The sequence below is a fragment of the Cryptomeria japonica genome, chromosome 7 (assembly GCF_030272615.1).
Source record: "Cryptomeria japonica chromosome 7, Sugi_1.0, whole genome shotgun sequence".
NCBI classification, from domain to species: Eukaryota; Viridiplantae; Streptophyta; class Pinopsida; order Cupressales; family Cupressaceae; genus Cryptomeria; species Cryptomeria japonica.
The window spans coordinates 711,236,051-711,524,408 of record NC_081411.1 but is presented as its reverse complement, the minus strand read 5'-3'; the positions used below and the strand labels follow the sequence as shown (position 1 = coordinate 711,524,408).

The following is a 288,358-nucleotide window of genomic DNA, read 5'->3' as shown; positions in this document are numbered from 1 at the left end:
GCAGAATGAAAAGGTATCCCACTATGGCTTGAAACTGGTCCACATTCAAATTAGTAGGTATGAAGGTCTCTCTCAAAGTTTTATCAAGAATGGCCTTATGTGCAGGAGATATGCATAAAATTTCAAGGATGGAAATGAGGGTGGGTGTCTTCCCTAACTGATCTACAAGGTCATACTCATTCTTGGTGGATGAAGAGGTTGTGGTCTTAGATGGAACACCTTGCAAGGTGACTTTACCTCGACAGGTTGTGACATTACATTCAGAGGTTTCATTTTTGGAGGATGAGGAAGATGGTCCAATGCCTTTTAAAACAACCTTAATCCTTTGGGTAGAACCTTCAGGAACTTTGTCCTTTATAATGATAGTAGAAACATGATTATCCATTGAAATGTGATTAATAGTGGAATCATAGTCATAGGATATCTTGGTATAATTAGCTTGATTATCTGTAGTTTTGGCTTTTCCTCTGTCATGTTTAGGAAATGGCTCCTTAAACATCACATGCTCTTTGTTGGAGGTTTGACCATCAATTTCTATGTCGCCTCTGTCAATGAGTTCATGTATGATATTCTTTAATCTGTGACGATTACTAGTTAAATGCCCTTTACTCTTGTAATACTCACAATATTCATCATCATTCCACCAATTTGGTTTTACTTTTGGCTCATATGGTGGATTATCTGGTAGTGTTATTATCTTGTTTGCCACTAACTTCTTGAATGTTGTTTCAATCGGTTCTCCCAATAGAGTGTATTTCCTTCAAGGTTTTGGTTGCCTTTGATTGTTCACTTGATTGTTCATATTAGAAGAACTTGTACAGAGGAAAGTTATCTTAGGCTACACAACATTTGCATCTACTACACCATCATTAACTATGTTCTTATTCTTGTTCCAAAAGTGGGGTTTATCTTTCCCATTTGATTCCTCTTTTTTTTCTTTGAATATCTTGATGACACCTTGTTCAATAAGGACTTTTTTTGTCACCATTCCTTTCTCAATGACCTCTTTGAAGGTAGACGAACAAGCTTTTCTTATCTCATATCCAATATCCTTGTTGAGTTTTTGAGTGAACATTTCTACCATTTGTTTTTGTGGGATATCATTGTTGGTATTTTGGTATGGTTTTGTCATTGATGTCAACACCTACTAAATTCACCTACTTTGGAGATCCAGCAACATTCACTGGCAAATAGTAAACTATGCAAATAGTTACCGGTATATGGCTAACCGGCAGGATATAATGTTCACCGGTACCTGCATTGACATGGAAGACACTTGGTAATGTCGAAGACATCATATGGACACTTTACTTTGAAGTAATAATCATTGGTATATTCTCATTTGCATATTTGCTTTTACCAGCAAATAGGTCCAGGTTATCTAGGGTTACACTGGCAGGTTTATCTTTTCCAGATCAGCATGGCATGCTATGGAGATGATTTATTATTGTTGTAAATGCAGTAAGCTAACATGTTCAATCAGTTATTGCATCGGATATTGTATTATTTGTAAAATATTTTTTTTTTAATATCTTGTAGAGTCGACCTACTAAAATTGGTCTTAGGGTATGCTATAAATGTAAGATCTTATTTGTAAGATCAAATGTGGAATGCAAAAAAGATTTAAGGAAGGATATATGCGAGATCAAGCAGGGTATACACGAAGACATCATTTGAAGGTGAAGTTAGGTTTTTTTAGAAGCATATCAACATTACACCGGTACTGAATCCAGCATATGAAGATGCTATTTTGTGCAGTACATTCTCATTGGATTTAACCATCCAACTGTAGTCAGTGTGACTCCCATTTGTGATTGAGCAGTGAGCTCTAGGCTGTTGGCCTTTTTGCATGTGCAAACCCCTCTTTGTACACTTACTATCTGCAGTAGTATCATCTGATTGTGGGTAAGGTTTCCCATCGTGGTTTTTCCCCTTACAGGGTTTCCACGTACAAATATTGGTGTCATGTGTTGTGGATGACTTTGTGCTTATGTTTCATGCATTAATTCTTACCAGTACTGCAATTTTCTGTTAACACTGTTTACCGACATACTTAACTATCTTACTGGTATTAAGCATTAAGTTGGTTAATAAGTTTTTAGTTTGAATTTATTAGACAACTAATTCACCCCCCCCCCCCCCCCTCTCAGTTGTCTCCGAGACCTACAATCACAAGAGCATCAACTATCAAGACCTCTCCATTGTTGTAAGAATGAAGCAAAAGATTCCCCATTTTTCTGCTTAGTATTACGCAAGGTAGCCACTGACACATATGTTTCAATGTTGTATGAGAAGTGTTGTATGAAAGCCTCTACAAGATCACTCCATGATTTAATTCCAAGTGGAAGTTGGGAGAACCATTCCAGTGTTTGATCACCTAATCTTTGTGGGAACAATCTCATCAAGTATGTTTCTTCTCCTGTTACCTCAATGCAAGTTGTGAAAAACTGTCTTATGTGTGCCTTAGGATCCCCTTTGCCTTTGTACTTATCCAACTTTGGTGTCACAAAATGTGGAAGAAATAGAGGCATTGGAATGCTTCTATCAAATGGGTAAGGACATATATCTTTAATTGTGTAGTGTTGCTTTGGTGTATTCATGTCCACCATTTGCCTTTGTAAATCCTTGATTTGTTGTTGCAAGTCATTTTTGGCTGGTGTATTTTCTCTTTGAGCTACTCCCATACCTGATCCACCGGGCGGAGGAGGGATATAATGCATATATGAATGATATTGATCATATATGTGTTCATATGGAGGAGGGACATATTTATAGCTTGCATATGGACCACTTGGTATGGTATTATAATGAGGAGCACTAAGTCTAGGTCGATGCATGTCATGACCATGAGGATAGGAGGTATCATAAGAATGGTCTTGAGTATTACCCCCAAATCTGATATGGAGTCTCCTCGTGTCATGATTTTGAATGTTCGCTTGAGTGTAATTGTATGCATTAGCATGATCTTGAGTATTATCATGGTTGTGTGTAGTGGTAGTTCTTCTCCATGGGAAAGGATGATTGCAGGGTTGTTCATGAGAGGTTCCATCATAACTGACATGAGAATGAGTGTATGTGTTTGAAATTTTAGGTTTTTGAAATAGGAAGGAAGGTGACTCAAGCACGAGATGCTCTCTCCTATTACCACCATTATTAGGCCTCATATGTCATGTATTAGCTTGATTTGTTTGAGTTGGATCATCCTCCAAAATTTGTGACATCAAAATCATGGGGTAGTCTTGTTCCACTTTGTGCCATGACTTGAAAGAAGTATTGTCTATCCCTTTTCATGATTTATTGAACCAATTTGTTAAAATAAGGATCCATAATGGTTTCCTCCACTTATGCAGAATCCACGATACATTGTTATTGTCATCATCACTTCCATTGTTGTTCTCATTGTTGTCATTGTCATTGTCTGGTATATTAATGTGATTGTCAACTGGATTGTAAAATTCCTCGCCATAAAATTCACAAGTACTCATGTTTAAAGACTTGAAAGCTTCTTCGGCTTCCATTGTAGACCTTTGTGAACGGGTTTCCACCATAGACTAATGTCTTGACCAAAAATAAAAGGTAGGATGAAAATGCAAAGACTATGGAAGACCAAGAGGTGTACAAAATATGGATGAATCTAGGGTAAACTTGCAATATCCAAGAGTGTAAGACCAAAGTATGTATGTTTGAGAGTAAGGTGTGGCTTCCAAAGAGATGATGGATCTCTTGATGAGGTAAGTTGACCTTCACTCAAAAAGACCAAATGAGACCTTAAGATGATAGATCTTGATGTGAAAATCACCTAGTTTTGTGTTGTGGTATGTTTGCAAAGTGTGATGAGGACAAGCAAATTAACCTTTTGACTCAAATTTAGAAAAGATGTATGAGGGAAATGAAAGTGAAGGAAATGGATTATGTATGGCCAAGACAAGTTGACTGAAAAATGAAGCCCTATAGGAAGCAGCCTTAGAAGTTCTTTGAGTCTGAAAACTTAAGTCCCTTTTCTCTCTTGAAAATTTTCTGTAATTTCTCAATTGTGAATCGCAAACGCATTTTTAGCAAACCCAAACGTGATTTTTGATCCAAGACGCAGTTACAGTAAACACAGACATGTTTTCTAGTGTTAATGACATTTTTTTTAACTTGAGATTTACATACGCAATTCTTCTCTACACAGACACGGAAATCCAGCATAGACGCAGTTCAAGCTGACACACATAATTTTACAGTTTTTCTGGTAAATGTGACAGTATATTTCTCTGATACCCAAACATGATTATGCTCTACACATAAGTGATTTCCCAACATAGACACGGTTTAAACTGGCACAAATGCAATTCTCAAAATGTTTTATAGTTTTGTCCAATTGTAAAGTTGTTTAATGTGACCAAATCTCAATGTTTTGACTTTTAATAGCAGGAAAACACAACAAAACAATGAAGACCCAATGTGTGAAGGTGTTTTTTGTCTAAAAATGATAAAGTGTTTCAATTTCAAGTGTGATTGTAAAATATTCTTGTTTATTTCACATACACTTGGAAGACACGACAGACACATTGTTTGTTTATAATGTTTGATTGATTCTTTGATGAATGAAGACAAGCACAAATCCTAAGGCTAGTCAGGATAATTGTTGGATCTCACTTGGTTTCCCAACTACACTTATTCAAAGTGGATACTTAGATGCTTGACCCCACTAGCTCCCCTCCACAACACTCACTTATCTGAGACAGCCAAGCACCAGGCCCCATGAAAACTCCCAGTGGCGAACTTTGTATCTCTATTAAGAACCTTAAGAATGTGATACAACATCAAATGTCTGACCTCCTGTACCAACAACTAGAAGGTTTTTGGGTTCTAACTCAAAAAGGTGTCTAATAAGGGCATTCGTTCCGGTGGCTATAATCAGCAGTGTGTTACACTCCATTAAATGGAAGGCCTCCCAGCCTATAGAGGTTATGCTCTATAGGGTTTATGTAGAGTCATAACGTCGTTATAGCAGCATGTAACACCCGTTGCTTGCAACTTTCGTCACAAACATTGTTATTTTATAGTGGCTTGGAAGAGCTTGGCTTTAGCCCGTTACCACTTGGGTCGTTCCCTCTCACTTGGCCTTATGGTCTACTCGGGAGGTAGGCCCTCTAAAAGGTAAAACAAAAATAGCCTATTTCTCAAGACACAAAAGACACTTGTTAATTTTAGAGCACCAATTGAAGTGTTTGCTATACCAAAGAAGACAAAGCAAGTAATTTCAAAATCAAAATCTTTGCCAAAGGAAAACTTGTTATTAGTTTTTGAAATGATACCCCTCCTACAAGTACACAAATTAGGTAAAATTTTAGAAATCCCAAAATACTTTGTGAGATAGGGGCTTTTGACAAATTTTTTTGTTTCTCCTTTTTAAACAATTGCACCACTTCATTAGTGTGATCAAAAGACATTAGCTCAAAAACAAAATCTAGAAACCTTAAATGAAGTGTAATGAAAATCTAAAAATCACAGACGCGATTATACTAGACACAGATGCGATTACAAAACATAAATGCAGAAAGACAGAATAGAGACGCAATTTCCAAATCTGAGACCTACAAAATAGACATAAAAACACAGACGCAACAGAATGATTCACAGACGCGATTCCTAAACATAAACATGGAAACACCAACCACAGACACGATTTTAGAAAAACCTAACCTGCAAAACAACATAAAAACCTGCAAAAAACACAAACGCAAAAAATAGAGGACATAGACGTGGAAATAAATCAAAAGCGCGGTTAGAAAGGTCACAAACACAATTTTGGGATCTATGATTTGCAAACAAATATCAAAATCAGAAACGCAAGCAGAGTTGTCACAGACATGAAAAGAAATCACAAACACGATTTTATCAATCACGAACAAGAAAAAATTCAGAATCATCGCAATGTCGAACCTGCAACTTTCAAAAACACAAATGAAGATACCTAAGATCATGCAAATCAGCAAGATAAAATAAAGTATACCATTTACATGTCTAGTAGGGTTTCAATCTCCATTTCTTCCTATCTCCATTGATCTTGTTTGATATGTTTTCTCTCAGATTTTATGTGTACAAAAGAGCTCAACAAAGAATGGAAATGTGGTTGATAGCTTGATCGCAAAAAGGCTTGATTGCATAAGAGATTTTGACGATTAGGGTTGATAATGAAGGAGAGTATCCTCTTATATAGAGAACACTTCAGGAAATAGAGGGATAAGATTGAGAGTTGCAAAGATAAATGGTCAGCTAAGATTGAAGGGTAGGTAGAGGAAATAATTAAATTATAAAGGGGATAGGTAAGAGAAGGATTAAGAGATGAGTGACATATGTTATGGGTAGAAAAGACTAATGAATTAATTAAATAAATAAATATTTATTTAATTAATAGAGGAAGTGGGATCAATTAAATAAATAAAAATGTTTATTTAATTTAAGAAAATGATAATTTAAATTAATAAAAGTATTTATTTAAATTAGAAAAAGGCTAGAATAAGCTAAATGAATTAATTAAATAAATAAGAATTTATTTAATTAATAGAAGACTTAGGATAAAATAATTAAATAAATAGAATATTTATTTAATTAGATAGGACAATTTTAGGTGTCTACACAAGTAAATAGTGAGTTTGGCTTTTTGATCACCTAGTTAAGGGGAGAGCATATACCTATCACCTTCAATTCACGGAATACAAGTTGTTCTTTTTAACCCTTTATGGCAATGATGATCTAATTGTTATTTGGAGATGTTGCTCCAACAAACATGGTGTTCTTTTTAATCCAAGATAGCAATTGTTTTGGCTTTGAAAGCAAACCGGGTCAACAAAATAAAATCGCATAACAAAATGTCAATGTGGCTTGTTTGTTTTATCCTTGAAAAAATAATGTGGTGTTATTTTTACCCCTTTGCAAAATTGAAAGTTTGTCTTGTTCTTTTTTAAAAGCCCAAAAGAAGTGTGAACTATTCTTGCAAAAACAGAAGTTTGATTTGTTGTCCTTTTTACCCTTGCAAGAAAGCAAATTTAAGTTCTTTTTAGGCACCAAAAGAGAGTGTGATTCTTTTTAAGTATCGAAAAGAATATGAAGTTCTTTTACCAACTTTGAAAGAAAGTAAAGTAAATAAAACTAATCTAACTCCTTTTTGACCCTACAAACAAATGTTAGAACCTGCAAGCAACCTGTTAGCAAAATCAATCTTAATGGTGGGCTTCACAAGCCTAAAATTTTGATTTGTTACAAAATTCCCTGCTCTCTGCTACAAATGCACCAAAACAGATAATAAATGCGCTAAAAGAATTATCATGAGCATTACAAAAACTATTAGAAGCACTTAAATAAGGGTCAGATGCACCAAAATAGGAGTTAGATGCACTATCTAATGTGTCAAAAGTGCTAAAATGAGTGTCATATGCACCAGAGATAAAAATAGATGCTCCAAAAAATAATTCAAAAATGCCAGGAGTAAATTCTAATTTTCAAATTCTTCCGTGTTTCTAGGCTATGTGAAACCTGCAGAAATTTTTTGTTAAAAAATGATTTTGCCACACGTGAGCGCCAAAAATGTATGCCTGAAATGGTGTTATTGGTCAGTTAAGAACAAGATAAACAAGCACACCAATAAAACACTATATGAGAAAATCTTTAACAAAGAAAACAATTTCTAATGACCAATCTTTCCAAATCGTTCTATTGTTCTCTATCTCCAAGGATTCTTCTAGTCAATGGTTGCTCTTAGATCATTGAGCAACTGACCTTCAGAATGACAACTCAAAGAATGAGTGATATGGGATGAAAATGATCTACATGCAATGCTTTTGAGATCTACATGGATTAACAAAGATTGCTAAGATACGATATTATGCCTTGATGAAGATGATGATATGATGAAGAAACTAACAAGCTATGCTAACATGATTCATGATTAAAATTTTATGTTAATATACTCCTAAATGATTAAAATATCTGATTATCAAAGAAAAGCTAAAATTCTTGTGAGTAGACTATAATCTGGATGCATGAAGACTTGGATAATATACCTAGGATCCTAATAATGAAGAAATGGGGTCTATTTATAGAAGAAATGGGGAATTGGATGGTTAAGATTGAGTAATCTTAATAAGGGCTAAGATTGAATGATCATCGATCCATGTGCTACTTTCAAATCAATATCATGTTGACAAGTGTCACCATGAGAAGGCTTGAGAGAAGGTGACATAAGCATTAACTCCTTGAGAAGACATGGTGGTTACCCTAGGGGGTAAGGTTAGGGTTGAGTTAAGGTTGAGTTCTTGGATAATACTTTTGTCTAAAGGATAAACTCTTGTGCAAGGTTTAAATGGATAACCATGGTCAAAGCAATGAATGTTTGAAGAGACCCATGATTTAAATAATGTGATGCAAGAGCACCAGTGTAGTTCATACCGGTTGGAGCAGTTAATTGTGGAATTACTTAGAGATCGTGGCATTTATTCATGTTTGAGAGTTTAGCATTGTGGATTTGGATTTATCCCCTTGAGTTCGTTGTCTTTATCATCTTTGAGATTCATGGCATTTGGATTTAATTCTGATGAGATATCGATTTCGGTATTGGTTCGGTGTTGATGTGTTCTACTGGTTAGTCTTGCAAGAGTGTTGAGCGAAGTTGAATCGAGTTGTGGTTGATTCCTGTGACTTGCAAATCATTGATTTATGTTTCTTGTTCCTTGTCTGATGTTCCCAGAGAACCGCATGTAGTTGTATGCTTTTTTGTGATGTTCTTAGTGATTTGAGCTGACATGTTATTGCTTACACATTTCATTATGAACCAGTTGGTCTTAGGCCGACTTGATCGAGTTATTATTATTTGTGGATGATATAAAGGTAAAGTTTAGTGATTCATTTCAAGATAGAGGAAAGAGGTTAGAGATCTAGTGAAGATGTAGATACCAGAGAGATTTTGGTCCGGTAGGACTGACGCCAGAAGGGCTGAGGTCCAAAATAGAGTTGAACTAGTTGACTATTACCGGAGGTCGAATTAATGTGTAGATGATCTACAGATCATAGATCTAAGTTGTAAGAGTTGTTTTATAATTTTGGGCTACAATCTAGCATGTGACATATGTAATTCATTACACTATTATAAGAATTGTTTATACTATTTACCGATTGTTATTTCTAATTTATTTGTGTTGTGTTACCAGTTACCGATATATCTTGCGTGGTGTTTGTGTTTAGGTGCAACGCTGAGATGTCCTCCATTGGATCTCCCTACCGACTTTAGTCCTACCCGTCTAGAATCCAACTGGTATCTACATCTTCACTCGATCTCTAACCTCTATCCTCTATCTTCCGTCTTCTGTCCCTTAAAATGATTTGCAAAACTTCTCTTTATACCATCTGTAAACAATAACAAATTGTTGAAGTCGGCCTAAGACCAACTAGTTCATAATGAAACATGTAAGCAATAACATGTCAACTCAAATCACTAAGAACGTCACAAAATTGCATAAAACTACACGCGGTTCTCCGGGAACATCATATTAGACACAATACACCATTGAGAGGGGGTGAATCAGTGGTTCTCAAACTTTTCCCTTTAACTATCCTTATGAAAGTATGTCAATTAACAGATCTAGTTGATTGTAAACTTACCAGTTAGTGAGGAGACTAAACACAAATGCATTCACACAAAGGGACATTACATAACACCAATATGTATGAGGAAAGCCCAAGATGGGAAAACCTCGATGAGAAATGTTGTTGGAATCTACTGCTCCAATCCAGCCTCACAATGAAATCTCTTTTACAATTTTTAGGGCACCAACCAAAGGAGCACCAACCCCTGATTTAGGGAACCAACCCAAGGAGCTACAACCCCTGCACCGAGCTACAACTCAGTGATTACAATGAACATTCAAATAAAAAGTAATATCTTGGTTACAAAAGAGTTTTGCAACTTCTACACTTAACTTCCTTCTGCCAGTGAGAAATCTTCTTTATTACACTGGTTCACTCTTCTGCTGTTGCATTGTCGGTGACCTCTATTGGTTCACTTCTACTCTTCTTCTGCTCTTCTAGATCTCCTCCTCACTTCTATGTACCTCAACACCCTTTGTTGTCTACCTGTCAGTACAAGAAGCTACCGATTATCTTCTCTGATGCAATCTAGTTTCTTTATCGGTTGCTCAAACCATATGAGTTAAACCCACTGTTAAACCCTATCACCGATTTAACCTTCACTCCCTCAATCAATGTTATCTTCATCTATCTTCTATCTGACTGATCTAACTCTCTCATGCAACACTCAATCACTTCGTAGCATCTCTCTCTTCTCCCATTTAGCAGCACTTAACAATATCTTTGGCTTGCATATTTATAACCTGGTATCCTCACCAAAAGCCAATTCAAATCATAGGCAGTTAGGGTTTCCTCATCAACCTCGAGGCAAACCAAATCCAATCAGATTTTATCCGATTTGATCCCCTAGATAGTTGTTTGCATATCACCGCTATTAACGCACCTTCCAATACATGTTTTCTAATCTTAGCAACCACGACCTTGTATCTCGACCTGCCTCTGTCAAAATGCCATTTATATTTCTATTGTTTCCTTCTCGAGGTCTTCCCATAATCTAATTTTCTTGCTTCGATTTAGGTGCCAATAACTCTCTAATTTTTCTCTGTTGTTCATTCTTCGTCAAGCTGCACTCCTTTGATCCGATCCACAAATCACAAGATCCATATTAATGCACACTTGTAGAAATACCTATCCCTACACAATACTTCACTGACCTTTGTGATCTTTCCACTTCATCTCTACATGGCATCCATGTCAACCTCCACCTTTGCTAAATCATATGTGTCGGTATGAACAGGATCATCGACCAACCATTCAACCGGTTCTTCTTTTCTATCAGTTTACTAACCCTGTCGATATCTCACACTTCACCGGTTAACCTTCATGTCTGCTCTTTGTTGAACTGTTGGTGGAACACCTTAATCGATCACCAGACATGTCTATCCATAGCATTCTCATTCTCATCAGGTGGGAATTCTCTTGCATCTGCACCTTGTCCATATTATCGATGGATTTACATACTGGTAAACATTCTTGATGACACCATGTCATCAACCTTCAACAGACTCTATCTTCAATTCGACCATTTTCCTCTGATTGCATCTTCTTGGCCTCGCCTTGTCCCTGATCAGCTCGGACCATATCTCAATTGGTTTGTCAAAGTGACAAACTCATCACACTTCATCTATTCCAGCAACTTAACATGTCGTCTCTGTCGGTCCAGTGTATATCCTTGTTCTCATGCACTTGAGGCATTCCTTTGATTCGCTGGTAGATCTAGTGTGAGCCTTCAAACACTTGCCTTTACCTCTTCTTCCTTATCTTATATAACTATGATGCACCCTATGCATAATAGGAGATAAGCTCCACTTTCTAGTGACTATGAATCCTTGTCATCTACATCCTAAAATGCACTCATGTGTCTTCCCTGTTTATGCAACATATCTTCAAACAGGCATATGTGATCCAGTGTGGGCACATTCATTTCCAGTCATTCCTTTCCATGGTGACTACATCTTTATCCGATGGGAGTCCTCTTATTTTGTAACCTCGCAACATATATGTATGTTGGCTTGATGATGATTGTAATAGATGACTTTATGTCTTGTCATTGATGGAACATGTATTCACAAACATATGCTCACATTGTCTATGGGTATTACTTCAGAGTTACTTGTATTATATCACAACCGATATTGGAAGTTTAGTTTATGATGGTTTAGAGAGAGTCAAATCGGTATATGTTGACAACCGGTATAGGGAGGAATTACTTGACAACAACTCAAAGATACAACGAAGACCATCAAAGAGGCAATGTAGGACAATCAGTTTATATGTTGAATTGGTTAACTCTTAACCGGTATCAGTGCTTCAACTGATATTATTCATTGATTGTGTGATGAGTTATCACTAATCATGATGAGTTATCCTTAACCGACATTTTGGCGGTAAATTGTGATGAGTTATGTTTTGATTATCCAGATACATTGTACCTAGAAAATTGTAATACAATTTCTAAGCCGACATGAAATCTAGTGCCTATATAATGATATTATGATGAACTATTATTGATATGTGAAGAGAGTGACATGATGCAAAGTAGAAGTTGAAGGTATTGTTGAAAATGTTGGTGATGCAGTTGTAAATGAGTTGAAGAGGATCCATTCAAGCAAGTTGTGCTACTATTAGATCACACACCTGTTGTTTTCTAACAACTACAGCAGTAAAATCCCCTAACCGGGTAAGTTCTAACAAGCTTCATTATACAAATCATCTAATCAGGTGATCCATCAATTTGGATTCAGAAATCCTCTATCGAGGTTACTCCTAATAAGGTACTACCTTTAACAGGGTATAGCTCCTTACAGAGCTTTGGGATCTTTAATAGGATTTGCTCCTAGCAGAGCAACTTTTGTAGACCTTAACCGGTCAATTACCTATTTATGCAGATAGTTAACTTGTGAGTCTCATCTCATCGTGGTTTTTCCCATTTGGGTTTTCCATGTACAAACACTTGTGTTATGGTGGATGTTTTACTCATTGTAGATGCTTTAATATCATTTTGGATTGCATGCATAGTGTTTGGAAAACTTATTAAGTATCTCAACTGGTCAGTATTTAAAGCAGTATTGTTTTTGCTATCACTGATTCACACCCCCCCCCCCCTCTTAGTGCTTTCGAAGTCTATCAATGTACACACACACACATATTTATATATGTTTATATATAAATACATATGTATATATATGTATATATGTGTATATATATGTATATGTATGTATGTATGTGTATATATGTGTATATATATGTATATACATATCTACACACACACACATATGTATATATGTATATACATATACATATGTACATATGTATATACGTATATATACATATATATATATGTATATATGTATATATATATTACATATGTGTGTGTGTATATGTATGTATATATATACATATATATATTTATGTATGTATATATATACATATATATATTTATGTATGTATATGTAAATACATATGTATATATGTATTTATATAATACATATGTATTTATATATAAACATATATAAATATGTGTGTGTACATATATAGTGTGTGTGTTTGTGTGTGTATGTACATATGTATGTATGTATGTATATATGTGTGTGTATATGTATACATACACACACACATATATATATGCATTAATTGTCAGTCCATCCATGGATTGAGAGCATAGGCATAATAGCAAGTGTTAGTGCTGATATTGGTTGGTGTGGTGTCTTTTGAGAGCATAGTGATTGCCTGCAAGCTGGATAGGCATTAGCAATTGAGTGAAAGCATTAACTATTGGTTGTCAGGCGCATACCTGAAACTCCATGTGTGGGTAATAATGATTAGATGGTTAGTACCACACTGTATCCCTTTATCGGTGAAGAACCCTTCCCCCAACTCGCTCTTAAGGCTCAGTCAAAGCTTTTCTTTCAGATTTCCCACCTTACATGCATGTTGGGTCCTATACTACTATTAGATAGTGATTTTTGGGTATGACACCCTACTACTCTAAGGGGGATATTATGGTAGATAAAAATCATCCATTGAATCATATTTGTCAACCAAGCTAAGTCTGATCTTAGCTTAAGTTTCATTTGCAACTTATCAAAGTAGACTCAAAAATCAGGAACTACCATAAGTCACTTTATCATGTACCATTCCAAATACGTCGAGGTCAAATTATATGAGGTCCCTTGTAGCCCTATTATTAAGTAGTAGGGGCCTACCAAATAATTTTTCATACATATAGTTGAAGAAGTTATTTGGGCTCCTATATGATGTTGGGGTGGAACTAGTCTCGAAGTCAATGCAAGTATGATGAAGGAAGAAATTAGTAAAGATAATGTTCCCAGGAATACAAAAGTTTTGATGATAGGAAGATATAAGCTATTGTGCATCCGTATTGGGAGGAATATTGTAGATGCATACATACATACATACATACATACATACATGTATATACACGTATATGTATGTACATATACACATGTGTATATACACATGTGTATATATACACCTGTGTATACACACACGTGTGTGTGTATACATATGTATACACACATGTGTGTGTACGTGTGTATATAGACACGTGTGTATATACACACACGTGTGTATATATACACATGTCTATATATACACATGTATATATATACATGTATATATATATACATGTGTATATATACATGTATATATACATGTATATATATACATGTATGTATATACACATGTCTATATATATACATGTATATATACATGTATATATATATATATGTATATATATATATATATGTATATATATATATATATGTATATGTATATATGTATATGTATATGTATATGTATATATGTATATGTATATGTATATGTATATACATGTACATATACATCTACATGTATATGTACATGTACATGTACATATATATGTATATGTACATGTATATACATGTATACATGTACATATACATGTATATGTACATGTACATGTACATATACATGTAGATGTATATGTACATGTACATATACATGTAGATGTATATGTACATGTACATGTACATATACATCTACATGTATATGTACATGTACATGTACATATACATGTATATGTACATGTACATGTACATATACATGTATATACATGTACATATACATGTATATGTATATGTACATGTACATATACATGTATATACATGTACATGTACATATACATGTATATACATGTACATGTACATATATATGTATATGTACATGTATATACATGTACATATACATATATATGTATATGTACATGTATATACATGTACATATACATATATATGTATATGTATATGTATATATATGTATATATGTATATGTATATGTATATATATGTATATACATATGTACATGTATATATGTGTATACATATATACATGTTATATATGTATACATATATTTTTTATTTTTTATTGGTAATTGGTATTTCATATATTCAAAAAGGTGAAAGATTACATCCATAGTTTTAACATTATTTCTTCAAAATTAACATAAAACCAATCATTCAAAATTTTGTCATCATATCCTTATGGCTATCTACATCTATCCATACTATGTTGTACAAACACAACCAAAAGAGGGCTTTAGCCCACTATCTAACTTGTCTCTTCTACTGTCTTCCCTTTTTTGTCCACTGCTTCGAGTGGAGCTGCATTTGGACTCATAATCTCTGGTTCATAATGCCTCCTGCATGACTCCCCTTGCAACAGAACATGGATGTGTCTCGTCCTTTTCAACTTAGTTGGTTGCCCATGCCTACACTTTGTATGGGCCTCCTACTTCTTCACTGCTAGGTGTATACACCTAAAAATGGTCTGAAGATAATTAATTAAATAAGCAATTATTTAATTAATACTCCTCCCCAATTTAATTAAATTCACTAAGCAATTTGATTAAAACTCCCCATTCATCTACTTATTAATAAATCTAAGGATTTATTTAATAGGTTCATTTCACCCCTTTAATTAATTAATTCCCTTCATCCACAATCATTTCTTCTAATCCTTCAATTAATTAAAATAAATCAAATTCATGAGTTATTTAGATTAATTAGCCTTTTCCTATTATTTGAATTTTTAAATTCAAATTCTCCTAACTTCTACCACTCCTAAACCTAACCATTCCTAAATCTAACCCATTCTACCTACCTACATGTCCCCTTTCATTCAACCTCTTCTAGAACCTTTATGACACTTGTCACTAAGTGTTCCCTTTCATCCAACCTCTTCTAGAAGCCTCTTGACACTTGTCACCATAGAGATGACAGATGTTCCCTTTAATCCAACTCCCTTTGCCATCCTCCTCCAATTTAACCATTAATATCTTCAGATCAATCTTGACCGTTTATTCTTGCCACATCACTCCTAGCCTTGGAAATCCTATAAATAGACCTCATTTTGGAGTACAAAGGGTACCAATTTCATATGATTCTTGCATATCATTTGATTCATCTCATTCTCATTTTATGCATTGTTACTATAGGCATCTAGTTTTTAGTTTATCATTCTTAGCAATGTTATCAAGCTCAATTTTAGCTTAATTGCATCTTAATCTTAGCTTATTTTCTAGAATAATCATGAAATCATGTAGCTTAATCATGCTATTCTTGCTAGATCATGCATTTTCATCATTCAAATCCTCCATCTAAGTGTAGTCAAGTCACTGGAATATGCATAATCAGATCTGAGAGCATTTTTCATACTCGCATATACTAGGAGGCAATAAGTCGATTAGCTATGGTTTTGTCTTTCATTGTTTCAATTTACTAACCATTGCTTGTAATGATTTATTAAGTGCATTGTGTTTGCAGGTACAGGTACACTTCAACAGAGCATGACATTTTGGCGCCCACCATGGGGCCGGAATCATCTCTTTTGGCCTCTTAATCTTCAACAAACTTCATCTTTGTCCGGCTCTATTTCATAAATTTGTACGAGTTGCTTTTCTAGCTCGTATGAGCTTCCTTTTAGCCTAGGATGACTGACAATCCTAACTCGTACGAGTTGATTCTTCTGTCGTACGATATCCTTTTACCCATTGCAAATTGTTGATCTTGTGTCATACGAGCTCCTTTTCTTTGTCGTACTTGAGCTAAATTCATTTCGGACAAATTTATGTCTGTTAAATCTTAGGTCGTACGAGTTTGCTTTTATTCCTGTGCGAAATCTAAATTTGTGTTGTACTAACTAGAAATCTATGTCGTACGAGTCTCTGGCTCTATGATTTTTAACAGACTGCATTTTAGGGTTTTCTGATTCTAATATAAAATTTTCTAACACTAACGCTGATCTGCTTATGAGATGTTTGCAACCTAACTCTTTTCTGCAGGACGCTTGTCAAAGATACGCTTGTCAAAGCCAAATTCAAAACACAATCATGACTACTAATGGATTTATTTTGCAGGTTGCCTAAGGATTCAACAAAAACTTTGTGTATTCATTAAGATTTTTAGGCACACTTCAATTTGGGCTAAAAAATGAACTATCATATCTTATGTGTATTTGATGATAGGCGAGTATGCTCTCACCTTTCTTAGGTGATCAGAAAGCTAGACTCGTCTTTTGCTTTCATTAGTGCATTTCTTTAGCAAGCCCGCCCTCTCGAGGAGTAATAATTCTTAGCCCTTAAGGTCGGTGAGAGGGGAACGACCTTAGTGGGAACGACTAACGCCAAGTAATCCAACCCACTATAAAATAAATTTATTTTTTATAAAAATCAAAGCAATGGCAATGCTCGGGAATAGCTCTCCTCTGTACCTTCGGGTATATCAAACCTTGGTTTTCAAGGCTGGGAGACCTCTTAATTGAGTTTATACCCCGACACGTCGAACGGATCCCTTACTAGTGTCGGTTAAAATAGAAGCTACCCGATTCACCTCCGAAAGGGTGATAATCTTTGTGCAATAGAGATAGTAACTCTCCCAAGACACTTGCCATATCATGCCCCCATTAGCGTTTGGAGTCGGATAATACAGCATTGAGAATCCATTGTGTGAGACTCAGCAGCTATATTCTGATTAGCTATTGAGTGTGTACCTAAGTCAGCAAGCAAAGGTTTTCATTCTCAGCCAACTTCCTTAGGGTTTAGTTTGATTGAGATTCACTTATCATATCATGTGTTTGTTGTGTATTCATCCCTAAATTGACAAATCAGACATCCAAAAAACTAGAAGACATAAGAAAAACATTAAACTTTGGTTATCAAAAATTCAACCAAACAAACATTTTTATCTATGTATGGTTATCTGTCGTACGAGTTAGGATCTCTATCGTACGAACCTATTTGCATAAAATCTTGTGTCGTGCTACACAGTATTTTGTGTCATATGAGTCTTTTGTTTTGTCGTATGGTTCAAAAAAGTATGTCGTACGAGCCTCTCCTTTTTACATGAAAACTTTAGCTTTGTCGTATAGACTCATATCTTGTGTCATTCTAAGCTGCATATCTTGTCGTACGAAACTTTGCATTTGTCAATCCAGAGTTGTGTCCTGCATGCTTGTTTCAGATTTATCATTTTTGCCTGATCAATTTTATGGGAAACATAAACACCTGTTATCTGTCAATCTGTGATTAGATTGTCATCTCGATTCACTTGGTCAAGTTATAATTCATCAAAATCAGACTCTAGAAGATAAACACCTTAATATTTTCAAAGTGCTCACCCTTAACAAGTTCAAGATCTAAACATCTCAAAGTGCATTATCACCCTTTTTGATAAATTGATCACTCAAACATAGTTTCTCATCAGGATCAATCATCCTTTATCATGAAACTGAAACGTTTGGTCAGGATAATCTTGTCCCACATCGTAGGATATATTGTTCCTACTGGACTTGGTTCTTATCAAATCACCATCATTGCACTCCTAAACCGAATATCGAAAAACTTACAAACTTTTAAACACTTGAATTATCTTTGCATGTCATATCATTCTAGCGTATCTACATTGACAATTGATCACTTACCCAAAACAACTTTTGGACAATCAAACCCTTGAAACGGAAACAGAAACATTTGAAATAGCTGAAAACCATATCAACATGACATACCAAAAGAAAATACAAGTAACAATCCAACATATTAGAGCAATCAAACAAGTGCAAAATCAAAATCAAACTATGTTAAAACCTCATAAGGATGCAAATACATCTCCAAAGAAAAGTGGTTCTTTTATGCACCTCTTAAAGAGATCCCTAAAGGATTTGGCTAAATAAGATCAAAATTGTACACCCATGTCTAGCAATGGCTCATCCCCCCATAAAAAAATTGATTCTCCAAAGGCATCTATTCCTACACCTCTTGAAAGCTTGCAAGAACCTTCCATAGCATCGTTGCCAAACAATACATCCAAAGGTGAAGTTTCCCAAGGGATATCCATAATTACCTTCACACCTATTTTAGAGGATCCTATTCAAAGCTCATCTCCTTCATATCCAAGCATTAATTCATTGCAGCATCCCCATAATGCTTCCTTGCAAATTGAAGTCCTCATTCATAGAATGCTTGTTAAACGTGTCCTAATAGATGGGGGAGTTGGCTTGAATATTTGCTCTATGAATCTTGTCCATGCTTTGGGTTATTCAGAAGATGCAGTTGATCCTAGGAAAAAGATAAAAATCAAAGCCTCTGGTGAACAAGAACATTACTCTAAAGGAATTGTGGTATTACCCCTCAGAGTGGGACCTTTACAAAAAGATACAGCATGCCAAGTTCTAGATCTGGACCTACCATACAATATACTCTTGGGGAGATCATGGATTCAGGACATGCAAGCTATATCATCAACATGTCATCAGTGCTTAAAATTTCCATATAATGGATAAGAAACCACTATCTCAGAAGACTCAAATCCATTGTAGTTTTGTAGTAATATGAAAATAGCTCAAGAGATCATTGTTCCACATAACAGAGAGGCAGCATCTTCAAGCAAGGAACAATCATTTGCATCAATTTTGTCAAACATGGAAAAACAAATACAGCTAAGAGATCAAGAGAATGAAGAACATTTGATATCATGGAAAAACAAACAAGAGCAACTTGAAATTGAAAGGGAAGAAGCAGATGTAGGAGTCGATATAGTTCACACGTATGCAGGACAAACATTAGGAACTAGTTCACTTGAATCAGAATCACATTCGACTGACATGGACTTAACCGAGGATGGTCAGGATTTTCTTAGGCAAGGTCATTTTGATTAGAGTATCATTCTAGACATAGAAATACATACTGAAAGCTCTGACATCTCTATCATGACCCCTAATATCTTTGAAACTATTCAACTTGGAGATCCTTTATCCTTAAGCCATCCTGAACCTATGGATTGGGAAAATGAAGAACATACTGGCATTGATACCTTTCCTAATGACCATGCCATATCCTTATATCTTGATGAAATCAAACCCACAACAACTTTCACTAGGGATTCTGCTAATGTATCTTCAAGTCAAATGGATGTCAAATCTCCTAGTCGCAAAAGTGAAAATCAAGAAAATAATATCAGATCTAATGCTGAAAACCATTTATTAGCAACATTAGAGCGAGAAAAAGTAAAAACAAAGGACGCATCTAACGGTGAAAACCTCCTTGAGGCGCTGGAAGATGGGAGATTTGACACTTTACCTAAATTTTATCAAGAAAAGTCATCTATCCTAATAGAACCAGCAGAGGCAGTTATCATTGGCACAACTGATCTACATCCAGAAATCTCTCTATCAGAACTAGCAAGACAAAAATACTTGAAACCTTTCAAAAGATGGCAAGTCAATTTTACCTTTTCATATATAGACATTCCAGGGTTCGATCCATATCTTACAATACATCACCTGAATATCAGTCTAGGAGCAGACATCAATAATGATACACAACACGGATCAGGAGCAGGAATTCTATTCATCACGCCACAAGGGCATACAATCCCAAAAGCATACAAATTAAGCTTTTCATGCACAAACAATATAGCAGAGTATGAAGCATTGGTAACAGGTATCAAAAGGGCTATAGAATGGAATATAAAACAACTTCAGGTCTTTGGAGACTCTCAGCTCATCATTAATCAAATCAATGATGACTATCAAACAAAAGATGACAAACTCATGCCTTACAAAAAGATGGTGGATGATATCAAGAAGTACTTTGTCGAAATCACTTTTGAACGGATTCCAAGAAATGAAAACAAGGCAGAAAACGCCATGGCTACACTTGCTTCTGTATTGCAGACACAGGAAAATCAACAACGTTATGAATTCCTAGTTGAAGAGTTATTTCATCCCGCCTTTAATTGTCCTGATTCCCGAACCATCTATCAACTTATTGGACATGATTCCTCCCTCTATGGCCAAACATACACATACCTGAAAGACAACATCTTACCTCCTGACTTATCAAAGAACCAAAAGAGAAACTTTATTCACCAATCCTCTCATTATACTCTCATCGTGGATACCCTATTTAAATGAGGTCTAGATGGTACTCTCTTACGATGTCTCGAACAAGAAGAATCTGAGAAGGCCTTACATGAAGTCCATAATGACATTTGTGGCACTCATTCAAGTGGTCTTACCCTTTCGAAAAAACTCATACACTTGGGCTATTATTGGCCGACTATGGAACAAGATTCTTTTAAAATAGCTAGAACATGCAAACAATGTCAAATCCATGAGAATTTGATCCATGCACCAGCACAAGAACTTCATGCTTTAGCAACATCTTGGCCTTTTTTCCAATGGGGTCTTGATCTGGTAGGAAAGATAAATCCTTCTTCATCTAATGGACATAAATTCATCCTAGTAGCTACTGAATATTTCACAAAATGGATTGAGGTGTTACATCTCATCAATATCACAGGAAAACAAATTGATGCATTTATCTTCAATTATATCATCTGTCGCTATGGAATACCAATGACCATTATCACTTATAATGAGCGACCATTCAAGAATCAAGACGTACAAGAGCTATGTGAGAAGTTCAAAATCTAACATAGATTCTCCACACCATATTATCCACAGGGAAATGGGCAGGCAAAAGCATCTAACAAAACTATTCTAAAAATCCTTAAAAAGACAGCGAACGATGCTGGGAAAGATTGGCATATTCAACTAAACCCTGCTCTATGGGCTTACTGCACTAGTATCTGCACACCGACAGGTCCCACACCATTCTCTCTTGTATATGGATCAGAAGCCATATTGCCAATCGAAGTAGAGATACCCTCTCTACGTGTATCACTAAAAGGTCTCATCCCAGATGAAGAACAATGAGTATCTAGACTACAAGAGTTAGAACTAATCCATGAATGAAGACAAAATGCCTTTGATCATCTAAAGGTATATCAACAAAGAATGTTTCGAATCTATAATCACAAGGTTAAACCACGAATCTTTCAAGTGGGAGAACTAGTGCTAAAGGAAAATCCATGCAACGAGGCAGATCGATAAAAGAAAGGAAAGTTTGAACCAAACTGGTTAGGTCCATTTGTGGTCACAACCGTATTTGGGTCAAGAGCATATCAGCTATCAACATAGGACTAAGATCATATCGAGGAACCTATCAATAGCATGCACATGAAGAAATTCTATGTCTGAAATTTTTTTTAAAAAAACCAGTGAAATCGGAAAAAATAAAAAACAATGAAAAAGGAAAAAGAAAGAAAAAAATCAAATATCAGAAAAAGTGCAATAAAAACAAACAGTGAAAACCTAGCAAATAGGCGCTATCTATCCACTAGCTCTTCCATCTATTAATTCATGCATTCTTTCCACTTGCATTCATCTTCCATCAACTTTATTCATATGCATCATAAAGCTTTTGTACATACGCAGACATCCCAAGTGGCTTCTTGCCATGGTTTGGATCATTGGATATATCATAACGAATTTGTTTCTAGGCTTGGGGCAAAATCCTACACCTAGTTGGGGGAAAACTCTTGATCATTTTGAGCTTAATCAAATAGGTAGAGAAAACAGTTAGACAACTCTTATCAAGTGAAAACTGAGACACATCCAACATTGAACACGAGATCAAACTATCAACTATCAAGCTATCACAAAGTCAATCTAAGCACATCACACACTTTTCAGTGGACAATATCTTTTTGGATAATGATTGTAACATGATTGTTCAACTTTTCTATATTGATTTTTGCTATCATGATTTTTGAGTGACTCCGGGATGTCTTTGACTAGAGGAATAAGGAAGAAACGTGATATTTTTCTTGTCTGTTGTCTGAAAATTAATAATTAATATGTGCAAATTTGTCTTGGGACATGATCATCGGAATATCATTGAAGACATTTCCGATTTACGTATTGAAATGATTAATACTGCCTGTTTTACGCAAACAACACTCAGGTCATCGCGGTTCAATTATACCTCAATGCTTGTGTTACTTTGCTATATCAAAATCCAGAAAAGAAGTGCTCAAGTCATCATGGTTTAATTATACCATCGATGTTTGCACTCACTTCCCACATTTCAAAAAGCTCAATGATGATAAAAATGCAAAATAATCCAGTGACTGGTCTGATCGTTCCATTACATTTTTCAGTTGCATTTTAGCTTGCATGTTAGCTTGCATTTCATTCTTGCATGAGATCCTGAAAGCTCCTTTTATCCAAGGCTAAATCAATCACAGGAATCATCAAAGTATCATCACAAGTATAAATTATCAGAAGACATTAAGGATATGAGAGACTATGTTGCAAAAGTGGGAAAAGTATACAAATATTGTCTTCAGTGGCAAGTGGCAATTGAAAATTTTAAAGCTAAGATTGATTCTATTGAATCAGAATTGAATTCCATGGGAAAATCATTTGACATTTTTCGGTGATGCAAATGGTTCTCAAAGAAAGAAGATTAACCCTTTGCAGTCAGATCTTATATTTTATCAAAGGCAGAAATAAGATGTGGTGAATGTATTCTTGAAAGTAAAAGAGATTGTTGAGGCTAGGTTAGAATATCTTTCCAGTCTCATATTGAAGTTGATAAGTGTGAACAAAACCCTACTATTCTTGGTTCCTTATCTAAAGTAGTTGATGTGATAATTAAGAATGACAGTTTGAGTTTGAATCTCTATTTGGCAATGAACTCTTAGAAGAATTTCATTCTATAATTGAAGGAGAAGTATAAGAGAATCTTTCAGAAGTATAAGTGAAGCATTCTTTTTTCTAAATTCCAAATTTTTGGTAACTTTTTTTGTTACCCTTTGTCCTTGTTGTCAAAGGGGGAGAAATATTGAGTATCAGGGATAATTTTTGAGAAATAAGGAAGCATTATCTAAGGGGGAGTTATGGCAAGTTTCTGTTATGAATGTTTTGCCATCAATGACAAAGGGGGAGATTGTTACAAATACATGTCTTAGTTGTCATTGATGTCAAACCTAGTGATCTAGATTGGTCTAGATATGATGTAGAATAGTGAAAGATAGATATGTATGATATGATGCAGAACAATGGAAGATAGGTATGCATGATATGATGAAAAACAATGGAAGATAGGTATGTATGATATGATGTAGAATAATGGAAGATAGGTATGTATGATGCAGATGGAAAATCCTAGTTGTTGTTTATGTATTGCAGATATTTTTTATTGCTTTAGAAATATGTATTGTCAGTATGAGGATATGTTTATCTTGATATGAAAGATTTGGTGTTGGTTGTGGCAATTCGTTTCGTGCTCCAATCATTCATGCAGTCTGATAGTATTTAATTAGCTTATTTTAGAAGTGTAGTCCTCTGCATGTGTGTCTTGATGCAGATATGGCAGTGCAATTTTGATATAATTGTTGTCATTGTTTGAGATTGTTGTATTCATGATTTTGGTGCTCCACAAGTTGTGTTATAAATGTTGTGCTATAGAAGTCAATTGGGTTATGCAATGTTGAGCAATTCTATGTGCTTCAGTTTCTTGATTTGTAATGATAATCTTTTTATGATTTGTTGTTCATGTCTTTAACCTTATAATATTGAGTTGGTTTGTGTTCTTTGTACTCTAATAGCATGTTGTTGTGGAAATTCAAGGATATGCTCTTTTTGGGTTAGGCCGACCTTGAAAGATTATGTTTTGCTTAGGTGATTGTACACTGTGATTTTATCATTGAAATATCATTTGGGAAAATGCTATTGAATCTAACTTGATGTATATTCCTATTGGCATATATATAAATGATCACATTATGCTTGAAAGACATGAGATAAATAAGAGATGTATGAATTGTGAAGCAGTAACTGAAGAGTGAGGTAGTAAGCAATAAAGTGAGGAAGTTATCACTGAATAAGTAAAAAAGAAGAACAAATATAGTGCAACGGTATTTTGGAGCAGATGGGTAGTGAAGTGATTTGTAGAGTTTCTTAACTAGATCTACTACAAACAATTGGTGTGTTGTTTGAGCTTAACAAAAACTGATCCCATGCATATGTAGATGCAATTCTCTTATTTCATTTCTTTATTTTCTAGCAGTAAGCCTTTCCAACAATGAGCCATTATAATCTGAGCAGTGAGCCCTCTAATAGTGAGCCTCTTTTGTAATCTCATATAACTAGTTATATTATCTTGAGAGTTAAACCTCTCTGTGGTTTTTCTCATTTGGGTTTTCCATGTATAAAAATCCGATGTCTCTATTATGGTTATGTACATTGTGCATTTCATTTCTATTGCATACTTCTTTTCTTGCTAAGGATATCTAAGATCAAATCAAGTTTCAAATTACTAGCATTTTATTTTAGGAATATTGATTCACCCCCCCTTAGTATTTAGGTTTGTTCAACATGGACAACTCGCATGCTCCTAGAGGACTAATAAATTTGACATGCCGAAGGGATCCATAGCACTACCAACCATTGATTTAGTTCTTTAAGAAATAAGAAAAAATTAAAACAAAGACATAGGGATACAATGGAAACTAGATAGGCAAGTCACTTCTAAAATGGGACATTGATGATATGAAGTATAAACTAGAAACTAGGAACCTTATGTTGTCGGTCACCACTAAAACATAACGCAAGGCTATGGAGTAAAATACATATTTCAAGCCAAATGTTTAGGGTTTAAGGCATTATCAGGGTTTAAGATAGAGACTAAACCAAAAATGTTAAGGATAATTCTGATTAGAATTTGAGGTGCTACCAGTGGCTCTAGTTGGGGACAAGTGAACAAAAGGGTCACAATGAGGATTCAAATCTTTGGAGGAGCAGACCAGATAAAGATAGACAAAAAACTCAAAACAACACCCAATGGCAAATGAAGCCAAAAAATAAAAAACCCAAAACCAAATACACCTAAATGCTATGATACAATTGTGCACAAAATTAGATCCTATTTCAAGAGAAATAGCACTTTAGGAATTGTCCATGTATATGAAAAATTCCTAAAGCCTCACCATTTAGGCTTTTTTCAGAAAGTATGAGTCATGTCCATGAGTCTCCTTGACAAGATGAGGACCTATCCAAAGTGCTTCAAATTTTCCATGACTTCCCTTATCCTATGCCCTTGCATTCCACATAAAGACCGTATCCTTCACCTTGAACTTTCTTTTACTTTCCCTTTTATCGAATAGGTATTTAAATTTCTACTATCTTTTTAGATTGTCCTTGTGTTCCATTCTCCTTGTTTCATCCAAACATGTCAATTGATCAATTCTACACGACATTGTATTTGAAATATCATCATCATAATCCTAGATGAATCTATACATAGGAAGAATATTATTCACCATTAGTCTCGCATATGATCCATACACCAATTTATATGGTGATTTGTAAATGGCTTTCTTCACTATCACCCTATCTTCCCATATATCCATTTTCAACTTTGAATGTCAAACCTTGTTATTCTTTTCTAAGAGTCATTTAATGCTTTTCATTAGACTTTTATTGCTTGACTCTACATGTTCATTTCCTTGAGGATGGTATGGAGATGAATGGGAAAGTGATATCCCATATTGTTCATAGAATGAAATAAACTCTTCTAATATAAAACACATAGCATTATCTATGATCAACCTCATAGGAACCCAAAATCCAGTTATAGTCTCATAAAAAACAAAATCAATAACCACCTTACTATTTGTCTTCCTTGTGGGAATTGCTTCTATTCACTTGGTAAAGTAGTTAGTGGCAACCAATATCCACCTGTGATCTCCACTTGATGTCTACGTGATTTATCCTATGAAATCAATTCCCCACTATTGGAATGGTGCCTCAATTGTCATTTTTCTCAATTAAGGGCTCTTGAATGCTTTAATTTACTTAAATTTTTTTGACATGAATCACACTTCCTTACCATTTTGTATGCATCTGCAAACAAAATCAGCCACCAATAACTAGCTCTCAAGACCTTGTGAGTAGTGTTTTTTGCAGTGTAATATCCTCCACAAACTCCATGTATATCTTTTAGGAATTTTCTTCTTGATTTTGATCCAAACTAAACAATAAAACCCCATATTTGCTTCCCCAATATAAATCTCCTTCCATAAAAAACATACTAAATTGTATGAAGCTTAAGTGTCCTCTTCTAATCCTCAGGCATTCCTTCTAGACAGTTCATACGGAGCAAGTAATAGATGATGCGAGTGTACTAGGGATAGTGTGACAAGCTTACAACCATTTCCTCACCATCCATTTCATTCACCTTTGCAGCTTCCAAATTTGATTCTACCATGAGGTTCCCCAAGCCCTATCCTCTCACTACCTTGGTAATTTGGATTTCAATGTTAAACGCTTTAGTTTTGTTAATCCACCTATACCTTCTTCCTATCACTTCCTACTAGACAAAGATATCTTTTAGTATAACATGAGGAACATAGGTGATTAACTTTGCACCCACTAAGTATGATACAAAGCATTTATCTGTCTTAACTAAAGCATAAGCTTGCTTCTCCATTGTATTATACTTCAATTATGCTACTTGCAAAGACTTGCTAAAGAATACAATAGGTTGCTCATATCCTTCATCATTATTTTGAAGTAAACCTCTAGTGTGTGAAATGAGGCAAAGGAAAAGATCTAGAATGTCTTACTAAAATTAGGAGACTTCAACATTGGTGCTTGATTGATTTCTTCCTTGACTCTATTAAAAGATTGGACTGTTTCATTTCTATTAATAAACTTTAGGATAAGGATCCTATCTATTGCTTCAACTCTATTAAGATATATTTTGACCCCATCTTTGGATAGAATGTGCCCAAGAAGCTTCCCCTTTGTCACTCTAAAATTACATTTCTTTGGATTCAAAGATATACCATACTCCAAAGCCCTAATGAAAATTTCCTCCAAGTGTGCGACATGATCCTTTGCCTTTTTGGAGAATGCAGTTAAGTCATTCTGGTATACTACCAAAATGTAATTGATCAAACTTACAAATGCCATTTCCATTGCTCTCTGAAAAATTTCTCCTACATTTGTCAAGCCAAAAGGCATCCTCTCATACACATGTGTGCCCCATGGAGTGGTAAAATTTGTCTTGTACTACTTTGACTCTTTTACCTTCACCTAATTGTATCCAGAGAAACCATCCATCATCAAAAGCAACTCACAATCATGACCTTTTGCCACATGGCCTCCATGTTTGGCAAAGGGCAATTGTCCTTCAAAGAAGACAAAATTAGATTCCTAAAATCAACACATAGTCTAATATCTCCATTCTTCTTTGTGGCATGGACTAAGTTTGATACCAAAGTAGAATGCTTAATGGATTTGATAATTCATCCATCCCTTAGCTTCATCAGTTCTTGCTACATCTTTCGGGCTAAAGTCGTATTAATAGGCCTTTTCTTTTGCCTAAAAGACTTTGCACCTAGCTTCAGTGGGATCTCATGTTGAAATAAATATTTTGTATATGCCTTTAAATGACTATAAGACCAAGCAAACACATGCTTGTATTTCCTCAGTAAAGAAATTAACTGAATCCTGATTTTCAGATCCAATTTTCTTCCTATGAAAACCATCCTTGGTGCATTTTCAATTCACAAGTTTATCTCTTCTACATCCTTCTCCTGAGACATTGTTGGCTTTACATTGCATTTGTTAGTATTATCAAATGTTCTTTCTAATTCTACTAGTCCCTTTGGAATCTTATTTGTTTTGAGTTGAATTGACTCCTTTCCAAAAGTGTCTCCTTTCCATCAGTGACCTCAACAAAATTATAAGATCAATTTCTTGATCTTCATACTCATCCACACACTACAAAACTTTAATAGCTTTATATAATCTTAGAAAACTTATCAATGGCTCACATTATCAAGTGTTGTAGGTATCACTTATGTCTCAACTTTTGAAATCCCTATAAGGGTGATGTCCTCTTACCTTAAAGAAATATTTTCAAGGAGGTTGGCCATCACATTTCTTGACCTTTGTATGCATTCAATTGAAAATGCATCAAAAGACTCAAGCACATCCCACACTACATTCCTATATTTCTTCAATCTCTTGTTATTCAATGAATACCTCTCTCTGATTTGAGAGACTACCGATTTAGAATCACCAAACACCCTCATCATATCAATTCCACATTTGACAACACAATTCAATCCTAACAGCAAGGCCTCATACTCTTCTACATTGTTGGTACATGAGAAATCTAACAAGATTATTTGTATGTCTTAGTAGTAGGAGAAACAAACAAGTGTCACGTAGTGGTGAGTACTTGTCATTTTAATATTGTAGTAGAAGTTATAAATCTAATAAGTATTGAGTAGTATAGTTGGTTGCTTCCATAATTTATTGAATTAGTAATATAAGAGTTGCAAGGTTCAATTTCACATTCATATCAATTTTGTAGTTGTAAAAATGAATTATATTATTAAAAATATTTATTTAGTCATGGAAATAAATTATATTATATAAAATATTTTTTTAGTTCAAAAGTATTTGATTATATTAATTTAATTCCTTTCTCTAAAACTTATGTCAAAATATTTTTATTTCTATAAAATTCTTAAATATGAAAAGTAAAATAAAAATCATTAAATTTCACATCTATTAATTCAATTTAAATGATATTCTGAATTCTACAACATAATAATTTAATATAAGTTTTCAATTAAATTAAAAAAATCTAAAAATACTTTATGATTTTTTAAAGTAATATAAAAATAATTCTAATTAATTTTAAAAAATAATAATAAATATATTGTAACTAATTTTTACATAAAATAAACAATCTAAAAATTAAACTCTAATATGAAAAGTAAAAAGAAAAAATACATTCACGGGGCTTTGGCCCTAGCTCGCTTGGTCGTGGATCGCAACTTAAGGCATGGGTATGCTCCCCATGGTCTTGAATTCGAGTCCCCGACTGTGTTAACTCTGTGTGTGTTGCTACCTTGTGAGTGGGTCGTACACACTGGGAGATTAGTCTTGCTTTGGCAAGGACACCTCCAGATTCCATGATAGTGAATATAAAAAAAATACATTCACTATTTTGAATACAGTAGAAGCAATAAATCATACATTCATATAATAATATAAATATAAAAACTAAGTTTTTGTTAGGTTTCATAGTTGCTTGTTAGATGATGCAAATTGCAAAAGCATATAAATGCACGTGATTGTTTTTAAATAGTATATTTCATGAACTAAAAATTTGCAGAAACGTATCAGGTAGTGGTTGCTAGAAGTGACGAATTTGAATTGCCAAAAGCGGCAGATTTAATTTATAGCCATGACTCAAACATTGATGGAATAAAGCAATGTAGAAAATGTGGATGTTTGTTAATTTTTATGAAAAAATATTTCTTATAATTTTGTCTAAAAAGGTGTTTTCTTATTCTGGATTCATAAAATTTATCTATAATAATCAAATTATTTTTGCCAATCGAATAGTACTAAAATATTTTTCTAATTTAAAAAGATAAAAAAATATGTATATAAACAAGACAAAAATTCAATTTTTTATTAAAATAGAAAAAATACTAGATTGTGATTGGTTTAAATAAGTATTTTTAATAATCAATTAATTGTGAAAGTGAAAAATCATTGCAATAGTACTATGCCTAACGACAAGTACCGATCCTTCCTTTGAGCATGCTCCATCAAAGTACATCTACCACAAACTATTCTGATCAATCCTCGTCAACTCATTACTCATAGGATCGTGAACCTCTTTCATCTCCCCAAAAGCATTCATTGTAAAGTTGTCTAAGTCTACATCAGAAAAGCAAATTTGTTCTTCATCTACTTCAATATCTTCAATAATATTTTGAGATCTTCTCTCCCTTTCGACTTTCACCTCTTTACCATCCACCAGTATCAATACATATGAGAGATCTAATTGCATACTCCCTCCTATTGTTGTTGTCCACTTTCTTGTTAGCAACATCTCATATCAATTTTATTAGATTTACACAATCCATAGGTTAATTGCCAAGCTTCTTCTGGATTTGATTGTGTGTTTCTTTTTTGCATCGACTTTTAGATCACTTTGTGATCCATCATCAAAATGAAAGAGAGTGTCAAGAGATGAAAAAAGTAAAGTGCGGACTTAGCATCACTAAGGGGAATAAGAAGGGTAAATAGCACGAGGAACGAGAAGGGTGAGGGACCAAAATTGACAAAAGGCTAAAGAAGAGAGGTGTGATAAGAAAAAACATAGCTTAAATAAGCTAAAAATGCAAACAAATAAAGAAAACGGAAATTGCAATAAGATAAGACAACAATTAATTAATGAGACCAAATGAATAACAAAAAAGTATTAAAAATGGAAAACAAAAATTAAATAAAGGAGGAACTAGCTAAAAGAAATAAATACTAAAACAAAGAAAGAAAAAACAAGAGAAAAATGAAAAATAAAGAGATAAGTTAATGTTAAAAAATGCAAACAAACACACACATGTATGTGTGTGTATATGCACACACATGCCCATGCATATGCATGTATGTGTGCCCATATATATGTATGTATATGTATGTATACATATATATGTATGCATATGTATACATATACATACATATATATTTATATATGTGTGTGTGTGTGTGTGTGTGTGTGTGTGTGTGTGCGCGCATGTGCTTGTGTATGTGTATATGTATGTATATTATATGTAGATATGTATACATGTATACATATACATATACATACATACATATGTCCCAAGAAGGGCCCTTACCTGAAGACGAAGGACAGGAGGAGTGAATTGATTTCCTTCCTAGAGATACATACATATACATATACATATACATATACATATACATATACATATATACATATACATATACACATATATACATACATATACATATCTATATGTATATATACATGTACATACATACATACATACATACATGTATATATACATGTATGTATATATATATATATATGTACATATATATATGTACATATATATATGTATATGTACATATATACATATATATGTATCTATATATATATGTACATATAGATATATGTATATGTACATATACATATATGTATATGTACATATACATATATATATATATATGTACATATATCTACATACATACATGTATATATATATATATATGTATATATACATACATGTCTATATATATGTATATATACATACATGTATATATATGTATATATATACATATATATACATGTATGTATGTATGTATGTATATGTATGTATGTATATATGTACATATATGTACATATATGTATATGTATGTATGTATATATGTACATATATGTACATATATGCATACATATACATATACACATACATACATGTATATGTATACATATACATGTATGTATGTATGTATGTATATGTATATGTATACATGTATGTATGTGTATATGTATATATGTATATGTATATGTATGCATATATGTACATATATACATATATATGTATGTATATGTATATGTATACATGTATGTATGTGTATATGTATATATGTATATGTATATGTATGTATATATGTACATATATACATACATATATACATATACACATACATATACATATGTGTATATGTATATATGTATATGTATATGTGCATTTATGCATACATATACATATACATATACACATACATATACATATGTGTATATGTATATATGTATATGTATATGTGCATTTATGCATACATATACATACATATATATACATGTATATGTATATGTATACATATATATACATGTATATGTATATGTATACATGTATACATGTGTATGTGTATGTGTATGTGTACATAAATATATATATATATACGTGTGTGTGTGTGTATGTACACACACGCGCGCGCGCGCACACACACACTGTGTGTGTGTGGGTAATATATGTATGTACGCGTATGTATAAATAATATACAGCTATGTGTGTGTGCGCCCATGTATATATATGTAAATACAATATGCATACATATATGTGTGTGTGTGTGTGTGTGTGTGTGTGTGTGTGTGTGTGTGTGTGTGTGTGTGTGCGCGCTCACACATATCTACATACATACATAAATAAGGGGGACTAGAGAGGTCCAAATAATTAAAGAAAGAATAAGTAACAATGAATTGAAACAACAAAAAGAAAGAGAAATAAAGGCACAAAACAACGATAGAAAAAAAGCCAACAATAAGGAGACCAACCAAGAATAAAATGAAGAAACTAAAGGAAAAAATATAAAACTAGACCAAAACTAATAAATAGAAAAAGAGAGAAAAGAAACAAATAAAATCAAAGGTAGCAAAACAAGGAGAATAGAAAAAAGAGGAAATTAAATCAAGGAGGAAGAAAAAACAAAGACAAGAAGGCAACCTACAAATGAAGAACCTGACACAAGAGGAGGAAGAGAGGGGAGAAGGAAAGGTCACAAAAAAGGGAGGAGAGGGAAGGAAAAAGAAGGAAGAAAAAAGACACAAAAAGGTCAAGAACAGGGACGATGGAAGGTGTTTAAGAAAGAGAGAAAATGATGCCAAGAAAGACTAAGGTTTCAACACATTGATGTTCTATGCTTTGAAGAGAAACTAAAACAAAGTTTCAACCCACCAAACATAAAAACTTTCCATTTACCCCAAACCAAGGGCCTCATGATGCATCTGTACTCACTCATTCGAGTGAATTAATTATAAACAGGTATCAAGAAAACATTTCCATGTGACTTAAGTAGGTTTGACTAGCATTTAGTAATAATGGTTGGGGAATCCTCATGATAGAGAACATCCCCTCGATGCCTTCTTACCATATGCACCAATTCAAAACATCATTGGAAGCAATGACCAACTGTTAATATTTGTCCTTCATAATCATAAAGCAACCCCTTCAACTAGATACATGATCAATAGGCACCAATAAAATAAGCCCATCAACCACGACACTTCTAAGCATCTCAACAAAGACTAGACCGGTAGTGTGAATGCATTACCCTTTTGGTCACATCGAACTTGTAGTATGTGGCCAAAACCTATATTATGTTCTATCATGGAGCATTATGCATGCTTCTTCTATGCTAATCCATTCGAATGGATGTTGAATTAATCTAATAGAAGGGAATGAGCCATTGTATTCTTGTGACTCATTACACTTCCACAACCTTGCTTTGAAGTGCCATGGCTTCACCAATGAAGAAAAATGCATGCCCGAAGAAAACAGAAGAAACGACACTGCATACCCCAAGGTAAGTGTTGCCTCAATTTTATTTATTTGAGACCACACTGCTCTTCGCGTCATCAAGAAATGAACTTATCCACTTCTCATTTTTCCATTGATTATTTCTCATTCACTTTCATTCCAACCAAGGCCGAGTGTATGTTGTACGCCAACTATTTCTATCCACATAGCCACCATGAATGCTTTGTGCAGAACAACAAACCTTAACATTGAAGACACTTCCTACAAAATTAGGGCACAAACTACTACTTTTACCATCATTGAAACATTAAAACAAGGCCAACAATCTTACGAGAATGTAATGACATAAACATTATGCAACACATTTGTTGACGTGGCTACAACTAACTGGCATCATTTAAACTCTTTCTCTTGTTAGAGCTTATTAATGCTTTCATCGACCATACGATGAGGTGTCTTGTGGATCAAACTTAATTGTTGAGGATTATCCTTTGATTTTGTTTCATGTATTAAGAAGGGATCCCACACCAATTGTCATCCTTTGAAAATGATTTTCATTTAAGCTTGCACATAATTGTCAAGGATTATCCTTTGATTTTATTTCATGTATTAAGAAGGGGTCCCACACTAATTGTCATCCTTCAAAAATGATTTTCTTTTAAGCTTGCACATCATTGACACATCTCGATGGCTCTTTGAAACCCTAAGCCTCTCTCAACAATCCTACAATGGGGAGCCTCTACCTTCTCACAGGGCTCACATCCTTATTTACAAGTGCACACATTAGACCATTTAAAATAAGTCTAAATGAATTTTCGCTTGTTTTCCATATACTCCCCCTAATGGTATCATTGAAACCATAATATTTTAAAATCATTTTAAAATGATTTAAAATAATTTACCCTTTTATCTCTACTTATTGAATACCACTCCTCCTCCATCCTTTGAAAACAAACATAGAGCCAACACATCTTTAAACACATTATTATTTAAATCAAAATGATTTAAATAATCAAACTTTAGAATTGAAATTAAGATTGCCTCTAGATTGTCATGATATATGTCGGGTTCCCTGGTGGGCATGGCCTAAAAAAAATTCATTCTAGTATCAAATAGACCCTAGAATCAACATAACAACATTCTAATACTCATCCAAAGCAAGAGTGAGAAAGTGGGTCACCATTCAAACTGACTTATGATATCTTTATTCTATGACTAAAACATGCACGAAGCCTCCAGAACTGCTCTTAAAAACTAATCAAATCACGTCATGAAACCCTGGAAACTGGCAGACACATAGACTTATATATTGGAAACCACTCTGTAAAATGGATTTGAATGAAATGACATCACCTAAGGCATCAAATTTTAATCATTGAAGTTGGCTACTTAATTATTTTTGCACTTGAACCTGACAAAATCCCTCTGAACCCTGTCAATTATGCATCTTGAAAAAAATAGCAAACAAGGCCCCGGGAAGCCACCACTGAGGGAAACTATTCATTTAGGTATGAAGAAGACATGTGCCAAATAAAACCTCATGAATCGGCTTCTGGTGCAAGATATTAGTGGTCAAACTTTACCTCTTCAAAACCGTCCAAAACATGCAATCACCAAAACTCTATAAACTTAGTTTGATTTGGGCCTTGAAAAAATATCAAATTGACTTCTTGGACCCAACAATTGATCATGGAGGTACATTTACATGTGAACAATCCAAGTAACCAACCCATTCGTTATGATAGTAATTTGGTAGCGAAACGTTGATCTATGAAAATGGCTACTTAGAAGATACAACATTGTGTATGCTAGAAAATTAGAACAATCTGCATTTTCTTTTAGCTTGAAAAAAATATAAAACGAGGTCACTGCGCTCTAAAAATGACACAAGGGTTCATTAATACATTGTCAATACCGAGGAAAAATCCTCTTATCATTACAATTAATTGGTCATGTAATATTAACCTCCAAACTGGGCTATTCTAGCAAATGTGACAATATGCAAATTGTAAGCCTTTTTTTTACCCCTCAAACTAGGTGCTTAAAAAATGTGTCAAAAATGACTGTGGGGGGGTTGCAAAAGGACAAGTACTCTTAATGATAGGAGATAAACACAATCCCAAATCCATTTCTCATGATTATCACCAAGCTTTCACTTATTCACCTTTAAACTAGGCTACTTTGAAAATTTTTAATAGGGGTGTATCTAGGTGTCATAGCAAAATTTTCAACATAATCACTTTAAATTTCTTTGAAATTTGAAGGTGCTAACAGTCATGATGTCATGTTTAGGTTCTCAATTTTATGACTAGAACTTTTATAATGATCTTGTTGGTTTTCTTAGTATTGAGTACAATAATCATTTTCTTGAAGCTTCGTGGTTATGCAACTGTTGTATTTTAGGTGTAGCATGGATTGATTGTTTTCATGTGCTCATGGATTCTTGGAGACTTAGATGAGGATAGAGTTATCTTTTGATTAGAGATATTTATTGAGACAAGTACTTTGTGATGAGGTTTCAATAGGGGACCAAGGAGTCTTAACTTGGTATGGAATTGAGAGGAGATTTTTGTTAGAGAGAGTCATGATGACTTGGTTATCCTGAAGGAGAATTTTCATTCCTCACTCTTGGTCTACACAATGTAGTGCCCCTCTCTGATTTATCTACCCTTTTTGTGCAGCGATGGACTATATTGATATAGTTTAGACTACTTTGTGATGCTTTTGATAGATGTTTATGGATTAATTTATGGTTTGGATGCTTCATTATTGATGATCTAGACATATCGTATTTGCAGTTGACATTATGGTTTCATGTAGATGATGGTATTTCTAGATTATCACGATGATGGACTCTTATTTGATGATCCATATGTACTCATTTTATATGCGAGGATTATATTTGTCTATGGTTATTTGATGGCATCTTATGATGTACTAACCCTATTTCATGATTATATTGGATACAATGATGATTATGATAGTGTTTGGTTGTCGTGACTGTTTTCTACTGTGTTTGTGATAGGGATGGTGTCATACCTCTCATTTATGAGCATGATTTGAAATTGCAATTCCCCTTCACTTGTATGTCTATTTCATATTATATTTTATTGTATATGTTGTTATACATGTGTTGGTGGTGACAAGTTTGCAGGTACCGGGCATCGACTCCACTTGGTCTCACAGGTTTGAGCATGTCTTTATCCCAATGGCAAGTTGATTGGAGATGGCATAAATTCCTTCTACACACTCTAGGCTTGAGTTGTCATCCTTGTCAGTTTATGCATCTTGGCTTGAGTCAGTGGTTAAAGTCTTGTGTGGCAATGTTGACCCAATGTAGGTTTGCCTTGGGGTGTTATGAGTATTTGATTTTTTAATTAATTAATAATTGATTCATATAGTTTAAAAGAATTAAATTAAAGTATAGTTTGATATTTAATTAATTTTTGGACGATTTATTAATATTTATTATATTGGCTTGATTAATATTTATTATTGATTGGTCCAAGGGGTTGAGCTTAACTGGTTAAAACACTGGGTTCTCACTATGGAGACCCAAGTTCAATTCCCAATAGGGACATCTAAAGTGGAATTCTAAGTTGCGACTCTTGGCCTTCCATAGGATGGGGAAGGTCTTGGGGTCAATCTAATCAAACATAATAATAATAATAATTCAAAGATATGTAATGGGGATGGGCCCCACTACTGTGTCCCCACTGGTTCATAGCTCCAGTCAAAAGCCAATTACTGATCCAAAAAAAAAAAAATTATTGATTTAAGCGTTAATTGGATATTTATTATTTATTATTTAATTATTTTACTAATTGAGTCTTTTCTAATTATTATCCATTTATATAGTTGAGACTTTAATATTAATTTGGAGCATTTATTTAAATTACCCCTGGTAATTTTATTATTGGGGCTTTTATATTTAATTGTGCCCATGGTTTAATTTATTATTGGTTGTTTATATTATTATTTCCCTTTTACGTATTGGGATAATTAAATTTTATATTCCTTATCTACCCTATTTTACTATTGGTTGAGTTATTGGGGTAAGTTAACTAAATAATATTTTATATTATTACCTTGGTAATCGAGAGGGTTGGTATGAAATATATTTGTATGAAATTTTATGATTGTAAGACATGTTTTCTATAGTTTTTGTATAATTTTTCTATATATTGAGCTCTTTGAGCATTTTGTTGGGTTAGGTTCCTGGAATTATTTTTTGCGTATTGGAGATTTTTGTTGCTTGGATTAGATTTGGTTGGAGCTTGTGGATTTTGGATTTTGTCTTCGTCGGTTTTCATTTTGCCATAGCTTTGATTTCCAGGTTGGTTCAGTTTTACCTTCTGCAATTTGGTTTTTTCTAGAAAGATTATCTTCGTTGTGTTTTCTGAAAAGATTGTTTTTGGGATGGGAGAAAATTTATTTTCAGCAAATAGTTGATATAACCTTTAATATAAATTTTGGGGATTATTGTATGTGGCAATGAAATATTATTGTGAATAAGTTGTCGTGAATGGTTGTAATCGTTTCTGCAAATGTCGTAGTTTTCTATCTATTCGTCGATGGCTTCCTTGGAGATTTTGGAACCTATTTGCCTGGTTGTTTCTATGTATCTTAGATTATATATATTCTTTTGGGAGTCTTGTTATTGTTGTGACTAAATGGTAGCCTTCTACCATTTTATTTATTGAACAAAGTTGAATCACTGTGATTGTTGAACTGGAATCTATGTTGCTATTAGGCCATGATTCCTTATTTAATTGTTTCTTGTGAGTCTCCTAAGTTAATTTGGTGGTTGTGTCCCTTTTTGGGTGAATTTGAGGTCGTGATTGAGTCCTGGTTAAATTCAGGAGTGTTTAAATCCCATTTTCTGAGTCTTTTATGCAGATGCACTAATTTGGTCTATGTGCTAGAAGAATTATTCTATGCATTACTAAAATTGGTGGATGCACTAAAAGAATTGGTGTATGTGCTAAAAGAACTGGTCTATGCGCTATTCTTTCCATTGGATGCACTAAATTGTCCTATCAATAGTAATTTTTTATGATTTCAGCTTTATGCGTCAATTTTCTTAGGTCTTGGTTTCTCTCAAAGTTGGTGTTGCTTAGTTTTGGTTGTTTAATTATTTTTTATGGATTCGACAAGATGTTAGTATCTTGTTGTTGAGGGTATCGTGTCCGCTCCAACAAGTTGATAAGTTTTGCTAGAGAGAATAGCTTATGTTAGCTCCAGTGAGATGGTTGTACCTTACTATTGAGGTTTTGATATTGTTTATGGTTGAGTAAGAAGGATAAATGCCTTACGCTTGATTTTGATATGTGGATTATTGTTGAGGCTCTCATTTATGTATTGGCATTTTGACATTGTTTATTGTGCTCATTGCATATGTTATGTGGACACTTTCTTGGTGTTTTCATTGAGCCTCATGTCTATTATTGTGATTATGTATTGTGTATACCCTAAGGTCTAGGCGCATGATTAGGAAAAGTGGGATTTCATGAGTCTATTGAGGTCATGAAGAATGAACTACTAGGATTCCTTATGTTATGGAGCCAGGGCCTAGACCATTGGGATAGCTCATTTGAGGTTTATTGTAGTAATCAAGTGATAACATAATAAATTAATCATAGGTGGGTTTGGTAGTAGTAACTCATCTTAATAAGATAAGAAATATATATGTGGTACCACATCCCATGGCTTGGAGTGCTAGTGTAGACTGGAGTGAGGTATGGGTAGATCTAGTAATCAGATAAACCGAACTCCCTTGATTTCCTCAAAGATTGAGATGGTTACACATGCGTATCACAGATGTTGGGAGTGAGTTCTAGGATATCGTTTGATAGTGATAGCAGGTGATGACACTTTTCCCTCTGTGTTGATCTTAGTTTCTTGCGCCTTGTTGTTGGTTAGCCTCTAGAGGTTTTATGGTTTTGTTTTAGCCATGTGAAGTGATTTGAATTATTCTATATGTTGTTGTATTTCAGTTGTGGTGATTGTATCATTGAGTTTTCTTTGGTTGTTATGTGTCATCCTATGTCTAGACTGTGTGTGGGATCTTGTATCATCTCTAGCACCGGGGGTGGTTCCTTTGGTTCCACAGAGTCGGGTGGTGTTATGCTTTCTTCCATTGGGATGTTCTTCGTTGGTTTCTCTTGCGCGTGGGTGTGGATTCTTTTATTACAAATCTTGGAGGGATTCTTATAGTATATTGATGTAATATGATTTAGTTGGAATTTGTATTAGTAGGACTTATGAGATGGTTGCATTTGTAGAAAGAGAAACCATGCATCTTGGTGTAGTGAGATCTTGTATTTATATATAATGGGAAAAATATGCAATTGTTGTGCTATGTTGTTGTAATCATTGTTGTATCATGATGTATCTTGGTTATTGTTCATTAATGGGAATAATGTAATTGAACCTATTGATGTGCATTTAGTGTGATGATAATATCTATCATGTTAAAGAAATGGATTAAGAATGTAGTAGATAATGTTGGAATGGAAATAATGAAATAATGATGCTAGGATATTGAATAAGTAAATGGGATTAGAAACATTTGGGCTAGTGCTCTTAAAATGAATCTTAAAGTGGGTCATGGGCATTTACATTATTAATGGATGGAATCGTGTTAGTTAGATCAGTGAGGATTCTTATGTATGCATGAAAAGAGAAATGTTAACTTTGAGTTAGAATGCATTGGTTATGACAGTAATTATGAAGATGTTATGTTTGTATGGATATGTTCTTGATGAAGTTACAAGTAATGGCATTGAGATACCCTAGGGAAAGATAATTGTAGAGTTGTGTTCATTTCCGCTTGCGTAACGAGTTCATATGGTTATGCTTTTATGTTTACATTCTTGATGGGTATATATGTATATCATGTTAATGTATGTTAAATGAATATGAGTAGTAGTTGAATAGGTTGCAATAAGTGATGTTTAATTATTATTTTTTATCTTATATTGCATGTTAGTTAGCTTTATTTCTCTAGGGTATTTTGGCGGGAATTACACACAATGGTTTGACATATAAAAGGTATTTTCCCATTTTTGTTCTAAGATGTATTATCTTTTATGCTTTATATTTCCTAGATATGAATATTGACCTATGAATAGATGGTTCTGAAGGATTCATTTTGAGAGATGGTTAGCATGGTTATCTCCTTGTGTGTGTGAGTTGATATTATAATGATTGATCATGAGGATCTTAGCAGATGGTTATTGTGTTAATTTCCTAATTTGGGAATTGTTACTTTGAGTTTTATCTTATTTGGTTAGAAAGGCTTACATTCATGATTGACATTTTACATGATACATATGTTGTGTTTGATCTATGAGATTGAATGGTTGGGTGTTGTTATGCTTTTTTATTTGGGTTTGTAAGGAGATCATACTTGACACTTTGTAGCACTTATAAGGTGTTGGTATAAGGACATGTTTGATTTACTAGTTTACACTCTTCATTTTATGGTTTCCTCCAAGAGTTCATGTTCATATCATTTAGGAGGATTGTGGTGACATATTGCGAGAGACTATGTAACTATTTGGGCTACATGTGTGGATCATTACAATTGTTCTTGGTACTACATTATTATGATTATTTACTACGCCTTTTTTATTAGTAGATTTGATATGCCTTGATTTATTTTTGGATTTGACATTACCCATGTAGTGGGAGTTCTTGGATATGTATGTACTTCATTGACAAGTTTGATACAAGGAGCTTGATTGTGATTTATGGGTTGGCTATATTATTGGCATGATTTTATTGATGTTGTTGATACCTTCGAGGTATGGATGGTTGGATGTACTAGCATGTGTTGTGGATGCTATTTTTGATCACGTGAGTTTTTTCCTTTGTTCTCACTTGGATTTTTGTGTTCTTGGATTGGTGCATCTTCACCTTGGAATGCTCTTTTTCTCCCATAAGCGGCATGTTGAAGGTTGAGAGGAATTCTTGCTTGAGATGGTGATTACTTTGGTTTTATGGCTTGAGTATCTTGATGGATCATAAGAGCATGTTGGAGATCCATGTGGTTTCATGTATGGCTACGATGACGCATTTGATTGACTGATCCTTATGCAATGTATATACAAGTGGGATAATGTTAGGATTTGGTGTTGTACACCATTGCATAAAATGTTATATTATAACATTACAATTAAATAATTATTTAGTTGTGGTACATCTAGGATATGTGTTTAGGCACACTAGGTTTGCAATGTTGTAATGTATCATTTGGTTAATTATTTTATATATGGGAGACATATGAAAACTATTTAATATTTGGGGAAAGATTTTTATAAAGTAAAAACTTAGTACCTAATAGTAAATGAGGAGTCAACGGTTTTGCAATCTCATGGTTTTGATGGCTTTACTTTACCACTTGGTTGTATTTGTGTGAGCTTATATTTATAAAAGAAAATACATGTTAAGTGGTTAAGGTTGGTTGGGTGTTTGTGTTGTCATATTATTGATTCTTTATGAGGAGTGCATATGCGAAGCATGAAATAGGATGTGTGGATTCACACTTACACATGGATGATGCATTAGAGAGGCTTGATGTTCCATAAGTATTCACTGTAACTCTTTCTTGAGGGTTTTCTTAGGGTATATTTTATGTTATATTGTGGCTTATTTATTTGATCTATGCTTTATGGTTATTTTGTAAGCTTGTATGTATGCTTTTCTTTCATGGGGTTATGTAGGAAATTGATTAAATGAACTAGGGTTTGAATGCAATATTTCCTAACAATGAGAACATCGAAGATGGAAAGGTCAAATGCAATAAAGCACACAAACAAATAAAAATTAGTGAGTAATGCACAACTATAGGCAAATGTAAAGGTCTATGAGAATGGATGATTAATGATAAAACACATCATTCAAAGCAAATAAGAATATATGGTAGGGATCAAAGATATACAAAACAATGAAGGCCCAAACCCTAGTCAAGATTGAACAAAAAAGCATGAGTGAAGGTGAATCCAAAACCTATCAAATTCTAAGTAAAAAGGTACCAAACAACTATCAAATCTAGAAACTCAAAACCCAAGGACAATTATTGAAGGGGTTCAAATATTAGACTCACCATTTTATGTGAAGAAAAAAATTACACTTACATACATAATCTAGGATAAATCAATTAATTAAACAACACAAAACAAATAACCCTAGATTATTCTTCAATAGTAAATAAATATGCCAATAAATAGACCTATCTCTAGGTTCAATTGGAATACTTTAGGATAGTCTTCGTACTCTATCATTCAACACTTATTTAGTAAAAAACTCACCGTGCAATTTTTTTAGTCCTTTTTACATCTAAAGCACAAATTCAATTGATGGTTGCAAATTCAACCTTATTGATTATAATCTTCCATACCTACGAACAAAGATCCACCTCACTATCTATAACTTGTATCTAAAGATTAATAGTCTTGACAAAAGTTTAAAGGAGCTTGTTAGATGAGGATTTTCTCTTTGTGTCAAGCCTTTTGGTCCAATTCAATGGATTTGATAAGATTGAAGACACCAAATAATCATTCAACATGTACAAGAAATGTATGTCGATACTATGTTTTGGTTATAATGATGAAGTGTGTAACAAAACTCTCATAGATTCCCAAATGATCTAGCATTAAATTAAGGTCCATCCTTTTATATACTTAACATATAAATTGTACACATTTCACTCTCAAATTAATAATGACTAATAAAAAATTAACTTGATAATAAATTTAAATTTAAAAGTTGTAAGATTATTTTCACATTACACATTTAACTAAAATAAAACTAATAAATATATTATTTTTTTAATTAATTGAGCCGATAGGCTCTTAGTGTGGGGTTTCTTCGCCGGAAAATTGTCAGTATCTTGTAATAATTTTTTCGGCCATTGTTTCTAGTTGCTTTTCTGCTCGAAAAACTGTCAGCCTTCCGGTTATTTACATTTCACGGGCATCTAATTGTTTTTTGGAGCACGTTTTTATGGTGGCCTAGTAAATGTAAAGCAAGTGGTGTCATTTTAATTGCAAAGGCAGATAAAAAGTATGTAGTGGTATATGTTTAGGGTACATGACATTCATGAGATTTATTAGCATTATTGTTTGCATCAAGCTTCTTTGCTAATTGCTTAGTTATCAAGTTAATTACGCAGAGCAAGTTGTATAGAACAAGTTTTTTGAATTGTTTTCTGGAGGTGGGTATTGTTTTGAGTAGAGCAGTCGCAACGATGAGAAGATTGGGTGTTATATGTGGCAAGGTGGAGACATGTTCAATTTTTTTCTAATATAATTTATTAAAAATGATTTCCCAGTCCCTGTTGTTCCCTGCACAGTCATCTGCAAAGGTGGTGTTGTAAGTTGTTTAGAATGATCATCAACAATTATGTCGAGCACAAGGTTTTGTTTAGTTGATAGTTGGAGATTCTGTAAGTAGGTAAAAAAATTTTATTGCAAGCCCCTTTGCATTAGTATTGATTTTTTTTCAATGGCATGTATGGGTTTGCAGCTGTATTTCCACTTTCTACCCTACATCCTCCAACAATACCACTCTTGCTCCTTGTTTCATTTGTTTGTCTCCTTAGTTTTTTGGTTCACTGTTGTTTTTTTTATTGTTCATTATTTTTGCAAGGTGCATATTCGAAAATGCAATGGTGCTCTGTTTTCATATAAAATATTAATGTTTTTTTTAGTAAAACTAAAGGATCGAGGTTATCAGGCCTCTTTATAGCACCAATAATGAAAAAAAAATCTTGGATGTTATACCATCTGGTTAAGGACTTCGCCTGTAGCGTAATCGATTTGTAATTCTTCAAATTCCTCTACAACGCCTAGATTATTCTCGGACTCTGTCTACAATATATCTATATAGATATTTGACTGCATATTTATTAGGTGGCGATTGTTACATTTATCCTTGTGCCATCATTTATTTAATTGGTTGTGGCCCTTTCGTCCCTTTCTATATAGATATTTGCCTGCATATAACTAAGATATCGATAGAGACTTATTTTGGTTGCGACACTTTCATCTCTCTACTACCCCTCATTAGTAGAGCTCCCATTCATCTTCACTACCTTCTGCAACTTCTTAGTTTGGTTGTACCTAGACATAGCCCTCAAAACACAGTTGAGAGCAACGACATTTTGAGGGCACCCATACTTTTCTATTGCCTCAGACGTCATGGTGGCATCCTCAATCTTGTTGCACGTATAAACATTGACATCGGGTGAATTCACAAAGCTGGTTCCCACTTTTGCCAACGAAGGAATTTGGTGAAAGTGGGAACTTTGATTTTCTAGGTGTTCGAGCAAAATAGTGGTATTCGCTTGAACTACCCCTGGGAGTTCGAGCGAACCACGTTGCAGACCTGGGTTCGGTAGAACCGCGGGTGACTTTGTACGGGCCAAAATCAAGCCTATAGGTTCGAGCGAATGGGGGTTCGCTCGAACCATAATGGATTCGAGCGAACCCCATTCGCTCGAAGTATTGTTCATTTGAACCCTCTAATTTGAGGTTTCTCCCAAAAATTTTCAGAATTCTGAAGAATTAATGACTTCGGAGCTCTGGTTTAAAGCACGAATGAAATAATCTTGATAACCCAAAAATATTAGATTGTAGTACTCAGAGCAAGCTTTCCAACGAGTATAATTTTGTTATATTTTGAATTTATTATGTTCTTATTTTTTTAATTTTATGGAAAATTGGTTTTTCATTGAACATGAACTTCTCTGTTCAACGCATCGAGAAAAATAAGAAACTAATTCAAAAAAATTCTGAAAAAAATATCTATGCCCCTGGTATTGATGTCTTCTTTCTAACAAAAAAAAATAAATTTGAATTTCGATTTATATAGAACAAGTTATGTGTTCAAACGTAAACCTATGTCTAAATTATAACTATTCGGACTTCAAAACTTTATAAAATAAAAAATATTGAACATATCACTATAAAACCAAATGCAAGCCCTGGATATTGATGTTAAAAAGCAAAATTCGAAAGAATTGAGTTTTTATCATTTATAGAAAAAAAGTTATACGTTTCGGGAGGCACCTCACTCTTAAAAAATGTAGTTTGTTGTAAAAAACTACTTTTTGAGGGAGATGGAAATTTTTTTAAAAAATCCTTCAAAAAAATTTGAAAAAAATGTATATAGAATCTACAAACAAAATGCTAGAAATCACTAATTTACATCATCTTCAAATTTTTAATAGTTTAAAAGTTATAGTTCTCGGAAGTTGAAGATTATTTTAAAAATGTACATCTCAGTGTCAAAAGTGGCAAAAAAGTGGGAACCATTATTGTGAGTTCACCCCGTCATCTTTGCCAAGACTGGACATTTCCACCCACAGAAGAAGAGCATCTTTGTCTTCCACATACAATTTTTTTTTATCTTGAACCCAAATCAGTGTTACACATTTTCAATTCTTTTGCTTGAAACCCAACTCAAAATTTCCTCTTGCAATTGTACTTAAAAACTATATCAAGTTTTCCCATTATTTATCAGACCCATATCAGTGCTCCAGGCTCGTTCTTGACCTCCAAATCCAACAAAAAAAATACAAGGGGGTAACTGTCTAAACTTTCTTCTAAAACAAAATAATGTCCTTTTCTCTGTCATATCCTCTGGTACCTATTTTGACAACTAGGCATTCCACCCAATGGCTAGCAGTCCTTTTAATTCCCTTATAGGTTTATAGCTGATACTAGTTCTTTGGAGGACTTGTGGGGCGTAATGCTGAAGCAAACACAGGTCAAATGTCTCTATCATACTTAGATTAATTCAATATCATTGAAATTTTTTTGTATGTGTATTGTTTGTGTACTCTATTGTATCTTATTTGTTGTTCTTTTCTCATCCATTTGTGTTGTATGTGTTCAGAATGAGCTTAATATGATATAGTGTTGTGTTAGAGTTATCTTGTATTAGCTAATAATTATTTATTTAATTATTAGTCTATTAAACTCTATGCTTAAGCTAAACTTAGGCATTTAATAAATATTGTAGGTATTTAATAATTATTCTATTAAATACACATCATCCCTTTAGGTTTTCTTTAGGGTTGCATATCTTTAGGGTTTCTATTATCCTTTTATAAGGATTGTATTGTACTTGTTCATTAAATTGATTCCCTTTCTGAATGATAATTTTCTTCTTCAAAGCATTTATGCTTTTTGGCTTTATGTGCCTCCATTCTCCTCTTGTGACAGGTATTTGCATGCAGGTGTTCTTGGGATCTCTGAAGTTGTATTTCCTCAACTTCTTCATGGTATCAGAGCTGCAGATCTGCAGCTACCTGTTCTTGTTTTGAGAATTTTGCTTTGGAAGCAGATCTGGGGTTTCAGGAATTTTTTATGTACCTAGGGTTTGACCATTTTTCTGAGCACTTTGGGCCTAAAAGGACTTCACCATCGTGCTCAAAAGGCCCAAAAACCCTTATGGTCATATAAAATTTGACCTATTTTGGTTCCTGAGCCTCTGGGAGTTTTTTTTCTCTAGATCCAGGTCGTACGGCCTTGGCACGCATTTTGAGAAAATGTTTATATATATATATATATATATATATATATATATATATATATATATATATATATATATATATATATATATATATATATATATATTGCCTTTTTACGGCATACAAGCTGGATTTTGATTTTTTATTAAAAAAATTTCAAAAAAATCAAAAAATAAAAAGGGGCGAAAAAAAGGGTTTAAATTTTTTTTGTTGTTTTGCAAATTATTTTATTTTATTTTATTTTTTGTGGGGGGGGGGGGGGGGGTTCATACCATGGGTCCCTTGCCCCTGTCGTAATCCTACAGGCCTTGGGCCTCGTGCTGTCGGCTCCCAGCCCCCACCACCCTGGCCCTCTCCGGTGGCATTGCACCACCAGCCGCCGCCGCCCCAGCGACCACTGCCCCGCCTGGCCTCCTCCACCGCCCGGCCTTCCCGCCACCGGCATCCGCCCCCCGGCCCACCGGCCGCTCAGGCTCCACCGGAAATAGCAGCCTGCACTGGTGGCGAACCACCTGGCCGCCACCAGTGCGCTGCCCACTAGCCACCAGAGCACCACCCAGCCACTAGACCTCCTTTTTTGGCCTCTTTCAGGGGGGGGTTTGGTTTTTTGGCTCTATCTTGGGCATACGAAGTCCTTTTTTTGAAAATGAATAGGGGTTGGAAAGCTGGTTCCGAGCCGGACCTCATGGTGTTGATAATTTTTTCCAATTTTTCTGTTTGACTATGTTTTTTTCTAGTCAAAGTGAGGTCTAGTTTTTGCACTCCGGGAGCCATAGAATGAGCATCCGACCTCCGTTTTTTGAAAAATTTATATTTTCGGAAAGTGTGTGTTGTGTAATTTCTAGCCATCTGAGTTTTATTTCCAGATTTTGCTCCATGCATATTTTATTTAGTTTTTTTCTTTCAACACTATGGTGGATATCTTGGTTGTTTCAGGTCCTGGGATCTCTTCTTTGGGTTGGATGTCTCTATTTTGGTTCTCATTTCTATTTCTAGTCTTCTTATCATTGTATCTTGTATTTATGCAAACACACTGAGATAAAGTGCCATCATGCATTGTTTATTTGGGATCATGCACATCTTGTGCCTTGTTGTACATGCACTATTGATAAAGTGCCATGAGGGGGTTGATGTTTGCCTTTTGTTTGCCATCTACCTTTGTCAAGTGAGTGTTCCTTCCATGACATTCACCTCATGATGTGTGTCAAGTGAGTGTTCCTTCTACGACACTATGTACTTTCTCTGCACCTTTGATGTTCCTGGTTCTTCATCATGTAGTTCCTGTTGGTCGTTCTTTTCAGTGTACCTGTCCCTCTCCCTTCTCAGCATTATGGGGAGGTTTGTCCTACTAGTTCTAATGCTTCCTTGGTTCGATTGATCAGCTCTTCAAGCTTTGGTGTCTCATGCCATCTGTATCTTCAAGTTCAGTTGTTTGCCTTTGTTTGCCATCTGATTCGAGTAGTGTCATTTGAGGGCACTCATGCAGATTACAGTCTTCTCTACTTGATCATGTTCTATTTCAGTGGAGGTTCTTCAGATCAACAGTTACTCTTCGACAGTGTTTGCAGCTATTGCTTGCTTCAGTGGTGTTCTTCTTGCTTTTCCATCTCTTTTTGGAGTAGAGTTTTTTCCCACGCGGTTTTCTCTATTTCTCTAGTTCATAGAGATTTGGCTGTGATTAGGTACCTCATCAGGCCATGTTGTCGGGACCCAACTTTGCCTTCATCATGTAGTTGCATTTTTTGCTTCATGCATTTAGTTTTTTAGCTACTCCCTAAGTTCATCTTAAGGGGGGGTGTTAGAGTTATCTTGTATTAGCTAATGATTATTTATTTAACTATTAGTCTATTAAACTCCATGCTTAAGCTAAACTTAGGCATTTAATAAATATTGTAGGTATTTAATAATTATATCAAATTATTAAATACACATCATCCCTTTAGGGTTTCTTTAGGGTTGCATATCTTTAGGGTTTCTATTATCCTTTTATAAGGATTGTATTGTACTTGTTCATTAAATTGATTCACTTTCTGAATGATAATTTTCTTCTTCAGAGCATTTATGCTTTTTTGCTTTTTGTGCCTCCATTCTCTTCTTGTGACAGGTATTTGCATGCAGGTGTTCTTGGGATCTCTGAAGTTGTATTTCGTCAACTTCTTCATGTTGTGTGTGTTGGTAACTAGGCATTGCACCCAGTGACTGATGGTCCTTTTAATTCCCTTACAGGTTGAATGTTTTATTGTGGATTTGTGGCAAACAAATTGATTAATCTTTCCTTAATTATTAATTTATCTTTTATTATTTAAACTATTATTTTAGATTCAAGTGTCATCAAAAGCGAACAAAGATAGTAATGGCAATTTATGTTTGACTTAGACGATTACTTAACTAAAAAATTAGTGTGAATTCTTGGTTAATAAGAGATCCAGGGGTACACCGTGATTCGAATCTTGTCCAGCTATGGGATTATATTTTAGTTTTATTGTAAAGTGGATTTTTCTTCGTTTTTTCTTATGTGCCTACTTTTTAACCTTTCTGGGTAGGCGATAAACCTTGTATTCACTTGTTAAAATGATCATCTAGTCTCTCCAACTCTCATTTATTCTCATGCGGTTTAAACAAATGATTATATTTAATCCACCACGAGTAATTTATTTGAAATTTATTTTAGTTCATGCCTCACATAGCTCTTAGATCGCATAGCAGTTGACAGTCGAATCTACAACTTTTAATAATTTTGACAATTTAGCATTTTCGAATTGGTAAAGGACACTGTTAAAATCTATTTGGATTGGAACACTTTCCATAATCCTTAAAGCTCTTGCACTCTGGACATTTTCTTGCATTATACACATATATTTTAATTCTAATTTTCATTTACTTTTAGAGAATTACAATTTATTCAACCATATATACTTACAAATAAGATGAAAATAGCAGTAGAGGTGTGTGGTTAGTGACAGTTTTTGGTAAAATGTGAGATGCATCACATGTATTATTCTCTCTGGTTTCAATGTAATAAATTTTGGAGATCTTGACGATCCTAGTGATTTTTATCTCTTTCAAAAAGTATTTGTGTTTCTGTTTTGGAATGACAAACAACAATCTCTTATTAGATTTCCTACAACTAAATTTACTTGTAAATTGCATACATGCCCTTAATCTCCATAGATGGTATTTCTATGACATGCATTTAGGTCTATACATAATCACAATATACTCCAATTAAGGCAAATAGACACTCCTTATGACTCCTACCACATGTTTCCTAATTTATTGATTAGGCTCTTATCAATTGAATTATTCCAGATGAAACAAATGTCCCATACAACTATGCTTTAATTTAAAGTTGTTTTATAATATGTGATATTTGCAAACTAATTCTAAACATACTACAAAATACTGATTGTAGATATTGTGCGGTTACTTGACTTATGGTTGTAATTTCTACAATCACTAAATGTACACATGTCGGAAGATGAGATTGGTATGAATGATATTGAGGAAGAAGAAAACAACATAGAGCTCATAACTGTGTTCTTTCCTCAACAAACAATACTCTATTTTTTTGCCCTGTTGTATCAATTCATACAACTCTTTGTCATATGTTCACTATGTAGTGATTTGAAGAATCTATGGACAATTAGTTTTAGATCAATCTTTACTTGTCTCTCACACTCTGAATCAAGTATTCTCTATAGATAATACTCTCATTTCTTACCTATTGTATCAATTCATACAACTCTTTATTATATGTTCATTGTGTAGTGCTTTGAAGAATCTATGGATTGTTCTTTTCTCAACAAACAATACTCTGTTTTCTCGGCTCGTTGTATCAATTCATACAACTCTTATCATATGTTCATTATGTGGTGATTTGAAGAATCTATGGACTGTTAATTTTAGATCGATCTTTCCTTGTCTCACACACTCAGAGTCAAGTATCCGTATTTGAAGATTTAATGCACTCTTCTTTCATAAATCGAATCTTTGACAATACAGTAGATTTCTAGAGATTATTCATTCATGGCGCTTCTATAAATCTATCCTCTGGTTCAGTTCTTATAACACTGCGAATTTGGAATTATAGTTCGAGGGCATTAACATATTTGTTATTTACAGTGATTTTTTGTTTGCCTTTCTTCTTATTCTCTTTTATTGTTTGAAACAATAAATTTCAGACAACTTGCTGAATCAATTTTTTTAATTTTATTTTATAAAAGTGGATGACCCACTGAAATTATATTAAAACTTTCTATTTTTTATATGGCGTCTGGTTCAATGAGCATAGAGGGGAAATAACCAGTAAGAAAACCCTTCAGTATTGCTCAAGAAAACGTAAGCCTATCTACCCATTACAATAGCCCATAGGCAACCCAAATACAAACCCTGATTACATTATAGATTATATTATATATAAATGAAGCTTTGAAGAGCTTGTAGGAACTAGTGACCTAGTGGAGAAGATATCATCCCAAAAATGCAACCATCAAAACACCAATCTGCCTATGCACCACATGAGTCCAAGGCCCTGCATAGAACAAAACACACAACCAAGAGGGAACCAAGGAAAAGCAGTCTTGACACCATAAAAATGGTTAGCATACATAGGCCTAACCATATAAGAAGTAGAGGAAGATGGAGAAAACCTTTAGGAAACAGGGAGAAACCAATCCATAAAATAATCCAAAGCAATAGCCATATCAGTAACATCATGATAAGGAACCATCTACACCACCAAACAAACTGCACTTTCCAATTCCTCAAAAAAAGCCACCAACCACCAACTCTGGCAAAAAAACTCCACATAATGTAGAGCATTGCGAAACAGAGAAAAAGAACAGACGAATGAATGTCATACCTGAGCACCTATTCGGAATATATAACAGAGAAGAGGATAACCACTGTATGATTACCATATCATCATAAGAGAAAATGCCCAGCAAGAGATCTCATACAAACTATGGAAATTTCACATAGCTTACATCAGACCCAATCATTAAAGCAAATGCTTAGCCAACACGACACCCAGGAAGCATAATGATTCATCCGAAGGATCAATGCACAAAGCGTGAAAATAAAAACTCATGACAAAGTCACCCAATCTATCTGCAAGGAGAAATGATTGCCAGAAAAACAGGGCATCCAAGCATAATACCCAAACTCATCCACGAAACATAATGAGTAGCATAGAATCCAATACCAAATCAGTCCCTAAAAAGTCCAAGAAAAACTGAGGTAACCAGCTGCTATGATGCTAAACCCATAAACCCAACATACAACTTCATGGAAAAAAACAATGCCAAGCAAAAAACCAATAATTACCAAAACTGTCGGTCGAACATAAGGCATCCCTTCCCTGTCCCATTGGGAATATAATTACACAAAACCTCAAAATGAACTCACCCATCCTAATTGCCAACCAATATACCATAGAGCTGATAGATAAGGAAAGACCAAAAGGCAATCACCAAATTAACAAAAAGAAGAACGAGAATAGCCATCAACAGGGGTATCTATAACTAAAAATGTGGTCATAGAAAAAACATGAGAAATGACCCAACCCCAATTCACTATCAAATAAGTGTCAGTTGGGCCTAAATTGCCCCTCCATCCTCCTTACTTAATAAGGCGCTACTACCAGGAATAGCTAAAACAGAGATGCTGTCATAAGGCAAGACAACACCCCCCCTATAGCCATTCAAGGAAGTAAACTCCCCATGAGGTGAGGAAATTCTCCAAAAATCACAACAAAATCCTTTCGTAATGAGGAGATTCTCCCAATAAATGTCAATAATAATGGTATTGCCCCAAAGGCGAACACCCTCATTATAGGCACTTACGAAAGAACAACCCCACCAAGAAGGACTATTAAGATAGAAGTTTCATGCAGGAGATAGGAAAGTCTGAAGGGGCAAGTTCTATACAATCAACACCTTCACTAACAACCTTGTTTGCAAGAAAATCCACAAAAACATTAATCTCTCTAAAACAATGTGAAATCGAGAAAGTGGAAAAACCATTAAGTTGGAGGAGAATGTGCTCCAAAAGATACTGCAAGTGCCAAGAGAGACACTTTTTGACAGCAACCGCCTGAAAAACCAGCATTGAATCACCTTCAATAATAATATCCTTGATGTTTAGAGAATGATCAAGATCAAGTCCAAAGGATAGAGCTTGAAATTCAGCCAGTTATTAGTGCCATAGCCAATATATTTACCAACTGCCTTGATGATTTTTGAAGAATAATAAAAAATAATTACCCCAATCCCAGACTTCCCCGGATTTCCCTTAGAGGCCCCATCAAACTGAAGTTTGAATGAAGGGAAAGGGGGAGAACTCCACTTAGCCATCTTGCGCTTAAGAAGTAAAGAAGATGCATCTGATAAAACCCCATGAGAAGACATTAAATGAAGTGAAGGCCATCTCCAAGTAACCCAATTATCCCAATGCGAAAAGGATTTAAGGTGATCTAAATTTTTATGAATGAAAGAAATCAACACTTCACTAATGGAGGCTTGGATTTTACCAATTATGTCTGCCAAAGATGCAGACTTATGTTTGAAGATTCTTGAATTCCTTTCAAGCCAAAGATTCCAAATCACCAGAGATGGAGCAACTATCCAAAGATATGAGTAAAACGAAGCGGGAAACAACAAGGGCCAGGACCGAAATTGTGAAAGTAGATTTGAACAGAGAGTAGAAGACCACCCTAACATACCAAACAACCAATACCAACATTCAAAGGCAAAGGGACATAGCAGGAAAAGGTGATCCACCGATTCCATACAATAACCACAGAAGACACAAGGAAACACTGCTGTAATCCCAAGCCTATCCAATCGCATTCCAGTAAGGATTTTATCTTGGACTGCCAACCAAGCAAAAGCCCCTACTTTTGGAAGACAGACAGAATGCTAGAAAAGCTTAGTAGGCCAACAAAAAGAAATAGGGGTCTGAATCAAAGAATTATACCCCTCTTTTACCGAATAGGAGCCTGTAGCATTTTTAACCCAAACCAAAGAATCCTCCTTATTATGGAAAACTAAAGGTCTCCTACGCAGTTCTTCTACAAAAGCTAAAACAATATCATTATTAATAGCCAGGGGAGGGATATCCTTCCATTTAGCCACTAAACATGGACCTGAGGTGACAACCAGTTATCATTTTTGCACCAAATATCAGTTGTAAATTGTTTTTAAAATCATATTATATATGTATTTTTTTTAACAAAGATTCCTGCAAGCAGTAAAGTGAGAAAAGTCGTTACCTTTTCATATGTAGTATTATTTATTTTTATACATTTTTTACATGCTCAAAGTAACTTTATACTAGAAAATTGTTCTTAACCTTTGATGGTTCTCATGACAACTTATATTTGGATATGATTTTTTTTGTTGTCCACTGATTCATGTCTGTAGCTTTCTGTGACACATCAGTACAACTAAAGTCAATAGCATTTTGTGCTATGCCTATTTATTTATTTATGCTTCAAAGACTATATAAAGATAGATTTCAGTCCGTGTTCACCTACACGCTAAGAGAATTAAAAATCTTTTCTTCTCATATTCATACAATTTTTCTTATTTTGATGCCTTGAGTTTAACCCGTCAATCTTAATCCACCTAAACACAAAAAATACGGAGTTGAATAATCTGGATGTTAAGCTCTAAATCATGAGAAAGTTTGAGCAATCTCAATTCGACTATGATTTTACAGCATAGTACTGATATTTCTTCATTTCCCATATTTCATTTTCTCCTAGTACCCACAATCTCTACCTTTCCCTCACCAGATTTAGCACAAGGCAGGGACTCTAGCTGTATATCACAGCTCTTGTTTTTATTATTGATTATTGCCGTTAATTTTTTTTTATTTTTATTTCCAAAACTATGATTAATTTCGCAATAGTGATAACTTTATTGTGTGCGGTCAAATCTCATTTAATTTTCAGCACATTTCATTCGGTTTCATGACAGGAGATTTAATTTAAAATAAATACTCGTGTTTATCCTCCAGCAGTTTCTCGAATGTTCAGGCGCCGCACTGAAAGCAAATGTATGAAGACCTTTGGCCAAAAATTTGGATTAAATAACTGCAACTAAAAATTTGGATTAAATCTGGAAACTACTATCACTGGAGACTGGTAAGTCTGGGAAAACTGGATGAATTGCAGGGTATCGCAAAGTAAGTTTGTTGTGTCTTTTGTTACTGCATTTGAATTTTTATTGTCTTCTGCTTCTAATTTCCCCAGTTAGAGATTTTTTCATTGACATTGGCGGCCTTTGGTATGGGGCCCTTTCAGTCAAGGTAATTCTAGTGTATTCATTCATACTTTGGTTTTTCCCTGCATTGTTTTTGTATATTAGCACGTTCATGGACCATGGTTGAAAGAACTATGAAAAATAGGTTAGAAACTTACGCAATACAGAAATTTATGTTATGGTTATTTCAGACAAGGCCTGAGCAGCAGTCGAATAATGCCTAGAGCGAGGAGCTTCAATTATGGGTTGACCCAATTCACAGAGGCATCAATGACACGATTTCTGATCTTCATCAGAAGGTTTTAAGGTTTAGAAATGTAAGCCATATATTATAATTATGTTTTTAATTGTGAATGTTTTGGTTAGAATGATCTAGATAATTGAATCTTTTGATGCTCAGCCTCACAATAAACGACGAGTTGTTTTGGGGGATTTGACGAACATAGTGCTGACATAATTCTTAGGTCAAGTAAATTGAAATTGTGGGTCAATTTTGATTCTTAAATTCCTATACCAATGTTTCGATTCTCAGAGGATTTTTAGCAAATTTTTTTATTGTGAAATCTTTGAAAATTTAGCACTTAAGATCATCAAATTTGAATTCATCACCATCCCCTTTTTCTCGTTTGGGTTGAGTTTGAATTGGCTCTCTCAAGTCTCAAAACTATATCATCTAGTAATACTCCAATCTTGGTTTTAGATGGGGTTTCTGTCATCCGGTATAAGTTACCAGTGTTTATTTCTGTTAACTAGTTTAGATAAAACTATGTTGATCCTTTTTACACAATTACATAAGTTCCTTGGGGATTTTGAACATTCTAAGGCCATGTTTCTACACTTCCTCCTCTCTGAGTGCCAAGGCCTTGTGTATAGGGATGTGTTGACGTGTTTTTTATGACAGCGTCTAACACAGAATAAAGTTGCCTAACAGTCACTTCACTCTCTCTTGATCAAAGTACGATTGCATGCTAAGATTGCAAGAAGTTCAAACAATCGACTCCAAGGTTCCTTTATGCTTACGGACGTGACTCAGTTGGCTGATGTGATTGCTGGTAATCCAAGGGGCCTTACGTTTGCATCGTTCTTTCACTTCTTTGCTGTGGCTGGAACTCCATCATTGGATATGACAATTCTGCGATGCTGTTGCTTCGAACGGACTAAAATGAACTGAAAGTAAAGGGGAAAGGGTTAGAAGGATCTAAATCTACTCCTAAGGGCAGTGATAACAATGAATAGTGCTCTGGTGGACAAATTCCAAATAAACCGAGCTCTGCTTCGCCAAGTTTAACTACAACTCCGCAAGAACCGGTGCAATCTTCTGAGGATGATGAAGGATTTTCATATTGAGAAAGTGCATTTGAATACCCAACACGACGCAATCCAAACGACTGTCCACAACCGAACTTAGCACAAGTTTAGTGGCTCAGGCTAACTTTACACTGCAAGTTACAATCAGCAAGATGCAAAAAGTATGAACCATGGAAATTCATCAGACACCATTGCATTCTCCATTGAAATCAAAGCACTTTACTATTTCCAATCTAAGTGAGGAAGGTGAAACCATGCAAGCTTTGAAAAAATAATTGAAGTGGACACCATCAAAGAATAATGTTTCACTATTATTTTCTCAAAAACTTATCGCAACAATTTCATACCAAGCTCCCTCCTTTACAAATGAGGGGGGTCACACCTTATATAGGCTTGAAGCCCTGGCTACATGCAAAACCCTAATTAGGGTTTGCCCAAAAGATTCTCCACTCAAGATGCAACAAGGTGGGAATCTCCAATTTATAACCCATCATGCCCATATACAATTAATTCAAAAGTACCCAAAATAACATCCATTGCGCATTAAACGCACCACCTCCTTCAAATTCGCCCAACATGCATTGAATATTCATCCATGCAAAAATCACCCCATTATGTCATAAATGCTCCATCATTTCCACATGCGGCGGCTGCATGCAAAAGGAATCTGCCATAAACTCAACATGCAATGACCAGGCTGCCACTTGGTGAGAAAACCTTGGAGAGAGAAAACTTCAGGAGAGAGGAATTTGATCCATGAAGAATTTTTCTTGAAGTTTTTGAACTTGCCTTGCTTTGGAAAAGATTTTCAATGATTTTTCAACATCTGCTATTTTTTTAGGAATTTTGCACAAATTAGGGTTTCAAGTCCAGAAGGAAGAGAATTCTCCGACGAATCCAAATCTGTAAAACTTTTGAAATTTGGATGTGATTTGATGCCCGAGAATGGATTTTTCAAATTTTTCCCTGGGGGGGGAATTTCTTGTTCCGTTCATCCCTGATTCCTTCCTTGCCTTGAAATTTATGTTCAATTCATCCTTGGGTGTGATTTCTTCCTTGCTTGGAATTTAGTCCCGAAGGAAGGAATTTCCAACACTTAGCCAAATTTTCATCTTTCCTAGAATTCTGTCTTGAAGGAAGGAATTTCCAACACTTAGCCAAATTTTCACATTTCCAAGAATTCCGTCGTGAAGGAAGGAATTTCCATCACTTAGTCAATTTTTTCACTTTCCTGGAAATTTGTCCTGAAGGAAGGAATTTCCATCACTTAGCCAAATTTTCACCTTTCCTGGAATTTCTTCTTCTTGGGCGCAATTCTTCCCCGACGAAGGAATTCATCTCTTTGTGCACTGTTCATTCTGGCGCCCTCTACAAGGCTGGGGCGGAAATTCCTCCTGGGGAAGGAATTCATTGTTTTTGTGAATTGTCCATGTCTCCTTTTCAACATCCCTATTTTTTAGGGATCCTCCTAAAATTTAGGAGCTAGGTTCATTGGATGAAGAATTTCACCCCGATTCCGAATCTATAAAATTTTCCACACTTGGGTGAGATTTGGTGTCTAAAAATAGCATATTCGAAAATTCGCCCGAGAGGAATTCTGCGTTTTATTCTTCCTTGATTCCTTGGATTCCATGCCTTAGGCAAAATTTCAATTTTTTAGGTTGGGTGAAATTTTCACCATGCCAAGGATTCATGAATTTTCTTTCTGTGAATGGCTTCATGAATTCAGCGCCCCAGCCCAAACTTGGGCGCATTTTGGCTCTATCCATGGAGAGGTGGATTATTGCACTTGTGAATGGCATCTTCAATTCAGCGCCCTGGCCCAGACCTGGGCGCATTTTGGCTCTGTCCATGGAGAGGTGGATTATTGCACTTGTGAATGGCATCTTCAATTCAGCGCCCCAGCCCAGACCTGGGCGCATTTTCACCACGTTCATGGATTCATGGATTTTTCCATCATTTCAGGCTCTTCGTCAGGATATATATATGAAATATAACATTTAAGTATAAGTTATATTTCATATATATTGTCAGGATGTTTGAGAGTGGTTTCAGGTCCATAGGATTCATAATGCAAATTCTGGATTTTGGAAGATCTTCCAAATTTCCAGACTTACTCAAATTTCAGGCCATTTTCGGATCAGGATGGCATTGGTGGATTGATGTGAATTTATGGACTTGGATGATCATGCTTGCTTTCCTCTTCTGGAATAGGAGATCCAAACTTAGCCAAATTTTGACCACTGTCTGTGTTGAGATGCCACTTTGGGAGTTTGAAGGTGATTTTCCAGACTTAGAACAATTTTGTGCCTTCCACTTCAGGGATGATTCTCATACTTAACCATTTTAGACCCCTGCTTGTCTGCTTTCAACTTTCCAGATTTAGAAGTGATTGTGCATGTTGATTCTTCGCTGTCTGCTAGCCTGATCCTGCCACAAATAGACTTTCCCGAAATAGAAACTTTCCAAAATGTCAGAGTTAGAGCCTAAAACAGGACGTAGGAATGACTTACTATAAATAGAAACTTACTAAAAATAGAAATTACTAAAAATAGTATGTTTGAATTTTTGGCAAAATGGTGACATTCCGGGACTCGGAAAAATCCCTAGAAAAAAGGGACTTTCTAAAAATAGAAAGTTGCTCTGTTTGGGCTCAAATTTTACTGGGAGGTCCCTTGGAGGGTCCTGATTCCAGTCGTATGCTTAATTTTCCCGAAACCCTAATAGGAACCCCTAAAATCTAGGACAAAAGGCAAAACCCTAGAGAAAGGACAAAACAGGCCCTAGACTTAGCCGAATTTGCTCAAACGAAAGGCAGACTTGACCAATATGACCCCCAAACACTTGCAAAGAAGAGAGATTGACGAGACTGTTGCGAAAAGACCCCAAAAATGCAAGCCAAAAGACCGGGAGGGCCTAAAAAGTAGGGGGTCCCCATTCGCAATGGGGCGATGTGTGAAAATGTCACAACAGGATGGAACTACAAATTTTCTTCAATCAGACTATTGCCAATTCGGTTTTAGAGGCGTCATCTTTTGCTGGCCCATTTGCAGTTTATAAAGGATTTTTGCTCTCTATTACATCCACTAGGGAGCCCAACGCATATGAACCGCATGGATTCCCTGCTACAAGCAACACCACTTCAATTCTTGCACTATGCGAGATTTGGAATAATTTTTACTGGACTAATATACGCCAAGGAAAAATGATGGCCATGTGAAATTTTTCAAATTGTAGAGAGTTGTCTCAACTTAGTAATTCTTTAAAGTTAACCCTGATTTGCGTTTTGTTGTTAAGTGTTTAGGCATTGATTCAGATAATGAGATGAGGTTACTTTAATTATCTTTAACACAAAATAGTATGTAGATAAGCAGCATATAGACATCCATAAAGCACAGAGGATTAAGGACTTCTATCAGATGTTGTAGTTTCAGCAGGCTTGGTGGACATGTATGCAAAATGTGGAAGGATGGACAAGGCATGTGAATTGTTTGACAGAATGCCTCGTAGAAATCTGTTATCATGGAATGCTATGATCGCAAGGTATGTGCAAAATAGATTTTGTGAGAAGGCTTTAGAAACTTTCACTGTTTTAAAGTCTTTAATTCTAGTAATTGTGCAAGGGCATTGTAGTATTTGGATACAGTTGCGGTTCGCAGCACGTAGGTATGCAATTCTTTGAGCCCCATTTTTATTAGCCCATTTATTGCAGTTGCTACCAGGTATCACATTTTTTCATGAATACAATTCACAGTGGTTCCTTCTTCCATGTTCCTAACGATTCTTTGTCATTTAGTGGTAAATTTGACAAGCATAGCCTTTGAACTGAATCGATATAACCCTTGAAACTCAGATACATTCACTGCAGCCATGAGAACTGATTGCTAAAAGGCCACTCAAAATTTAACAGCCTAGTCCATATCAATATCCAAAAATGCAATACCCATAAGTCATTGTTAACAATATTGGAATTGTTCCTACAGGTGAATGCGAAGGTAGAAACACAAGGAACAGGGCAGATAAACTACAAAGGAGTCAAGTAGTGTAATAACCTTATAAACTACTTACAGGAAAGAGGTAAGCCAAGCACCTTACACAGTGCCATACATCACGTCTAAGTATGGTAAAGTAGACCAGGTGAGTGTCAAAGTTTCCACTATGTTGTTCATTGCAGCCCTTCAGATCTGGGTGTAGCTAGCCTGATGATTTTCTCTGTCACGAGGATTATATGCTTAATTTCTAGGCATGGCCTTGTCGATTGGTTGAGCAATCCCATTCTGGTCTTCCAACCAAAAACAGTAACGTTGGCTACTTCTGAATTTTGGATCCAATTCAAATCTGCATTCCACAAGCATATGTATCTCAGCTAATGTCCATATCACTGGAGTAGCCACAACCTTCCCGACTAATTTTTATTTTTCAGGCCAATTCCGCATTCTTACTTTTATATGCGTAGTGATTAGCCACGGCCGTCCCGACTCTAATTTTTATTTTTCAGACCAATTCCGCATTCTTACTTTTATATGCATAGTGATTCAGTTGATCACTGTTCTCTACAAGGTGCTAGAAAATCAGTAGTATTTAACAATCTAAATGAACCTCCTTTGTTTGTACACACTAAAAACTTTATATTTGTAAATGATAAGAGTCTTTCTGACACGCAACATGTCTATATACACATGTAAGTGTCTCCTCTGCTATGTGTTAGTGTGGTGTAATACAAATATTTCATTATTTTGTTTCACAGCTTCAAAGCAGTCCTTTTTTTCCAAATAAACAGTTGTCCAATACAAATCATTTCATGCATTTCAGTTTATTGGAAACAAATATAGAGGGAATTCACACATTAAAAACAATTATAATTCAACAAAATTAAATGCTGAAAAGAATAAAAAAGACACAGACAAAATCATAAAAAAAACACACCTTACAGCAATTCAGTTACGCTAAATGGGTGACAAATATAAAAAACCTGCTGCAAATGAACATGATTGATAATCTCCCTTCTGCTTGAATACATAGGGAAGACTGGCTCCAGACGACTGCAGTCTCTGACAAGAATATTATACAACTGTGTTCAAGTGATGTTTACTCAACAATAGTCTTGATACAGAGTTATTATACAATTATGCTTTTCTCAAATAGTCATGCTAGTTCTCAACCTTCAACAAAGTGTCAAAACTCTAAAGCCAATTATGTTATCAAAGGAAAGTCCTTCAAAAGAAATTAGAAAAGAAGTATTCATACATACAAAGTTTGAAACTGATAAGGGGGTATTTAGTAATCTCCATCTCCCTTCGCAACCAATCTCTTTCCTACCATGAAAAACATTTACATTGCACTCCAATTTAAATTATTTTCTTGATTCTCATATTTTTGTGTTGCAAAACTGTAGACTAGGAAAGTGAGGATATCTGCAGTCTGATCTTCTGTAGGAATGTACTGCAGTATTACTGATCCATCTTCAACATGCTGGCGGATGAAATGACAATGAAGCTCCACATGCTTTGTCCGCTCATGGAAGACTGGATTTTTGGCTAATTTTAGAACCCCTTGATTATCACAAAACAAGGGAGTAGGTCTTGGTTGAGACATTTGCATGTTTGCAAGCATCCTGCGTAGCCAAATTGCCTCACATGCTGCCTTAACAGTTCCCCGATACTCTGCTTCGGTCGAGGAAAGAGCTATTGCCTATTGCTTCTTGCTGGTCCATGTGACTGCACCTGTACCCAAGCTGAAAACATACCCAGAAGTTGACTTTCTGTCATCAACACAACCTGCCCAATCTGAGTCTGTAAAACCAACCAGCCTAGGATCTTTGCTTCTGCTGTACAAAATGCCAAAATCAGGAGTGCCCTTCACATATCTAAGCACACGCTTTGTTGCAACCCAATGTTCAACTTTTGGGGCTGACATGAAGCGAGAAATATAGCTCACAGCATAACTGATGTCAGGTCTAGTGGCGGTGAGATAGATGAGGCTGCCCACTAGTTGCCTGAATGAAGACTCATCCACTACAGGTGAATCTGATTTGGTTGATAATTTGAGCCCTATCTCCATAGGTGTAGATGCAAGTTTACAATCTTGCATTCGAAACTTATCTAGTAGGCTCTTGGCATACTTTGACTGAGAAATGAATGTGGCTATCAGTCTGCCAAACCTCCTCTACACCGAGACAATAATGGAGAAGTCCCAAATCTGTCATATCAAATGCTGACACAAATTCTGTTCGACCTGCATGATCAGATGTGCTGCATTGCCAGTAATGATGAGATCATCAACATAGACTACTAGAAATAGAATATCATCACTAGTATGATTGACATACAAATTGGGATCTGAAGGACTCCTCTGAAAGCCTTGATCAATCAAGTACTTATCAATTTTGATGTACCATGCACGAGGAGCCTATTTGAGGCCATAGAGTGCTTTGACTAGTCTACATACCTGGTGTTCCTTACCGGCAACCTTGAAACCTGGAGGCTGCGTCATGTAGACTTCTTCCTACAAATCACCATTGAGAAAGGCACTCTTGACGTCCATTTGATGGACTTTCCATCCAAATTGAGTTGAGAGAGCGAGGACAAGCCTAATGGTACTCATCTTGGCTGTGGGAGCAAATGTCTCTTCATAGTCGATGCCCTCCTTTTGTGAAAACCCTTTTGCCACCAATCGAGCCTTGTACTTATCAAGACTTCCATCAGCTTTATACTTGACTTTAAACACCCATTTGCAGCCAATGGGCTTCTTTCTTGGAGGAAGATCAGACAATACCCAAGTGTTGTTTTTCAGAAGGCTATGTTGCTCTGCTGCCATAGCCTTTTCCCATTCAAGTACACCTTTAGCCTCTATATATGTTTGAGGCTCATAAATACTGTGAATGCTAGCCATAAGAGCAAAATTAACTGTGTTGTTGGCTCTTACCTCTAATGGATCTACCCTCGATGAGCTCATCATCATGAAGATCACCAATGGTCTTGGCCCACCACTTAGGCCGGAGAGTAGAAGTACCAACATCTGCTACAGAATGAAGAGTGCCTGGAATATCTGGAGCAAGCTCCTCTGGATGTGGATCGAGAAGATCTTGAGGAAAGTCAGGGGGTGCAATGTCATGCCTGGGAGAACCCACAACTTCAGAGTCAACTAAATCCCTCCCATCAAGTGGAGCTAAGGGAAGACGAACACCCATACTTACAGCCTTTGGAGGGTGATCCTCAGTGCTCAAATCAGGAGAGGAAGGCTGAAAAGGCCCTCTTTCTTCATCAAATACTACATCTTGACTGAATATGAGGTGATTAGTGTCTATATCAACCAGCCGATATGCCTTGTGGTTGTCACTGTAGCCAATGAACATCAATTTCTGACTCTTTGGATCTAGTTTGGTGCGCGTGGCATCTGGAATCCAAACATAAGCTGTAGAGCCAAAAACTTTCAAATGACTGATTTTGGGCTTCTTGCCAGACCAAGCTTCCTCTGGAGTCATCTTCTTAATGACCTTTGTGGGAGATCGGTTCAAAAGGTAGACTGCAGTGAAGACCGCTTCCGCCCAAAAGTGTTTTGGAACATTTCTATGCTCCAACATAGACTGAGCCATCTCAGTGACTGTACGGTTCCTGCGCTCAACAACACCGTTCTGTTGTGGGGTGTAAGGTGTGGTAAGCTGATGCTTAATGCCATGTGATGCACAAAAGTTGGTGAACTCTGTAGAACAAAATTCCCCTACATTGTCGGACCGAAGAGTGACTATCTGACAGCTAGACTCTTTTTCCACTAAGGCCTTAAACATTTGAAACATGGTGAACACCTCTGATTTCTGCTTAAGAAAATAAACCCACATGCGTCTGCTGATATCATCAACAAATAATAGAAAATACCTGCATCCAGTGACTGAAGGAGTGTTCATGGGACCACAGATGTCTGCATGAACGAGTTGCAAGACCTTGGATGCTCTCCAAGCGTCTCCATCTGAAAACGGAGTCCTATGTTGCTTTCCAGCTTGACACGCTCCGCAAACTCCATGACTTTGAGTTTGAATCTTAGGTAATCCTACGACTAGATCCTCTCGAACCAATTGAGAGAGATAGTGGACATTGAGATGCCCATATCGCTGATGGCAAAGAGTGCTGATGGAAGTACTCCTAGCTGCCATGGTGAGCTCCTGAGAACCAGTAGAATCAACAAGTCTATAAAGACCATGATCCTCAATACCAACTGCAACTGTAGTGTGAGTCTCCCTGTCAACAATGCTGCACTTGTGCAACCCGAAGACGACATCCAGCTGTGGTGAATGCTGCATAATCTGACTGACTGACAGTAGATTGAGCTTCATACCAGGTACAAAGTATACATTGAGGAATATTAAATCCCTCCCAACAAATGAAATCTGACCGTTGCCCTTGCCGACAATAGAATACTCTTCACCTCCACCAAAGATCACTGAATCAGTGAAAGGCATGTACTCTGTAAACCAATCCCGACGATGTGTGAAATGTCGAGAGGCTCCAGAGTCAATGTACCAGGCTGATGATTGAACATCATCAGAGGAGGTTTGGGCCATGAACGCATAGAAGGCAGAGTCCTTTTGATCAGGATGCGTGGCAGAATTGGCTTTCTGCATGGACCCTCCTTGCTTGGATTGCTGGGATGCTATCAATTTCCAGCAATCTTTCACCAAATGGCCATATATATGACAGTAGGAACACTGTAAGCTCTTCTTTTTGGAAGACTGCTGAGGTTGACCTTGACCTTGTCCTTTTTGCTGGAAGGACGAAGCTTTACCCCTGTACTTATGTGAAGTTGAGGCTGTGAAAGCTTGTTGAGTGGATGAACTAGCGCTGCTTCCATTGATCCTGTTGGAGCAGCCTGTTGCAAAGATCAGGAAACTTCAAATCAACACTAGTAGAGGAGATATTGAGTGTATCAATGAAATGCTCGTAGGATCTGGGAAGGCTTTTCAGCGTGATCACTACCATATCCTCTTCCACCATGGTTCGGCCTATAGCTTCTAACTGATCATGGATGTCCTTGATCTTCGTAAGATGTGCCTGGATAGATGACTTCTCATCCATCATGATAGAAAACAACATATTCTTCAGAAAGAAAGCTCGGCTCTTGTCGGATGTTTCATGAAGATCCTTCAAAAGATCCCAGATCTCTTTTGCTGTTTTACTTGAAGGCACCTGTGGGAGTTGATCATTTGTGATGGAGAGTTTGATAAGCATGACAGCCTCTCGATTTTTCACATCATGTTTGTCTTGATCATCACCTGCTGTTGTAGGACGAGATTCCTTGCCCAAAACAAGCTGATCAAGGCAACGATACTCAAAGATGGTAAGCATACGCTGTTTCCAGGTGTTGTAGTTGCGGCCGTTGAACTTCTAACTGTGTTCCAACATGATGTTGGTTAATGATGCCATCACGAAAATCGAGGTTGATCGAGGTCAACTAAGTGAAAGCAAGAGACAGAAGAATCTGATTAAAAAAAAAAATCAGAATAGAAACCGTTAAACAAGGAACTAAATATAGGTGACTAAAATATAATTAAATATTCTAATAGAAAGAAGGAACAAAGATGAGCCTTGCACAAAGCAAAATGATGTCACAGCTTACTACAGACAATGCATAGTGGGAAGTTCGGCAAATGATGAGATTTGGAGATTTTCGAGGAACAAAAGTGAAAACAGAATTTGAAGATAAAGAGAATAGTAGGGTTATTGTTCTTGTACATGGTGGGGATCAATTAGAGAGCTTTTCTAATTTTAATAGGTTCTGTTTTTGAGTCCTGACAATTGGTTATACTCCAAAATTTAATACTAAATAGTATTTGTGAAACAAGTCAGAATTGGTCAATGGTGATGGTTCTAGTTGCTTAAATCTAATGTGAGTGCCCCTTAAAACTATTCTAGCAAATGTTATTGATAGATACAAAGCCTCCATTTCTGGATGGTTGTGTTGTCTCACAAAACAGGCAGAGCCTCAGATGTAAAAAAACTCAATGAAATAAGAGATACTATTATTTCATTGATTATTGTTTTTGATGCTATATTATTTCTAAGTAGTTTATTTTATAATTCAAAGAATAATATAGTATGGTTTTCTGCATATAAAATTATTTTTATGTGCATTATTTTTACTCAGCACACAAGTTTTTCATTTACATATTTACTGGGTATAAACTTTTGTAGTAAAAACTAAGATATATTAATACTAAAAGATGCTGCAATTTTTTGCTATCTTTCAGTTTTTTTATATATTTTATTTATTTTTAATATATTTTAACAATAATTAACTTTTCTTCTTTTCTTTTTCTTAACAAAAATTAGAACAAAATCAAACATATTTTTCAGCTTTTCATCTTTTACTTTATAGTGTAGTTGTTTACAACAACATTTAAGTTTGGAGTTAGGGTTCAATTTGCTTTATCGTTTAATTAGGTTTAGGGTTATGGTTTATTTTACTTTTTTCAATTACATTCTATGTTAGGTGTCAATTGTGTTCAACTTGGTTTAGTGTTAGGGGTTCAATTTGGTTTACTCTTAGTGTTAGGGTATAATTTTGTTTAGTACTACCATTCAATTGGGTTTAGTGTTACATGATTGGGATTCAATTTCATTGAATACTTGGGTTTAATTTGGTCTAAATTTGGTTATGTTTCGTGTAACTTGCTCAATTTGTTTTAGGATTAAAGTCAACTCGGTTTATGGATAGTGGTCAATTTGGTTTAATGTTGGGGTTAGGGTGAAATTTGTTTAGGATTTAGCTTCAATGTGGATAGGATAAGGGTTAAATTTTTAAGGTTTTGTATTAGTGTTCAATATGGTTTAATGTTTTCATTTAAATACCATAAACACATCCAAAGCTTCCCACTAAATTCGAATTTGGGTTCAGTTACAACAAACATACTCGCTTTCATTTGAAATCTAACAGTGTAATTTCTTCAAACATACTCGTGCCTTGCACTATAATTCGAACTCGAAGGAAAGAAACCTATTCATTTGAACTTCTTGCAAAAACCAGTTATCTGCACATTTTCCTCAATGATTATATTATTGCACATTTATTCCCTGTAAATTGGGATGTATATATTTTTCTTGAGTAGGGTTGGGGTTTAAACAAGTGTTTTCTAGGGCATTGGAAAATAAAAATTCTAATACCACAAGCATGGGTCTTTCTAATTATTGTTTTTGTTGCTTTGTTATTGACAGAGGTTCCCTTGGCATTTGATTCTTTTCACCAGTTTGATTAATTTACGAGATTTTGATAGATCATAACGGTATGTTAGTCTTCACATGGACTTTTTCATTGCAATTTTGAATGTTATTTAGTTATTTAAAAATTGATTTCTCAATAAATCTTGGGTAAGGTTATGGGTAGAAATATGGATTTCCAAAATTTAATATGTATATAATGTTTCTTTAGTGCTTTGTACTTAGTTACTTTTTAATAAGCTATATGTTCCCTTTGCCTTTGTAAATCTCTGTTAAAATGGACTGCGCTTCTTGAATCCCATCAACATGCTTTTGGTCCTTTGTAGAAATTATGAAATTTCTTTCTCTTTCATTATGAAGTGTGCTAGCTTGTTATGCCATGAAAGGCATGCTAGTAGAGTATCTACTTGTTTGGGTCTTCTGTTTAGTATTTTCTTTGGCCAAATTGAAATTCTGGGAGCACCAACATGAGACATCATGAACATCTTCACTTGGGAACTGTAAGGAGTGCTTGTGTATGGTAGCATTAAATAGTATGCTTGTTGAACTTAGGTTTTACCTTGGGACTTGTTGACGTGTATTTTGTACACTATCAAACACAGAATAAAATACCTAAAGGTACCTTATCCTCTCTTGAGTAAAGCCTCTGATTGCTGAAGATGTTGCGAAAAAGGATCAATCAGGATGACTCCAAGGTTCTTTGATGTAGGGTCTCTACGTGTGGATAAGCTCTCTGTGGTATGATGTGATTTGCTGGAATCACAAGGGGACTTACATTTGATGATTGAACGTCTGATCTGTTTTGAATATTGCTGGAACACAGGCTCTTACTAGTTTTGATTTGAAAAAAGGAAAAAAGATGAGGGCGAGGAAAGAATCTAATCCTAATACTAAGGAATGTAGGAGCAATGATTGATCTTTGATGAAATTCTAACTAAGTCTTGTTTTGACATCACAGGAACATCTCCACAAGGTTAGTGCGATCTTCGAAGGAAAGCTTTATGATGTTCAAATCATCACTGCAGGCATAGACACCATCTGGTTGATGCATATCAATGAAGAAGCGACAATTGAAGTTAAGCTTAAGCTGAATGATTCCAGTTGACTACACAAGGCAAGTCTGCAATCAACAAACTGCTAGTAGTATGGATATACGAATTCCACCATCAATCAAGCACATTTCTTCCACTCATCTAATAACATGAAATCAAATACGAGAAGTATAGAGACCATGCAAATTGTCGAATCGACCCATAAATTTCACCATTTCTTTAATGAAGTTACAAGTCTTTTACAACAACATCTTGGCAACAATCTTTGCCTTCTCTCTCTACTCTACTCTAATTGCTATTCTATCAACTAGCTAATCACCTTCTAACTACTCTCTATCTGTCTTCTAACTGCTTCCAACTATTCTCTAACTATTGCCTTTACAAAATGAAATGCCAAGGCTTATATAGTGCCCTCAATACAATTCGATGGCTTAGATCAATTCGAGATCAATGGCCAAGATTCAACAATGAAAACCCTAATTAGGGTTTGTTACAACCATTACATAACATTTAATGCTTGACCAATGATAAAATTGTATTGCTTGGACACATGTCCTCTCTAGAAAATTCCACCAATGGATAGCTGGGGTAGGTACATCGGAGTTTGTGCCACCTTCCATGAGTTAGGTACATTGAATCTGGAAATGCTGAGGTGGACCACACTGACTGGAGAAGTGATGACTAGGATGCCACCTCGTCTGACACTTGTAACTTGGTAAATATTCAACTTGATGTTGTTGAGAAGCTAGCTTTAATTAATTCATCTGGTACTATCTGCTTCTTCAACGAACCCTTGTTCTAACTTCTTGTGTCCTTGATGTGCAGGATGATTGATGTACCTCGCCTTGGAATGTTGGATTGGAAGAGGTCGCCCTTGTCGATGCTAGGCTGGATCGAAGAAGGTCGTCCTTGTCCTTGCTTGATCGTCCTTGATGAGAACCTGCCGACTTGTAGATCCTCTGGGCTTTGGAGTCGCCATCTTGATACCTACACAACATTTCAAAATTAGTAATATATCTTGAAATCTAAAAATTAAACTTTAAAAGGAAGATTCAAGATTTTAATTTAGGAAACTTCATGATAAATCTTGAGTTATCATTTCCTAATTTAGGATTTTCAAAGCAAAATTTAAATCTTCAAAAATGGTGCCAAGGTGATTACGCCATACCTTCACTTGGGAATTAATTCCAAAAAATGATGAAAAAATAGGAGAATTTTGCTAGGCAAAGTGTAGATCAAAGCTCTCCCTTGGATAAAATGCACCTCCTTTAGCTTGTAAAAGAACTCCACCTTCCTCTTCAAAAATCTGGAAATTCGCCTTCAAATACCTTCAACACATCTGGAATTTATCCTCCAATCTAGCAAGAAATACGCCTCTCCAATAGCCTTCAAGATGAATTTCGCCCTCCTAAGTCTCCACACTTAGTAGAAATTTGCTCCACTCCAGCTAGATTTCGCACTTCTTCTTTGCCCTTCCAAATCGCATTTGAAATGATGAGTGAATGATGGATTAAAATCGCTCAACACACCTCTCTTATATAGGCGCTCACCATTTCATTATCCATAGGCCGACTTGGTAAAATAGAACCAAAAATAAACAAAATTAATAAAAGGAGAAGGCCGACTTGCCCCAAAACATTAAAATGATACCTTAAGCGCTCCCATTTTGAATTTTAATTTAATAATTAATTTTAAATGCCTTTATAATTAAAAATTTCGATTTTCCAAGGCTTAAATTAATTATTAAATACCAACGCAACCTTATTAAATGCCAATTTAATTAAAATATTTCAAGGTTTTAGTGAATTTGGCATTTAATGCGATTTGTTTGAAGTAAGCGCTCAAGCTTGGGGAAAATAATGGATATCAATAACATCGCTCTGGTCCCTTGGAGAGGGATAGGAGCGCCCATGCATTTTAGACCTTGCATTTTGTGGTCTTTGCAACTTCATTCCTCCTTGAAGCATTTTTAAATATCATTCCAATCTTGTGCCTTGACCTGGATTCGTCCCAATTTGAGGAGGAAGGCTTGTTAATGTGTTTTTCGCCCTGGTCCCTTGGTGAGGGACAGGAGCGCCTTGGCAATTATGAGCTCTCCTATGCTTTGCTAACTTTCAAAATTATCTTCAATGGGCCGATTATGCCTCCCTTCATTCATCCCAAACATGAAACTTGCTTTACCTTTGCCAGAAATTTGTCTTGTGAGAAAATCGCTCTGGTCCCTTGGAGAGGGACAGGAGCGCCTACTACCATTTGGGCTGATTCTCTTCTTTGTGGCCTACTCAAGTTATATTCAACGGGCAAAACATACTTCCCTTGACCTCTTCAAATCGCGAAATCACTTAAATCTTGCAAGGATAATGCAAATTTGGAATTCAAGCTCCGGTCCTTCAGTGAGGGACAGGAGCGAATTTTGTCCTCTAGGCCAAATCTTTTCACTTTTCATCTCGAAATTCCTTTGCTAGGGAAGATATCACCTTACTTCATGCTATGAATAAAAGTTAATGTCCAAAAAAGGTCTAAAATTGTGCATATAAAGAAAATCGCTCTGGTCCCTTGGTGAGGGACAAGAGCGCTTTTACCTTTGTAGACAAAAACTCCATCATTTCATTGTCTTTGATCAAGTCTGGATGCTCTATCATGCTCATTTCGTCCTTCACCATGCCTTTGATGTTCCAATTTGACCAAACAAGGTCAGGAATGACTCAAATAAGCCTTTTCGCCCTAGACCCTTGGTGAGGGACAGGAGCGCTTTGCCTTGGTCCCTTGGAGAGGGACAGGAGCGAAATTCGCTCTGGATCCTCAGTGAAGGACAGGAGCGAAATTCGACTTTTTGAACTCTCTATCAGGATAATTTTTATGGAATATAACATTTAAGTATAAGAAAGAAGAAAGATCACTTATACTTTAAGTTATATTCCATATATACTTTCAGGATGTTTGAGAGTGGTTTCAGACCTCCAGGAGTTATATTGCAAAATCTAGTTTTTTGAGGTTTTTCAGTTTCCAGACTTAGTCAAATTTCAGGATTAGGACATTCCAGACTTGGCCAAATTACAGGATCAAGACTTTCAGACTTAGCCAAATTCCAGGATCAGGACATCACTCAAGCCGGACTTGCTATCCTATTGATCTCCCCGACAGCACTCAAAATGCAAAGGCTAACTAACAAAACCCTAAAAGACCAAAAAACAAACCCTAAAAAAAAAAGCAAGGGTCCCCATTTGCAATGGGGCGATGTGTGAAAACGTCACAACAGGACTATAGTTGACCTTGGTCTTTCTTGGACCTCTTAGTTTTTAGGCTATATATATGTTGGATGGAAGGGGGAATTGTGAGGCCAGAAGGGTTTGAAAATATGCTCCTCAGAGACATGTCCCTTGCCAAAAATAACCTTGTGCCCCATGGGGGGATTTTTTGGGATGTGGGGACAGGTAGGAAATGTCCCCAACTCACCCCCTTCTTTCAAAATTTTAAGAAACATCCTTGTTGTGAGGTAATCACACATCGCCCCATTGCAAATGAAGACCCCCACTTTTTGCTTTCTAGGGTTAGCTCTTTTAGTTTTGTTGTTGCTCGTTTTAGTGTCTCAGCCTTTGCATTGAAGGGATTGAGTTTCTCAAAGGTCATCAAGTCAGGTGGATCTCCTGAAGGTGGAGTGAAGGAGGTTAGATCAGTTGAGTGATTAGGTGTTATTTAGATCATTCGTAGGGTTTTTTGTGTACTATATAGTCACGCTTCAAGTTGCTAGATCAAACCTTGGTTGAATGCATAGTGTCCTAGGTCCCGTCCCTTACATCAAGGTCAGAGTGAACTCACCTTAAAAGTCTGGAATGTCATCCTGATCCTGAAATGGCCTAAAATTAGTCTGGAATGTCATCCTGATCCTGAAATGGCCTGAAATTTGACTAAGTCTGGAAATTTGAAGGATCCTCCAAAAACTAGATTTTGCATTATAACTCATGGAGGTTCGAAACCACTCTCAAACATCCTGACAATATTTATGGAATATAACTTAAAGTATAAGAATACTTAAATGTTATATTCCATATATGAATCCTAACGGAGAGACTAACTTGACAAACAACTTCATGTTTTTTTTTTTTTTTTGGAAGTCAAAACATTGACTTGTTGTGGCCGAGTCTTGGAGCTCGGTCTTGGTGAGTTTTGCCATAACTCGTCGAGTCTGAGACCTGAGTCAACAAAACTTTTTTTGTTTTTTGGAAGTCAAAACATTGACCTGTTGTGGCCAAGTCTTGGAGCTTGGTCTCGACGAGTTTTGCTATAACTCGTCGAGTCTGAGACCCGAGTCAACAAAACTTTTTTTGTTTTTTGGAAGTCAAAACATTGACCTGTTGTGGCCGAGTCTTGGAGCTTGGTCTCGACGAGTTTTGCCATAACTCGTCGAGTCTGAGACCCGAGTCAGCAAAACTCGCCGAGCTTGGCTCGACTCGCCAACTCGCCTAACTCGCGGCGAGTCTAGGAACTCCCATCTCGAGCTTAGAACCACCAAAAGAGAAGTGAAGATGAGAGGTCTTGAGACTATTAAAGACCATCACCTTAGTTTTCCCCATATTAACTGTTAGCTGTCTCACGTCACAAAAAGAGGCCAAACAATCTAACTGCCTCTGCAGACCCTTAGGAGAGGGGGCCAGGAGAACAATGTCATTAGCAAAAAGAAGGATAGAGATCAGAACCTGATGAAGATTTCACCCATCACCCTCCAACAAATGCTCGTGAAGGAAATCCTCCAGCTCATCAATGTAGATACCAAACAAGGTAGGGGACAAGGGGCAACCTTGTATAACACCGATGGTGTTGTTGATGAAGCTGGAAATCCTAGTAGGGGTTTTGAGCTTGCCCAATACCCTCTCATAAAGTCTCATAATAGCAATCAGGATTGTCTCAAAAATACCAATGTCACTCAGTCTCTAAAAAAGGGCCCACCTCGGGACAGTGTCAAGCTTTACGGAAGTCCACAAAGCAGCAATAAACCTTCGAGGCTTGATGACGAGACTCGAAGAGTCAAGATGTGGTCCACGGTCTCGTAGTCTTGCTTGAAGCCTGCTTGCCCCTTAGCTCGACTGTGATGATGATCAAGCTCTCTAGAGACGAGAATATTCAGGACTGTGGCATAAAGCTTGGAGAAGGTGTGGTCGACCATGATGGTCCTGTAATTGCTGGGGTCAGATGGAGGTCCTGCCTTATGGATCAGATGGATGATGTGGTGGGACCAAGAAGGGGGGAAACCCATGCAAACCACCTGATTAAACAGGTCAGAGAGGGAAGCACCCAAAATGATAGTGCCATGCTTGAAGAACTCAGCCTGAAAGCCTTCCTCGTCACCAACCCTACTAGTGTTCATGACTCTCACCGCTTCCCTGATGATGGTGCAAGTGAAGAGATGGCAGGTGGAAAGGGGGGCAGAATGGATGGGGAGCTGGCCGGGAATGTCATAGAGTGTGGAAATATGGGAGACCAACAGGTTATGATCCAACTCGAGGGGGAGGGGGGAGTGGCGGGGGAAGAGAGTGCGCCAGAAGGTCTTCAGATTGCGCAGACTCCTATACATAACGAGTATTTAGTTTAAATTAAATCTCCTGTCATGAAACCAAATGAAATGTGCTGAAAATTAAATGAGATTTGACCGCACACAATAAAGTTATCACTATTGTGAAATTAATCATAGTTTTGGAAATAAAATAAAAATTTAACGGCAACAATCAATAATAAAAAAGGTTCCGGATAACTGCCCACTTACCAATGCATCTGGCCTTGACAACCAGCCCCTGAGAGTGTTTTAGTTCAACCACTTGGTCTTAGTGAGATCCTTGTCAAGGTAAACCTTTGTAGACAGTGGGAAAAGCTTCCGTTTGGCCCTGAGAGCACACAAACGATCCGCAACAGACTGGAAGCAAAGAAAGAGGGTGGAGGCATGACCGATCCATGCCCTGTCCTAAATGATACCATTGATACCAAGGTAGTCACAAAGGAAAGAAGAGCCAACAATCGTAGGGTCTAAGGAGAGCGAAGGAGAGCACGCACCCTGAGGTTAAGCTCACGGGTTCGCCTTGTGCGTTCCTCGACGAGCTTGGATTGGATGATTTCTTCAATTCCAGCCAAAGGAGGGCCATTATTGCTACAAATTGTGGCCTAGGATTTTAACTGTTTCTCTGTTTTACTTTTGAGAGAATCTTGTAAAGTGATGAGTTCAGACTGTTTGGATTTTATTTCCAGAATGTTTGTATTTTTCATAGTGACCTATTCCATGTTGGTGTTTAGCTGGCTACAAAGTTCAATATTCTCAGTTGCTAGTGGCCAAACTTTGGTGGAGATATCGTGCAGCGAAGTCTCAAAGTCATGAACAAACTTCTTCAAAATTTGATTCTCATTCTCGAGTTTGGCCACCCGATCGAGCAAGTCTTGGACCACATTGTTGGAGGAAAGGTTTTGCTGGTAGGTTTGCATGGGAGTAATGCACGAGAGGGGGGGGGGGTTTCTGACGACTCCATGACAAGATAGGCGCAGGCACACAGAGGCCGTAGAAGCCGAGGTCGTGCAGAGTGCTTTAATTGAAAGAGAAAGTTTCAAACTTTTCTCTTCTTAATTTAACCAATTGGGATTTGCATGGAGATATTGGTGTTGCTTTTAGACCATGATTTTCTCTCATGATTTTAGAAACCATTGGTCATATACTTTTAGAGAGGATAAGATACTTTTGGGTATTTTATTTTGTGTTCGCATGTGCATAAAAAAAACATTAACACTTTTCTTTAGGATTTGTCAGCAGTGGCGACCCACTTGCAATAGCCTCTAAGTTTTCTTTTCTTGTAGTACTTTGATTTGCAACAACTTCTTCATTTATAATAGGCTTTTCAACTTTCACCCAACCATCTTTAGTTGTAGCATTCGCATCTATGATAGGTGGTTTATGACTTTCAAGGACATTTTCTTTCTTAGCCGATTTTTTGCTTCCCGCTATGTTGACATTTTCGAGTATACTTGTACTTTAGACTCATTGTCTTCCTTTGGTGAGTCAGATGAATTCTGAACCACATATATTGTGTTTGGTTGCTGTCGAGCATCGTTGGATTGATTTTGGGAAGCAAATGGTACTTCTTGGGCCACATTAGTGTTCTGAGTCGCGTTAGACTGGGGAGCACTCATTCGATTTCCAAGAAAGGTGGAAGCATTATGGATGGTAGTCTTTGTTGTATTAGCACTGTCTAGACTTCATATTAATGTCTCTTGAATTTCAGGTACTCTCATTAGTTCCATTAGAGAGAGACTTACTTTGACGACCTTAAACTATTCAAGCACATGAGCTCAATCTTTTCACTTCACTTTGAGTAGCAGCTTGATTTCTATTTTGACCTTGAGCGATAGCGGTGCTTGCTTGTCCTTGAGTGTTTCTCGTCTGAACTTGCAGAGAAGTGGTGCTTTGTCTATATTCAGGCGCATCTCTTGGATAACCTGGAGTATTATTCGCATTTGGGTTCGGCGGCGTCAAGAATTTGTTGGGAGGAATTGACATGGTCAACGGATCTTGTGCTCTATTATTGCTCTGGTAAACCTTTGGTTGATAGTTACCTGATGACTACTGATAAGTTTGAGCTTCTCTCGTTCCTTCCACTAGAACACTGTTGCCAAGTGGGGGAAATACATAATGTGATTCTTCAATTGGTCCATTGGCAGACAAAGGCGGGAACTAGGAACTTGGCAGTATCATAGGAGCGTTTGCCGATGCGGGTGGAAATCTACCATTTTGATTTGGCATTTCTTCGTCTATTATAGGAGGAAAGCGGAAATCCTCAATAATTAGAGCTTGATCATGTCTTACTGTGGGGACTATCTCATATCCCATTGTTGGAGGGTTCTCTATTGTTTAATTGTCGCGCGCCTTGTGTTATGCAATCTTGAATTCAGGACATTGTAGTTCAGACTGCTGGCTTGTGTTATGCAATCTACACCAATTTGATAGGGCTGCTTTGGCAAGGAAGACCTTGTCGGCTGGTTGATTTTCAGCTGCTGGTGGGTTGTCGCCTTCCATAGGAAAACAACTCCATTTTCTAGCAACTCTCATCCTTAATGGCAAGTAATCTATATATGTACATATCTGTAACATTAGATATAAAGCATATAAGTATAGGAGATAGATAGGAAGATTAGAAAGTAGTAGTCATACATCTTTCTCAAGAGTATGCCATGTATGGGATGAATAGATAAATACGATATGCATTTACTGTTTTAGTTCTATATCTCTTTCAATCTTTGCACCATTTTGTCCCACAAAGCTTCTCCACACAAATTCATCTAGATCCTCACCTAGAGTGTTGTCCTTTGGGATTCAACCTGGGCCTCAGATCACTATTTGATTTTAATTATTTAAATACATCTGCAACTACAGTTCACAGTTACAAAATACCTTTTTTGTTGGTTGGTAACTTTTAATTTAACAGATTGATTAAACACTAAGCAGAGGTAGTGGTGTTTCACCTTTATTGAAAGATGCCAACTAGGATTTTGACCCAATCTGAAGCTTTGGTTTTCAATTTTCAATCTTTGACCAGCAGAATAGAGTTTTGGTTTTTGGTGAATTTTGATGTTTTTTGAGTTTTTGCCAATGAGGAATGAAAATAGGATGGATGCATAAAAGAATATTTGACTGAAATAAAAATTCAGAATTCTGATTTTATTACCAGCAATTAACAAATTCAAAGAATTAGCTATTTCTAACATCCAAAACCAAAATTGGCCTACCAGGTGTCCCATGCTAGCCTGGATGAGCTTATTTTATTGCTGGAAGTGATGCACTGAACAATACTGAAGCCTCCAAATGCTATCAATTGTTTGAAACTTATTTATTTGCTTCACTAATAATTATCAAAAACAAATTAATGTATAAATGGCAGATCTGATGCAAGTTCTTCAAAGTTGCCTGGCAAGGTCCTTGGATTTGACTAAATTTCCCAATAAATTGCTGATTCCAATCAAATAATCCTTAAAACCCTAACTGAACCTATGATTTGCTGATTATTATTGCCAACAATAAATTCTGAAACAAATTTCAATTCTAAAACTCTTCTATTAATTTATTTTGATTTCCTAGGCAAGATTTGAATCGTATGACCTGCATTAATTAGCTCACAACTTGTTGGAAATGTATCATATTCTGCCCAGATCTGCTAATGTTGTCTCAGACCTGTTGTAAGTGCAATATTCCTCAGTATTCTGGCCCCTAATGGCGTGAAAGAGGATCCTTCAATGCTGCAAGTGTGTGGGTTTTCGTCCAAACACTATAAAAGATTGAGAGATTTTGTTCCCAACCTGAATTCCAATGGTGGCCCGTTGTTGCAGACCTCTCCAATGCTGAAAGTATAAAAAAATGAATCAAGGAAAAAGGCTTCAAACCTTAGGTCGTCACTTTTAGGGTTTCCATATTTTCAACTTATTATATTATTTTTAATAAAATCTTTCTTTCTTTAAAAATTGACCCCTTAGGCATTATACTTTATTATTATAATGTTTTCCCTTTTTATTACAACATTTTATGCCTCAAACACCTACGAAAAAGGGGGCCAACTTATTATAAATTATATTATTATAAAGTGATTATAATATCACTTTAATATAATTTATTTAAATCCATAACTTAGGAAATATTAAAATATTTCCTTATTTATTCATATCATAAAATGCAATTCGTGACTCAAATTTGAATTCCCTTTGAGGCACTATGGTCACTGATGCCACTTGAGTCTTGTAGGCTAACTGGCAGTTCCTCCAAAAATACAAACTTGCCCTAAAAAATAGGAACCTCACTCCAAATTTCAGAAACTGCTCAAAGGCTCCTTCTCTACTCCGTGGTCCCTCAAGTGGTCATCTAGTCAACTGCCAGTTCTCCCTAAAAAATAGGAGACCTCCCTAAAAAGTAGGAACTTGTTGATGGGTATTTTGTACACGACCAAACACAGAATAAAATACCCAGAAGTATCTTATCCTCTCTTGATTAAAGTCTCCGAATGCTGAATATATTGCAAAAAGGATCAATCGGAAGGACTTCAAGGTTCTGCTTTGTAGGATCTCTACTCGCGGATAAGCACTAGTGGTCGTTGTGTTTACTGTTTTTTCAAGGGGCCTTACGTACTTTCAAAGAAAGCTTGTTCGTGCAACTACCTTCCAAATGAGGAAACAGGATTCTCCTAATACTAACAGATTTTCAAAAAAGATGAAAAGATAAAGGTTTCGAGGAAGAGATACTTAAACTAATCCTAAGAGTGACTTAATGAGGACTGGTCTTGATAAGATTTTACCAATTTCAGTATCGCCAAAGGATTACAACTCCACTGGAATTGGTGCGATCTTCTAAGGGGATTCAACGATTTTCAAATCACCAAGGAGATAGATACTATCAGGGAGATACATATCAATACTTCTAATGATGATTGAACTCTTAACCAATCTTAATGTTTCCAGTTGACCACACAAGGCGTTCTTACAATCAGTAAGAAGCTAGTGGTTTGGAATGTGAGTCTTATCGAAGACCAGGCACAACATTTGTCCTTCAAACTTAAAATTTAAATGCTATCTCTACTAAGAGTGATTCAAGAAGATAAACAACCACGAAAGTAGCCACAAGGATTGCAACAAAACACCATAACTTCAATATTTCATTGATCTCATAGCCAAATAAACAACAATTGTTCAACTTTCTCTCTTCACTACTCAATTCTTTGCTACTAACAAAATTAAACTTGCTTCTCTCCAACTTTGTAACTTTTTTAACTCTTCTAATCCTTCAAAATGAAATGAGTGAGGGCTTATATAGCATCCTCAAATACAATGAACGACCTGGATCAAAAGACGATCGATGGCTGAGATTTTGACACCTAAACCCTAATTAGGGTTTGTTACAAAAAAGTCCCCATTTAGATAAACATTATTAATCCATAGCCAATAAAAATTGGCACAAATAACGAGGAGACATAGACCAATAGGAATTAAGCTGCCACATCATCTTATAACAACTTTTCATCTAGAACTTTGTTCCCCTTCCTATGCTCTTTTCTAGCATATTCAATGAATCTGGACGTGACCGCCTCAATCTCAGCAATGGGAATCTCAGGAAGATTCTTCATTTGTTCTTCCAAGTGAAGGACTTGATCAAAAGCTACGAGAAGGGTCGCCTCCCATCCATGCTCAAGCTCTTTTGTTTTCTCGATCAGGAACATAGTAGCATGCATTTGATTTCGCTGCTTCTTGGTGATTGTGTTCTCCTCTTTGCAAAAGATGATCTTGATCTTGTCTTCCAATTCTTGGATGTCCACATCCGTCTCGATCTCAATTCTTCTGCCAAGGATCGTACACAATACCTCAAATACCTTGTCTTGAATAGGGTGGATAGTTCCCTCAACTTGGCTGCACCTGGAAATGATATCTTCGAAAATAACTTCCTTTATCTGGAGCAAAGTTGACCACTACAGAAGACTATGGGCTTCTCCACTCATTATCTTCTCTTGTGCTAGAATTTGTCTTGGTGTCCTTCTTATCACTTGCAAGACCGGGATGACAACATCTCTAGTGTGAGCAAATGCATCCACATTTACCAATAGATTATGGATGATCTCAAGAACTTGGATAGCACGGTGGACCGTCTTCATCATCCTTGTTGCAAATTCCATGGCCACCTTGTAAGATTCATCAATCCAAGAACTCATGAGTTGGACCAAGCTCTTTACCCTTTCCGCCTCATTTATTGATTCAAGAGGAAGTGCATGCAGAGGAAATATTGTTGGATCCTGTCATCTCAAAGGTTGATTAAGATGGCTAAAATAATTCCTCCAAGCACTGACCTCCTTTTCTAGTTTCTTATTCTTTTCCATTTCTTCTTTGAGTTTGTCATTAAGTGCTTTCAGTGAATCAGTTGCTTCTTCCATGGCTTGCACAGTGGTAAGTGGACCAAGATCAAATTTTTCCAGATCGTATTCTTCTACTAGAATCTCATCCTCATACTTGTCCACCACTGGTGTAGCTATCTGCACTTTTCTGGATCCTGTCTCATTTCTAATTACCTTTGACATCTTTGTGGCCTTCTTCTTTTCCATTTCTTCATGAGAATTTCCTATGAGGCTTTCCAAGTCAAATACTTGTTCTTCCTCTTTGACCACAACTACCCTTGTCAACCTCTCTTTTAGCCAATCTGGAATGATAGATTTCCTTTCCCTCACTTGTATTTCTTTAGGCAGAGGTCTATCTTCCCTGAAAGGAGATGTTGCTTCATCATCATTCTTTTCTTCTTGTTGCTCATTAGCACCAACTTGGGGAGATTGACTCGATGAATGTTGAGGTGTCTGTCCTTTTCCTTGTTTATCATTCTGTACCATGGATTCCATAGACTCATAAATTTCATACACTATCTACCTCTGATCTTCTCCTTGACTTGCTTCCTTTTCATGCCTAGAAGATGTGCTTGGTGGGCGGTCAGGATTCATTTTCTGCTTCTTGGAAGGCTCTCTCTTCTTAGGTCCTTCTTTCCTCTTTGAACCTTTGGAATGAGAAGTATTCTCACTCACACTTGCCTCTCCTTCTTCTGGTCTTGTTTCCGAGGTGAATGTCATAGATACATTCTGCTCCTTCAACTTTTGATGCTGTACGTCCACCCATCTGCGAGTGCAAGATAAAACGGGAGCCATCAAAGCTCTTAAGTCTAAAACCTCGGGCTCATTCCAATCTACCTTCACTTCTTTATCTTCCTTCTCATAGGATGATTGGAGGTATCTACCACTGTCCTGGGCTTGATCGGCTACTCTATAAATTTTGCATTTTTTGATGAGATCCAAGGGTAACTTGGAATGCATCTTTCTTTTGACCTCTACATCATCCTGGACGTTCATCCAAAAGTCTTCCACTTGAAACTCATGTTTGTACTTCTTCCCGACTGTCTCTTCTATATGACCATGAGGATCGAAATTCTCCCTTAAGGCAAAGGATGTGAATGAATATAGAGATAGTTCCTTCTCTGCATCTTCCGCGGCCTGAGTGTTAGGACACACTTCAACTAAGTTCCCTAGTAGGATGGGTACAGGAATTTCATTTTCATGCCTGTGTCTTGATGCCTTTGCACAAGCTGCCAACTACCTAGTCACCTCAAGTAGTATTATCCTGTCTTTAGGATATCTCGGCAACATGTAGGGAGGTGAAGGACATCCATGAACTCTGATGTATGTGAATTTTGGAAACTGAATGAACCATGCACCATGCTTCTTCATGAGCTCCTGTGCATCCAGAGACAGTCGATTGTGAATCCCTCCTTGCAATGTCTTGGTGATATACATCGTGAAGGTGTCATTGACTAGCTTGTAGTCACTTCCTGGCGGATGATGCAGTTGAACATAAGAATCACAGACTCTTCTTTCTCCGTGTCCTCTTCCAACAACTCCTCTGTGAGGTAGTCCTGCATACTCAAAACCTCTGATCAAGGCATATATAACATATGAACTCATGTGAAATGACTTGGTAGGCTTTAGTCTTCTCAATTGCACGTCCAGGCTGTTGCTAATGATTCTAGCCCAATTGAGCATTCCCTTTCCTTGGACGATCAGTTGTATGAAGAAGAACATCCACTTGTTGAAGAAGAAAGCTTGAGAGGCACCCGTGACCCGATTGAGCAAGGTTATCAAATCCTTGAATTCTTCTTGGAAGTCGATTCTGTGCGGTGTATTGGGAATCTTGTTTAGGCGAGGTCTGCTCTTGAGTAGCCAATTCTTGTTAATGAAGTTCAAGCAGGAATCAGGATCATCCTCATAGATAGACCTAGCTCCTTCTAGACTTTTGTAGATCATGTCTCTATGTTCCGGGAGATGAAAGGCTTCACTTATAGCTTCCTCCGAAAGAGAGGCTAAGATAGTTCCATCCTCGGCTACGATCGTCCTTGAGTGTGAATCATAGTGCCGGGCACACTCGATCATCAACTCATGACACTTGACTACGGGAGGGAAACCTGCAGCCTTGATGATGCCACTCTCAATTATCTTCTTTGCAACAGGTGATGGCTTGCCGATGTAGGGCGCTTCTCGAAACTTTTTCACATTGAAGTTTCCTAGATTGGTGTCTCCGATATTGCTCCACTTGGACACGATCCTGGTCTCCAATTCGTCATTCCTCTGATCCTCCTTGATGAGAGCCTGTCGAGTAGTGGATCCTTCGCCCTTGGGGGTTGTCATTTGATACCTACACAAAAACTTAAAGTTAGGGTTTGAGCATAATATCTTAAGGTATAGGATTTAAGACCTTTCAAGGAAATAACTAAATATTAATTTGAAAATGATATGATAAATCCAAGAATTATGAATTTTCAAATTAATATTAATTATGAATGGAAATCAGATTGCACAAGACTTAGATTTTCAAAGGATTGCTATGGAAATCAAACTAAAATCTTGAACAAACTTTCAAAAATCTGATTATTCATACCTCTCCCTTGATTTTTAACTATCAACCTTTGAAAAATGAATGAAGGAAGAATGAGAATTTGCTGGACAAAGATGTTTGATCTGAATTTCTGGTCCTCTCTTTGAATGAATTAACCTTCAATCAGCCTTCAATCTGGAAATTATCCTCCAATCAGCTTCTCAATCAGAAATTTGCCTTCAACTAGTCTTCAAATATCTTCCAGAATCTGGAAATTATCCTCCAATCTGCTCAATTTCGCACCTCCAAATCTGCTCATCAAGTTCGCACAAGGGAAAATGAATGAATGATTTAAAATTGTCAAAACACACCTCCCTTATATTGGGCGCTCACCTTGCTTTGCCTCAAGGTCGACTTGGTAAAGGCTTTAATAAAATAAAATAAAACTCCTCCATAAGCATGGCCGACTTTTTTGCAAAGGCACAATAATGATTTTGAGCGCTCAAGCATGATTTTTTAATTTTTTAAATAAATTTCAAAGCTAAAGGTGGATTTTTATTTATTTTAAGGCTTAGGAAATTAATTTATTAAATTATAAGTGCCTTAATTTATGCGAATTTGCCTTAGTCTCCCAAATGAGTTTTTATTGGCAAATTTAATGAAAAACTATAAGATAGCTTAGCAAATGCTAAAGCTTGATCAAGGCTTGAGGAATTTTCATTCTCCTTAGGCATTAAAATGTTCAAAGTTGAGGTCTCTCCAAGGAGGCTTGCTTGAACTTTTATCTAGGCTTGTTTGCTTCATTAATCAACATCCTTACAACCTATATTTGCCATCTTTCATGTTCTTGCCATCATAATTTTGCAACTTGCCTTCAACTTAGCCTAAACAAGGTGAATAATAGGTGTTTTCAAGAATTTCGCCTTGGATCCTTTGGAAGGGTCAGGAGCGATTTTCTTGATTAGGCCTTGAATACCTCCTTTTCTTCACTCCAAAATCCTCCGGAAGGCGAGCTTACGCATGTTTTGGTCTAACAAAGCCTAGGATTTCAAATTTTAGCCTTTCACATGGGTACATTAGGTGCAAATGGGAATTTCGCTCTGGACCCTTTGGAAGGGTCAGGAGCGAAATTCACTTTTTAGGTCAAAATTCACCTTTGCTTGATCATTGACCACCTCCAAAGCAATCTCCAGGGTCCATTCTCCTTGACCACTGACTTGTCTTAACAATATTTTGAAGGAAACACTGCATTTTAGGAATTTCACTCTGGACCCTTTGGAAGGGTCAAGAGCGAAATTCACCCTTCAGGCCAAATTTCCAATCTCCTTCACTTCAATTCATCTAAACTCCTTCAGTTTAAATCCACTTCTTAACTTGCCAGTATTGGTTTGATCCTTACAAGGCGAAAAAGGTCAATTTTGCTCAACAACCTAGCCAGGGATAGGACCTATCCAGAATTTCGCTCTGGACCCTTTGGAAGGGTTAGGAGCGAATTTCTCATTTGAGCTCAAAACTCACACTTTGAAAGTCAAACATCTTTCCAAGGCACTCTAAATAGCTTCTTTCACTGTAGTCCAGGCCTGGTTTCACTCAAGTCTTGAAGGAAAAAGTGTTTATAGGGTTTTTCGCTCTGGACCCTTTGGAAGGGTCAGGAGCGAATTTCTTTGCTTGTAAATAGTTCTCTTCTTTCATCCAATCCAAGTTTTATTTGATTCTGCAAGGCAAAATAGGTGATTTTAGGATTTTCGCTCTGGACCCTTTGGAAGGGTGAGGAGCGAAAATCTTGTTTTAGGGCTATTTCACCATCCTTTCAACTCAAATCACCTCCAAGACTTAGAACACCTTGCCTCACTCCTCTCCATGGTATAAAAACCAAAATCTTGACTTGATTTGCAAAGAAAGTAGGTGCTCTTAAGTTTTTCGCTCTGGACCCTTTGGAAGGGTCAGGAGTGAATTTCTCATTTGGCTTCAAAATTTGCATTCTTGGCGACCAAAATCCACTCTAAGGCAATCCAAATGACTTCTCGCACCCTTGTCCAAGCTTGGCTTTGCTCAAATTTTGGAAGAAAAGATGGTTTTTAGGATTTTCGCTCTGGACCCTTTGGAAGGGTCAGGAGCGAAAATCACTTTTAGGCTCAATTCCTTCATCTTTCATGGTTTCTAGCAACTTAAAGTCACTCTTAGGGTCAACTTCTCCTTGATTTTACCTTATCCCACACTTGATCTTAGCAAAAAATTGATAGCAAAGAGAAGTTTTGAGAGAATTCGCTCTGGACCCTTTGGAAGGGTCAGGAGCGAAAATCTCATTCTTGACCAAAAATCATCATTTTTTCAACTTGAAACTTCTTTGCAAGGTAGAATTTCATCTTTCATTGCCCTAGGAACAAGGTTTCATGTCCAAGAAAGGTCAAAAAGTAGGCTTATAAGGAATTTCGCTCTGGACCCTTTGGGAGGGTCAGGAGCGAAATTTCCTTTCCTGGCTAAAATCCTTCATTTTCATAACTTCCAAACATCCCCAAGGATTCCAACATGTCAATTCTCTCCTTCAACATGCCTTGGTCATCAAGATTTGGCCAAACAAGGAAAGAAATGCCTCTTAGAGAGATTTTCGCTCTGGACCCTTTGGAAGGGTTAGGAGCGAAAATCTTGACTTGGGCTAGATTCTTCATTTTTTCAATTCAAAACATCTTCAAGAGGCAAAGACAAGCTATCTCCCTTCCATTCAATTCATAAAAGACCAAGAACTTGACCTTCTTTAATGCAAAAATAAGAGTTTTTAGGAATTTCGCTCTGGACCCTTTGGAAGGGTCAGGAGCGAAATTTCCTTTTTGGTCCAAAATCCTTCATTTTTTAATGCTTTCAAACATTCCAAAGGCTACAAGATGTCCATCTTTCCTTTCAAGATACTCTGCAAATCAAAATTTAGTCAAACTTAGGAGGAAATGAGCTTTAAGAAGATTTTTGCTTTGGACCCTTTGGAAGGGTCAGGAGCGAAAATCTCATTCTAGGCTATATTGCTCACTTTTCAAACTTCAAACCACCTCAAGAGGCAAAATTGGATCATTTTCCACCTTAGGAACAAGGTTTCAAGTCCATTCAAGGCAACAAATAAGGTTTATGATGAATTCCGCTCTGGACCCTTCGGAAGGGTCAGGAGCGAAATTCTCCTTTAGGCCAAAATCTTGCTCTTCAAAAATCCACCAACTCCATCTCAAGGCAAGATCAAACCAATTCATCTTCAAACACGCCCTAGAAACCAACACCTAGCCAAAATTGGGAAGGAAATGTGGACTACAAAGATTTTCGCTCTGGACCCTTTGGAAGGGTTAGGAGCGAAAATCATGATTTGGGCTTGACTCTTGACCTTTTCAACTCCAATTCTCTTTGAGAGGCAAGCATAGATCCTTCTTCACGCATCTCCCTCAAGATCCTGACTTTAGCCAAGGGAAAAATGAGAGTTTTCAAGAATTTCGCTCTGGACCCTCTAGAAGGGTCAGGAGCGAAATTCATCTTCTTGACTAGAATCCTTCATCTTTCAATCTTTACAAGGCTAGAACATTCAAAAACATCACCAAGCATGCCTTAGAAACCAAAAGCTTGTCCTGAATAATGAAGAAATTGAGGTCTTTAAGGATTTTCGCTCTGGACCCTTTGGAAGGGTCAGGAGCAAAAATCACTTCTTAGGTTGATTTTCATCTTCCTTTCAACTCACTCTCACATAAACTTGGCCAAATCAACTTCCTCTTATCGCAATCAAGACAAATCTCCATTATAGTGGGTCTAGGTGAGGTCAAACTAGGTTTCAAGGTCAAAGGAAGGCAAAAAGGAAGATTTCATTCTGGACCCTTTGGAAGGGTTAGGAGCGAAAATCTCCATTTGGGCTAAAATCTTCATTTTCCCAAGGTCTAAAAACTCTTCTTCAAGGCAACAAATGTATCAACTTTCTCAATTACGCCTTAAAAGTCAACAACCTTGGTCATATCTTTCAAAACTCCTTCAATCATCATCAAGTGCATTTGTTCATCAGTTTCTAAAATCATCACTTCCATCTCTCTCTGACCACTGACTCTGCTCAATCGACTCAGACCTGGAGGAAAACTGGACTCTGACAAGAAAACCATCAATCCAAACCTACCCTGACCTGAGACCTATTCACCCTCTTTCTCGATCTAACCATCTCGATTCACAACTAACGACCTCCCAAAACTAGGCTAGACTCAGCTTGAAAGAAACCCTAATACGAGCTTTCAGAGATAAACCCTAATCTAGTCAGCCCAGGCGACCACTCACTCACTCCAAACCTAGCAAGTAGAGAGAAAACCTAACTAAGGGAAAGCAAAAACTCAAGAAAAAGAGGGGGTCCCCATTTTGATGGGGCGATGTGTGAAATGGTCACAACAGAACTGCTGTCTTGTTGTGACGTATTCACACATCGCCCCATTGCAAATGGGGACCCCTACCTTTTTGCTTTCTAGGGTTAGTTTAGTTTGCTTGGTTGCCTGGTCTTGGCTATTAGTCTTTGCATTGAAGGGTTGCCAGGGGGCTCATTAGGATAGCAGGCTATGCTTGAGTCAAGTGGATCTACTCAAGAGATCAGGTCAATTGAGTGATTAGGGGCTATTTAGATCATTCCTAGGGTGTTTTTTGTGTACTATCTGGTCTCACTTCAAGTTGCTAAATCAAACCTTGGTTGAATGCACAATGTCCTTCTAGGTCCCATCCCTTACATCAAGGGTAGAACGAATTTGCCTTGAGAAGTTTGGAATGTCATCCTGATCCTGAAATTTGACTGTCTGGAAAATTGAAGAATCCTCCAAAAACTAGATTTTGCATTATAATTCCTGGAGGTCCGAAACCACTCTCAAACATCCTGACAATATATATGGAATATACCTTAAAGTATAAGAATCTTTCTTATACTTAAATGTTATATTCCTTATATGAATCCTGGCGGAGAGGCTAAAATGTCAAATTTCGCTCCTGACCCTTCCAAAGGGTCCAGAGCAAAATTTCACAAAGGACCTAATATTTCACCTAAGTCAGTGAGTGGTTGAGCGAATTTGCAAAGTTATGAAAGGAAATGCATCAAAGGGTTGAGTCTAAGGCAAAGTCAAGTCGAATCCAAGGTGAATTGAGTCTAGAATAGGAATTTCGCTCCCGACCCTTCCAAAGGATCTAGAGCGAATTCCTCTACATGACACTCTACATTGATCAAAACTATGAACTAATCTATGTCCCAGGTATTTTTTGAAGGCAATTCACTTGTTTGGATGAAGAAATGTGAAAATGAAGTCAGGATTTGAGCCAAAGAGTGAATTTCGCTCCTGACCCTTCCAAAGGGTCTAGAGCGAAATTCTTGTATGACCCTATTTCTTCACAAAACCTTGAACTAAATGCCAACTTGAGGAGCAAATTCACTTAATCATGATGGAAGGAGGCTTGAGAAGTTATGTCCAAGGCATGGGAAGGAGAAAGGAAGTGAGAAATTAGTTCAAAATATGAATTTCGCTCTTGACCCTTCCAAAGGGTCCAGAGCGAAATCCTCAATTTGACCCCCTATTTGGCCTAAGGTATTGAAAAGTGAGGATTTTGAGCTATGTAGATGGCAAATAGACTTGATTGTGGTGAGGAGAGGTGAGTTTGATCAAATTTGAAGGTAAATTGAATGGAAGAAGTGAGAAATCAACCTAGGATGGAAATTTCGCTCCTGACCCTTTTAAAGGGTCCAAAGCGAAATTCCCCATAAACACTATTTTCTTTCTTGTTCAGACTAAAATCCTTGTTCCTTGGACATAGTGGGGGTAAATGGACATATTTGGAAGTGGATTAACATGTCTTTGCCTTTTGAAGTGATGGGATGTGAAGGAGTGAAGGATTTTGTCTTAAAGTATGAAATCAAGATGGAAATCAAGATATGGATTCCTAGGCCTTGGTGGAGAGAAGACTAATATATTTTTGCCTTGAGATGCAATTTGGAATAAGAAAGTGGTGGATTGATGTCTTAATCATGAAAATCGCTCCTGACCCTTCCAAAGGGTCCAAAGCGAAATCCTTTGAAATCCATATTTTTCACCTTGTGTGAGCTAGGAAGGCAAGTTGCAAGGTCATGATGGCAAGAGGATTGAGAAGTTAAGTCCAAGATTGTGAAATGTTGAAAGTGAGGTCTAATTAAGCTAAAAATAAAACGATCGCTCCTGACCCTTCCAAAGGGTCCAAAGCAAAATTCTTATAGGGCCTGTCCCTGGGAAGTATCCTAAGCGAATTCCATTTTGATGCCTTATTGTTAATGATTTAAGGTAAAAAATGCTATGATGGGGATAAATATATCATGTGTACTTAATCATCTTTTGGTTTGTTTTGCAGATGGAAGAAGATCAGGCCAAGACAAGGACGACCTATTCCAGTCCCATCATCACCAAGGACATTCCAAATGCATAAAAGAGGACTCAAGTTGTTTTGAAGCGTTGGAAGACTACAAGTGTTCGAGGAGTTGCAAGCTGTCTCCAAAACCTTCATTCCGCCACACAAAGGAACCACATGATGATAGAGAAGAAGGATCTTACAGGTACTTCAAGGCAAAGTATGCTACTGGAAGAGAAATGACTTGACCGTGAGGAGGCCTCATCAAACACATGGGAGTTAAGGGGGTACATCATTCATCGAGTGCATCAAGGACAGAGGAAGATCAACCAAAGGTCATCACAGAGCAAGTATAAGACAAGGTGGCATCGCAGTCACCGTTCCTCTAGTCGGATAGCTCCACCTCAGCATGTCCAGATTCAACGTACCCGATTCATCGGTGACGGTACAAACTTCGGTGTACCTACCCCTGTTTCCTATTGGTTCTCAAATATTGAATGTAATTTTCTCATTGGCTAACGGAGTTTGTTATAACAAACCCTAATTAGGGTTTTCATCTTGTAATCCTAGCCATTGATCGTAAATCAATCAGAGCCATCAAATTGTAAAGAGCTCCCTATATAAAGCTCTGGCTCTTCATTTGTAAAGGTTAATAGTTGGTTAATAGAGGTTAGAATAGCTAAGAGTTAGTAGCTAGAATAGTGAATAGAATATCAATTAGACTAGATTAGGAAGAGAAAGCAAGAAATTGTTGCTTTGATTGTAAATGAACTCCATTTTCATTGAAGTTATGGTGAAATGCGTTGTTACTTTGCAATATGCATGGTCTCTTGTTGTATCTTCATTTTAGATGGTGGTTAATTAGATTGAATGAAGGAAGTTATTGAATGCATTCACGTGGAATCTGCCTAGTCCAAACCACTAGCCTCTTGCTGATTGTAAGTGTGCCCTGCGTGGTCAACTGGCATAAAATAAGCTTAATCTCAAGTCATTACGCGTCTATTGTTCATGCATTAACTTGAATGGTGATCAGTGTTTGATGGTGTAACGATTTGAACATCTTCAAAATTCCCTTAGAAGATCGCACTGAGTTGGTGTGGGATTGTTCAACCTGATGGTGAGACCCAGCCCAGTAGGACTCCACCTAGTCGTTCATCCATCTTCTTGCCTTCTAGGTCTTAGATTAGATTCTTCAAACCCTATATCTTTTGATGTTTCTTTATCTTCCAGCCTGTAGATAGGATTCAAGTTCCAGCAAATCAGACGCTCAGGCATTCGAATGTAAGTCCCCTTGTGATTCCAGCATAATCACATCATACCACAAGAGCTTATCCACACGTAGAGACCCTACATACCAGAACTTTGGAGTTATTTCGAGTGATCCTTAGGCAAATCTTCAGCATTCGAATAACTTTGTTCAAGAGAGGATAAAATACCTTGGTATTTTATTCTGTGTTCGCATGTGCATAAAAAACACATCAAGACGTCTGAAGGCCCAAAATGGCTCACAGAGCCCCTACAAAGCTCCATGATCCTCATAATGAGTCCCCTAACCATACCGTTGACCTGCGGGAACTCATTACTCGAATGATAGGTCAACCCCGCTCATCTCCTATCGCCTAGAAAGGGGACATTACATTTATCCCTAGAAGATGAAGACTTTTAGTGTGGTTATATGAAAAATGTTATGCATGGATTATTTATTATCTCTTAGTGAATTAATCAAAGCCTCGTTTACTGAGTTACATAGTTTGTGATTCACATATTCATTTGTTTGGAGGTAATGTGGAGCCCTTTGATAGAAAATTTATGTAGATTTGCTGCCTACTTAAAATTCTGAACCACTATTATGTTCTCTATGCAATATCATTCACTTAATGTAAGCTTAATACAATTATTGAGACCAAGTCAACATAAAGGCATATCGGGGATGTATAAATGTAATGACCAAAGTGAATGATGGGTTTAAGTTCAAATGAACTACCATCAACCACTAATTTGATCAGAGTGGACAGACACAAAACATAAATATAAAAGAGGCACACTCAAAATGAAAAATATGATATTCTTCAGTAATTTAAAAAAAAATCAATACATCATTATTTGTCAAAAATGCATAACCCTACCACTTGTCTACACCATAATCTCAAACTGAAATTGCAAACACATAATCTAAACCTAATTGTGGCTTCCAGACTTCCTGTCAATCTATTATGCTACGTTTACTGAGTTCCTTGCAAGATTACTTCAAGTTGCAAGCTTTACTCATCAAATTCCAGCAATATTTGTCGCTATTTTGCACTGAATATTTGTTGTCATGTTTCTTGTTTGCTATGAAGGGATTCACCTCACAGCAGTTATAAGATCTTGGGCATTGTGCCAAAACTCAAGCTATACAACAGAAGATGGACAAAATAACATGTCTAGTTTTATGTCCTAAAATGTGGCCAAGGATCAAAATGTCATGTATCAATCATCTTTCATATAGACACTCAACATTGTATCTTGGATGAATGACCACAAATCAACTTTAGCATGGTATCTTGGGCAAATGACTGCAAATCAACTTTAGCATGGTATCTCTGGCAAGAGACCACAAATCAGATTCAGCATGGTGTTGTGGGCAAGATACTGCAAGACCAGGACATCAGATTTACCATGGTGGCATGGATGAGGGTTCAAAAGCCTTGGATATCTTGATGGAACCACTGTATTCATAAAAAAAAATTGTGCCGATTGAAAATAATGGTACTCAATTCTGAGTTTAGTATAGGAAAGTTATGATCTGTGCAACTTGAGTAGACAAGAGGCCATAAAACCACCTTCTAAATGGTGGTGTAGGGGCAAGATTGTATGTAGTATGGGGAAATTCATGACATCATTGCACTCTTAAAAAATTATGCAATAAAAAAACAGCATGAAATTTTGAGTTTGTATTGAAAGTTATGATCCCTGCAAGTTGTGGGTCCTTGACAATTTGTTTGTGGCCACAAGATGAGTACAGTAAATGATCTCCAAGATAGTCACTGTAAGATAATCTGCAATATATCTATATTATTAAATTCAACAAATTGGTATTCAACATTGTGTTGCATCTGTGGGATCACATGATCAAATATGCAGGATTAAGTTGTCCTGCTATGGATACTTTTTCATTATAATTCTTAGGTCTTCGATCAGATATTCAGTGTAGGGATCAAATATGAACGTGCTCTATGATTGAGATGCCTTACCTTGAGAGCACCTCTAGAAGTTTGATTTTGCAAAAGCTTGAGAACATTGTGAAAGATGACTACCATTGTACTTGTGAACAAGAAATATATCTTGCATTACTGTTGCTTTTAGTTCTGCAAGCAGCAGTGGCTATGTTCAAAATGGTAATTTTTGTAGAACATAGGGCTGGAAAAATAATGTGACCAGTAACATTTATCTGTCTTATATCTATAGCTGTATACTTTTTGGGATTCCTCTTTATGGACAAGAGACTGATCTTTATGGACAAGAGACAGAAATGAACAGACTTTTGATTCTTGGCTCATGTTTATTTAGTCAAGACTTGAAAGTCAAAATTATTTCAAATCCAAAAATGGATATAAGTAAATGATGCATACGCTTAAACTATTATTATTGAGAGTAAAATGGTAAATAGAAAAATGGAGAATTGCTTCTTATCTGTCCTCAGCCAAAACAGTAATGATTTGGTTTTGATGTAAAATATTTATCAGAAATTCCTGAGTTGTCACTCATATTAGAATCTTGGGTTTTTATGATAGATTTGTAGCACTTTTATCTGACAATGGCACATGTGATCAAAAGTGTGATATATGTGAATGATTATTATCACAATCAAATTAGAGGTATTATTTATGAAAAGGCAACTAACTGATTGAGACTTAAAAGTAACTGATAATATTAATGGGTATATGGCTCATTTTTCTTCTCATTCTTTCTACAGGAATATTGGCAATGGAACCAGGAAGAATATCGATATCATTACCTACTGGAACACATCCTGTTACAACACAGATGTTCCCTCCAAATATGCCCCCAAGCAGTCCTCTTTGGCAAGGCTCACAGCTGCAACAGAAACTTAAGGGCCTTCTAGAAAATATTTATCTTTTGAAGGCTTTGTATGTTTAAGTGCTTCATCTTCTTTCTCTTTCTCTTTTATTCTCTTCTCTTCTTCATTTGGTCAGCTTCACTAATGGGAGTTCAGTTATCAAATCTTGGGCCAAAAAGCTTTCATTTTCTTTTGTGCATCTCATCATTAAAAGTCATATGTGTTTGTTTATTCATGGATTTGTCATGTTTTATTTGATAGCTTAGTGTGTTTGCAATTATTTGGCTTGGAGATATGGTCTGTTTTTACATTACCATTTGTTTATAAGGTTATATGATTGTCTTAATTTTTCTTATTACAGAACAAAAGAGTTAGATGTGATGACTCTGATGAAAGAATCGGGAGAGGTTGTTAAACAAACATGTAATGTGGATAATGCAGAATACGAGTCGGGATCGATATCAGTTCTCAAGGGAAACTTTGCTGAGTGCAGAGGGATTTCAGAGAATGTGGGAAAGGATCAAACATCATTGTTTAAGAGCCTTGTTGAAGTGATTAAAAAAAAGCATATTGATTTAAGTACTCAACAATGTATGGCCTTCCAGGCTGGAAAGTTTGTGGAGTCAACTTTACGGCACGAATTGGTTCCATTGGATGCAGTCATTAACCAAACAAGTCAATGGGAAGAGAGAGCAGCAGCAGTACGCTTAGCAGACAAAAAGCTAAAGATTAAGCGCAACCGACGATGGAGGAAGCATAAACGGCAAGCTGCAGCTGACAAGCGTCGCAAAGTAATGGAGACTGATGTTGTGATGTATTTGTTTGGCCAGTTTTATTGTGGCAATCTGATTGTCAAAGACAGACATGCATACCAATCATTAGGAAACTGCAAATTGAAAATTTCCTATGCTTTATCTGCTTTTTGATTGTATTTTTTGGGTAATACGAATTTTCTCTTCTATGTTTACAGGAGTGTGAAAGTTTTGAAAAGGCTGACCAAGAGGCTGATGATTGGAGGGCAAGACAAATTGCAAAGGACATGGCAAAGCGAAAGGTAAATTGCCCATTTACAGTGAGAATCCTTAAATTTGAAATATGGAAGACTGATTGAGTGGTAAATTATCAAATGCCCATGATATTAGAGGAATGTCTGTAATTCAAAACTGAGGCCTTTGGTAGTCGCAAAGGATAGAGTTAAGGTCACCAATGATCTGAAGTTCTTTAGAAGATGAGGATGTCTTTCATAGATGTTAGAGCGATTTATAATTTTCATGTATCGTTTTGTCTTGATTCTGTACCACTTGCATAATATATAGCTTTCACCTTCCATTTCTTTCTCTCATAGTAATGATTAATATTAGATTTGGCCTCATCTTTATCTTCTGTGATGTTACTGAATAGTTATTTGCTTCTATCAATCAATGCTTTTTCCTTTAGTCTTGCAATATTTTTAATGTGTAGTTCATTATCTTCCTTATAGAATTTGGCTTTTTGGAATTAAAATGTCTGCTTCATTTTTTTGTAGCATGATATGCTAATGGTTTATGTGTAACATTGGTAAAATGGAGAGTGATAGAGTGGAATAAAATTCACTCGGAACACATTATTACATTTGCACTCTATGTTAGCATGGAATAAATAGAACAACCACCTTGAAGGTGTGTGCTGGTTTGGTAAAACCATGCACAAGCAAAGATCTAATGAAATGAAATGATATTAAGTATGTTCATGTGTCCATAAACAGTCTATGGTACCATATTATTACCAAGCCACATCTCCATGCTAGCAATTACACATGCTCATGCAAAACCAGAAGTGAACAGAAGCAGAAAGAAACTTCAAGACCCTGTCTATTTGATTTTAAGGGTGCTTCTTATGCATAAATAAGGAAATTATCTACTCAAATAGTTCTGACATAGAGTCAGCCTCTAAGATGCTGATCATTCTATGCCAAAGCACCTCTTTGTTTCCATTACCACTTTTGTACAAAATACAGAGTCACTCTTTGTAATCCTCTTAAGGTGCTGTCCACCTGTCAGATTAACACTTGTTGAATTCAACTGTTTTTCTATAGGGTTTACGATCATCTTTGTTTTTCATTCTATTTCCCCTTCTATGTAAGATTTTTGCTAGTGTTTATAATTTGCCTATAATTTTGTTAGGTAGTATTACTTTGTCCTTTCAAGGTCTTCTATGCACATGGCTGGTCTAAATTTTCTTCACATGATTTTTGATTTCTGGATTAGTGTTTTGTCATCCATATAAGCTAATACCCCATATTTATTTTAGATTTTGTTTCATATCAATGCACTTTCTTCCTTTGAGGTTCTTTTTGATTGCTGCTATAGGGCACATATTGCTCTTAATTCATTCAACTTTTTTTAGGTAGCCTATCAGTTGGATTGTAGATGTTGCCATTATCATAAAATTCATTAGTGCTGAAGATAGAATCTGACTGGGTCTGATGCATTTGTGATCAAGCATTTGTGGCTTATTTCTATTTTTGTCAATTTCAATTTCAAATTTTTTCTGGGCACATGTCTAGCAGCCATACAAAACCATTGTTATGATTAGTTACTCAAGCAAGCCCTGTCGTTTTTCCACTCCCATAATTCTGCCGTTGTTTTGTAACAACTAAAGTGCCCCGAGTGCATTTTGTATCCTTTCAATTTTGCATGTTGCTCAAGTACGTTTATCGTGAAAATATTGCCCAAAATGTTCATATTCTACAGCCTCTAGGGAATCTCCCTCTAGGTTAAGTTTGACCATCTTTTTCTCATTGAGGGGATAATTTGAGGATATTATTTTTGTTGATGTTTTATTGCATTCCTACCTTTATAGAAAGAGCTTTAGGGACTTCTAGCAGTCTCTCAAGGGAGTCGTCCCAAGCAAAGTCAGGTCTTCAGCATATAAGAGGAGCTTCACAACATAGCTACCAAGTGTACACCTCCCTCGTCCTTATTCATTATTCCAATTCATTAAACATATCCCAAACAAAAAGGGGGACAATGAACAACTTTATTTGACCCTATGTTATAGCTTTTGGCATTGACTTGCTCATATAGGCTATGGATTTGTGCTCTATAGCTATCATCTATGTCAAGCTCAATAACTTTCATCTTGGTATTCTGTTGAAGGCTATCTTAAAATATGTGATGTGAAATATTCTGTTGGATTTCTGCTCTATAGTTATCATCTATGTCAAGCTCAATAACTTTCCTCCTTTAGTTCTTACTTTTTTTTTCCACGGAGTGCCTAAGTGTGATTTTATGGTCTATTGTTGAATGTTGTGGTCTGAAACCTGCTCCCTTTCTACTTTGTTCTTCTCTACAACCCATGTTAATACATTGCACCATACCCTCAAACAATTTTGGAAGGATGGGATGTCGAGACATAGACCAGCTAGGACTCGAACCTAGGACCTTCCATACGCTGCTGGAGTGCTCTACCACTGAGCTACTGGCCCCTCTTGGACCAGTCCATCGTCGGTCCGGGTGTGGCTTATTTCCAACACCAACACCCCCCCTTAAGCCACACCTCTTGTGTGCTTGGGGCTCCTAGCCTAGACCTGGCTCTGATACCATGTCGAGACATGGACCAGCTAGGACTCAAACCTAGGACCTTCCATACGGCTGGAGTGCTCTATCACTGAGCTATTGGCTCCTCTTGGACCAGTCCATCGTCAGTCCGGGTGTGGCTTATTTCCAACACCAACATGGGATTCGACAACTACAAGGTATTTCTTTGTAGTGTGTCAAATTATGATATTTATATCAGGATTCAATTGTGCAATTCTTGAGTCAAACTCATTGACTCATTTTTTGGGAGTTCATCCATCCATCCGACTCAAGTGTGCTTAACCATGGAGTTTTCCCCAAGATCAAGCTCACTTAGCTTATCATCCTATTTGCAAAGCCTTCAACAAGTGTTGTGTATTATGTAATATGAAGTTATGAACCATTCATTATAGAGCCCCTTTAGCTCATCCATTGACAAATAGAAGGTATTTTTCACAATGTGTCAAATTATAATATTTATATTAGGATTTGACTATGTAGTTTCTAAGTCGATCCATATTTCATTAGAAGTGGTTCATACAAACCCATCTTTCATGAGAATGAATCCTCCACTTTGCTCATTGCATCTTGGTGATGCTCATAGGGATGAAGCATCAAGATTTCTTGGGAGGTTAATCATTCAAGTACTACTACAACTCAAGCATGCTTAATGATGTTGCTTCCCCAAGATGAAGCCCACCTAGCTTGCTACCCCATTTGCAAAACCTTTACAAGTGCAGTGCTTTATTAACCATTCATTATAGAGCCCCTTTAGCTCATCTATTGACAAGTAGGAGGTATTTTTCATAGTCTATCAATTTATGAAATATATATTAGGATTTAATTGTTAGTTTTTGAGTCAAACTCATTGACCCATATTTCATGAGTAGTGGTTTCACAAGCCATCACACATGAGAATGAATGCTCCACTTAGCACTTATTTTATCTAGGTAATGCTCTTTGGGTGAATCATTTACTAGTAGAAGTAAATTGCATCCTATGCAATTTCACATCATATATGCCTTCCTTGCATTTATATTTAAGACGATAATGCTCATCATCCTTAATCCTGATCTAAAACATCCCTGTCTGTCAAGCATATCCTTTTTCTCGATCATTAGGTCTAGTTTTGCTCAGACAAATGTGCCACGCACAGATGTCCACGTGACCCTCTAGCATTTTGTGAAAAGCTATGACTGTACTAGCCGTTGAGACATTACTCTTGTCGCATTTCGACAGTGTAATGCCTTTGCCAACCCCTGCAACGACATTGGGAATAACTTGAACTTTATATTTTGGACACAATCCTTTCCTTTTTGCCCCCAAGACCAAGATTTAAACTTCATTCTTGCATATTCGCATTCTTAAGCAACATTCTAGCACTCTCAGCATTCTTACTTGGCTCTGCACACCCTTTTCTTTGTTTTTTCTTCATTCCTCTCTTATATAGTGATACCTTGGAATTTCATGGTCATTATACAAAGATCATCACTGTGGCTTTGGAGACCATTGGTGCTTATCGCATTTGCAAGCTGCCTGGCGTCTCTTGCTTAAGAATTGGTAATCTCTAAAGTTTATTGGGTATACTATCTTACTTTTATATTCGATAGCATATTATTTATTTCTATTGCATGTCTATTATCTTTTCATTTGTCTCTATTGTCCGTGGAGGTGGAAACACCAAAATGGGGGTTTGACTATGGCAATCCCCTATACAACCACCCAACAAATTATTTAGTTTTCTTGGTGATTTCCATCCTTTCCTTGCCATTTCATACTCTAATCTAATTTAGCATATCTTTACTTTGTTTATGATAATCTGTTAAATAGTTGCATTTTAGTATTCCTTGAACTCTAGACACTGTATAGATCATTTTGTTGTCTTTTGTGACAATCCTTGTTCTCTGTTCGTATGGGATGCCAATGTGCCATGCCGTCATCTGTGCCCCATGCAAATGTCTTGGACAAAGTGTCAACCGGATTGTCCAGGAAACCATTGTTTTTTGTACCTCCTGTTCTTGAATCCCCAGGAATTAGATTTAACTCTGTGCACACTGAAAAATCACATTTTATTAAATAGTTTGATAAACTTGAAGGTTGTAGTAGCCTCTGGAATTATCTGAGTGGAGGGTAGGAATCTGATGTAATGTCCCCATTTTCATGAGGATCAGTCCGTAGAGGGGTTTGGCCTATTACTTGACCCCAATAGGCCAAGGAGTTGATAAGAGGGGCGCTTGGGCAGTTACTCATGGCTTCACATTTTAATTTTATATGATTTTTCGTGAGATAATAAATTCTCACGTATGATGTCACATGTGTTGCACTTTATATTCATAATGATATTTTAATTATCTAAAGTGCAAATTAAATAATAAAGTCACTTAAATAATAATATTATTATTTAAGGGGAATATTCTAGAAGTTCAATTAAATATTATTTTATTTCTTCTAGAAGGAGGCTGACCTCTTGAGGGAAAAGAATAAATAGAGGAGGTAGGCTCATTGTTGGGCATCGGTTGTTTGATATTTGTATTGATTGGTTTTGTGGAGCCAAGGGGTTTCTGCAGATCTTTGTCTTTGGGAACGAAAACTCCCATTGATAGCATAACTGAGGGAGTGAAAGATCTCTCGAGGGGTTGCGTTGAGGAGGTGATACTTCAGTCATCTCATTTGAGATTCATTGGTGGCCAAGGGGCCAGTTTCGTTTGGGTTCATATTGAAGACATTTTGGCATTAGGTGTCTTCAACGATTTTGGGAAGAAGACTTCAGCTTATGATCTATTGAAGCCATTTTTGTATCTGCTATTTTTGGAGAAAATAGGCAAACTCTTGAGGAGCTATTGGAGGTGATTTTGAGAAGATTTGGAGGAGATTTCAGTCACATACAAGTCTGCCATGAAGGTTGATCAGACCACATGAGACTCGCATTTATGTTCATGGAATTTGATAGAAGGGGCAAATTGTTCTAGGTATTTGACCAATCATTTTCCTTAGACTAGACCATCATTTCCAGCATGTTTTGAAGGCTTTCCTAAGTTTGAAGGGGACATGGACAGTGGTCGTGAACAGTGCTGTCGCTATAGTGATCGTGAACAGTACCGCTACAGTATCTGGGCATTTGTATTGGGTATTGCTTAGTTCTTCACTTTCAGCATTGGGCGATCTCTTACCAGGTTCTTTTTATGGATTTGTAGTGCATTGATGGTATATCAGCCATAGGGAAAATTGCTGTTGCAGATGTCTTTAATCAGACCGATGAGACCTATCTATGCAATTGAATTATGATTAGTCAAGGCATCTTTATGTTCCATTGTATTTGATTAGTGCATACAATAAAGAAGAAATAAGTTGCAGATCATTTTTGATGGTTTGTCTCTAATGATAACAGTATGCATGCCAAGTGTTTGTCTTTATGTCTGTTGGCTGTAACTGCACATTTCTCGTTTGAAATTCATGTATATGCATAGGAAGGGTTAAAAGAAGTTATTTATGCAATGAGCTTTAGATTAGATCCTTTGCAAACATTATTTGTGCTTTGGGGACAATAACACGAAATGATATCAGTCTGATAATTCATACCAGCAAGTCTAAAGTTTAATATCAGTCAAAAGTCAAAACTGCATAACACGCAAGGTTATTCAACTGTCCAGAAACCTGCATAACATGCAGGGTTACAGACAGAAAACCAGAACAGCAGGTTGTCAGCTAATTGTTTGACAATATTCCTTGCATTTCTAGTCCAATATTAGCAGGGGATATTACATCCGAGCTCTCAAAGGACTGATTATCCTTTGTAGTACATTTTTCCCACTCGACACTTTCATATATTGTTATTTGATGTTGAGACTATGTAGCTTCGGTAAGATAAATGATTGAATGAGAGACTTCATTCATCTCCCATTCAATCATCTATTCTATCGATAAAGACTACAAGCTAATGGTAGACATCATGATTGATTGAACTTGTTATAATCATCTTTATATGCATTTCATGTTTCAAGTATTTATAATCTATTATCGATCGAGATATGATTGTATTTCTTTTGCAGAGATTTCAGTTATATTTCTTATGCTGTGAATGTGATCGGATCTGTATATCTATTATAGTTGCCATATGACAACACTAATTAGTGTTGTCATATGATAACTATAATAAGTTATCTTATAAACTTGCTTTTGCTCTTATACCGATCCTCTATTTGATTTACATAATCGAATTACACTTGCCATGTTTGGTATCGATTATCATTAATAGCAAGAAGAAACATTTCAAGAAGAGAAAGAACCGACGTGAGAAAGGGTCATCTAAGAAAGACATCTCCCACATTTAGTGCTTTAGGTGTGATCAATATGGGCACTACGCAGCAAAATGTCCTTATAGAATCAAACAACAAGCTACATTTGCAAAAGTGAAAAGGGAAGAACATGACTCCGAGAAGCATGTATTTTACTCTGCCCTCTCTAGCCAAGTATCCAATAAATCTAACACCTGGATCATTGATAGTGGGTCTTCAAGACACATCACTGGGTATAGAGAATTATTGGATTCCATGTTAGAAGAATTTGATGAAGAAGTAACCATTGGTGATGACTCTGCACATCCAGTGAAAGGCGTTGGTACCTGCACCATTAAGCTGAAGACATGCATGTCCCTCCAACTCATCGGAGTCCTATTCGTTCCCGACATCAAGAGGAACTTAATCTCTGTATCTGCACTTGAAGATGATGGGTACAAAATAACCTTCATGAATGGTAAAGTTCTAGCATGGCCACAAAACTCTTCCATCAAGAAGGCTATAACCATAGGGCATAGAAAAGGCTATTTGTACGAGGTATGTACTGAATCTAACCTAGCCCTACTTCATGAGATTGCAGATTCTAATGAAATTTGGCATAGAAGATTAGGTCATTTAAACTTTCATGCTTTATGTTCAATGGAAAAATTAGTAATTGGTTTGCCTAAGTTAAAACATTACCATTCTGGTACATGTAAGGGGTGTGCCCTAGGCAAAAATACTAAGAGTTCCTTTCAGAATAGTTCTAGGAAAACAAGCAATGTTTTAGAACTAGTTCACTCTGACCTATGTGGGCCAATGTCTGTACCATCATTAGGAGGGTTCCTTTATTATGCAATATTCATTGATGACTTCTCCAGGAAGACCTGGATCTACTTAAACGTAAAGAATTTGAAGAGATCCTGAAGAGATTTAAGGAATTCAAATCTCTCTTTGAAAACTCTTCCGGAAAGAAAATAAAAATCCTAAGGACTGATAATGGGAGGGAATATACCTTAGACATTTTTAGGGAATTTTGTAAAGAAGCTGGGATTAAGAGGGAGTTCACTGTTACTTACAATCCCCAACAAAATGGGGTTGCTGAGAGGAAAAATAGAACCATTGTAGAAGCAGCCAAAGCCATGCTTCTTGATCAAAACTTAGAAACTCATCTTTGGGCAGAAGCCTCCAACAGTGCTGTATACATACAAAATAGATGTCCTCACTCCTACATTGAAGACAAAACTCCTGAAGAAGTTTTCACCGGGATAAAGCCTGGTATCACCCACTTTAGGATATTTGGATGCCCTATTTACTTTCATATACCTAAAGAGAAAAGAACAAAACTAGAACCCTCTGGAAGAAAATGAATCTTTGTTGGATATAGTGAAACCTCTAAAGCCTACAAAATATTTGTGCTTGGACATAGCAATATTGAACTTAGTAGAGATGTAATATTTGAAGAAGACATAGCCTTCAAAAGGGCTAAATACTCTATTGAGTCAGAAATCTATGCTCTTCAGACCTAGAAGAGGATCCCACTCTTGAGATTCAGAGGGAGTGTTCAAAAGAAAATGAAGTACAGATTCCTCCCCAAGAAATCCCTAAGGAAAAAACCTCTATTGGCTCACAAAACAATGGAAGATGCAAGGAACTTTGTAGCTCCTTCAAGGACTTTTAGAGAAAGTAAGAGGCCCTGAAGATTCACTAGCTATGTAGCCCTAATGAATTCTCTCTCCAAATCAGAACCCTCTAGTGTACCAGAAGCTCTTAAACATCAAGTTTGGAAAGATGCCATGTCTGAAGAATATAAATCCATCCTAAACAATGATGTGGGAAATTGTTCCTAGGCCAAAAGGGAAATCCGTTGTCTCATCCAAGTGGCTATTCAAAATCAAACATGCTGCAGATGGTAGCATAGAGAAACATAAAGCCGGATTTGTTGCCCGGGGGTTCTCACAGAAAGAAGGAATAGACTATGATGAGACATTTGCTCCAGTTGCTAGATACACCTCTGTCAGAACAATACTGGCCATTGCAGCAGCCAAAGGTTGGAAAGTCCACAAGATGGATGTGAAAATTGCTTTCTTGAATGGTAAAATTGAGGAGGAAGTCTACTTAGAACAACCATAAGGGTTTGAGATCCACAATGTAGAGACACATGTGTGTAGATTAAAGAAAGCCCTATATGGTCTAAAACAGGCTTCTAGGGTCTGGTATGAAAGAATTGACAGCTATCTCCTGGGATTGGGATTCTCAAAGAATGATGTAGATCCGAATCTTTACTTAAGAAAGTCAAAGGTGATATGCTGATATTGATCTTATATGTTGATGATCTTCTGATTACAGGAGAAGATCACCTTATTCGTCAATGTATGAAAGACCTTGAAAAAGAGTTTGATATGAAGTATTTACAAGGTTGCATGGGTACGGGGGTTCTTGGAGACGTCGGGTACTGGTATTGGTACTGGTACGACTATTTTTTCAAAATAGGAGACGTGGGTACTTGGAGACGCCAAATTTTTTTTTTTAATATAATTTAATAAATTATAGAAAATCTGAAAAATCTGATGACATTGAACTTTCAAAACAAGAAATAACATTAACTATTAACTATTAACTATTAACTATGAAGTTTAGGATCAAAATGCCATACAATCATTGTGTCATAGTTTCAAACTGATTAGTGATACTGATTACATATTGAAGATAGCTTGATAAACAACAAGCTGATACGCAAACCAAAAACTGAAAGCAAAAATTAGAAATGTTATATTTATAATCTACTCTTCTTCGCCATGATCATCCATATCAAAGTCATCAGCTATGAGGCTCTCCAAATAGTCATCACTCTCGAATTCGGGTTCCTCTGATGGTAATAACAAGGGGTGAATCAGCTAGTCCATCTGCTTCAACCACTTCATCTACAATGGCTGCAACTTCTCCATCAGGTGAAATTTGATCCCATTTTGCCGAAGGACCTTCGTTGTATCCAGGATCTACACGAGAGAAAAGACGAAGTGAGCTATGAATGTACACCAGGTTCTCTGCTTTCTTTGATCCTAATCGGTTCCTCTTTAGTGAATGAATGAACCCATAAGTGCTCCAATTTCTCTCACAAGATGAAGAGCTAACCACTTGTGAGAGCAATCGTATTGCAAATGTTTGCAATTCAGGGGCTTCACTTCCATGATTCCACCACCACTCTATAGGGTCTTTCTTTACTTTCATATCATATATAGCTTCCACAGAAGCAAAATCACCTTGCCCACGTGAAAACTTATTCCATTGAGTCCTCATAATTGAAGCTTCCTCACCTCGGCCATAGATCTTTTTAACCGCACCCCAAAACCCCTTCATTACCTCTTTATCCTGATGTGGAGCTCTCTTTTTGGTCACTTCTATATCATACCATTTAGGATTAAGGGCATAGGCAGCACAATGAAGAGGTGTGTTAAGTTTGTTCCACCTTCCATGTAACTTTTCTTCTATCAAAGGATATAGAGAAATATCTTTTGCATCAGTTATTTTCTTTACTCTTTCACACATGGAATCTATTGCTTCATAAACCTCTCCCAAACATGCCTTATCTGAATCTGCAAATTTGATCACCTCACATATGGGCTTAATAAAGTCCACAACAAACTTAACATCAGCCCAAAAATGCTCATCAAGGACCATAGCTCTCACCTCAACTGCAATATCTGATGTACATTGTTTCCAAGCTGCCCATGCATCACTAACAATCGTGGAACACAAAGCTCCTTTGACTTAACAAAGGCGGTCAAGAAGAATGAAGTAAGAAGCAAAACGTGTGTCAGCAGGTTTGAGAAGTTCCACCTTGGCAAATTTACGATAAATGGCTTGTGTGTGGTGATGGTTACATATGAACATTTGTATCTTTCTGCCCTTCTCTATGAGATCTGAAATCCATTGGAACTTGCCAATATCTTTGAGAGCATTATTTAATGAATGCACACAACATGGTGTCCAAAATATCTGCCTGTACCTCTTTTGCACCAACATGCCTGCTGCTTTACAAACAGGGGCAGCATCAGTAACAACTTGGACTACATGTGATGCCCCCACCTCCTCAATGCTGTCACATAGCTGGCTATGAAGAAATTCTACATTTTTTTCTTACCCTGAACAATCTATTGCCTTCAAAAAATAAGGCCCTTTGCTACATGTTACCATGATATTAAGTAGTGGACGATTCTTGGCATTTGTCCACCCATCCATCACAATACTACATCCTTCTTGACCTCACACTCTTTTCAATGGTGCAGTTTGTTCCTCTAATCGACTTTTTAGTTTATCAACGAGAGTAGTGCGAAGCTTCTCATACCCAGGTGGTTTATAGCCTGCTGGTGCATTATTGATAACACGAACCATCTCTTCATAGAATGGAGAGCGAGCCACATTGAATGATATTCCATTTGCATAAAAGAATCGTCCAATGGCTGCAACAACTGCTTCTTGTCCTTGCACATCAAACAATCTTCCAATGGGGTTTGCGCTGCCAATGTGTGGTCTTTTGGGAGCCGGTTCAGTTGCTAAACCTCTAGAAGTCACATCCACGTCTGACTCTATATCATGACTGTAAGCTGTAGTAGCTGCCCCTGTTGTTGAAGCATGAGAGCTTCGCATAACAACTTTCCCATCAGCCCTTTCCTGTTCTCTCACAGCATCATATCTTTCACACTCATTTGTACAACTTTCAACACCATTACATGGAAAGTGGAGGAAATGAGCCTTCACCCTCATGTAGGTAGCTTTCCATCCCAAATTACAAAGTTTGCATTTGATAGTGGCTATTCCACCTGATCCTTTCGGCCCTGGAACACGATCAACATACTTCCATAGTGGGTACAACCCTTGTCTTCCTCCACCCGACATTTTGAATGCTCAATCTGAATAAAAATTAAAGTTTAAAATTAAAACAAAAGAATAATATGATTATAATTTTTTTCTTACTGCTCAATCTGGTAATATTACACATGGCTAATATTCTAGTAAAATCTGAAATTATTAATAATAAATAAAAATATTAAATAATTTCAATAAAATCATTAATAAAAATTAAAAATATTACACATGGCTTATATTTTGGTAAAATCATTAATAAAAAATTAAAAATATTACACATGGCTAATATTAATAATTTCAATTTGTAATATTAGGCATTTTACTAAAATGCCTAATATTACAAATTGAAATTATTAATAAATAAAAATATTAAATAAATTATTAAAATGCAATTTTAATTTTTTAAATGTAACGATAATATTTTTTAATTTTCAAGTATATGAACTATGAAATTTATATACTTGAAAATTAAAAAATATTATCATTACATTTAAAAAATTAAAATTGCATTCACACAGTGTGAAACATTCACATTTCACAGTTTATATACTGTGAAATAAATTAATAATAAATATTATGAAATTTATATAAAGTTTAAACTTAAAGTTTAAAGTTTTAAACTGTATATAATTAATAATTATTAATATTATAAATTTATAATATAATATATCTTAGTTTTTAGTAAAAACTATAAACAAATTCACATTTCATAGTATATGAATTGTGAATGTTCGATGGTAAACCATCGAACATTCACAGTTCATATACTATGAAAATGAAAAATCGATGTATTGGAACCCAGCAAAAACGTAGACGAACCCAGCAAAAACGCAGACAAAACTAAAATTTAAAGGCCGAAGTTGAATGCGAAATAAATAAAACCTGTTGTTGGCTGCAAATCGTGTTTAAATCTCCTGCAAATCCGAATCGTAAAACTAGTATTTGGGTGCTATTTTGGACTTCGCGCGACTGCAACCAATGTTCGCGTGACTGCAACCAGTGTTCACGCAAGGCAACTCATGTTCGCACGACGCAAATGGTTTTGTGTTAGGGTTTCGTTGACTTTTTGACCACCGTATGTGGTTGTGACGTTGCGATTTTTAGGTTTTTTTAACCTTTTTCACGTGTTTTTTTATTTTTTATTTTTTTTCTGGCCTGGATACGTTGGGAGATGCCCTGCCGACTTCTGCCCATGTCTCCTGAAAGTGGAAACGCATCCATTGGCGACTTCCACACTGGATACGTGAACCAATATCCGGTGCGGGTCTCCAAGGGTCTAGGGTACGTTTCCCTGCAACCTTGAGTATTTAGGCCTTCTACATTACTTTCCTAGATTGGAAGTTTGGCAAAACTTTGACAGTATTATGCTTAATCAAGGAAAATACACCTTAGACATATTGAAGAGATTTGGTATGATGAACTGCAGACCCATGACTTCTCCTATGGAAACTAATCTTCACAAACTGAAGGAGGCAGCAGCAGATTCCCCATTGGTAGATCCTACTCTCTACAGACAGATGATTGGATCATTAATGTACCTGGTCAATACTAGACCTTATATCTGTTATCCAGTAAATGCCTTGAGTCAGTTCATGTGTGAACCTAAGGAGATTCATCTTATGGCTGTAAAACATATCATGAGATACCTTCAAAGCACTCTTAACTATGGACTCAAGTATGAGAATGTTGGTTTGGATCTTCACGGGTTCACTGATTCAGATTGGGCTGGAAGTGTGACTGACAGGAAAAGCACCTTAGGGTGCTGCTTCAGCTTGGGTTCAGCCATGATATCTTGGATTAGCAGGAAACAGTCTTTAGTAGCTCAGAGTTCTACAGAGGCCGAATATATCGCAGCTTCCATGGTTGCACAAGAAGCTGTATGGCTACAGAAACTACTTGTGGGATTATTCGAAGAGCCACTGAAGCCTACTATAATTCATTGTAATAGTCAAAGTTGAATAAAACTCTCCATGAACCCTGTATTTCATGATAGATCCAAACACATAGAGATTCCTTATCACTATGTGAGAGATATGGGGGTAGGAATGTGATTCAGTTGCAGTATATCAGTACAGGAGACCAAACAACAGACATACTGACCAAGCCTCTATCCAGAGTGAAAGTTGAACACTTCAGGAAAGGACTTGGTATGATTGAATTGTAATTTGCTTTATAATCTGTACTAATATATGAGATGTTTAATGTGTAAACTTCTTTTGTTGTGTTATGACTTTATGGGCTCCACCCCTTGTGTACATTTCTAAGAGGTGACGATCTTTTAGATAATGAACACTTGTATTGAACATTACAAGGTGACAATCTTGTAATGTTGATATCATGTTGACTTGATATCATCTTGACTCATGGATGTGCCATGATATGTTATGGTAGACATTATGCGACGTAATGTCAGTGCACATACCATAACCTGGATATAAGAGAATTCAATATTCTCTAATTATTCTATATCCAAGGTATCGCGTGTTATGCGATACTGATATCACGTGCTATGTGATATCTCTATATCACGAGATGATGTGATATATTTTTCAGTATCACGTGTTATGTGATACATCATGTCACGAGCATATGTGACATGATCTTTTGTATTACGAGGTCATGTAATACATTCTATTATGAGAAATGTGATGCTATATAATTAGATGATTATTTCAATGTTTATGTAGGTCTTCATTTATCTTCCCTAGCTAAGAGGGAGTGTTGAGACTATGTAGCTTCGGTAAGATAAATGATTGAATGAGAGACTTCATTCATCTCCCATTCAATCATCTATTCTATCGATAAAGACTACAAGCTAATGGTAGACATCATGATTGATTGAACTTGTTATAATCATCTTTATATGCATTTCATGTTTCAAGTATTTCTAATCTATTATCGATCGAGATATGATCGTATTTCTTATGCAGAGATTTCAGTTATATTTCTTATGCTGTGAATGTGATCGGATTTGTATATCTATTATAGTTGCCATATGACAACACTAATTAGTGTTGTCATATGATAACTATAATAAGTTATCTTATAAACTTGCTTTTGCTCTTATACCGATTCTCTATTTGATTTACATAATCGAATTACACTTGCCATGTTTGGTATCGATTATCATTAATAGCATTAAGAATAAACTGATTGGTTATCGGTTAAAATGATAATTAAATTGCATTGGAAATAAACTGATTTGTGATCGGTTATGATTATGATTGAAACAGCATTAGACATAAACTGATTGGGATCGGTTATTATTCTTTATGTATCAGCATTTATATAAACCGATAGTTATCGGTTTTTCTTAATGAAAAGGCACCTCTCTTGGATTGATCAAGACATGTCTTGATCGGACATGTCAAGAGACATGTCCAGTCAAGGCATGCCTTGATCTTTCAAGGCTATGCCTATATATTTGCCATGAAGGATGCTGTAGTAAATATCGAAATCAATAAATGTTATCTATAGAAATCTGCAATATAAGAAGGAACAGTCAATACAAACAATAAAAGATTAAATATATTCCTTAAGCATTGAAGTAATTCAATAAGAAAGTAGAAGAATATATAAATTCTTACAACTTCAGATTTTGAACATAAATTTGGATTACGTTTACATTTGATAAGATAAAATTTATAAAAATCATTATCTATCTGTTATTTGCTCTTAAGTTGCTCTCACAAGATCTTGGTGATTAGTATGCGCTTAATAACAATATTTACTTACCATATTCTCTTAAGCTTGCCCTTATGAGATCTTATTGATCATAAAGTAGTTAATATTTTATATTAAAATTCGTAGGTCATTATGGCATCCTCATTCATAACGTCCATTGTCTCCTTCTACCTTGATATTTAATATAGTGAAATACTATATATGATTATTTATTATATATGCAATATAGTTATATATTTTTAATTATATAATTATTAATTATGTACTAATATAGTTTTCTTTCAATTTGTAAAGAGAGGGAATCTATTGGGGCCCTCATCCATGACAAATAAATGACTTTCATACAACTAAGAAGACAAAGTGAGACAATATTGCATCCCAACCCACCTTGCATTTAAGAGCCAGGGAGAGAACACTATTCTAAGACAAACAAAACAAATAAGAGATGCGAAACCCTTTCCGAAAACACCTCTACTAACCCTTCAAGAGAGTGAAGAGTAAAATCAAGCTTGTGCTGCAATCAAACTGCTTCTCTTATAGGAATAAATGGTTTCCATAGTCCATTGCAATCCATCACTGATTGGCTTCCAACCTCAACTATTCCACTTCATGCATTCTCTCTCCTTGCTTCTTCTTCTTCTTCTTCTTCAGTGATACAAGAGTGATGGTCTCTTGAATCTCTAGAGGATATCTCCCCGCTCAAACATCCAAATCTTATATTCACAATCTGCATGCAAAACTGTAGTATGATTTTCTGTCTTTGCATCCACATTAAAATTGGCATCCCTCGACAAATTCCTAGCAACCTCATTTGGAAAAAACTTCTAATGGAAATTTGATTTCCAACAAGAATTATCCCTTTTGTATTATCCAATTTGAACTTTTTGTCTACACTTTTCTTTGGGACAACAATTTGCTTTAGATTCATGGCTTTCTTTATGGAAAGTAGTTGATCCTTCTCTTCTTTCCTAAAGTCATAAAACAACAAATCCTCCTCTTCCAAAATTTAATTTTCATCCTTAGAGAGAAAAAACCTTGTTTTTATTTTCCTCTACACTACACTTCAATGGAGACTTTAGGCCAAGTCTTTCAACTCTTTCAACATTGATAGAAGTTGGGGACCCTACTAGAAAATTTGTCTCCCCCAACAAATCCTTTGAAGAAATTGGTGATGGACTGTTAAAAATTTCTATTTGATTTGATAAAAAATAATTGTAGTTCTCCCAATTGATTTGTTATCATGGTTACCGTCTCTTTGAACCCAATTCTGGTTACTAATTGAGAAGCAATCAATAATCTATGAAAATTGGCACTCAACAATCTTATGTCTAGGTTTGTTGCGTTTAAAATTGTAGAGCATAGGGAATGTTGTAAACAAACTAAATCATGACTTTAGACCACATCGAGTAATATAAATTATATATTTACGATCATTCGAGATACATTACAAAGTATTATGCAAATGCTTAATACACTACATTCTAAATGACCGCCAGCAAAAATGGGTAAGCAAAATCCAAGCTTACAATTTTGATATAGAATATGTCAAAGGGACCAATAATGTAGTAGTTGATGCCTTGTCTAGATGACCTTATTTGAACACCATAACAAGTCTCACAGGGGATTGGAAAAATTACATCATTGCAGAGTATGCAAGAGATCCCCAAGGATAAAATATTCCTCATACCCAACTCAAAGATGAAGAGTAAAATCATGGAGGAATACAATGACAACCCGTTAGCAGGTCACTAGGGATATTTTAAAACATACAAGCAGATTCGGGAAAGGTATACATGGAAAGGTCTCAAAAAGGGTGTTCTGAAATATGTACAAGAGTGGTTGACTTGCCAGAAGAACAAAACAAAACAAAGCCACCCTGCCAACCTTCTACAACCATTACCCATCCCCAATCAAAAGTGGGAAAGCATATCAATGGATTTCATAACTGGATTACCCAAAGCACAAGAGAAGGATTGCAGCTATGTGATAGTGGATCAGCTTACCAAGTATGCTCACTTCTTTACAATATCTACATAGTATAAGGCATTGCAAATAGCCGAAGTGTCCTTTAAGGAAGTTTTCAGATTGCACGACTTACCACGAAACATAGTCAATGATAGAGACATGATCTTCCTTAGCCAATTTTAGCAAGAGCTTTTTCGTTAAGCGGGAACTGGACTAACTCCCAAAGTAAGTTACCACCCTCAGGTAGACGGGCGAGTAGAAATAGTCAACAAGTGGATAGAAGGGTATTTAAGGAATTATGTTATTGGCCAACATAATGCATGACCCAAATGGTTGCACCTAGGGGAGTATTGCCATAATACCACCCACCATATGTCGATTGGAATGAGTCCATTTAAGGCTTTTTATGGGTATGAAGCCACCGCCTTTGGAAGCTTAGCCATACAAGATAGTAGAGTTCCAAGGGCTAGTGATTTCATCCATCAAATGATAGACATCATGAATACTCTCAAGGATAATCTTCACCATGCTCAAAACCAATAGAAGATCGATGCTGATCGGAAGCATGTAGAGAGAACATTTGAAGTTGGAGATTTGGTCTTCTTAAGACTACAACCATACAAACAATTTTCAATGAAGACAACTGGAGTAGAAAAGCTTAAGCCTCGATTCTATGGGCCATACAAGGTCCTGAGAAGGATAGGTGAAGTGGCCTATGAATTGGAGTTGCTCGAGAGTAGTAGAATCCACAATATCTTCGATGTATCTAGGCTCCAGAAGGTTCTTCAACAACAATTTGTCCCATGTGCAAAATTACCACGTGTTGATGATGAGGGTAAACTAATTTTGGAGCCTGAAACCATCCTAGATATGCAAGATAAAAAGTTAAGGAATAGAACTCTTTTTGAGTTCTTGATTAAATGGAAAGGTCTACTAGAGGAAGATGCTACATGGGAAAGAGAAGACGTTGTTAAGTTGCTTGAGGATAACCGAATTCAGGAAGGGCGGACTATCATGCCCCGTTCCCTTTGATCAGGTGTAATAGATCATTTATACTATAATAATAATATGTTTCTAAGATCTATCCTCCTTAATTAATCTTGCTGATAGAACATAACAATTGTTAATGAAATGATAGTGTAATTATTTGTATTATTGGTTTATTATTTGCTCATCATGATTTGATTAAGTAAAACAATATAACCATTTGATTAGCAGATTAATTATCCCTCAACAAACCCAATAAACAAATAACTTGATTAAGTATTATTAATCTGACCATAACAGAAAGGTGCGATCTGAAAAATAATTGATTAATTGATAAGGGGGTGCAATTAGATGAAGGGATGTGTGGTCAACAAATGATCAAGAGACATGGTCATTGATTGAAAATTAATTGATACATCGATTATTGTATGCAACAATTAGAATTACTAATGAAGGGGTGCAATTACCAAAGACATAAGACATGTCTTATCCAAGGTAACCCCTGTTGATGTGTTTTCTAGGCACATGCGAACACAAAATAAAATACCATAAGTATCTTATCCTCTCTTGAACAAAATCTCTCGGATGTTGAAGATCAGCTTAAAGATCATTCAAGACGACTCCAAGGTTCAGGAATGTAGGGACACTACGTGTGGATAAGCTTAGTTGGTTTGATGTGATTATGCTGGAATCACAAGGGGATTTACATTCAAATTCCTGAATGCTTGATTTGCTGGAACTTAAGTCCTATCTACTCAATTGAAAGATAAAAAAGAGAAAAAGAGGTAGGGTTTCAGAGAGTCTATTCTAAGACCTAGAGTGTAAGAACATGGATGAATGACTATATGGAATCCTATTGGGCGAGGACTCACCATCAAACTGAACAAATTGACACAAGCTTAGTGCAATCTTCTATGGACGTTTTAAAGATATTTGAACCAATACCGCCAAACAATGATCACCATTCAAGTTAATGCATAAACAATGAGTGTAGGACGATTTGAGGTTAAGCTCATGTTATTCCAGTTGACCATGCAAGGCACATTTATAGTCAGCAAGAGGCTAGTGGTATGGACTAACAGATTCCACGCAAATGCATTCAACAAATTCTTCCATTCAATCTGATTTATCTATTATCTAATGTGAAGATCCAATAAGAAACCATGCACATTGTAATGAAACAACACACTTCACCATAACTTCAATGAAAATGGAGTTCTTTTACAACTTAAGCAACAATCAACAATTTCCGCCTTCTCTTCCTACTCTACTTTAACTTCTATTCTATTCTCTTAAGACCATCTACTGACTATTAACTGACTATTAGCTATTTGTTGACTATATACCTTTACAAATGAAGAGTTTGAGCCTTTTATAGTGCTCTCAATACAATTCAACGACTCAGATCAATTTGAGATCAATGGCCAAGATTTTACAATGAAAACCCTAATTAGGGTTTGTTTCAACAAACTCTCCTTAGCCAATTAGAAAATTACATTTCATGAATGTGGACCAATAGATATCAAGGGTAGGTGCCTCGAAGTTTGTGCCTGTAAGCCGGTTAATTAGTAAATAAGGCTTTTTTAATGCTTTAAAAGAAAACAATAGTATTAAGTTATATCTACGGGTAGTTAGTTGCTTGTCGGTTGATGGCCTAACCAACCGCGAACTCTTTATATTGTAAACTCGTAGCACATTTGGGACACATTGGATTGGAAGGGAATGTAATATAGAAATCTGTGTTACATGAATATATCATGGTATGCTGTGTTGTGTGTTATTGATTCCATGCTAATGTGTTACTATGCTCTGGTGTTATAAGTTGGATATTGATGTTCTGTATACTACAACCTAACTCACTTAGGTTACTAACATTTTGGCGCCGTTGCCGGGGACAGCTCTAGCCTCGGCCCACTTAGTGAGGTATTCTATAGCCACCACTATGTAGTGGCATCTATGCACCTTGCTTGTCCTAAGTGGTCCTACGAAATCCAGTCCTCATCTTTCGAACAATTCCTGTGGTTGGGACGGGAAAAGAGGCATGAAGTCTCGTTTGAGTGTCTTACCTACCCTTTGGCATGTGTCGTAGCTTGTCACCCATTCCCTCGCATCTGAATAGAGTGTAGGCCACCAGAGCCCTGCTAGCAAGATTTTTCGTGCCGTGGTATCCGGCCGCATATGTCCTCCCGCTATTCCTTTGTGAGATTCTCTTAAGACTCCAGGAATTTCTTCCTTCGGGACACATCTCTGTAGGATACCGTCCGGCCCCAGTTTATATAGGAGCCCTTGGATCAATTGAAACGTGGTGCTTTTTAGTGCTAGCTTCCTTCTCTCGCTTGGGGGCATGTCGCCTGGAAATGTTGCTGTAGAAAGATATTGCCCGAGTTTCTCGTACCAGGAAGGTAACACGGCTATCTTGAATAAGTGACCATCAAGGAAATCTTCGCTCACCCCTCCTTCTGCTGGCTCCTCGGATTTTATTCTGGATAGGTGATCAGCCATTAAGTGACTTTTCCCTGGTCGCACCACGATGTTGAAGGTGAATTCTTGAAGCAAGATCAACCATCGGCTTACCCGTCCTTGAATAACAGGTTTGTTCACCAAGTACACGAGTGCTTGGTGATCCACGAAGAATGTGAATGGTGTGGCTAAAAGATAATGGCGGAACTTTTGTACTGCATATACCATTCCCAAGGCTTCCCTTTTCGTGGTGCTATAATTTCTTTCTGCCTTTGATAGTAACCTACTAGCAAAATATATTGGGTGGTCCAAGCCTGAGGATCCAGGTTGCGTCAAGGTGGCTCCAATCGCAAAGTTAGAGGCGTCCACATGTACATGAAATTTATTCTCCCACTTCGGGTATGCCAAAATAGGTGCACTTACCAATCTGGTTTTGAGTTCTTCGAATGCTTCCTTATGTTCCTTGTCCCATACAAATGGTTCCCCTTTCCTTGTTAGGCATTCAAGTGGAAGGGACACTTCTGCAAATCCTTTAATGAATCGTCGGTAGTACCCAACATGACCGAGGAAGGATTTTATCCCTGTAACATCCATTGGGCTATCCATGTTGAGGATAACTCTGATCTTATGTGGGTCTGTTTTTAACCCCGCCTTACAGACTATGTGGCCGAGTAATCTCCCCTGTGGCACCAGGAATCGACATTTCTTGGGATTGAGTGCAAGTCTTGCTTGTCGGCACCCGTCCATGCATTCCCCTAGTATCCTCAAATGGTTCTCCTTATCACTATATACTGACCAGTCGTCCAGAAAGGCCTTGAAGTTCCCCGTGGCCATTTTGTCAAAAATGTGGAGTATGATCCTCTGGAAAGTGGCTGGGGCATTGCATAGCCCAAATGGCATACGGTTGTACGCGAAAACTCCATCTTCTACAATAAATGTGGTTTTGAGTTTGTCCTCCTCCGCGATGCTGATCTGGTTATAGTTGGAAAAGCCGTCCACGAAGGAGTAAATCTCATGCCTCGCTACCTCTTCCAGGATACCATCAGTAAATGGTATCGGGAACGGGTCCTTAATGGTTACAGCATTTAAGCTTCTGAAGTCCACGCAAATGCAGATCTGGTTTCCTTCCTTTTTTAGGGAAATAACAATGGGAGAAACCCATTCACTAGTTTGCACCCGGAAAATGATTCCAGCCTCTAGCATTTTTTCTATCTCTTCTTGCACCTTGGCCGCATAGTTCTTATTCATGCGTGTTGATGTGTTTTTCATGCACATGCGAACACAGAATAAAATACCCAAAGGTACCTTATCCTCTCTTGAGCAAAGTTTCCCGACTGCTGAAGATCTTGCCAAAGGATCAGTCGAGGTAACTCCAAGGTTCTTGTATGTAGGTTCTCTACTCGTGGATAAGCTCTTTGTGGTATGATGTGATTTCGCTGAAATCACAAGGGGACTTACACTTGATGACTAAACGTCTGATTTGCTTTGAATATTGCTGGAACACAGGATTTCACTAGCCTAGATTTTTTGAAAAAAGGAAAAAAGGATGAGGGCGAGGGAAGGATCTAATTTTGATACTAAGAATGTAGGAGCAATGAATGACCTTTGATGAAATTCTAACTAAGTCTTGTCTTGACATCCCAGGACCATCTCCACAAGGTTAGTGCGATCTTCGGAGGAAAGCTTTATGATGTTCAGATCATCTCTACAGGCATAGACACCATCAAACTGATGCATATCAATGAAGAAGCAACAATTGAAGTTAAGCTTAAGTTGAATGATTCCAGTTGACTACACAAGGCAAGTCTGCAATCAACAAACTGCTAGTAGTATGGATATACGAATTTCACCATCAATCAAACACATTTCTTCCACTCATCTAATAACATGAAATCAAATCTGAGAAGTATAGAGACCATGCAAATTGTTGAATCGACCCATAAATTTCACCATTTCCTTCAATGAAGTTTTGCAAGTCTTTTACAACAACATCTTGGCAACAATCTTTGCCTTCTCTTGCTATTCTACTCTAATTGCTATTCTATCAACTGCCTATTCACTATTAGCTAACTATTCACCTACTATCAACTATTGACCAACTATTAGCCTTTACAAATGAGGAGCGAGGGCTTATATAGTGCCCACAATACAATTCAATGGCTTAGATCAATTTGAGATCAATGGCCAAGATTTTACAATGAAACCCTAATTAGGGTTTGTTACAACAAACTTAATTCTGACCAATGAAATAATTGCATCATTTGGACACATGTCTTCTCTGGAATATTCGACCAATGGATAGCCGGGGTAGGTACATCGAAGTTAGTGCCATCTTTGATGAGTTAGGTACATTTGAATCTAGACATGCTGAAGTGGACCAACCCGACTGGAGGAGTGATGACTGGGATGCCACCTTGTCTTTCCTTCAAATGTTGGACTGGAAGAGATCGTCCTTGATGAGGTTGGGCTGGAGAAAGTCGTCCTTGTTGATGCTGGGCTGGAGAAGGTCGTCCTTGTCCTGGCCTGGTCTTCTTTCATCTGCCAAAACAAACCAAAAGATGATTAAGGACACATGATAAATTCATTTCAACATAGTATTTTCAACTTAAATCATCAACAAAAAGATATTAACATGAAGTTAGTTCAGGACTCTTTCCAGGGACAGGCCCTATAAGAATTTCGCCCTGGACCCTCTGGAAGGGTCAGGAGCGAATTTTGCAATTTTAGCTCAAAATTCACACTTTTGATGGTCAAACATCTTTCCAAGGCATTCCAAATAGCTTCTCTCACCCTAGTCTAGGCCTAGCTTTACTTAAATTTTGGAGGAAAAGGTGACTTTAGGGATTTTCGCCCTGGACCCTCTGGAAGGGTCAGGAGCGATTTTCTTTGCTTGGGCTTACTCCTCCATCATTTTATCTTGAATCCACCACTCAAGGCTAGGAAATAGTCCTCTTCTTTCACCCAATCCAAGTTTGATTTGTTTTTGCGAGGCAAAATAGGGGATTTTAAGATTTTCGCTCTGGACCCTTTGGAAGGATCAGGAGCGAAAATCTTCTTCTGACCTAGAATCATCACTTTTGGAAGCCAACATCAACTCAAAGGTGGTCTCAAGGGCAATTTCTACCTTGGTCTAGTCTTGTCTTAGCATAAACTTGAAAGGAATACATAGGTTTTAGGATTTTCGCTCTGGACCCTTTGGAAGGGTCAGGAGCGATTTTGAAGTTTTGAGCATGTTCCTCCATCCTTTCAACTTCAATTCACCTCCAAGGCTAAGGACACATTGCCTCACTCCTATCTAGGCCATAAAAATCAAAATTTTAATTTGTCTTGCAAAGAAAGTAGGTGATCCTAGGATTTTCGCTCTGGACCCTTTGGAAGGGTCAGGAGCGAAATCCTTGGTTTGGGCTAATTTCCATCATTTTTCAACACCAATTAACTTCAAAAGGCAAGAACATGTCTCCTCGCACCCATCCAAGCCATGAAAACCTAACATTTGACTAGACTTGCAAGGAAAATAGGTGGTTTTAAGATTTTTGCTCTGGACCCTTTGGAAGGGTCAGGAGCGAAAATCACTTTTTGGCTCAATTCCTTCAAGTTTGATAATCATTGCTAAGTCAAAGTCATTCCTAAGGACCTCTCCCATCAAAACTCGCCTTAGTCAGCACTTGGCTTGGCACAAAATTGGGAAAAAAGGTGATTTAGAGAAAATTCGCTCTGGACCCTTTGGAAGGGTCAGGAGCGATTTTCATCATTTAGGCTTATTCCTCCATCATTTCAAGCTGCATTCACCTCAAAAGGCTAGAAAACACTTCTCCTCTCATGTCCAACCCAAGTTTCACTTGATTTTGCAAGGGAAAATAGGTGTTTGAAGAATTTTTGCCCTGGACCCTTTGGAAGGGTCAGGAGCGATTTTCATCATTTGGCTTAATTCCTTCAAACTTGATAATTATTGACCATTCAAGGACATGCCTAAAGACACCTCTAATCTTGACCCACACTAGACTTGGCATAAATTTGAGGGAAAAGATAGGTTTTGAGAAAATTCGCTCTGGACCCTTTGGAAGGGTCAGGAGCGAATTTCCCTTTTTAGACCAAAATCATCATTCTTTCAAACCCAATCTTTATTGCAAGGTAAAATCTCATCTCTCTTTGCCCTAGGAACAAGGTTTTAAGCTCAAGCAAGGTTAAAAATATAGGCTTGTAAGGAATTTCGCTCTGGACCCTTTGGAAGGGTCAGGAGCGAAATTTCCTTCCTTGGCCAAAACACTCATTCCTTAACTCTTTCAAACGTCCTTAAAGATTTCAATATGCCCATTTTCTCTTTCAACATGCCTTGGACATCAAAATTGGGTCAAACAAGGAAGGAAATGCATCTTAGGTAGATTTTCGCTCTGGACCCTTTGGAAGGGTCAGGAGCGAAAATCTCATTCTAGGCTTGATATTTCATCTTTTATTGCTTTCTCAAGGCAAGAATATGTCTATCCCTCCTCCATCATGCCTTGGACACTAAGAACTTGGCCTAACAAGGAAGACAATGAGGTCCATGAAGATTTTCGCTCTGGACCCTTTGGAAGGTCAGGAGCGAAAACCATGTTTTGAGCTTGATTTTTCATTTCTCCAACGCTTTCAAACATTTCAAATGGCAAAATCATGTCCACACTTCCCTTCAAGATGCCTTGCAACTCAAAATTTGGTCAAACTACGGAGGAAATGAGCCTTAGGAGGATTTTCGCTCTGGACCCTTTGGAAGGGTTAGGAGCGAAATTTGACATTTTAGGCCAGATTACTCACTTTTCAAACTACAAACCATTTCAAGAAGCAAACTTAGATCATTTTCCACCTGAGGAAGAAGGTTTCAAGGTCAAACAAGGCAACAAATGAAGTTTATGATGAATTTCGCTCTGGACCCTTTGGAAGGGTCAGGAGCGAAATTCTCCTTTAGGCCAAAATCTTGTTCTTCAAAATCAATCAAACTCCCTCTTAAGGCAAAAACATACCCATTCATCTCCCATCAAGCCAACGCCTAGCCAAAATAAGGAAGAAAAGAAGAGTTATAAGGATTTTCGCTCTAGACCCTTTGGAAGGGTCAAGAGCGAAAATCATGTTTTGACCTTGATTCTTGATGTTTCAAACTCTAATCTTCCTTGGGGGGCAAACATAGATCTTTCTTCATGCATCTCTACCTTGGTCCTGACTCTTGCTAAAGGAAAAAATGAGTGTTTCAAGAATTTCGCTCTGGACCCTTTGGAAGGGTCAGGAGCGAAATTCTCATTCTTGGCTAAAATCTTCACCTCATCCACCTTCACTCACCTCCTAAGGTTAGAACATGTCAAGACACCCCCAAACATGCCTAAGTAACTATGAAATTGGTCTTGACAAGTGATAAATTGAGGTGCACAAAGATTTTCGCTTTGGACCCTTTGGAAGGGTCAGGAGCGAAATTCCTAATCTTGGCCAAGATCCTGACTTCATTTTCACATTTCTTCATTCAAACAAGAGTTTTTGCCTTCATTCAAGCCTAGGAATGTATTAGTTCTAGGTTTTGGTCAAAGTAGAATGTCTTATGGAGAATTTCGCTTTGGACCCTTTGGAAGGGTCAAGAGCGAAATTCGCTTTGGACCCTTTGGAAGGGTCAGGAGTGAAATTTGACATTTTGGACTCTCCGTTAGGATCATTTTATGGAATATAACATTTAAGTATAAGAAAGAAGAAAGATAATTCCATATATACTTTCAGGATGTTTGAGAGTGGTTTTGGACCTCCAGGAGTTATATTGCAAAATCTAGTTTTTGGAGGATTCTTCAGTTTTCTAGACTTAGTCAAATTTCAGGATCAAGACATTCCAGACAGCCAAATTTCAGGACCAGGGCATTCCAGACTTAGCCAAATTTCAGGGCATTTGAAGATCAGGATGACATTCCAGACTTCATCACTCACCAACTTGACCTAACTCAGACCTTCAAGGATGATACCCACTCACAAAGCAAGACACAATTAGCAACAAGAGCAAAACCAGGCCCTAAAGAAGACTCTCAAAGAAACCCTAATTCTGGGGCACCTACTGACTCCCCTGGCTCAAGCAAAGCCTACCATCCTATTGATCCCCTGGTGACACTCAAAATGCAAAGGCTAACAGACAAACCCTAAACACCTAGAAAGCGAACCTCAGAAAGCAAAAAAAGTAGGGGTCCCCATTTGTAATGGGGCGATGTGTGAATACGTCACAACAATGCCATAGGGGCGTTTCCGCACAGGCCTCGCCCCCTCCATCAAAGGCATTCGACGTACACACAGTTCTGGGGGTACTCCCTTCAGATCCTTATAAGTCCAAGCGAACACATCTTTATACACCAAGAATATCTTAAATGCTGCCGTCTTTAGCACAGGGTCCCAGTCATCTCCAACCATTATTACTCTTGGGTCCTTTTCATCCCCTAGGTTGGTGCTCTGAACCTTTGGTTCCTCGTATTGTACCACCTCTTTATCAAATTGATGTGCCAGGGTTTTGTCTACCTCTGCCCCTTCTTCCTCGTATTCAACAAATTGTGGCGGGTAGGTGTCATCATTTTCCAGCTCGAGGTTTTCTAACACATTGCACTCTGGCTGGAAGATCTCATAGTCCTCCATTTGCTAGTGGAATAGTCCACTGAGAGAACTCGTCTCATCTTTTGAACAATTGCCGAGGCGGAGTACCCCTTCTTCATTCGGCTCTATCTCGCCTTTTTCCCTTGCGGTATCCTCCTCTGATCCGGAATCTGAGGCCACTTCTTGACTCACCTGCTGGTTCCGAAGGTCAATGACATATTTGTTCCCCTCACTTTCAATGGAAAGGGTATTTTTCTTCCAGTTATGGTCTGCTTTGGCCGTGATAAGCCACCCTCTTCCCAAGAGTGCATCATATCCCTTCCGCTCCAACGATATGACCATGAAATCTAAGAAGAAGTGTTGTGTCCCGATAGTTACCTTTTGGCCCATAAGCGTGCCCAATGGTTTGATGCCATGCTGATCGGCTCCTACGAGGTGGAAGTTAGGTGGCCACAGCGTCAGCTTTCCCAAGGTTTTCCATGTTTCTTCAGGTAGCACGTTTACAGCAGACCCACCATCTGCAATGGTGTTAGTAAGCCTGAACCCGAGAATCTCCATTTCTACTACAACTGGTGTCTTGCCTACCCCTACTGTCATCAACATAGGGTCGTTGGTCTCCTTTGAGTGGTTCCTTTCTTCCATTCCCTCCCTGTGGCTCGGCGTCGTCCCCTCCTTCTTGGTCTCCTCCACTTGGTTTATAGCTATCCGCAGTTGTGGTAGTGTCTGCAACAGATCCACTACGCGGACCGACATGGTGGTTTGTAGCAGCTCTTTCATTATGGTTGCTTCGGAGTCGGTTCGTATGGTGTTGGTGGTTTTGTAGGATGCTGTCTTTTTCCGTTCCTCACTCATTTCCCTTTCTACTTCCTCTTGTGCCTCCTTTAGTCTTTCCTTTTCTGTACCTGGGTCAGGGTATATTAGTTTTCTTGTATGGGATCGGGTAATGGCCAGTACTTCTGGTGCCGACCGTACTACCTCCAGCATGTTCACGCCTTTTTGCCTTGGACATTCCGCATCTTCGTGATTGCCCGACCCACACCATTTGCAGAGTAGCCCTCCCCCTTGTCCGACACCACTCTGGCAGTCGCGTGCAAAATGGCCCCATTCGTTACATCTTCGACATTGTATCATTGGTCTGCCTTTTGCATCGTATTGGATGCAACCCCGTGGGGTATTATTATTACTGTTGTTGTTGCTCCCCCTCCGACTGCTCCTATAGCCACTTGGTGATGCGTCTGAGTTTGTGTTCTTGGAGGGTGTAGTTGGTGGTGTTGCATCTAGACATGCTGATGTGGAACCCCTTTGATTGGTGAGTGGTGACTGGGATGCCACTTCAATTTGCTTGTAGATTTGGAAGATTTGATACTCGACATTACAAGCTTGCTCAAAGTAGTGGTGATGGTATAGCCTTCACTTGCTTGCCTTGGAGTGATTGTATAACTTATCCTCAACATTACTTTGATCTCATCATGCCTCCAGGATGTGGTGAGAATGCTTGAGATTTTTTCCTCCTAAATACCTTTGTGTTTGATGAAGCTTCCTCTTGATCTTGCATAGTGGTGATAGGAGTATTTGTCATGGTCAGCCTCCAATCTTGCTTGTATATCTTGCCTTAAGGTAGTTGTATGATCTCCCCTTTTATATCTGCAAAACAAAGCAAGTAGAGTATCAAACTTATATGATATACAGCTTATATAATCTCTTAATTTTGACATAATCTCTGATTTTGTACAATTTCTATCTAAATGCAATCAATAAGTTCACTGGGTAATTTGAATGTCCTATGGCAAATCTGGGCTGTCTAAAGATGAAGTCACTGGTTGATAGGCCTCCAATCTGAGCAAATTAGATTTTCCTCAATACTCAAATGATAAATTTGCCTTCTCAAGACATCAGACCTGCATCCTCAATAATGAATTTCGCCTATATGCTGGATGAAATTCTTTGAATATCTTGAGATCTTCTCTCCTTGATGTTCTTGTATTTGCATGGTGAAGCTTTTTGGAAGGCATCTTCCTTGTATCTTGTCATTGGTGTTAAAACTTTCTCCTTGAGGTCTTTACTCCAATCTTCCTCTAATCTGATCTCTTAGATTTCATTCCTTGCTTCCTGCAAAACAAACAAATGGGCATCAATCTCACACAATATATAACCTTTACACATTCCCACTTTGACTTAATTCTTATTCTACATTTGCAGGTCTGATATGTGCTTTTTGATAACTGAATTCACTGTCTAAGAGGTAAACTTAATGTCTAAGGGTGAATCTAGGTTGTCTAATGATGAAATCTGTCTTCCTTGATCATCAAGTCTGCACCTTCAAAGTCTAATTTTGCCCTTGTACAGGAGCAATTCACTTATATTTTAATGAAATTTGCTTATGTGCTGACAAAATCTGATGTCTAGTTGGAGAAATTTGCTGTCTTGCTGGAGTGATTCGGTGATCTGCTGCTTATAGAGAGGGATTTGACTTGATGTTAAAATGATCTTTCAACCTCTCATATATATTCGACCTAGGGTAGAGGCGTGTCTTTTGGGGTGCAAAGCCGACTTGATCTGGTGTAAACAAAATGTAAATTATCCTTCTTGGTGCTGGCCGACTTGGTAAATCATTGTTTTAAAATTTTGAATTTGTTTAGGTGCCAAAATACTTGCCTTGTTGAATTTTGCTTCGGATCTCATGCAAGGTACATGCACTTCGCTCTATGTCCTTGCTAGGGACAGGACCTATAACATAGATTTTGCTCTTTGACCTTTGAGAGAAGGCATAAATGAAATTTTCGCTCTCTGTCCTTCCCAAGGACAGGACCTATATGTCAAATTTGATTGCTTACCTTTGTAATGCATGTTCTCATCAATTCATTTCATGTTATTTGAGTAGTTAAGGTCAAGATAAGCAGCTCGCTCTATGTCCATTCCAAGGACAGGCCCTATAATGATAAAATTCGCTCCATGACCGGCCTAAGGACAAGACATATAACACATTTCGCTTTGTGTCCTTGATGAGGACAAGACCTATAACAAAACTTCGCTCTCTGATCAAGGTAAGGACAAAACTCCAAATGATTAATTTCACTCCTTGACCAAGGTAAGGACAGGGCATCAAATGATTAATTTCGCTCACTGACAAGCCTAAGAACAGCTCCAAATTCGCTTTCTGACCCTTCTAAGGACAAGGCAAAGACAAATTCAAATTCGCTCAATGACCATCGGCAAGGAGAAGGTATGCAAATCAGCAAGGACAAGGTAAGCAAATGATCTCGCCTAAGGTCTTTTGGAAGGACAGGGCTATGATAGAGTTTTCGCTCTAAGACCTCCCTAAGGACAAGCTTCACAAGGGAGTTCGCTCCGTGTCCTTGATGAGGACAGGGCCTATAATGATAATTTCGCTCTTTGTCCTCTTGAAGGACAGGACCTATAATTAATTTTCTGACTGTTCTTGATGAAGGCGGGACTTATGATGCATATTTCGCTCTATGACTGCCTTAGGGACAAGACCTATATCCGAAATTCGCTCACCATCCTCTTGAAGTACAAGACCTAAATTATATTTTCGCTCCATGTCTGTCCTAAGGACAGGACCTATAATAAATTTGCTTTGGTCAGTCCCTTAAAAAATGTATTCTTTATCAAATCGCTTCATATGTTTGATGATCAAACTCAAGGCAAGGACTTTGCTCAATGCCCTCTTCAAGGACAGGCCCTATAATCAAATTCGCCCTTCGTACCTGCTAAGGACAGGACCTTAATCTCATTTTTTTTGGCTCTATGTCCTTTGTGGGGACAGCCTTCAAGAAATGGTTCGCTCTAGGACCAGTTCAAGGACAAGTTTTATATAATCAAACTCGCTCCATGTCTGATAATGTAATGGAATTCTTTCAAAATCTGCCCCTTTGCTTTTACCTGCAAGACAAATGAAAAGATATCAAACATCGTAAAGTACATATTATCTTTGTCTATCCTTCATCTCTTATGTGCTCTGATTTTATATGATCAGATGACGTTTTCAGTTCTGATAGATCATTCTCTCGGTCTATTTCACTGTGCCTTGATGCTTGGATGATGTTTTGAAAATGAAGTGAAATGCCTTCTTTATATTGGGCGTTGGATGTTAGAGGTCTTTTACTCTATCCTCCTTAAGTGACACATTCTTATTCAAAGGCCAGCTCCCTATCTTCTGTGTTGCCACACCTTGCCTTTATATTTTACCGTGGATTAAAGGGGCTTGAACATGTTTCATAATGGTGAGGTGGATACTAAAAAACATATGCCTTAAAACTTTTTCTCCATCTTAGAATTTACTGGGGCCCAAGCAATGATGTGGCAAGGCATGTGAAGACTTCTAAAACTTCCAGCTTTCAAGTTTGTGGGCCCAAGTAATGTAATACGGTAGAGAGGGAAAATAATGAAATACTCTGTCTTAAGAAAACCTTTTAGATCTCCATTTTAGAATTTGTGGGGCCCAAAATGTAATGTGATACGGTGGAGAGAAATATGAGGGGGGAGTGGTAGGAAATGTTAAGGGTAGCTGCTACGTGGAAAAAGAGGGGGATTGGGATGTTGGAGGAAAGGGGGGACATAAGGGATATAAATGATGGAAGTAGGAGATACGTGGGGGGGAATGAGGTTTGGGATGTGGGAGGTAAAAGGGGGTGGAGGGAGTTAGGATATGTTGGGGAATAAAGTGGAGTGGGAGGTATAAGGGGGTAATGAAAGGGTAAAGGGGATGTAGGTTATAATGGGAGTTATAAGGGGCAAGGAAAAAGGGTAAGGGGATAGGGTGGTAGGTTAGGATAGGGATAGGATATGGGTAGGCTAGGATGGGGGTAGGTGATAAAGTGGAAAGGTGTGGGTAGAAGAAGGTAATTAGGAATAAAGGTGGGAAATGGCAATAATTAAGTAGGTAGGGAGGTTAGGATGTGGTAAGCTAAGGGGTATGGAGATAGGAGGGTGAAAGGTGTAGGTGTGGACAAAGGTAGGTGTAAATGTAGGTGTGGTAGGTTATGTAGAGATGTGAAGGAGGTTAAAGTATGGGGTATGAAAGGTGGATGGAGGGTAGAGGATAGGAAGGTAGGTGAGTTAGAAGGTATGGTAAATGGAAGTGAAGAGTGTTAGGGGAGGTGGAAATGGAAGGAAATGAAAATGGGAGTGATTGGGTTTGGGCACCCACTGACAGGATCAGGAGAAGTGGAAGAGATTATGCCTTGGTTGGGCAAAGGGAATGTTAAACCTCACTTCATCTCATAGAGAAAGACTTGGCCAGCTTCTGAGCAACTACAAACAAAAGGTTAATAGCAAAGACTCAATTACAACTAACAACTAAGCTAAGAGGACTAACCTAGAAAGCGAAAAAGTGGGGGTCCCCATTTGCAATGGGGCGATGTGTGAATACCTCACAACAACCTCTCATTCAAGGAACACAGGTATAAGAGACCAGCCCATCATTCATGAAGGGAAATCGCCGAGGAAGTGAAGAAACTTGAGTAGAGACCCGCAGGTCTGATCACAGCGATTACACAAGGAAATAAGGAATCAGCCCCGGGTATGCTGTATCATTTCAGTGCATCTCTGCTATTTATATTAGTAGCATATAAAAAATGCATTACTTTATTGCAGCATTCCATTCTATTCCTTTTAGAGCAGTTTAAAGGATATGATGTGCTTAGGAAAAAACTATACTTATCAGATTTGAATTAATCATATCTTATTGGAAATCAATCCTGATTAAGTGTGAATAATGTATCAAATTATTTCATTATAAATAAAAAATATGTTTCTTTTGATAATATTCAAATAATGTTTGCATCATAAGAATACACCCTTGTGGAGGAGCGGTAACGAGGGGCTAATAAGTAAGCCATCCTAGGATGACCAAAGTGGCATCAAGAGCTTGGATGGCCCTTACATAGATGAGTCAAGGAACCCGGTTGCATTCTCGACCCGTTCCCCTACAAGGCATGATAATATGAGATAAGCGGATTTGATAGGCAAGCAAGTGCGAGCCGCCAAGTGGAGCAAGAAGGTTGTAAAAGGCAATCTTTCTTGGGCTTGGTGTAGAAATTGCTCTAAGCAAACCTTCATGTCTCTTTCTCTCTGTAATGTTCCCACTTTAGTAGTTGACCAAGTGTATGTGCGTTAGCCTAGCTCTACATGGTCCTAAGGGCTAACGAAGGGTTTAAGGGGATCCTGGAGTGTTTTGGCCTAGTCATTTCCAGTGTGGGCTAAAACGGAGTTGATTTACTTAGTTTTAGGCATACTTACTATTTTTAGTAAGTCAGCAGGACACAACGAAGGCTAGCTTTGGTGATGGGATTCGTTACTCCTCAGCGAGAGCTTTCCGATGAGCTATTACTCTCGCTATTCGGAGTCCGATTGCTAATATATTTTAATGCCTGAAGTGTTATTAAAGTAACATTTAATTTAATTGTAAAATATTAAAGTGTTACTTTAATATTTATTTTTATGGGTATGTGTGCAAATTGAAGGGGCACCCAAGGGAGACATTAGTGAATATTTTAATATGTTTTATATTGCACATCTTTTATCCCACATTGCTCAAGTGAGTTGGGTCGACCCTTGGAGAAAGAATAAAAGGAAGCTTTTGTGGCTTCATTCGGCATGTTGAATATGAGAAGAAATTAATGTGTGAGTTGCAGATCCGTTCTTGGCATTAGGGGACGTCTATCCTTGCTTGTGACATTCTAGACGTCATTCCTTTGGGGTTTGGCCTTTGGAATCCATTGCTATTAGCTTCATTAGCAGGCAGTTTGGGTGCATCTCCAGCTACAGGCAGATTTGGTGTTTTTGCTCATACCTTCTTCACTTCTTGTCCAAATGCTTATGCCATTCTGAAGGGATGATTTTATGAAGATATTGGACTGATTGAAGACTAATTAATACTGTAGCAGCACTGTAGCGCAACACTATTCACGCCACTGTAGCATGACACTATTCACGCCACTGTAGCGTGACGCTATTCACGTTACTGTAGCGCGGCACTATTCATGATACTGTAGCAGCAAGATGGGAAGTCATTGTTGGAACATTATGTCAAAAATGCTGGAGTATTTAGTGAGTTGAAAAATCTGCTATGTATTTGATTTTATTAATTTTGTTAATTGATTGGTAAGTCAAAACCCTAACCCTAATTTGTGTAATTTATGTTTATAGGTAAAAGTTAGTGCAATTTGGGAAGGGGACATTATATATATATATATATGTACCTGAATGTACCATACCAAAGGGCAAGAAAATTGCTCATACCGACGCACCTGATTCTACCTACAACTTAAATTACAAAGAATTATACAAATGCTTATAAAGCATTGCATTGCCATGTAACTTGCCAAAACTTCTCTATATAAGCAACCTCCAACAACTAACACAAATCTAACATCACTAAGTCAGTAAGGTGACTTTATTACATAATGTAAACATTAATTTTCAACATGTTGTAGGGAAAACATTTAAGAGGAAGGCCCTCATAGTTCACAAAATGTGACTGGAATGATGCAAGGATTTAGAGATGCCAACAAAAACACAGATCCTAACAAAGTTGTGTTTGTGATCATCTTCTTTAGGTGCATTCTCACAAAATTACCATTATATCTGTCAACCTCCTAATCAAATTTGGATTTCTTAGAAATAGAGGAAATCTGTAAAGACAAAACTAGAGAGGAAACTTAGTAATAGTTTCAGTCTCTGCATTGAAGAAAAGCTTCCACAGGCATAAATAAATCTGAATCTTGTCAAAGAAAGATCCATTTAGCCATACAATTTTTTGATTCTCAAATCTAAATTGGATGTGAAAGAAATCTTTGGGCATCGACAAAAATGAAAGGCACTCAATCTTTCTCGAAGAGTGCTTAAACCATTGAGTAATTTCTACACTTGGTGGGCTTCTTCACAGAAATTTGCCAATAAAGGATTTGGTTTCGAAGTCTTATATTATCAGACGGAATCAAATCAGAGGGAATCCCAGCCATTTTAATGGGAATATCCTCCAAGAAGTAAGACAATGGCTCAAGGATTTCATCATCCATTGGAGGCACAGGTTGCCCCACTCACTTGTCATGCCCCCGATCTAACAGCAAAACCATAATATGAAATTGTCTTACACACATTAGACTTCACAATTTCATTGATTGTGAAACATGCTACAATCGTCTTTTTCCAGCAATCGGGGATATTGCAGGCAGGATATATTGAGATTGGATAGGGAACAGCAATTGCTTGAAGAGACCGATCCTCTTCCCTTAATGGCAGCGATCTCCTCTAGAACGAGATCAAGGATTAGGTCTTTCTATTTGCTGTGTTTGTCTTTCAGGTTGTCTATTTTGATAACCATGGGCATCTGTTGCTTTGTACTTCCATCATGATCTCCAAAACATCTTTGGGAAGTGGAGATGTACAAGGCAAGTTTGTTTGTTTCTGAGTGAACGAATGCATACTGAATTGAGGTATAGAATGTATGGGAGTGTTTTTAAAATGTGTAATATAAAATAGAGAACTGGATTAACAAGTTAACCAAATTATCTCACTTAAATGTCTTTTTTTCTTCCAAGAGGAGCCATTCTAATTAACTTCTTACAATAGTAGGATATTTCAAATATCTCTGAAGACCAGTTTGGTTTCAAGTTTTTAGGGTATGGTCAGGTAGTTTTCCAAAAGATTTTTGGTGTTGCTGTATGTGTGTGCAAACTTTCTGTATATTTATTGTAGTTTTTAATTCTTTTAAGATTTGCAATGCTTCATATGTTTGCAGATTTTCTGTGAATATAAAAGAAGGTTTTTAATCTTCCAAATCACTTTTTAGGATGCTATCTGCAGGTGGAGAAGATGAAGGAGATTGCAAAAATCAAAGCTAAAGAGGAGAAACAAAGGCTGGAATCAGAGGTATGGCTTGCACTCTTCAAGTACAACACTATGAAGAAGACTAAGAAAACTAAAAGAAAAAGGGATATAAGAAAATGGCACTGAAAAAGAAAATGGCAAATGAAAGTCAATTTTGTTTTGTCCTGGTTTCATTTCTTATTTCTCTCAACTCTCAAGGTTACAAAATTCATGGTTAACCAAAAATATGAGGGTTTTTAAATGACAAAAAATTGTAAAGACATAAATTGGGAAATTGAGAAAATGAACCTATTAATCAGAAATAAACTCTGGAGTTATTGATATTTAGAGAATTTCAAAGTTTTTCTTTTCAGGACTTATCTCTTGTACAAAAAAAACCTTTTCTGAAAATTCTTATTTCATGATTTTTTAGATAAAATTGCCTAAATCAATCTTCTGTTATTATGTTTTGTGCATTCCCATTCTTTTTAACTTTATAATTTGTTTTCTTCTATTCAATAACGAAGGTGATCTGTTGGCTCTATGTTTTGCTAGAACCAAAAAAATTACTTTCTTCTTGGTGGAGTTTTTTCCTGCAAGGGTTCTTGCACATAAATCCTATGACATGTGATGTTTTTATGTTGCTGATTTGTGCCTCTTTGCTGCTATCTTATGGTGATGTTATAATTTATTTATTGTTGTTATAAGTTCACATATGTTGGTGTTGTTAAGAATGTTATGTTGGCTGATTTTTAGCATCATCAAGAAGATGGATCTAATTATGGTAATTTCACATTAAGATTAGTTAATTTCAGATTTGCATACAAATTTCAGATTTGCATATTGTAGTACTCCAAGTGTGGTATGTCACCAGTTGATGCCATAACTTGAGAACATAGCTATAATTGGATAGAGTTTGAGAATTTCCCAACAACTCTCTTGTTGCCCTCACCTTTGAAAAAAATGAACTAATCTTCAAAACTTAGTAATGGCAGCTTGGAGGAAAAAAATATAGTTTTGGTCTTTTTGTGTTTGTCAAATGAGTTGAATAAAGTGTTATGCCCTCACTTTAGGGTGAGTAGATGCTTTTAGGTTGGTTTTTTTAATTTATTTAAATGTTTTTTAAATAGAATTTTGGGGGCCCATTGGTCGTGGGTGCCCTTGGGTACATCTTGCGTTTGCCTACGATATTGCCTAGATACTTGGGGTGAACATGGACTGGATATATTGTTTCTATGTTTGTTTTATATGCTTTTTGATAACATTAGTAGGGCTTGAGCCTACGGGTCTTATACTAGTAAGGTTGATATCTCTTGGCATTCAATAGGTATTTGTATTTAATATATTTTAGTTAGTATTCAAATAGGTATAAATATGCATTTATTTGTATGTATATCACACCTTATATTTGAACATATTACATGATTATATATTTGTAGAATATGAAAATTGAACCGCTACGAAGGATAATCAAATCCTTCGAGGACTCAAATTTCAACCGTCTACTTAGATAGATAGAAATCCTAATTAGGGTTTGTTACACCCATTAGATAACATAACATTTAATGCTTGACCAATGATAAAATTACATCGAATTGGACACATGTCCATCATTGAATTCCGACCAATGAATGATGTGGTTAGGTATTGTTATCATTTTATGACATCTTTAGTCCATCAGTGAGAACCGATCAAAGACATGTTTCATGGACTAGCGCTGCCCCAGTTGATCAAGGACAAAACCAATGGAATCATGAAATGTTAAGAGTTGTCTTGTGAGGAGGTGGAAGTTCTCAGGCCTTTCCTTTCTTGAACCCGGAATCTCGGAATTCCCAGTTCTCAAGCCTTTCCATTCTTGAACCCGAAAATCTGGAATCTTGTAATTCCTAGTTCTCAACCCTTTCCCTTCTTGAACCCGAAATCCCAAAATTCCTAGTTCTCAAGCGTTTCCATTCTTGAACCTGGAATCCCGGAATTCCCAGTTCTTAAGCCTTTCCATTCTTGAACCCAAAATCCCGGAATTCCCTGTTCTTAAGCCTTTCCCTTTTTGAACCCGGAATCCTAGAATTATCCTTTGTCCATCAATGAGAACCAATTAGAGATATGTTCCATGGACCAGCGCTGCCCTAGTTGATCAAGGACAAAAACAATGTAATCATGAAATGTTAAGAGTTGTCTTGTCAGGAGGCGAAAGTTCTTAGGCCTTTCCCTTCTTGAACCCGGAATCTTGGAATCTCGGAATTCCCAGTTCTCAAGCCTTTCCATTCTTGAACCTGGAATCCCAAAGTTTCCATTTCTCAAGCCTTTCCATTCTTGAATCTGAAATACCAGAATTTCCAGTTCTCAAGCCTTTCGCTTCTTGAACCCAAAATCTTGGTATCCCGAAATTCCTAGTTCTCAAGCCTTTCCATTCTTGAACTTGGAATCTCGGAATCTCAAAATTTCTTGTTCTCAAGCCTTTCCCTTCTTGAACCCAAAATCCTGGAATTCCCATTTCTTGGGCCTTTCCCTTCTTGAACTCAGAATCGCGAAATTCCCAGTTTTCAAGCCTTTCCCTTCTTGAACCTGGAATCTCGGAATTCTAGGGTTCCCGTTTCCTCTCCCCTTGCAGTAGGGCACGACGTCTAACTTCCGACGACTTGTGACATTTCCAGGTGACGTGATCAACACTCAAGGCTCTTAATGGTTCACCAACTCCTGCGACTTATCTACATTCATCCATGGAGCTATAGGGGCACAATTAATGCGTTTTGTAGGATTACCATCAAGTGGAGTCCAGGGCCATGCTTATCTATGGTTGCTTGATGGCCTTCATGGCACGTCTGCATGCTCTGACTTTGGAATGTTAGGGTATGGCCAAGTTGCTTGCATGGACACCACCCCAGGTCTGTGCACTTCCTTGCCTTCCCTAACTGACTTTTCTCTATGCACGCCAGGGTCAAGGCTTCCTCTCCTTGACCATTGGTCTCTCCTCTACGACCAATGTACTCTATATAGGCTGTTAAGCCTCATTGTAAAGGGTTCTCTACTTGTTGGCTTGAGCTACTCTTCGCTCGTTTACTTCTCTTGAAGATTTGTATATTTTCTTGCATTTCTGCAACTGTAAGTTTGGCCATTTGCCCGAGAATGAATTAAAATATTCATTCTTACCTCTCTTCAACTTCGCATGTTGTGTATGTTTCCTTACCTTCATTATAAGTGTATGTTTTGTGGCTTTCTTCTCACATATATGCTGGGTTAATTTGTTTCTAAGTGTGACTTGTGTGAAATCTTCTCCCCTTTGACATTCAGCAAATTCTAACCTCTATACATGTGTTTGGGGTCATTCATGCAACTGAAGTTTGTGCATCTCCAAGGTATTTTGATTGATTCTTTGTGTCATTTCGGGGTGGGGAGAGGAACATCTCTTATCTTGGTGTATCACCTCCTTTCATTTTAGTATTTTCTTCTTCCCCTTTCCTCTACAAGCTGTTAGGATAGGTTTAGAAGTAGAATTCAGAGTGTTGAGTTGGTTCAACACTTGCACTTGGATTGAGAAGGAAGTCGACCTTCTCCGAAGATTCAACCCCTTTGCGCAAGGTCCCATGCTCTAGGGTTGTTTTCATGTTTCACAAGGTGGTTGTGTTGATAGCTCAACAAGGGTGCAAAATTTTGTGACAACAGGTACATCGAACTTTGTGCCTCCACATGTGGTAGTTATCCTCTTCATTGGATGAGTCAAGTTTGTTGAATATGGACAAGTTGACCTTGATTGATGAATGAAGGTGAGTTGTTGCCACCTCAGCTTACACCTTGTAGATCATCACAAAGAATAGCTTGTGATTCGAGCAATATCTCTTGATACTCAACATTTCCAAGCCCGTGATGAATGAGATGATGGTGGGAGATATTCCCAAATTGCATCATCTTATCTGACTTGATCACTTTCACTTGTCCTTCATCATGATGCGTCTCACCTTTCAATGCTGGAATCCTTCATCATGATTGCTCTTGACCTTGATCCTTATATTGATGTAGGGATATCTTCATGGTGTACTAGCCTTGATTCTTTGATTTCTTGAGGAAATTCAAGATAATTGCGAAATTTCCTCTTCTTCATTGCTTTATTGGATGTAGTGAGTCTTTCATTGCATCATTGTGAAGTTCTCACAGCACTGTCCATAAAGATAGATGATATTTGTACATCTCATCCTTCATGCTTGCGAATCTTGACCCCTTGCATCTTATCTCACTTGTCATTGATTTGAACTCCTCCATTTTCTTCGTAGACCTATCCCTATGTAGTGGTTGAATCCTTGAATTGATGCCTTGTTGTAAAGAAATGCTGCTTCAAGCCTCCCAAGCCTCGACTTGTAAACTTTGCCCTTGTTATTGATAAGTTCCACCTCCCCGCACCATGCATCCAGTTGCTGGCCCTTGACCTGAAAAACAAAGGAATTCTTGGATCAAATATGATTTCAAAAACATGTTATCTAATATAGACTCTAGATGTTCGGATTTCTGATTTTCATGTGCGAATCAAGTCTGTTATCTACTTTATAGGTCTGATTTCTCAGTTGTGCAAGTCTGATTTCACTTTGATCTGCTCTTGGTTGTGGATTTTGGCAAGAGAGGGAAAAATCACACCCAATGCCGGGGATCTTGGCAAGAGAAGGAAAAATGTCACATATGTTGGGGATTTTGGCAAGTGAAGGAAAAATATCACCTATGCTGGGGATTTTGGCAAGTGAAGGAAAAATGTGATGAAGGTTGTGGATTTTGGCCACCCAAGGATAAACTTGCTTACCTCTCCAAGTTGTTGATCACATTAATCACCTTCATTCCTCATTAAACTTAGTCACTTGCATGATCAAGTATCATGATGTATTTACCTTTGTCAAATCATGGATTTCCTCAACCCAAGGATAATCATCGTGATCGTGGGTTTGAGCAAGTCAAGGAAAAAATCTCACCTATGTTGGGTATTTGAACAAGTCAAGGAAAAAATCTCACCTATGCAAGGGATTTGAGCAAGTAAATGAAAAATTCACCTTGGCTAGGGATTTGAGCAAGAGAAGGAAAAAATCTCACCTATGCCAAGGATTTGAGCAAGTCAAGAAAGAAATGCATGAATTGCACTTTGAGTTGACCACTTCATTGCTTGCCTAAGTTGATCATTTTGTTGAAGTGGATCATATATATATATATATATATATATATAGGTAATTTTAAATTATAATGTAATAATTATGCACAGTAGTTGTAATTGAAGATCACACAATGTTCTGTATAATATTGCAGGTTGCTGATGTATGCACAACATATCGACTGCTCTAAGTACAATAATATCGACTGCTCATGTTTTCACCACGATACCGACTACACTTGTTATCATAACAACTTCGTATGTCATACTCAAATGGAATAGGGCTGAGATATATATACACTCTCGGTGGTCCACATAGAGTCACGACTCTATGTTGAATCGACATGATTCCACATAGAGTCGTGACTTCTATGTGGAGGAACGACCATTGGTAACTGTTATCACAAAAGCTTGCACCCTTGCTGAGCTATCAACTCAGCAACCTTGTGAAACATGGAAACAACTCCGAAGTGTGGGACCTTGCACAAGGGGGTTAGATCTTCGAAGAAGGCCGACTTCCTTCTCAATCCAGGTGCAGGTGTTGAATCAACTCAACACTTCAAAACTTACTCCTAAGCCTATCCTAACAACTTGCGAAGGAAAAGAGAAGAGAGAAATGCTTAAAATAAAAGGAGGTGATGCACCAAGAAGAGACTGTTTCTCTCCCTACCCGAAATGACACAAAGAATCAATTGAAATACCTAGGAGATGCACAAACTTCAGTTGTATGAGTGACCCCAATGCATGTATGGAAGTTAGAATTCGTTGAATGTCAAGAGGGGAGAAGGTTTCCCACAAGTCACACTTAGAAATAAGTTAACACAACATATATGAGAGAAGAGCCACAAAACATACACCTATGATGAAGGTAAGGAAACATACACAACATTCATAAGTTGAAGGAAGGCAAGAATGGTGATTTCAATTCATTATAAGGCCAATGGCTAAACTTACAGTTGCAAAAATGCAAGATAAATACAAGAGAAGTGAAAGATCATAGCTCAAGCTAGCAGGGAGAGAACCCTTTACAATGAGGCTTAACAACCTTTATATAGAAAATTTGTTACAAGAGTGATCATGACCCTTGTGTGTGCAGAGAAATGTCAGTCTGGGAGTGCAGGGAAGTGCATGCACTTGACTTTCTGTACATGCAAGCAACCTAGCCATACCTTGAAAATGCAACCCCGAGAAGGGTGGATTTGTTAATGCATTAGTAGCTTATGCAAGATACGTCTCTCCTAACCTATCAATCTCTCTTGTTCTGTTTTGATTATGCTTTCCGAACTGAATATGTTTATCTGATTATAATATTGACATTGATAAAGATGGGTTAGATCGACGACTTGCTTAACAAAGTTAAGCGTCGATCTAATGCTATCGGGCTCGTAACCCGATAGCACATTAATGTCGATCCATAAATGGATCGGCATTAATATGCTATCAGGGTATTAACCCAGTAGCACATATATAATGCTATTAGTTATCGATATGTTAACATTTGCTTTGACACCGATTCATTCGGGTGTGATTATATCGATCGGTTAACATTTGCCTTGACACCGATTCATTCGGGTGTGGTTATATCAATCAGTTAACATTTGCCTTGACACCGATTCATTATCGGGTGTGTTTATCGATTTGTTATCATTTAGTAATGGCACCGATTAAGTTATGATAAACACCGAATGAATTAGTAGACAGTCACGACCAAGTGACATCTTGGTCGGACATGTCTTTTAGACATGTCCGATCAAGGTGCCACTTGATTGTGATTGCTTTACTATATATACAACATTCAAAAGAAAAGGAATGACATTGAAATCGATACATGTTCATCCTTCAGACCTGCAGAAAAGAAAGACGATAATATTATTGTCATAATAATAATACCAAAATCAGAAATACACTATCTAGCATATAACTTGTTTATTAAATTGGAAATTGCAATAACTTTTACATGGTATCAGAGCCAAGTTGATCGAACTTGAGGCTATTCAATTTTGTGAATAATTTAAGAACAAGGTTATATACTACATCACATTTCTCCAATGGCCAACGCTATCAGATTCGAAGACAGACTCGGAGGTGGCAATGATTTTTCAGCCTGGAAGTTCAGAATCCAGATGATCTTAAAAGAGACCAAAGTAGATTCATTTGTTCAAACTAAAAATGATCAACCTGAAAATGAACCTGACAAAACCGCATGGATTGAAGGAAATGAAAAAGCCATCAAAATAATAGTTGATGGTTGAGAAACAACATAATGCCCATCATAAGAAAACATCAGACAACCTATAAAATGTTCAAAGCACTTGAAAGCACATTTGAGATATCAAATGCAAGTTGAACTCTGGCATTAAAACGAGAAATAAATCATATCACCATGAACAAGGGGGAGACAATCAACGCCTACTTTATGTGGATATCAACTCTAAGAGATGAACTAGCAACTCTGGATTACGAGATCAAAAGCAAAGAGTTAACACTCATTGCTCTAGATGGGTTGCCTAGTGGATGGAGTACATTCGTCCAAGGCATCAGTGCAAGGTCCAAATATCCTAAGTTTGAAAGATTAAGGGACGATTGTCTCCAAGAAGAATCAAGATTGAACAAGATGGGAGTAAAACAAAAGAACATAGATGAAGACCTTCAAGTCCTAAATACTAACACAAATAAGACAACCAAGAAGAAGCAGTTTAGGAAAAGGAAGAGTCATCAAGGCAAGAACACTTCAAAAAGAGACCTATCACATATTCAATGCTATAGGTGCGATAAGTTCGGGCACCTTGTTGCAAAATGTCCAGAGAGAGCCAAACAAGCCACATTTGCTAGAGCAGGAAAATCTAAGAGAGAAGATAACTCCTAGAACTATGTCCTCTACTCAGCACTTACAAGCCATGCATCAAATAAGTCTAACTCCTGGGTGATCGACAGTGGTTCATCCAGGCACATTACAGGGTTTAGAGAAGTGCTAGACTCCATGACAGAGGATAATGAAGAGGAAGTAACCATCGGAGATGATTCCTCACATCCAGTTAGAGGAATTGGTTCTTGCACCATCAAACTGAAGAAAGGTATATCATTGCAACTCGAAGGAGTACTGTATGTCCCCGACATCAAGAGAAATCTAGTCTCCATATCAGCCCTAGAAGATAATGGATACAGAGTAACCTTCATGGAGAACAAGGTGTTGGCTTGGCCAAAAAATTCTTCCATCAAGAAAGCTAAAGTCATTGGTCAAAGACGAGGCTATTTTGTATGAGCTGTGCACAGAGCCCAATCTAGCCCCGATTCACGAAGCAACAAATGCAAATGAGGTCTGGCATAGAAGACTAGGCCACCTGAATTATAGAGCTTTGTCATCTATGGGAAACCTTGTCACAGGTTTACCTAAGTTGCAGCAATATCATTCAGAGGCATGCAAGGGATGTGCCCTAGGTAAAAATATCAAGGGTGCCTTCCATAATAGTACTAGGAAAACAAGCAAACTATTAGAGTTAGTTCATTCTGATGTATGTGGACCCATGTCCGCTCCCTCTCTAGGAGGATGTTTGTATTATGTAATTTTTGTTGATGACTACTCTAGGAAAACTTGGATCTACTTTCTGAAGGGTAAAGAATCAGAAGAGATCCTTAGTAGGTTTAAAGAGTTTAAATCACTGACAGAGAACTACACAGGTAACAAAATCAAAACCCTAAGGACTGATAATGGGGGGGAATACACATCAGAATTATTTAGAGATTTTTGTAAAAACTCAGGGATTAAGAGGGAGTTAACAATACCTTATAATCCTCAACAAAATGGGGTAGTGTTGACGTGTATTTTGTACACAATCATACACAGGATAAAATACCGACAGGCATCTTATCCTCTCTTGAGAAAATAGTCTCTAACTGTTGAAGATCTGCAAAAAGGATCAGTTAGATGGACTCCAAGGTTCTTTTAGTGGGGTCTCCACGTGTGGACAAGCTTTTTAGTGGTATGATGTGATTTGCTGTTTCCTCCAAGGCGTCTTACGAATTCCAAAGGCTTCGAAGATTTTACTAATTTAAAAGGAACTTTCAAAAATAGCAAAAGGACAGGGTTTAAGGAAGTCTAATCTAGCCTAACCCTATGAACGACTTAGCATGAATGAGATTTGGCAAGACTCAACCAACTTCAATTTTGCCATAAGATAACAACTCAATTGAAATTAGTGCGATCTTCTAAGGTAATAATGGTGTTCAATGCATCAAAGACCAAGGACACTACTATGAAAGTACATATCCTAGATACGAAAATGCTTGAAGGTTAAGGACGCAAAGTGTTTTCCAGTCGACCACACAAGGCGTTCCTACAATCAGCAAGAAGCTAGTGGTTTGGATTGCGAATCCCACCAAATATCAAATCTCACACTTAGCCTTTCAAATTAACAAACTACTTTGATTGAGCGTGATTCAAGTACATCCAACAACCATGAAGATAACTTAAGAAATTTGCAACAAAACACCATAACTTCAATATTTTATTGATTTCCAAGTCATCATATACAACAATTGCTTGAATTTCTCTCTTCAAGACTCAATCTTGCTACAAAATAAAATTGCTTCTAACTTTAATCTCTCTATTTCACTCTTATCTGACTATTCGACTATTAACTATTACCAAATGAAATGAAAAATGGGGGTATAAATAGCATCCCCAATTACAATGAAAGGTCCAGATTGAAAGTAAATCAATGGACAAGATCATGACACCTAAACCCTAATTAGGGTTTGTTACAAATGACCTCCTTTTTACTGAACAACATTAAATACATAGCCAAATATTAAATTTGGCACAAAAATCTAGGAGGTATCAACCAATGAGAAATAAGATGTCATGTCATCTGTAACAACCTTTCATCTAGAATCTTAGTCCCTTTCCAATTCTCTTTCTTAGCATATGCAATGAATTTTGTCACGATTCCTTCGATTTCTGTGCTTGGAATCTCGGGAAGATTCTTGATACTCTCTTCTAAGTGGATAACCTGATCAAATGCATCTAGAAGAGCTGTGTCCCAAGTAGGTTCAAGTTCCTTTGTTCTATCAATCAGGAGCATGGTGGCATACATCTGATCATACTGCTCATCTGTAACATCTACGTCCTTGCGAAAGATAATCTTGATTCTATCCTCGAATTCTTGTAAATCCACATCTGTCTCGACCTCGATCCTTCTGCCAAGAATGGTACGAAGTACCTCAAATACTCTGTCCTGGATCGGATTGATCACCTCCTCAACTTGACCACATCTAACACTGATGTCCTCAAAGAGAACACTCTTTATATGAAGTAAGGTTGACCACTGAAACAAACTGTGAGAATCACCTTCTAAGATCCTCTCTTGTGCTAAAATTCTTCTGGATGTGTGTCTTATAACTTTCAAGACAGGGATGACAACGTCCTTGGTATGGGCAAATGCAGCTACTGTTGCCATCAATCTGTGAATAATCTCAAGAACTTGGATAGCCTGATGGGTGATCTTCGACATCCTTGTAACAAACTCAATGGCCACCGTGTGAGATCTATCCATCCAACTACATGTACGCTGGACCAGGTTCCTGAATCTTTCTGCTTCATTGATTGATTGAAGGGGCAATGCCTGCAATGGTGATCTAACTGGATCCTGACGTCCCAAAGGTTCATTGATGTGACTGAAATATGTCCTCCATGCACCGACCTCTCTCTCAAGCTTTCTATTCTTTTCTACTTCTTCTCTAAGCTTGTCCTTCAATGCCTCAAATGTGTCGGTGGCATCATCTAAAGTCTGCTCTGCTGTGGATGGTCCTAACTCAATAGTCTGTATATGATAGTCTTCTGCTAGGATCTCACCCTCATATTTGTCTGCTGCCGGTGTAGCTATCTGCAGTTTTCTAGATCCAGTCTCATCTCGAATCATCTTGGACATCTTTGTAGCCTTCTTTTTCTCTGTTGTCATATGTGAACGTCCCACGAGGCTCTCTAAATCAATTGCACTGTCCTTGTCCTCAATTACGATCACCTTAGTCAATCTTTCCTTCAACCAATCTGGGATATTCGATCTTGTCTCTTGAACTTGAATCTCTTTATGTACTATTTCTTCTTGTCTGGGAGGAGATGTTACTTCATTATCATCTTCTAAATCAGAGTCTTGGAGAGATCCATCTGACGAAACATGCTGTGCCTGTCCTTCCTCCTGTCTGTCATTCTGTACCATCGATTCCATGGACTCTTCCACTCGAACTGTTCTATCCTCTGGCCTGGAAGAAGTACCTGGTGTTTGATCTTTGTTGGCACCTTGCTTTTTCTTGGAAGACTCTTTCTTTTCTGATCTTTCCTTTCTCTTCGAACCTCTCGAATGGAGATTGCCCTCACTGGCACATCGAAGGTTACCTTCACCTGAATTCCTAGGATTAGGATTGCCTTCACTAACACTGGCTCCACCTTCGGCTGGCTTTTCTTCCAAAGTAAAAGACATGGCTATGCCCTGTTCTCTCAACTTCTGATGCTGAACGTCTACCCATCTGCGAGTACAAGACAAGACTGGTGCCATCAAATCATCTAAATCCACGGCCTCGGGCTCATTCCAATTCAAACTTATTGTTTTGCTTTCTCTATCATATGAAGATTGGATGTGCCTGCCGTTGTCCTGAGCTTGGTCGGCTACTCTGTAAATCTTACATTTCCTGATGAAATCCAAAGGCAATCTAGAATGTATCTTTCGTTTCACTTCGAGATCATCTAGGAGATTCATCATAAAATCTTCAATCTGGTGCTCATGTCTAAATCTTCTACCGACCGTCTCCTCTAAGTGTCCATGTGGATCAAAACTATTCCTCCAAGCAAAAGATGAAAAAGGATACAAGGCTAACTCCTTCTCTGCGTCATCCATGGCTAAGACATTAGGACATACCTCAACTGAATTACCCAAAATAATAGGTACCTGAACTCCATTCTGATGTCTGTGTCTGAATGCCTTCATATATGCTGCCAACTGCCTTGTTACTTCAAGTAACACAATTCTGTCTGTCGGGTACCTCGGCAACATGTATGGAGGTAAAGGACATCCATACACTCTAATGTAAGTGAACTTGGGAAACTGAATGAACCAAGCACCGTACCTCTTGATGAATTCCTGGGCATCCTGAGATAATCTGTTGTGAATCCCTCCTTGCAACGTCCTTGTGATGTTCATCGTGAAAGTATCATTGACTAATTTGTAGTTCTTCCTTGGTGGATGATGCAAGTAGGTATAGGATTCACAAACTCTGACCTCGCCGGGTCCTCTTCCAATCACTCCTCTGTGAGGTAGTCCTGCGTACTCAACGCTCCTAATTAAGGCATAGATGACGTATGAACTCATGTGGAAGGACTTAGTAGCCCTGAGTCTTCTCAACTGTACGTCTAAGCAATGGCTAATTATCCTAGCCCAATGTATTGTACCCTTTCCTTGAACAATCACCTGGATGAAGTAAAACATCCATTTCTCAAAATAGAAGGCATGAGGTGCTCCTGTAACTCTGTTGAGCATGGTAATCAAATCTCTGTACTCCTCTTGGAAATCAATCCTGTGTGGTGTGTTCGGTACTTTGCTCAGACGGGGACGACTCTTAAGTAGCCAGTTCTTGTTGATTATGCTTAGGCAAGCATCTGGATCATCATCGTACACTGATCTGGCTCCTTCAATGCTCTTGTATATCATGTCCCTGTGCTCTGGAAGATGGAAGGCTTCACTTATGGCTTCCTCTGAAAGGTACGCCAAAGTGTTTCCTTCATTGGACACAATTGTCCTGGACTGTGGATTGTAGTGACGGGCACACTCGATCATCAACTCGTGGCACTGAATGGCTGGAGGAAAACCGGCCGCCTTAATGAGGCCACTCTCTATTATTCTCCGGGCGACAAGTGATGGCTTGCCGATGTAAGGGACCTCTCGGAACTTCTTCGTGCTAAAGTTCCCCAAGTTTGTATCTCCAACGTTGCTCCACTTGGACACGATCTTGGTCTCCACTTCTTCGGTCTTCTGATCTTCTTTCATGAGAGCCGAGCGACTGGTGGATGCTCCCGCCTTTGGGGTCGCCATACCTACACAACATTTCATTATAAGAAATAGATTTTGCAATAAATAACGTAAATAAGAGAGATAAATTTTAGGAAACCTCATGATAAGTCTCTAGAGTTATCATTTCCTAAAATACAACGATTGAGCCAAGAGATTCAAAATTCAACAAAATTTGAAATATGACGATGAATGAATAAAGCAATAACAATTAAATCGCCATACCTCGATAGAGAGCTAACTCTAGAATGCAAAAACAAAATTTGCCTAGGCAAAATTGAGGTATAAAGTAATCTTCAATATGATCTCCTTAAAATCGATTTCGCCACCTCTGGAGAGAACGTGATCTTCAATTATCGCTTTTGACGTGGTCTTAAACGGATCTTCAAGTTCGCACTTTGGCGTGGTCTTCAAATGGATCTTCAAATTCGCCTTGGTCTTCAACGTAATTCGCACTCTATACTTGAGGATATACTTCGCATCACCTTTGGTTTGGATTCGCACCACCCTTTGATAACTAAGCGCGCCACCCTTGGATGAATGAAACTCGCACCACCTTTGGACACACTTCGCACTTTCCTTCGTCTTTCTCAATTCGCATGTAGAAGGGTAAAATAATGATGTAGAAATGGTAGTTTTTACCCCCCTTATATAGCGCGTTCATCCTTCACCCCTTAGGCCGACTTGAGAAAAATAAAACCATTTTTTAAATGATTTGCAATGAAATGACAAGGCCGACTTGCCTAATTGAGCGCTCAAATCGATTTTTTATTAATTAAATAATTAATTATTAATGCCTTGCGTTTTTTTAATTTGCAAATTTCGATTCTAATAAAGGCAAAATAATTAATAAATGTTTAACGCCATATTAAATGCTAAATAAATAAGATTTTCAAATTTTAAATCGATTTAGCATTTAAGGAAATTTGAATTGTTTAATTTGGCGCCAAAAATATGAAAATAAAGGGACGTACCTCATCGCCCTGGTCCCTTGGAGAGGGACAGGAGCGATCCATGATTTTGGTCTTGATTCTTGCGTTTTCAACGTTCAACTCCTTCATTTCCACGTTCCAAATCGATCATCTGGTGGTCCTTCGAATTTGAATTTCTTTCTTATGCGAGCAAGTACATCTCATGACCATTATCGCCCTGGTCCCTTGGAGAGGGACAGGAGCGATCCTAAGGTTTTTGTTTGAAATTCTCCATTTTGGTACGATCCTTTCCTTGTATCATCTTCCAAATGCCATTTAAAACCTTGTGCGTCCTTGTCTTAACGTGATTTTCAAAGAATATCATGTGTTTTGCCTAACATCGCCCTTGTCCCTTGGAGAGGGACAGGAGCGATCTCCATGTCTTCACGTTCATCTTGTATCTTTTGACCTTCGAACTTCCATTGTAAGGCGAATAACGTCTATGCTCATTCCTTTCGCGCTTATTCCATTTGTCTTCATTATGTGTTTGGACGTATTAAAGGGACCATCGCCCTTGTCCCTTGGAGAGGGACAGGAGCGATCCTACGTTTTCTCCTTGACCTTGGCAACTTTATACTTTGATCTCCTTTGCGATGTCCTTCAAACGTCGTCCTTCGCACTTCCTAACCTCGCTTCGCTTTGATCTTTGAAGGAACGTGAGTGTTTTTGATAGTATCGCCTTGGTCCTTGTCGAAAGGACAGGAGCGATATGGGGCTTTTACATTATTTGGCGATGTTTGGACGTTCAAACCCTCTTGCAAATTATCTTCAAACGATGCCTTGGACCATATGCTATCTTAAGACGTCTTGACTTAGCTTGATCTTGAAGCAAAACAAGGAATCCAAAGCAAATCGCCCTGGTCCCTTGGAGAGGGACAGGAGCGATCTAGTCTCCATGCTCAAAATGATGATCATTTCACGTTCAAAACTCTTGTTTATCATCTTGTTGTCATACCATGGACCCTCCAGAACATTGCAACATATTGTCCTTACGTAAATTTTGCCTGAAATGGCCAATACATCTAACATCGCCCTGGTCCCTTCCTGAGGGACAGGAGCGATCCATGTTATAGGGTGTCAATTTCTTCATTTTAACGTCCCTTGAGTGTTTGCGCATGATGAAGATGCCTTGAAATGTCCCTCGCCACCTTGTCTTGACTTGTGTCGACCTTGAACTTACGTGGGGAGTATTATCATCATTGTATCGCCCTGGTCCCTTGGAGAGGGACAGGAGCGATCCTTCCCTTGTGGCCACTATCTCACTTCGCCAGGTTCCAAGTTTATATTCAACGGACTCGTCCTTCTTCCCTCTATTCGTTCATGCCTTGACATCATTTGTAACTTTGCAAGAAAAGCAATTATATCAAAAATCGCTCTGGTCCCTTCCTGAGGGACAGGAGCGAACTAGGCATTTAACACTGTTATGGATGTCCCAAAAATCTTCAATTTATATTCAATGCGTTCATCTCATGTTTTCCCTTGTTTTTGAACGTAAACTCGCCTTGACCTTTGTCTGGATTTTGCATAATGAAGGAAATCGCTCTGGTCCCTGGGAGAGGGACGAGAGCTACAAGGTACCTCGCCCTGGTCCCTTGGAGAGGGACAGGAGCGATTTGGTCAATATAGGTCATTCTCCTTCGTTTTTGCATATCAAATTATATTCATTTGGCAAAGCATCCTCCCTTGGACGTCCTCAAATTATTAAGCTCTCGAAATCTTGCAAGGACAAGGCGAAATTTGAATTGTAGCTCCGGTCCTTCACTGAGGGACAGGAGCGATTTTCCTCTTGGAGGCATTTCTGTGCTCATAAAAATCTTCAATTTATATTCAATGGAAAGATCTCGCCGTTCTCCATCACGTCCAACTTGAAATTTGTCTAGACTCTGCAGGGATGATGAGATATTTGAAAATGAGCTCCCGTCCTTCATTGAGGGACAGGAGCGATTTTACTCCTACAGGCCAAAATAACAAGATTTTACACATTTTAACACTTCACGAGGCGAAAACAAATCAATTCCAATGCCCAGGATCAAAATTCAAAAAAGTCAAAATTTGGTCAAAATATTCAATCGAACAGAAATTCACATTGACGGTCAACACTTAGACAAATTTAAGCTCTGCATTAACATTCCAATTGAGAATTAGACCATTTTGGCGAATTTATTGCATTCAAAATTTGCATTCTAGAAAAGAAGCTCAAAAGCTCTCAAAAAAAACAACTGGATTTTGGCTTGAAAAGGCAAAATTTAAAACCCTAAGGCTTGGCCCTAAATCCAGACAACTAACTGACTAACAAAACCCTAAAAACGAAAGCGAAAACGAGCAAAAAACAAGCAAAAGAGGGGGTCCCCATTTGCGATGGGGCGATGTGTGAAATGGTCACAACAGGTAGCTGAGAGGAAAAATAGGACAATTACAGAAGCTGCCAAAGCCATGATTCTTGATCAGAATCTAAATATAAATCTTTGGGCAGAAGCAACTAACACTGCCGTGTATATACAAAACAGATGTCCTCACTCTCATCTTGAAGATAAAACTCCTAAGGAAGTATTTACCAAACTAAAACCAGATATTAGCCACCTTAGGATATTTGGGTCTCCTGTCTATATACATATACCTAAAGAGAAAAGACTAAAACTAGAACCCTCTGGAAAAAGGGGAATACTTGTAGGATATAGTGAAACATCCAAGGCCTATAGAATATATATACATGGTCAGAAAAATATTGAACCTAGTAGGGATGTAATATTTGAAGAAGACTTAGCCTTCAAAAGAGCCCCAAGTACAATAGAGCCTGAAATTTATATCCCCACTCCTAACATAGAAGAAGACCCCACTCCTGAGCTTCAGAGGGAGAATCTTGAGGAAATCATAAGTGAAACTTCAAACCCACCTAAAGAAAACCTCAAGAAAAGACCTCTATGGGCCACCAAGATTGTAGCAGAAGCTCAGAAGTTTGCTGCTCCTTCAGGAACCTTCAGGGAAAGCAAAAGACCTAATAAATTCACTAGCTATGTTGCTCTTATGAATAATCTTTCTAAAACTGAACCAAACAATGTATCAGATGCACTTAAACATCAAGTATGGAAGGTTGCCATGTCTGAAGAGTATCAATCCATTATGAAAAATGATGTTTGGGAGATTGTTCCTAGGCCAACCAAGAAATCAGTGGTTTCATCTAAATGGTTATTCAAAATCAAACATGCTACAAATGGCAGTATTGAGAAACACAAGGCCAGATTTGTAGCCAGAGGCTTCTCACAAAGGGAGGGAATAGACTATGAAGAAACCTTTGCACCTGTTGCTAGGTATACATCAGTGAGAGCTGTATTAGCCATTGCAGCAACAAAAGGATGGAAGGTACACCAAATGGATGTTAAGACAACATTTCTAAATGGTGAGATCTCAGAAGAAGTCTACCTAGAGCAACCTGAAGGATTTGAAAATTATGATGCAAGTCTCATGTGTGCAGACTCAAGAAAGCTCTCTATGGGCTTAAACAGGCCCCCAGGGCCTGGTATGAAAGAATTGACACCTATCTCTTAGGACTAGGCTTTTATAAAAATGATGCAGATCCTAATCTCTACTACAAAAGAAATAAAGGTGATACGCTAATGTTGATTTTATATGTTGATGACTTATTAATCACAGGAAATGATTATCTTATAGATCAATGCAAGAATGATCTATCCAAAGAATTTGATATGAAGGACTTAGGACTCCTTCATTACTTCCTAGGATTGGAAGTATGGCAGAATTCTGACAATATTATACTAAACCAAGGAAAGTATACCTTGGACATTTTGAAGAGATTCGGAATGCATAACTGCAGACCTATGACATCTCCCATGGAAACAAATTTACATAACCTTAGGGAAGCAGCAGCAGAGTCACAATCCACTGATCCTACACTCTATAGACAGATGATTGGGTCCCTGATGTATCTGGTGAATACAAGGCCAGATATCTGTTATGCTGTCAATGCCTTAAGTCAGTTTATGTGTGAGCCTAAGGAAATTCACTTGATTGCAGTGAAACACATTATGAGATACTTACAAGGTACTCTAAACCTTGGTCTCAAATATGAGAAAGTCAATCTAGACCTACACGGATTCACAGACTTAGACTGGGCTGGGAGTGTGACTGACAGGAAAAGCATTTCAGGGTGTTGCTTCAGTTTAGGATCAGCCATGATATCTTGGATCAGCAGAAAACAGTCTTTTGTAGCTCAGAGTTCCACCGAGGCTGAGTACATTGCAGCTTCCATGGCTGCTCGAGAAGCAGTATGGCTTAGGAAGTTGCTTGTGGGACTATTTGGTGAACCTATGAAACCCACTGTCATCCATTGTGACAACCAGAGCTGCATAAAACTTTCTATAAATCCAGTATTTCATGACAGATCCAAGCATATTGAGATTCCATACCATTATGTGCGAGACATGGTAGACAAAAATGTGATCAAATTGGAATATGTTAGCACAGGAGATTAGACTGCAGATATTCTGACCAAACCACTTTCCAGAGTGAAGGTTGATCACTTCAGAAAAGGTTTAGGTATGATAGAAAGGTAATCTGCTTTGTAAATAAGATGTTTAATGTGTAAACTTCTTTTGTCATGTTGGGACATTCTGGGTTTCACCCGTTGTGTTCATATCTTAGAGGTGATGATCTCTTAGATTATGAACACTTGTATGTAGACATCATAAGGTGACGATCTTATGATTCTCTAAACCAGTTATCATGATTGGATTTCTGGTATGTCATGGATGTGCCATGATGGTGTTGTGATAAAATATTTGTATAAAATGTTTGTGCACATATCACAACCTGGATAAGATGAGAATCTAACCATCCTCATATGTTTATCCTTTGTATTGCGTGTTTAGGCAATACTGATATGATGTGTTTAGGTGATATCTTGTCATAATGAAATGATAAATCTTCTATATCACATGATTAGGTGATACTCTATGTCACATGCTTAGAGTGATGTTTTATATTTGTATCTGATGTTCTGATGATACTTCATATCATATGTATAGATGATATATATTCTTAGAGACTGACATTATGGAAAAAGAAATGTGATGCAGGTTACTTTATCTATCTTCCAAAGCTAAGAGGGAGTGTAAATGCATTAGTAGCTTATGCAAGATACGTGTCTCCTAACCTATCAATCTCTCTTGTTCTGTTTTGATTATGCTTTCTGAACTGAATATGTTTATCTGATTATAATATTGACATTGATAAAGATGGGTTAGATCGACGACTTGCTTAACAAAGCTAAGCGTCGATCTAATGCTATCGGGCTAGTAACCCGATAGCACATTAATGTCGATCCATAAATGGATCGGCATTAATATGCTATCAGGGTATTAACCCAGTAGCACATATATAATGCTATTAGTTATCGATATGTTAACATTTGCTTTGACATCGATTCATTCGGGTGTGGTTATATCGATCGGTTAACATTTGCCTTGACACCGATTCATTCGGGTGTGGTTATATCGATCAGTTAACATTTGCCTTGACACCGATTCATTATCGGGTGTGTTTATCGATCTGTTATCATTTAGTAATGGCACCGATTAAGTTATGATAAACACCGAATGAATTAGTAGACAGTCACGACCAAGTGACATCTTGGTCGGACATGTCTTTTAGACATGTCCGATCAAGGTGCCACTTGATCGTGATTGCTTTACTATATATACAACATTCAAAAGAAAAGGAATGACATTGAAATCGATACATGTTCATCCTTCAGACCTGCAGAAAAGAAAGACGATAATATTATTGTCATAATAATAATACCAAAATCAGAAATACACTATCTAGTATATAACTTGTTTATTAAATTGGAAATTGCAATAACTTTTACAGGATTGACTGACCTTCCAAAGTCAGAGCATGTAGACATGACATAAGTTACCACAACAAGCATGGCCCTGTACCTCTCTTGATGGAAATCTTGCCAAAATCATTAAATGCACCCCTGTAGCTCCACAAAAGAAGGTGCACAAGTCACAAAAGTCGTCGGAGCATTTAAAGCTTCGAGTGTTGATCATGCCATTCAGAAGTGTTGCCAGCTAGAAAGAAGTCCGAGGACTTTGAAAACTTGGGTTCCCGAAGTGGGGAAGACAAGGAAAGAACGTCGGAACCTTGGGGTTCCGGGAAGGAGAAAGGAGGGCAGCAGGGAACCTTGATCCGGAGTTCTGGGAAAGAAGGGAAGCAAAGGAAGAGAACTTCGGAACCTCGGGGTTCCGGAGTTTCGGAGAAAGAAAGGAAGAAAGGCTAGTAGGGAACTTCGGAACCTCGAGGTTCCGGGGTTTCGGAGTTCCGGAGAAGGCAAGGGAAAGGAACTTTGGAACCTTGAGGTTTCGGAGTTCCAGGGAACTGAGGAGGAGGCAGGGAAAAGGCGAGACTTAGCAAAGGAACATCGAAACCTCGGGGTTCTGGAGTTCCAGGGAACTGAGAAGGAGGCAAGGAAAAGGCAAGACTTAGCAAAGGAACTTCAGAACCTCGAGGTTCTGGAGATCCAGGGAACTGAGGAGGAGGCAAGGAAAAGGCGAGACTTAGCAAAGGAACTTTGGAACCTCAAGGTTTCAGAGTTTCGGGATAGGGAAGAAGAGAAAGGAACTTCGGAACCTCAGGGTTCCGGAGTTTCGGGGAACAGAAGAGGAGGGGGAAAGGAAGGGAGGATCTTTGGAACCTCGGAGTTTCGAAGTTCCAGGAAAAGAAAGGAGAGGCAGCAAAGGGAAGGAACTTCAGAACCTTGAGGTTCCGGAGTTCCGGGGAAGGAAGAAAAGGCTAAGGGAGGAACTTCCTCCGGGCAAGGCAACACCTCACACTTCATAATTTTTTTGCTTTTCTCCTTGATCAACTAGGGCAGCGCTGGTCCATGGATCGTATCTCTGATCGGTTCTTACTGATGGACCAAGGGTGTCATAAAATGACAATAGTAATTGATGGTAAACATACACAATGTTTAAACAATTAGTGACCGATACTATGACTTAACAAACAACTTTTAATTATCACTCTTGATAATTGATATACAACATAAAAAATGCTATGTATAATCCGATTGTCATATAAATGATTATAGAGCAAATCAATCATCATATAATATCGTGATCTGTGATCAAAATATGCAAATACAGTGAAGTACGATCAAGGGTAAGAAGTATTTGACTGTTGCTACATGGTTTTTCAACACTCCCTCTTAGCTAGGGAGGAATTCTTCTATCCTAATAAGTTATATCACCAGATTGAGAACACAATAGCTTCATCTATTGTTTGAGAGAAAGATATCACCTCACTGTGATATTAGGAGTTATGGCATATTCACGGATATCACGTCACATGATATCCACCATAAATCTTTTAAAGTAATATCCACCATTATGGCTTGTCCACGAATATCACGTCTGATGATATCCACCGTCATGGTATATCTAAAGATATTACTTTATGGCATGTCCACGGATATTACATCACATAATATCCACCATGAATATCTCTTTAAGTAACATCAACCATTATGGTTTATCCACTGATATCACTTCTCATGATATCCACCATTATGGTATATCCATAGATATTACTTCTAGAGATATCAACCATCATGACATATCCATAGATATCATGCCTCATGATATCCATCATAATGGTGAGATCAATCAATATTGTAAGATCGTCACCTTACAATAATGATCAAATATACAAGTGTTTATCATTGAGAGATTGTCACCTTGCAATGATTTCCACCATGGCTCATCCAGAGGGTGAACACACAAGTATAAGAAGGCCATCACGGATTCTCTCACATGATGTTGTCATGGAGTCACACACATGACATTAATCATGAACCATATCAGATTAAATAAGTTGCATTAAGAGTTTACACTTTAAACATCTTTGCTCAAATAGAAGAATACATTAATATAACATATAACTAAATCAATGATGCTGAGATTGAGACTCAATCTCAGCTAGGGTTTCATTCTTTACCATACCAAACTTACCTCGAAAGTACACACACTTTATACTGAGAAGAGGTTTGGTGAGAATGTCCATTGTCTGCTCATTAGTGCTAATGTATCTTAACTAAATAGCATACCTTTCCACATGCCTTGACCTTTCATGAAATACAAGGTTGGAGTCTGCATCACTCTTGGTGTATTCAAAGCTTGTCAAGTATTCATCTATTCAAAATTATCATGACTTGGGAGTTAGTATAAAGACCTTCCAGTCTACATCCATTGGATTTCATCTCATGAATCATAATTCTCTAATTAATTACTAGAGAAATATTTCGGCATAGTCCACTCCCTCTAAATTAATATGACCAAGATTCTTGGATATTCATTTGAATTAGATCTTCTTAGTTGCTCCCTCTGTCATAGAAGCATCCCCTGCTCACATGGACCCAATCATGGAAGATATCTTGCTTCAGGAGAGACTCATTTTCTGGTATGATCCTCATACGTCTGAAAGTACTAGATCCAAACCACTGTGGATCTACTGTCATAAGATCGAGCCCTGCACAAATTACTCATAGCTTTTCCAAGATGACTGCAACACTTCTGTAAGTAAATATTGTTTCATAAAAAGTGGAAATTCAAAATTTCATAATCTCTACTAAATTCCTCTGCATATTCCTCCTGAATTTCGATCTCTTCATCACAAATAGAACTCTAAAATTTCACAAGCTGTGAACCTAAGGATGTCCTGGATGTAAGGGATAAGTTTCTCATAGTAAATTGAAGAAATTTAACCATAGGATATCCATATGCAGCTTGTTGTAAACAAACATCTGCTAACAATGTTGATTCACAAATAACACGCATAATGTAATTGCATGAATTAATAACTACATATGAAATTCATGAACATTATTCAATCATAAAAGAAGAACTTATCTCTTTCAAGTCAGAATATGAATCCATCTGAATCCTTTTGTGGAAGAGTTTCACCAACATCCGCAATGGAAGCTTGAGGCATAGTCCTGGTAGGACGTTGCATTGCATAGTGACCATATTTGTCACATCTAAAGCATTGGATTTCTGAAATATCCTTCCTTCTTTTGAATGTAGGAGCATCATTAGATTCCTTATCTTTCTTCCTTTTGAAATGTCCTTTCTTACCTATCATCTTTGAGGAGTGAGAGGCAAGAACATGAATATCTTCATTTATGAGGCTTTGACCAATGCCTCTTATAGCCAATCTAGACTCTTCTTGAATGCAATCTTGCCTTAATCGATCAAACTTAGGAAGTTTTGATGTTGCGCTTATCCCTTGAATAAATGCCTCCCATGAAGAGGGGAGACCATTTAGTGCCAACATGGTTAATTCTTTGCTCTCTATTGTGTGACCTATAGTAGAGAGTTGATCTTTCGATTTAGTAATCTTCATGAAGTATGAGGTGATGAATTCGCCTTTTGTCATTTTGACATGATGGAGTTGTTGCTTTAGAGCAAGAGCTTGGCTTGTGTTGTTTATTTCATAAATGTTCTCTAATGATTTGAACATGCCATAGGCAGTCTCCATCTTGGAGATAATTGGCACAATATGATCTTTCACTGAGTCAACTAACATCTTCATGGCTTTATTGTTCTTTCTCATTCATTGAAGCTTTTCATCTTCTTCTTCTGGTTCTGATATTGATTTCTTCACAAATCCATCTAATTCGTTTTCACTCAAGGCAAACATCATTCTGAACTTCCAAGATATGAAATTAGATGCTCCCTCGAGTCTGTCTTCACCTCTAATCCCATTCACCATATTGTGTTAAATTTGATAGGAGATGATGATTTTGAAGATGGTAGTAGAAGGATAATCTTGCTTTTGTAAATCTGATTTGATCTTTTCCTTAACCTGACTCTGATACTATGTTGAAGTAAATAAGATATATATATTGGTAATTTTAAATTATAATGTAATAATTATGCACAGTAGTCATAATTGAAGATTACACAATGTTCTGTATAATATTGCAGGTCGCTAATGTATGCACGAAATATTGACTGCTGTAAGTACAATAATATCGACTGCTCCTGTTTTCACCACGATACTTACTGCACTTGTTATCATAACAACTTCGTATGCCATACTCAAAGGAATAGGGCCGAGATATATATACACTCTTGGTGGTCCACATAGAGTCATGTCTCTATGTGGAATCAACGTTGTGACTTCTATGTGGAGGAACGACCATTGGTAACCGATGGTAAACATACGCAATGTTTAAACAATTAGTAATCGGTATAATTAGTGACCGATAACTTAACAAACAACTTTTAATTATCACTCTTGACAATTGATATACAGCATAAACAATGCTATGTATAATCCGATTATCATATAAATGATTATAGAGCAAATCAATCATCATATAATATCGTGATCTGTGATCAGAATATGCAAATACAGTGAAGTACGATCAAGGGTAAGAATTATCCAACCGTTTCTACATAGTTTTTCAACACATTTCAATGCTTTTGCTTGCAAACTTGGAGGATTCAAGTGGTAAATTTACTTATTGCTACCTTCGTTTAACATCACCATCAAGACCTTCAAGGTTGTGGATTTTGGTGAGTCAAGGATAACTCACCTCTACCTCCTCACTTGTTGATTTTACCAAGTGTAGAGTGACCTATTCATAAGGTTGACTTGGCATTTTCTTTCTCTTTCATCATCACTTAGACCTTGGTTGATCCTCATCAAGCACGTCATCTTTAGTTGATTGATCATCACTCCTTGATTGATCCTTTCTTCTGCGCTCTAACCTAAGGGCACTCGCTTGCTTGATTGCTCATCGCACTTCATACCTTGACTTGACCTGAATACCTTGACTTTCACCCATCATTTGATTCTCACTTATCACTCGATCACTTAGACTGCGAAGACTCCAAGTCAATCCAAAGGGAGATCCGAATGTTGCTAGATTGCTTGACTTGATCATATCCTGATGACAAAGGCATTGCATCCCCTCACAAGCAAAAGGTTGAAGACATCAAAATTATTGCCAAACTAGACAACTAAGCTTAAGACAACTATGCTACCAAGCAAAAAAGTGGGGGTCCCCGTTTGCAATGGGGCTATGTGTTGGAATTGTTTGCATTGCGCCAAAAGCTCAAACTATCAAAGCTCGATACAAACACCAGATTTAACTCGACCCATGGGAGGTGGTTAAGTCATGTCACGAGTCGCCAAGGAGGTGCTGACCATCAAATCAACTATCTCCTCCTCAGCATAAACTGAGCCTTCAACACCCATTGAAGCGAGGCTCGAACCCACGACCCAAGGCTTTGATACCAATTGTTGGAATCGTTTGTCGTTGCGTCAAAAGCTTGAACTTTCAACGCCCAATACAAACGCCAGATTTAACCCGACCCATGGGAGGTGGTTAAGCCATGTCACGAGTCTTCGAGGTGCTGACCACCAAGTCAACACGATGTGTGAAAATGTCACAACATAGTGTTATGTAGTATTGTCTACAATGATTATGGTGAGTACCTTCTAGTATGAATAATTTAAATTTGCTAATTTTTAAATTTTTTTTCTTTACTCTTTGCTGTCCTCTCAAAAGGGCCACTTGCACCTCGCTGTCTTGGAAACACCTTACATATTTCCTACTATCTTCATCCTTGAAACACCATAATACACATAAACACAAAATTGAGAGGAAATAAAAATTTAGAGAGAATTGCATTCTTTAAAAGTGTAGCTTCTCCCTATCATTGAGAGAGCATTCTTTGAATATCGTCCTTTGTTTAATATTTTATAGCAGTTTGTATCTTTCTAATCATAAAACAATTAAGTTTATCCTTCGCCAAATATTTTATTAATTTCTCTATTTTTAATATTATGTGCAAAATATGAATTTGTTCCTCCCCTTTTCTTGCTTGGTTATTTGTCCCTTGGCCTCCCGAGGAGTCAGATGAGTGGTTTGCTATTATCAATTTTGAGTGTCCTTCCCGGGGAGAGTGCATAAATTTTAAATTGCTGCTTGGCTACATGGGCTAGAGAGTGGCCCATTGGCCACCTACTTTTGTTGTTTCAATGTTCTTTCCCTTCCATAAATTTATCTTTAAAGAAGCTGCTATTGCCTTTTCTATTGGTACATTGCTGCATAGATAAATATATCAAAGTCCTTTGCAGTATTTTTTGTAGGCTTTTCTTGTGCATCAGTGGATTGACATGCTACTTTTTACAGAACACTTCAAATGAACACCATGGATCAAGATAGTAAATTTTTTTGTATATTTTAGAGGGTTGTCTTGTGTGTAAGTGGATTAACATGCTACTTTAAATGTTCAAAGTTTGTTTGTATGCTGCTTCTGTGCTTGCAGCTGGAACTTGTTTTGATTGTAGAAAAGCTCAAAGAACTTCGTTCCATCCGAATAGAGAAATTGAAAAAACAAGGTGAGAGCTTTGATTGCATACTTTATAAATTTGAGGTGTATATTTAAAGCCTGTAGGCAATTCTTTATATACAAAGACATATAGATAAGCCAAAATGATGCAGTTTACAAAGGGAATATATATTTCTTTCCACAATAGCTCAACAGATTTTATTTTTAAGGTCAAAGCATATTATCAGATGTAACAAATACATGGCTCCAAGTATAATCTCTATTGTGACATCCAGCTGTGCTGTTGATTTTATCTATCTGATCTAATTAGACAAAACTGACTATGAAGATATAAATTCAATTCTACATTCTTTTTCTTTTTCAACCTTTATTTTGGTTCTTTTCCTTAGTCGTTCAGATGAACTTTGCCTTTGTAAATTGGATGTTGAGGATTTTTGCCTGAACCATGTTCTATGGAAAAACTTTTTCAATATCTTCTTATGGGAGGCATTTGCTTGTGTTAGGTGGGTCTAATGGATTTTATTATTCTAAATAAGTCTCTTATCAGGGATTTCTTTGTGCATGATTGTCTTCTTTTCAAATCTTAATATTCGACTTCATGAAATTTCCACAGTCCATAATGATATGCTTGTTATTCTTCTGGATTCAACTGTGTATATTTTGATGCTGCCAACGTTTCGGATCAAACACCATGATTCATCAAATTCTGTTCTCTTGCTCTATCACTTGCTCTCTTGCCCTGATGATGGATCATGGCGTTTGATCCGAAATGTTGGGATCATCAAAATATACATGGTTGAATCCAGAAGAATAACAAGCATATCTTAATAGTCATTCCTTATGCCTTTGTTGTCCTAGCACTTATTCTTCCTTTAGCTTCTTTATCAGTTTACTCTTTTGTTAAGGATTCTGATGTTATAGCTCAGATTCTTGGGAAGGAAGCCCCACACTATCCTATATCCAGTTGTCTGGTTTGCTCAATGTCCCATGAATAGTTGGTTGATACTGTAAGGCTATGCACAACTAATGATGTTTGGCCTTATCTATCATCCAGGTCTTTTCTGTTGTTTGACGTGTTTATCTGCCTCCTGATTCCTGAGAGAAAGATGCTGATAGTCTAGTTAAAAAGAGTTCTAGTTTGCTCTCGTAGCTCTCCTGTCTCCTCTATTATGTATGATTTCCCTGACAAATCCAGTCTGCTGTACCATTTTCCTTCCTATCATATTCTTGGGTAACATTTTTATCTCCAATATCAGACAGTGAGCCATTTTTATTTCCAATACTAGAAATGCAGCAGATGTTGAAAGATGCCAGTCAAAGTATTTCAAACTGTATGAATGCTTTGATTGTGTCCTGATTCCGTTGGTGATATTTTTAATGATGTTGTCAGCCTTGGTGTCTCTATGCTTCCAGCATACCATGCATCCAAAATGTTACCCCTGAATCAGATGATGTTGTAGGTTCATGATATTGTCAGAACATTATGTTTGGGCTCAGTTCTGATATGCTTTACAGTTTAAACTATGAACATTAGCTTCTGCCTTTTTGAATTATTAGAAGTTATAACCTATTGACAGACACGGATGACTGAAGTTGGTCAATGAATCTACAAAACTCAATGAATTAGAACAGCAAAGCGCTGTAGAGAAAAGAAGAATGTCCACCTAAACGAGAAAAGGACAGCTATAAAACACAAAGCTCAACCAAAAATGACAAATCTAAGTATAATAGGATCCTAAAATCGAGGAACAAGAAAATTATCTAGGATACAATCCTGTTAAAATCTAGCACATGGTAAGTGAATTCTGCACTCTAGGGTTTGAGTAAAATACAAATGTCATAATGTTCACTCAAAATTGCAACTGAAGTGCCCTAACCTGCATACACAGAAAACTCAAAGTATGAAAATAAACAAATAATAAATCTTGAAATCAGAATAATTCTAGCAATCTGAATAATATTTATCATGCTAGAAACTATTCTTGGTACAAACAAATATGAATGCCAAAAGGACATAATAAGTTAATAACCCATAGATATACTTGGTTTCCCAGAACAGAAAAAAGCGACCCTAATTTTAGATAGTTTTTCAACACCAAAAAAAAGTGTAAAAAATAAGTCAGCTGCCCAAACTAAAGTAATAAAAGCAGTATCTAAATAAAGTATGCAGTCTTCTCAAAATAAAGTAGAATTAGTTCCTAATAACAGAAGCTTTGGCTTCTAATATTAGTGCCAAATGTCAGCAAAAAATCTGCTTTGGATATTCCCGTTGTGTTGTTCTGTCAAGGAACACCATTTGAGCGATGCAACAAAAATTTAGCAGTCCCTTTTTGTGAGGAAAGTGTTCTCCATTAACCCCAACTTCTCTTTCATTAGTTCAGACTTCCCTTTTGATGAGAGTTTTGTTGAAATGACTGCAACTTGCTCATTTCAAAGAAAATACTGAAAATGACTGCTACCTTTGAACTGTCTCTAAGAAAATGATGAGTATCAATGTGCTTGAAGATCATTAAAACATTGGATTTTTAGATAGCTTAATGCAACTGTAATTGTCACAGTACACTATGGTTGGCTGCAACATTTGATTAGAAAGCTCTGCTATCAACTTGCAAAGCTAGCTAGCCTCACAACTAGCAGAAGGAGCTCTCTTATATACCCTGTTTCATCTAAACTTAATGCAAATGTACTCCATTTCTTACTGGACCAGGACATCATCGTTGGCCCCAATTGAAACAAAACCTTGAAGTGTTCTTCCTAGCACTAGCATCACTTGCCCAGTCTGAATCTACAAAACCATACAACATGAACTCTTCATTTCAAACATACTCCAACATGCAAGGAATTGTACTTTTTTTTTCAATTATTTGAGCACATGTTTTGCAGCAGTCCATTCAACCTGTCTTGGCTCAATCATAAACTGACTTAATATGTTCACTGCAAAATAAATTTTAGATCTAGTATTTGCCAAGAACATTAGACAGCCAATCAGCTGTTTGTACACATTGAATCCATTGAATCAAACTCTAAATCAATAGTTAAATTTAGATTTGGAATTGTTGGAGTAGCAAGAAGCTGACAATCCAATATCTTAAATCTTTTTAGAATTTCCATTGTGTTCCCTTGATTTAGGAAGATTACTCTTGTACTTTGACACAATTCAAGACCCCAGATATAATGCATAAGGCCGATATCTTTCATGTTAAATTTAGAGTTTAGCTTCCTCTTACACCATCCTATGAGCTTTTACCTACTCTCTATAAGGATAAAATCATCCAAAGACAAGACTAAAACCAGCAGATCAAATTTATTAAATAAATAACACATTAGGATTTGTAGCAGTTTTAGTGGAGCCCAAACTTAATAAGTACTCATCAATTAGAAAGTATTGAGTTGGAGGTGAAGAGGGGAAAATGAGCAAGATGTAAGATCTAATGGTTAGTATGCAAATAAAACATTCAAACATATAATAAAACCACATAGACCTTGCTAATTCTAGTTTCTCCTTCGGATTAGACCTTCGGTGAAGTGAAGAATGCGCCCCTTCCTCACTTGATCGGATGGGTCCTTGATTAGTGTGTGGATTGCTCTTCTTTGCTCAACAAGAGGGATTGGGTTGGATAGGATTTGGATGGATTTGGATGGATTTGGATTGGAAGATTGAAGGAAGAAGATAGAAGAGAAATGGGCAGCATGAGAATGTTGTGGAGGAAGTGGATCCTTTTGTGAGGAGATGAGACTCCAATTTATAGATTGGAGGAGGCCAATGAAGGGCCAAGATTGATTTGGTTATGGAGGGATGAGATTGATTTAAGATGGAAGGCATGGATCAAGGGTGCCTTGGGAAAATAAACAGGAATATAAAATTCCTTGAGAAGAGGGGGGAAAGGAAATTTGAATTTCAAAATGAGGAATTAAAAATTCCAAAATAGAAATTTGAATTTTTTTGAGAGGCTCAATGTTGATGTGACATGAGCAGGGAATATAAAATTTTGAAATAATGATAAACATGATTATGAGAGATTCTAGAAGGATTAATTAGGTTGAGTGGGATTAGGAAAAGTGATTTGTAGGATTCACATGAATAGGTTAATTAATTAAAATTAATTAACTGAGTGGGGTTTAGAAGAAATAATTATTGGAGGGGACTTTAGAAGAATAGGGGAATAATTGGTTTATTTGATAAATTAATTAATAGTGACAAGATTAATTAAATTGGATTTAATTAACTTTGAGAGGAATATGGATCACACAATTAAGTCAATTAATTATGTTGACAAGCTTAAATTAATTAAATATTAATTTTAGGTGTCTATAGGAGGTTCTTGCTTGAGCTTATGTAAGGGCTTTCTCAACCTGCATGCATGCATATCCTGCCCATGCACTTCAAATCCTCTAGGCTGATTTATGTAAGGCCTTTCTCAATTTGCATACATGAGTATCCTGCCAATGCATCTCAAATCCTCTAGGCTGATTTTTGTTTCTTGATACAAAGGTGAACTGAAATTAAAAGAAAAGGACATAATTATTTGTGTATAATTATATCTTGCAATTGGAATAAAAGTCTTATCATAATCAAGTCCTTTTTGAGATAACCCACATGCAACAAATTTGGCCTTGAATTTCACTCTGCTTCACTTTGCTGCATGCTTCACGTTGTATAACCACTTTGAATCAATCATTGATTTTCCTTCTCTTGGCATCTTTCTATACTTAGTTTGTGGAAGTCCTCCCAAAATTGAAAGACTTAACATCTAAGTTGCCGAATTGGGTAGGGTATGCTATCATGGCAAATTTTTTGTTGGGGGTTGGGTATGTCCATAGAACACACACACACACAATTGTTTAGTTTATGATTTTTAAATTTTGTATCATTTATTAATTTAATAACCAAGGAAACGTCCCCGCCCCCCGTCCCGAAAACGTCCCCGTCTCTGAGACGTGGCCCAAAAGGGGGGGAAACGCATCCCCGTGGAACACCGAGCAATACTGATATAAATTTTACAACTATTTTATAATAGTAATTATTATATTATTTAATATTTTTTAAAACTATTTGAATCAAGCTTTCCACAATATTAGGGGGACTGGTGCATAGGGCCCCCATTTGAAGAGTTAGTAGGCTTGTGAGTGGGATTCCAACCAACCAATTTGAATACCTTATTTGTAAATGTATTGTAATTTCCAATTTAATGGACAAGTTATATGCAGGATGGTGTATTTACGTTTTTGATATTATGACTATGACACTAATATTGTTATCTTTCTTTTATTGCAGGTAAGGAGGATGAACATGTATCGATTTCAATGTCATCTCCTTTAATTTGAATGATGTATAAATAGTAAGATGGCCACGATCAAGTGGCACCTTGATCGGACATGTCTTTTAGACATGTCCGACCAAGATGTCACTTGGTCGTGACTCTTACAATCATCAACCGATCCATAACTAATCGGTGCTATAAACATACCTGATAATGAATCGGTATCATTGTTAATGGTAACAATGCTTATAAACATACCCGATAATGAATCGGTATCATTGTTAATGGTAACAGTGCTTATAAACATACCCGATAATGAATTGGTATCATTGTTAATTGTAACATATCTAAAACATACTCGATAATGAATCGGTATCAAAGCATATGATAATGGATCAATATAAAGTAAACAATAACAATAACTGTTAGCATTATATGCTATCGGGTTAATACTCCGATGGCATATTAATGCCGATTCATATATGAATCAATATTAATATGCTATCGGGTTAATAGCCCGATAGCATTTAGATTGACACTTAACATAGTTAAGTAGGTAGTCAATCTAATCCATCATTATCCAATATAAATATCATAATCATGATCAATGTTATAGTCTGATAAACATAAAGCATGAATGAGTAAACTAATAACATAATAGAGGAGATTAATGAGTTAGGAGAGTCTTATCTTGCAGAAGCTACTAATGCATTAACACTCCCTTTTAGCTTTTGGAAGATAGATAAAGTAACCTGCATCACATTTCTTTTCCATAATGTCAGTCTCCAAGAATATATATCATCTATACATATGATATGAAGTACCATCAGGACATAGGATACAAATATAAAACATTACTCTAAGTATGTGACATAGAGTATCACCCAACCATGTGATATAAAAGATTCATCATTTTATTATGACAAGATATCACCTAAACACGTGATATCAGTATTGCCTAAACACGCAATACTGAGGATAAACATATGAGGATGGTTAAATTCTCATCTTATCCAGATTGTGATATGTGCACAAACATTTTATTCAAATGTTTTATCACAACATCATCATGGCACATCCATGACATACCAGAGATCCAACATGATAACTGGTTTGAGAATCATAAGATCGTCACCTTATGATGTCTGTATACAAGTGTTCATATTCTGAGAGATCGTCACCTCTTAGATATGAACACAGGGGGTAAAAACCCAGAATGTCTCAACATGACAAAAGAAGTTTACATTTTCAACATCTTATTTACAAAGCAGATTACCTTTCTATCATACCTAAACCCTTTCTGAAGTGATCAACCTTCACTCTGGAAAGTGGTTTGGTCAGAATATCTGCAGTCTGATCTCCTGTACTAACATATTCTAATTTGATCACATTTTTGTCTACCATGTCTCGTACATAATGGTATGGGATCTCAATATGTTTGGATCTATCATGGAACACTGGATTCACTGAAAGTTTTATGCAACTTTGATTGTCGCAATGGATGATAGTAGGTTTTATCGGATTACCAAACAATCCCACAAGCAACTTTCTAAGCCACACCGCTACTCGGGCAGCCATGGAGGTTGCAATGTATTCGGCCTCGGTGGAACTTTGCGCTACAGAAGACTGCTTTCTGCTGATCCAGGATATCATGGCTGATCCCAAACTGAAGCAGCACCCAGAGGTGCTTTTCCGGCCAGTCACACTTCCAGCCCAATCTGAATCTGTGAATCCGTGTAGATTAAGATCAATTTTCTCATACTTGAGACCAAGATTTAAGGTGCCTTGTAAATATCTCATAATGTGTTTTACTGCTACCAGTGTATCTCCTTTGGCTCACACATAAACTGACTCAAGGCGTTTACTGCATAGCAGATATTTGGTCTTTTATTTACCAGATACATAAGAGACCCAATCATTTGCCTGTATAGAGTGGGGTCTGTAGAAGGTGATTCTGCTACTGCTTCTTTAAGTTTATGAAGATTGGTTTCCATTGGAGCGGTCATAGGTCTACAGTTTAGCATTCCAAATCTCTTCAGGATGTCTAATGTATACTTGCCTTGGTTTAGAACAATGTTATCAGAATTCTGCCATACTTCCAACCCTAGGAAATAATGAAGGAATCCCAAGTCCTTCATATCAAATTCTTTGGATAGCTCTTTCTTGCATTGATCTATAAGGTGATCTTCTCCTGTGATTAATAAGTCATCAACATATTAAATCATTATTAGCATATCACCTTTATTCTGTTTGTAGTAGAGATTAGGATCTGCATCATTTTTAGAGAAGCCTAGTTTTGATAGATATGTGTCAATTCTTTCATACCAGGCCCTGGGAGCCTGTTTGAGCCCATATAGAGCTTTCTTGAGTTTGCACACATGAGATTCTGCATGATGGATCTCAAACCCTTCAGGTTGCTCTAGATATACTTCTTCAGATATCTCTCCATTAAAAAAAGCTGTCTTTACATCCATTTGATGTACCTTCCTTCCCTTTGCTGCTGCAATGGCTAGTACAGTCCTTACTGAGGTATATCTGGCTATAGGAGCAAATGTTTCTTCATAGTCTATTCCTTCCTTTTGAGAAAATCCTCTGGCTACAAATCTTGCCTTATATTTTTCAATGCTGCCATCTGTTGCATGTTTGATCTTGAAAAGCCATTTAGAAGAAACAACAGATTTCTTAGTTGGCCTAGGAACAATTTTCCATACATCATTTTTCATTGTGGATTGATACTCTTCAGACATAGCATCCTTCCATACTTGATGTTTAAGGGCATCTGTTACATTGTCAAGTTCATTTTTAGATAGATCATTCATAAGAGCAACATAGCTAGTAAATTTATTAGGTCTTTTGCTTTCTCTGAAGGTTCCAGAAGGAGCAGCAAACCTCTGAGCTTCTTCTACTGTTTTGGTGGCCCATAGTGGTCTTTTCTTGAGATTTCTAGGTGAGTGTTCATTTTCATTTTCAGTTTCATTTAGATTCTCCCTCTGAAACTCAGGGGCAGGATTTTCATCCAAGTTAAAGGTAGGTACATAGATTTCAGGTTCTATAAAGTTCTGAGCTCTTTTGAAAGCCAGGTCCTCTTCAAAGATTACATCCCTATTTAGTTCAATATTTCTTTGACCAGGTGCATAGATTCTGTAGGCTTTGGAGGTTTCACTATATCCTACAAGCAATCCTTTTTTTCTAGAAGGCTCTAGTTTTAGTCTCTTTTTTTTAGGTATATGGATATAGACAGGACATCCAAATATCCTAAGGTGGCTAATATCAGGCTTAGTCTTAGTTAATACTTCCTCAGGAGTTTTGTCCTCAAGATGGGAGTGAGGGCATCTGTTTTGTATATATACAACGGTACTGGATGCTTCAGCCCAGAGATTTGTGTTAAGGTTTTGATCTAGGATCATGGCCTTGGCAACTTCAACTATAGTCCTATTTTTCCTTTCCGCTACCCCATTTTGTTGGGGGTTATAAGGTATAGTGAGCTCCCTCTTAATCCCATTATCTCTACAAAATTCTTTAAATGAATTTGATGTGTATTCTCCCCCATTGTCGGTTCTTAGGGTTTAAACTTTGTTTCCTGAGTGGTTTTCAGTTAGTGATTTAAATTCTTTAAACCTAGAGAGGATCTCTTCTGATTCTTTACTTTTCAGAAAGTAGATCCAAGTCTTCCTAGAGTAGTCATCAACAAATATTACATAATACAAGAATCCCCCTAGAGAGGATACGGACATAGGTCCGCATACATCAAAATGAACTAATTCTAGAATTTTACTAGTTTTCCTAGTACTATTTTGGAATGCATCTTTGGTATTTTTACCTAGGGCACATTCTTTGCATGCTCCTGAATGATTTTGCTTTAACTTGGGTAGACCTGTAACAAGGTTTCCCATTGAAGATAAAGCCCTAAAATTCAGATGGCCTAATCTTCTATGCCAAACTTCATTTGCATTAATGGCTTCATGGATTAGGGCTAGATTGGGTTTCGTGCACAACTCATACAAATAGCCCCGTCTCTGTCCAATGGTCTTTGCCTTCTTGATGGAGGAGTTCCTTGGCCAAGCCAATACTTTGTTGTCCATGAATGTCACTCTGTATCCGTTATCTTCCAGTGCCGATATAGAGACTAGATTTCTTTTAATGCCGGGGACATATAGTACTCCTTCAAGCCGCAAGGTTATGCCTATCTTCAATTTGATGGTGCAGGTTCCTACTCCTCTGACTGGATGTGTGGAGTCATCTTCGATGGTTACGTCCTCATCACTCTCCTCTGTCATGGAATCAAGTACTTTTCTTAACCCAGTGATGTGCCTGGATGAACCACTGTCAATCACCCATGAGTTGATTTTGTTAGAAGCTTGACTTGTGAGTGTCGAGTAGAATACGTATTTCCCGGAGTCATCTTCCCCTTTAGTCTTTCCTGCTTTGACAAATGTAGCATGTTTCTTGGTTCTTTTTGGGCATTTTGCAACAAAGTGTCCGAACTGATCACATCTGTAACATTGAATGTGAGATAAGTCCTTCTTTGAAGTATTCTTGCCTTGACGACCTTTTCTCTTTCTAAACTACCTTTTCTTGTTTTGCTTGGTGAAGTTGGTGTTTAGAACTTGTAGGTCTTCATCTATATTCTTGTGTTTCATTCCCATCTTGTTCAATCTTGATTCTTCTTTGAGACAATCATCCCTTAATCTTTCAAACTTGGGATATTTGGACCTTGCACTGATGCCTTGGACGAATGTGCTCCATCCACTAGGCAACCCATCTAAAACAATGAGTGTTAACTCTTTGCTTTGGATCTCGTAGTCCAGAGTTGCAAGTTCATCTTTTAGAACTGATATCCGCATAAAGTAGGCATTGATTGTCTCCCCTTTGTTCATGGTGATATGATTTATTTCTCGTTTTAATGCTAGAGTTCGACTTGCATTTGATATCTCAAATGTGCTTTTAAGAGTTTTGAACATTTTATAGGCTGTCTGATGTTTTCTTATGATGGGCATTATGTTGTTTCTCACCCCATCAACTATTATTTTTATTGCCTTTTCATTTCCCTCAATCCATGCTGTTTTGTCAGGTTCATTTTCAGGTTGATCATTTTTAGTTTGAACAAACGAATCCACTTTGTTCTCCTTTAAGATCATTTGAATTCTGAATTTCCAGGCTAAAAAATTATCGCCACCTCCGAGTCTGTCTTCGAATCTGATAGCATTGGCCATTTGAAGAAATGTGATGTAGTATAAACTTGTTATTAAATTTGTTTCACGAAATTAAATAGCGTCAAGTTCGATCAACTTGGCTCTGATACCATGTAAATGTATTGTAATTTCCAATTTAATGGACAAGTTATATGCAGGATGGTGTATTTACGTTTTTGATATTATGACTATGACACTAATATTGTTATCTTTCTTTTATTGCAGGTAAGGAGGATGAACATGTATCGATTTCAATGTCATCTCCTTTAATTTGAATGATGTATAAATAGTAAGATGGCCATGATCAAGTGGCACCTTGATCGGAATGTCTTTTAGACATGTCCGACCAAGATGTCACTTGGTCGTGACTCTTCCAATCATCAACCGATCCATAACTAATCGGTGCTATAAACATACCTGATAATGAATCGGTATCATTGTTAATTGTAACAGATCTAAAACATACCCGATAATGAATCGGTATCAAAGCATATGATAATGGATCAATATAAAGTAAACAATAACAATAACTGTTAGCATATATGCTATCGGGTTAATACTCCGATAGCATATTAATGCCGATTCATATATGAATCGACATTAATATGCTATCGGGTTAATAGCCCGATAGCATTTAGATTGACGCTTAACATAGTTAAGTAGGTCGTCAATCTAATCCATCATTATCCAATATAAATATCATAATCATGATCAATGTTATAGTCTGATAAACATAAAGCATGAATGAGTAAACTAATAACAGAATAGAGGAGATTAATGAGTTAGGAGAGTCTTATCTTGCAGAAGCTACTAATGCATTAACATTATTGATTAGTAGTAGGTAGAGGGTGTGAAAGGAGATTGAATCGAAAATTGTTGGGGACTTTGCAGGCAAGTGTGGTTCCCCAATTATAATAAACAATGTAAAATGTTTGGCTCGTGGGATTTGAATTGAAACAAATGCCCATTCATTGCTGATGTTTGCCATTACCCAATACATGCCAATTCCATCTCGCACCCCTTTTGTTATAAACTCCATTCAAAATTTTAGGGTTTTTTTGAGGTTGTAAAAAAATTCAAATCCAACTCGATTAACACCAATTCCATATAGAAATTGATTCCAAAAGGTTTTGTGCCTAGAATAGGCCTCATTATTGGGTGGTTTGGTAAAATAGCTTAACATCAATGTTGGAAGATGTAGTATGTAAATAATCATATTATTTTTATTGTAATCACCAAATTTAGTTCTTGATAGTTGACAATTGCCGATAGCTGGTAGTTCTCAACAACAATTGGCCATCCTATATATACTTTTGTTGGAATCATGTTTGGGGATCGCATATGTGGAATTGTCATGAAACACTGGATCTCAACATGTTTTGTTTTGTCATGAAACACTGGATTGACAGATAGCTTCTTAAAAATTTCATTGTCACAATGAATAGTAGTAGGCTCCAATGATTGTCCAACTAAACCTGCAAGGAGCTTCTGAAGCCACACTGCTTCTTGAGCTGCCTACACATGCTGCAATATATTCTGCTTCTGCAGTGCTTAGGGTCACTGAAGACTACTTTTTGCTACACCGAGAAATCATGGCAGACCCCAAGCTAAAGCAACTCCCAGAGATGCTCTTCCTGTCAGTTACACTCCTAGCCCAATCAGAATCAGAGTAGCCTTGTAACTTCAGATCTACCCCGAAAGTATATCTCAAGCCATATCCTACTGTGCCATGTAAGTATCTCAAGATATGCTTTGCTGCAACTAGATGAATTTGCCTTGATTCACACATGAACTGACTGAGAGAACTCATTGCATAGCAAATGTCTGGTCTAGTATTGACTTTATACATCAAGGATCCAATCAACTGCCTGTACATGGTGGGATCTACTAGATCTGAACTAGCTGCAGACTCAATTTCTTCAAATTTGTTTCCATTGGTGTAGACATAGATTTGCAATCCATCATCCCAAATCTCTTAAAGATATCTATGGTGTATTTCCCTTCACTTAGAATAATCTCATTGGGTCTCTGCCACACCTCCAATCCTAGAAAGTAATGCATACGACTTAAATCCTTCATCTCAAACTTAGAAGCTAACTCCTTCTTGCATTTGACAATGAGTTGTCCTTCTCCAGTAAGAAATAAGTCATCAACATAAAGAACCAATATTAGAGTCTCACCATCAATTACCTTGAAGTCGAGATTTGGTTCACACATGAACTGACTTAGGGCACTCACTGCATAGCAGATGTCTGGTTTAGTATTGACTAGATACATCAAGGATCCAATCAACTGCTTGTACATGGTGGGATCTACTAGATCTGAACTAGCTACAAACTCTCTCAATTTCTTCAAATTTGTTTCCATTGGTGTAGACATAGATTTGCAATCCATCATCCCAAATCTCTTCAAGATATCAATGGGGTATTTCCCTTGACTTGGAATAATCTCATTGGGTCTTTGCCACTCCTTCAATCCTAGAAAGTAATGCATAAGACCTAAATCCTTTATCTCAAACTTAGAAGCTAACTCCTTGCATTTGACAATGAGATGTTCTTCTCCAGTAAGAAATAAGTCATTGACATAAAGAACCAATATTAGGGTCTCACCATCAATTACCTTGAAGTAGAGATTTGAATCTGTATAATTATTGGAGAATCCCAAGCTTATCAAGTATCGATCAATCCTCTCATACCAAGCACGAGGTGCCTGTTTAAGGCCATACAATGCCTTTTTCAATATGCATACATGAGATTCCTTTCCATGAATCACAAACCCATCTGGTTGTTCAATGTACACTTCTTCAATTACACCATTAAGGAATGTTGTCTTTATGTCCATTTGCTGTAGCTTTCATCCTTTAGCTAATGCAATAGCAATAATAGTCTTGATGGATGTATAATGAGCAATAGGAGCAAAGGTCTCCTCATAATCTATTCCCTCTTTTTGAGAGAATCCTCTAGCCACAAATCTTGCTTTGTACTTTTCAATGCTCCCATCAGCTGCATGCTTGATCTTGAAAAGCCACTTGGAAGATACAACTGATTTCCCTTCTGGTTTAGGTACAACATCCCAAACATCATTCTTGAGAATGGACTGATACTCCTCTATCATAGCATCTTTCCACATTTGCTGAGTTGATGCCTCCTCAATTCTGGAAGGCTTAGACTCAATGATGTGATTTATTAATGCCACATAGCTTGGAAACTTTTGTGGTATTTTTCTTTCTTTGAATGTGCCTCTAGGAGCTGCATACTTCTCTGCATCTTGCATAGTCTGTCTAGCCCATAGAGGTCTCTTTCGACCTATAGCAATATCTCTTAGACCATCAATAGGTTTCAAAGGCTCAACTAGATCAGTAGCCTCTTCTGGTTTAGTAGACTCCCTTTGAACCTCAGGAGTAAGATCAACGTCCATCTCCTGTTCTTCATTATCTATCTCCATCTATGAACCTTTAGGTCTTTTGAATGCAACATCTTCTTCAAAAGAGACATCCCTGCTGATCTCTATTTGTTTCTGTCCTGGAATGTAAATCCTGTAGGCTTTTGAAGATTCACTGTTACCCACAAATATCCCTTTCTTGCCAGATGGTTCTAAATTAGATCTCTTATCTTTAGGCACATGAATATAAACAGGATAACCAAAGATTCTCAAATGGCTGACCCTAGGTTTCACACCTGTAAATGCTTCTTCAGGAGTCATATTTTTCAATATTCGATGAGGGCTCCGATTATGAACATACACTGCAGTTCTGGATGCTTTTGCCCAAAGGAAGGTTTGTAAATCTTGATCATGGATCATGGCTTTGGCTGCCTCAACTATGGATCTATTCTTCCTTTTTGCAACTCCGTTTTGTTGAGGATTGTAAGGCACACAAAACTCCCTCTTAATCCCTGCCTCAATACAAAAGTTATGGAAGCCTCTAGAGGTGTATTCTCCTCCGTTGTCAGATCTCAGAATCTTGATCCTTTTCCCGGACAAATTTTCTACTTGAGCCTTAGATTCTTTGAATTTCTCAAGTACTTCTTTAGATTCCTTAGACTTCAAAAAATAAATCCAAGTCTTTCTAGAGTAGTCATCAATCAAAATTACATAGTACCAAAAACCACTCAAGGATGCCACAGACATTGGTCCACACAAATCAGAATGAACAAGATCTAGAATACATTTTGATCTACTTTCACTACTATCAGAAGGACCCTTAGTATTCTTACCCATTGTACATCCTCTACAAGTACCATCATGCTCTTGACTAAGTTTCGAAAGGCCAGTAACCATCTTCTCCATGGATGGAAGAGCTTTGAAGTGAAGGTGAGCAAGTCTCCTATGCCATAGCTCACTTGAACGGGAAGAATCATGCAACAATGCTTGAATTGGACTAGTAGAAAGTCTATATAGACTCTCTTGGCGAACACCAATCACCTTAGTTGTTTTGATGCTAGAGTTCTTCGGCCAAGCAAGAACTTTCCCTTTTGACAATGCAACTTGATATCCTTTGTCCTCCAAAGCTTGAAATTGATACAAGGTTCCTCCTGATGCTTGGTACGAACAAGACATCGCTCAAATGAAGAGGGATGTCGAAATCTAGATGAAGCGAGGTGGCTCCAACACCTTTCACTAAATAGCAAGCATCATCTCTAATTATCACTTTCAAGTTGGTTTCTCTTTCTACAAATTTAGAAAGATGCCCTCAATATCCTGTAATGTGACGTGAAGCACCACTATCAATCAACCAAGTGTTACTGTCGGTTGGGACATTGCTTGAAAGAGCTGAAATGAATAGAAATCCTTTCGAGTTGTCTCTAGATTCCCTTTGAGGTGACACTTCATCTACGTCAGTCGTAGAAGCATGTTGTTTTGGTTTTGTTGGACAATCTTGAGCATAGTAACCATACTTGTCACATCTAAAGCATTGAATGTGTGAGAGATCCTTCTTCTTCTTTGGTTCAGGAGCAAAATCTGATTTTCTGTCTCTATTCCTCTTGAATTTTTCTTTTGGAAGTTTGAGCAACAAGTACATGAGTGTCTTCATTGTGAGAGCTTCGTCCAATCCATCTTGTAGCCAATCTAGATTCCTCTTGAATACAATCAGCTCTAAGGCGATCAAACTTTGGTAGCTTAGATCTTCCACTAATACCTTGGATAAAAGGTTCCGAAGATTGAGGAAGACCGTTAAGTGCCAACATGAGTAAGTCTTTGTCTTCAACTATATCTCCAATGGCATATAGTTGATCCTTTAATTCAGTAATCTTCATGAAGAAGGAGATGACTGAATCTCCTTTAGCCATCTTGATGTGGTGCTAACCTAAGGTTGATTTACCTCATATTTTTGCTCAAGCAAAAACTCTTTCATAATCTGCTCAGTCTCATTGGCAACTTCATCAATTTTACCGATCATTATTTGGTTGACCCTTTTCTTACTTTTGAACTTTTCTTTGGCCAACTTTAATAATTTACTGATTTCTTCTCTAGAAATATCTGAACAAGAATTAACCAAAACATACTTCTGCATTTCCTCATCTTTCCAACAGGCAGTATTTCTCCGGATGTCCACAAACTCGGATGATAACTCAATTAGGGCTCTACTGAAATTATTCATATATAGTACAATTGCTTCCTCAATTTCTCCTCTCCCTGTCATCCACATTCTCATAATATACAAAAAGATTTTTCAAATTTCCATCCTTAATGATTTCATTCTTTATTTCTTCTAGGGACCTAGGAGGAATAATCTTAACATTACCAGATTCTAGGGCTCAAGATTTTGGCTTCCTGGTTCCCTTGGACTTCTCGGATGGCTCACCTTGAATCTTTGTCTTCTTAGAAGGAGGAGCATCACCAGATGGCTTTCAGACTACACGAGCATAGGTAGCATTCTTCTTGACTTTCCGAACTTCTTCATCCGACTCTGTTTCTTCCTCTGCTCTAGCATACTTCCTAGAAGGCTTCTCCTTTTTCCTTTTCTCAACTCCATCGGTTGATACTGCAGGCTTGGGCTTAGGTGGAGGAATTGGTTTCTTTACTCCATAGATAGGTACAAACTTACTAGGTTTAGCTTTGGGCTGCATAGGAGGGTTTGCTGGTTGAGGTTTGATTCCATCCTCCTCCCTTAGAATGTTCTGAGCTCTTGCCCTCTGCACAACTTCCTTTGTCAGTCCCATCTTTTCTGCCACCGTCTCTACTTCCTTTTTGATCTTCCTCTTCTGGGCCGGTTCAGAGAACTTCTAATGTAAGCTTAAGTCCTTCCTTGAAAGTACCAAATCTTTCTTCTTTTGAATCTACTGGTTGGCTCAATAGAGGTTGAGCATATGCCTCAAGGGTGATAGAGTCAACTTCATATTCCATGGGCATGATCTAGATTGTCCTAGGCTTAACCGCTTCCATTTGACATTGATCTTTATCAACCATGAAGCAAATAGTTTGCTCATACTTATCCACAATCTCCTTAGGGATTCTTTCTTTGCTCTTCATGGAGGCCTGAAAGGTTTTGAAATAGCCCCATAATGTGGATATTCTCATTGTGGCATCTCCTATTCCCCACAATCCCTCTTTGATTTGTATTTCCACCAGTCTATCATAGGCCCATTAAACCTTTCCTTTTAAATTGGGTATCTCATTTAAGAAGTATAAGGCCAAGCAAATAAGAAGAGACCCATACTTAAAGGTGTGCTTCTTGTCTTAATTTTCTTCAAATTACTTATCAGTTCATTCAGGAGGACTGTACATAGATCATACCTCATGTCATTCTTGAGCATCTGATATGTTGTATATATGGCAGTTCCAGAGTCGGAGTTCTGTCTACTTAATTGATAGACTTTGTAACCAACCACCATTGATGCAAACTTGACATCATGCTCCAAAATGTCGCTGATAGTCATTGCTTTGTTGTCGAACTTGGAACTGGTAGCGGCTATCATTGTGTTATTTGATACTTTTCTTAGGCCAGGTACTTCACCGGTTTCACTGAGGCATGTCACAGCTCAAATCGCTTGTTTAGTGATCTTGTGAGGCCTATCAAGCCATATGAATTCATCATGAACTTGATTGAGGATATACGAGATCCACTCTGCTTCATCGAACAATGGAAAATGGACGAATTTCAAAAAACCTTTGTCCTGAAGATCCTTATATTTTGGTTTGAGGTTACCCAAGCTATCCGCCAAATGTTTGTTATACAAGGTCAGCATATCAGTGTTGCCAAACTCCTCAAGATCACAATGGATGTAAGCCCTAATATCCTCATTGTGAAGGACGCCGTAGGGTACTGAAGAAAATGCTCCTAAAGGATCATCTTCAATAGACTTGGAAGGATGTTTCTTGAAAACAGGTTTGGCTCCATCCTTGATCTCAACAACCAACAGGGTAGCAATTCCAGATACCGATGCCATTTGAATCTAGGGTTTAAAATTGATAGCTTCACGAAACAGATAAATACCTTAATTCAAAAGCGGGTGGAAGAATTCGCCTTTGGATCACTGTAAGCTTGGTTTAGATCACCAAATCGCTTCACTTCGTTGTACTGCTCTATTCTCTTGGTCGCGTTGTGAAAAATAGATCTTTGAAATGCCCTTTTTAACCTTTGAAAACCTAATTTTGCGTTGTAATAAATGCTTCAACCGGTTACCATGATATTCATGAAATCACTTACTGGAGCCTCAAATCTTCATCCAATCTTCTGGATATCATCTGCAAACATGATTTAAACTTTCTACAACCTTCCAGAATTGGTTACAGATCTCCGAAGATGGGGTTCTATGAATTTGCATGAAAAGTCCCCCCTAAGGCCAAAAAGCCCTAGTTATCGGATGAAGATCCTGCACCGGATTCAGGTGCAGATCCACTATCTGTCTTGGATTCATCTTTTCTAACCCACTCCTTCTCATGCTTGTCTTTGATCTCTTCTACCTTTGCTTTGCCTTTGTTTACCGGATCATTATTCTTGCTTCTGCAATACTTTGCAATGTGACCGGTTTTGTTGCATGTACGACAAACAACATTTCTCTGCATAGGTCTGGAATTCATTTGATTTGGTTTCATCCTGCACTGGTTAGAGATGTGTCCAAACATCCCACAAGCATAAGATCTCTTATTTTGAAAATTGTTCATTACTGCTCTGCACATGTTTGACTTGTGACCAAAATTATTGCATATGAAACTTTGACCGGTAAATGTAGGACCATTGTTCATATTATTCATTTCATTGTTCATCCTACTTCTGCATTGATTCGTCATATGACCAAATTTATTGCAAGTAAAACTTCTACCATTGAATTTATGAGCGTTAGGCTGTCTTACTAGAGGATTCTTGCTCTTCTTGTGATTAGGTTTTGCATTGTGTTGTCTAGATTCAGAGGATTCTCTCTTCTCAAATCCAAGTCCTCGCATGTCCTTTCCATGTCTCTGACTTTCCAGCATCTCATCAAGCCTTGTTGAGCTAGCATTGAATTTGTCTTTATATTCATTTGTAGTAGCAAGTTCATCTCTTATGGCAACAATCTGTCTCTCAAGTTCTTGACCATTATTCCTTGATTGTGTCAACTCAAACTTCAATTGATCATTCTCATAGGTAAACCTGAAGCATTCATCTGCTCTGTCCTTCAATGGTTGAGTCAAATTCTCTTCATTCTTCTTCTGGTCTTCAATCTCCTTAGTTAGCTTCATCACAATGGATTGCATCTCATTCTTCAATACAACATTCTCTCTAGCAAACTTGTCACATTCGTTGGCCTTGTCCTAATTTCTTATTCTGAAATCACTAGAAGCATATGCAAGAAAGTAAAATGCAGAGACACAAGATGATCAACCACAAAATCATAACACCAGGATTTTTACGTGGAAACCTGTTGTGACCTTTTCACACATCGCCCCATTGCTAACGGGGACCCCCTCTTTTCTCGCTTTCTGCGTTGTTAGGTTAGGGTTTTGGCTGCTTAGTGGGCAATTTTGCGTTTCCCGTGCTCGAGTCTCGAAGTTTTGATCATGCCTAGTGCCGTCTAGGGTTTTGAAGTTGTAGGATCAAGTTGCAAACGTTGATATTTTAATGATCCTAAGTTTTGTCTAAGTGTTGACCTTTTGAGCGTTAACGTGTTTTTTAAACACGCGCATAAGTGATTTTAAAGTGTCAAGGTATTCCAAGACCTTTTGGAGTTGTTTTCTCACTCCTAAGCTATTATTTAGGTTGATTTTGCACTTTATCTCATTATTTTCCTAGCGTTTCGCTCATATTTTGGAAAATTTGTCCAAGTCCAGTCTAAATTTGAAGTTTCTAAGTGATTTTGAGTGGTTAAAATGTCAAATTCCTAAGGGAAATCCATATTTCAAGGGTTAAAAGGTCAAATTCCTAAGGGAAATCCATATTCCAAGGGTTAAAAGGTCAAATTCCATGCTAGAGGTGCTTTTCCCCTCACATTCCAGACTACCCACCCCTTTCCCCCACTCAAAATCCACACTACACATGGGTTTCCCCTGAAACCCATACTGGCTATTATTTTCCACCACTGTTTATCCATACCTGGATTGATTTTCCCCTGGAAGTGCTAAAATTTGGCTGTGTCAGGATTTTTCCAGACTGCCATCGATTTTCCACCAGGAGTGCGAACTGGAGTGCAGACTATAGTGCGAACAACATTAAGGATAATTCCATGCTTGGGTCGATTTTCCACCAGGATGTTTTGTGACAAGTGAGTGCGGATTTTTGTCCCGATTTTCATCCAGACAGAGGTCGATTTTCCATTGAGAACATTTTGATGAGTTTTGAGTCCGGATTTTCATCCAGACTGAGGTCGATTTTCCACTAGGGAGTAATTTTTCCAAGTAAAGTGAGTTTGGAGTGTGGATTTTCTATCCAGACAGAGGTTGATTTTGCACTGAGAGCATTTTAATGAGTTTTGAGTCCGGATTTTCATCCAGACAGAGGTCGATTTTCCACCAGGGAGTAATTTTTGCAAGTGAAGTGAGTTTGGAGTGTGGATTTTCTATCCAAACTGCCATCGATTTTCCCCTGAGGAGTTTTGTGTGCATTTTTGATGAAGTTATGCATGGATTTTTATCCAAGCTAGGATCGATTTTCCCTTATGGGGAGATTTTTGACAATTTAAAATGTTTTTTAAAGGGATTTTTCAATCCCAACCCAAGTCGATTTTCCCCTGGAGGCTTAATTTGGACTTAAATTGCAATATTTTAATAAGTAAGCCCCATTTTTAATTGCTTTTAAATAATTATTAATGATTATTTAAAATTTTAAAAGCAAAATTAAATAACTTGCAATAAACATTTAATATTTAAACCTTCTAGAAGCAAGAGTTTTTTACCAAACAAGTATTTAAGCAAGTGTTTTATCCTGCATTGCTTGTGTGGTGAAAGTGAGAGGTAAAAGCAAGTATAAGAGAGGAGCTTTAGCATTATTTTATTATTAAATCTGCCAGGTGTCTCCATGAAAGGCGATTTTTCTTCAAGTTGGGCGAATTTTAGCAAAGTGTTGAAGTAAAGTGTTGGGTTGAGGATTCTTTCCTCCATTTTTTCCAGCTTGCTGATCTATTCCCCTTGTTGCCATTGAAGACCATTTCTAGATTTTCGATTTTTCAAGTTTGGCGATTTTTGGTGAAGGGTGGCGATTTTGTGTTTGGAGACTTGGACGATATTTTCCTCCACCTTTTGCTTGTTGTTCTAGACCTCCATTGTTGCAGATCTGGGCTGTCATTGATGATATTTTCAAAATTTTAGTTTGGCGCCATAGTTGGGAAAATTTCGATTTTGTTTGAAGACGGGTTTGGTGCCACATTTTGGTGTTTTCCATGCATGCTTGGTGGCTGCCATTGTTCTCAGCTTGTTGATTCGCTTCAGATCTGTGGTTTGCTTCAGATTTGACCTCCATTAATGGCTGCCCATTAATTTTCAGACTTCAATTACTATTGCCCAGCAATTCCAACTAAAGCGATTTGTTTTTGGAGGTATTTTATGGAGTTTTCTGTGCATTTTCAGACCATCTTATCGCTATTGCAGGTCTGAAAACTCCATTTTTAGGTGGTTGTCTTAAAAAATTTTCATTTCCAGCCACCTAACCACTTTGGCGATTTTGCTTGGAGCTGATTCCTTAGCCATTTTCCATCATTTTCAGGGATTTTTAACTACTTTGCAAGGTGCTGGTAAGTCTGAAGTAATCGATTTTTAGACTTGTCCTTAGAAATTTATTTTTACCAGCCACACATTTCTGAATATGATTGTTTTCATCTTTAAAACTGATTTTTATCGAGTTTATGCATATATTTGAAGATTACATCGTGTTTTAAAAATCTGATTTTCAGGTTGTCTTCAGAATTGTTGACCTCCATTGTTGACTGCGGAAGGTGTCTTCAGACATACTTTGTGTGAAAACACAATCTTTCACACCTTTCCTTAGTCATCATTAATCCGGTAGACTCCTTTGCATTTTAGGTTGCATATTTTTTAAGCATAAGGAGGTATCAATGAATTTTATGGAAGACTTCCATGCTTTAGTGTTGTCACACTTTGAACTTAATTGTCAAAATTTACCAAGTGTATGGATTATTTTCTTGACTCCATGCTTTAATTAGCTAAAATCTTTAGAAAGTCAGGAATTTTATTAAGAGCATTATTTATTTTCCTAAGTGTAACTTCGAGCTTCGTACAGGTGCGATGTCGAAGTTTGGATATAAGGAAAGGAAAGAACTATTGAAGATGTTGGAGACTGGATTTTATCCGGAGCTTAAGATTTCATCGAGATGGAAGGAGATCACAGATACAAACATGCATTTCCTAGACTTTGACCGGATGCAGCTGCGGATGTTCGGAGTCAGAGATCAAGTTCCTTCCCTAGTATATGCGAATATTACGAAGAGTGGCATTTTCCATGCCGTTGGATTTACACAGTCCATATAGTGCAGTGAGCTCATCTTGGAGTGTGCACGATGTTACGATCCGCTCACGAGAATGAATAAGACTCCTAAGGGCATTGTCATTGCCTACCTTGCTGAGGATTCTATTACAGAGGTGTTTGGAATTCCACGCGGAACAGACATGAAGGATGTGACCAAGGATGAATATGAAGAAAGATACATGAAGATGGGTGTATGCAAGAATTTGATAAACAAAGAGTGGATGATTGAGCCTAGGTCTCATCATTCCAAGGCTCCCAAGACACTCATGTGCGTAGACTTCAAAGAGGAGTATAGTGATTTGATATTCCTATTCAACAAAGTGATGGGGATGCCATAGGTAGCAATATTCGATGGATGGATGTTCTACTTCATCCAGGATTGTCTTAGAGGAACATTAGTAAATTGGTCTAAGATAATAAGTGACAATCTGGATTTTCAGTTGAGAAATGTTCAAGTTATTTGCCATGACTTCTTACTTGGTATACCTGCTTGCATGGTTTGTTTCATATAGAGGATTAATATGCAAAGGTGAAGTCGGGAATGGGCAAGGACAATTCAGGAGTCATGAATGCTACCCCCAGCTGAGCATATATAGAATTGAAGACTATAAGAGAGTGAATGATGCATTCACTATGTACATCACACGGATGCTGCAAGGCGGAATCCATAGAAGATTGTCCAAGGAGGCAACAAAGTTAATAGAGAAATATGGATCGTGGTATATACAGTTTGCTACTTTCACATACCTTAGAATTCATGGGTTTCAATCTGAACCCTACAAACTTCCTAGGTATCCGAGTGACAAAATGATCTTGTTGGAAGTGTTGAGACAACTTCTAGAGTTCAATGTTATTCAGAGAGAGAAACACAGGGCACGCATGACATTCCCTATTTCAGTTGGGAAGACATCAGAGGTTTGCCAGCCTGGCATAGCCGCTAGCACTACGAGTGAGGAGCTTGCATTCTACCAATTTGCTACATACAAGAAAAGAGAAAGATTTGATCCAGACAAGAAAGTTGGAAGGATTAGGGGAGAGAAGTTCATTCACAAAGTTGACATGGAGGATTATTGGGCCAACCTGATGGACGAGCAAGCAGTAAAGAGAAGAATGTGGTCCAGAATGTCAGTGGATTTTCATGAGGAAGTGTGGACTTTTTCTCATTCCTGATCAAGTATTAGATGACAGAGATCATATGCATCCACAGTATGAGAATGAAATGAAGAAGGCAAATCTTATTGCCAAATTGGTCAGAGTCAGAAGAGATTGACCTGAATATATTGATGAGAGAGGTCTTGAATTTCTCCCATGCATGGGTGGATATACAGATGAACAAGTTAGTTGATATGGGTGTTCCCTTCACTTATGAAAGGATGAAGCCGGAAGAGTCTATTTTCGAGGATGATCAGAGGACTGTCAGTGATGTCAAGACTCATGCATACGAAGAGAGTCAAACTCCCAAGAGAAGGAAGAACACGCCAAGAGAAGTCAAGGCCAGAGGGAAGAAGATCGAGGGGGTGAAGAAGAAACAAAAGACTATCATTCCTCCACCTATCATTCCTTCACCCCCTCTCAGTGTCTCATCAATCGAAGTGATTGAAGTTACAGAGCAGAACAAGGAGACTCAACAGTGTTCCAACAAAGTGATACTACCAGAGAATATTTAGGATTTCCATGCCACAACGACATCTGCACCTCCGAATGAGAATGATGATCAGTCGGGATCCCCTACTGTCCTTTTGGAAGTTAGTTTGGGAAACGAGATATATGATTTAACTAGGAATAATCTTGATGATAATGATGATGTTATCTCGGCATTGAGAGGACTTGATCGAGAAATATGTCTCGATGATGGTATGGAGATGGCTGCTATTCCAGATTGGCTGATGAGAAGCATGGAGAAAAGTAAACAAATGATAGGGGTACATCCTATTGACGACATTGATGACTACCTAGCTAGGAGTGCTAAGGAGAAAGAGCCCAAGAGAGTGAAGATTTTGTCACACATAGCTAGAGATGAGACAGGAATGCGGATTGCTGTTCCTATTGCAAGTGTGACAATAAACATTGCTACTCCTATGGGTTTCCAGATCACTTCAGTTGCCTTTGGTCGTACATCCAAAAAGCAAGAATTTCGAGAGGTTGGTGAAAACCTCAAGGCAATCGATGCAAGGTTAGACAAACAGATTGTGGAGAAAGAAAGGTACATAGAAGAGAATATTAGACTTAGAGAGTATATTGCAGGGACAAGGCGTGAAGATCCCACCCTTATTTCCCCTATTGTAGTTGACCATGGAATGCATTCATACTATGAGGCAGTGAGAGGTAAACTCTTCAGAGGTGGAAAAGTGGATTGAGAATACAAGAAAGCAAGAAGATGATTTCTTTACTCAGTTTGTCCATGCATATGATAGGACAACAAGACTCGCATTCAGAATCCAGTATTTGGAGGGAGTCTGGGAAGAATTCTGGCCTATTCAAGACAAAACTATTCCACGACTCCAGGCTTTGAAAAGGTTTCCTCGTTCCACCTTGGTCAGCGAGAGAATTATGCACAGTCGAGACAGATATGATTTCCATGGCTGGTATTGTTCATTAGTCGTGAAGAAATCAATTTATGAGAACGCCCAGTCGAGTTGTTTGGAGATGGAGGGATTGATTCAGGACATTCAGATGAAGATCCTTGCCTCGATTGAGGAATTATTGGGTGTTGATGTTAGTGATGCTAGTGGTTTACACTTAGCCGAATTAAGAGACAAGATGAAATTTATGTATTTTTGCCTGTTGGACTCTTTGAAGAAGAGTCAGATAGATGACTTGGTCTCTTTCTTGATTCATGTTCATAGTTCGCAGAAGCTCATGCCAGAATGGGAGAACACTTTAAATGTTTGCTCGGATTCACTGGACGTGATTGATTTATAACAGGATACCTTACCTAGCATTTCCATGGAGGAGTTAGATTCAGTATTGGCTAGATTCTTGGAGTATGCTAGGAGAGAGAGATGCAGGGGAAGATTCCCTATTTGATGACTAGGTATCTTTTTATTGGGCCATATGTTGGTAGCACCATTTTTTATGTAAACCCTAATTAAGACAATTCTAGGGTTTTGTTGGCATGATCTCGACCGTTGATCTTAGATCAATCTTGGCCATCCATTTTGTAAGAGACTCTATATATGCCTCCTTGTCTCTCATTTGTAAGGGAGAGTTTTGTAGAATTGTTGGTGCACGCTGCAGCTATTTGAATCATAATCATTGTTCAATTGTTGGTGATTTTGCTCTTCAAGTGTTGTATTTGCATTCATGGTTCTCAATTCCACCAAGTTAGATTAGATTTTAGTTTAGAATTTATTTTCATGTATGTTAGATTGAGTGAAAGATTTGTTGAATTCATTTGTGTGGAATCTTTAATCCATACCACTAGCCTCTTGCTGCTGGTAAGTGCGCCTTGTGTGGTCAAGTGGAATTTAAGTAAGTTTAACTTCAACTATTACGCGTCCTTTGACAAGCATCAACTTGGATGGTGTCAACGTTTGATGGTGATAGCCTAAAAATCTTTAAGTATACCTTAGACGATTGCACTAAGCTTGTGTCAATACCTGATTGTGAGACCTTGCCTAGTTTGATTCCACTAGATACATTCATCATTTCCTACATTCCTAGGCTTAGAATAGATTTCCTGAACCCTATTCCTTTTGCCCATTTTTTAGTAAGAAGTAAATCCAGAGCCATATTGATAAATCTTAAGTTGTCAGCACACCTATTCCGCATCATTCATAATAATCCAAACATTTGCGTAAGTCCCCAAGTGAACACAACAATTCACATCGACCATTGAGCTACCCACTCGTCAAGACCTGACATGTAGAAACCTTAGAATCATTTTAGTTGATCTCATTCTTAGCATCTGAGGTGATTTTGTTCAAGAGAGGGTGAATTATCTTGGTAATTTATTCTGTAATGTTATGTGCCTAAAACACACATCAACAAAACCCAAATGGGAAAAACCACAGTGGGATTTGAACCCACAATATTATTCCACTATAGCCAGTAGCATAACAATATTACATGAAGGGAATGCACTTGCATTCAGGCACACTGCCTAGAGTTCACTACTCAAGTTACAAAACATGGCTACAACCTTGGAGGAAGGCTCACTTCCTTGCAAGAGATTACAAACTGTTGATATTAATTAGGGAATGGCAGATTCCAATTGCCTTAGGCAACATTGGAATCCGCCCTAAAGGGCTGGGCCCTTTTCCCAAACGTATAGGGCAGGCCCTATCCCACGACAACCTTAAACTGTGCCTCACAAGCCTAAAAATACTCAATGTGTTGCTAATAGGGCCGACCCTACTTCAAGGCATTTAAAGTAAAACAAATACAATTAATTAATTAAAGGAAGCCAACCTACACAAAAGGGTTTCTCTCCACATATAAGTAAAGGAAAGATCTTATCATTATCAATTCAATTCAATCTGCTTCTTCATGCGAAACCTACATGCCTAATGCGAACTCTAAGGAATCACAAGAGATCTGCACTTAAAGCAATCTGTATATTGAAGGTGGTGCGAAATACATGACAACTACAACAACATACATATATAGGAGGTGCGAAATCATGACAACAACAACATACATCTGCCATTAGAAGGAGGTGCAAATTCCATCACAAGGAATCAGTGAACTCCTTAAAGGTCTGCAATTTAGGTTAAGGCAACATCAACATCCATCTTTCACATAATAGCAAGTAAATGTTGAAGGCAGCCACCTTGATCTACCATACCTCCAATGACAGCAAAATCTGAACCTACAAAGCACATGAGATAAGTGTTGTATTGTTTGCATAACTATAATCCATAATAAGATCTGAGGATTTTTTCTGGCTGGGTTTTTCCTCCTAGGAGGTTTTTCCAGGGTAATTGTATTGTTAAATCTGAAATTATAAATCTCTAATCTAATGAATCTAATTAATAAATAAATTCTAATTTTTTGAGTCTTAGTTAATCTAAAAGTGTTAAAATTAACATGGTATCAGAACTCTAGGCTAGATCAACTTTCAGATTCTAGAATTTTAGTACTCCTTTATTTCCAGATTGTTGTCCCATTCATAGGTCAGGTCAATGGGGTTGAAAGTTGAAGATAGGCTTGATGGGAATCTCAATTTTACTGCATGGAAGGTTCGAATCAAGTTGGCTCTAGAGGAAGAAGATCTTCTCCAATTCATAGAAGCGAAAGAGCTAACTGAACCTACGGATGCAGCTGAGCTAAAACAATTCAAAAAGGATGCTGTCAAGGCCAGGAAGATTCTCATTGATTCAGTCAAAGACCACCTAGTCACCTCTATTGCCTCATTTACTACTGCAAGGGAAATGTTCAGCCATCTACAAGGTACATATGAAGTTAGCAATCTCAGTAGGGCAATGACTTTAGGACAACAACTATTTAATATCAAAATGGCAAAAGAAGATTCTGTTATTTCCTATTTTATGAGAATTTCAGAACTAAAGAATCAACTAGGTTTAATTGGTCATAACATGGAAGACAAAGACCTTGTCATGATTGCCCTAAATGGTCTACCTCACTCGTGGGAGTCATTTATCCAAACCATAAGTGGCAGGACTGAGTTACCTACCCTTGATCGCCTTAAGAATGATTGCATCCAAAAAGAGTCTCGCCTCATCACAAGAGGGCAAACCAAAAGTTCCCATGTAGATGATCATCTCATGCTTGCAGCTCAATGCAAGAAAGGGGGAAATTGGAAGAAACCTTATCCAAAAAGAAATAGGGAATTCAGACCTTTTAGTTCCCAACACCCTTGGAAGAAACCAAGAGATACCTCACGTGTCCGATGCTTTAGATGTGACAAATTTGGCCACTATACTAAAGAATGTCAGAATAACCCTAATCAAAGTGAAGCCAACCTAAATGAAGTCTCAGATCAAAATAATGACTTTTTATTCATCTCCGCTCTGTCTAGCAATGTTCCTTCAGATAGTAACACATGGTTGATTGACAGTGGTGCCTCTAGACACATCACAGGCTACTGTAATCACCTTTCAGACTTAGTAGAAAAGGATACCAGCCTTCACGTGGTAATTGGTGATGACGCTCGTTATTTGGTAAGAGGTTCTAGCTCTACTTTAAATTTAGACTCTAGTATTTCCTTGCACCTCAGTGATATCTTGTTTGTTCCTGGAATTAAAAGAAACCTAATTTTCATTTCTGCTCTAGAAGATAAAGGTTATCAAATTGCATTTTCTGAGAGAAAAGTTCTTGCGTGGCCTAAGAAATCTAGTTTTAAATTTGCTCATATAATTGGTCATAGATATGATAGTCTTTATAAGCTCTCTACTAACCCTATTCAAGCCCTTATTAATGAAGTTCTTGAATCCTGTGAGCTATGGCATAGAAGACTTGGACACTTGCATTATCAAGCTCTTCCATCCCTTGAAAAGCTTGCCAAAGGTATGCCTAAACTCAGTCAAATCCATGATAACACTTGTAAAGGTTGTGCTATAGGTAAAAATGTTAAAAGTCCATTTCATAAAAGTGAAAATAGAGCTAAAGACAAACTAGAACTTGTTCACTTTGATTTATGTGGTCCTATGTCTATAGCATCTCCTAGTGTATTTCTTTATTACGTAATCTTCATAGATGATTTCTCTAGGAAAACTTGGATCTACTTCTTGAAATCTAAAGAATCTGATGAAGTCTTAAGTAAATTTAAAGAGTTTAAAGCATTAACTGAAAACTCCTCTGGTAAAAGAATTAAATGTTTAAGATCTGACAATGGAGGTGAGTACACCTCCGGTAGCTTTCATTACTTTTGTGTTTAGTCAGGAATTAAGAGGGAGTTTTGTGTTCCATACAATCCTCAACAAAATGGTGTTGCTAAAAGGAAGAATAGGACTATTATTGAGGCTGCAAAGGCTATGATTCACGATCAAGATTTGCAGACCTTCCTATGGGCTGAGGCTTCTAGAACAACAGTGTATATCCAGAATAGATGTCCTCACTGTGTTCTAAAGAACATGACCCCTGAAGAAGCCTTCACAAGATCCAAACTAGACATCAGTCACCTCAGAATTTTGGGAAGTCCCGTTTATATTCATGTGCCCAAGGAAAAGCGATCCAAGTTGGATCCCTCCAGAAAGAAAGGCATGCTAGTCGGCTACAGTGAGTCCTCCAAGGCATTCAAGATATATATCCCTGGTCAAAGGTATGTTGAGGTAAGTAGGGATGTTACATTTGAAGAAAATATTGCTTTTAAGAAATCAAAAAGTTATTGTGTTAATAAAAATCAAGATATGAATGTTGATACTAACCCTAAGATTCAGAGGGAGCTGGGTGAACCTCCACCTCAAGATGAACATCATGATCCACCAGAGCCCATGAATCCCACTGATATTCCTAGTGACATTGTCGTTACCAAAAAGAGGCCTCTTTGGGTAAGAAACACCATTCAAGAAGCTGAAAGATTTGCTGCCCCCAGTGGCACCTTCTGTGAAACTAAGAGACCACAAGTTTTCTCCAACTACGTTACATTGATGTGCAATCTCATCGAAACTGAACCTTGCAATGTTGAAGAAGCCTTGACTCATCATGCCTGGAAGATTGCTATGGATGAAGAATATCAGTCAATCATCAAGAATGATGTTTGGGATATTGTGTCGAGACCCAAAGGTAAATCTGTTGTTTCCTCTAAATGGTTATTTAAAATAAAAAATAATGCTGATGGTAGTATTGAAAAATATAAAGCTAGATTTGTTGCTCGTGGTTTTTCACAAAAGGAAGGCATAGACTATGAAGAAACTTTTGCTCCTGTTGCTAGATATACTTCTATTAGAACAATAATAGCTATTGTTGCTGCTAGAGGCTGGAAACTACATCAGATGGATGTTAAGACTGCCTTCCTTAATGGTGTCATTGAGGAAGAGGTCTATATTGAAGAACCTAAGGGTTATGAGATCCAGGATAGATTAACTCATGTGTGCAGGTTGAAGAAAGCTCTGTATTTGGTATGAAAGAATTGATAAATACTTGTTAAGTCTAAGTTTTCATAAAAATGATGCTGACTCTAACATATACTTTAAGTTAGTCAATATGATGAAATGCTAATTCTAGTTCTATATGTGGATGACTTATTCCTTACTAGTAAAAATGAACTTATTGTTAGATGCAAGGAAGATCTAGCTTCAGAATTTGAAATGAAAGACTTAGGTCTAATGCATTATTTTCTAGGTCTAGAAGTATGGCAAAGATCTAACGAAATTTTTCTAAGTCAAGGAAAGTATACTATTGACATTTTGAAAAGATTTAGAATGATGGATTGTAAACCTATGTCTACTCCTATGGAATCTAACTTAAAGAAGTTAAGTGTTTCTGCAGCTAACTCTGATTTTACAGATCCATCAGAGTACAGGTAGTTGATTGGATCACTGATGTATCTGGTTAACACTAGACCAGACATATGTTTTGTTGTGAATGCTCTCAGCCAGTTTATGAGCATGCCCAAACATGTTCATCTTGTCACAGCCAAGCACATCCTAAGGTACCTGCGAGGCACAATTGGTTTTGGGTTGAAGTATCCACTTAACACTTCAATAACCTTGGAAGGTTATTCAGATGCAGACTGGGCTGGAAGTGTCAAAGACAGGAAAAGTACCTCTGGTATTTGCTTTAGCTTGGGATCTGCAGTGATCTCATGGGCTTGCAGAAAACAATCCTCAGTGGCATTGAGTATTGCTGAAGTTGAGTATATTGCAGCAAGTGTAGCTTCTAGAGAAGCTGTGTGGCTTCGTAAGCTTCTTGCTGGGCTGTTTGGTCAGCCTTGGGATCCTACAGTTATTCATTGTGATAATCAGAGTTGTATCAAAATGATTGTCAATCCAGTGTTTCATGACAGGTCAAAACATGGGGAAACCCATTATCATTTCATTTGGGATATGGTGCAAAGAGGTGCTATTCAGCTGAAGTACGTTAGCACTGATGAGCAGGTTGCAGTTATCTTCACCAAGCCCCCATTCAAAGTGAAGTTTGTGTACTTCAGGGACATACTTGGTGTTGTGGAAAATGAATCCCTAATTGTGAGGGAGTCTCAATCTCAGTAATTCATTATGTTGTATCAAACCACCCTCTGCGGGCAATGTAAGGTGGTATTGTAATCCTCTAAAAGGGAAGTGTAAATATTAACCATCCTCTGCGGGCAATGTAAGATGGTATTGTAATTTCCTCAAGGAAAAGTATAATTATTAACCATCCTCTGCGGGCAATGTAAGATGGTATTGTATTCTTCTCAGGGAGAAGTGTAATTGTTAACCATCCTCTGCAGGCAATGTAAGATGGTGTTGTAATCTTCTCAGGGAGAAGTGTAATTGTTAACCATCCTCTGTGGGCAATGTAAGATGGTATTGTAATCTTCTCAGGGAGAAGAGTAATTATTGACCATCCTCTGCGGGCAATGTAAGATGGTAGAAAAGATCCTCTCCACCCTCTACGGGCAATGTAAAGTGGATCTAGTTTATGCGTGTGTGCAAGCTGGAAGATTATATTATGTAATTCCATTCTTTGCTTTTGTGCAAGATGGAAGATTATAGTTATGGTTCTCCTCCCTAATTAAGAGGGAGTGTTGATATTAATTAGGGAATGACGGATTCCAATTGCCTTAGGCAACATTGGAATCCACCCTAAAGGGTTGGGCCCTTTTCCCAAATGTATAGGGCAGAGCCCTATCCCACGACAACCTTAAATTGCGCCTCACAAGCCTAAAAATACTCAACGTGTTGCTAATAGGGCTGACCCTACTTCAAGGCATTTAAAGTAAAACAAATACAATTAATTAATTAAAGGAAGCCAACCTACACAAAAGGGTTTCTCTCCACATATAAGTAAAGGAAAGATCTTATCATTATCAATTCAATTCAATCTGCTTCTTCATGCAAAACCTACATGCCTAATGCGAACTCCAAGGAATCACAAGAGATTTGCACTTAAAGCAATCTGCATATTGAAGGTGGTGCGAAATACATGACAGCTACAACAACATACATATATAGGAGGTGCGAAATCATGACAGCAACAACAACATACATCTGCCATTAGAAGGAGGTGCGAAATCCATCACAAGGAATCAGTGAACTCCTTAAAGGTCTGCAATTTAGGTTAAGGCAACATCAGCATCCATCTTTCACATAATAACAAGTAAATGTTGAAGGCAGCCACCTTGATCTACCATACCTCCAGTGACAACAAAATCTGAACCTACAAAGCACATGAGATAAGTGTTGTATTGTTTGCATAACTATAATCCATAATTAGATCCGAGGATCTTTTCTGACTGGGTTTTTCCTCCTAGGAGGTTTTCCCAGGGTAATTGTGTCTTGTCTCTATTTCTTTATTTTTCTTTGCTGTGTTAAATCTGAAACTATAAATCTCTAATCTAATGAATCTAATTAGTAAATAAATTCTGATTTTCTGAGTCTTAGTTAATCTGAAAGTGTTAAAATTAACACAAACTAATTACGATAAGTGATGAACTGGAAAATAGCATTTGACTATGCTAAATATTATCAGTTCCAGTTAGGCACAAAATGATCCGTTGCCCTATTTTGCTTTGCAACTGCTCACCGGATCAACCAAGCTCAAAATGCGCACGTGAAATTGCGCTTGATTGCTCCAAAACGGTCTACCACATCACACTATACTCGTTAATGCATCATCCAAATCGGTCTTATACATATACGATTAGCAAGATTAATCTCCCATAGGTTGGCTTCCAAAAATTGCATAACACGCAATATGAAACTTGTAGTTGCAAGTTGGCTTAAATCTTATCAAAAACTATGTACCGGACCTAGAACACATTATCACACACTTCCTATAGGTCTCACATAACTCCCAAACACAATTCCAACCATCGGAATTAACTTAAACAGTCCGGACACACACTACATCATCAAACATGAAGAATACTCTGCTTTGTTGCTCAACCGGATACCGGATCTTCAAAGAAGTGATAGAATCAATAACGGAGGACAGATTTGCATGATAACATGCTTCTGATATTTAACCAATCAACTTTGATCACAAAAACCGAAATCTGCTTCACCGAAACCGAAAAGTGCTCTCAAACCTGTACAATGAGCTTCACCGGGCAAACTGATCACAAAAGACATATTCGAGATTACCGGATCAAATCAACAGGGTGAGTTGCCATCAATGACAACTCCTAAGCATCTGCAATCATCAAAGACTACCAATCTTCATTGGAGCATCACCAGAACATAAAATGCCAACACTTTCGTTCTTGGCTTTGAGCTCTTTCATCATTCTCATCACGTCTCGTTGTAGGGATTGAACTATCTTTGATTCCCCGTCGCAACTATCTTTTGTGCATTCGTTATCATTCGTTTTCCACTTCGCTCGGGAGGATGTCTTGTCCTCACTTTCAATGTCCATTGCTTGATTGTAGGCATTGGCATTTTCTTATGTAGCGAAGGGATCAATCCTTCAATATATCAATGTTTCTTCAGTCCATTCGTTAGTTGGTTCTCCAACTTCACAACGATTCTTTGAGCCTACGATTATAAGCTTGTACATTCTCATGCTTTCCTTGCTTGATGTTGTAAATCTTTGCTACAATCTTGTCATCCAATAGCAATTTGAATTTGACATCCACAAAGGGGCTGTACAGATAGGCCAGAAACAACTGCAAAAAACTCTTGGAAGAACACACCCAAAGTGCACAAAATCAAAACCAACAATCACTCCAAAAACTCACAATCAATTTACCTTGTATATCATCATTTTTTTTGAATCTTGAATCATGAAAACTTTGTGAAAACCAATGTATTTCCTGAGTGAAAATACTAGACCAGCTAGGGTGGGTCTTCCACCACTGAAATTAGTAATATTGAAGAGGATTTTTGCCCTCAACAAGTTCTAGAAGAACTCCTCTGTTCATCCTGACATCTCAAGTGTGCAAACACTAAATGAGAGAAACAAGAGCCAAAACTCCAATTTATAGAGTTTGGAAGGAATTAGGGCATTTTAAAATTCAAATATTTTAATCTCCCTTGAAAAAGACCCCATAATGTTTTAAAACAATTTAAGTCCCCCAAATCTCCTAGGTGTCCAACTGGGGGAATGAAAAAAACACTTTCTAATTAAGGCTGAGAGGCATTCTACAATGACAGCAAGACATGGAGCGTAATGGCATGTGTGTTAACAAAAACTCTCCATTTACATGTCAAAATATTAATATTAATATAAAGATATTTAAAAAAATTAATCTACCATTTCATTATTAAAATGTACAGCAAATATTTTTTTCTGAAATTATTAGTAGACAGTAATAATAATTAATTCAGTTAAAAAATATATTTAATAAATTTTTATTTTTGATGATTTTTGGAAATAATGATAAGAAGTTTAAAATTTAAATATAAAAAATTAGATGTAAATAATCAATTTTTAGAAATTAGAATAAAAAAATTATATTAGGAAAAGAAAATAATGCAGATATAATAAAATTTAAATGTTGTATGTAGTAAATATAATTTAAAGTAAAATAAAATAATCTTAAGGTAAATAAAATAGCTTCAATTGATATCTCTCGACATTTTTTTAGATAGTTAACAGATGTAATTTAGATATCTATACTAGTATTTAAACACTAAAGTGAACAATAAAATGCCACTTTATTACTTTAGTGCAAATATTAAAATATTATCAAGTAGCTTACAAAATACTCCAGACATTGGAAATGAAAATCGATCATGTTGAAACATAATTGATGTTGATGGATGACGAGTGGTGTCAAAATGAGCAATGATTATAAATATAAGTGTTCTCCAAGGACTGAGGAGGACAAACCCATAAAAACTCAAAAAGACTGGTGCTGAAACAAGCACTTACTATAAATAGCAGTGTTATCCAAGGACTGAGGAGAACAAACCCAATAAAACTTAGAATGCTACAAAGAGTGTTGTCACTAACTCGAGCACCAATTGAACTCCAAACCATCACCAGATGCCAATAAAACCCTAAATTGAGCTCTCCTAGAATGCTAGAACTCTCCTAGCCCACTTGGAAACCTTTGGTAAAAAATGAAAACTGGCCAACGCTCACAAAACAGTATGGCGTAAACATTGGGGCATTACATTTTGCTTAGGATGGATAAATGTTGCAATAGGCCCACCAGGAAAGTATGCTCTAACTTGTTTTGTTGACAAGTCACAGCCTCACGAACATGATTCAAGACATCATCCTTGGGACCCTTCCATGAGAATCTCTCTTTGATCTAGTGATAGGTGTTGAAATAACTTGGATATCTGCAAGGGGGTGTCATGAATAGTCGTCAGAATTTTCTCCCCCAACTTCTACTCAGGCACTAAATAGTTTCTATCCTTGTAGTAAATGACCTCATCTACCACCCTTTACTTGTCATCTTGAATCTTGCCATCCATCAACTTGCATGCAAAAGTATCTATGAAATATTCAACTAAAAGGTGAGGCTTCTAATCAGCTGAAATCTCTGTCAAAGAGCTTATAGTGGGTTTCTTGGAAAGAGCATCCGCTACAATATTTCTCTTCCCTTTCCCATACTTATGTTGAAGTCATATGCCTAAATTTTGCTGACCCACTTCTGTTGCCGCTCATTCAAGTTCTGCTGCTCCAAGAAGTATATCAAACTGTTATGGTCTGTTCTAACAAAAGAATTACACCTACCAAATATTGCTTAAACTTTGCCAACTCATGCATGTTGACAAGCATCTCCTTATCATAAATGGAATACAATCTCACTGCATCGTGGAGCTTCTTGGTCTCATAGGCAATGGTGTACTTGTTCTGTGTGACTACTGCTCCGATTCCCTCACTTGAAGTATCACACTCCCAAACAAAAGGCTAAGAAAAATCAGATTATGCTAAAATAGGATAAGTGCTCATCACCTCATTAAGTTTATCGAATGTGCGTTGAGCCGCCTCCTTCCATTTGACAGATCCCTTCTTAGTGATACTTGTAAGAGGTGCACCAAGCCTAGAGTACCCCTTCACAAATCTCTTGTAGAATTGCATAGGTTGAAGAGTCCCCTCAACTTTGTTAATGTCTTCGGTGGTGACCAGTAAATGGCTTGAATCTTCTCCTAATTGACCTTCATTCCATCTGCACTGATTACATGCTCCAAGTAAAGGATATAAAAAAGAACAAACCCCACTTATTTCTGGGTTTTGCACATATAATGACAAGAAGTATTTTTACACTTTCCTAATTTTGTCTTTATAATATATTCTCTTCAGACAAGTGGCTGAGGATAAGCAACTTTAGTAATTTTTTTTGCTTTGGATGCTGGCCTGGATTTGGAAATTATGGCCAAGGGGTACGCCTCCAGGTGTGTTAAGTCACAACTTACAAATGTGCAGTCTGTTCTAGAAAAATTCCCCAACTGCAAATTGTGCCTTAGACCCACAAAAACATCTGCGAGAAATGTCACTGGGATGTGTTGACGTGTATTTTGTACACCATCATACACAGAATAAAATACCTAAGGGTATCTTATCCTCTCTTGAATAAAGCCTCTAACTGCTGAAGATTCGCATGAAGGATCAGTTAGGATGACTCCAAGGTTCCTTTTGGTAGGGTCTCTACATGTGGATAAGCTCTTCGTGGTATGATGTGATTTGCTGGAATCACAAGGGGACTTACATTGAACTTCCGATCTGCTTTGCTGGACACAGGCTCTTACTAACTTAGATTTGGAAAAAATGGAAAAAGGATAAGGGCGAAGAGAGGATCTAATCCTAATACTAAGAATGTAGGAGCAATGACTTGATTTTTGATGAAACTCTAACTAGATCTTGTTTTGACATCAATGGAACATCTACACAAGACTAGTGCGATCTTCTATGGGAAGCTTTATGATGTTCAAATCATCACCGCAGGCATAGATACCATCCAAGTTGATGCATATCAATGAAGAGGCGACAAATTGAAATTGAGCTTAGGCTGAACGATTCCAGTTGACTACGCAAGGCAAGTCTGCAATCAACAAACTGCTAGTAGTATGGATGTACGAATTCCACCATTAATCAATCACATTTCCTCCATTCATCTAATCATCTACCATCTAAAATTGAAGACTCAACAAGAAACCATGCAAATTGCAAGAAAAACGACATATTTCACCATTACTTCAATGAAAATGGAGTTTGTTTACAATCAATGGCAACAATTTCTTGCCTTGTCCTCCTATTCTACTCTCTATCTACTAACTACTTTCAACTATTTCTATTTCTATCTAAAATTAACCTTTACAAAATGAAATGCCTGGGCTTATATAGTGCCCACAATACAATTTGATGGCTTAGATCAATTCAAGATCAATGGCCAAGATTTTACAATGAAAACCCTAATTAGGGTTTGTTACAACCATTACATAACATTTAATGCTTGACCAATGATAAAATTGTATTGCTTGGACACATGTCCCTTCTAGAAAAATCGACCAATGGATAGCCGGGGTAGGTACATCGAAGTTTGTGCCACCTTCCATGAGTTAAGTACATTGAATCTGGACATGCTGAGGTGGACTTCACTGACTGGAGGAGTGATGACTGGGATGCCACCTCATCTGACACTTGAAGCTTGCTAGATATTCAATTTGATGTCGTTGAGAGGCTATCTTTAATTAACTCTTGTTCTAACTCCTTTTGTCCTTGATGTGCAGGATGATGTACCTCGCCTTGGAACGCTGGATTGGAAGAGGTCGCCCTTGTCTTGGCTTGATCGTCCTGGCGAAGACCGTCCTTGATCCGGCTTGATTTTCCTTGAAGAGACCTCCATTTGACGCCTACACAACATTTCAAAATTAGTAACATGATTTTGCAATACATAACATAAATAAGAGAGATAAATTTTAGGAAACCTCATGATAAGTCTCTAGAGTCATCATTTCCTAAAATACAACGATTGAACCAAGAGAAATTCAAGAATCAAAATTTCAAAATTTGAAATATGACGACGAAGGAATAAAGCAATAACAATTAAATCGCCATACCTCACGAGAGAGCTAACTCTAGAATGCAAAATGAAGAATTTGCCTAGGCAAAATTGACGTAAGATGGTCATCAACGTGATTCTTCTTCAAAATGACAACTTCGTCACCCTTCATATGTCCTTGGCAAGTTCGCTCAAGTGAGATTAAGTTCGCACCACCTTTGGATAGATGTTTCGCCTTGGATAAAACTAGTGCCTTCTTTTGTTTTGAAATGAAATTCGCCCCTTTGAATACAACTTCGCACTTCTCCCTTTGATCGCATTTGAATGATAAAAAGGTGATGTAAAAATGAAATCTTTCACCCTCCCTTTATAGCGCTCACACCTTAATTACTACTAGGCCGACTTTGTAATTAAAAGCGAATTTAAAATAAAGTAAAAGGCCGACTTTTGGTAAAATAAACAAATAAATGTCAAGCGCTCCACTCAATTTTTATTAAAAAACTTAATTAATTATTTGCCAACGTTTTTTAATTTGTAAAATTACGATTTTTAATAAAGGCAAAATAATTAATAAATGATCAATGCTATATTAAATGCTAATTTAATAGGATTTTCAAAATTTATCGATTTTGGCATTTAAGGAAAATTTGAAATGTTTATTTGGCGCCAAAAAAAATGAAAATGAAGTGGACGTACCTCATCGCCCTGGTCCCTTGGAGAGGGACAGGAGCGATTCACCATCTTTGGCATGATTCTTGCGTTTTCAACGTTCAACTCCTTCATCTCCATGTTGATTTTGCGATGTTTGTTGGGTCCTTCAAATTTGAATTTCATTCCTGTGCGAGCAAGTGCATCTCATGACCATTATCGCCCTGGTCCCTTGGAGAGGGATAGGAGCGATCCTAAGGTTTTTGCTTGAAATTCTCCATTTTGGTACGATCCTTTCCTTGTATCATCTTCCAAATGCCATTTAAAACCTTGTGCGTCCTTGTCTTAACGTGATTTTCAAAGAATATCATGTGTTTTGCCTAACATCGCCCTTGTCCCTTGGAGAGGGACAGGAGCAATCTCCATGTCTTCACGTTCATCTTGTATCTTTTGACCTTCGAACTTCCATTGTAAGGCGAATAACGTCTATGCTCATTCCTTTCGCGCTTATTCCATTTGTCTTCATTATGTGTTTGGACGCATCCAAGGGATCATCGCCCTTGTCCCTTGGAGAGGGACAGGAGCGATCCATGATTTTTCCTTGATCTTGGCGACTTTAAACTTCGATCTCCTTTGCAACGTCATCCCAACGATGTCCCTTACCTTGCTTATCCTCGCCTGGCTTTGATCTATGCGTGCCTTTTGATGATATCGCCTTGGTCCTTGTCCAAAGGACAGGAGCGATGTGAGGCCTTTACATTATTTGGCGATGTTTGGACGTTCAAAACCCTTGCGAATTATCTTCAAACGATGCCTTGGACCATATACAATCTTAGGACGCCTTGACTTAGCTTGAACTTGAAACAAACAAGGAATCCAAAGCAAATCGCCCTGGTCCCTTGGAGAGGGACAGGAGCGATATAGCCTCCATGCTCAAAATGGTGATCATTTTATGTTCAAAAACTCTTGTATATCATCTTTTATCACGGCATGGACCCCATAAAACATTGCAACGTCTTGTCCTTACGTAAATTTTGCATGAAATGGCCAATGCATCTAACATCGCTCTGGTCCCTTCCTGAGGGACAGGAGCGAAGTTCATCATTGCGAGCTTGTTCTTGTTTTTACCAACTTGCAATTATCTTCATTGCGTGAAATGACGTCCTTTAAGTCCTCTTGGTAACTTAATATTTGCTTATCCTTTGAAATCGATGCCTTAATGGAAATATCGCTCTGGTCCCTTGGAGAGGGACAGGAGCGATCTGGGTCTTAGAGTGCACATTCCTTCCATGTGATGACCTTTACAACCTTGCGCTTGATGGAAATGCCCTAAAATGTCTTCGCCACCCTTCGTCTTGACTTGGATCGGCCTTGAACTTTGGAGGAACGACCTTGAACTTGCATAGGGAGTATTATCATCATTGTATCGCCCTGGTCCCTTGGAGAGGGACAGGAGCGATCCTCCCCTTGTGGCCTTCATCTCACTTTGCCAGGTTCCAAGTTTATATTCAACGGACTCGTCCTTCTTCACTCTATTCGTCCATGCCTCGACATCATTTGTAACTTTGCAAGAAAAGCAATTATATCAAAAATCGCTCTGGTCCCTTCCTGAGGGACAGGAGCGAACTAGGCATTTAACACTGTTATGGACGTCCCAAAAATCTTCAATTTATATTCAATGGAAAGATCTCGCCTTTCTCCATCACTTCCAATTCGTAATTCATCTTGACCCTGCAAGAATAGTAAGATATTTGAAAACGAGCTCCCGTCCTTCACTGAGGGACAGGAGCGATTTTGCTCCTACAGGCCAAAATATCATGATTTTACACATTTTATCACTTCACAAGGCGAAAACAAATCATTTGAAATGCCTAGGATCAAAATTCAAAAAAGTCAAAATTTGGTCAAAAATATTCAATTGGACAAAAAATCACATTTCATCTTCAACACTTAGACAAATTTAAGCTCTGCATCAACATTCCAATTGAAAATTAGACCATTCTGGTGAATTCATTGCATTCAAAATTTGCATTCTAGAAAAGGAAAATCAAAAAGCTCCCAAAACCGACTGGATTCTGGTCCGAAAAGACGGTAATTAAAACCCTAAGGCTTGACCCTAAATCCAGACAACTAACAAACTAACAAAACCCTAGAAAAAGCAAAGCGAAAACGAACAAAACGAGCTAAAAAACATGGGTCCCCATTTGCAATGGGGCGATGTGTGAAAACGTCACAACAGGATGGTTCACATCTGAAAAATTGTGCTCAAATCTGAGAAAAATCTGTAGCAAATGTCACCAGGATGGTTCAGATCAGAACATTATGGTTAAGGTCTAGAACTTCTGTCTCTGAATGATCTTGTGATATAACAGAAGCTATAACATTGGATAAAGGAAATTATTTTGCAAACAAAAGCACTTAAATCTAAAAATCATGGTTCAAATCTGCAAAACTATCTGCAGATAATGTCTTCTGGATGGTTCCATTCTGAAAGTGTTCTCATATGTACATGATCCTTTGGATTGGGGGCATTCTGGATGGGGAATTGTACTATCAATTGTTTTTCAGCTAACAATTGTAGAAGGGGAAGTTCAAGTTAGGTTCTTGAAAGATTGTCAAATAGTGGATCATATTTTTTCTCTCTAAGTCATTATTGAGGAAGTAAAAAATAAGTTACTCTACTGTCTGTTTAGTGGATTTAACTCATTTTAAGGAAAACCTGCTCTATTCCAAGGTTTTCTTTTTGAGTCACTCCATTTCGTTGTAGTTTTGAAACTTTTTATGGCTTCTATTATTAGAATTTGTGAGATAAAAGTGGATCATTTTTATGTGATCCAAGGGTTTTCAAGCCATATTTTTAGTACGAGGGGGTTGAGCAGGGATGCTTGCTCTCTCATTTTGTCTAATTTTTGAGTTGGAAGACAGTCGAGACTACCTGGGCTGAGATGAGTGTATTCTTGATGATGTTAGGCAATTTTATCGTCTCGTGGATAATATGACCTTTGTAGCCTCTTTGCTGGAGTGGATTTATATTCTTTCTTTGGTCTGCTTTTATGATCTGTAATACATAATGAACCATTTCAGGGACAAGGGTTATGGTTTTCAAGAAAGCTAAAGTGGCTCTTTCCAGTCTAATTTCTTTAGAGGATTAGCAATTGATATCATATTCTCTTAAACCTACTTGGGAGTCCATTTCACTACCCATTTTTGTAGTTTGAGACTTGTGTCAATGTATTCAGTAGAAGCCTTAAGTGACAATGTTCCCAAATCCTTTTATTTGGAAACTACCAGTATTCTGTAGTTTAAAGGTTTGGAACTGTAGTATACTTCAGCCAGAATGAGCCAACATAGAGAGATCACAGTCTATTATGGGTACACTTGTTTATGTCAAGTTCTCGACCAATTCAGCTTCCAGTAAACTGTCTAGACTGGGTTTAGAACTTTAGAGGCAATGAGTCTGGCATCCTTTGGTCAGTCAGCCTGCAAAGTTTTCCTTCGCTAGTGGACCATGTTACCAGCTGGTACAGAATTTATTTTTAGGAGTTGGTTATGTCTGTATAAAAAACATTAAAAAAATAATAGCTATATACATATTTTAGCCAAAAAAGTAAAAACCGAGACTAACTTGAAATAACCAGATAACATTCATATAATAAACAAAACAGCTATAATAGTTTTAGAAGATCGAATTGACCTCAATATTAAAAGCTGTAACCCCATTTTGTGTGGACACTTAAAGGTACTAAAAAGCAAAGCATGTGTTGCTTATAAAAATGTCAAGCCAGCAGTAATTTCTTTTTACAGAGAGAGGCAGCAGGTAATATTCCAAGGCTTTCCATAAACAGACAAGCCATAAAACCTCCCAACAGCTGTACAAATTTCCAAAATTGAAAAAGAAACAAAAATGTGGGAGCAGCATACAAACTTATAATAGTAGCAGCACTAACAAAACACCACCACCAAAACACCATCATTTTTGTGCTCATAGTCATTAGCTTCATAACAGTAACGGTGATGTGGGGGTCTTTTTCTATTCTCTCCACGAAATGTGGTGACAAACAAAATTTTAAGTACAAAGAAAAAGCAAAATGAAAAAAAAATAAAGAGAGAAAAAGAAAAAGGAAATTAAAAGACATCTCTCCACACCCACCTGAACTGGATCATGAACCTGGACTGGGAGTGAAGCAAACCTAGATGTGGGGTTTTTTGATTTTTCTGAGTGAACCAGGAACATAAGTAGTGGAACATTATAGGTTTTCTAAAAATTCTACCTTTGGCAACATGATGCATCCTTAGTCTCTTCTACTTGATCTGTAAAGCTATATGGGGTCTTTGCAGCCTGTTCTCTGAGTTTTCACTTGGTCCTAAACTCCCATTGACTTCTAGATTTGGTTCTCTGTTGCTGGTGCCCATTAGCTGCGTTAAATTTATTAGGAATGGCTACTAGATTAATCTTGAATTTGCATTCTCTGCTTTTATCGCTTGCAAGAGCTCAGAAAATACTTGAAAATAAGAATTATATGAGAAAAGCACATCAACACAAATTTGGGTACCCATTTTTGGAGCTTAGAGTTCTATCAAAGTCTATGCATATTCCTGTTAGGATGCTCATATATTGTCGGGGCTAAAAGCTATTATCAAGGTTGAATATAGAGGATCAAGATGATTTTTTATCTGGTTAGCCTTATCTAATATTTTCCCCGTTACAAACATTCTGACTAGTTTGAGTTTCAGTACCAATCTGAACTTTGTTGGATAATTGGCCCTGTGCGCAGGTCATTTTCTTCCTGATGAAGACAATAAATTTTTAGAACGTGTCCGGGCAGCTGTAGAAGAGGAGGAGCGACAAGCTGCAGCTGCAGCTGATACACGTGCTGCAAAAGATGCTATTGCTAATGCAGAGGAGTCTCGAAAATCTGTGGGAACTGTTGGAACTGAGACTTGTAAAGAGGACCTAAGTTATCTTAACAAGAGAGATACAGCTGAAGAGAATGCTATTAATAAATTTCCACCGGCAGCAGGCAAGTCGGATAAAGTACCTGATAGAAACCATGAACTTAAAGGAAACAAAATTTCGGTGCATGATGCACATCACAATTTACCTGCCGAGTTCTATCATTACTACCATGGAAGCAATGCAGACCTGGGCACACTTATTGAGGTAATTTTGTCAATCAAGTTGCTCTCAAATCTTTGTCTTTGCACAAGGAAATGTCCTTATTTTTAGCAGTTCTTTTGTTGGAGAGCAATTTATGAATTTTGCATGAGTTAATTCTTTTTTGGAGAAATATTATTTACAAAATTGAGTACTGTGTGACAATTAGAAACATGTTGGATGTATTCTTAATTTCTTAGTATTCATTTGTCATGCAGGTCAGGAGAATGTGGGATGCTTTTATTATGCCTGGAGGAAGGCAAGTATATTTGCCTAATACTTTTATCAGTCCTCTGGAAATTTTAATTTGATATACAAATTTAGGTCTTGCATGTTCTTTGGTAATGATTACATTGATTTCCTATCTGAATGGCAGTCGTATTCCTCCCCACTGGGTTCAGCCGTCACCTCCTGCAGATGAAGTTTGGGCCTCATACCTGGTAAAGAAAGAAGGAAGTACAAAGAACCAAGCAAAGCACAGAAAAAGAAAAAGGGAAAATAGATAAAAACTTAAAAAGTATCCTGATTTATGAACATGTGTATGGTTAGAACTTTTGCATAGGAATGCCTTTGAATTGTCAATCTGGTCCCTGGGTCATGGCAAGATACCTAGCATCTTTTGCCATCAAGAATTGGTAGAACCTAATTCTTTCATTGACTCTTTTTTATCACAGCTTTAAATATGGAGTATTCTTATACCAGGCATATAATTAGAAGCCATATAAGAGAATGCATGCGCTCTAACTGGTTCTATACTACAATGTATAAACTACAACTGAATTCTGTTATTTATGAAGACAGTCTGTACATATTATAATAATGTCACAACAGAATGAGAAGAAAGAAAAATAATTGAGCCCTTGCTACTGTTTTCCTTTCCTCAAATTTCATAAAACCTTTTATTCGATTCTGAAGATACACAATAAAAAATTTCATTTCCATTTTTGGCCAGCTCCAATATGGTATTTTGGGTTTGTTGCAGACCATATCCACCAAGTCATTTATGGCATGAGGACACAGATGCCATGTCCCCTCCATGATTGTATTATATATATCCTAAATGAAGCAGTCGTTATTATTAATTGATATAATAATTACCAACGAATGATTATTTGAAATTTATTTATTTATTAAATATTATTATTTAATTAATATTTATTGATATTTATCACTAATAATATTCTTGAAATATATAAATAAAATAAATTAATAATATATTATAAACATAATTGACATATAATACCTTAGACACATATACGTTGGCCATTGAAAGCGAGTGATTGTCAAACAAAAGACAAATACTAACAACAGCAAATGGCGTGATACTACCTGGACCCAATGATAATTATTGGTGGCTAATTGAATATGAAGACATTCAACAGCAAACTTGAATATTATCGACTTATAAAGAATCCATATCAACAGAAAAGATAGAAGAAGTCTAAACGAAGATATATATAGTTGACAGGCATCATAGTTCGATGGCAACATCAATGATAAAGGGACCGAATATCGGCTAAGGCATTGTATTGCCAAATTCGTAGATTGATGTGTGAACTAATACAGACCCAGTTAGCCAATGAATGACAATTAATGACCATAACATCTATACTTGGAAGAGCGCAATATCAACTAGAACAATAAGTATGTTGATCGATTTTACATTAATCCTCCCAGCACCTTGGTCGATAGGGAGATTAATGTTAAATGTTAATAATAAGCATAAACTAATGCCATTGATGGTAATCCGTTACCAGCAATCAGTAATAATGAATGGGTTCGTGCACAAACCCGATTGGGATTAAGGTAGTGATTAAGAGAATTATGGAATGATGCAAGTATGAAAGGACATGGGACGTGTCTTTCACCAAGTGTCTTATCATTCCACAAATAGGATATAAAAGGCATTTACAATCTCTCAAACATGGATCATGGATTTCGGAAACTTCATACTCTTTTAAAATCAAGCTATGGTAATATTTTTGGGCTTCCTTATATCATCACTGGGATTACTATTTGATGTGAACTATTGAAGATCTATACAAAGTCAAACAAATATTAAAATCAAAATTAAAGAGACAGCACACCTACGTGGCTAAGGAGTGATTTGTATAAATCATGAAGTGATGCTATTAAAGGGGTAAATTCATTACAAATAGCGATTTCAGGGAGTTTATGTTTGACAGCGATTAGTATGAATGACAACAGTTAGCACAAAACAATAATTACTATGAGTAATAAAAAACCAGATAGACCTTAGCATGATGATCATTAGAATGATGAGTTGACAAGTCTTAAAGAACAACGAATTCATAAGTAGCATCACGTTTAACAATGACAGCCTGATTGTCATAATCATCGGATCAAGGTTAAAGTTTGAAGAGATTTGTTATTTATTTCTAAATTTGGACCTCTCTAGTAGAGCAGAAGTTTACAATATAGAAGCACATATCTGAAAGCTATCAAAGATAAGCTCTACCTTCCGAACTGTTTTATAGAATTTTAAGTTAATATTATAATGAAATGTCGTAAGATTTGATAAAATTATATTTATAAATATATTACAACTCTCACCTAAGTTGGAATGGTTGTCTCAGGACTAAATTAAGGTAAATCCCAAAAAGGGGACATTACAACAGAGACGGCTAAAGATCCAAGAAGCAAAGCTAAATTTTTTCAGAATTCTACGAAGTGCATAGTTGTATTGTAGAATGGGGAAAGCAGAGTATTAGTGAGTGATTCCAATAAACAAGTGACAAAGATCCAGTGTGCAGTCCAATGTAGTGAATCTGAAATGCAATGTCTTTTACAAATCTTTTCCAGCATGTAGAAACAATACCCCACATACCTGAACAACGGGGTGCTTCACACTCTTCCTAGCCATAAATCCTACACAATAAAGATTCTTGATGATGCTCTGGGTTTGTTTCCATATTTTGCATCAGCTGTCATTGTGCAGGGACAACAATACGCTTTTGAAGGTAATAGTTTGCCTGAAAATTTTTCTCTAATGGGTAACAATTCCATCCCAAATATCTGTTCTGGTAAGCAATGTTTCTCATCCTATAAACAATATTTTTCTAATACAACTTTTTCTGTTTTGGACTGTAGTAACAGGCACTCAGCTAGACTTACCAAGCCTATTCTTCTCTAACAGTTCACCCCTACCGTGTATGTTCAATCTCTTCCACAGCAGCCTTTCATCCCTCATCAATCAGAGAACTCTGCTCAACCTCTTGCATTCCTGTAGGGTGTTACAATCAATTCTCCATATTTTTCTTAATAGAATTTGGTACTAAGTACATGTTTTTTAATAACCAGAAGCATAAAATCCAGCTACCATGCCCTTGCCAAACCTTACCGTGATCTCTCATTGTCTCCTTGTATGGGTTAATACCACAACCACAGATGAGAAACCCAACTTTTAATGCAACTAGAAATTCTGCATTTTCCTTCTGGAGCAAACGTTTCAAGTCTAGCATCTTTTGGGACTTTTTGATGTTTATTACAATATGGGTACCTACATTTTCATGCGTTATGATTACAAGATAAGCAAGCTAATGTCAACAATATCCTCTGAAGTAATAAAGGAAAATTCAGAGAATCTGTGAAAATTGCAAGACCTTGCTAAAAAATATGTTTTTCAAGAAAAGTAAAAATATGTTGTGGGAGAAACTGAGAAAGAATTATCAACTTCCCCATCAGTCTTCAAATAATCATGACTTGCCATAAACTTCTCTGGATCTTTCTTGTACTGTAATCATGGGACAAAGGCCTTTGAAACTGAAGTGGGATGAAATTATAGTGGCAAGGGAGAATGCTGAATACAAGACAAACAAGAACTGTTTACTTGCCAGTTGCACAAATGATCACTATGTTTAATATCACAGTTCATAACATCAGGCAGTCTCATATTCTGATATAAAATATCTTCTTTTTGTATTATTGTTTATCAGTGATGTTCCACGTCATTATCTGTTAGGTTTCAGTAAGCAGTCATTGAGTCCGCTTATGCAGCATGGCACTGGCTACGAGTCAATCCCTGTCACGCGCTCTTTAGTTTGTGGTTTTAAAGTCTAAGAATGTCCTGTGAGTCTGCCTCTTTTTAATGAACTTTTTTATGTAATTAGAAAAAAGGATGCAAATTAAATGGTGGAGGGATTTCTCGATGTAAATTTATATGGTTGCAAGAAGAGAAATAAATCCTTTTGCTGGGGCATACATATGGAAAGTGAGTTTAAAAAAAACTTAGCAAATTTATAGGACTCGGGATATAATTTATTAATAATTTTTTGAGAACCCACAAGAAGACACCTTTTTTTAAGCATTGCTGCTGATTTCTTTTAGTGCAAGCTAGCCCCTATTGAATCATTACAGAGCAAAGTCTATGATAGAAGGCTCATGTGACTTGGATACAAATTTGATTATGTTACCCCAAGTTTCTTGGATGGGATGGCAGGGGACAGGGGGACTATTACAAAGTAATTGGTAAAATATTTGCTTAATATTAATAGAGATCATTATATACAAGATGAGATGATGTTTCCTTAGGAAACGATCGTGAAGAATAGAAGCATTCTATTCTGGCTAACAAAAAACTAACAGCTAACTAAGTATTTACAGTAGATTACAATAGATAACCATTAACAGGAAATAGAAACTATCTATTATCGTAATACCCTCCCTTAATGGTTAACCTATCCACTACACCAAGTTGTCCTATGAATTTGACAAACTTATCTATGATCCAATCTTCAACCAGTTGCTGTATGTAATGACAATGAACATCTACATGCCTGGTTTGTTCATGGAAGACTGGATTCCGGGCTAACTTGATAACGCCATCATTATCAACAAACAAAGTGGTCAGGCCTGTTGGTGACATCTGCATATCCCCAAGCATCCGACGAAGCCAAACGGCTTCACAACCTGCCTTAACTGGCCCTCTATATTCGGCCTCTGTAAAGGAGAGAGAAACAACCTGTTGCTTCTTACTGGTCCATGTGATGGCACCAGATCCCAAACTAAACACATATCTAGAAGTTGACTTTTTATCGTTAACAGAGCCTGCCCAATCCGAATTTGTGAATCCATCAAGTCTAGGATTAGAACTCCGAGAGTAAAGAATTCCATAATTAGTAGTGCCCTTCACATAACGAAGCACACTTTGCGGCCATCCAATGATCAACCTTGGGAGTTGTCATAAAGCGTGAAATGTAGCTGACTGTGAAGCTGATACCAGGTCTAGTAGCAGAGGTAGATGAGACTGCCTACTAGTTGCCTGTATATAGTATCATCAACGGGAGGAGAATCAGACTTGGCTGATAACTTCAAACCTTTATCCATAGGTGTAGATGCAGTCTTGCAATCCTACATACGAAACTTGTCTAACAGAGCCCTAGCATATTTAGATTGAGAAATGAATATACTAGAAGGCTGTTGCCAAACCTCAACACCGAGGCAATAATGCATGAGCCCAAGGTCAACCATGTCAAAAAACTATCATAAACTTTGTTTGATTCCTTGAATCAAAGATGCCGAACTGCCGGTGATGATCAAATCATCCACATAAATGACCAGAAGGATGACATCACTGTCAGTAGTCTTGATGTACAAGTTTGAGTCTGAAGAACTCCTCTTGAAGCCTTGATCACTGAGATACTTATCAATTTTCATGTACCATGCCCTAGGGGCCTGCTTCATACCATAGAGAGCTTTGACCAATTTGAGAACATGGTGTTCTTTACTTGCAACCTTGAAACCTGGAGGCTGCATCATGTAGACCTCTTCTTGTAGGTCACCATTCAGGAAAACACTCTTGATGTCCATCTGATGGACCTTCCAGCCAAACTGTGCTGCCATGGCTAAGACTAATCTGATAGTGCTCATCTTTGCTGTAGGAGCAGAGGTCTCCTCATAATCAAAATGCCCTGACGCTGAGAAAAGCCCTTTGCAACTAAATGAGCTTTGTACTTAACCAAAGTGCCATCAAACTTGTATTTGATTTTGTAGACCCATTTGCAGCTAATGGGTTTCTTCCCTGGTGGAAGATCAGAAAGGTCCCAGGTGTGATTCTTCAACAGGCTCTGGTGTTCAGATTGCATAGCCTGTTCCCACTTTGGAATACCTTTGGCCTCAGAGTATGTCTGAGGTTCAAACAAACCGTGAATGTTTGCCATGAGAGCAAAATTAACGGTCTTTGTAGGTTTGCTCTTTTTTTGAGCAGTTCTCCCATCAATGAGTTCATCATCTCGAAGATCAACAAGTGTCTTAGCCCACCATTTAGGCTGGAGAGGAGAAGGACCAACATTAGCATCAAGAGATGTTCTATGATCAGGTTCCTCATCAGAAGAATTCCCGGATCAAAATCAGGTGAAGCATCTGCAAATCTGAATGATCCTACAAGAGAAGCTGAAGGTGTTTGTACAAGATTTTCTGGAGCTACTGGAGCTGCTGGAGCCCTCCCATCAGGTGGCCCTAATGAAAGTCTAACTCCCAAATCATGAGCCTTCATAGGCTGGTCTACTGAATCAGGAACAAGAGAGACGAGCATAAATGGTCCTCACTGCTCATCAAAGACTACATCGCAACTATACAGGAGATGAGATGTCTCAATGTCGATCAAGCGGTAGGCTTTGTGAAGACTACTATATCCAGTAAGCATAAGTTTTTGGCTCTTGGCATCCAACTTGGTGCGTGATGCATCGGGGATCCAAACATAAGCAAGAGAGCAGAAAACCTTCAGATCACTGATTTTGGGCTTGCAACCTGACCAAGCCTCTTCCGGAGTCTTGCCTTTGACCGCCACAGTGGGTAACCGATTCAAAAGGTAGACTGCAGTGTTAACTGCTTTTGCCCAAAATTGTTTCAGAACATATCTGTGGTCGAGCATGGATCTAGCCATCTCAGTGATTGTTCCGTTTCGATGTTCAACTACACTGTTCTGTTGTGGTGTGTGGAGTGTGGTTAACTGGTGCTTGATGCCATGAATATCACAGAAGCTAGATAATTCTTTAGAACAAAATTTCCCCCCCATTATCTGATCTAAGAGCAATAATAGATTTCCCAGACTCTTTTTCAACTAGAGGTTTAAACTTCTGAAATACAATAAATGCTTCTGATTTCTTTGCAAGAAAATAGACCCACATTTTTCTACTGAAATCATCAACAAACAACATAAAATACTTGGACCCAAGAACAGGAGGAGTAGCCATAGGGCCACATATATCAACATGAACAAGCTGAAGTACCTGAGAAGCCCGCCATGAATCACCACTTTTGAAGGGCGTGCGATGTTGCTTCCCAGCCTGACATGCATCACAAACTCCAAGTTGCTGAGTCTGAATCTCTGGCAATCCGAGGACAAGCTCTTCCCGAGCAAGCTTAGAGAGACAATGCACATTTAAGTGGCCCATACCGCTGATGCGAAAGAATACTAACAAAAGACTGCTGAGCAGCCATAGCTAGATCCTGAGAAACACCAGAATCTGCAAGTCTGAAAAGACCATGATCCTCAAGACCAACTGCAACAACTGACTGAGTCTCCCTATCAGTGATGGTGCATTGATGTGAACTGAAGGTGACATCCAACCGTGGAGAGTGCCACAACATTTGATTGACGAAGAGTAAATTTAGTTCCATCCCTGGAACGTGGAAGATATCGAGGAAAATGAGATTCCTCCCAGCAGACTGAATCTGAATGTTGCCTTTGCCGACAACCATGTATTCTTCCCCGCCACCAAAATAACTGAATCTGAATAACGTTGGTAGTCAGTGAACCAGTCTCGACGATGGGTGAAATGACAAGAGGCACCTGAATCAATGTACTAGGTAGACGATTTGACATGATCTGCGGGTCTTTTAGCCATGAAGGCGTAAAAGGTAGATTTTGTCTGCTCAGTGTGCTCTGCACTGTTCGCTTTGGGCTGCGAACTAGATTGCTTAGATTGGGCAGCTGAGCGCTTCTGACATTCAACCTTTATGTGACCATACTTGTGGCAGTAGTTGCATTGAATGTTCTTTTTCTTGGAGCCTTTTGAGACAGGAGCATAGGGTTTCTGCTGAGAAGACTGCTGAGAATGAGACTTGCCCTGATCCTTGTGAAAATATTTAGCAGCAAAGGCTTGTTCGGTGGAGGTGGAGCTGGAACTGCTACCGAACTGCCGTGTCCACTGAACTAGCTGAAGCAGAAGTGTGCAGAGATCTGTGAACTTCAGAGCAACACCAATAGACGTGTTGTTGAGAGTTTCGATAAAATGTGCGAAGGACTTGGGTAAACTTTTGAGGGTGATTATCACAATGTCCTCTTCCTCCATCTTGCGTCCAATGGCAAGCAATGATCACAGATTTCCTGAATCCTATTCAGGTGATCCTGAAGCGATTTCCACTCATCCATGACAATAGAAAATAGAGTGTGCTTGAGAAAGAAGACCTTGCTTTTATCAGAAGTCTCATGTAAGGTTTTGAGATGTGCCCATATCTCGGCAGCTGTTTTGCCAGATGGAATCTGAGGGAGCTGATCATTAGCTATTGATAATTTGAGAAGCATCACTGCCTCCCGATTATGCTGGTCATAAGTAACCTGATCAGGACCAGCTGTTGTCGGATGTGAAGGAGTACCCAAAACCACTTGATCGCTGCCGCGATATTCGAAGATGGTGAGCATTTGCTGCTTCCACGTGCTATAATTCCGACTATTGAACTTCTGATTTCCTTCGAGCATAATATTCGTCAGAGATGCCATGACATGAATTTCAGTGAAAAATTGAGAAGGCACATACTTCGAGGCAAAATGTCGGAGGACCCCCCAAAAATGAAGAGGTACCCAGAAGAGAGCTTGAAAAACCCAGAAAGAATATGCTATTAGAATCTGGATCTGTTGGATCGAAAATCGAGGCACAAAAATTGAGACACCCAAAAAAATCAGACGACAACCCAGGTGAGTTCTCGAAAAACCCACTACGAATCTACAAGCATAATTTTTTTTTTGGTTAAATCTGAAGGGTTAAAAATAGAAATCGTGCGGAAAGGATGAACTGAAATTTGTAGAGAAGAAAAATGCAGCCACAAACGCACGATTTTTCAAAAAAACGGCCTACAAAAAATCACAAAATTCGCCCTGCATGTTTGCCCACGAACTGAAAAAAACTTACAGGAATAAACTGGATTTAATTCGAAGAAATTACAAAATTTCTGAAAAAAATCTCTTGTGCTCTGATACTAGATTACAAAGTAATTGGTAAAATATTTGCTTAATATTAACAGAGATCAAGAGATCATTATATACAAGATGAGAGACGATGTTTCCTTAGGAAATGATCGTGAAGAATAGAAACATTCTATTCTGGCTAACAGAAAACTAATAGCCAACCAAGTATTTATAGTAGATTACAATAGATAACCATTAACAGGAAATAGAAACTATCTATTTTCGTAAATAGGGACAAGCATGAAACCATATATATAAAGATACAAATTCTTAAAAACATGAAACCATATATAAAGATACAAATTCTTAAAAACATGAAACCATATATATAAAGATTAAGGAATAAGCAATCACGAGCACTTAAACACAAGTATTCTTGTGGAAAACTCTTTCGGATAAAAAACCACAACATCAAGAAACTTCCATTAACTTAGAATGGGCACCAACCCATATTACAGAGTAACAACAATTAGAGAGAGCACCAACTCTCCTCTCAGCACCAACTGAGAACAATTAGAGCACTAACTCCAAAACAAACACTAAGGCACTGACCTCTAAATGTCTTTCGAACAAAACAAATCTCAAGACTCTTCTGATAAATTTTATTATGATTTTTCAGCTTGTAGTTGCAGCATCCGCAATCGTCTAAAACACACAATATTCTATCTAAATGAAATTTTGTAAGCCCAACGTCACATAGAAAATTAATCCCCGTTGTGAAACCTGCTGCCAACTATCCCAACCTCTTCGTTCCACACCAATCAAGAGATAACACGTTCAGCTCGAAAACCCTTAGTCCACAACAATCTCTATTTTTGCAATTTGCATTAAGCAAATCACATCCCATGCTCAGATGAATGCACCATAAAATACTCGACACCTGCACTATTTCAAAATGCTACCAAACATCTTGGTTCGACTATCACTCCAACAATACTGAAAACACTCTCTTAAAAAAAAGGTTTGAGTTTTCTAAATATATATATCTCCTAGCCTGCACTCAAAACCACTAGACAAATCTTTAAGTAGAGCACATACTACAAAAAGTAACTGACCATTCAGTTACAAACGTGGACTATTTTATAAACGTCTAGCCATCCACCTTTCAAGCACACCCGAAATCATAAGAAAACATTGCTTGTAATCCCCTGCATTAGAAAAGAACAACCCAAACAAAAAAAATCATCTCCATAAACCACGCACCCAACATAATCCATCGCTCACGTGTTAAGTTTGGTGATCAGATTATATTTACAAAATAATTTGACAATTGTCTAGTTTCACCTCTTAAAGGAGAATCAACTCGGTTCAAACTCCGAGTTCGATTTGCTTTATTAATGATGATCTGCAAAACAAAGAGATCACGCCACACGCCACAGTGAGGGAACTTAATCTGATTGTAATTGGTGTAATGCAGACTGGGAGATGATAGAGAATATGCAGAACAAAGAACAAGATCCGTTGTTGGTGATGGATAAATCTAATACGTAGAATGCGGGACTGTATTTTTTATACTTCTATCTCCTACTTTCATTGATTTGCTATGGAGGGAGAGCTCGAACTTATATACGTAACATGTTGTTGGTATCAAACAACATATCTCTCTTCAACCATCACGTCTCTCCCCCTTAGATCGTTTAAGCATTAACATGTCTAAAGATTAAGTTAGATCGTACAAGTGTTCATCATTGTGAGATTGTCACCTCACAATGATATTCACCAAGGCTCATCCAAAGGGTAAACACATAAGTACAAGAAAATCAACACGAACTCTCTCAAGTGATGCTGTCATGGCGTCACACATTGGACATCCACCATGAACCAGATCAGAGGGTGGAGATAAGGGCTTATGCCTCAAGTTTCTCTCAAGGAAAAATGCATTAACAAAAGCTCACACATTAAACATCTTTTGAAGATAAGAATACATTAGTATACAAATAAACAAATATAAACAAGTCAATGAAGCTAAGACTCAATCTCAGCTAGGGCTTCATTCTCCACCATACCAAGCTTACCTTGAAAGTACACAAACTTTACTCTGGAGAGAGGCTGGGTGAGAATGTATGCTGTTTGCTCACACGTACTAATGTATTTTAGTTGAATAGCATTCCTTTCCACCATGTCTCTAACATAGTGATATTTGATATCCATATGCTTCGACCTATCAAGGAATACACGATTGACTGAAAGCTTTACACAACTTTGATTATCACAATGGATAATTGTAGATTCTAAGGATTGTCCAAACAATCCTACAAGAAGCTTTTGAAGCCATACTGCTTCCCGTGCTCCTACACATGCTGCAATATACTCGGCTTCTGTGGAGCTCAATGCTACTGAAGACTGTTTCCTGCTGTACCAAGAAATCATAGCTGAAACCAAACTGAAACAACAACCGGAGGTGCTCTTCTGATTAGTGACACATCCTGCCCAATCGGAATCAGTAAATCCATGCAGCTTCAAGTTCATATCAGAAGAATATCTTAGGCCATATTTAACTATGCCTCACAAGTATCTTGGAATATGTTTTGCTGCAACTAGGTGTATTTGCTTTGGTTCACACATGAATTGGTTCCCACAATAATACCCAATGACCATGTATTAGAAGATAAATCAATTTGATTCCAAAAAAAATTCCTTTTGACATTTAATGTTTGTGATATCTTGCTAATGGCATGGAAAGCATGACGTGGCAAAAGATAGGGCTGAGCAATTGAAAAGAAGGACAAGTAAGCTCACACACTGTTGATGCAGACACACAAGCAATTGAAGTAGGTCAAGCACCTGAAGAACCTCAAGCACCTCAAGCAGCTCAACCAAAATTGAGCAGATCTAATGAATAAATAGTAGCTCGAAAAACACTTCAAACTCAATCCAATATTATTTTGAGTAATCCTCTATCTTGACAAAAACCATTTGACATCAATGACAAAATGTCTAGCAATAACTTATTTACTGAAACAAACTGAACAAAAATGACAACTATCAAAATTTCACTATCAAAATATAGTTAATCCCCCTTCTCGGAAATGTACTATTGTTGAGGTGTGGCGACCACAAAAAGAAATAATTTTTTTAGCCTTTTTCTGTTTTTAAATGTGTTGGGAAAGGGGGACAACTGGCCATCTTTGGGACGATTAGGGGACATCATAGGCGTCCCCAATCATCCAGGGGACGAGGGGACATCCCCTTTGAAAATCATTGCTGTCCCCAAGATTTTTGGACGTTTCCCACAAATTTTACAATTTTGGGGATGGCAGGGCGACCAAGTCCCTGAATTTTCTAGTATGGGGACAAGGGATTTTAGCTCAGGGACCTATCCCAAGGTAATCTAGAATTTTGATGCTTTTTTAATTTGTGCAAATTAAGAATTTATATATGGTATCTAGGAAAAGGAAAAAAATAAGGAATTGACTCCTCTAGGTAGGTACTGGATGAAACAATGCCTAATTGGTGGAGTTGCATGACATCCAAATAAAGGAGCATACTTTTCTCTACAACTAAGCGATTCTTGGAAGACAATTGTATTCTTGTATCAACTTGAACTTTTCAAAGTATATAACGATTTCTCTAAATCCATATCAAGCTCCTATAGTTGGAGTGGACTTTTGGTTAGTAATATTTTTTTATTGTTAAATTTCCCTTTTGTGGTGTCTTTTGACTTAGATGCCACATCCAAGGGATATCTCATCCATCAAATTCACCGAGGAATTACACTTGGTATTGTTCATTGGGGCACACTACACAAAATTTTTGATATGATTCAACATTTAATATTTGTACATGCAAATATTTGCAAATATTTAATGTCTTCCAAGGATTTGAACATGAGTCTCCACTATGGAAGTCCTAATGACTTACCATTTGAAACCTAGTCAACCATCTTAGACTAATAGGCCTTAAATATTAATGTCAAATCTTGAAGTTTGAAACTTATTGACACAATAAACCAACTTGTATGATGAGCATTGTGAGTATTCAAAACTTGTTTTGACGTACCTCTCACTTAGTGTGTCGTTTGCACTTGACCTTAAGTTTTTTGTAATTGGGATGTTATCACAATATGCACTTAACATGGTTATTTAGAAAATGTCAGCACATTACATGCAATGTTGCCCAATAATAACATAGGTCTTAAGACGACCATTTTATTCAATAAAAGGGGTATTTCTCTTGGCAAATCTTATTAAGGTTCCTAGATTGGGTTCATAATTTTTTTTCTTGGATCTTGATTTACACAATTGCTTTCTACCACATCTTGTCCATCCTCTTGAGAATGTATTGCATACAATTTGTAACTCTAATTCCATTTCCAATTTTGAAGTATGAGAACAAGGATCATAAGTTATCAAAGCATTCACTAAACAATTTACATGAGGCAAGGTAGGTATTAATTATGTCGTGCCCAAACTTTTGGGCTAAAAACAGAACAATTTTTTTTTGAAACACTTAAACCCTCAAAATAATCTACATTTAAAGTGGAATCAAATAAGTCTTGTCTTAACTAGGATGTAAATAGAATTGTTTTCTAAGGTTGGTTTAGTTAACCAACTCAAATAAGCAACATTAACTAATGGAGATTAATTAATCCCAAGAGGGTTGTCGTAATTTAGTTAGTTAATTTAATTATCTTAATTAAGTTGTCGCTAATTAAAATCGAGGGATAATTGGATATCTCAAATGCATTTAAATCATTCCCGACCAAACAATGATAATGCTATCTTAAATTTAAAATTAATTAATTGAACGCACACAAATTCATTATTTAAATCTAACGGATAAGGGTTCAAATTCCACAATGTCATTTGCCAAATAAATCCAATTTTATGCTATAGTCAATTTTAATTCCCCCTAAACCTTTAAATTTGACGATATAATTAATCTGGCCAACATTGGCCTCAAAGGCTAAAAATTCGTAAAAATAATTAATAATTTTCAATTATAATTTTTCCCAATTTAAAATATAACTTAACGTCCATATTTAATCGAATATATCAAATAACTATATAGTTTCCCTAGTTGAATAAATTAAATCAACTATGCGATTAATGTATCCATATAACATTAATTCTCCATTTTAAATTATACAAAATAACTATATTAAAATTTATCTTCTCCCAAATCAGATAAGGAGTTTTAAATTATTAACACATATGGCCAAGATTATGTGGGGGAAATTATTTTCAAAATTTGGAAAGTATTTCCCCCTCTTATTTTAATTTATTTAAATCTCAAACCCTAACTAGGGTTGAGTAATTTTCTTCTCCCATATTCTATTTAAAATCAATTTAATAATTCTTTTTTTTTTTTTTTTTTATATTATAAGTTAAACCTAATGCTTTTTTTTGTCTTTTATTTGTATGCAAACCCTAATCTGGATTGGGATTAGGGTTGCATATTTTACCCAACTAAAAATCTTAAACTTAATGGTTTATCTTTTTTTTTTTTGTGTGTGTGTGTGTGTGATGTGTGTTATGCAGGGCCGAACTAGGGCATGACGGCGACCGAATGGAAAGGCGGAGGCCGAAAGGAAGGGCAGAAGCCGAAGAGATATTGGGCTTTACAGCAGGCTCCCCCCAGTCGCCACTGTGTACACACAGTGGCGAGCGGTGCTGTCCACTGTGTGTAAGCATAGTGGCGGCCACCGGCCGTCCATTGTGTTTAAACACAATGACGACACCTCCCGTGCCGTCCATTGTGTGTAAACACAGTGGCTCAGCCCGTGAGCCGTCCATTGTGTTAACACACAGTGGTTCGGCCTATGACCCCTAATTTTGTTTATTTATTTATAGAGAGTTTAAAATTGAATATATATATATATATATATATATATATATATATATATATATATATATATATATATATATATATATATATATATATGCATTTATCTTTGTCATATTTATGTGCATTTTTTTTTTGTATATATATGTATATAAATCTACATATGCATATCCAAACTCATAGGGTTAGGATCTTTATTTTGTTATGAAGTTATTTATACACTAGCATGCCAAAATGTAAAGAAAAAGAATGTCCAGGCTGTTCATAGATAGATGTAAACTTTATATTTATATTTTCTTTTCTGAAGGGATTTAATTAATCATAATTAGATTAACCTATACCTTCATAGTCTAAGACTAGATCTGCATGCATTTTTTCTTCTCTTTTTTTACTTAACAACAATACATTTTTTTTTGACAGTTATACTAATAGCAAGCTAAAGACTATAAATAGGTTTTATTTTTATTTCTTTTGTTTATAGGCTAATTTTCTGCTATGTATAACAAAAGTAAAAATGATAGAAATAAAATAGGACTGTAAGGGCATTTTTAACTTCAGTTAGATATCTTATAGGAAAAGTAGATTTACATGGTTCTAAAAGCTTTCTGTTTTTTTTTTTCCCAAGTAAAATAAAATGACAGTAAACAATCAACATGTAAATATTGCAGGAAATACTTAAATACACATTGCATTTCTTTTTTTTTTTGCATCTTTCATTTCTTTACAAAAATTGCAGAGATAAATAGCAATAGATTTCAGTTTAAGACGAAATTAAATAAAATGTACAACACCATAACTTATTACAGAATTCTAATAAAAAATGTTTTTCTTATTTGAATGGTATGAACTCAAGTTGTCATTTTTTTTTACAATGGGGAAAAATACCCAATTAGTCTCTCATCCCTAATAGATGATGACTTAACTAAACAACACATTCCTATCTTTCAAAATAATTACAATAATACATCTTTATTTCTTTCTTTCTGCAACTAAGTAAAATCTGCAAATAATCAAAATCTGCTACTCCTAGCTTTCTTTTCTCTTTCCAAGCAACCTCCATATAAAACATAATGTTGTGACCATGGGATGCTCACCTCCTAGCCTAGGCTTACTAGAAGCCACCCCTGAGCTTGGAGAACCAAGTCCTAGACGGGTTACACTCAAGCAAACACAAACAAGCAAAAGGGAAATATCATAACAAACACATTCCCTTCCCAAGCTGAAACTTCATCACATAATGTGATGTTTTACTAGGGTGGAAGTGGACCAAGTACCCTAGAGGAGATCTACTAGATAGTAACTCACAACCAACTCATGGCATCTAAGAAAACACAAAAAAACTCATCTTAACCCCCATATCCTTATGACCCCCAAAGGCAAACATGCCATATCTGCTCCCCTTATGACCCCTGAATGCATAAATAGAACTATGCGGCAAGGGTCACATGCGCAAGCCCTTGAGATCAATCCTATGATGAGAGCCTCTCACTCTAAGGCTGTCAAACTCCTTCCACCCCCAAGACCATTTTGCCCTCCCAAGGGTAAGATAGTCTTGGATACTCCCAAACATAATAAAATGCATAAACAAAAATAGAAAAAGAATCACATAAAGTTTACACAAATATAATGCAAGGAAGGAAACAACATATACATTCAAACATCCTACATATAGATTTCAAATAAACAAGTAAGAAAAACACCAACCTTGAATCGGCCAAGGGTATTCTAGGGAGAGCTTAGAGAAGAGCAACCCAATCCACAAGACTTTTATGTAACACTTAGCCAAATTTTCCTATTCTCAAACTGGTTTTCCTTAAAAAATTGTCCAAAATCTCCAAAGATGGAGAGTGGGCGATTAGCTCACTAAGCTTCAATCTCTAGCCTAAGAAGGCTTGTCTCACTCTTTCCAACCTCTTGGATAGAGTGAGAGACTCCCATTGGTTGGTCTTCCCTAGGTCTTACACACTCCCTAACCAATGCACCTCAAGAAGAGGAATGAAATGAGGAAGTGGAATTACACCCATCAAGAAAGTTATCTAACCAAGGATGACACTCCTATAGATGAAATTCGTCCATCTTGGGAAAACCACTTTTTTGGATGGTTAAACAAGCCCCAGGGGAAAAACACATGGCCAAATTTGGTCTTCACCCATAGGTACCCCATGAAGCCTAATAAAAATGCTCTAAAATTGACTCTAGGAGTTGATTTAACCCTTAGAAAGTCCACTTAAAGTTAACCTACGGGTCAACTCTGAGTTGACCCTCCTTGTGGCTCACTATCCTAGATTTCTTGGTTCCTTCAAAGATAATAAGGTAATATAACAATTAAACAAAAAACAATCTCTCCAAAAAGGTGACATGACAATTGCCAACACAACATACAACATAGGTGTCAAGTGACACTACAAAATAATTCCACATCACAAAGACACACATGGCAATTGTCCCTTGAATGATTTAAACAATTTAATAAATACAATTTACACTCATGCAAATATTTTACATTTACGAATAAAATACAATACATACGGGGTGTTGTCTCTCCAAATAGACAACCCCTGGTTTTACGAATGTACATAGGCCTAGGCTTGATTCTCCATAATATTTCCCTGGTCACATGGATAATTTCCTGCGCATCTCAATTTAAACATTAGCACTTTCCAATAGCCTCATATAATATAAAACACATAATTAAGAATACAATTCAATCACTCTGCATAGAATTGACATTATACAATACATTTTGCCACATATCAAAGCAATTCACATAAGCAATTCATGATAACCCTCATAATTTAATCCATTCATAAGATATGCAACATATTTCTAGCATCATAATAAAGTCCTCCAAATTAAATAATGACATACATCGTCTCAATGTTACCCTATTCTAGGATCATATAAAATTCTATATCCATAAAGCATAGAAATGAAGCATCAATATATCAATGTTATCAAATTCGTGGGATCATATAAAGTTCTATATCTATAATGCATAAAAATAAAGCATCCATAATAGTTCCAACATGAAAATCACTGAAAAGCTAGGATGGGTCGGGGTAGGGCCTCACAACCTCCCCATCTAGGCATGAACGTCCTCCTGGAGTTCATAAAAAAGATGAGGGTACTGTGATCTCATACGTGTTGTATCCTCCTATGAAGTTGTAACCTCATCATAGCAACACTGGACCCTAACCTGGTCCAGCTCTCGACCTCGAAGGGCCAACGTCCCGCGAGCCAAAATGCGAATGGGCTCCAAAGCTAGCTGCCCGTCCCACTCCACCTGCAAGGCATCCCAATCTAAAATATGAGACTCATCATAGATATACTTCCTCAAAACTGATACATGAAACACATCGTGGATGCGTGATAGGCTAGGTGGCAAAGCTAGGCGATAAGCAACTTGTCCTATCCTCTTAAGGATCTCAAAAGGTCTGACAAAGCAAGGTGCAAGCTTAGAACCCTTTCCATAACGGATTGGACTCTTATGCAGCCACACTCTCAGAAAAATTCTGTCCCCAACCATGTAACTCTGATCTATCCTCTTTGCATTTGCATACTTCTTCTGCCTATCCTGTGCCTCTCTAAGGCGCCATCTAATCAAAATTACCTACTGCTCCATATCACGAACCATCTCAGGGCCTATGGCCACTCTATCCTCAATACGGTTTGAACTCAAAGGTGTCCTGCAAGTTCTGCTGTACAAAGCCTGAAAAGGTGGCATCCCCAAAGAAGTGTGATACCCATTATTGTAGGCAAACTCTACTGAATGAAGGTACTCCTCCCATCTGGTCTGATGATCCATAACGTACATGTAGAGCATATCCTCTAACACCTGGTTAACCCGCTCTGTTTGTCCATCCGTTTCTGGATGATAGGCTATGCTGAAATTGAGCTTGGTGCCCATTGCTTCCTGTAATGCCTTCCAAAAGGAAGAAGTGAAGAGGGAATCCCTGTAAAAAATAATCTTGCGTGGAACACCATGAAGCCCGACAATATCTCGCAAGAACACCTATGCCACTGCTGGTGTTGTGAAGGTAGTTCGGACTAGTGAGAAGTGGGCCACTTTGGTCAACTTGTCAATTGTCACCAAGATAGCATCATGGCGACGAGATGACATGGGAAGACCAATGATGAAATCCATGGATATAGTATCCCACTTCCACTCTGGTATAGCATGAGACTGAAGTAACCCACCAGGATGGTGGTGCTCCGCCTTGACTCTTTGACACTCAAGGCATCAGGCTACCAACTCAGCAATAAGCTACCACATACCTAGCCAATGATATAACTACCTCAAGTCTGAATGCATCTTCTTAACCCCGGGATGCGCTGCATAAGGAGCTCTATGAGCCTCCATGACAATGAACTCTCGCAATCCTCTGAGAGAAGGTACATACAGGCCTGGAATTTGATGGCCACCCCTACCTGTCATATGGATATTCCATGATGGTTAAGTCATTTCAATGCCTTTCATTTGACGTTTAAAAAAAAATGTTAACTGTCAAAAAAATATAAATACAACAGATTGAAATACAGATTCTTAAAAAAAATTGAAAATCATTGTCCTCTCTTTATTCATTTCACATATGGATATGTGATATATATATAAAAAGAATATAAATAATTTAAAAACAATGATAAATTAGTAATATATGCAAAAATCTTAAATTTACCAAGTTTCTAAATTTATGAAGATAAAAATTATATTCTATTATTTCAATTATAACAAGTTTCTAAGTTCATTTGAAAAAATAGAAATATCCTTAAAAACTATATTAAAATATTATAAAATTAGAAGCAACTATATCTTTCCATTTCAAAATATTTTAAATAAATTTATATTTTTATAATAAACATTTTAAACTAATATATATGAATATTATAAATTATAATATTATAATATTATATATTACTTACTATAATTTTTTACGGTTTATTAAAATTTTGAAGTGTCATATATACGGTTTAAAAAAAAAAAAACATGTTAATGCATACAGTCCCATAATTTTTTAAGTTGTCAAATACGGTTCAAAAGTGGAAAAACGACCATTTAGCCTGTCAAATTCTAGGCTTGGGTACATAGATGCGCTCTCTATGGCGTAATAGTCCATCGGACTCTAATGAGTAATCCACATACTTCCCCTCCAGGGTCTCCTAAGATCGAATCCTCTGACAAACCTCTAGATACCATCCATCTTCTAACAACTGCTGCAATATACGGTCTCTCAAATATGTGCGCATAGATATGGTGTATACCTCATGTCGTCTCCTACTTAAGGCATCTGCGACTACGTTCTCCTTCACTTTGATGTAGTGGACATCAAAATCATACTTGCAAAGGAACTCCATCCATCTCCTTTGACGGGCATTAAGATTAGGCTGGGTGAAGATGTACTGCAAACTCTGATGGTCTGAATGAAGCTCAAAGTGATGACCCAAAAGGAAGTGTCTCCACCTCACAAGTGCATGTACTACTGCTGCAAGCTCTAGGTCGTGCGTAGGGTAGTTAAGCTCGGGATTCTTAAGTTTCCTAGACTCGTACGCTATAACTCTACCCTCCCGCATAAGGACTTCTCCTAATCCATCCAAGGAAGCATTTGTGCATACCATGAAATCAGCCGTGGGGTCTGGCACAATAAGAATAGGTGCACTAGTAAGTGCCCTTTTCAGATCCTGAAAAGCCCTCTCACACTTCTCTGTCCACTCGAATTTCTTTCCCTTTCGCTGGAGGGATGTGATGGGGTGTGCAACTCTAGAAAATCCCTCAACAAAGCGTCTGTAGTACCCTGCTAGACCCATGAAGCTCCTGACCTCTGTCACACTGGTTGGCACTGGCCAATCCATGATAGCTCTGATCTTTGATGGGTCAACTGAGATCCCATCACCGGATATAACATGCCCTAGGTACTTGACCTCTAATCTAAAGAAAGCACACTTCGACAAACTGCCGAACAACTGGTTGTCCCTCAAACACTGCAAAACCTGCCTCAAATGCTCCTCATGCTCCTTCTTGTTCTGAGAATATATCAATATGTCATCGAGGAACACAATCACAAATCGGTCGAGGAAGGTGCGGAATACCCCATTCATGAGACTCATGAATACAGCTAGAGCATTTGTAAGACCGAATGAGACCACAATGAACTCATAGTAGCCATATCTGGTGCAAAACACGGTCTTGTGGATATCACTTTCCACAATCCTCAACTGATGATACCTTGACTTCAGATCTCTTTTGGAAAATACTTTAGCACCCTAAAGCTGATCAAACAAGTCATCGATCCTGGGCAAGGGATAGCGGTTCTTGATGGTTACTTTATTCAGTTGCCTGTAATCCATACATAACCGAAGGGACCCATCCTTCTTCTTCACGAAGATGACTGGTGCGCCCCAAGGGGAGGCGCTAGGATGAATGTGACACTTCTCTAAGAGTTCCTCTATATGCATCTTGAGCTCATTAAACTCATGTGTGGTCATCCTATAAGGTGTTCTCGAAACTAGCTCGACTTTTGGTACTAGATCTATGTGGAAGTCAATCTCTCTGCTAGGTGGCATACCAGGCAGCTCGGCTGGGAACACATCTGCAAACGCCCCAAGGATGGGATGATCATCTATGGAAGGCTCCTTCTCATTTTCTTCCTCTCTATCACTGATGGTGATAGCAAACAACTGGCATCGCTTTCGCATGCTCTGCTTAAGTTGCATAGAAAAAATCATAAGAAGAGACACGGGTCTCAGAATCCCAGTGATTACTATGGGAGCACCATGATCATCCTTGCACTCGATCTTTTTTAGGCGACAATCCATCTTGGCTCTGTGAGCATAAAGCCAATCCATGCCAAGTATGACTCCATAAGATTCAAGTGGCATAACTCTAAGGTCTACTACGGTGGTGGTATTACCAATATGGAGCGGACATCCCCTAACCTCTGAATCCATTGACACTCTAAACCCTGAAGCTAACTCCACTTCCCAGCTGACACCTTGCCTAACTGCCACTAGCCCGCAATGCTTCACAACTAATGGAGATATAAAGGAGTTAGTCGCTCCTAAGTTAAATAATATAGAAATACCGATACCTCTAATCATACCTACAACCTCAATGACTGTGGTATGGTGCTTTGCTTAGCGGTTGTCAATCGCTGCGAAGACTCTTTGGGACTTGCCCATACCTCCAACTATAGGTTCTGATGCTGTCATCCTCTGATTACCTGCCATCTGACCTTGCAGACACTCTCTTGCCATGTGCCCCATGGCTCCACATGTGAAACAAACACTGCATGCTTGAAACTATGCGCCTTGAGGCCTAGAGTAAGGTTGCCCATCTGTCCTGCTCGAACCACTGTACCCACCCCTGGAGGACTGCTGAGTTCGTGCCGAAGGTGTGTATGTACCCTGTGCCCTTTGGTCGCATCTAGGATCCTGTGACTACCACTTCTTGGGCTTAAAGCCCTTCTGTCCCTGAGGGGGCCTCTGCCTCTGACTCAGCTGTGACTGTTGTGGAGGAGGGGGTTTATAGGACCTTGATGCATTTCTGTGGTTGCCTTTCTAATGGGGTTTTTGAAACTCGAAAGATTGGGGTGTTGAGTTTCGGTTCTGAAATCGATCCCTCGTGTCCTGTGGCCTGACCTGAATGTCCTCGACTATCAAGGCCTTCTCCACGACAACCCGAAGGCTCCCTGGAGCGGCCATCCTCACCGGTCCTACTATCCCAGCATTAAGTCCCCTGATAAATTAGTTGACGAGAAACTTCTCGTCCTTCAGGTAATCTACATAAGGTAGGAGCTCGATGAACTTGCTCTCGTACTGGGTCATTGAGAGACCCTTCTGCTGGAGGTCGTGGAGCTCATCTATCCTACGCTGCCTGAAGTGCTCTGACAGGTATCTCTCCTTGAACCGCTCTGTGAAGATTTCCCATGTAAGGGTGTCTGTAGTTAGACCACACTTGAATTCCTCCTGTTTCCACCATGTGGAGGTCATCAATCTCAAAAGGTGGACTCCAACTCATGCCTTTAGATTGCTTTCGTAAGAACGCAATGCGAAGCACCGATCTAGGCTCAAAAGCCAAGCCTCAACCTCTACCCCATCAGTAGATCCCCTGGTTCTCGATGTGTCCTCTCAATATAAATAGGTGCGGCTACCGAAGGTGGTCCAGGTAGATGAGCGGACTCAGGCTCGTGCTCAGCTTGGCCCTCTAAGGAATTAGGAGGTGGACTCCTACTCCGTTCCCTATATGTTGATCTAAGGCTCCTTGAGTTCTGGTTTTCTAGATGACGGTCTACTGCTGGAAGCCTATCCTGCACTATCCCAATCAGGCTCTGAAGTGCTAATAAGATGTCTCGGTTTGGGTCAACCGGTGGTTCGGGAGGGGCCTCCAGGTTCCCTTTTGGAACTGGTTCCTCCCTATCAACATCCTCGCATGCCATACGTGTACGCTTAGGACCCCTTATGTGCTTGCGGGCTTGTCGCGTAGTCAGAGACATCCTTATGAGACAATAAAATAAAAATAAAATAAATAAATAATTTTCGGGGAAAAATTTAATTAATTAATTAATTAAAGCGAAACGTAATGGAGAAAGGTTCCTAGTATTGAAAACCTTGCTCTGATACCAAAATGTCATGCCCAAACTTTTGGGCTGAAAACAGAACAATTTTTTTTTGAAACACTTAAACTCTCAAAATAATCTACATTTAAAGTGGAATCAAATAAGTCTTGTCTTAACTAGGATGTAAATAGAATTGTTTTCTAAGGTTGGTTTAGTTAACCAACTCAAATAAGTGACATTAATTAATGGAGATTAATTAATCCCAAGAGGGTTGTCATAATTTAGTTAGTTAATTTAATTATCTTAATTAAGTTGCCGCTAATTAAAATCGAGGGATAATTAGATATCTCAAATGCATTTAAATCATTCTCAACCAAACAATGATAATGCTATCTTAAATTTAAAATTAATTAATTGAACGCATGCAAATTCATTATTTAAATCTAACCAACAAGGGTTCAAAATCCACAATTTCATTTGCCAAATAAATCCAATTTTATGCTATAGTCAATTTTAATTTCCCCTAAAGCTTTAAATTTGACGATATAATTAATCTGGCCAACATTGGCCTCAAAGGCTAAAAATTCGTAAAAATAATTAATAATTTTCAATTATAAAATTTTCCCAATTTAAAATATAACTTAATGTTCATATTTAATCAAATATATCAAATAACTATATAGTTTCCCTAGCTGAATAAATTAAATCAACTATGCGATTAATGTATCCATATAACATTAATTCTCCATTTTAAATTATATAAAATAACTATATTAAAATTTATCTTCTCCCAAATCGGATAAGGAGTTTTAAATTATTAACACATATGGCCAAGATTATGTGGGGGGAATTATTTTCAAAATTTGGAAAGTATTTCCCCCTCTTCTTATTTTAATTTATTTAAATCTCAAACTCTAACTAGGGTTGAGTAATTTTCTTCTCCCATATTCTATTTAAAATCAACATAATAATTCCTCTTTTTTTTTAATATTATAAGTTAACCCTAATGCTTTTTTTTGTCTTTTATTTGTATGCAAACTCTAATCCGGATTTGGATTAGGGTTGCATATTTTACCCAACTAAAAATCTTAAACTTAATGTATTTCCTTTACCCTAACTCGAAACTGGGTTACACTTTATTTCTTTTGTTTTGTATGTGTGTGTGTGTGATGTGTGTTATGTAGGCGTGAACTAGGGCATGGCAGCGACCGAATGGAAAGGCGGAGGCTGAAAGGAAGGGCAGATGTCGAAGGGATGTTGGGCTTCACAGTGGGCTCCCCCCGGTTTACACACAGTGGTGGGCAGTGTCATCCATTGTGTGCACCCACAGTGGCGGTTGGTGCCGTCCACTGTGTGTACACACAATGGCGACCGGTGCCGTTCATTGTGTGTAAGCACATTGGCGGCCGCGGGTCATCCACTGTGTTTACACACTGTGGCGATACCTCCTGCGCCTACCACTATGTGTAAACACAGTGGCTCGGCCCATGAGCCGTCCATTATGTTAACACACAGTGGTTTGGCCTATGACCCCTAATTTTTTTTATTTATTTACAAAGAGTTTAAAATTGAATATATATATATATATATATATATATATATATATATATATAGGGTTAGGATCTTTATTTTTTTCTGAAGTTATTTATACACTAGCATGCCGGAATGTAAAGAAAAAGAATGTTCAGGTTGTTCATAGATAGATGTAAATTTTATATTTATATTTTCTTTTCTAAAAGGATTTAATTAATCATAATTAGATTAACCTATACCTTCATAGTCTAAGACTAGATCTGCATGCATTTCTTCTTCTTTTTTTTAACAACAATACATTTTTTTTTGACAGTTATACTAACAACAAGCTAAAGACTATAAATAGGTTTTATTATTATTTCTTTTATTTATAGTCTAATTTTCTGCAATGTATAACAAAAGTAAAAATGATAGAAATAAAATAGGACTGTAAGGGCATTTTTAACTTCAGTTAGATATCCTATAGGAAAAGTAGATTTACATGGTTCTAAAAGCTTTCTATTTTTTTTTCTTAAGTAAAATAAAATGACAGTAAACAATCAACATGTAAATATTGCAAGAAATACTTAAATACACATTGCATTTTTTTTTTTTTTGCATCTTTCATTTCTTTACAAAAATTGCAGAGATAAATAGCAATAGATTTCAGTTTAAGACGGAATTCAATAAAATGAACAACAACATAACTTATTACAAAATTCTAATAAAAATGCTTTTCTTATTTGAATGGTATGAACTCAAGTTGTCATTTTTTTTTGTTACAATGGGGAAAAATACCCAATTAGTCTCTCATCCCTAATAGATGAGGACTTAACTAAACAACACATTCCTATCTTTCAAAATAATTACAATAATACATCTTTATTTATTTCTTTCTACAACTAAGTAAAATTTGCAACTAAGTAAAATCTACAACTAATCAAAATCTGCTACTCCTAGCTTTCTTTCCTCTTTCCACGAAACCTGCATATAAAACATAATGTTGTGACCATGGGATGCTCACCTCCCAGCCTAGGCTTACTAGAAGCCACCCCCAAGCGGAGAACCAAGTCCTAGACAGGTTACACTCAAGCAAACACAAACAAGCAAAAGGGAAAAAACATAACAAACACATTCCCTTCCCAAGTTGAAACTTCATCACATAATATGATGTTTTACTAGGGTGGAAGTGGACCAAATACCCTAGAGGAGATCTGCTAGATAGTAACTCACAACCAACTCATGCCATCCAAGAAAACACAACAAAACTCATCTTAACCCCCATATCCTTATGACCCCCAAAGGCAAACATGCCATATCTGCTCCCCTTATGACCCTCAAATGCATAAACAAAACTATGCAGCAAGGGTCACATGGACAAACCCTTGAGATCACTCCCATGATGAGAGCCTCTCACTCTAAGACTATTAAACTCCTTCCACCCCCAAGACCATTTTGCCCTCCCAAGGGTAAGATAGTCCTGGACACTCCCAAACACAACAAAATGCATAAACAGAAATAGAAAAAGAATCACATAAATCTTTCACAAATATAATGCAAGGAAGGAAACAACATATACATTCAAGCATCCTACATATAGATTTCAAATAAAAAAGTAAGAAAAACACCTACCTTGAATCTGCCAAGGGTATTCTGGGAAAATCTTGGAGAACAACAGCCCAATCCACAAGACTTTTCTGCAACACTTAGCCAAATTTTCCTATTCTCAAACTGGTTTTCCTTCAAAAATTGTCCAAAATCTCCAAAGATGGAGAGTGGGTGATTAGCTCACTAAGCTTCAATCTCTAGCCTAAGAAGGCTTCTCTCACTCCTTCCAACCTCTTGGATAGAGTGAGAGACTCCCATTGGATGGTCTTCCCTAGGTCTTACACACTCCTTAATCAAGGCACCTCAAGAAGAGGAATGAAATGGGGAAGAGGAATTACACCTATCAAGAAAGTTATCTAACCAAGGATGGCACTCCTATAGATGGAATTCGTCCATCTTGGGAAAACCACTTTTTTGGATGGTTAAACAAGCTCTAGGGGAAAGACACATGGCCAAATTTGGCCTTCACCCATAGGTACCCCATGAGGCCTAATAAAAATGCTCTAAAATTGATTCTAGGAGTTGATTTAACCCTTATAAAATCCACCTAAAGTTAACCTACGGGTCAACTCTGAGTTGACCCTCCTTGTGGCTCACTATCCTAGATTTCTTGGTTAGTTCAAGGATAATAAGGTAATATAACAGTTAAACAAAAATGAATCTCTCCAAAAAGGTGACATGACAATTGCCAACACAACATACAACATAGGTGTCAAGTGACACTACAAAATAATTCCACATCACAAATACACACATGACAATTGTCCCTTGAATGATTTAAACAATTTAATAAATACAATTTACACTCATGCAAACATTTTACGTTTACGAATAAAATACAATACATACGGGGTGTTGTCTCTCCAAATAGACAACCCCTGGTTTTACGAATGTACATAGGCCTAGGCTTGATTCTCCATAATATTTCCACGGTCACATGGATAATTTCCTGCGCATCTCAATTTAAACATTAGTACTTTCCAATAGCCTCATATAATATAAAACACATAATTAAGAATACAATTCAATCACTCTGCATATAATTGACATTATACAATATGACTTGCCACATATCAAAGCAATTCACATAAGTAATTCATCATAACCCTCATAATTTAATCCATTCATAATATATGCAACATATTTCTAGCATCATAATAAAGTCCCGCAAATCAAATAATGACATACATCGTCTCAATGTTACCCTATTCTAGGATCATATAAAATTCTATATCCACAAAACATAGAAATGAAGCATCAATATATCAATGTTATCAAATTCATGGGATCATATAAAGTTCTATATCCATAATGCATAAAAATAAAGCATCCATAATAGTTCCAACATGAAAATCACTAAAAAGGTAGGATGGGTCGGGGTAGGGCCTCACAAATGACCCTTATTATCAATGATCTAAGATTAGTAGGATGATAGGATTATAAGCTCCTGTCATGACAATTGAGCATGCTCAATTGATATAATACTCACATTGAACCACATACCAGTAAATGCTTCCAATATATTAATCTCAAAAGGTTCAAATAAATTTAGGTAGGTAGTCGAGTTAGTGGTGAGAAGTAATGAATTAGAAACATTGTAAAAGGAATTAGATAAGGTTGATTGTAACATCTTTATGAAATGTAAACAAGAAAACTAAATGCTGATATTGAACATGTGACTACTTACATGTGGCCAATGTAATTGCACCTACCACTAATGTGCAATAGATTGTTGTTACATGTTGAATGTGCACAAATGGTTACACATGGAAACATTTCCTATTAGCAGTTTTGCAAATATCTTTCAATAAAAGATACGGGAAAAAAATTGTGTAATGTCCCCTCTCTAAGCCTAGTTAGCTTGGTGACTGTTAGCTAATTCCTCAGGTTCCTGTAGGATAATGTGGTTGGTTAGGGAACTCCACAATTCTTTGAGTAGTTGCAATTCAGTTTATTCAACATTCCTATTTGTGGCTTTGAGTTCTGTCGACAATGAGATTCATGGTGAGTAGTTGCAATTCAGTTTATTCAGCATTCCTATTTGTGGCTTTGAGTTTTGTTGGCAGTGAGATTCATGGTGACGTTTTTAGATGCCTTTTTAGACACTCAGACTATGCTCCACATTTCTTAGAGCACATGGTTATTTTTAGAAATTCGTTGTTTCGGCACCAACATTGTCCAGGCTTGGCATCAATTTCATCCTAACACACTCAGTTTCAATATCCAATTCCTTGCTGATGCTTTCAGCAAGATAGGTGGATTATTTTAAATAAATGCTTAAGTTATATTGTTTTAACTTTATGTTATGCTTAAGTGTTTATTTTAAAGTAAAGTGACTTAGACCCTCAGAAAAGTGAGTGCCCAAGTTGTGACGAAAAAATATTTAATAAAGTAAAACTTTATTTCCTAAAAAGGGCATTGGGTTATGGAGGAGTATAAAAGGGCATGTTTGAGCTCATCTGCCTATGTTTAGAATTTATGTTAATTTTATGCTATTGGATTTTCTTTAAGAAACTTTTTGAGGATGAAAAACCTCTTGAAGAATATCATCCACAGTGGTGAAAGAGAATTGTATTTTGAAACCGTTGAATGAGATTGTGAAGGGATTTATTGCAGATTTCTGGAGTTTGTTGTGAATGGTTTACCATGTAAATTTGTGGAGATTGTTTGAATAATAAATTTACAATTGAGAGTGATCATTAAGGCTATGATGGAGGTGTGGTCTGGCCACTCCTACATAGTCACATGCATTTTTGAAGACTGCTTGATGGGAATTTGGGCCTCTTTATGAGGCATCTTAGCTTACAAATGAAGTGTTTGAGCTTCTAGATGGTAGCTTCTCCCTTTGGGGTGAGAAATATGGACATTAGTAACCCTTGGTTAAATTGCATATAAGTGGCATCAAAGGAAATCAGTAGGTTTCTCACAATCCATTCAAGGAAAGTTGTCATTGGAAACTGGAATAGGTGGATTTCCAACTATCTGTATTGTTGTACTTGACTTATTCTCAGTTTTGTAGTAAGAAACAGTTATGAGGATGTTCAAATACCATGTTAAAGTTGATTTAGCCATTTGGGTATTGGTGTAAATGCTCCTATATTGATTTATGGTTGAGTTACAAGGTCTAGTATTGCTATATATGTTCTTTATCAGACCTAAAACTCACATGCAACTCATGAGTGTGTTTGAAATATTGATTATTTGATGATTTTCCCATCTGGGTACTTGACAAAACATTTCTGTTTTATTGCACTCTTCTATTTGACATTGAAGAAATAATAGAACAATAACTTGATCACATGGGTTTGATATATTTATTGTTGTTGGCTATTATAATTTATTTTCAAGGTTGGTTATTAGTTATTACGTTGGTATTGGAGCTTGGAGCATCTTGCCAGCCTATTGGGTATGAGTAATTCATCCTAGCACTCATCACTATTGTTGTTGGCTGTTATAATTTATTTTCAAGGTTGGTTATTAGTTATTACGTTGGCATTGGAGCTTGGAGCATCTTGCTAGCCTGTTGGGTATGAGTAATTCATCCTAGCACTCATCACTGTTATCTGCGGAGAAATAGATCGAATCCTAACCTTGTCACTCAACCAAAGATAAAACAAGTAGAAGAAATAGTTGCAGGGTCAATGGGGGACATAGATGGAAGAATTAGCAGAGAGCCTTTTGATATGGGATAAAGGAGACCTGAAATATCTAGTTTGGAAAATATGGTAATTGATCTTGCTAGAGCATAATAGCAAAGGATAACTTAGCTAATGATAGGGGTACTCATCAAAACACTTCTATTGGATTAGTCAACTCTAGACCTCTTGTGTCTGATTTTATAATCCTCTAGGAGAGAATGAACTAACTGATCAAGAACTTCATAGGCAAGCAGTGAGGGATCAAAGAGCATTAGGAGATGATTTTTTTGGCTGAAATGCCATTTCTAGATTACTTACCTTTTAGGGAGAGGCATAGAACCCATGGAGGTGAAGGTGGAAGGCCACAAAACCATGATTTGTAGAAGGTGACTAATTTGTCTATTCCTTATTTTGACAGGTGAAAAAAATATATATTTATTTTCAATTTCATCTGAACCTATGGTTGAAGATGAAGCAATCAAATATGCAACTTTACATTTGGTTGGTGGTACCTGTTGTGACCTTTCTCACACATCACCCCATTGAGAATGGGGACCCTCTCCTTTGCTACTTTCTAGGGTTTTTGTTAGTATCCTGTGGCCTTCCGCCTCAGTTTTGCTCAGTTCTGTCAAGTTTTGAATAGTTTGACTCTTAAGGATTGCGAGTCAGGTTTTGCAAGCCAAGTGATAATAGAGTCTAGACACTGTCAAAGTGCCCAGAAACAACAAAGGAAGAAGAATGCAATTGATTTGAGCAAATTCAGACAACTTTCTATTTTTGGCTTTTCCCTATTTTTTAGGAAGTTTTGTTTTTGGCATTTTTAGCTCGATCCCTGAGATGGTTATTTTTAGAAAGTTTTCCCTATTTTTTAGGGATGTTTTCTTTTTGCTTTTTTAGAGTGGGGACCTTGGGTTTACACTAGCACCATTGACCTACATTGATCGCGGTTGAAAACTTTCAAGTTTTTACCCAAAAAGCTAAGTTTCTATATTTTAGGGGCCATGACGCTTTGGATGGGTTACCTGAGTGTGGATTTCAAATATCATTTTAATCTGGCAAAAATTGAAGAAGTTATTCAATTTTAAAGTTTTCCAAAAATTTCCAAGTTTGGCTAATGGTGTTTAATGTTGTGACAGGAGCTTCTCAAACTTTGTCCTCATGGAAGGGAAGCATGGCCATGATCTTCATGAAGTCTGCCCCCCTTGGTGCCATAAAGATAGAAAAGTCCGCCATGAAGGTGAACTCCAAAAGTCCGCCCAAGGTGCAACTCCAAAAGTCCACAATGAAGGTGAACTCCAAAAGTCCGCCCAAGGTGAAACTCCAAAAGTCCGCCCGAGTTGCAACTCCAAAAGTTCACCCCACTCTTGATAGAAAAGTGGCATGAGCCAAAAAGTCTGCCCAAGCATTGGAACATGTTTCAAAAAGTCTGCCCAAGGTGAAGGTGCATAAGTATCACAAAGTTCGTGCCATGATGGAGAAGGTGCAAGGAAGTCTCAAAAGTCCGCCCAACGTGAAGTAAAAAGTGCATAAGTCTCAAAGTCCACAATGGAGAAGAGACAAAAGTCCACCCTATGGATGATAGAGATGGTGCAAGGAGGTGAACAAAGTCCGCCATCCATGGTTCCTAAAAAGTCTGCCCATGATGCAGACTCACAAAAAGTCCGCCCTACTATTGATAGCCTTGGAGCATGAGCCAAAAAGTCCTCCCTCCAAAGTGCATATGTTTGAAAAAGTCCGCCCAAGCAAAGTGGTGTGTAAACATGAAAAATTCCGCCCAAAAAACTCTGGTCAAGAAGTGAGGGAAATAACAAGGTTAAAATATTATCAAGTCAAATAGAGTCTGCCTAGGCTGCAAGAAACAAGCTTCCTAAAGTCCGCCCTACTACAAATGGTTCTCAAATTTCACAAAGTCTGCCATGTGCAAGGAGAAGAGGGAGAGAAGTGATGAAGTCCTCCCTTGGTTAAGTGAATGGTGCACAACCTTGGTGAAGTCCGTCCAAGAGAATAGTCAAGGTGCACATCCTTGAACAAGTCTTCCTAGAGCATATTAAATGGTGCATCAAATCAGTGAAGTCCACCCAATTTGCAAGGTAATGTGGTGCATGAAATCTGTAAAGTCCACCCTGCTGCAAGTAAAGCTCACAGTGATCAAAAAAGTCCACCCTATGGTTAAGATCTCAAGCATAAGAAGATGGTGCCTAACTCTCAAAAAGTCCACCCTACATCAACATTTGATGGTTCCCAACTCTAAAAAAGTCTGCCCTCTAAAGGATCTGGTGCAGGGGAATCTCTTCAACAAGATAATAATGCAACTGATGATGAATGCTAGGATCTTAGGGTCATTGTGAATGTCTTTTGTGTGTGAAATTTTTATGTATTCAATAAAGACCCCAACATGTAAACCAATGTCACAAATTAGGCATCTTGATAAGCCAATTTGGACAATTTGGTCAATAGGGGTAGTAGGATGTTTGTTTTGGTGTTTGATAGGTTTTTAGGGTGTCTTAATGGTTTTTGGTTGATCCAAGTTGTGTGGATCCCAATCTCGTGGTGTTTGACAACTTTTGTGTCAAAATGCAACTTTTGAGAGCAAAAGTGCAACTTTTCAAAGTTGGGTTGTTGTAAGCCTCTCAATGGCTCCAACCTCTTCAAAATTTAGTTGGAAACTATTGGAGAGGTCTATAAACCTTGTGGAAATTATTCCCAAGGTTACATTGATTGTGGTTTGAAGTTTGGAAGCAAATAAACACTGAATAAATTGAGTTTTCCCAAAATTTTTGAGTTTGCAGAGATTGTACATCCTTGTATGACTTGAATTGGACAAAACCATTCATGGAGTAGTTGGAGGGTTGAATCAAATTTTATTTGGTGGTGGTCTGAGGTCCTAAACATTTGTGAGTAAGGATAACCCTTCAAATTTCTGATTGTTACCCGGAAAGTAAGGGTTTGGCTAGGGTTTTAGCCAAAAATGGCCATATCTTGCATTCCTTTCACCTAGAAGTTTCTTCCTTTGGTGTAGTGCAGGATTGGCCTATGTATTCAAGGATTTTTAGGGTTTCTTGTAGGGAAGACTTGGTTGTGAGGAGTAAGAGACAAATATAGGTAGGCATCTCCATGTGACTACCTCATGCAAAATTAGGACAATCACCCTAAAACCTTGTAGCGGTGGATTCTAGGCATGCAACCCTGGAATTAGAAGTTATTTACCATCCCCCACATGCCCATGTAGTTGGTTTTGCAGTTTGTAATGAAGAAATGATGGTTGCTTTGTAAAATAGGCCTAATCGCCCTAATTAGGTCTTGAAGCTTCTAAGGGGTCAGACCCTTAAAGTTCAAATCTTGCCAAACCACTTTGGGGATGAAAGTAACTCCAAAAAGGGTATTTGAAAAGGCAAGTGGTTTTCTAGGGTGTATGTAAGATTTTGGTTTTAAGGACAAATCTCTCGCTAAATAGGGCTACTAGCCAGAGGGGTAGTTTCCAAAGGAGGTATAAGGTATTGAAGACAAAACTTAAAACTAATGTTTGGAACAGTCCTTAACAGGCATGAATGGACCAATTCTAAAGCCCCCAAGTGTAGGAGTCATGGAGTGGTGCAATAGAGAAGTTGAAGCCTTTTACTCATCTTGAGTAGATACTAGCATAGTGGTTTGTGAATAGTTCTACCCATAAGGTGTGGAGTCCTTCCTTGTAGGATCCTTGTGGTCATTGGAGAGGTCAAAACTAAACCTATTGGAATTGTCCTTAGGTGTGTGACAAGGGCTCTGCATCAAGTGGTATCAGAGATTAGGAGTGTACTTTGGACCGGAGAAGAAGACAAGATGTCAGAGGAAGAGGGATCCCAGGATATCTCATCAAGGATGACCAATGCTAAGTTGGTTGTCTTGGTAAAGAAGTAGATGGCAGAGAGAAGAGAAGTCAGGGCTGAGAATCAGGCCTTGAGAAATGAAATGGACCAGTTGAAGGGCAAAGTGGAGAGGGGAGAGAGAGACTCTAGAGGAGATGAAGAAGGGGATGAAGAGGAGATCCCTTGGCAGGAAGAACAAGAGGTTCCTGCAGACCAGAGACTCTTGATGAGTGTCCTCAAGTCCATGGAAATAAGAACAATGGATGTGAAGTTGGATCTGCCAGTGTTTGCAGGCAAGATGGAGCCTGATACAGTGATGGAGTGGATAGACTCCTTAGATAATTTCTTTGAGAGTGAAGACATACCAGAACACCAAAGGGTGAAGATGGCTCAATCCAAAATGAAAGGGGCTGCACTGACTTGGTGGATTTTCATCCAAGAGGAGAGGGTGAAAGAGGGAAAGAGAAAAGTGGCTACTTGGAAGAATATGATGGCTTTGGTGAAGGAAGCCTATGTTGCAGTGGACTATAATGTCCAATTAAATAAGAGAAGACAAAATTTGAAGCAAAAGGAGATGGATGTGGGTTCCTATACATAGGATTTCACGAAGTTGTGTGTGAAGACTAAGGTAAAGGAGAGTGAAGATGAGAATGTAGCGAGATATATTAATGGATTGAGATTTGCCATCCAAGAAGATTTGAACCTCCACACCCCAGAGACCGTCCAAAACTGCTTTCAGTTGGCACTCAAGGTGGAGGAGAAGCTAAAGAGAAGGGAGGACCAAAATAGCAGAGGCAAAGGGAGACAACAAAGAGGGGGAAGAAGTCCTTTCAGAGGCAAAGGAAGTGGTTTTGGATACCAAGGTGAGTCTAATCAAGAAGGCACCAGAGGAGAGAGCAGTTACAACCAAGGAGGAGGCTACAATCTAAGAGGGAACTTTAGGGACAAAAGACCATTATCTAGAGGAAGATCCCAAGGTAGAGGACCCCCTAGATGCTACAATTGAAACCAAGAAGGGCACATGGCCAATAGGTGTCCGGAGAAGGCTAAAAGCTCCATGGGAGAAAGGAGGAGCAATTTGGTACAAGAATCTGATTGCCAAAGTGTGGCAAGTGCAAACACCTATCAAAGTGTTAATGCTCCTGATAGATATGGCTACCTTGAAAGAGGAGAGGCTTTGATGATGAGGAGAATAGTAACCACCATGAAGGTACTTGACAAGGATCCCCCACAAAGAAAGTCTCTTTTCAAAACTACTTGCAAGGTAGGAGGAAAGGTGTGCAAGGTCTTGATAGACTCTAGGTCTACTAAAAATTTTGTCACTTGAAATGATAGAGAATCTTAAGTTGAGAAGGTTGCCACATCCTTACCCCTACAAGGTCTCATGGCTCACTCAAGGTCAATAAGCAATGGTAGGTGAGCAGGCATGGGTAGAGTTTCAAATTGGATCATACAAGGACAAACTGCTATTTGATATAGCCAAGATGGATGCATGTCAACTCCTATTTGGGAGGCCCTGGCAGTTTGATTTGAAGGCTTATCATGATGGGTTTAGAAACACCTATTCAATCACCAAGGATGGTAAGGTGATAGAGATTTTACCCCTGATGGAGAATGAGATGGAACCTAAGGGGAAGGATGCCAAAGTATTATTGATAGAAGGGAAGCAGTTCATGAAGGAGATGGAAAAGAAGGATTCAGTCTGCTATGCCCTCATTCCCAAGTCCAAGGTGACAAAGAAGGAGCAGTTTGCAGAGAGGAAAGAAGAAGGACAAACGCACATAGACCCCGTAGTCAAACAATTACTTGACAAGTACAAAGGCATCATCTTTGATGGAATGCCAAGATCCCTACCACCCGTGAGAGACATAAGTCATTGCATAGATCTGATCCCTAGACCTACCCTACCAAATAAGGCAGCATACCAGCTGACCCCAGATCATAATACAAAGATGGCAAGACAAATTGAGGAGTTGCTAGAATCAAGGCTAATTGGAAAAAGTCTAAGCCCATGTGCAGTACCTGCTATCCTTAGACCCAATAAATAAGGCACTTGGAGGCTATGCATATACTCAAGGGCCATCAATAAGATAACCATAAGGTATAGGTTTCCAATCCCTAGGATAGAGGATTTACTTGATTGCTTTGGGAGTGCAAAATATTTCACCAAAATGGATCTAAAGAGTGGATACCATCAGATTAGAATAAGGCCCGGGGATGAATGGAAAACAACTTTCAAAACCAATGAGGGGTTGTATGAGTGGAAGGTCATGCCATTTGGGTTGTCCAACGCCCCTAGTACCTTTATGAGGTTGATGAATGAGGTCTTGGTGGAGTTCATAGGCAAGTTTGTGATAGTATACCTTGATGATATCATGATCTTTAGACACTCAAGGGAAGAGCACCTCAAACATATAGATATGGTCCTCAAAAGGTTACATGAAGAGCAAATAATGATAAATTTGGATAAGTGTTTGTTCATGCAGGAGGAGATCATCTACTTGGGCTTTGTAATCTCACAAGGTGAGTTGAAAATGGACCAGGAGAAGGTAAGTTCTATATTGTCTTGGCCTACACCTAAAACTATGAATGATGTCCATAATTTCCATGTCTTATCAACTTTTTATAGGAAGTTTATAAGGGGATTTAGTCATGTTTGTTCACCAATGCTTGACACCATAAAGGGAGGACAAAATTTCAAGTTGAGTTGGACCAAGGAGGCATATGACTCATTTGAAACTTTGAAGAAGAAAGTTGCAGAACAACCAGTCCTTGCCCTGCTAGATGTTCCAGGTAGAATAGGATGCAAGCCACATGGCTATTGGAGTAGTACTCAATCAGGAAGGAAGGCCAATTTCCCTTTTTAGTGAAAAACTAAATGATGCCAAAAGGAGATACTCATCCTATGATTTGGAGATGTATGCTTTGGTTCATTCATTGAAGAAGTGGAGACACTATTTATTGCCTAAAGAGTTTATAGTATTCACTAATAATCAGGTACTCAATTTCATAAACAATCAAGAGAAGTTAAACCATAGACACATGAAGTGGGTAGAGACCCTACAAGCCTTCACCTTCAACCTCAAACACAAGAATGGGGTCAAGAAAAAAGTGGCAGATGCTTTGAGTAGGAGGGTCTTAACCATGAAACAAATCAAGGTGGAAAGTGTGGGTATTGGCTGCTTGAAGAACATGTATGATGCTGATGAAGATTTTGGAGAGATCTACAAGGTATGTGAGTCTTTTGGTGAGAGGTATCATGTTGAATTTTCTGAGTTTTTGGTCCAAGAGGGATTTCTATTCAAGGGTGGACAATTATGAACTCCTAAGTGTTCAATGTGACTGAATATCATTAGGGAGAAGCATTATGGAGCAATGGTAGGTCATTTTGATCTTGACAAGACCCTTCACCTTGTGAAAAGACATTACTACTGGCCTAAGTTGCAGGCAGATGTAAGGAAGTTTGTGGATACATGTGTAATTTGTCAAAAAGACAAGGGAAAATCCACCAATGCAGGCTTGTACCAACCCTTACCCATTCCTTCTAGGCCATGGGAGAGCATAAAAATAGATTTTGTGTTGGTTCAGCCTAGGACAAGGAGAGGGTTTGATAGTGTCTTTGTAGTGGTGGACAGATTTAGAAAAATGGCTCACTTATTGCCATGTAAAACCTCTTGTGATGCCTCATATGTTGCAGACTTGTTTTTCAAAGAGATAGTCCGTATACATGGGTTGCCTCTAAACATAGTTTCAGATAGGGATGTGAAGTTCATAGGACACTTTTGGAGGACCCTTTGGAAGAAGTTGGGAACCAACCTATCTTTCTCATCGGCCTACCATCCCCAAACAGATGGACAAATTGAGGTTGTCAATAGGTCCTTTGGGAACCTATTAAGATGTTTGACTAGACAACATGGAGAAAAATAGGGCAACATACTGTCACAAGAAGAGTTCTTATACAATGACACCATAAATAGAAGCACTGGGAAGTCTCCTTTCCAAATTATGTATGGCATCCACCCAAGGGGTGTATTAGAGTTGAGGGATTTTCCTAAGGAAGAGCCCATTAGTGCAGATGGTGAAGATTTTGCATCAGCCATCAAGGAGGTACATGACCAAGTGAAGTCTCATCTCCAACAATCTATAGAGAAGTATAAGGCTTATGTTGACAATAAAAAGAGGGATGTGCAGTTTAGTGTTGGGGACTTGGTATGGGTACATTTGAAGAAGGAGAGACTCCCAAAGAGTAAGCACACCAAGCTCATGCAGAGGAAGATTGGACCATGTCATATTTTGAAGAAATGTGGACAAAATGCCTATGAAATTCATCTTCCTCCTAATCTTGGATTGTCACCCATTTTCAATGTGTGTGACCTTACACCTTTCAAAGGAAATGAACATGAAGTGGAGGAACCAATGCAGATTGCAACAAACAATGATATTCCAAGGCATGATTCACCAAGATTGAGCAAGGTTCTAGACACTAGAGTCACAAAGAGAACTAGGAACAAGGAGTACATTGAGTATTTGATGGCTTGGTAGGGTAAACTAGACTCTGAAGTAGTTTGGATGACAGATAAAAAAATTTCCAACCATGGTGCAGACCTCCAAACTCTGATCTCAAGTGGTCTTGAGATCTGTTCTCCCGAGGAGTATGGTGCAGGGGCACCTCTTCAACAAGCTAATCATGCAACTGATGATCAAGACTAGGATCTTAGGGTCATTATGAATGTCTTTTGTGTGTGAACTTTTCATGTATTCAAAAAAGACCCCACCATGTAAACCAATGTCACAAATTAGGCATCTTGATAAGCCAATTTGGACAATTTGGTCAATAGGGGTAGTAGGATGTTTGTTTTAGTGTTTGATAGGTTTTTAGGGTGTCTTATTAAGGAACTTGTAAATTGGCAATTCGGGTAAGAATATGTTGTTGAGCCTCCATTCTCCCCCCAGGAAGAAGACGAATACCAATATAAATAATGGAATCCTGGAAAAAATGACTTTTAGCAGGATTGACTACAAGACCATGTTGTTTACAAAGTGCTAGAAATTGACGAAGATGTGCAGGATGAGCCTGTGGACTTTGACTGAATACTAAGATATCATCAATGTAAGGCAAGATAAATTTGGAATACTTACGAAAAATGATATCCATATGCTGTTGAAAGATAGAAGGGGCGGTTTTGATGTCAAAGGGTAAAACATTCCACTCATAAAGCCCTTGAGGAACATAAAAAGTAGTTTTGTATCTATCTTCAGGATTAATAGAGATTTGCCAAAATCCCTTAGTAAGATCAAATTTGGAATAAATGTTACTACCTTGGATTGTTTGCCAAATATAATCCTTACTGGGCAAAGGGTGTTGATTATCTTGAAGGCAGACATTCAAAGGCTTGTAATTCACCACCAGGCGTTTCTTGGAAAGTTCTTGTCCATGCTCATCATATTTAGGAACATACATGGCATGACAAGAAAATGAGGACGATGAAGGAGAGATAAGTTTTAATGACAAGAGGTCATTAATTTCTTTGTGGCATAGCTCTGTTTCCTTTGGACTCATCATCAAAAGGAAGGATTTGATTTCCATCATTATCCTTATTTAAGGGAAGCCTGCAGTCTAGCTTCCTAGAATGCTTGTTGAGATCCTTTGTCATAATAGAGGAGGCAAATTCAGCTTTTATTTGATCAATTTCTAGTTGGATTAGAGTAGATTGTTTGGCAATCCAAACTGTGTTCTTCTTTCTGATATTCACTTTATCCAGTTTAGTGGTAAAAGCAAATTCCGCCTTCATTCGGGGAACTGTATGACCATTTAAGGTTAAATGATCTCTAGTTATGAGAATTGGTTCCCATTGAGTCATAGTGTTGCTGCCGATGACTCCATCATATCCATCAATCTCATAATGGACAAAAGTGACTTCATCAGTGTGTCCATCTTTAAATTCAATTGGAACAGTACAAATATATTGAGACTGATGCTTACCATTCCCAAAATGAATATTTGTAGAAGCAGGTATCCATTTATCCTCAGGAAAGCAGTTGAATCGAGCAACATTAAGATCTGCACTTGTATCCCATAGAAAGGATAAAGAATAAGAATTATACCTAGGAAAATGAATTTGGAGTTGCACACCAGGGAAAGCAGTGGGAATGCTCTTAAGAGTTCTACAATGACTGGGGCTTTCTTGTCCTGTATCAGGATCAAAACCTTTGGATTTGATAGCATCTTGAATAAGAGGAGAATAGCTTTTCTCTTGACAAAACAAATCTTCTTCTTTTGTAGAGGTCAATGTGGGATTTAGGGTCAAGATAGTTTCTTTCCTATTGAGATTGGAAATATATTGTTCCATTTCTTTTCCCTTTTGCTAATTCTTCAGAGAGATTAGCATTTTCTTCATCTTCTAGTTCTTGGATTTCATTGGCTTGTTGAATTACTTGAATAAGGAATTCAGTACATTGTTTTCGCCATAAGCGACGTGCCATATTTCCTCCCATTGGGGCTTCAAAAAGATTTCTTTGAGGAAGTCAAATAGATTTCTCAGGATGCGAATATCTAGATGAAGAAGGGTTGCCATGCTGTCTAAGGAGGAATCTTTTTTTGTCTCCTAGTCTAGCTAGATCTTCCTTAGTTCTTTTCCATGTTTCCGGTCCCATATCCATTTTCCAGATAGTTTTCTCAATTCTAAGAATTTTTGCAATTACATTGTCTAATTTAGAATGCTCATTTCCTCATTTGATCATTCTTAAAAAGAATGATACTTCAGATCCTTCATCTTCTAGTGGATTAATGTGAGGATGAAAATCATGAAATTCTTCTTCTGATTCTTCTTGTGACTCTTCTTCTTCTGTGTTAGATAGAATAATATCATCAAGGTCAGATGCATATTCATCAATGTACAGATAATCATCTGTATTAACTCCGGCCTTTTGGAGTTTTCTGACTTTTCCTTTATGCTTTTGTTTATATTTATCTAGACATTTATTGGCATAGTGTTCTCCTTTACAAATGTAACAGGTAGGTTTCCATTTTTCTTTAAACTTATTTTTCTTTCAGAAGAAACCCTTTTTTTTGGAGAATCTTTTGTATGAATGCTTCTGTTTCTGATGACCTTGTTTCCTATTTCTTTTTCCTTTCTCAAATCATTACAAATTTCCTCATTGAGTTCTGTGAGGAATTGTACTACTTGTGGGTAGGTAAGTTCTTTAAGTTCTCTGCCCCCATGGGCTATATTTTCAAGAACTTTGTGATGATAATAGCTACCTATCCCCTTAAAGCTTTTAAGAAACATAGTGAGCATGACATCTTGGTTCTATTCTTTTCCTAACCAGTAGAAATTCTGATATTGATCATAAGAGTATTCTTTGAAGTGGGAAAGATTAGGACATTTATTTAGGATGAATCTATTATAGTGCATTCTTTCCATAGTATATGTTCTTCCTACAAACATTTGAATCAATTGAGAATAGACTTGATCAATTCCAACATTGATTAGATCATCTCTATACGTGTCTTCTAGGCAATCCCATACTCTTCTAGCCATTCCGGTGATAGAATTCAGGGCTTGTTTAATAACATTAGCCTCTAGAACTCCAGTACTTGTTGCCAAATAATTTTGAACCCATGATCTCATTGAGTCAATACTCCTCATATTTTCTGTTTCATTTTATGTGTCAAAGTTGACATGAGGAGGAGTCTCAGCCTTAAAATTATGGATATTGTGGTATGGATTAGGACTACTTCTGGCCATATTACGTTTGCCTTGGTTTTTCTCATCTTGAGTGGCATCTCTGGATTTCCCTAAAGCTGGATCCCAAACCTTTTGTATGATTGGTGCAGGGATGTTCAGATCTAATCCTTTACTAGTATATTGTGCTTGCAAATAATTGGTTGAACTGGAGGGAAAGTTTAAGATTTTTTGTGGCTGAGGAGGTGTAATAGTTAAGAAGCAAAGCTCACCCTTATTTCCCTATGAAAAACTCTTCTGTGCATATAGCCAAAACCCTACCCCATAAATTTTATCCAAAGTAGTAGAAGAGGAGTTACCATATAGATGTGTAAGCTTTGTTCTTGCAGGCCTTGAAAGTGATGCATTGAGCATGTCATAGGGTTGGAGGAGGTTGCCAAACCTATTATTACCACCCCTGACATGCATCCAAAGAGGAACAAAGATGAGATAAATAATGCTATCAAGGAGTTGTTTGACATGAGACACACTAGTCCTAGTAAGAGACCCTTTGCATCTTCAATGGTGTTGGTAAAGAAAAAGGATGGGACTGTGCAAATGTGCATATACATAGGGCTCTAAATAAGAAGACAACCAAAAACAAGTATTCCATCCCATGGATAGATGAGCTCATAGATGAGCTACATGGTGCATGCTATTTCTCCAAGATATTATCAGGCTATCATCAAATACAAGTCCATGAGGAGGATGTAAAGAAGATTGTTTTATGTGTCGCTTTGAACACTATGAGTTCTTGGTTAAGCCTTTTGGCTTAACTAACTCTGTTGCCACTTTCCAACTTGCATGAACAAGGTGTTGAAGAATCATCTCTGTAAGTTTTTTTTGATATTCTTTGATGATATTTTGATATTTAGCAAGACATGGGAAGAGCACATGAGGCATTTAGATGAGGTACTAAGCATCCTTGAGGGGGATTCTTTTTTTTTCAAGGAATCAAAATGTGAATTTGGTTTGATAGAAATTCTTTACCTTGGTCACATAATTAGCTACAAGGGTGTTAGTGTGGATCCAAAGAAGATCAAAGCAATTTTGTATTGGCCTCTGCCTACTAATCTATCATTTCTTAGGGGAATTTTTGGTCTATGTGGATTTTGCTAAATTTTTGTTAAGGGATTTTCATAGATGGCTGCCCCACTTATTGATTTGACCAAAAAGTGGGCTTTTGTTTGGTCTAATTTAGCACAACAATACTTTGATTAGTTTAAGTAGAATATAAGCACATGCCTAGTTGTAGCTATTCTCTATTTTTCAAACTTTTTGAGCTCGAGTGTGATGCTTTTGGAGAGGGGAAATGTGTTGTTTTGATGCAAACATGCATCTTATTTCATTTGAGAGCAAGGAGTTATGGGGTGCTAAGAGGAGCTACTCTATCTATGATAAGAAGATGTTGGCCATTATGCATACCTTGGCCAAGTTGGCCTTATCTTGTGGAAGGTAAGTTCATTGCCAGAGTTTTAGACTTTTCCTACAAGTTTTACAAGGAATTTTATTTCCTTCTAGCTAACAAACTAGCCAAAGCTAACAATTAAATGAGCAATTATAACCAAAAAGATCAATAAGATCATTAGAAATACATATGATATTCATGAATACATTCAAAAGATGCCAAATCTACACATTAAAATATTCTTTTAAGATTAAAATGTGTTATCATATTCTTTGGAAGAAAACACAAAACTTTACAACACAAAAGTTCTCTAAATCTATTGCTAGAAGGAAACCCCCATGTTTTCTACCCTTTTTCTTTTGTATCAAATCCATAACCTTTCACCATATTCTTTCTTAATTGGAAACACTTTTGATAACTCAATGATGAATAATGAGTACCAAATCGGTATTGAGAGGTGGGGGGGTGAATCAGTACAGACACAAAAACTTTTCCTAAACCGGTTTGATTGCAGACTGTAAACTACTGGCAATCCCTAACACCGGTCCAAACCAGACTACTACCGGTTAAATACAGTGCAACTGTGAAAGACATGAACCGGTCAATCTTCTTAGCTTTTCATACAACCTACTCCCTCATTTCCACTTTGTCCTTATGCATAAACATATAATCTATCATCAGAGATATAATAACTTGCTAGATCAACATTATTCACCACTTGATAGAAAACAACAAAGCATCACATGAAAAGGACATCACACATGACACACATATTTTTCACATGGAAACACATTTGGGAAAAACCATGGTGGGGATGAATACCCAAAAGCTGTTTTGAACTCTTTAGAAGTCCGCTCTGTTAGAAGACTAGTTCGGTTAAAGACTGTTACAACAGGTTTTGTTAGGAACCGATCCTGTTAGGGATCACCCGGTTAAGGGATGGATAGAATATCCGGTTGAGGGTTAAACCCTGTTAGAGGTTACCTTGTTAAAGGATTTTATGAACTCAATGGCTTTGAGTCACCCTGTTAAAGGATTTACAACAAGTTGTTTAAAGCTACCCTGTTAAGGGATTTTCCAACTGTTGAAGTGATTAGAGATCAACAGGTATTGCAATGATCTGGTAATAGCACTCAATGCCAATCTAGATCCACTTTAGTTCCTTCCTTCTGCACACACACTATGCAGGTATCAATCCTCTCAACTAGTCTGGAAAGAATCACACATCTCTGCACATAGATACACACACAACATTTGCCAACAACCTCAACATGAAACATCACATCAACCTTATAGGAAATAGATAGGTCAGTAGCATAAACCCTAAACCCTAAACACTTAGGTTGAGAAATTTAGTCGGTTCAATCCTGACCATTGAACACTATGCATTTGAATACAATGATCTTGAATAGATCTCAAGATATTCTCCATCGTTCATTCTTCACTGCTCCTTGGAGGTGATAACCCATCACACGTTCTCCACCATCTGCAGAGACTTCACACATTCTCGAGGTAGATAGGATCAATCTCCTTCATTCAAGATCCTTCATGTGCACGAGGTTGATGTGGCAACATGATCTAATCTCTATTACAATGCTAACTCATCACACAATGCCATCAGTTGAAACACACAGGCTCAAAACACTTAACTGGAAACCTGAAGCTGAGACTACCAATCGGTAGTTATGCCATATGAACCCTAGATACAAAACATTCCATATACCGGTTCTTATTCTGACATACCGGTTTCGGTTCACAACATCATACCGGTTCACTTGGACAAGCATACCGCTTCACTTTTTCACATATGCCAGTTCACAACATCATACCGGTTCACTTTGTCAAATGCTTAACTTCAATAATCCTGTTCACTCTTCATCATGTTACTGGTTCACTCTTCAGCATATTACCGGTTCTCTTTCAACATATTGAAATCAATGACAACACAATATCATCATGTCAACATATTCTGCACATATGCCAACAATCTCCCCCTTTGGCATTGATGGCAATATACAAAGATATCTCTCTTTCTGCATCACATCTTCTTCTTAATACTACATATATCTTTTCCACTTCACATCTTCTCCCCCTTTGACAATAATGCCAAAGTGGAGGCACAAGCTTCCCTGTTCCACTATGCTGCTCCCCTTGAGGAGTAGCATCCTTCAACACATCAATCCTAAAAAAGATATAGAAAAGCAAGATCAGATTGATGTGGAGCACAAATCTTTAGATTACCTCTTGAAGGGGCATCACCCCTAACTCACCTCTCTGATAGGTAAAAGTAGCCTTTGGTAGAGGCTTGGTGAATATGTCTGCTAAATGCTCTTTACTGAAAACATGTTCCAATACCACCTCTTTGTTCTGAACCTTTTCCCTCAAGAAATGATACTTGAGTTCAAAATGCTTGGTTCTAGCATGTAAAACCGGATTCTTGGATATGTTAATTGCACTTGTATTGTCACAAAATATACTTACCAGTTCAGATATAGGAACTTTGAAGCCATTCAATACATGCTTCATCCAAATAGTCTGGGTACAGTTCATAAAAGTTGTAACATACTCTGCTTCTGCTATAGACTGAGCGATACAACTCTGCTTTTTACTCATCCATGAGACTAGTCTACCACCAAGAAGGAATGCACCACCGGTTGTGCTCTTCTGGTCATCTACATTACCAGCCCAATCAACATCTGTGAACACTTTCAGGTTGAAATCATTATTGTATGGATACCATAACCCATAGTTAATAGTTCCCTTCAGATATCTAAGAATCCGCTTGACTGCTACCAAGTGAAATTCTCTTGGGCTTTGCTGAAACTGAGTGGTAATACCTACTGCATGTGCAATGTTCGGTCTTCTATGCACTACATAATGAAACTTACCAATCATTAATCGGCATTCCTTCTCATTTAACAATGCCGAGTCATCCTCTTTTGATAGTTTACAACCGGTCACCATTGGTGTACCAACCAGTTTACTATCTTCCATGCCAAAGGTCTTCAACACCTCTTTGACATACTTGGACTGAGTAATAAAGATTCCATTTTTCATTTGCTGAATCTGCAGTCCAATGAAGAACTTAATTTCCCCTATGAGTGACATTTCAAACTCCTTTTTCTTCTCATCTACAAATTCATGACTCATCTTGTCATCTCCACCAAAGATTATGTCATCAACAAATACTTTGCAGATCAGAATATGATCTCCCTTTGATTTCAAGTAGATATTGCTATCTTCACTTGTTCTTTCAAATCCAATCTTCACAAGATGGGAATGCAAGCATTCATACCATGCTCTTAGTGCCTGCTTCAGTCCATATAAGGATTTATGTAGCCTACACACCATGTTACTCTCTTCTGATAGGGAAAATCCATTTGGTTGCTCTATATACACCTCCTCTTCAAGTATTCCATTTAAAAATGTAGATTTTACATCCATTTGGTATACCTTGAATCCTTTAAAAGTGGTGTATGCAAGAAGAAGACGAACTCCTTCCAATCTTTCTACTGGAGCAAAGGTTTCACCATAGTCTTCTCCTTCTTCTTGGGCATATCCTTTACATACTAGTCTGACTTTGTTCCTTACCACTGTGCCATCCTCATTTAGCTTATTTCTGAAAACCCATTTGGTTCCAATGACATTTTTATTCTTTGGTCTAGGTACCAAAGACCATGTACCATTATTTTCTATCTAGTCAAGTTCTTCCTCCATAGCCTCGATCCAGTCGTCATCTTTATGTGCCTCTTTGAATGATTTAGGCTCAAATTTAGAGATCATACATGAGCTTTCTCTGACCTTTCTTCTTGTAAGAATTCCTGCATCTTTGTCTCCTATGATTTGCTTTGGATCATGATTGAGTTTGACATACCTAGGTATGTTCTTAACAACTTCCTCTTGCTTTTCTTCATCATCCTCATCTTCATCAGCATCTACCAGTGTAGGAGCACAATTGCTTGTATTGGGGTGATTTTCAACCGTTTCCTAGAAGGTTACTACCGGTTCATCTCCTACATGCTCTCTGCCGGTTTCCTCTAATTTCTCAGAGTTTTCATTAACCCTAACATTGATGCTTTCAACAATTCTTTGAGTCCTATTGTTGAAACATTTGAGAGCTTTTCTCTTAGTGAAATACCCTAGGAACATTCCCTCATCACATTTAGCATCAAAATTGCTTTGATGTTCACTCCTCTTGATATAACATTTAATACCAAACACTCTGAAGTAGCTTACCACTGGTGTCTTATCGGTCCACTACTCATAAGGAGTCTTATCCTTTCCTTTTCATGATGAGTACCCGGTTCATTGTGTAGACTGCAGTGCTCACCACTTCTCTCCAAAAGGTGTGAGCGACCTTTCCTTGGATCAACATAGTTCTAGCCACTTCAACCATAGTCCGACTATTTCTCTTTGCTAGGCCATTCTGCTATGGAGTCCAGGGGGCAAACAGTTGCCTCTTGATGACATTCTCTTCACAATATTTGTTGAATTCACTGGAAGTGAATTCCCCTCCTTGATTAGTTCTAAGGTATTTGATTCTTCTAACACTTTCCTTTTCTACTAGTGCTCTGAAATCTTTAAACTTTCCAAAGGCTTCAGACTTGTCCTTCAAGAATGTGACCCACATCATTCTTGAGAAATCATCTGTAAGAATCATAAAATACCTATCTCCCTACATACTCCTAGTTTACATAGGACCACACAAATCAGTTTGCACAAGATCAAGTAAGTTTTTAGCAGTGAAAGATTTACCTTTGAAGGTTGAGGAAGACATTTTCCCCATTTGACATTCTCTGCACAAAGGATTTTCTAGTTTTCTCAGCATTGACAATCCTCTAACTGCCTTGATCTTACTGGCCTTTACTATGTTATCAAAGTTTACATGGTAGAGTCTCCTATGCCATATCCAGCTATCATCAAACTTAGCCATAAGACATGCACTTATATTTGCATTTAGCTGAAATAAGTTACCTTTGGTCTGCATACCGGTGGCCATCAGTTCACCATTCTTTCCTTTGATTTTACAAACTCCATTTTTGAATTCCAGAGTGAGTCCACTGTCATTCAGCTAGGCAACACTCAATAGATTGTGTTTGAGACCTTCCACCCAATACACATTGTCAGCATTTCTCTTTCCATTTAGAGAGATGGACCCTCTGCCTTTGACCATACATGGTGCATCATTACCAAAATGAACCACCCCACCATCATACTCTTCCAGAGATATAAAATTGCTTCGGTCACCAGTCATATGGTGAGAACAACCACTGTCAATAATCCACTCATTGGAATTATCAAAGTGGGAGACAAGAGCCTTTTTGTTTGACACATCCTTTGAATTTCTTGAACCTTTCCGGTTTGTCCTTGTTGTCACCATTAGGGCAGTTTATAGTGATGTGTCCTATTCGGTTTCAAGAGAAGCATTTCAAAGGAAGCTTACCTCTGTATTTGCCGGTTCCCTTAGGAAGTCTCTTGGCAAGAAGAGCTTCAAATTCCATGATAATCTCCTCATCATCCACTTCTCTGCTCTGTCTTAGTTCACCACTAGTGCTTGCTTCTTTTCCTTTTCTAGATGGTGCAATAGATGCTCTAAAAGCTAATTCAGTCTTCTAAACACTGCCATCAAAACTATTTAGCTCATAGGCTATCAACTTTGCAATGATGGAGTATAGGGATACCTTAGTCTTGTCTATTGATCTCAACTCCTGAATAACAACAACCCTTATTGCATAGACCGGTAATAAGGATCTCAAAACTTTGCTAACAACAATGGAATCTTCCATTTTACCACCTGCACTCTTGATATCTCCGACAAAAATTTTGATTCTTATTCCATATTGTTGAATGGTCTCACCTTCAACCATCGCATGTCTTCAAACTTCCCTCTAAGGCTTTCTTCCTTAGCTTGTTTTACATGCTCATCACCACCATAGATATTCTTAAGAGTATCCCATACATCTTTGGGATTTTCTTTATCCTAGACATCAATAAACTCAATCAGATAAACTACTGATTAGGGCTTCCATGACTTTCCCATTCTCCTGAATCTCTCTCTTTTGGTCATCGGTGAGAGTACCAGTAGGGATAACATAAACATTCTCAACATAGCTCTAATGTTGAACACCCATGCTTCTGATGTATATCTTCATTCCATCCTTCCATATTTTAAAGTTATCTCTGTTGAATTTTGGACCTTCCCTCTTCATCATTACAATATGATCTTTCCCTCAAGCAGTTAAGTTTACAACACAAAGGACCTGGAGGGTGCTCTGATACCAATTGATAACTCAATGATGAATAGTGAGTACCAAACTGGTACTGAGAGGGGGGGGTGAATCAGTACAGGCACAAAAACTTTTCCTAAACCGGTTTGATTGCAGACTGTAAACTACTGGCAATCCCTAACGCCGGTCCAAACCAGACTACTACCGATTAAACATAGTACTACCGGTTAAACACAGTGCAACTGTGAAAGACATGAACCGGTCAATCTTCTTAGCTTTTCATACAACCTACTCCCTGATTTCCACTTTGTCCTTATGCATAAACAGACAATCTATCACCAGAGATATAATAACTTGCTAGATCAACATTATTCACCACTTGACAGAAAACAACAAAGCATCACATGAAAAGGACATCACATATGACACACATATTTTTCACATGGAAACCCAACTGGGAAAATCCATGGTAGGGATGAATACCCACAAGCTATTTTGAACTCTTTAGAAGTCCACTCTGTTAGAAGCCTAGTTCGGTTAAAGACTGTTACAACAGGTTCTATTAGGAACCAATCCTATTAGGGATCACCTGGTTAAGGGATGGCTAGAATACCCAGTTAAGGGTTAAACCCTGTTAGAGGTTACCTTGTTAAAGGATTTTATGAACTCAATGGCTTTGAGTCACCCTGTTAAAGGATTTACAGCAAGTTGGTTAAAGCTACCCTGTTAAGGGATTTTCCATCTGTTGAAGTGATTAGAGATCAACATGTATTACAATGATTTGGTAATAGCACTCAATGCCAATGTAGATCCGCTTTAGTTCCTTCCTTCTGCACACACACTATGCAGGTATCAATCCTCTCAACTAGTCTAACAAGAATCACGTATCTCTGCACATAGATACACACACAACATTTGCCAACAACCTCAACATGAAACATCACATTGACCTTATAGGAAACATATAGGTCGGTAGCATAAACCCTAAACCCTAAACACTTAGGTTGAGAAATTTAGTCAGTTCAATCCTGACCATTGAACACTGTGCATTTGAATACAACGGGTTTGAATAGATCTCAAGACATTCTCCATCGTTCATTCTTTGCCGCTCCTTTGGAGGTGATAACCCATCACATGTTCTCCACCATTTGTAGAGACTTCACACATTCCCGAGGTAGATAGGATCAATCTCCTTCATGCAAGATCCTTCACGTGCACGAGTTTGAAGTGGCAACACGATCTGATCTCTATTACAATGCTAACTCATCACACAATGCCATCGGTTGAAACACACTGGCTCAAAACACTTCAACCGGAAACCCTGAAGCTGAGACTACCAATCGGTAGTTATGCCATATGAACCCTAGATACAAAACATTCCATATACCAGTTCTTGTTCTGACATAACTGTTATGGCTCACAACATCATACCGGTTCACTTGGACAAGCATACCGCTTCACTTTTTCACATATGCCAGTTCACAACATCATACCGGCTCTCTTTGTTAGTTACTTAACTTCAATAATCCTGTTCACTCTTCATCATGTTACTGGTTCACTCTTCACCATATTAGCGGTTCTCTTTCAGCATATTGACTGTTAGGTCCCAGAGACAATTGAGAGGGGGGGCTGAATCAGTTGTCAAATAAATTTGAATCAAAACAACTTAACCAACTTACTGCTAAATACCGGTGAAGTAGTCTTTTATATCGGTGGACAGTTTTATCAGATAATTGCAATACTGGTAAAGATTAATGCATGAAATAAAAGAACAAACTCATCAACAACACATAACACCAATATTTGTACGTGGAAACCCTATAAGGGAAAAAACCACAGTGGGAAACCTTACCCACAATTAGATGATACTACTACAGATAGTAAGTGTATACAAATGGGGTCTGCACATGCAGAAAGGCCAAGTGCCTAGAGCTCACTGCTCAAACATAAAATAGGAGTCACACTGACTACAATTGGATGGTTAAATCCAATAAGGATGTACTGCTCAAAATAGCATCTTCATATGCTGGATTCAGTATCAGTGTAGTTCTAATATGCTTTCACAAAACCTTCCTTCACCTTCAAATGATATCTGTATGTATAGCTCTACTTATTCTCGCATATACCTTCACACAATTCTTTTTCGCATTCCTCTACCGATCTTACAAATAAGATCTTACATTTATATCATAACCTAAGACCAATTTTAGTAGGTCAGCTCTACAAGATATTACAATAAAATCATTTTTCAAACAAAACAATATCCGATGCAATAACCGATTCAACATGTCGGCTTGATGCATTTACAACAATAATAAATCATCTCCAAAGTGTGCCGTGCTGATCTGAAAAAGATAAACCTGCCAATGTATAACCTGGACCTATTTGCTGGTAACAACAAATATGCAAATACGAATATACCAATAAACAAATCTCCAAGACAAGGTGTCCAAACAATGTCTTCGACATAACCAAGTGTTTTCCATGCCATTCCAAGTGCTAGTGATCATTATATCCTATCGGTGTACCATATACCGGTGACTGTGCATAAGTCATTTGCTTGGCGGTGAATGTTGCTGATTCTCCAAAGTACTATAGTTGATAGGATTTAGTAGGTGTTGACATCAATGACAAAACCATACCAAAATACCAACAATCTCCCCCTTTGGCATTGATGGCAACACAAGATGGAAAAACCATCGAAGTGCCAATACAGAAATGCCAAATACCAAAGTACCAACAATTACCAAAATATAAGTAAACTCTCCCAAAGTATCAATCTCTCCCCCTGAGAGTAACATGTGTTTCCTTTTGTTTTTCCATACCAATCTCTCCCCCTTTGACATTAAATGCCAAAGTTACTACCAATCCAAGTTCATATACAAAATACCAATCAATTTAGTATGCCGACTTCTCCCCCTAAGAAGTAGCTTCCTCATCAAAGCCAGAGTAAACTATTTCTCTATTAATTTTGCTGGTTGATGAAAAATATCAACTCTCTAAGTATCTACCGGTGGGGGTATGACCCCAAGCTAATCTCTAAGATATTCAGAAGTATCCTTAGGTAGAGGTTTAGTGAAAATATCTGCAATCTAGTCTTTAGTATTCACATAAACCAGTTTTATTTCTTTTGGTTCAATATTTTGCCTTAGAAAATTTAGTTTGATGGAAACATGTTTTGTTTTAGAATGAAGTACCAGATTCTTAGATATATCAATTGTTGCAGCGTTATCACAATAAATAGTTATAGGTTCCTTGCATTTAACCTGTATGTCTTTTAACATTTGTTTAAGCCATAGTACCCGTATACAGTTAGTTGCTGCTGCAACATATTCTAATTCTGCTGTTGATAAGGATGTACAACTTTGTTTCTTACTCAACCAAGAAACTAGTTTGCTTCCAAGAAAAAATGCTCCATCGGTGGTGCTTTTCCTATCATCCACATCTCCTGCCCAATTTGCATCTGTGTATGCACATAGTTCAAAATTTTCATCTCTAGGATACCATAATCCAATATTTGTAGTGCTTGTAAGTATCAGAAAATCCTTTTTACTGCTGATTTATGATTTTCTCTAGGATTACTCTGAAATATTAAAACAATACATATTGCATTCATAATATCAGGTCTAGTTTGTGTCAAATATAGTAAACCTCCTATCATAGATTTGTACCTGGTTGGATTAACAGGTGTAGATTCATCCCTTAGTGATAGTTTGTCATTTTTAGTCATAGGTGTGCTTACCGGTTTAGAGTTCTCCATCCCAAATTTCTTTAGTAAGTCTTTTAAGTATTTGGATTGACTTAAGAATATACCTTTGTTAGTTTGTGAAATCTGCAATCCTAAAAAGAATCTTATTTCACCGATCATAGACATTTCAAATTCTTGCTGTATTTTAATAGAAAAGTCTTTATATAATCCATCTTCTCCTCCAAAGATTATATCATAAACAAAAACTTCTATAGCCAAGATGTCATCATTAGTTATTTTATAATATAAGTTGCTGTCAGCATTACCTATAGAAAAACCAATCTTCAAAAGATACTTATCCAATCTTGCATACCAAGCTCTTGGAGCTTGCTTCAATCCATTCAAAGCTTTCCTTAACCTGCAAACCATATCTTTGTCATCTGGAAAAGAAAATCCATCAGGTTGTCCAATGTAAACTTCTTCTGCAAGATCTCCAATCAGAAATGCACATTTAATATCCATTTGATATACTTTGTAGTTCTTATGTGCTGCAAAAGCCAAAAATAATCCGACTTCCTCAATTCTGGCTATCGGTGCAAAGGTCTCATTATAATCAATTCCTTCTTTATAAGAATATCCCTTACACACTAGTCTTGCTTTATTTCTGATAACCTTATCATCTTCATTAGGTTTGTTTCTGAATACCCATTTTGTTCCAATTACATTTTTATCTTTAGGCCAGGGAACTAATGTCCAAGTGTTATTCTTCTCAATTTGTTCTAATTCTTCTTCCATAGCTTTAGTCCAATATTTATCTTCACATGCCTCATTAACTGATGATGGTTCAATTTGAGAAATAAGACATACCTCTTCATTTGCCAATCTTCCTCTTGTCATAACTCCTTTGTACTTGTTTCCAAATATCTGATCTTCATAATGATTCAATCTTACATATCAGGGTGTCTTTGTTTGCTGCTGATCCTCAGTCATAGTGGAATTTTCAGATGGTACCAGTGTAACTCGATCTCCATTTTGTACCGCTGGGTTCAGTGTAGGTCCATTTGTTAGAATTTCTGTTGCCAGTTCAGAATCTATATACCTTGAAGTTCCTCTGAATTGTTTGTCAATCTTTACATTTGTACTCTCAACAATTTTCTGCAATCTTTTGTTAAAACATCTATATGCTTTACTCTTAGATGAATAACCAAGAAATATTCCTTCATCACTTCTAGGATCAAATTTCCCAATATACTCATCTCTTCTAATATAACATTTACTTCCAAATATTCTGAAATATTTAAGAGTAGGAGTAATACCAAACCATAGTTTATGAGGGGTCTTACCGGTTTCACCTTTGATGTGAACTTTGTTGAATGTATAGACCATTGTACTTACTGCCTCTCTCTAGTATACATGTGGTAGGTTTGCTTCTGATAACATAGTTCTAGTAGCATCCAAGATAGTTCTGTTTTACCTTTCAACAACTCCATTCTGTTGTGGTGTCCGAGGTGCTGATAGCTGTCTTCTGATTCCATTTACTTCACAAAATGCATTAAATTCCTTAGATGTAAATTCTCCTCCTTGATCTGATCTTAGACATTTGATTTTCTTACTGATTTCATTGTCTACCATTTCTTTGAACAGTTTGAACTTTCCAAGTGCTTCGGATTTTTCTCTGAGAAAAGTAACCCAACACATTCTAGAATAGTAATCAATGATTAACATGAAATATCTATCACCTTGTAAGCTTTTAGTTCTAGCTGGACCACATAAATCAGTGTGAATTAAGTCAAGAGCATTATTGGATTTTTCTAGAATACTTTTGAAAGTAGCTCTAACTTGTTTTCCAAATTGACATTCCTTACATACTGTATTGTGAGGTTTGACAATTTTAGGTAAATCTCCAACTGCCTTAGTAGTATTAATTTTTACCATGCAATCAAAGTTTACATGATAGAGTCTTTTATGCCATTGCCAACTTTCATCAATATGTGCAATCAAGCATGTCTTTTCACTGTTATTCAAATGAAAGATATTACCTCTAGTTTGATTACTGGTTGCAATTTCTAAACTTGTTCTATTCATGATTTTGCATTTTCCATTTTTCAATTGTAACTGAAATCCTTTCTCAACTAATTGACCAACACTGAAAAGATTATGCTTCAAACCTTCAACATAGTAAACATTGTCAGTATTATGCTTACCATCAAGAGATATTGTACCCTTACCTTTGATCAAACAACCTTTGTCATCTCTGAATCTCACTAAGCCTCCATTATATTCTTGAAAGTTCAAGAATTTACCTTTATCTCCTGTCATATGATGTGAGCATCCTGAATCAATGATCCACTCATCCTTTACTTCAATTTTAGCTGCTAAGGCATGCTCTACCGGTTGGACTGTAGGTGCTGGTTGATCTTCTGTTATAGCAACAAAAACCCATCCATTGTCTACCGGATCCTCATCAGAATCATCAGTCACTCCTTCATCAACAAGATAACAAGATTTGTCTTTGGTCTTCTTAAATCTGTATCTCTGATATTCAAGGTTAGGCTTGTATGTTCTTCTAGCTTCTTCTCTTAGTCTAGCATGTCTATCGGGGCATCTTGAAGCCATATGACGAATCTTATTACAGTTAAAACATTTAAAAGGTTCTTTACCTTCATACTTACTTCCAACTAGACCTTTAGGCATTTTCCTTGTAAATAGTGCTTCAAGTTCTTCATTTTCTTTTCTACTTTCTTCAAGTTCTCTTGCATAAAAGCCTTTCCAATCAGATTTATCAAATGATGATGCACATGATGTTGATGCTTTAAAGGCTAAATTTGTCTTTATATTAGCAACAAGACCAAATTCCTCAATTTCAAAAGCTGAAAGTTTTCCAATCAATGTATCTCTAGTTACTGATGTATTAGACATTGTTCTTAACTCATTTATAACAGTGACCTTCATTTTATATGCCGATGGCAATCCTCTTAAAACTTTTGAAACAATTTCATCCTCACTTAAAGTTCCTCCACAACATTTAATACCCAAAACAATTTCATCAACTCTTTTCATAAAAGCAAAAATCCTTTCATCTTCTTCCATTTTCAGATTTTCATACCTGACCCGAAAGCTTTCAAGTTTTGCAATTTTGACTGTGGAATCTCCTTCATTCAGTGTTTCCAAATGATCCCAAATAGCTTTAGCAGTTGATCTATCTGATAATCCCATGATTTGCTGATCTGTTAATGCACTCAAAAGTGCTTCTCTTGCTTTGCAATCATTTTCCTCATCTTAAGTCAAGTTAGGTGGATTAGGCTGGCTTTGAGTAGGAGTAGTATAGACATTTTTTGTAACATCCTAGATGTTCTTTCCAATACAATTTAGATGTGTCTCCATTCTGATCTTCCATATGCCATAGTTGGTTCCATCAAGTTTAGGGTTGTCCTTCCTGAAATAGTTAGTAGACATTGGATCACCTTAAGCTGTTAAACTTCTGCAAAAGATGACCAAGCTCTGGTACCAATTGTTAGGTCTTGGAGACAACTGAGAGGGGGGGGGGTGAATCAGTTGTCAAATAAATTTGAATCAAAACAACTTAACTAACTTACTGCTAAATACCGGTGAACCTGTCTTTTATACCAGTGGATAGTTTTATCAGATAATTGCAATACCGGTAAAGATTAATGCATGAAATAAAAGAACAAAGTCATCCACAACACATAACACCAATATTTGTACGTGAAAATCCTGTAAGGGGATAAACCACGGTGGGAAACCTTACCCACAATCAGATGATACTACTACAGATAGTAAGTGTATACAAATGGGGTTTGCACATGCAGAAAGACCAAGCGCCTAGAGCTTACTGCTCAAACATAAAATAGGAGTCACACTGACTACAATTGGATGGTTAAATCCAATAAGGATGTACTGCTCAAAATAGCATCTTCATATGTTGGATTCAGTACCGGTGTAGTTCTGATATGCTTTCACAAAACCTTCCTTCACCTTCAAATGATGTCTGCGTGTATAGCTCTGCTTATTCTTGCATATACCTTCACACAATTCTTTTTTGCATTCCTCTACTGATCTTACAAATAAGATCTTACATTTATATCATAACCTAAGACCAATTTTAGTAGGTTGGCTCTACAAGATATCATAACGCGATTACACAACCTTACACCTAACTCAACTCGCGTCATTAGATCCATTAAACTAGATATCTTAATTACGGGATAACGCATAGGTCTTGATTAATGGTTTGGCATCTTCGAATTTTAGGAATCGATCGTTTACTTCGGGTGGATAGGAGGCCCTTGATAGGTTATTTAATTAATGCACTTAATTTTCATAATTTCATTAAGAGGTCTCCCAAAAGGGATCATTCTTTTAATATAGTGAGGTTCATTCCTTGGGTTTGAGGTATCCATTTACAATTGATTTCATCCTTTAATGTTTAATAATAGGCTTAATGAGATTCATACATTTAAGGTTAAACTACGATTAGTAAAGCGTGGTTTCCTTCATTTGGCTTTAAAATATTCACCCACATTTGTTATCTCTTTTTTTTTATATTAAAAGCATGGTTAATGAGAGAAATTTATTTCTTAAGGATTAACCACAATTAATAGAGTGAAGTCCCCTCATTTGGTTTCATGCATATTCAACTAATGAGTTGTAGTGCTTATACGAAGGGTAAGTTATGAGTAGCCATAGACCTCATTTGAATTTTTAATAATACAATAAATGGACTAACTTCATTAAGTTGGATATGCATTAGAACCCCCAAGAGCATCCTTCAATTTAAAGTATCGTTAACGAGATTACATTCATCATTTCAAGGTTTGAATAATCAGACCATAGTGATGTTCTTCTATTAGGATTAGAATACAATTATCTTTTTGCATATCTCTTCTTATAAATGAAGTTAATATGAGATGGTACATATATTAAGATTAAGGTTTAAATAACTATACCAAAACTTCCCTTTTTGATCCATTTCAGCATTCATAAGGGATTCGTTATTTAAGGTTACAAATATAGATACTAGTTGAGTTCACTCTTGTATGAAATTAATCTGATAAAGAATATTTGTTAGGATTAAAATGTAAACAACTAAGTAATTTCATTTGATAAAGTGAATTACAATTAACATGGCGATGTTCATTTACAAGGGTAGGAAGGTAAATGCCTAAATGAGTTTCACCAATTATCAAGTTAAATTTCGGTAAGGTTGATTTGTTAAGATTAAATGTATTTTACCAAACAACTATATCCAATATACTGAAACATAATTAACATGACATTTCCCATTCTAGTTCAATCTTAGCAAGCATGAGGGATTCCTTTTTATAAGATTAACATATGGGTTTTCTAGTTGGGTTCACACAATTATAAAGTTAATTTAGTGAGGGTTATTGTTTTTAATTACAACATGAATTACTAAGTATATGCATCCCTTATACAACATGAATACCTAATTAAGCCCACACGGTTATCGAATTACTCTGGTGAGGTTTATTGTTAGGATTAAATCGTGAAATAACTTAACAAATTTACCCAATGCAATGAAACATAATTGACATGGCGAGGTTCGTTTACTAGGGTAAAGGATAGATATTTCTATTATGTTCATCTTTTAGATTTCAATTTAAGAATAGTGACATAATTTTATCTTTGTTTCCTTTTTTACATCCATCCCATTTATATACTTAATATCAAGGTGATCCCATAAAGTAATTCTAATGAGCTTTCTGCCACTATTACAATCTAAATTAACATTACCAATTTACCTCTTTTTTTTCACACTTTAATTTCTAATATTTAAATACCATGCCATATCCATAATTTACAACGTTTTACGAACTTAAATAACTACATTTATCCATATGAGAAACGTTATACATTTAAATCTGAATTCATTTAATTTACACCATACACTTTGCAAGAATACAACCATTCAATATAATTTTAAACATAAAACAAAGTACGCTATAAACATCGCATGACACAGAATATGATCTCGGAGTTCACCCCGGATGGGCTACATCTCCGGGTCTGCTCAACTGCAAGACCCTTTTTGGTAATTAAGATAGTTAAGGTTACATATTTACATGTCTTTACAATCCTGCCTTTTAGGCGATCACAACCAACTACAAATGACAATTTCAATCAGTAAATACAACCCTACAGGTTTTCCAACTAAGTTCACATGAGTGTAAGCATTTCTCATTCGGGTATTTTACTAATTCCTTAGATACACATCTCTAACATGTTGGTCTGGATCTATACACTGGCACCCAAATCAGTGGGAAATTATTTTAAAAGGGACCTTTGAAATGAAAAGAAGACACCCCCCCCCCCCAATGCTCTATGATTCTTTGCGTAAATAAAAAAATGAGTATACAGGAACCCCAATCATTACTAGCCAAATTAGAAATAAACCCCACATTTAACCATAGTTTATGTTTAGTAGTTATCAATGCCAGATATATAAATCAGATTGTGGCAAAAAGAAAGCATGTATCTCTATAAGAGTTTTTCAAGCTTCCAATATTCTAAATGCCATACATTAATCGTTACTCAGCTTAAATATCATTAACTAAATAGGGAGAAGAGTCTAAATTTAGTTAATAAAAGGAACTCCATATAAATCCATTATAATTTCCCCTTTTCTTTTTGTGTTTTATTAATTTATTAAACTTATTCGGAATCTATTACTTTATTGTTTCTTTCTTTTAAACAATTAAAATTAAATAAAAAAAACTAATTAATAACAAGGTTTATTTTTTTTTTGTTTTAAACAAAATGCATACTGAACTGGGGATACCCACGTGGAATACCACGTGGGCCCCCTTGGTAGCCACGCTACCATTGGTAGCGCTGCTACCAACTGGTAGCAGGCCGCTACCCTTGGTAGCGCTGCTACCAGCTGGTAGCAGTAGCTACCAAGGTAGCATTGCCTCCTCCCAGCGATGGGGGGAAGGCATACAATGCTATTTTTTTTTATATATTTTTTTTTATTTATGTTTTATTTCGTTTTTAACAGAGGTCTTATTTCGTTTTTAACAGAAACCTCTGGGTTTAGCTTAAAAAAAAAATTCACTGGTAAAAGAAATAAAACCAGACCCAGAACAGTTCAAAAATTTTCTGCATAAATGTATATATATTTTCTTTTTTAAAAAAAAAACATGATATGTAAAAATTTCAAAAGGGAGTTTGACTCCTCAATCACACAGTTGAAAACACTACTTTGCAATGTTTTCCAGCAAGCCCTCTCTCTTTATTTTGAAAACAAACACAGTCTCAGTCAATTCTTTTTTTTTTGTAACAAAATTTTGAAATGAACCAAAATGATTGACAAAACAAGAATGTACAAAAAAAAACCCCATACCCATTTTTTTTAACAGCCATAAGAAGAATTTTCCAGATTGTATAAACTAAGAATGGGGAAGGTTTTCTCTTTCTCAAAATAGCCCAAAAACCATGGCCAATCTTAGAACCAAGAACAACCAAACTGAAATAAAATTTCTTACCTCCAAACGCTTTCCGGGAAGAGGTTTTGATGAAGATGAGCTCCCAAATCAGCTGCTCTCTTTCCTCATCCTTCTCCAAAATCCCCCAATCTCCCTTGCAAGGAGCATGTTTTTTTCCAAAAAAAAAAAAAACCCCAAAGGCCAAGAAGACCCCCAAAATGCTTACCAACAAGATTCAAAGAAAACCCTAATTTTTGCCCTAATTTCAATTTCGAAATTAGGTATTTATTTTTAAAAAAATAAAATGATTGAAAGTCCCAAATGGAAGTCATTTCTTTCCATTACTTATTAATCTTATTTGTTTCCCCTTATTAAAATTAAAATGCTTCTTTCTCCTATTGAGTTTTAAATTTTTAATTTCTTAGTATCGATTTAGACCTACATTTATATTTTGGGACTACTCACCGAGTAAGGCGTTTTAATTAAATTTTAATTTTCTAAGAATCAATCTTTTTATACTATGTCAACTATACAAGTAAAAAGGAAATAATTTTCCTTTAAATAATAATAATTTATCCCTTTTCCTCCAAAATGCGAAAATGAGTAATTTATTACTATCTCCCAAACGACTTTAAAAATTTTCCTTTCTAAAATGCATAATTTATTAAAATCGTAGTTATTAAAATTAACTATTAAATTAACTCGCTATAACTTAATAAAGCGACATTTTTAAATAAATGACTAATCTAATGCAAGAGTCTTGTTTATTCAAATTTCTCAACTACAAATGCATAAAAGTTACAAATGCGTAAATGAGCACACTAACCCCAGTTAAATACCTTAAGCTTGCTACAATAACAATTTAAAGCAATCTCTTAAATCAGTGATTAATCATATAAAAGAAACTACCTATTTAAATTTCTAAATTTCTAATGTGTACGTTTAATCATAATTTTAAATTTAATACTTAGGATAACAAACCTCACTTACCTCGTGCAAGGCACGCAAATCGAGGTAGTCCTCCAAATCTCTCGACACGCATCCCAATGAAAGGCAAGCTCCACGAATCCACGCACGATGCTCACCTAACCATGGCTAAGGCAAGACGAGCGTTATATGACCACTAATTCCGAATTCAAAAGATGAAAGAGCATACTCAACCTTGCAAGTTCCAAAGGAGGTGAACCTTGCCCTAAGCGGTGTTGTACCTGCAATCTCCTGCACCCATGAACTCATACAAGCATGCATATACATATACATATTCAATGAAGGCGTTAGCTCGAGATTTATCTCAAGGGTTAGGGAACAATTGCATTTACACGAAAATCGATGCAAAAGCACAATAATAAGTATGCACAATTTATTTATATTATCTAAACTACACATTGCATATCGGTTAATCTACCATTCGAGAATGCCACATAGGAAGTCAATCAAGGTTAAACGGGTTTTAAAAGTCTGACCAGGGTATGGGCATTACAGATATGGCATGAGCTTAGTCGTAGAGTGAGATTAGGGAGTTGGACCATCTCAACCATGGTGCGCCTGCATATGTATATAGTTTTGTGTATTCATTAAAGATTTTCATATAATTTTGAGCATTTTGGTTAGCAAATCAGGGGTGCACTTTACATTCTTATTGTTATCCAATTCACTTACTTTAGCTCTATTTCTTTCTTCAGATTTGGGGTCTAGAGCTCCTCCCTAAGCAAAGATTATTGGTTTTGTCTCCCCTGCTTTGGTTGGAGAGTTTCTTGCTATCTCTAGTAGTTAGACCACATAGTTTAGATTTTCTTAGATTCATTAAGCTTTTTATTTGTTGTGTAGTGTCTTTCTTGATATGCTTGATTAGGATAGTGTTTAATCTTTGATTTGCTAACCCTAATGACTAACATTTGTTTCTTGTGCTTCTCTTTATGTGTGTAGCAATCAAATAGGTTTTTCTAACTATCCTTCTTTTTGCAGAGCATCATATACATATACATATTATGTATATATCTATATATCTACATATACATATATGACCAAATCCTATATATCATTTGGTTTGATTTTATTATTGGTTGTTTTCACATATGATATTATTATACTACCTAATGTTATATCCCTATTTATTTTTGTTATCCAATTTTCATTTATATGTCAATTGCATTTAATAGGGGTTTTTTTGTTGTTAGCATCTTCATGATTTGAGTCTAAATTTTAATATCTTGAAGCTTAATCCAGTCTTTTCTAAGGTCCTAGGTCCTTGTTGTTTTGTAAATCTCATTAAAAGGCTCCAAAAGGTTTCAAATGTACCTTATAAATGAAAAGAAGGGCTATATTCTTATGATTATATTGTAAAAACTTTAAAAAAGAAGCACATTCATGTGACTTCATGAAAGAAAAAGTTTTTTGCAAAAGAAAATACTTTGGAGGGAAGGTCATTCAAGTCTTCAAATGCATGTTCTATAGGTGACCAATGATTAACTCGAGTCTGAAGGAGTCAAACTTGGGTTTGACATAGCTAGACTTGGGTTTTCATGCAAATACCCTATTAGGGAGAGGGGCTAGTAGTTGTGAGGGGTAACTTTGTCAACATGTAGCCATCACGTGGAATATCATAAGACCTCCATTTTTAAAAAAAATTTAAAATGGACATTTAACTATCTAAAAATTAAGGTTTGAAGGCGTGACTTTGTTACCAATTTTTTGACTTCAAGAGATAAAAAATAGAATTATTATATACCTCATGTCTTATCATGAATTTAGGAAAGTTTAGAGAAAAGATTTATTAAATACCTTGAAGGTGTCTATAAGGTTGAGCTTATTTAAAAGGATGAGATTTTACAATGCAAGGTTTGGAGGGAAAATAATTCACTTGAAAAGGCATTTTAATTCAAAAGATGTAAAGACAAATAAAGTTCTTTATTTATTTACAAAAGTTTTCTAAAGGCCTCCTTCCACATGATTATCAAGAAAATCAATTTCATGCATAGCTTGGAGGGAAATAGAAAGCTAAAAGTATAAGCTTTCGTGCGATTTTAGGGTTTGCATTCTGTTTCAAATGAAAAGAACCATTTATAGCCAGTTTTTAGAACTTATGCTAGGGTTCTGTTGGGGTCTCAAATCAACAGATTGGATAGGTTCTAAGGAAATTCCAACTCCTATGATCAAACCCTCCAATTGACTTGGCCAACTTATAGAGTGAACCTATTTGGTTACTAACTCTCTCACTTTAGGCTTTGCAGGACCTAGGCGGGTATACCTACTCACTGGTTGTTCCTTCAACTAATGCTTTTTATAGCAGATTTAGTGTCTTGATATGACTTCCCCCTATCTCAGAATGGCATCAGTTCCTAGAATGGATATATTGTAGATGAGTTCAAGATTGTTGTTGTAGAAGCTATTCAATCTTGATGTCCATTGGGTTTCATGTCGAAGAAACCTTGGGCTTTGGTAACTTCCTTTATCCTTCCATCGAAACACTTTTTATATCGACATCACTACACTTTTTTGATGAATGTGTCTATTGTTTCATCGAGGCCATCTTTCTTTTGATGATTTGCTTCCACTATCATCTTTCATCGATGAGCTCATTAGTAATCTTCCTCGATAAAGTTGCATCAATAAAACCACAAATATTTGTAACATGCCTTTTATCCCTCGAAACTCATATCCTTATTGATATCGTTTATTGATGTAGCTTCCTTCTGTTTGATCGATATCATTCTTTTGATAAGAACGCTTCTTTCGGTAAGTTTCCTTCATGTTGCGCTGATGGTATTATTTCCTCGGAAGCCTTTTCCCATCGATGAAAACCATCTCTTCTTTCTTTGATATCCTCTTGCGGTGGAATCATTGCTTTCGATGAGTCCCTTTTAGAGTTCATCGGTGTTACCTTTCCGTCGATACCCTTTTTATATCGACGAGACATCACTAGGTCTCATCAATACTATTTAAATTTTGGATATTTTGATAGAATTCTATTAGACTTGTTCGATAACTTATGGGTTATTACGGTATCAATGAAAATGATGATTTCTTCCAAAGATAGATGGCTTCTATGATTTAATCTCTCAAATCAAGATATTTTAATTAATTTAGATTTTATGCTCAATAGGTTCCACAAGCTACACCTTCAGTTTATGTCCTAGCACGTCACCGCAAGGAGGAAGGTTTATAAGAAAAGGACTGCATGCAATAGTCAAAGGGTTACTTCAAAGCTTGAATGAGAGGTTTGCCTCTTCGATGAAGGAGTTTCATAAAAATATGAAGATAATCCATAAGGACATTTACAAAGCACCTCATGCCAACACCATGCAAACCACATGCAGAGTTTAGGCGTGATAGAAGTTAGCATCAAAGCTTTTGGAGAGAAATTGTCATAGTCATAAAAGTAGATATCCACGTTTGGAGGTAGGGTTTTCAGAACCCTATTTTAGAATTTTTAGTATCTTATTGTTTAAATCATGCATTGGATATGCCTACAGTAATGATTCAAGCAAAAGTCGGGTTAAAGGAGAAATTTGATTATCTATAAAAAATAATATAGTTTCAGCTTTGTGTTATGACAACATCTATAAGTTTGTCAATGCTTTCTTGCTCACCATAAGGGTTCCACATATTATTTAAAAGGGTTGATTGTCTTGCTAGATTTTCTTTTTCCTTGAAGTGAGAAAATCCCCAAGTCTCTTTTGTTCCCTAGGATAGCTTAGAAAGTACGGTCATGCAAAAGTCATTTAGTGATATCATCAAGAGTTTTTAATCCCAAAACAAATCTCAATCATAAATAGAAAAGGTGTAATAGTAGGATTGACACAAACCAGATAAAGATCAAGTACGGGAAGCAGTGAGCAAGGTCTTTTACATATAGGGTAATAAAAGTAATGAATAATGGCCTAAAATTATTCAAAAGGTCAAGAAATAGAGAAAGCTTGAGAGTCAAATTCAAAAGACAAAGACATCATATGATCATTGAGCAGTGATCTGAAATGCAAATTATAGCGAGGTATTATGACTATAAGATAGAAACCATCCTAGGAGCCTCCAAATATATCAAAAGTTGAGAAAGTAGCAAGCTTACTGTACAAAGACAGTGATCACTATAAAGTTGCAGTCAAGTTCAAAGCATTGATTTGTGGGAACAAAGGGTTTCATATGGGGATAGAGTAGTCTCATGAAATATCATGACAATCATAATCATAATCTAAAGAGTAGTCAAATATTGAAGATAGATTGGTGATAGTGTAGTCATTCATTAATTTTTTTGGACATTTCAAGCTATGTTTTCCTAATAGATGGTCAAGTATAGAACAACAACACTTAGAAAATACAGTCTAGAGAGATTGGAGTCTATAGTAAAGCTAGTAGGCAGTCATACCTAGTACCAAATAAAATGACAGTAATCAAGTCTACTGAGTGAAAAAGAGCAGGGTATAATCACTAAGATCTTAGTTGCATTTCCATTTGGATCTTAGAATTATCATTTAAATCTCGTTCTTTAGGTTGTCATCTAGAGGATCAAGTGCTCTTCCAAGTGAGGGTCACCTTGAATCTTAGAAATCTTTAGAGATAAGGGAGCAATGAATGATTTTAAGAGTTTATATTTATTCAACTTGTTTTGTTTTTACTTCTAACTCTAATGCACCGTTTCATGTGTGTTTGAAGTGTTCTTCTCTATTGCAGACTGATACCACATTTTAGGCATACAAAACTAATAATATTGAATGATATCTGATTTATTCATGTTATTAATAACACTGAAATAAATCTAAGAGTAATAAGATTGGATGTAAAATTCTCTCATATTTAGCTAATTAAATATACAATGATAAACACCATGAACCTTCAAATAGTCTCACTCTCCTCCCTCTCATGTTGTCTATTATCGCACAAGGCTCGATAGTATTACACTATTTAGTGTCATGTCATAGATTTGGTGTTTATCTTATTTCTGTAGTTGGTAAAATCACACTTGCCACCTTTTTACTCATGAATAACAACTTATTAAATTTTCATTTGTATTCACATGCATAAGACGTATTCTTAAATAATTAAGTTACCATTGTCACTGATTTTGTCCTTCAATATGAATAACACTCTACATTATATTACTATTTATATTCAAACTTAGTCATTATTAAATATTAAGGACAATGTTATCTTTGTTTCCTATGTAGTAGTTTTTATGCCAAAGGCCTTTCCTTAATTGAAATGCACATACCTGACTTCACAAATAAATGGTTCCTAACAACGCATAGGTACATGCAAGACGATCAGAAGTTTTTAAGCCATTGGATTTTTTTCAAACGTGTTTGCCTTGTTTTCCTTTGTACATTTTTGTTCACATTGTGTGGCTCTGACATGATTTCAGGGAACATACGTACTCTTAATCTGCCATATAACGTGCTTAAATTATTGATGGAAATATAGTCTTTCACTTCCTCGAATCGCCTTTATACTTGAAGGACAATCGATGCAGATTGGAACACGAAAACAATCATTTTACCAGTTGTACATAAATTTTTTTTTCTTTTCAACTGCAATGAGTTAGTTGCCATCTTTATTAAGCCTGCACGCCATTAATAGACAAGACCAGTCCATTAGTTGTCCTTGTTGTCCATACATATCTACTCATACTCTTTACTTTTGGGATCTATCTCATGAAGAAACACACAGCTTTCACCAGTTTTAGCCGATAGGCTTAAGCTTGCGTACGGACCATCAGAACACTTGTCTCCCGCCTCAATAGAATTTAAGGCCCGACAAATTACGAATTATAAACAAATCCTATATAGGTACCCAGTGAGATATCCAGGCAAAGTAGAAAACTAAAGCTTGCCCTATCATAACCCTAGAGTGGATAATTATCAAATTATCTGATAGCTTGTGTAACATATTGAGATTGGGTATCAAATGTAACATTGAGGGCAAAACCGTGAACAAGAAAACAGGCGTCCTGTAATAACTTAGAAAAAAGGGTATAATATTTAGCACTCTACCAGATCTAATCATGCATGAATGAAACATTGTAAACAACACCTAATCCATTCATACTATCAAGATCGCCTCCACTGAAATAGAACACTCCACGTTTTCTTGACCATTAAAAACCATCACCATTATAACCGATTATAAAATAGAATAGCACTAGAATCACAGTCAAAAAATAAAACATACTAAAGAAAACCCTACAAAAGGGTGGCAGGGAAGAAGAATGCTCAATCACTACCAAAAATACCCAAAATACCTACCAAAAATTAACAAAAAAATTCAACCCTTCAACCCAATTAAACACAAGAAGCCAAACACATCGTCAATTAACTGAAAAAAAATCTCTCCCATGTGACATCTCGCTCATTGTTACATCACTCTCTGACATGGCTCTTCTCGCCACTCATTATTGTGTTTAGAGACTTGGAACATATTTTTGTTCATAGTATTTTTCATCAAAGTTCAAGTTAGCCTAACTAGATGACGGTGAGTGTGTGGCATTAAAGATCTCATTTTGTCTTGTATGACAAAAATCTTGGGATGACTCTATGACCCACATCATAATTATTGACATAATTATTGTTGTAGGTTACATATAAATTAAACTAGCAATTGCACTTTTGGTCTGCAATGGGTATGCTAAAGAGGTTTGGAAGGTTAATTAGGGAATATTTTGGTCTATTTTTTGCATACATTTGTGTAATACATGAAGTCAATTAGGAGGCCCTTCTGCAAATGATGGCGCTTGTGCAACAAAGGTATCGATGAAGAAGTGATAGCTTCAAATAAATTATGTATCCACTCATAGGGATCCAAGCATGATTAGGTTCCACTACCAATGAGCTCATACTATGTTTGCACAATAGAAAGAGAGGGAGAGAGGAAGAAAGAGTTGGGAAAGACTGAGAGAGAGTAGGTTAAGAAGATAGCTAGATAGAGAAGAAGGTAGAGTTTGAGATGGAGGAGGAGAGGGATATGGTGAGGATATATATATATGTGTGTGTGTGTGTGTGTGTGTGTGTGTGTGTGTGTGTGTGTGTGTGTGTGTGTATATATATATATATATATATATATATATATATATAGAGAGAGAGAGAGAGAGAGAGAGAGAGAGAGAGAGAGAGAGAGAGAGAGAGAGAGAGAGAGAGAGAGAGAGAGAGAGATGTCTAGAGATATAGGGGGGAGAGAAATATAGAGGTGGAGATGAAGATAGAGTGGGAGAGGGGAAGAGAGAGACAAGTACATGGAGATTGTTGGAATTATACACTCACATGAGAATGGTTGATGTTGTCATTAATGGCAACCAACCGGTAACAGGATTCTACAGGTTCATCTATAACACAAACATCATCTACCGGCACCAGCAAGTACAACAAGTTCATTCATCGACATCTAGTTTACACCGGCAACGAAGCATACTGACACTTAGGCCGACATGAGACAAGTTTTGTTATGTGCATTGTATTGTAATTAATTAATTATTTGTAAGTCGAAATGATGTATTGTAAAGACTCATATATGTATGAGATCTTATAGGTAATTTTTACATAGTATACAGAGAGGGATTATGTAATAAATCATAGAAGATAGAGAAAGGATTTTGTAACAAGTGAAGATAGGTTATATGAGTGAATTTCATTCACCAGCAAGGTTTTTGGTTATGGTTTCTGACAGAGCTTAAATCGATACTGAATCAAGCATTGCAGATGCTATTTTGAGCAGTACATTGTCTTGGATTTAATTATCCATTTTGTAGCTAGTGAGACTCTTTCATTGAGTAGTGAGCTCTAGGTTGTTGGCCTTCCTACATGTGTAGACCCCTATTGTAAGTAATATTTAATCATATTGGCCAGTGAGTAAATATTGTGGGTCACAAATCCCACCGAGGTTTTTTCCTTACCGGGTTTCCTCACCAAAATATCTTGTGTTATGGTGTGCATTTATACTGTCTTTGTTATTTCTCTTTGTTGCATTATTATTTGTTTACTGGTACATTAATTTGTGTTGCAAAGTTATAAATAAGTTCAAATATTCCATTAACCGGTTAGAGACTGATTCATCCCCCCTCTCAGTTTCTTTGGGACTGTCATTGCATTTAACAATTGGTATCAGAGCCTGGTCCTCTATTTGCAAAAGCCTAACAACTTGAGGAAGATTCTTAAACCGGTACTGATGGAGAGTTTGAGAAAACAGTTGGAAGGAGATCTTGAAGATTTTGATGCAGAAAAATTGAAGAATACCAAACTTGAAGATGATTTGAGGACTGCCCATGAATTCATTAAAGGACTTAAGGAGAACCTGGCTATAGCACAAAACAAGAGAAAGGAACTTCATGAGGAAATGCAGAAACAAGATGATGAAAAGGAAACTCTTAGGGATATTGCAAAGAAGCTGAGATAAGAGAACAGTAACACGAGGAATGAAATACAAGATTTAACCATGAGGCTATGTAAGGATATTGAAGACAGGAAGAAGAATGAAGAAGACTTGACTATAAGACTTAATGATGGAGCAAATGAAAATTTGAGACTTTGTCATGAAAATGATATGCTAAAGACAAATCTGATTCACATGCAACATGATAAAGAGGAGCTTAGGAGACAAGTTGGCATTCTAGAAAATGAGTTGATCACTCCAAATGAATACAAAGAAAAATTCAAGAAAAGTTCAGAAAGAATTGATGACATGCTGAAAAGATAGAAACCTGATGGAGATACAATTGGAACTGGATCTGAATATGGAGAAAGTTTAGGGACTGCAAACAATCAATATCGTAGCAAACTGTAAGACAACCTAATGCTTATAAATTTAATGGGAAATGTTTTAATTGCAACAAATTTGGTCACAAAGCAAATTAGTGCATATTTAGAAATAATCAGAATACAAATTTACCCACCAGTCAATGCTCCAAATGAAATAAAGCTGGTCATAACTCAAAAAATTGTAGAATGAATGTGAAATTCTATATTTGTGGTAGATTTGGACATTTATCTAATCAATGCAGAACACAAATTGGTCAAGGATATGGAAAAGCTATTCAAAGGAATAGTGTAACTTGTTATGCATGTAACAAGATTGGACATATTGTAAAATTTTGTAGAAGCAAGACTATACCAGAACAATAAAGGATCTAATGAGAAGCGAAAAGAAAAAGTAAACGAAATAAAGCAAGAATTTTCAAAACAATGGATTAAGAAGAGAGATCAGAAAGTTGTTGAATCTATCTCTGCACCAATAAAACAGAGTAACCCTTCACTTGTAGGAGATTCTTTATCTAACTAAGGAATAATCCTTAGAGGGTATGGCAAAAAACTAAAAATGATGCATTCTACCCTCAGTTGATGGTAAGAAGTTATATTTCTTCTTTACTAGCAGATATGTTAAGACTTCACTTAATCGGAAAACATTTAATATGGTTGTTGAAGAATTTTTAATCATAAAGCACCGAAAAACCCTCATTTCAATTCACCAAGCATCCAAGCATTCGAAGAGTGCAAAGAGAGAGCAAAGGCATTCTAAAGGCGAAGCAACAAGGTGTTTTCAAGCATTCAAGGATTTTATGTTAAAAGGTATTTATCTTTCGAAATGGCATCTTCATCTTCCGCACCTTAATTTATTGCAAACCCTACTATGGTAGAAAATATTAAGTGCCCTAGACCTGTGTTTAAAATCATTCCGAAGATTGCTAAGCAAGATGATTCTATGGGAGCCTTTTCTAAGATTCCGAAGGGAGTTGGTTTTGCCGAAGACCCGAGGATTCATATCCACTACAACATAGAGAATTTAGGGTTTGATGACTTGAGGAACATGTACAAAGATGTTATAACTGGTGAACAAGGTTTAGTCAAGTCGGAGCATAAGATTGTTGAGAACTTAGGATATTCCTGAATTTTTGGAGGAAATAGTTCATCTTGTACTGAGCAGAGTTCATGGGGAGTTTATGTGGCTAGATTCTATTTTTAAAATCACTAAGGAGGCAATCAAGGCTATTACTAGTTTACCCTCAACCAGTATTAGGCCTGACAAAAAGAAGAAGATACCAGACAAGGGTGTTATGGACCTAACTAGAGCTACATCTGACAACAAATCTCTTAGGGTTAGTGATATCAATGATGCAAATGTGAAATATGTGAGCATGGTATTTAGATACAGAGTTACACATGCAAATAGATTAAATTCTATTTATAGCTTATGTATACATAGTGCATATGAGATGGTTAAGAAAAATGCTAGAATTGATATCTGTGAGTGGCTTAAGGATGAACTGATAGATAACTTGAAGAAAATTAAGGGTGACAAGAAGGGAACATTCCATTTTAGGAATCTACTTGTGTGTTTAATGCTTTACTTTACAAAGGAGATACCTGACATTGGTCATAAGGACTTTTCATATGACATCCCGATAGGTAGACAGATCATGGAAGCTATTACCGACATTGGTGCTAACAATGATAACATTGTAGCAGACTACTTAAAAAACTTCCAAACCAAAATGAAGGCTAGAGAAAGGATACCACAGAGGATTTTGGATAAGTATGACCAGCAAATATGTTTTGTAATCAAAAGATATGAAACATGGATGGAAGTTGTTACTCCTAGAACCATTTGGATAATAGAGATGGGATATGAAGTTGATCTGAATATTCTTGAGGCTTATGCTAAGACACTTCTTGATGCACCTAGAGAACCTTCTGAAGAAATTTGGCAATGCTAACACTATTGAGAGTGTTGTTTTGATGCAAAAACAGAGAAAAAGAAGAGAAAAATTTATTAGAGATGCATCCAAAATGGCTAAATAATTTAAAGAAAATAGGATGAACTTAAGTGGTATTTCTGCTAGTGAACTAGAAGGACTGAAACCGGTAGCTCATGTTTCACCAGTTGTCACTTCTTCTGATACAGACAGTGGTAAGGCAATAGAGTTCAAAAGAGTTGAAAGGAAGAACAGGAAACCTTCACCAGTACCTTCTCCTTCTCCTAAAAGGACAAGAACATTAAGGAAGAAGCAACAGGCTGTGAGAGAGCCTTTTGAAATTAACTCCAAAGAAGAAACAACAACCTAAGGCACTAGATACCCTTACACCGGAGGAATTGATCAATGAAATAACACAAGGTAATCTTAGTAATGTGAATAAATTTTATCATTCTTTAAAGGATTCTGACAAGGAGACAATAGAGTAAAGCATTATTTTGCATCTTGACATCTACAAGAAAGTTTTGATTGAGGTTGTAGATGATCTGCCAAATGACTTATACATAAGATTAGAGGCTAAAAGAATGTCAATGATGGAATTGGATAAAAAGTTAAAGGTTGAAGCATTATTGTTTGTTCACCCTGTAAGTTCTCGAGAAGAGATTGATGAACTGATTGCTGAAGCCAACCAGTCAGTTTTTGTGAGTGGTCACCAGTAGGTTAGCCTAATGGCTGGGAGAGTGAAAGAAATAGTAGATGAAACTGCTGACAAATGGGACATATTTTTTGTAGAAAAAGAAAAGAAAGAAGAAAGGGATAGACAAAAAATGGATAAGTCTTTTACAAAGGTATATCAAAATGATAAAGGTAAAAGTAAAATTGGTAGTGTACCTATTATAAAGGTCAAAGATAACCTTTATCCATCGACATAGGACACCCCACCAATAACTTCAGGGACACCGGTACATACAGATAGTCAACCGGATAAGGAGGCTAAAGAAATAACTCATGATGATACTAATCCAGAATCAGAATTTTTTTTTTACTATGAATGTAGATACACAGGATTTTAATATTGTTATCGATAAAGAGACTGCAGAGGTTAAGACAGTCGATGCTACGAATGTTGAGATCTCTGGGTCAATGATTAACATTGCTGACTCTTAGAACATTGAAATACCGGTGGAAGCTAAGAAACTGGACATTGAGAAATCGATAGAAGCAGAGGTAATAACACAGAGCGAGAAAATGACAACAACTGTAAATAAAGAGGTAATAAATGATGGAAACAAGGAAGAAATTGTTAAGGTAATTGGTCTGTATCTGATGAAAAGAAAGTTATTGTAGAACCGAGCACATCCACTACACATTTCAGACCTACAAATGTAATAGATGTTCTTTTGGATTCAATTAAGAGGATCACAGGTTGCAATGCCTTAGCATTTAAGGCCATTGAAGATACATTGCCTATTTTGAAAATGATTGCACTGGCATGTAAGACAGATCATATTGATGGTTCTTTGGGTAAATTGGACGCATTGTCCAAATTTATTACTTCAAATGTTCTAATTGTAGATAAGGTTAATGAAGAAACCATTAAGGAAAAGGTGAATAAAGAAAAAGGTGAACTCTTTGACAAAACTATCAAGGATTGTACTGAGCATATTGATTCCTTATTACCGGTACTTAATTCAACAATTTTGGAGTATAAGGATTTGTCTAAAGAAGCTTGCAAGCCTCACCACCTAACTGAAGACATTGATGAGGAGATTAAGAAAACACAAAAGGAGATAGATGACATAGCAGATAATATGATAGGTTCTTCAGAACTTACCTTAGTTTTTTATCAAGAAATGACAGTTTTTGAGGAAATGATAGAGAAACTGGAGTAGGAAAAAGAAAGAATAATGATAAAGGCTCGGGAACTGAAAAACAAACTTGGTCCAAGATTGGATAGTATTATAAATCAACAGGTTGAGCTATCTAAAGCAACAATTCAAGGAGAATGATCACCAGAGTAACAAATGCATTATCTAACTGGCATGATCCAATAGACCGAAACCATTATTTCTGATAGTAGTAATTTCATGCAGAGCCTGAATCCAATTTTGGCGGATATCTTTCAAATTGTACACAATCAGTTACAGGCTATGAGGTAGAATTTTTGTATTCTTTGATTCTTTTTGACATCCTTTGTCATTGATGTCAAAGGGGGAGTAGCATAGAGAAAAATGTATGGAGGAAAATGCACAGAAGAAATATCTTGCTTAAGGGGAGCACACTCTTTTTTTGGGATTAGTTTTGGACAACAGTTTTTGGATTTTTCTCATGAGTGTTGCCATCAATTCCAAAGGGGGAGATTGTTGGAATTCTACACTCACATGAGAATGGTTGATGATGTCATTGATGGCAACCAACTGGTAACAGGACTCTACAGGTTCACCAACAATGTAGACATCATCTACCAGCACCAGTAGACGCAACAAGTTCATTCATCAGCATCTAGTTTACACCGACAACGAAGAATACCGACACTCAGGCCGACATGAGACAAGTTTTGTTTATGTGAATTATATTGTAATGTAATTAATTATTTGTAAGCCAACATGGTGTATTGTAAAGACTCATATATGCATGAGATCTTATAGGTCATTTTTACATAGCATACAGAGAGGGATTATGTAATAAATCATAGAAGATAGCGAAAGGATTTTGTAACAAGTGAAAATAGGTCATGTGAGTGAATTTCATTCACTGGAAAGGTTTTTGGTTATGGTTTCTGACAGAGCTTAAACTGGTACTGAATCAAGCATTACAAATACTATTTTGAGCAGTACTATCTTGGATTTAATTATCGATTTTGTAGTCAATGAGACTCTTTCATTGAGCAATGAGCTCTAGGTTGTTGGCCTTCCTGCATGTGCAGGTCCCTATTGTAAGTAATATTTATTCATATTGTCTAGTGAGTAAATATTGTGGGTCACAAATCCCACCGAGGTTTTTCCCTTATTGGGGTTCCTCGCCAAAATATCTTGTGTCATGGTGTGCATTATGTTGTCTCTGTTATTTCTCTTTGCTGCATTATTACTTGTTTACTAGTACATTAATTTGTGTTGCAAATTTATAAATAAGTTCAAATATTTCATTAACCAGTTAGACACAGATTCACCCCCCCTCTCAATGTCTTTGGGACTATCATTGCATCTAATAGAGATATATAGAGAGAGAAGTATATCAAGAGATCAAGATAGAGGGATAAGGAGATATAAAAATATAGAGAAAGAGAGAGATATAGAAGTATAGAGGGTGAAAGAGAAAGATATAGTGAGAGACGAAGATAGAGCGAGAGACAAAGCGAGAGACAAATAGATGGAGATGTAAGGAGAGGTATATGGAGAGATAAAGATAGAGAGAGATAGGAAGATAAAGAGATATAGAGGAAGTAAGAGACATAGAGGAAGTGAGAGAGGGAAAGATAGAGAGATATAGATGGATAGAGAGAGGTAGAGAGGGATATATATAGATAAAGGGTGATATAGAGAGAGATAGGCAAATATATAGAGATGGGGAGATTGAGGTAGAAGAGATGGATAAAAAGAGATAGAGAGCCCTTAATTCTACGGGTGAGAGGGAGATAGAGAGAAATAGATATAAAGATATAGAGTGGGAGAGATGGAGTGAACAAGAGAGGGGAAGGGAGTGATATAGATAGAGTGAGATGTAGAGAGATAAAAATGAATGAGAAGAGATAGAGATAGAGATATATGAATAGAAATATATCAAAAGGAGCGAGTGAGAGATAGAGATATAGCAATATAGAGGAGGATTGATGGAGTGAGTAAGAGAGAGGTAGAGATAATGGAATATATATAAATAGAGAAAAGGATGGAGAGATAGGAAAATAGAGATGGAAGGGGCATGAGTGAGAGAAAAATAATGTGACATACACAAGTAATAAGCATAGAGGCATAGAGAAAGGAAGAGATATAGAGAAGGGGAAAGATAAATAAAAAGAGATAGAAATATAAGGAGATAGAGAGAGAAATTGAGATCTAAAGAAATATAATAAGAGAGATAGAGTTAATGAAAGAGACAGAGGGAGAGAGGGAGGGAGTGATATATAGAGAGAGGTGTTAGGGGGAGATAGAGATAAAGGTATAGATTAGGAGAGATGTAGGGTGAGATGGAGTGAATGAGAGAGGGAGGAAGGGATATAGATAGAGGGAGATACAAAGATATAGAGAGGGATAGAGAAAGATAGAGAGACATAGATAGAGATAGAGAGATATGGATTGAAAGAGATAGATATGAGCGAGAGGGAGATAGAGATATAGACTAGGATAGATGGATTTAATAAGAGAGAGAGGCAGATATAACATGATATAGATAGAGAGGGGGAGGTGGAGATAGAGAGATAGAGATAAAGAGGGAATGAGTGAAAGAGAAAAAAGGTGACATGACAAGTAATAGAGAGAGGCATAGAGATAGTGGGAAAGTTGGAGAGATACAGATACATGTCACCATTTGGTCTAGGATGCATGTGTGGTACAGGATTGTTTGATCCATATCTGCACTCAATATGTTTATACCCATACATTCCACATGTGTAGAAATGACCTTCAAACATTCTAGACACATACCTAGCATTAGTATTGTAACTTGCGTTTCTATTAGGTTTGTTCCTACAAACATTTGCAGTATGACCAGGCTTGTGACAAACAAAGAAGATAGGTTTAAAAGCCTTCTTACCAGTAGTCTTATTGACTTTAGAAGCAGTTATGTTCTTTGTACCGAAGGATTCACCTTTTTCAGTTGTATGAAAACCAAGTCTAGAGATATCACCCTTCATTTTCTGTGATTGAATTTGTTCTTCTAGCATGGTAGAACTATCGATGAACTTCTCCAATTTCTCATTGGCTTTAGTAAGCTTTTTGACAAGATATTCATTATGCTTAGACAGGTTCTCTTGCAGAGACGATGCCAAATCAAGATTTAGCTTTAGGTTTTCCTTTTCTTTTGTTTCAACAATCAAGTCCTCATGTATAGTATCTTTTCCCCATTTGATCTTTATGATCTCCTGATCTCTTACTTTGATAAGATCTTCAACAGGTCTTCTGGCTTCCAGTTCTTGACTCATGCAGATAGTGAGACCTTCTAGTTCTCTTCTTAGATTCTAGTTATCAAAATTCCTTATCTGGTCACCATTTGGTCTAGGATGCATGTGTGGTACAAGATTGTTTGATCCATATCTGCACTCAATATGTTTATACCCATACATTCCACGTGTAGAAATGACCTTCAAACATTCTAGACCCATACCTAGCATTAGTATTGTAACTTGCATTTCTGTTAGGTTTGTTCCTACAAAAATTTGCAGTATGACCAGGCTTGTGACAAACAAAGAAGATAGGTTTAAAAGCCTTCTTACCAGTAGTCTTATTGACTTTAGAAGCAGTTATGTTCTTTGTACCGAAGGATTCACCTTTTTCAGTTGTATGAAAACCATGTCTAGAGATATCACCCTTCATTTCTGTGATTGAATTTGTTCTTCCAGCATGGTAGAACTTTTGATGAACTTCTCCAATTTCTCATTGGCTCTAGTAAGCTTTTTGACAAGATATTCATTATTCTTAGACAGGTTCTCTTGCAGAGACGATGCCAACTCAAGATCTAGCTTTAGGTTTTCCTTTTCTTTTGTTTCAACAATCAAGTCCTCATGTATAGTATCTTTTTCCCGTTTGATCTTTATGATCTCCTGATCTCTTACCTTGATAAGATCTTTAGCAGGTCTTCTGGCTTCCAGTTCCTGACTCATGCAGATAGTGAGACCTTCTAGTTCTCTTCTTAGATTCAGTTTTTCACCATTCACCTTTTCAACTTCATCGGCTAAAGCTTCAATGTTGGCTTCATCTGAAGAACTGTTATCAGATATTTCTAGTAGTTTTTTAGATAACTCTCTCCTTTTGGTTTGAGAGACTTTTAGTTTGCCCCTAAGGGATTCAATCTCATTTTTGCTAGCTTCTAGCTCTCCAACCATCTCGAAGTAGCTTCTGTCCCCCATGGTAGTTTCAAGATTTCCTTCTAAGCGGTTAGGCTTCAAAGAAGTTAGGCTCTGATACAAATTGATGGTCTTGAAAAGAACTGAGAGGGGGGGGGGTGAATCAGTGACACCAAAACATGCACAACTTTAAACACTAACCGGTAGATGAACTTAACTAAGAATTTGAAAAAAATACATGCTATCCAAAATGAAATAACAACATCCACATAAAGTATAACATCCACCATAACACAAGTGTTTATATGTGGAAAACCCAAATAGGTAAAAACCATGGTGAGATGGAACTCACAAGTTAACTATCTACAGTAATAGAAAATTGACCGGTTAAGGTCTTACAAAGTGCTCTGCTAGGAGTGAATCTTGTTAGAGATCCCAAGATTGATTATAAGCGTATACCATGTTAAGAGTAACCTTGCTGGAGGATTTTAGAATCCAAACTAATGGATCACCTTGTTAGAGGATTTGTACAATAAAGCCTGTTAGAGCTTACCCAGTTAGGGGATTTGATTCTGTTGTAATGATTAGAAAACAACAAGAAAGATTTGATCTATTCTAAGTAGCACAAGACTTTCTTGATCAGATCATTCTAAGTACATTCAACACTGCTCTCCATCTAAACACTTATAGCTCTTCAGCAAAAGATTTCACTCTTTATGCATATCCGTATTCGCATAGATCACTCTTCTATATCAGTCCTCTCTCTTGGATGATTCACTAAGATGTCTTTAAATAGACATACAAATCTTATGTCGTCCATAGGAATACAATTTCCTAGGTGCAGTGTATCTAGATATTTAAACATAACTCATCACAAAAATGGATACCGATTAAAATAGTCAATACTGGTTGGACCACAATATGTGAACCGTTGTCCTGGAATCTTCCACTTGATCTTCATCTTCAAATTATCTTCATTTTGATGTCGACTTAATGTAACCACAGGTTATCTCTTAGGCACATACCGGTTGACACAGAGTACCGGTTAGAGATAGACCTTAAACATACCAGTTAATAGTGTAAATCAATGAAGTTACACCGGTAGTCAATGTAATCATATGTGTGTGTGAGAGTGTTTCATCAATGACAACAAGTGATGAATACATGATAATCATCATCAAGCCAACACCATCATCCTCTAAACGTTCTCTTCAGTTTTCTACTGAATTACCATCCCCCCAAAGTGCAACTTCAGAAAATATAAGCCCAATCAAAAGTTTAAATCCATACCAAAATAAATGGACAATCAAAGGTAGAGTTACTCATAAATGGCCTATAAGGTCATACAGTACTGCTACTAAGAATGGCCACGTATCTAGTTTTGACATTATTGACACTGAGTGTTGTGAAGGTAGAGTTACATGTTTTGTCAAAATAGCTCAACTACATTTTGACCGCATGGAGGTGGGTGCCCATTATGTCATTTGTAAGGGGTCCATTAAGGAGGCAAACACAAGGTACAACAAATTGAACAACCATTTAGAGATCATCTTGTCTGATGCCTCCATATTAAAACAATGTAGCCATGAAGAAGTACCAAACCAAGAGCACTCCCCTTTCATTCCTATTAGTGAAGTGTTTCAGCTAACTAATAATACATTAGTTGACATCATTGGTGTTGTTGTACATGTTGAGATATCATTCCAATCCATAGGAAAGATGACACTCAAACATAGAAGCGAGTTGTTAGAATTAATGATCTCTTAGGGTCAACAATTGATATCAACCTATGGGGTCCAACATTAGAACAAAGAGGACTAGATTTAGAAAACATGTTAACCGGTGATAGTGTTCTTATACTTGTTGTACGTAATGGTTGTGTCGGGTATATTAATGGTAAGGTTGTTAACATGACTGCTACAACAACATTCCATATTAATCCTTCTTTCCCAGAGGCATAACCCCTAATTTTAAGAGGAAATCTTCCCTTGCATACTCAGGATTGTTCTGCAACAATTACTCACATTGATGGCAAATACAATGGAATTACTATTTCATCAATTCGTGAATGTATGAATGTGAAACCAAAAACTATTCAAACCACTTTACTGGCTATTTTGAGATTTGTAAAAGTAACAGATAAAACTTTCTATTATGCAGTTTGTCCACTGAAAGTAAATGGAAAGCCTTATAAAAAAAATGCACTCAACAGGTCAATGATTCATGGTTTTGTCCTAGATGTGAAATGACCATGGTAGAATGCAATTACTGTTACCTTTTACCAATGAAACTACAAGATGCAATAGGTACTATTTGGGCTACTGCTTTTAATGAGGTTGAAACTCAATTGATAAAGAAAACTGCAAAAGAAATTTGTGTGCTGCAAAATGATGCTACAACAACTCAAACACCTTGCTCTGTGATTAATAAACTTATCTCACATTGCTACTCATTCACACTGCTGGTTTCTACTAACACGTACAACTCTGAATCAAAGATGAAAGTTACAATCAACAAAATCTACTCTATTGACTATAAAACTGAGTGTGATGGGTTACTTGTAGAGATTGCTCGCCTCTCTACATAGGCTTAGATATATTAGGAATTTTGTCTAATTACAAAGCTTTATGTTCATGAAACAGTTATTACATTCTAAATTTTACATATTTTATACTACTACAATCCTACACATAACTCTACATATGGATGTCTTGATAGCCTTATCGCTTTTCCTTTGAATCCTGCATTATGTAGAACTTTTTTGTATATTGAGATAATTCTACTTACAAATACACATGATTGATTTCTATGAATACACAACTACCTCTCTCTCTCTCTCTCTCTATATATATATATATATATATGTATATTTCTTACATAAATAACAGATTGCATTAAAATTTCACTGTTATCTCTTTGCAATTCTTTCCTTACCACATAAACTTTCCTACTGCCATGCTTATTACTTTTGCATGTCCTATTGTAATTATAATTAGTCCATTTATGTATGCATAAATATTATAATAGAGAATTCCTATCTCAATAACTATTTATATTTAATTTAAAAATTCATACACACATGTCAACAATTGCATCTACAATTGCACAATGAACAGTAAGAATTTGTATCTCTACATACAGATATATTTATATGTTTATGGACAACTAACTTTACAAGGTTTCAAACTCTTCTGGAAGTACTCATCGCTGCATTGCACAATATGTTTAACTGCATAATCATCTATGTTGGTTAATTGCCTTGCAGAATAAATTTGGTTTCCTTGAAATTTCTCTTGTATATAAGCACTTACTGTTCATCTTTTGCTGTACAATTACGTACTTACATTTATCTGAAAATTCCAATTTTCTATTCCTTTCATACATTAATGATTTTCCAACAATTAATTTCTTCAACTATGATCTTTCTACAAAGTCATCATACTTTTCAATATCTTTTTTCCCTTGCATTCTTAGCTTTAATTTCTCTCTTCGTCTATTATGTAAACATGCTTACTTATATTCCTATATAGAGACTGCATACTCATGTATGTTGGTTACTTACCTTCCAGAAAAAAATGGTTTCCTTCAGATTTCTTTCATATAAAAGTACTTACAGTTCAATGCACTTTCCTATTCATTTCATTACTTGCATTTTTATCTTTGTTTGCACTCTTTCTATATCATATGAACATACTTACGCATATTTCTATATACAAAATAAAGTCTAAAGATATGTACACATATATAAGTATCTGTAAATAAATAAATATTTATAGAAAATTTATACATATATATATATACACATATATATGTATTTTTATTTGTGCATATCTATTTTTACATATATACACATACTTATATATACTTTTTTTATAGATATATATATTTGTACATGTACATATTTGTATATATATCTATATATATGTATAAATATATACATATGCGAAAATATATATCCATAATTACATTCTCAAAATGTTATCGTACCCAAAATTATAAACAAAATACCAAATAAAAAAAAATTCTATACAAAAATATATTTATACACAGTTATATATATATATATATATATATATATATATATATATATATATATATATATATATATATATATGTGCATATCTATGTATACAAATATACACATATTTAACTGATGTGTATATATACATACTTCTGTATGTAAATATAATTTTATATATCTATGCATATGTATATTTCAATAATGCCTTTGGGAAGAAAAGTCATAGGTAAACACTACACTCAACAAAATACACATTAGTAAATTGAAAACTTGCACAAAAAATACATCTCGCAACAAAATGATGATCACAAAACTAGACAAAAGAATATTACAGATTAAATTAACCAGTTTCCAATACCCATATGTTTCTAAATACTACTTAACCAAGCATGTGTATACTAAGAAGCCAACACGATATGTATGCACCCAATATACAAGTCAAATTCTATACAAAAATATATTTATACATAGTTATACAATTATATATATATGTGTGTGTGTATTTATATATGTGCATATCTGTGTATACAGATATACACATATTTTATTGATATGTATATATATACATACATCTATATGTATATATAATTTTATATATCTATGCGTATGTATATTTCAATAATGCCTTTGGGAAGGAAAGTCAAATGTAAACACTACACTTACCAAAATACACACTAGTAAATTGAACACTTGCACAACAAATACATCTCGCAACAAAATGATGACCACAAAACTAGACAAAAGAAGATTATAGATTAAATTAACCAGTTTCCAATACCCACATGTTTTTTAATACATACTTCAATGCTTTCTCTCTTCAATTGTTATAATTCTAACACATCTCTATTCTCTTCCAACTATTAGATATCTATTGAACCTTCCACTCAAGAAAGCGATGCCATCAAATGGAGGAGGAAACAAACAAATAGAACTTACTATGCAAAGAATAGAGCCAATATCTCCAACAAGCTCCAAATGAAGCATCGTGCACAACAAACATCTGATGCCAACTCAGACATTATATTACAAACATAAATGAATGACCTTGAGCAAAGTAATGTGCCTCAAACACATTCTACTGCTCCTGAACTCACCCTGCAAACTCCTTCATTCCTACATGCTTTATCTAACTCCCCAAAAAAAATTGATATGTTGGAGCTCACAGAGGCATGTTCTATTTGTAGAGAAAGCTATGTGGGCATGACTATTAAAAATGTCAACCATGTAGTTATATGCATGAGATGTTCTGCTGAGAGAGGAATCCATCGTTTCTCTTTATCAAACAATATGGACCCAGGTGAGCAGCCTTCTATTTTAAAGTGTCTTTCTCAAGTAGAAGAAATGCTCATAGCAAGGATTGCTCTTGTTTTGCAAGTTACTCATGCAAGGGGAGGACAATATAAATATTCCAGTCACACAATTAACTTCCCATTAGATATTTCAGAAAATGAATTATCCTTGCCATGCAAAATTCAACATTTATAAATCCTTATTGTCCGTAGAACTAATCTACAAGGGTTAACTTATGATTGTTACGTTAATAGGTTTCACATCATGAATGCATTGACTTACAAAATTAAGCATGACCAATACTATAAATATGTTGTCATTGATTTAGATGCGGTCCAACTATTACTTGAGTACAACACGGACATTTCAGACCTTTTACCTTTAGTACCTTCACCTCAAGAACAACCTATACAAGAAATTCTTGATGTGGCCAACATCAACAATGAGGAAGAAGTAATAGAAAACACTTCTTCATTCATTCCATGACTTCCATCCTCAATACCTAAACTTGATGCAATCAAGACAATCCTACATCTAGATAATTTCGATAACAATGTTGTCCCTTGGCCACAAATCAGTACATCACCTATCAATGAGTACAATATGGAAGGCCTACTTTCAATGGCATTCCTCACACTGTTCCCTAATGTTGGCATTATAACAGACAAGAAGAAGGTTGGCATTCCAATTACAATGAGAGATTGTTGGCATTTCAATAAGGATATTGAGAAGGTTGTTGATGACTATGGATATAATTGATTAAGGATGATTACTATCTTAATATTATTATTTTGTCATTGATGTCAAGAAATTGATTTTCTAATTCGGTATGATGTTGCCATATCTTAAGAAGTATGATTTGATGAGTATAAAGATGTCAGTAAAAGACACAGAAAGAATATGATGAATAAGAGGATAAGTTATTCAATGGGCAACTATTATCGAGTTAGACAATGATGAGATCATGATGTTTAGATTGTTCTGATATCCTACATATGCTATTGTTTGAAAGGTTAATACTATACTATGTTACCGAGCAAAGAACCTAGTCGGTAAACCCTAAGGTTATCGCTATCGGTTAATGAAGGTAGAATGTCTACCGAGTGAAGTTTAGTATTCACCAAGTTGTTACCGAGTTACAACTGAGCTATAACAGAATGCATTAAATGTTTACATGTGATATTTAATGAAGGAAGCTGATGAGCTAGAGCAGATTAAATGATTGGTAAACCGTGTATGAAGATTGCTAAATAATCTATGGTAAAGAAAGATCGGTAGGAAGATCTACAGCATAGATTAAACCACAATACCCTAACACAAGTTCCAAGGCAGGGAAAAATGTTTTCAGATCGAAGGATACATTGAACCTAGACAAGATTGAAGATCTGATGGCTATGATTGATCATGGGAAATGTGATCAAGGAGATTACGTGGTTGGAAGATTGTTTATAAATAGGAAACTATTGATAAACAATGCATGCGGGCAAGTGTATGCATAGGGATGCTACATAGTGATTACCGAGCACAGAAGCTTGAAGACCTGTTTTGATAACAGAGTATAGAGCCCAGCAGAGGGACAAGATAAGTCCTATGAATTGATTGTATTGAGCAAATAAGAATCTTCTTAAGCATTTTTAGATGTGAAGTTGCAGACATATTTTTTATTACTGTTATTTTGAGAAGTAGCAGAAAATCTCTTAACCGAGTGGACTTAATAGTTTTTTTTTGTAAAATCCTCTAGCAAGGTGACATTCTGATTGAGTGCTTGAAATCTTTTAACAAGGTCACTTCTAACAAGGTGAAGATCCTAACAGATCTGAGGGAAATCCCTTAACCAGGTCACATCTAGCAATGCGTTTGTAATCTTTAACAGGATTTGTTTTTAACTGAGCATACTCTAGAAGAGTATATTTCTTAGTGGGTCCAAAATCCCACAGTGGTTTTTCCCTATTTGGATTTCCACGTTAAATCTGGTGTTATATGTTTGTGATCTTATCTATTTATGGGTTTGCATACATTACTGTTTTTCTGATATATATGTTACCGAGGTTGAATCTGATGTTTTTATTGAAGATTAAGTTTGAATGATTCACCCCCCCCTCTCATATTGTTAGCTTGGCATTTGTACTAATCATATTTAGTATCATAACTATCAATTGGTATCAAAGCTTGGACTCCGAAAGGAAAGTTTAAAGGAACTTGAGTTAAAGATCCAAAGATGTATAAGAGGGATGCACCAAAGCCGAATAAGTCAAGTTTCTCTACATGGCAGAAAAGGATGAAGCTGGATCTATCAAGAATTGGAGAATATGTTGTCTATTATCTGGAGAATGATTTCATCACACTGAGAACCTATCCATTGGCAATGGAAGAGATAAAGGCAAAGCAAGAACATATTCAAGCAATGATTGAAATAACATCTGCATTGACCGACTCAGAG

The 288,358-nt window shown here is 37.0% G+C and overlaps 1 protein-coding gene across 7 annotated transcripts; it reads left to right on the top strand.

Moving 5' to 3' along the window:
* Nucleotides 1-55,684: 55,684 nt before the first annotated feature.
* Nucleotides 55,685-203,228, top strand: LOC131040226 (U11/U12 small nuclear ribonucleoprotein 59 kDa protein). Of its 7 annotated transcripts, XM_059207732.1 has the most exons (12): nt 55,686-55,869; nt 55,978-56,033; nt 56,179-56,304; nt 68,500-68,567; nt 94,279-94,453; nt 94,745-95,174; nt 95,354-95,437; nt 131,594-131,659; nt 158,109-158,181; nt 201,905-202,290; nt 202,503-202,543; nt 202,661-203,228. In XM_059207732.1, exons 5-12 carry the CDS (start codon nt 94,290-94,292, stop codon nt 202,788-202,790), a joined length of 1,374 nt encoding a protein of 457 aa, XP_059063715.1. In that variant the 5' UTR covers nt 55,686-55,869; nt 55,978-56,033; nt 56,179-56,304; nt 68,500-68,567; nt 94,279-94,289; the 3' UTR covers nt 202,791-203,228. The 7 variants fall into 7 exon arrangements, with proteins under 7 accessions (XP_059063720.1, XP_059063715.1, XP_059063716.1 ...); XM_059207733.1 differs by lacking the exon at nt 55,978-56,033; XM_059207731.1 differs by lacking the exon at nt 55,978-56,033 and having other exon boundaries at nt 55,686-55,910.
* The last annotated feature ends 85,130 nt before the right edge of the window (nt 203,229-288,358 follow it).

What these genes read in the sequence shown, in the direction of transcription:
- LOC131040226 (XM_059207737.1), top strand. Translation starts at nt 94,290, where the DNA reads ATGGAACCAGGAAGAATATCGATATCATTACCTACTGGAACACATCCT. An exon ending in ATTTATCTTTTGAAGGCTTT is followed by an intron (nt 94,454 to 94,744) that starts GTATGTTTAAGT and finishes TTCTTATTACAG; the next exon opens with AACAAAAGAGTTAGATGTGA. An exon ending in CAGCTGACAAGCGTCGCAAA is followed by an intron (nt 95,175 to 95,353) that starts GTAATGGAGACT and finishes CTATGTTTACAG; the next exon opens with GAGTGTGAAAGTTTTGAAAA.